The following is a 288358-nucleotide window of genomic DNA, read 5'->3' as shown; positions in this document are numbered from 1 at the left end:
AGAGATCTCCCAGAGCTCTTATTGCCCAACCTGTCTATATAGGTGGTGACTTTTCCTCAACCTATTCAGCATCAATTAATAGATCAATCAAGAAAAATAGAAAACACGATATGCAAAGACTCCATACTTTGAGATAAAAGGGAAATCAAGGAACATATGTTTAATTTTTCTAGACTAGGTCTGGGTAAACATCCACCCTCCAGATATCTTGGATTTCAACTCCCACAATTCTGATCAGGCTCAATAACAAATGAATCTGCTTGGTAATGATTCAGACCTTTCTTCCTTCCAGTCCAGATTTCCCTGCTGCCATCTGGACTGGGGCTATTTCTAAGGTGCATGTCTACTGTAGAATTAATGCAGTTTGAGAGCACTGCAATGTCTCAATGCTACAGGGTTATGGGAGTTTTAGTTTGGTGAGGCACCAGCAATCTTTGGCATTGAAGGCTAAAGACCTTATAAAATAAGAATTCCCATGATTCCATTACATTGATCAATGGTGGTTAAAGTGATGCCAAATTCCATGAATTTTATACTGTATAGATTCATCCTATTCTTACCATGCAAAGGTGGGAAGAGTATGATGATATTTTGTGATTCAGAGCAGTAACCAACTATTGTGCAGTTGTGGTCTTCACACACATCTTTAAAAATGCTTTCCAAATTCTGTTGCTTTCTTTTGTCTTTTTAAAGTGATAATCCAAGAACTTGAACCTAAGACATTTTACATACATAGGCATGCCCTTTTTCACTGAATCACGACAGGGAAACTGTAAAAATATGCATGTAAAACATAGATGGGGCTTGAACTGATCTGCATTTGATCCTTGAAGTTTAATCTCAAATCTGTGACTGCTCCCTTGTTGACCACAAACAACTAAACTGGGTGGTGAGGTGGCAGCTGACAGACCCAGTGCAGCACTGATTATGTCGAAGCCAACTTGTGATCTTCCCCTTTGTTCCTTCCATTTGTGCTTTTTAAAGACTTGGTTGAAGCCTATTATAGTTACAATTGGGAAAGGAAGGGTTAACAATTTATATTGTAGGGTGCTGAATACAGTTACTGCTAGAGTCATTTTGTTATTATCTAAACAGTTGGATGCCCAGGTTCCTGTGATAGCGAGATGTGCAGTTTGAACAGTTAAAACTGTGCCAAGTCCACTTTGTCAATTAAGTGTTATTTGACATGATATTTAATTGTTTTTAAAATATTATACTTAATTGGTTTTCAGCAATTACCTGTTACAAATTGTTTGTGTTATCTTCTGCCTTGTACCATGCACTTGTGTGACACCCTCTACCACAAAATAACTATTTCTGAACACAAAACAGATTTACCTTGTCATTCAGTCAAAAGGACTCATCCAATGAGCAAATATCAACCAAGTTCCCTTTCTGTTCCACAGGTCAGCTCAGGATCAGAGGAAAGGCTTCCCAGTTCCAGGATAAGGTTCTGAAGTTGCCTGTTTTGATCTGGATTGCATGGGTCTACACTGCTGAGATCAGATTCTGGGATATAGGGCAGTCAAGTTCCAGCCTCAGCATCTTCTCCTCAGATCGAATGTAAGACCACTACTAAGGTTTAAGAAAATCATAGTCCCTTCTACAATGCCATATAAAATCCAGATTAGGAGGAGGCTGTAGCATGATGGCAGAGGAAAGGGTGTAAGGGTCATAGCCATATTTTAAAGGGAGATGGCAACAAAAGTCAAGAAATCCAGCTACTCTGCTGGTCCCAAGCAGCTAAGACCTGTTCTACAGTGCCATATAAAATCAACATTATATGCTTTGAACTGGATTATATGGCAATGTAGCATCATTGTTTATTTATTTATTTATTTACAGTATTTCTAAAGCACTGGTTTTAACTCTTGTTCCTAATAGTGCTTCCTCCTGATACTAAAACCTGGCTTTCTTTTGAACATGACTCATAGGGTGCATCCTGACAGGGTAGTTATGCCAATGCTAATCTGGAGTAGGATACTTTAGTTTGGCACTGAGCGTAACTATCCTTCAAGCCCCTAAAATGGCTCTCTGGATTAAATGGTGTGTCAATACATGCCCATAGATTTGGAATTCCATTGCACCTGCAGTTAAAGGACAACTAGTGAAAAGACAGGAAGGATGGAAGTATAGATGATAGACAGAGAGATTGATGGATGGATAGATAGATGAATAGAAACATGAGCATGCACAAGCAGAGAAAGCTGATTTATGAAATTCCTGTATGCATTAGGATGGTAAAATGTATTGCCTAGGTCCATTGACTAACTTTTCAGCCAATTACTTTCTGAAGGTCAATTTCTGAATGGCAGTGACGCTCATTGAGGATGGTATTTGCTTCTGGCAAGATCCTATAATATAGGGCACCATCTCAGTTTAGACAATAAGTATTTTGCTTGTGGCAAATACTTCACAAGGTTAAAAAGTGGAACTCACATTTCTTTAGTTTGGTAAAGCATCTAAACTACTAAAAATTGTAAATATGAGTAGGTCACACTATACATCAATTTTGGATGCTTGGTGTAAAGAAAGATTTTTCTTCTTCTAACAGTCCCTAATGCTGTGCCACCAATATATGTGAAGGAACTATGTGTTTATTTGTTTAATTAATTAATTACTTATTTGGAGGAGATACTCTGCCACCAATATAGTAATATTCTGAGGAGTTTTTCCTATGGAATCAGGCTACCACCAAAGTCAAAAGGGGTTTTTCAGTTTTTGTTTAATCAATGCATTGAAAGTAAGCTGGATTGTGCTGAATTCGAACTCATGGCGCAGAACACTGAGGTGTATATTATTGAGATTCTTCTAAGTATTTGCTGCCACCAATCTGGAAACTTTGTTTCCCTAACTTGCTATGGAACTTCTTCACACAGAGGCACACTGAGACAGTTGTTTGTTAACAAAGAACAAAGATGTTTATTTGTGTGGTTTTCAAAAACACAGGCACTTAAACACAATGGTTGCAAGAATGAGATGAAGCTTATTTTGTTACTTTAAAGCAGTTCAGTATTTGGTTTCCAATAACAACTCTTAACTCCCTCAGGAAACTAGCAGACTTCTTCCTAACTAGAATCCTTTTACTCCAAACAGTCCTATTCCTGGGATCTGTTTATAATTTCTATACCAGCTATTCTTCCCTAATAGCTCTCTGAACTCTCTAACTTCTTTGGCTTCACTGACTTCCACTCTCCTTCTCCTAACTCTCTCCTATCTGTCAGATTTCAAAAAGCTCTCTTCAAAGCTCATTTTTTTCTGCACTTCAACCAAGCTCCACCCACCTTCTCCCAGCCAATCACAAGAGTTCTCCACATTTCCCCCCAGGCTGCTTCTAAGCCCCACCTCCACTAGTAAATGACTAACCTAAGATGGCTGCCTCCAGGCACCACTACACAAAATGGCTGCCAAAAGAAAACCTGGGCCCAATTTCTGAGCTTATTCTCATCTAAAGGTTGGCAATTTGTCACACATGATGAAGCCAAAAGTGCTTTTCTACACATTCAAACATCTGCTCATTGTCTAGTTATGGGACCACATACATGTAAGGAGGTTTCATGGGCATGCAGAACCGAGGCTCCTTGTACACTGCCGTATAAAATCCAGATTGTCTGCTTTGAACTGGATTATATAGCAGTGTAGAAAGGGCCTGGCTGAAGAAAGGGCCCATTATCAAATTAATGAAGCTAATTTACAAGTACTGAAATACTGAGTCATTCAAAAAGTGAGTCATCAAAAAGTGGGGGAAGCCTGCAAGTTTTTTTTTTTTAAAAATCACACAACAGGGAAAAAATTAGAATTACAATTGGACTTTCTGTAACATCTAGTGACAGAATTTGTTTATTTAATTGTGTGTTATCTTCAGTTACTTCAGTATCCTAAAAAGCCACCAATCCTGAACATTTATTAATGACCCAATTAAAACAAAACTAATTAATGACTTAAAATGCAGATGGACAATCAGCTAACAATTCTTTAATTGTTTGAGATCCCTACCATATCCCATTAGTGTTCGAGGGTGCCAAAAGCATTTTCTAATGCATAGTTTAACAGCTGCCAAATAACCTCACTGCAGTAATTCAGACATTGTTTAACTTGTTACTAAAAAGAGGAATTAGACTTCAACAGTTTAAAGCAAGTTATCTGTGTTTGTTGGATAATGGAAAAGTCATGCAGCATACAGGTGGTGGGAATGGTGGGATTGCTTTCATTTTAAAGTGATGTATTTTCCTGAGGCAGAATTTTTATCCTTATGAACATACCATTGTAGGTAGGTAAGACTTTGACAAGGAGATGCTCATGACAATGTTTTTATGGCTTTGTACAGTTTTTTATATATTTATATTTTATGCTAAATGTTTTTAACAGTATTTTATTATTGTTTTATTTCTTTATAATTGTTGAGGCATCAAATTGTTGCTAACTGTGAACCGCCCTGAGTCACATCTGGGCTGAGAAAGGCAGTATACAAATGCGGTAAATAAATAAATAAATCTCCTAGGGCCCTTCCACAAAGCCATAAAATCCAGAATATCAAGGCAGGAAAACCCACAATATCTGCTTTTTTTGTCATGTCAGGAGTGACTTGAGAAACTGCAAGTCGCTTCTGGTGTGAAAGAATTGGCTGTTTGCAAGGACGTTGCCCAGGGGACGCCTGGATGTTTTTGATGTTTTACCATCCTTGTGGGAAGCTCCTCTCATGTCCCTGCAATGGGGAGCTGGAGCTGATAGAGGGAGCTCATCCACGCTCTCCCTGGATTCAAACCTGCAACCTGTCGGTCTTCAGTCCTGCCAACATAGGGGTTTAACCCACTGCGCCACCAGGGGCTCCTACAATATCTGCTTTGAATTGGGTTATCTGAGTCCACACTACCATACATTCCAGTTCAAAGCAGATATTGTGGGGTTTCCTGCCTTGATATTCTGGGTTATATGGCTGTGTGGAAGGACTCCTACTTACATTGATGCCAAGCTGGTTTTAATTTGCAAGATTTGTTCAGATCAGATTTGCCATTGCCTTCATCTGAAGCCCCTTCCACACAGCTGAATAAAATACCACATTTTCTGCTTTGAACTGGGATATATAGCAGTGTGGACTCAGATAACCCAGTTCAAAGTAGATATTGTGGAATTTCCTGCCTTGATATTCTGGGTTATATGGCTGTGTGGAAGGGCCCTGAGGTTGAAAGAGTGTGGCTAGTCCAAGCCATCCAAAAGTTTTCCCTGGCTCCTCAGGTATATACTCCTAATACAAGACTTAAATAATCAAACCCGACAGCATGCTGACTCTCACCATTTTATTTACTTGTCTTAAAAATAATGCTAAAAGCTCTGCTTTGATGAGCACATACAGACTTTAAATCTTTCCTCAGCTTTTGATCTGTTGGATTTGATCTGACAGGATCATTGCTTCTTACATTGCTAACTTGTAATAACTGAAGGAGATGGGTCCTAATTGGGTTCTGTTGATATCTCAGGCATTTTTTTTCTGTGACTACTCCCAATATTGAAACTCTCCCCTTCCACCAGGAGATATGTATTGCACCCCACCTCCCCATAGTCTTTATCTCTCAACCAATGTTATTTAGTTTTCCCTTTGGAAAGTTGATTTATTTCTGTTTACCATTAATTGTCTATGGTGGATGCTTTACTGTTAATGTTTCTTTTTAATGAGCGTTTTGATGTCATCTGCTAGGTTTGTAATTCATGTTTGTTTTATTGCTTTTAAAGGATAATAGAAGTTCTCTTGATGCTATGGTAGCTGGGGAGGGTATAAATGCATCAAAATAAATAGATAAATAAATGTTTGTGTGCCTCTGTATTGAAGCAACGATTGATTCCCATTAAGAAGTGTGGAAGCCTCAGTTGTCCGTTAAGGTTGAAAATAAATTGATTTTCTACTTCGATGTGCTCTATTTTTTTTTACATGGATAGTGTAAATGGCACACACTAGACAAGTTCCCAGCATGCCTTATCATGGATAATTTAGTTAGCGCTTCAGGGATTGCCATTCCAGCAACATCTAGAGCAGTTGCCAGTTGACATTCTCCAAGGTGTAATGTATATTAGCACAAGTGGGACCTGCAAACATAATGCTGTTGTATGGAGTGTTCCATCTCCAACATTCCTGTCACTCTATCTATGTATTTATCCATCCATCTATCATTCCCGCTTTTTTTTCCTAAATAGGATTTAAAGTGACTTACAATATAAATTAAAACAGAACACTTAAAACAATACAGAGTACAAAAATTAAAAGCTTTAAACCAATTAACACATTAATTATGCAAAATTAAACATTAAAAGAATTTGTGTCACCCACCCTATGAAAAGAAAAGCAGGGCAGACGATGATTGGCTTTGTGGAAGGAATATGCAAAAAAGGTGGAGGAAAGGCCAATCAGCAAGATGGCTCACACCAGGAAAGATCGGAATCAGTACTGGTATTGCATAGGGTGCGGTGGGAATTGATCAAGTTTCTCCCAACCTTATGATATTTAAACTGCTCTAATTCCCTAATCGTTCACTGCCAACCTTCCAAATGTATTCCTTGGTGGCAGGTAGGTGATTACCCTCATTGGCAATGGCATAGACCTATATTGATAGTGTTGAGAAGAGTGGTTTAGAAGGAAAAGGTGTAGATTTTGGGGAATGAGACAGTGAGGGGAAAAGTCATTTTACACTTACCAATGCAGTTGTTGTCTGGAGAGGAGAAACAACATTTGGGAAACCAGCCTCTTCAGCCACTGCTGCTGTGATGCCCCACACCAGCAGATTGAGTAAGACCCCCTTTCCTCCCCATTCTTCTGTGCACCTTGTGGGATGGTATTTTCATATAATGTCACTGGTAAGCTCATACCACCACATGAAGGGTTAGTATCCAGTAAAGATACTGGCTTAGGGGGCATTTGATTGCAAAGCAGGCAGAGCTGCAATGCTGCCACTTGCCAGCAACTATTTTGAATCCTCTGGCAATTTCATCAGTGTGAGTGACTCTTGCCAGAGGCTACGTCTGGTCTCTTGGCAACTGACTGCCCATTGGCAGCAGCAGATTGAGGATAATTTGCATTACACCATTTCTGAATCTGAAGAAAGTGAGCCCAAGAGCAAAGCTAGCAGGGTTTTTGTCAAGCAGAAGTACAACAGCATTGACAGCACAAGACCTGTACACCACCCATGATCATCAAAGCATTCAATGGCATTCAATGAGTCTTTGTGCAAAATTTGAGATGAGAGTTACACTACATCTCCTTTTAGGTGACCAAAAATAGATAGGTGCACAGCAGTTGTTTCAATAAATGAGTTATATGCTCCCCTTGCCCTGTTATTGTTGTATTTTCCACCATTCAGTTAGCATTTCATCATAACTGAGACTGACCAATTTTCAATTTTGCTGGGTTGCTGTGAGTTTTCCGGGCTGTATGGCCATGTTCTAGAAGCATTCTCTCCTGACGTTTTACCCATATCTATGGCAGGCATCCTCAGAGGTTGTGAGGATGCCTGCCATACATGTGGGCAAAACGTCAGGAGAGAATACTTCTGGAACATGACCATACAGCCTGGAAAACTCACAGCAACCCAGTGATTCTGGCTATGAAAGCCTTCAGCAATACATTTTCATTGTGCTGCTTTAGTTTTCCTGACTCATTCTCCCTGCTTTCATAAAGCTTTCTGCACTTCTGCATATTGAGGGGTTGTCTCAAGCTTGCTAATGCCTCTTTTGTGTCAGTAGTAGAGTTTTGACTGCATAATGATCTACACTTACAGTCAAAATATCAGAAATAGAGGTAATTGTGTGCATAATTTACAACAGTTGTGAATCATGACTACATTAATGAAAATGCACATCTCCTGATACGGAAAGGCTTTTTATCCCATTTCTTTTATATTTGAAAGGGTTAATAAAAGCCATCTATTCCTCCTGAAAACTCTGAGATTTTTTGTGAGTCAGCTGCTTGGGCTTTGACAGATTACTTGGCATTACTTTAAATTTGTTTTCTACTGTGTATGTGTGTTAGTGGGAGAAGACAGGAGGGAGGGGAAAAAAATAAGGAAAACCAAATCGAGAAATATTCTATAATTATTTCAGGCTTTAAAGCAACACAATTATAATATTTGCAAAGAAGAAATTTACAGAATAAATATTTGGTTCTTATGCAAAGTGTCTTCAAAAGCTGTTTGATTGTGAGCTTGTCAACATTGATTTTAAAAAACCCAGCTCATATCAGCCTCGAGTCTGACAATTGAGATATGACCCCTTTATCAAAACAAAAAAGCACTTCTTTTAGGATCGAATGTAGTAAATAAATATTTAGAAAGCAATTTCTAGGAAAATCCAATTTGGCTAGATTGGGGTGGCACCAGAGGAGGCAGGTTGGACAACTTGTTGGGGTGTGAGTTTTGCAACATTACAGATCCCAGTAATATTTTGTAAATCCCCAAATCTTTGCTCAGATAATGTGGGTTATCTGCTTTGATAACCTGGATTATATGGCAATGTAAACCCAGACAACAAAACCCAAGTGGGGGATCAGTCTTCCTCTCCTCTATGTAGGCTAGGTCCTATCTCACCCCCTGCCATTACCCCTCCCCCACTTTTCCAGGTGAAGCCTCATGCCTATTTCTATTTTTACTCCTTGATCAGATCTGACAGCAGCACACTCTTTATTCTGACTTCCAAATGACAGGATGATCATGGCCCCAAGGATTGGTGACTGTGGTTGTGTCCCATAGCAGCAGTGGCAGCTCTATAGTAGCCCTACAGGCCATCCAGCAGTCCAAGAACTGAGGAGCGATGCATGCCAGTAAGTGAGACAGAAGCTAGTCTGAGTAAGGTGACCCTTCATTTTCTTACTTGCAAGGAAGCTGCTTGCCTGAGAAGAAAAGGGAAGTAATGGCTAATCACTTTGGAGGAAAAAAAGAAATAAAAATAGTGCCAATTCAAATTTGGCATGTGGGACAGCAATAGAATTTCAGTGCAATAGAATTACAGATAAGTATGCTATTAACAGGGTGAAACTCTAGGGCTGAATAATCTGAATTATAGCTGGATTAGTTTGGTTAGTGTAGAAGCACCTATTTCAGGAAGGAGAGACATTCCAGTTTAACATCCTCTTTAATTTGAGATGGAAAATGTGATTGTGGTGATAGTACTAGTTGAACTTAATACAGTAATAATATGGGAGTTCTCCCAGTTTGTATGACTACAGTCTGGAACAGGCTTATTATGTATAACAGCCTCCGTTTTTGGGGTCTATGCCTTTCTGTTTTCCTTTTTCTAAAGGAACTGTACATAGACCATGCACACCAGGAACATTAAGAACCTGAGAACTGAGAACCTAAACGTGACACTTATGGATGACTACCGCTAATGTCACAGTGATATATAAATTGGTATGCTATTATGCAGCGACCACAGGTACTATGAAATTACTGTTCAAGTAAAAGCATATGATCTATGAAAAGAGAAAACATTCCTACAGTTAGAAATACAATCCTATAAACTGTATATTGAATAGAAAATGAAACATTTCACAGTTCTGTTTTTACACTCTTCTAAGTACTGCTTTGAACAGCATGTGAGTTGCAACTGAACTAACAAACTCAGGTTGCATCTACACTGCTATAGAATCCAGATTATCAAAGCAGATTATGATCTTTGGACTCAGTTATATGAGTCTACACTTCCATATAATCCAGTTCAAAACAGATAATCTGGATTTTAAATGGCAGTATAGAGTCAACCTCATTGAAACAAAAAACATATTTCTGAATTTTGTTTTTAATTGAGTTCTCTTAGCAACTTACATTCCCCATTTTATTTCTTTATTTACTATGGTTAGATTGTGGAAAACTTTCTCACCATCAAGTAAGGGCCCTTCTAGACAGGTCCAAAATGTGGGACCTGTCTTGGTTTTACACAAGGTACCCACATGATGATTCAGGTAAAACTGAATTAGTCTGGAGAAAACTGGAATATCCGTTTTCTCCAGATTAATTAAACACCTGGAAAGATCTGGACTTTAGGATAAGATCCAGATTTTTGCAGGTGAGGGACTGCTTCCACAGTACTTGGGGTCAATCCCCCCAGTGATCTTGGTTTTGTGGGCTCAAAGAGCCCAAAGGAGCAGGATGGTATTATCTGCCCCAGTCCTCCATTTCCCCCCAAGAAAGCTAACCTGAGGGGGGGAGGGGGGTTGCCAGCAGCACATTTTCCCTCCTCCCCCACCTCTTTTTTTGACTAATTAAAATTCTTTATTGACAGACCTCTTGATGTGTCATTTTCACGCATCAGGACAGTTCTCTGGAGGGGCCCGCAGAGAAGGTTTATTTAAGGGGGAAAATTGGGGGTTGGGGATGGCTGCATGCCTTCCCGGGTCAACCAAGGGTTGACCCAGGAGGGCATCCAGCCATGCCCCGAGGGAAAGCCTGAGGTTTGGGTGGGATTTAATATCCCAGGTCAACCGAGAGAAGGGTCCTAAATAATCATAATTATTAACCAAAATGACACCATTAGCAAGCATCCTGGGGTGTGTGTGTGTGTGGGGAGGGGGGGGGTGATGGTAATAGTGAATATGTTAGATTAACAGAACAATCCTATCTATGTCTGTCTACTCCAAAGGAAGTTCTATTGGTCTGAAAGAAACATAACTTTAACATGCAATGAATATAACATGTCTCTGCCACAATTTCAACATTATTATTTTTTTTAGTAGGAGAAGTATAGGGAGAACTGAAAAAAATGAAAAATAGAGGAAAGAGAAAGAAGAATATATCTCTGAGAAGTGAAGAGGGCCACTTTCCATTCCTTCAGCAATAAGGACTGGGACCTATGCTTAATTCAAAGCACTCTAATTGTTGCAGTTCTCTTGGCTCAGCAAGTATAGCTGTCACATGTGATATGCTCTGAGTATATGAAATTCTTCTTTTTTTCAAACAGTTACTAGGTGGCATGATGGAAAAGTGCATCCTAAATCTTTTCTTACTTAGAAATGTAGAAATGGCTTGTCATGCCATACAATTATCCCCACAAGCTATGTATTTCTAGTTTCTACATGTCTCTAACAAAAAATGTGAGAGGAATGTCCTTCTACAGCAAAGCTAGCCTCCATGAAATAATCTTGCTTCCTTGAAAGATACAATAATGGACATAGCAGCATGTGGGTAAGTATTAATGCCATTCTAGAAAGTGCACAATCATGAAATGTCACTATTTGTCCTATTGCAGGCTTTGGAAATGAACTAAATTCATTTATTTCATATTATTTGTTTTGTTTTCTGATCTATCCTTAGCATGTCTGTCTGTTTGTAATATCAGTTTGGGTGAAATATGATACCACAGCTCTATGTCCCAATATCAAATAGCTGTATCTCAGGGCTATTCCACACAGGCCCACCCAAATTAACCCAGAGTAAGATCTGGATCTTTCTAGGTGTCAGCCTGTGGATACTCCCAGTGGCCCAGGGAGACAATCCCCATTGCCATACAGTTCTTTGAGCTCTCAGAGCCCAAAGGAGTGGAGTAGCACCCTCATCCTCCCTTCCCAGCCAAGTTTCCCCTTTTTACAAAAATGTACAGGAGGCACCTGGCTGCATGTGCAGGCCCTCAAAGATAGTGCCTGATGTGTTGAAATGACACGTCAGGGGGTTGGGGCAGGAAGGAGGGATTTCCCTTCCACAGCAAGCAGAGGTCATGTAGCCACCCCCCAGGGAAACACGGTGACCCAGATGTGGGGCCTCAATCCCAGGAGGAACTAGGATTAAATATCGCAGTTCCTCCCAGGATTTGGCTCTGTCTGGAAGGGCCTTCAGATCCCACTTACACTATAACGCAGCTCCAGACAACTCAAAACTGTGCTAGCAACAAAACACATGTGTGCTGCAGTGCACATTTAAGAGAATATTTTAAAAAGTAACAGGAAAGTTCACATTAAGCTAAATAATGCACTGCAGCAGATTCCAGTGTTTTCTAGATATAGGGTGAAATTGGCTCATCTACTCAGTCGGTTATTTGATGTGATCCAGCTACCATCTTATCAAATCTCTGAAGTAGGGACCAAACTATTCCGGCAATGTCACATTCTAATTATATATAAAACATCTAGAAAAAAAGTAGGTTATCTTGAAATCTGTGTGAAGCAATTGTATTTTCCTCTGGTCTCTCTCTGTACCTCAGAGAGGAAATGATTGAAAAGTTAATAGAGTTAATTTGAGGTTTATCAGACAAACTCTTACCATCAAGGACTTTTAAGGAAGTGTTATGTTTTGCTGAAGTCTTAATAATAGTAGTGATTTTCAGGTAAGATCTAATGCATGTTTTCAGTCTCACCACTCCTCCACATACACCCTCAGAGAGTGATAAAGAGATGGAAAACTTCATTAAAACTGGAGAAATGTTTTACATAGATTATTTTTATTGGTGCTGTATGGAAAATTGACTTCAAAATTATAACTTTGAGCTTGACCACAAATTACTTTTGAACACCAATCTAATCCTCAAATCATTACTTTTGTGTATTCTGCTATACTACTAATTGAGTTCAAAGTGCCATGTACTCTATTGAAGAACTTTGTGTTGGACACAATATAATCCAACATTACATGTACAATAGCATTCATTATTTATATCAAATATCAATAGGATAACCACTGGTATCATTCTTTAGCTATTTTGTGTATCATGGCTAAAAAGGAATCACTATTTCCTTGAAGACAAAGAAGGCTTTGAAATGAATCCCACAATCATATGTTTGTAGATGATAGAAGCATATATTTTAATTGCAAATAATTGATGCTTATGAACATTAGATCAAAAGATCTTACTGTGGAGAACTGCAGACTCATTGAATAGTGAGGGTGAAGTCATCTTGGCTTTAGAATATGAACTGTCATAGACATAATTAGACCATCAAACTGAAATAGATTCAAAGTGAATTGATTTTTTTTAAAAAGGTAAATATATTATTTTCACAATTATGACAAACAGCCCTGCATGTTCAAATAGTAAATATGTGTTAACTTTAAACAGTGCCTTTAAATTAGTAAAACCATTTTACAATGTAAATGTTATATATAGATATTGCAATATTTTAAAATAAATTATATTATAATGTATTCATATAAGTTTATTTTTTTAAAGGAAAGGAATACTTAGAGGTGGTTTGCCACTTCCTTCCTCTGAAACATAACCTACAATACTGGCATTTGTGGATAATCTTTTCTCCAAGTGCTAACCAAGATCAAAGATCAGACAAGACATAATGCATCTGATACTATGTCAACTGATACCAGAGATCAAACTAAAATGAAGATAATGTTTTTCTCCCTGCAATTAACACCTTGTGGCCTTTCACAACAGGATTTTCTCAGAGCTAGACAATGTAATTATATATTTAAATATTATAAATATAAGCTATAAATATGAGTTGCAGCTAACAGAACCAAATCCATTTCCCATGTTTATTAGAAAGTGGTTAATGGTTGTTTTTGTTCTATCATTTGCATAATATAGAACATGAATTGTTAGGTGCTATTCCCTATCAAACAGCACCATCATTTTAGATTCCAACTAAACACTCTAGCCTGATCTTGTTTCTGTAAGTTTCTGGTGATATTACCTCAGCCACATGGGCACTTATGCATTTTGTCATTTTCCATGGTATTTCAATATGACTAAATTGCCAAGAATTGAGATCTCCCTCTCATATTGTTGTTATGTGATTTCAGCTCCCTCAAATCATGGGGTTTGGAAGCCTGGTGTACCTCAGCTATTCCAGAAGTCCAGATCGGGATATGGACAGGTAGAAGGCAAAACAGGTGTTTACTCTCAATAGCCAGAGAAGATGCCAGAAGAGTAAGCACTCGAAGTACTGAAATACCCCAAATGTGAACACATGGGTTTATTTATAGTACATTTGGCAGAAAGAAGCAGCAGCACAGAACATTTGAAAAATGCTGCACTGGTTTCCCAATAGTCTTGGAGGGTGCTGGGTCATTGGAAGAAATACGAGTCAGCTTCTGCCTCTGAGTCAACCAAAGGCAAAGCAAAAATTTTTTGATAAATTTCAGTTTGAAGTTTTCTGGCTACTGCTGGTTCTGCCTCTCATGGGTGTGTAAATGAAGAATGTAGGTGAGTTTGAGGTAATGGATGATAATGATGGTAGTTTCCCCAACCTGAGGAAGGACAATTGTTTGTTCTGGTAAAACAATGGACGTTAGTCAGCCTGAATGATTTCTCAAGAGGAGGAGGAGGGATTGGGTGATTTCCTGACCTCCAGTTTGGCTCCATTGTTAGGTGTGTTGAGCCATTGTTAGGGGATTATGGTGATTTTCTCTGGGTGAGGTTTAGGTGAGGGCGAGGTGAGTACACATTCTGGGGAATTTCATAGAAAGGTTCTTTTTTAGGGCTATTAGAAATGACCATGTGACTGGCTATATTTTACAATCAAGTCACATCTTACAATTCATATATTTTATATAATTCATATTGTTCAGAGATCTGATTTCTTGATAGCATTTTTTTTGCAGGCTTTCCCTTCTACTTCCAGATGCAATTAAACTGGCAAGCCCCAAATACTGTCCTAATGATCATGGTCCAGGAAGAGTTTTATTTATGAGGAATAGTTTGTTTAGAACAGGGCTAGCACCAAGGTATTCATATGTACAGACAGTTTAAAGGAACACACACACACACAAAGCCAAGCAATCAGAATGATTTGCAGTGGTGTTCAATAAATGTGATCACTGGTTACCAAAAAAAAATCATGCTTTTTTGTAGATTTTCTGGCCCACAGGTCAACCACTACATTCAAGTATCAATGCAAGTCCAGTCCTTCATAGTTGCTTTTCAGGTAGTCTCACCAATAACTAAATAATCTCTCAAAAAGATAACATTTTGATGGCCCTTGTTCTACATAGTCAACACTGTATTTTAATATAGTGCCCCATATATAATTCTACAGGCACTTGAGGGAATTTGAAATGCCATCTGCCTAAATACCTGAGGCATGGCCAGGACAGATGTCAGCAATGTGAAGTGATGCTGGACCTACCATCGCAAATTGCTGGACCTACCATCGCAAATTGCTCCCTGAACTGAATATGTTATGAATTGGCTCAATATTTCAAAAGAGTGGCAACCAATCTTGCTTTCTGACCCCCAAGAACACTGACACTTCTTGTTGCAATTCATCCAGGCAAAGCACTCCTCCAGTGGGAAAGCTAAGCTGCTTATAACTACCTTTGGAAACAAATGCTTTATGTGAGGCGAGAGAATAAAGAGTTCAATTCAAAACCAGCTTTGCCATTTATGTTATACATCAAACACTCTGTGCACAAAACCTTGTTACAACATGGCTTTTATTTCAACTGAAAGTAAGATGACTTGCACTTAGCAGTCTTGTGGATCATTGGTGTTTACTGCCAAGTGCCATCGTTTGCTTGCAGAATTTATAAATATAAGCACATTCTCCATAGACATGAATATTCAAACAATAAATAGGTGAACTTTGCTTAGTGTATGCTTCCCAATAAATTAGGTAAACGATACCTCACTGTTGAAGATTATCACTGAGGAAAAATTGATTTTTCATGGGGAGCAATAGTGCAGAAGTAATTTACTCAAGGTTGAGCTCTTTGAGTTTGGGTTCATTGGGATGTGATTTCTACTTAATTGTTAATATTATAAGAAAACAGAGAAAATAACCATCTGCATATAGCTACTTTAAAAGATTTAATGATGTGTAACAAACAGTAGAGTAAATAAATCTGGTTGAAAAACAGAGTTAAGTAAAATATGTGTCTCTAAATGAGAAGCAAAGTCAAAGAGAAAAGTATGGGATTGCAATATTCCAAGAAGACATTTTGATCTAGTCAGTTTATAAGAATGATATTATTTGCAATAAAAGATTATAGAAATCAGGTGGGAGGCAGAAACGATGATAGTGTCTGAAGCCAAAAGTGGAATTAATGTGACTAATGCTCCAAGGAGGATAATATGAGTTATATGGGGTTGAAATGAGAATATTTCACACAAGTTCTTTAACATCTGGATGTCAGATAGGTAAGATCAAGTTATATGGCCAAATATAGATGCTGACTTCATGATCCCAATAGTTGGTCTACTGTATTACATAACCCTGTAAAAGAGAACCAGACAGATAGGTTCAACCACAGCATTTCTTTAAGCAAGATAAGAAGTTGCAGGAAAATTTCTGTTAGTGACTCTGCCCCCTTCTACACTGTCATATAATCCAGACTGCCATATAATCCACATTATCTGCTTTGAACTGGACTATTTGAGACTACACTGCCATATAATCAAATTCAAATATATGGCAGTATAGAAGGGGCCTTAGCTGTTTGGGAGCAGCAGGGCAGCTGGATTTCTTCACTTACTTTTGTTGCCATCTTCCTTTAAAATATGGCTATGACCCTTACCCCCTGGCCTCTGCCATCGTGCTATCTCCTCCTCCACTGTCTCTTCTTCTATCAGCTAGCAAATCCAAAGTTTAACAAACAATAGGGACAATCTAAGCCCGAGATCCTGGAGTCTTACTATCTACTACCAAGAATAAATAATGTAAAGTTGACACAGAAAATTGTATAATTTAATGTAAAAAACTGTTGGTCTACAGCAGTCTAAAGACCTATGTAGTCCAGCAATCTGGTCATACTGAATTGCTTATGGGAAATCCACAAATAGGACATGGGTTCTCAGGATTCCTTTCAACTGCCACTGAGGAATCTTCTTTCTGTTTCACTGGAGGGAAACTACTTTATTTTCTGGCGTATAAGATGACTGGACGTATAAGACAACCCCCAACTTTTCCAGTTAAAATATAGAATTTGGGATATACTCACCATATAAGACTACTCCTCTTCCAATGCACACCAAATAAAAATGTAAAAACATCAGATTTGATTTAAAATCCAAGACTATCAGAGTGGTAGCCGGCTCTTAGGCTTAGAATTGGAGATGAGCACCAACCTCAGAGTAGAACACGACTGGACTTAATGTCAGGGGAAAACCTTTACCTTTCCTATAGTGAGCCCAGGACTGGGTCAAACATCCGTTCCCCAACAACAACAACAACAGAACCCTAGAATTGGAAGGGACTCCAATTGCCCTCCAATCCAACTCCAATTCTGCCAGGGAGGAACACACATCCAAACCCTCCCAACAGGTGGCTATCCAGCTCTGCTTGATAATAATAATAATAATAATAATAATAATAATAATGGAACCCTTGAGTTGGACCCTTCCAACTCAAGAGTTCCATTATTATTATTATTATTATTATTATTATTATTATTATTATTATTGGTTCAGTCCAACCCCACTCATTCCTGCCAGGCAGAAAGACACCATCCAAACCACTCAACAGTGGCCATCCAGCTCTGCTTTATAATAATAGGATGTTATCAACATCTCCAAGATGTTGTAGCCCTCATTGTTTCCTCACCTTCCTCACCCTTGGCATCCTTGAGCAGCGTGGCCTTAGGAGGATGGAGGGAGGGAGTAGGAGGAGGGTGGAGGGAGGAAGGGGCAAGGAGGAAGAGCAGCAGGCCACGCTACCAGACCGGCCAGAGGTGGTGGCCCACTGGGCTGTCCTCGCTGCTGCCTGCCTGGTGCTGGTTCTACCTCTGCTGTCAAGCCCAGAGCAACAGCCACAGGAGCCGAAGCCGGAGCAGGGGGGCAGCGGGAGAAGTCGCCTCCAGCTGCTCCCTCCATGCCCCCCATGGAGGGCCCTCCCCCTCCCAGTGCCTCCTGCTTCACCTTCAACTCCTGCAGTGAGTGCTCCGGGCTTGAGGGTGGAGGCAAAGCCAGCACTAGGCTGGCGACAGTGAGGACAGCCCAGTGGGCCACCAACCTCGGCCAGTCTGGTAGTGTGGCCTGCCGCTCCTCCTTCCCTGGTGAGGGAACAATGAGAGCTACAACATTCTGGAGAACGGCGAGGTGGGACTGTCAGCAGATTCAGTTGATGGAGTGACAAATGGTGATCTCTACCAGGAAAGCAATGGTCTAACCCAGCATACAAGATGACTCCCCACTTTTGAGATGATTTTCCTGGTTTAGAAAGTTGTCTTATATGATATTACTAATCTCTACTGGTAGACTTATTTCCATAAATTTGTCCACTCACATTTAAAGCCTATACAAGATGAAGCTTTGCTCTCCATCTTGCAACATTTAGTTCCACAGTATAACAGCCTTTTCCCCTTACATTTTCTCAATTTGGAAAATTCATTTTGGAGCTGTACAAATCGGTTTTCATTCTTAGCATTCTTAATAGTTTGATGTCAACAAATTGAGCAAAGCACCCCATTTGTGCTATACTGATTGAAAGTTCTAGTCATATTGTTATCTGAAAGACCAGAAATTAGTGCAGAAATTATTTCAGAAGAGCACTACATATGTTGTTATGTGCCTTCAAGCAGCTTAAAGTTTCAGTGACTATATCATAGCATTTACTTGGCAAGGCATGTTCAAAGCTGATTTTCCACTGTTCAATGATTATTTTACAATTATTAACCAATCCACCAATAAAAATAATTCTGAAGTGGATTTTAAATTTGAATGTTATTATTTTATTTTACTTTAAAAGATTAATGTAATACTAAGTTTATCTTCTGACCCTGCTTTAAAAAATAGAGTTAAAACTAAATCTCATCCCCCAAAACACTGGCAAAACCTATACTTATAGTAGCATAAAAATGAAATAATGGTTCTGTTACACTACCATACATTGAATCACCTATAAAGCAGAGAAGCACATATTTCTTTTTAAGTCTGTAAATAAAATGATACTGGGAGTATGGAAGATGATAACTACTTGCAATTTTTTTGAAGAACAGTTTGCATGTATTTACTCTTTATATTAAAAATCAAAATTGAAAGGTATTTTTTTAAAAAAATGACAAAATTGAAAAAAGAAGCAAGCACAACAATGTCATGTCCAAGTGGTTTGAACTTTGACCTATGCATACCCAGCTAAAAACCAACCACTGCTTGTCTCCAGTATCCTTTCTGTCTCTAGTATCCTTTCTGCTTACCTGAGAGCTGCCCTAGTTACAATAAATATGTAAAGTATCTAAATGGTCGTGAATATGCAAGAGCACAACACCAAAGGATTATATATGGTCCAAGAACAGTCATCAGTGGAAATCCTACAAAAACATATATGAAACATTTAAAGTTCAATGAAATAAACTACAGTCAAAACATAATTATAAATCTCAATTAAAAGAGACCCATTGGATCATTGCATCAATAATTGTTTATTTTCTGATCAGGAAAACCAATTAAATTTAGGCCTAAGTAATACCATATTTTTGCAAGTAATGTTATCATTATCATCTATGTTGATACAACATCCAGTGTAACATAGATAATACATAGATCATGTACAACTGGACCTCTAGATTGAATTTTTATTGAGTTAATATTTTGAATCCACAAAAGCATAAAAATATGTATTGCATTTTTCTATGTGTTAAATATGGTCAACAGTATTGAGAGTTGGGATTTGTGGACCCTAGAGATATTTATCTTTTTTCTCACTTTCACAGAGTTCCTGAACCCCCAAACTCTGTGAAAGTGGAGAAAATCTATTTCATAAAATAATTAAAGACTTATCTTTTTTAAAAACCCAACTACAATGCATTCCTAGAAGTTACAACCTAATCTACAAAGCTGGGATGCAACATTAGGGATTATTTTGCTATGATGCCAAGACAGTATGATTTGTCCAAATCCACCCAGAAAATTTCCTTGACTGATTGGGTATTTGAACCCTTTACATTTAAAGTCCTAGTCCAGCATGCTAATAACTATGAAACTTAGGTTGCTTCAAAAATTCTGTACTGATTTTTCTTAAAATATAATCAGAACTTGTAGTGGACATGATACAAAGCCAAAACCTGGAAGATGATTCAGAAGTTGTTACAAGATTATTTTTTTTTAAAAAAAACAACATCTTTATTAATGACGTAAATGAAGGGTAAGAAGTCATGATCATCACATTTGCAGATGACACCAAATTGGGAGGGATAGCCAATTCTCCAGAAGACAGGAGCGGAATTCAAAACGATCTTAACAGATTAGAGAGATGGGCCAAAACTAACAAAATGAAGTTCAACAGTGTCAAATGCAAGATACTCCACTTAGGCAGGAAAAAAATGAAATGCAAAGATACAGAATGGGGGACGCATGGCTCGAGAGCAGTACGTGTGAAAAAGTTCTTTGGGTCCTTGTAGACAACAAGTTAACCATGAGCCAACAATGTCACGCAACGGCAAAAAAAGCCAATGGGATTTTGGCCTGCATCAATAGGAGCATAGTGTCTAGGACGCTGAACAATGGCTTCAAACTACAAGAAAGGAGATTCCATCTGAACATTAGGAAGAACATCCTGACTGTGAGAGCTGTTCAGCAGTGGAACTCTTTGCCCCGGACTGTGGTGGAGGCTCCTTCTTTGGAACCTTTTAAACAGAGGCTTGATGAGCATCTGTCGAGATTGCTTTGAATGCAATTTTCCTGCTTCTTGGCAGGGGATTGGACTGGATGGCCCATGAGGTCTCTTCCAACTCTATGATTCTATGAAAAAGAAAGAAAATGTGAAGAAACTTGTGCGATTTGAAGTTAGAGGATACAAATGGGGGTTCAATATAATACTATGAAAGTTAATTTTACATGTTTATGTCTTTGAGTTGGAAAAAGGGAGGTCATTTGTTTTGGGCAGGGTGGAGGAGATAATTAGGTGGTAATTAAATGTATAAGACCAGATATATACAATATATTATAGGTGACATATAGTACACTGTGTAATATTAAAGTTAAACTTGCAATAGCACTAACAATAACACAACCAGGGTTCTTTCCATAGTGATGAGCATTGATGTACTTATTCTGAAATAGAACATTAAAATTCAGTCCATGGAAAATGACAGCTTGCTCCCAGAAACCCACTTTGGACAGACTTTGATAAAAATCAACTGGTGCTACATGGAATCAAATAATTTTGGTATGGATACTTCAATAATGTAAAAAAATCAGTGGTAGCTAAAAAAATCTGAAGGATATTGTGCAAGCTGATTTATGCAGGTTTCCTCATGTGAAGTATGCTCTAAGGGACTAGATGTTTACATTTATTCATGAGTTTCCTATCTAACTGTTTACCCGTTTAGGATAACTCTAGCACTTTGAGATTCCAGCCCATTTCTAGGACATAACATTATTAGTAAAACAGGAAAACAAATTTCTCAGTGAGATTCAACATTTTAATGCAGATGCTTAGTGACAATTAGGCACTAAAAATTCCTATTCCATCTTCAGCTTGTATTATGACTTAGTGTCTGACATCCCAGATGGAGCAGGCAAGACTCAGTAGAGTATTCATAAGTAAAATTGTATGGCTCCATTTTTGTGATCACTATTTATATCTCAATATATATTTCCAAAGAATCTTTGCTGAATATCCTATCTGAGAGTTGGAAGCTGCATACATGCGACAATGGAAGACCACATGTCCTGCTCCCCATTTTCATATTTTTGAAGCACCTTCATCCGTTAGAGACCACAGAGGTCAGTTCAACAGAGATTTGTCCCTCAAGCCTGTTCAGTACGTCCAAAGCTAAACAATTCTGGGAGATAAACCTAATAAAAATTTCCCGAGTGATCTTTATTGTATGAAAGGTTTTAAAAATTAATTTAAAAATATTTAGAACTGTATAAGGGGACATGGGGTAGGCAATAGTTTACAGTTGCTTCTTTGAGAAACAAATGTAGTCCCCCCCCCCCCCTTGCTCTAGTAGACAACTAAGAATAAGTTGGCCAATGTGTGAGAACATGAAATCAGAAACTGTAATGTTAAACATCTATGTTACCAGGGAATAATTAAATTACCCTATTGGCTATGCTCTCTAGGATGGACAGAAGATACAGTCAAATAACATCCTCAGGGCCACATATTGTCCATCTTTAATCTGCATGCAGGACTCACTTGGAACATGTTGTGAGGCACCATAAAAAGCAAATGTTCTCCATATACATTTTTGGGTTATTTTTGCATTTACATTTCTGTTGTGAACACCAGAATTCTGAGGTTCAGAAAAAAATGATGCCCTCTCATCCCAACAGCCTTTTGAACGCCTGGAGCAGTAGAAGCAGAAGAGAAAATTCCCCTTTTTCTTTTCTCACACTCCATTGCTCTTGTATGTTATGTAACCTAATAGTTCTTTCTTACAGTGAGACAGTTGCAAATGGTCAAAACATTATTAAGCCCAGTTGTTATTTGTTAAGGCCTTTTGGATTTGTCGCTGTGTCCTGTCTGCATTGATTTGGAATTAGCTTGCAAAGGTCTATTGGATCATTCAGTGAAGACTGCTGAAGGATTTTCGCTGGTATTGAATTCTTCTTTGCTGTTGAAAAGATTGCTATTTAAACCACAGAAGAAGCATTGGAGTGCCAAACGTTGTGGCTCTGTAGGTAGCTGGTTTGTGTCTAATGTGATAATTTCTGGCTTTATTGTTGTATTTGGCAGGTTATTTCTGGCTTTATTGTTGTAATGTATGATGTAATTTTATTTTATAACCTAGTTTGAGTATTGGACTATGGACATGTCTACACTGATGACAAAAAAAATTGTTCCATACTGCATTTTACCAGTCCACAGTGAGCCTGTAGTGACTTCATACACATCACATACGCACATAACCAACCACGTATTTTACCTTGGTGTACTTACTTTGGCGTAAAGGAGATGGTCTACATCTCTAGTAATTTGTATTATTTTCAGCCACACAATTCTAACCACTCTGCTTCCCTCACCATGTATGCAGATAAACTATATGTATTCCAACTTTGTCAGGAGGCAATCATATTTCTTGTATCATGCATCTTTGCTTATACTGATATGCAAGAATCTGCAAACATGCACCTTAAAAATGTTGATCATGGTAGTAAACTTAAAATTTAAGTTTACCACTTCCTGTTGGAAATGATCAGGTAATGGCTTGGTTGAGACCAACTTGCATTATCCTATTTTGCCCACCACTAATTTCACACACAACCCCAACTCCACAGTGATGCCACCTCAAAGGGATGACTACATACCAAATATTCTGGATTTTTAGGAAAATGGTGGAGTCAAAGGAACATTGTTTTAAACTGGATTTAAAAAGACAAGGAACCTCATTCCAAGCAAATAGTCAAGAATATTGCATGACTGATGGCAGTGTTTCCAAAGTGAGTTTGATTTATTTTCATCAGTGTAGCCTTAGAAATCTGGGAGACCAGGATTCAAAATCCAGTATGAATTTACTGGATTATCTCAGACAGGTTCTCTTTCAAATAAGCCTTGCCACGAAAAGCCTATGATAGACTTTCCAAACACCAGAGTTAATTTGAAGGTGTGCACACACACACACACACACACACACACACACAATAAGATTTCATAAGTTTGATTCAGTGTTTCATTTTCAGTTAATATCAATTATCAGTGCATTTTGTTTTATAAGTATTTGACATGATGGAGAGACACTGATATTCTGACTATCGGAAACTCCAACCATACCTTTTTTCTATATAAAGAATAGCCGACACTGCAATATTGTTAGGATTTTCTTGATTAGGATTAGATTTCCAAGATTCAGTGTTTAGAATCATGGTGGGAAATTCTGCAAGCTTAGAAAGAACAATTCTGGAATATCTGAATAAGTCCTATTGTTTGGTGCCATTGGTTTTCTAAAGTATAATGTCCTCTTTCCCTGCAATCGATGTGATAGATTTATTTTGAGGAGACAAACCACATTTAATACAGGGCGGGTGACAGATTCAGTGACTTTTGAAATGGTTAAAATGCCTGTGTCTGTAATGGGTCAGTGAAATGAAACCTGCTGTGAATGCCTTTTAAAAAACATTTTTCTTCCTGGCGATGATCTTGCTGTACAAAAGTCAGCAGGAGCCATGCCGCTGATTCAGTAAGCATAAAATTAAATGCTATGTGTTCTGGAGTCAAAGTGCAGTGACCCATTCATTTTGCTTGCTTTCTGGTGGGATCATTACTGCGTCCAAATATTCTGTCATGTTAGAGATCTTGGGGTAGCTTTTCAATCAACTTTTTGTAACCAGGTACTGATAGCCAAAAACAACATTTGGGCATGACACATCGGTAGTGTAACATTAAGTGCATATTTCTGTTGATTGTACTATGTAAAAGGTGAAATAAGAAGAAATGAAGGTAACTATATACTCATGTAGTTACAACTGTCAAAATTAGACTCCAAAAATCTGGATTGGTTTACCCATGGGTCAAAATATATGTACTGTACCTTAACTCTTATATAAAAATGAACCATCCCCTGTTTTCTAAAAGGCAAGAAGTAGTACTCTGGCAGAGAGAAAATAAGGGGCTGATGCTTCTTTTAGGTTCTTCTACAGTGGTTCCCAAGCTTTGAGCATCCAGGTGTTTTGTACTTCAGCTCCCACAGTTCCTAACAGCTGGTAAACTGGCTGGGATTTCTGGGAGTTGAAGTCCAAAACACTTGGAGGACCAAAGGTTGGGAACCACTGTTCTTCTAGAATAGAGTAAGAACCTCATCAGATGGGTGTTGGGCTCCATTCCCATGAGCTGCAGAATGTCCCACTAAGCCAATGTTTCTCAACCTTCCTAATGCTGTGACCCTTTAATACAGTTCCTCATGTTGTGGTGACCCCAAACATAACATTATTTTTGTGGCTACTTCATAATTGTAATTTTGCTACTCTTATGAATCGTAATGTAAATATCTGATATGCAGGATGTATTTTCATTCACTGGACCAAATTACTCACAAATAGCTCATATGCTAAAATTTGAATACTGGTGGGTTGTTTTTTTTGCGGGGGGGGGGGGGTATTGATTTTGTCATTTGGGAGTTGTAGTTGCAGGTACTTTTAGTTAGCCTACCAGGCCCGTAAGCCAGGATTTCATTTTTTTTTTGGGGGGGGGGGAAACATTTTTCAGGGGGGGGGTTCGGGGGGGGGGCTGAGTCTGAGTGAAAGAGGGTCTAGCCTAGCAAACCTTTTGTATCATTACCCCAATACCCCCATGCATATGGGATATATTGAGTATGGTGATCAGATCATGATATGAATAAACATAACAGTTTAAATAATGCACCAGTAAGGGCCTTTTCGCGAACCACCATGAGAATTTGGGGGGGGGGGGGGCTGAAGCCCCTCAAGCCCCCCCCCCCCCCCCCCGGCTACATGCCTGTAGCCTACAATCACAGAGCATTATGAACACTACCAATGATGGAATTGAACCAAATTTGGCACACAGAACTCCCATGACCAACAAAAAATACTGAAAGGGTTTGGTGGCCATTGACCTTGAGTTTTGGAGTTGTAATTCACCTACATCCAGAGAGCATTGTGGATTCCAATAATGATGGATCTGGATCAAATATTCAATATGCCCAAATTTGAACACTGGTGGAGTTTGGGAAAAATAAACCTTGACATTTGAGAGTTGTAATTGCTGGGATTTATAGCTAACCTACAATCAAAGGGCACTCTGAACCCAGCACACAATGGATCTGCACCAAACTTAATACACTACTTATATGGCCAACATTTAATACTGCAGGGTTGGGGGGGGGGGGAGGTGGGGCTGAAGCATTGCATCCTGCAAGCAGTTCTTATTCTAAGCTCTGGAAAAACCCAGCATTGTCCTCAACTCCCAAGCCAAAATGCCATTCAAGGGCAGGAAACGAAACCAAGTTACCCAGCAATGTTACAGGGGTTCATAAATCCTCTCAAATGGTGAAACAAATAACTCCTACCTACCAGCCATGGGGTTGGGGGGGGGGCTGTTTTTGAGTTCTGGGAATTGTAGTTCATCAAAAAGAAGGAGAGCCAGAGAGATCTTCAGCTTTCTCTGCCAAAGAGGTCCCTAAGACCATCAGAATTTGTGTTATCTGATGGTCTTTGGCAACCCCTCCGGAACCCCCCTCATGAACCCCCAGATACCCTGACCCCCAGGTTGAGAAGCACTGCACAAAGGCCATCACATGACACAATGACACTTCTAGTGAGACTCTGTGATGTTACCTGACTCCAAACAGCCTTAAGATGGGAGAAAGCAGGAAAAATGATGGGTAAGGATGTGGGATGGCTGGCAATCCCTCAAGTCAGGGAAAGGTGGGAGGGAATGGGGTATGACGGTTCCCTCCCCTTTCCCCTGCTTCCTCTTGCTCCATCTGATGAAGTCCTAAGTTCTTGCCTTTTACCACTGCACTCAGATAAGGGGATGGTTTCTTTTTTAATAGATAAGAGTTAGTGCTGTGTTTTATCTTTTATCTAAAAAGAAGCCACCTCCTTCTCCAGGTATGGAAGAAAAAAGGCTTTTTTGAATGCCTGTATGGAAACATGGTGAAAGTGCTGACCAGGGACAACCGACCACTAGTAAAAATTAAGGATTCCCCTTGACATTAGTTCTAGTCAAGTCTGACTCTGAGGGGGTGGGTGGTGCTCATCTCCATTTCTAAGCTGAAGAGCTGGCATTGTTCAAAGACATCTCCTAAGTCATGTGGCTGGCATGACTGCACAGGGCGCTATTACCTTCCTGCCAGAGCGGTATCTATTGATCTGCTCACATTTGCATTGTTTTCAAACTGCTAGGTTGGCAGAAGATGGGGCTAATGATGTGAGCTTAGCCTGCTCTACAAATTTGAACCACTGACCTTTTGGTCAGAAAGTTCCACAGCTCAGCAGTTTAATCCGCTGCTCCACTTTGGCCTCTAACTGACCTCTAGAGGTGTGCAATTGGTTAAACCCCATTCTGTATTTGGTATCCAGATTTTGGTGGACCCACAGATCCATTTTTCGGAAGCCTCTTGAATTCAAACAGGAAAAAAAAAATCAAATTTTGACCCAGCAACCAAAAAATCCAGGATGATTTGACCCATTAGCCTCAATGGGAAAATGATGATGCTCCCCTTTCTCCCTGGGCCTCTTTACACGTGCCGCTGGTGGCACCGGCCCTGCACTCTGCACCATCCAAGCTTCCCCCTCATCCCACTCATCCCAAGGAGGGAAGTCTAAGGCTGGATTCAGGGTCTAAAAAGGGAGACCCGGCTATTTTTCCTTCTCTCACCCTTATTTCCTAAGCTGCTTCTTCAAGCTCAAGCTGGCTGGGTTCAGATTTTAAGGGAGACTTGACTATTTCCCCCTCCACTCAGATTTCTTTCCTCAGCCTGGGTTTCATGTTGCCAGAGGCAGCCCGCACCATCCCAACTTCCCCCTCATCACATGGTGGAAGCCTCTTTAAGCCTGTGTAATGAACCACAGATTTTGGCATTGTTTCCCCTCCATGCCTTTCAATGAAGTTGACTTAAGGGAGGCAGCCTATTTTAAACACTTATTTCAGAAGGAGCCACACCACCTGAAGATGTATTAGCCATTCCTTAAAAAAGATATAAATTACCTCTTCATTTTATGGTGACTTTAGAAATGGTAAGATATGTCCTCTACCCCACATTCGAACCTTGCCCCATGTGAAGGGCACCATATGTGGCAGTTTCTGAAATGTGTAGAATGTGTATTTATTATTTATTGTTGTTTATTTGTTCAGTAGCTTCCAACTCTTTGTGACCTCATGGACCAGCCCACGCCAGAGCTCCCTGTTGGCTGTCACCACCCCCAGCTCTTTCAAAGTCAAGCCAGTCACTTCAAGGATACCATCCATCCATCTTGCCCTTGGTTGGCCCCAATTCCTTTTTCCTTCCATTATCCCCAGCATCACTGTCCTCTAAGCTTTCCTGTCTTCTCATTATGTGGCCAAAGTACTTCGTTTTTGTCTCTAGTATCCTTCCCTCCAATGAGCAGCCGGGCTTTATTTCCTGGAGGATGGACTGGTTGGATCTTCTTGCAGTCCAAGGCACTCTCAGAATTTTCCTCCAACACCAAAGTTTAAAAGCATCTATCTTCCTTCACTCAGACTTCCTTATGGTCCAGCTCTCACATCCATAGGTGACTATGGGGAATACCATTGCTTTAACTATGCGGATCTTGGTTGCCAGTGTGATGTCTTTACTCTTTACTATTTTATCGAGATTGGTCATTGCTCTTCTCCCAAGAAGTAAGCGTCTCCTGAGTTCCTGGCCGCAGTCTGCATCTGCAGTAATCTTTGCACCTAGAAATACAAAGTCTGTTACTTCCCCCACATTTTCTCCCTCTATTTGCCACTTATCAATCAGTCCGGTTGCCATAATCTTGGTTTTTTTTTTAATGTTTAACTGCAACCCAGCTTTTGCACTTTCTTATTTCACCTTGGTTAGAAGACTCCTCAGCTTCTCCTTGCTTCCAGCCATTAAAGTGGTATCATCTGCATATCTAAGGTTGTTAATGTTTCTTCCAGAAATTTTAACCCCAGCCTTGGATTCGTCAAGCCCCGCACATTGAACAATGTGTTCTGTATATAAATTGAATGGGTTGGGTGAGAGTATACAACCCTGCTGTATGCCTTTCCAAATCTTGAACCAGTCTGTTGTTCCATGGTCAGTTCTTACTGTTGCTACTTAGTCATTATATAGATTCCTCAGGAGAGAGACAGGGCGATTTGGTATCCCCATACCACCAAGAACTTGGCACCATTTATTATGATCCACAGTCAAAGGCTTTATATTAGTCAATAGAACAGAAATATATGTGGGTTTTTTTTTTCTGAAACTCCCTGCCTTTTTCCATTATCCAGTGGACATTGGCAATTTGGTCTCTCGTTCATCTGCCTTTTCTTAACCTTGCTTGTACATCTGACAACTCTCACTCCATGTATTGCTGGAGTCTTCCTTGCAGGATCTTGAGTATTACCTCACTGGCATTCTTTAGCATTTCCCTTTTTTGGTATAGGGATATAAGTGGATTTTTCCCAATCTGATGGCCATTCTTGTGTTTTCCATATTTGCTGAAATATGGCATCCATCACCTTGACAGCATCCTCTTTCAAGACTTTAAACAGTTCAGATGGAATCCCGCCATGTCCTCTTGCTTTGTTATTAGCAATGCTTCTTAAGACCCATTCAAACTCACTTCTCAGGATGCCTGGTTCTAATTCACTCACCACACCATCAAAACTATCCTCAACGTTATTATCCTTCCGATACAGATCTTCTGCATAGTCTCGCCACCTTTTCTTGATCTCTTCAGCATCTGTTAGGTCCTTGCCATCTTTTTTTTTGCTGTTTAAGTCAAAAAGCAAGCCAAGCCATGCCTCTCTCAGAAGCCTGCTTACTTCATATGAACCTAATAAAATAGTGTGACATAATTCCATACAATATTGTAATATTTTTGTGCATGACGCAAAGTTGCTGTAAATTGAACTATCAGAAAACAAAACTGTCACTATCTGAGCCACTCCTGTGGGCAGTTTTCAATTTTAGATTTTAGATTTCAGATAGGGGATTCTTAATCTGTATATCAGTGTTAAATCCTGCTCTCTGGGGGCATGTGTGTTTGATTTTTCTTTCTATTCTGAGAAAGATTTTGCTTCTTTAAAGCAGAAAATGAGTGTGCATAAGTATGATCAGCTGATTCATTACAATTTCCTCCCAAACAAAACACTTCTCATTAAGAATTGGGCAGCTTTTTACATTTATAAAAACCTCTGAACAATATCAAAAAGGTAGTGCATGAATGGATCAGTGTTCACACCTTCATAAGAATTACTGGGAGAGCAGGGAGACTGGTAGTCACTGAGCCAGAGACTGATTCACTTTCATGTAAATGACCTATTTCCATTTTTGAAGGAGAACCAAGGTTCACCACTTGGCTGGGAAAGAGCAAGTGCAGTGAGATCTTTATATTTGTTTGTATGCTGTGGATCAGAATTAACTTCTTCCACTGAACACATATGGTCCTCTTTGGGATTTCTTTCACTGAGCACATATTGGTTGCTTTGGGCTTATACTTTGACTGAAGGTAAATGGTTCAAATAAAATATCTTTGGGGGTAGCCCATGGCAATAAGAAGAGATAAAATTCAGAGAAATGCACAGATACATTGTTAATGTCTTCATTTCTCCAAGCCTAGATAGGAGTAGTAGGTACTATCTATGGGGGTTGGGAGCTTGGAAATGTATTGCTTTTGGACAAGAATTGCTACCAATACTAGCTAGTATAACCACTGCTGAAGGACTATGGAGTTATAGTTCACTTAGATCAGGAGTGAAAGACTGATCTTTGCCTTTTCCAGCAGTAAAGTAAACAGTGTCCACTTTCTTAAGTGATCATATAGCATCCACCCCTTCCTTCCTTCCTTCCTTCCTTCCTTCCTTCCTTCCTTCCTTCCTTCCTTCCTTCCTTCCTTCCTTCCTTCCTTCCTTCCTTGTTTCTATTTTTTATTGAACAAGCCTAGTAAAAAATAATCCTGGAAAATTAGTTTGGAGAAAAATAATAATATGACACTAGGCTTATGATCTGCTATTACAAATTGAAATGTAGAATAATAGTCTGGACAATTGCATGGTGTGCCTTCTCAAAAACTTTAATCCTGTATTCTCTTATAGTGATGGATGTTATTTTGCTAAATGTGAAGAGCTGTGTTTAGCTGAACACAGGAACACAAAAAAATGGGAACACCAATCATTTCCATTCCATTCTCTAACTGAATGATGACCTGTGTTGTCTATTATTTAGGACTGGCCCTCCTATTAATCAGAATGGGGCATCTGGCTAAAGAGGCAGAAGTGAAGGAGTCATAGCAGCAGTTCCTCAGCTGTTTGTCTTGCATCTTCAGATCATACCTCTTCTGAAATTGCTTACTTTTTGAGTGAAATGTATAAGACTGTGAATCAAACAAAGAAATAACCCACCCAAAAGGTGGGCCTATGAAGTTTGATAATCATGTTTATTCGTTTAAATGTAGATTAGGAGAACAGAGGGAGAAAAGAAAGAAGAAAGGAAAGGAAGGAGGGAGGGAGGGAGGGAGGGAAGGAAAAGAAAGGATAGGGCAGAAGAAAGAAAAAGGAGAGAAGGAATGAAGGAAAGAAGAGAAGGAAAAGGGGAAAGGGTATAAGGGAAGGGATGGGAAGAAAAGGAAGGAAGAGAAAGGAAAGGGAAGGAAGGAAGGAAAGAATGAACAAACAAAAGGATGAAAGAAAGAGAAAGAAAGAAAGATGAGGGGGAAGGTGTATGAGGGAAAGAAATGGAAGAAGAAAAGAAAGGAAGAAAAGGGAGGAGGAGAAGATGGATGAAGGAAATAGAGAGGAAGAAAAGAAAGGGCCTCAGAGAGAACCTGCCCAAATAGAGTTGGCAGAGTGTTGCCAGGAAGACATTGTGAGGTAGGCCTTCTCAGAGCTGGAGAAGGGAGAAAGCGGGGGGTGGGGGAGGGTAGCCCCTCCAACACCTGGGCAGCATTGGGTATATATATGCTAGCTTTACTGTATATAAAAAGTAACTTTCCAGTTTTATAGTGGATAACTTCCAATTCTGTAATGATTTGGTGTTTACTAAGGTGAAAAAATCATTAAGTTTTGCATTTTTACTACTGAGGATAAAATTAGGGGGAGAAACAACAATTCTTCAGCACAACTTTGTACCAATAGGCCTTCCTCATTTTAACTTCTGTTGTCAGATATGCAAGTTAATGTGATATAATTGCTTTAAATAATAGGACTTCGTAAGATTCTTGAACAGTTGCAATGAGATTCATTCATATAAGCTACCTATGACAGAGTCTTTTGAAGCATTTCATTATTATCTAATATCTTCAGACTAGGATAGCGGGTGTACATTATGAAAGTCAGAAATCCTAAAGGAACACTGGAAATCTGTGGATTGCCAATTAGTCCTCTTTCCTTTGGATCCTACATTTATATTTTATTCAGAACAGCAAGTCTCTTTTGTCCCATGAGAAATCTGAAGAATTCAAAGTGTGTAGAAATTAAAAGAAAATACTATTCTAAATATGTAGCAGGTTAATATTTTTTGAAGACAGACTTGTATCATTGGTTTTGAGATTTATTTGTGAAACTCTCTTCACGGATAATTTCCAACAATGTATGAGGTATACATATCACTCAGAAATCTTGCAATGATTTTCTAAGTTCCAAAAATTACCAATCAAGTGTAAAATGGTTTTGCATTTTATCAAATGGCTAACTGCCAAAGGCATCATAAGTTTATCATGTTTCATAATTGAATCCAGGGATAGTATCTTGCCTGCCTTCATGTCCATGTCTGCGATTACCAGCATCCACAGCAATCTTCCCAATTGCACAACCACAACAATGCTTCCCACTTGGGAATCCCGCCATTGCATAACACCATTGTTCTAAATTGGAGAATTGCAAATTGGTTTATGAAGTCATAAATTCCCAAAATAATGCTAGCCACAGTTTCATTGTTTAAATGCTGTTGTGGGAACTGGGGAGCTGAGGTGTTATTTATCATGTCATACTTCTGTCTCCTCACAGCGGGAAACCCAGTTAATTCCTTTTGGAAAGGTTTTATAAATTAACTTACTTTTGAGGCAGAAGCTTCATTTCTTAATTGTGGGTTGGTTCTTAACATCCTCAGGTATAATGGAATAATAGGTTGATATGATGGACATTCAAAAGGGATAAGCACACAAACCATCTGTAAGTAAATTCTCATTCTTGTGAGTAATAATGTTGTTGAACATGGCACCCCCACCCCAAGGACACCTAACCCAAAAGAGATTAATATATTGCCTTTTCCCTTTCCATGAGGTCCCCGTGACCCCCTGTGATGAATAGCGTCAGCCGATCCCTCTCAAAAACTTTTAAATACTTTTTATAACACACACACACACATCTCCCTCTACATATATACTTCGCAGTTCGAAGGACCTAGCACCAACCCCAAAGGTAACCAATTATAAGGCCAATATGGAATCAGAAAGCTGTTCTCACTAACCTAGATTCCCTTGTTTCTTAAAACTTTCTCCCTCTTTCAGTGCTTCTCAATTTTGGATTTGAGGACTTAATCTATATTGGCTGCTTAATCTGGGCCTAGCCCAGAGCATTATGCTCCAAACTAGCCCCAGATCAACCATGATGGATTGAATCTCTGTGGCATCACACCTGGTGTCTAGATAGTCCAGGGAGGTAAGACCACATTCTCTTGTTATTCACATCACTGCTGCTGCTCATTGCTCACCACACAACTCTTTGCAGATGCCTGGTGTAAGCAGAGTACACACTCTCTGGCCAACTATTTGAGATATCCCACCAATCATGGATATCCCGCCAGATACCACAAAAATGTAGAGGATGCTGGCTCCTTTATATTGATTAAAAGTTCTACTCGCTGCTACCAATTATTTTACTTCCACAGGTCACTTCCTTTACTGAACTGTATGAAAGGCACATAAAGACATCAGTTGGTTCAAAACAGGAAAATGTTTGTTTTCTTAAACAGGCAAAATAAGTTTAATGGTTACAGTAACATGTTAGGCTCTACTTGGTTGCAGAGATGGTAATTCAAAGTTGAATTGCAGCGCCAACTTCCACTCTGGGCCAGAGTGAAGAGAGAGGGGGGCAGAAGACAGTTTTACCTTGTCTCCTATGCTATTTTAATATTACATAATGTAATGTAATATATTGTATATACATGTAGTATTTATAATATTATAATGTAATGCAATATAATACTACTAATAATATGATATTATAATTATATATTTATATTACATGTAATATTACTAATAATATTACAATATAATGGTATAGTACAATATAGTAATATTTAATACTGATATTGCACTATGCTAATAGTATAATATATTGCATGTATATATATCTTCTAAGCCGCTCTGAGTCCCCTTCGAGGTGAGAAGGGCGGCATATAAATGTCATAAATAAATAAATAAATAAATAATAGAACAGGTTCCACACATAAACTTTAAACAGGAATCTTTTAATATCCTTCTTAAATGTCCCCTTTTAACATAGCACTCCAAACTTAGAGTCTGATTAACTATAGAGGCAACTATTAAAACCACAAGCCATTCCCTTCACCACTACATGTCCTTCCTCTTTACTCTCCACAACCCTAACTAACTTAAAATGGCTTCTGTTTTCTTGCTTCAGCTCCGGCTCTGCCCATCTTCCTTCACTGAGCTTTTTCCCCTCCAATTTTTAACAGCCAATCAGGCCTTTGAGACTGCCTGATTGGCCAGAAGTGAGGCTACATCATATGATGGATGACATGCTCCACCCCCTAGCTATGCTTGGCTTCAGCAAGCTGGGGTCTTGCTTCAGCCTTTAAAACCAACCTTTTATACAGCAACCCTATCACACCAACCCTTCAGGGTAGGCCAGTCTATTACACCTGGCCACCATAATCACAATCTTTTGAGATCATAAGGAGACATCCACAAACTCAGTAAGGAATGGTAGAATGACTCCTCACTCTTGCAGGTGCCCCATTCCGACCTCAACAGATGTAATTCCAATGGTTAGGCACTTGCAAGCAAGGATCAAAGAGTGGTGGCAGCAACATGGGGACAGCACATCTTATTTCCTGTATTGATCAGTGCAGGTAAAGTTTGATGGTGGTGGCTGTGCATATCAAGCTGAAACAAACTTAATCCAGTTAATAAGTTGGCTGCAAAGCCCAAGAATACTCTGGAATTCATTGTAAAGACTGTCAGTGCTGGATTTGGGATGAGTATTTTTTTTTTTTGGGGGGGGGGGGGCATGTAGACACAGCCAAGAACTTAAAGAACTTAACAAGTGGTAAAAGCTCTTCCATGAGAAAACTAGGTTGTAATCTTATGTACACTTTCCTGCGAATAAGTCCCACTGAGCTCAGCATGCTTGGGATTGCTCTATAAGATCTGCTTCAGGGAGAGGTAGTTTGGTTTCTTTCGTCTCCCAATAAAATTGAACTTTCTCTCAGCAGGAAACACAAGTGAAACCCAGGCTGAATGGAAATGACATACAATATGTCCCTGCATGCAATTCTGTTGTAAATCATCAGAACCTAAATTAGCACATAAATTGATTCTGCTTGCCCTCTTTTCTGGCAACGTGTAACTGGCCATTCTACTTGGCATGCTGTCCAGAGAAGGCCACAAGAGCAGAAAGGAGATGAGATAGTGCTGTATGGTCCTATTTCATTATTTTACAGTGTTCATTTATTTATGTTTTGATCCTCTAGTTTGCTTATTTTTGTGGTTTGCAATCTGGCTTGTTTCTGAGGTTGTTTTTTTTTTAATGCAGCTTGGCAATATGCTTCACCAATCTGGCCTATTTTATGTGTGATGGGGCAACATATTAGGAAGTAAGCCTAAAATGAACCCTTTGTTTTTCAGTCTTCTGGTGCATAAATATCTAACATAATTTTTTTTCTGGGTAGAATTAGGTTTGGCATCTGGGAAAGAGTAAAAAAAAACCCACACACACAGAATTAAGCAGGCTTGCATTTCTTCTGTTATCATTAAATCCAGACACTTGTCATTGTGAGAAGTCTTTGAATTACATAAATGAAATGAAAACATTTCACTGTAATGTATTGCCATGCCATTTTGGTGCCTGCTTAAAGATTGCTATCTTTCCAGGGAAAGTCATAAAATTCCTAGGTTCCGTGTTTGAGAACCAAGGAGGAAGAATCCTGTCATAAGCAAGGCAAGGCTATTCTCAAGTTCAATTTGATGCATGTATTGTAGTGTCTAAGTAGTGTTGTTGTAATGGGGAGACAAAACTAGGATGACTTGGGTCCTACTCTGTCTACTAATGTCTGTGAATCAGTCTACTCAATTTCTGCCTATTATTGGCTCTGGCTCAAAGAGAAATTAGGACCTCTTCACATTGATGAGGTCTTCTGTGTTGATTTGCCAGTCTCCATGAGTTATAGGCAGGGTGACGGGGCAATCCTGGCAACCCATACCCCTTCCAGCCAGCAGTACTGCTTTCTCATCATACATGAGGTTGCATGGCTTTCCCCTGCAGTAGCCTTGTTGTTCCAAATGGAACATGGGGAAACTTCCATGTTGGCAGCACAGCATCCTACCATGCTGCCACCCCAGTTGAGCAGTGAAGCCCTGCCAGAAGTGAAGCTACATCATGTGATGGACAAGGGGCTCTGTTACTCAACTGGGGTGGCAGCATCATAGGACACAAATTCCTCATGTGATGAGATCCTGACACTAGTGGCAGCTGAGATGAAAATGCTGTGAAGGAATTAAGACACTGGGTTACTTAGAATTTGCAAATTTTGTCTATCATACCTTATTACCACTGCATGGGGAAAGATCATCTGCTGATGTTGTGCATCAGGAGATTCCAGCCAGAGCTTCTGCCTACCTTTTTTTTTATACACATGATCATTCTGCATCATATGTTAAAGTGGCAAGTGTCACTTTGCTTAAGCCTATCTCTGCTTTAAACCGCTCTTAATTTGGAAAGGTGGCTTCACTACTCAGAAATGGGGATGTGGACTCTTCATTATCAGCAGTAGTCATTAGAATGAATAGAATAAAAGGCATTTTTGAAGTTCATGTCTTCATCAAGATGGTCTCAGAAGTTGTTCACAGACCAGCCTGCATGCTAAACATTGTTAAGACATGCTTTATATTAGTGATTTGCTCTCCACTAACTGTGTGACATTAATTATCATATAGGAGAAGTGAGTATGCATGCAAGCATGGAGGTTACCCTTAAAGAGTAATCAGTCATCTGAAAGGAAGATGAAAGAAAGTTAGAATCAGACTTAATTCTTTCTGGTGTCCCTCAGGTATAGCACAGAGAGAATGAAGTCACATAACAGTAATAGTAACAAAAATGGTCAGTTTTCTTAGAATGCAATCCAATTCTTGTCTAAAAATGTTATCCCATAGGTGGGATATATATGCTGGCAATATGGATTGCCACGGGCAGCTACCAGAAGTGGATGTGCATCATAGGATGGTCTTTGTAAGGCTCTGTTTTGCCAATGTACAAAGATGCTAAAAATGGGGGGGGGGGGGGGATAAGGTGGAATAACTCCATAAATTAAGCCCTACAGAGTTAAATAAGGCTCACTTCCAGTAAATGTGAAGAGAAATCACAAAGGAAAAAATGCAAAGGGACTGAAGAGCAGTAAAATTGAAAAGTATTGACCAGAGACAAAGGACTACTGCAGATGTGGGGTGGAGGGTGGGGGATGACAAAAAGTCTTATAAACAGTCTTGTTCTTACTTTCTCCTTTATATTCACCTTCAAATTGAGCTTAGGCAAATTTTGTTAAAGAATTGAAAATATCTTACCTAGCAATCCAGATTGATGACAGGCATTTCATTAGGCTTCAGTTATTTTCAGTTCTCATAACATATTTCTCTTCCAAAGGACGATAGAGAGCTTTGCAATTATTAATGATAAAAGCATCAATAAAAATTCAATAAATCATGTAAAACAGTTAAAACATGACAAAAATAATGTTATCAGAGAAGTGCAGATACTTGTATAAATGAAAAGGTTCTCCATTTAGATTTTCTCTTTTAAAAATCGCATTTGTGAGTAATTGCCCCTCTCCTGGAAAGGTATGCCATAAATGTATGACAACCATTGAGACCACCACATCTAACATCTCTATTCAATAAGTATGGATGTGGATGTGGGGTGGGAGGTGGAAGGTGTGAGTACTGTGCAGAACATCTCTTGCACATGAAACATCTCTTGTTGGCTAATAACAGTGTGTGTGTGTGTGGGGGGGGGTGCTACCTAAGGTGCTTGAATCTCAAAACACTAAGGGCATTGCATGCTAATAGCAAGACCTTAAATTGCACTCAGCAGCTTGCTGGGATTCAGTGAGGTGCTTTCAGGACAGGTGTAATGTGATTCCTCCTAGCTGTTTGTTCCAGCAATTGGGCCATGGCATTCTGTACTATTTACAGCTTCTGGATTGCTTTAATGAAATGCCTTGCTTGTTTGAATTACTGTAAATGTGGGGTGGAGGGTGTGGGATGACAAAAAGTCTTAGGCAAATATATTAATATATTAAAATATTTAATATATTTAATACATTATTGCACTTTTTGGGATAATATATTCAATATGTTATCATAACATAAGCAGCTATGACAGGCAAATTGGCATGTGAACCTTGCTGCTGTCCTCTTTGTAGAAGTAGCAAAGGCTTGTAGAGTTGGGCTTTCCTAGAGTAAGGCTATCACACATGAGCCAGTCCAGGCCATAAACACCTAATCTTAAACCTTATCCAAAAAGGAGAGATGATCCGGTAATGAGGTATCAACAAGCCTGCAGTTATGCATGTGTAGCCAAAGGAAGAAGATGTCAAAATTTATAATTTAAATCCAGTCTAGGGGTCAGAGATAGCAGTATGCTAATAACACATGATAATGTATACCAAGTTCTGAGAAGGCATCATCCTCTGGCATCAGAGGCCCGTCCAGATCTGAATCCTCACTGTTCTATCCCTCAGGGTTGGTTATGACAGTCATGAAATCTCATAGCATGTGAATCCTGCTACTGTAGCCACCAACTTCACCCTTCAGCAGTCAAGTGGAATCCAGGAATATCGCTAAGCTGTATGTCTGTTGCTTTTTTGAAGTGCTATCTCAAATACAACAGGTCATCTGGTTAGTAGTCAGGCATGAGAACCTTGTTTTGAGAGTGCCTTTGTCATACTGGGATTCAGCTTCAACAATTTTCATCCACACATACCATTTCAGCCCCTGACACCTGCTTTAATTGGGTTAGAATTGAATGTCATCTGCATATTGATGAAACCTTGCACAAAATCTCTGGCTGATTGCTCTCAATGGTTTAATTTTGAATAACATGGAATATAGAACAAAATTTTTGTAGAAAATTCCCTGTGCTGATTTCAATATTTTTGTCTAAGGCAGTACATGATGGTAGCAACTCTACTGGAGAGACTGTAGCTCAAAGCAGTCTAAATGAAATTACTTTATCACTGCCTAGTTGCACAGAAATAGTAGTGAGAAAGAGTATTTATAAAGCTCTCTTTGGGACAGAGATGTGATCTCATTGTGGCAGAACTTAGGCACAGATCTCATTCTTTTACTAGGGACTTTTCAAAGGAAAGGGTGATCATCTCATTCTATTTTCTGTTTGAACTCCACACCAAAGTGCCCATCTGCTGAAAACAATTTTAACTCAGGCTATTTTTTTCTGCCTTTGCCCTTCCTGAAACTGAATACAACAGAGTTGAGGTAATTATTGGATTTTGATATCCAAGTGGTGACTGAACTAGGACCCTAGTGAATTACCTCAAATGTCATGAATACAGCTGTAGATATATTAATACAGCTGTAGATGTATTAATGGAGCTTGCTCAAAATAGCTTCACCAGTTTGTGCAGTGATCTCAGAGTCCCCGAGCCAGAATCTTGATGGCAGTTTCTTTACAGTGTTTTCACAGGCACAGCAAAGGATTTGGTGGGATATCTGAGGACATTCATAAACATGAACTCCTTTTCAAAGATGAAAATAACATGCTGTGAATTCAGCCAGAATCAACACATCTGCTCTAAAACACTATGATACTCAGGCAGAATACCATGAATGTGGCTTAGAGAAAGCAACTGACTCAGAGAAGACACATGTGCTTTTTGTTGTTGTTACATTTGCTATTAGCATTTTTTAAAAAACTTCACAAAGCTTGCCTTGTTGCAAAATTGTCCAATTCTTCTTTTAAGTTCATTTATGACCCTCAGCTGAACTGTCGTGTTTCTTTCCCTCTTCACCATTTCTGTGTATGCTTCTTTTTTTTGATCTTGAACTATTCTCGTACTAAAACATGAATTAGTATTCAGTTCTTGTGGGTTTTTTCGGGCTATATGGCCATGTTCTAGAGGCATTTCTCCTGACGTTTCGCCTGCATCTTGGCAAGCTTCCTCAGAGGGTGAGGTCCGAGGAAGCTTGCCATAGATGCAGGCGAAACGTCAGGAGAAATGCCTCTAGAACATGGCCATATAGCCCGAAAAAACCCACAAGAACTGAGTGATCCCGGCCATGAAAGCCTTCGACAATACATATGAATTAGTATTGTTTTTTCTGATTATATTTTCTGATTAATCACCCATGTTTGCATTGATGATAGGTCATTGGTGCGTGTTTGGTCTTCTTTTGGCTCTACTGGCTCAAACATCTTTTCATCCCTTTTAATGGCATGTCCTCATAACTTGGTATTTTGAATTAATATATAGTTTATTATATAAAATTTATTCTTAGATGACTTTTCATGTGGTTGTAATGTGTTTGTTTTTGATGATGTTAGTTTTGTTTTTGAAGGAAATAATAATAATAATAATAATAATAATAATAATAATAATAGTTAATTGAATTAAAAGCCCAATTTCAGTAGAAGATATCTAATCATGTTTTTAAATGCCTCATTGAAATAGCTTTTGAGTTTAACTTTGGCTACTATTCCAAAACATCCACCACAGAGTTGTTAGTGAATTGAATCTCAGTTCAGAAAATGAATCCATATTGTTGTGCTGAAACCAAAAACGCAGCTCAAACTCCCTCACAATAGTAAAAATTATACAAAATAGTCTGATTCCAAGTGAACCACATTGGAATTTTCAATTCACTGGGTTGAGTTCATGACTGCCCTTGAAGTTCATCAACCTACCATGTTTGATCTTGAAATTCAGGGGCAACTACAGATAATCTCCTTCCCTGCTGTGAGAAAGAATCAATGGGAAAAGAAGTGTGTGCAATGGCAACATTGAACTTTGGTAGTGTATTGATAGCATGGTGGACCACATATTTGAATGGTGATGTGAGGTTCATGTTGTTCATCTCTGTCTTGTATATATCCTTTAGAAACAGAATAAATGGTGGACTAATAACCATTAAACTATGTTCTATGAAATCCTTGGATTCATATCAGAAGATTCTCAGTAAATGTGATTAATGTCAGAAAAATGTTCTGGAAAGACCATATCTATGAATGCTCACTTTTCAATATAATACTAATTTTTCTCAGATAAAGTTGCTTTGATTCACTCTGACCTGGATACCACCGTTTATGCAGTCTATGAGGAGATATCAAGAGTATCTGCTTGTCTAGTTTTATTGTATACATTTCAATTTGTGCAACCTGAGGATGTTGACAAGATCCTTGGAAAGGTGAGAGCGACCACATGCATCCTAGACCCCTGGTTGATAAAGAAGGCCAGAGGTGGTTTGGCTGAGTGAGTTAATGCCTCTCTTCAGGAAGGCAAAATTCCAGCAAGCTTAAAACAAGCTGTGATCAAACTCCTGTTGAAAAAACTATCACTGTACCCCACTAATTCGAATAACTTTTAGCCAGTGTCCAATCTCCTCTACTTGGACAAAGTCATGGAACATGTGTTTGCATTGCAGCTCCAGGGGTCTTGGAAGACATTGATTATCTAAATTTGGCACAGTCAGGCTTCAGACTGGGTCAAGGAACTGAAATACCCTTGGTCTCCTTAGTGGATGATCTTTGCAGAGAGCTCAACAAGGGGAGTGTGTCCTTGTTGGCTCTCCTGGACCTTTCAGCATCCTTTGATACTGTAGACCATGGTATCATTCTGAAACGCTTCATGGGAATGGGCCTTGGGGGCACTGTGCTGCAGTGGTTCCAGTCCTTCCTTGAGGATTGTACTCAGAAGGTGGTGTTGGGGGATAGCTGCTCGGCTCTAAAGCCATTGTCCAGTGGAGTCCTGCAGGCTTCAGTACTGTCCCCCCATGCTGTTTAACATCTACATGAAGCCGTTGTGTGAGATCATCTGGAGCTTTGGAGTTTGGTGTCATCTGTATGCAAGGCCAGAAATGGTTTAAGTTTACAGCCTGTGCTGGATGGGGTTATACTCCCCCTGAAGGTGCAGGGTCACAGTTTGGGAGTCCTCCTGGACTCATTGCTGAGTCTGGAACCCCAGGTGTTGGCGGTGACCAGGGGGGCATTCCCACAACTAAGTCTTGTGCGCCAACTACATGCATAACATAGGAAATCTGACTTGGCTACGTAGTCCATGCTCTTGTTACATCCCATTTAGACTACTGCAATGTGCTCTACGTGGGGTTAGCTTCGAAGACTGTTCAGAAGCTGCAAATAGTCCAATGCATTGCAGCCATGTTGTTAACTGGGATATCTCACAGAGAACATACAACCCTGCTTTGCAGCAAATCTTCTGGCTGCCTATTAGCTACCGAGCACAATTCAAAGTGCTGGTTTTAGCCTATAAAGCCTTAAATGGCTCTGGTCCAACTTACCTAGAATCATAGAATCATAGAGTTGGAAGAGACCTCATGGGCCATCCAGTCCAACCCCCTGCCAAGAAGCAAGAAAATTGCATTCAAAGCACCCCTGAGAGACGGCCATCCAGCCTCTGTTTAAAAGCTTCCAAAGAAGGAGCTTCTACCACACTCTGGAACAGAGAGTTCCACTGCTGAACGGCTCTCATAGTCAGGAAGTTCTTCCTAATGTTCAGATGGAATCTCCTTTCTTGTAATTTGAAGTCATTGTTCTGCATCCTAGTCTCCAGGGTAGCAGAAAACAAGTTAGCTCCCTCTTCCCTATGACTTCCTCTCACATATTTATGGCTATCGTGTCTCCTCTCAGCCTTCTCTTCTTCAGGCTAAACATGCCCAGCTCTTTAAGCCGCTCCTCATAGGGCTTGTTCTCCAGACCCTTGATAATTTTAGTCGCCCTCCTCTAGACACCTTCCAGCTTGTCAATATCTCTCTTGAATTGTGGTGCCCAGAATTGGACACAATATTCCAGGTGTGGTCTAACCAAGGCAGAATAGAGGGGTAGCATGACTTCCCTGGATGTAGACATTATACTCCTATAGATGTAGGCCAAAATTCCATTGGCTTTTTTTGCCTCTACATCACATTGTTGGCTCATGTTTAACTTGTTGTCCATGAGAACTCCAAGATCTTTTTCACAAGCTACGTGTCCCCTATTCTGTAACTTTGCATTTCATTTTTTCTGCCTAAGCGCAGTATCTTGCATTTGTCACTGTTGAACTTCATTTTGTTAGTTTTGGCCCATCTCTCTAATCTGTTAAGATGGTTTTGAATTCTGCTCCTGTCTTCTGGAGTATTGGCTATCCCTCCCAATTTGGTGTAATCTGCAAACTTGATGATAATGCCTTCTAACCCTTCATCTAAGTCATTAATAAAGATGCTTAACAGGACTGGGCCTTTCTGAACATATCTCCCTCTATGAACCAGCTCATAGATTAAGATCTTCCGGGGAAGTCCTGCTGGTGGGGATGCGGGACAGGGCCTTCTCGGTGGTGACCCCACGGCTGTGGAACTCCCTCCTTAGTGAGATCAGCTCGGCCCCCTCCCTCCTGAACTTTAGGAGACAGCTAAAGACCTGGCTGTGGAACCAAGCATTCAGCCCATCTTAGGAATATTTAAAGTGAAAGTTGAAGTGCAGTGACCCAAGACTGTGTCTTTGTGTGATATGGGATTTTATGTGCTGTGTTTAATAATGCTTAATGTTTTATCAGGGAAGGTTCAATTTTGATGTTTTATACTGTTTTTTATTGATGGCATTGAATTGTTGCCAATACTGTGAATTGCCCAGAGTCTCCTTCGGGATTCATAAGGGCTGTATACAAATACCACAATAAATAAATAAATAAATAAATAAATAAATAAATAAATAAATAATGCATTATATTGAAGAGATATAATGCTAATGTGGTTTCTACATGAAAATTAAACACATGCCTGTGTGCCCTGTAATTAATGTTTGTGGTAAAAAAAACATAAATTGCATTTTCAGAGAGGCCTTTTCCTTTCTTTCAGAGAGTTTGTGTGCAAGAAAGCAACATTTGTGAAAGTTAAATTTTGGAACACAGCTCCCAGAATCCCTCCAGCCAGTTAGCATGAGCTTTGACTATGCTGTCTCTCAAATTGTAGTCTCCCCCCCCAACCCCCCCCCCCCCCACACACACACTTTCCAAAGGACTTGTACAAATATATGATATCTCTTTCAATGTACTATATGGGCATCTGAATCTTTAGCTTTAGAAGCAATTCATAGTCAGTCATCCCACTATGCAAATGACAATGCTCCTAAAGCTTATTTAAACTGTGTCAAGAGACAAGCATATTTTTTTTTTTAGATTTTGAGAAGTGAGCAGACCAGTAACAGATATTAACTGACAAAGGGTGGTGGGAAGCAGCACATCTATAAGCCGCCTACTAAGTGATAATTACTGTATTTTTCTATTGGCATGGGTTAACTGTTATGAAAACCAGTGGTGTCAAAGTTATTTTGATATATCTCAATTGTACTGGCTTTGCTAAGGCATGAATAGCTTTCTCTCCTTCATGACATTCATAAATCTCCAGGTTTCTCCATTCTAAACAATGGCACAGTATGCTAATTGTTTTTCTCTTCCAGCTAGTCTTGTTTTTATAGCTGAGTCTACTACCTACTGCTTTGCTGAATGAACATTTGTAAACTAACATAAAATGAGATATATTTTCCCCCAACTAGCTTTGGGGCAAAATACTTCAGAGGGTAGGCAGAGGTTCATTTCCCTTCCTTTCAAAAGCTTCTTTGAGGAATCAGTGATGGAGAAAGGTTTGTTTTCACTTTACTGTTTTTGTTGGGTTTTTCTTTTTGCTTGTATTCATGAAAATTTGGTGTGTTTTTGCACGTGCTTAAATTATTCAGACGTCAAAAATTATAAAAGGACTTCTAGTTCTCTGTCTGCAGTGTTTTGGCAACACAAAAAGTAATTTGGTGTGAAAGGGAACATACCTGCCATACAAAACACACATGGAAGGGGAACATGGAAATTCACAGCTTTTATTGGTTTATAGCTGTGCAGGTTGAAAAGATGTGAGTCATAGATACATTGAAACAATTGATTGAATTACCTGGCAGCCATTTGATAGAAAACTAATATCTTGTCCCAGTGCCAGGAGATAACAGGATGGCAGATGAGGCGCACTGCTATTGTGTTGTGCCCTGAAGCTAAGCCCTTGTGATGTCCTCTGCCACCAAAAGATGAGGCAAATCAATGCTTAAAGCCTGCATGCATGCATGTATGCATCCATCCATCCCCATGTCTCTTATAACCTCATCACATAATCCTAGGATGTTGCCACCACAGTTGAATTCTGAAGCTTCACACTACCTATCACATGATATAGCCTCACTTCTGGCAGGGATCTATTGCTCAACTGGGGTGCCATCATGGAAGGACACTGTGGTGCCAACATGAAATCCTTTCTGCGTTCCATTTGGAACTATGGAGCTACCACGAGGGCTTTCTCAGTGGTGGCCCCTCAACTCTGGAACTCACTCCACAAAGACATCAGGCATGCCCCAACTCTGGCAGTCTTTAGGAGGAGCCTGAAAACGTGGTTGTTCCAGTGTTCCTTCCCAGAATAAGGAAACTCCCAGCAAGATGTCCTTAAATGCACTTTATTAATGATCTAGGATTGTCTGCACACCCCATCCCTCTCCGAAAACTCTATCCTAATCATATTTCACCTGTTCATGCTCAGCATTATCTTTAAAATTTTAATTATTACATTTGGCCCAGCCATAGGTTTTTTAAACGTCGTTGTGTTACTGTTAATGTTTATTGCTTATTTTTTGTTATGAGTTTTAATTTATTGTTTGTATTACTGTTGTTATTGTTTTTATTACTGATGTATTGTGGGCTCAGCCTCATGTAAGCCGCACCAAGTCCCTTGGGAGATAGTAGTGGGATATAAATAAAGTTTTATTATTATTATTATTACCACGGGTACAAGCCATGCAGCAACACTTCCCCATGTATGATGGGGAAGTGTTGCTGCCAGCCCAGTGGTGTGTAGAGTACTGGGTTTGACCAGCTGCCCTGCTGATTTGTCATGGATGCTGGTGAGTCAGCATGGAGGAACCTCATCAATGTGATGTTCTTAATGGGCTCTTACTCCCTTGAGACTTTTTTCACCTAAAATGAGATCTTGTTCCATATCACAATGTCCTTAATTTGTGACAAACAAAGAATATTGTCTCTAATAACAAGGGGTTGGATGATGAATAGGGAGGCAGATCACACCTAAATTCCAGGAGGAGCCTGGCACAGGGGGCTCTATACTCTGTACCAAATTACAGGGAAAATATGTTGTTTCATGTCAGCCATTTGGAAAGGAAAAAAATTGGAAACAAAGGAGAAGAAACAGGAAGGGAGGGAAGAGAGAAAAGGAAGAATGGAAGGGAAAAAGTAAGACAAATAAAATAGGAAAAATGTATGAAGGGAAAAGAAGGAAGGAAGGAAAGAAAGAAAGAAAGAAAGAAAGAAAGAAAGAAAGGAGACAAAAGAAGGGAAGAAATGAACAAAAAGAGAAGGGAAAAGAAGTCAGAGAATGAAAAGAAAATAAGAGGGGCAATGTATATGAAACAAAACAAGCAGAGAAGGAAAGAAAGAAAAAGAGAGAGGGACAAAGTATATGATGTGAATGGAGGAAGGAAATAAATAGCTACAAAGAAAATGCAAACCTGGGCAGCATGAGGCATATACGCTAGTAGTGTTATATAGAAAATGTGAGAATGCCAGAATTGCTTACCCTATTTAAGTTCCACTGATTCAGTGGGCATACTCTAATTTAACCTAGAATTAACATTATTTCATGTATTGCTACTTAGTGATCATTTCTGAAAGCTGAAAAATCTCTACTGCTCTTGCAGTACTCACAAGGACATTTCTATTGTATTCAAACAACTTAATGTCAACCCTGTGGAATTCAGATTTAATTATAAACTACAGTGAATGCTATTGATCACACTTACTTGTTTCCTGCTATCCTTATATCTGTCCACTTATGCACTTCTAGTGGTGGAAAGAATATTTGGGAATTTTTTAGGTGTCAGGAAACCTTAATGTGGAAAATTCTGGACTGATGAGAATCTGTATGGTTTAGAAATTATTCTGCAAAACATTTGAAGTTTTTCTGTAGTAAAACAGCATTTTCTATACAAAGAATATACATTTTCTGAATAATAAGTGCCAAATTGAGTAATATTTGAAAATTGCAATATTTGAAGACTTTCTTACAATGGGAAAACAACGTTAATATTACATTGCTCCTTTGCAGAAGAAATGACAACACCCTGTCTTGTTTAACTTGTTTAAACTATCAGAACATAAGTAATGTTTCAGAAAAAAAAACCCAACACAGTTGGAATCTTCAGCAAATCAGAGTTTGAACCTTCTTGATCCAATTAGAATGCATTTCTTTCTGACCTGACCTGCAAATCTAGAAATACTAGAAACCTTAAAGCAATAATCTGTCTTTTTGTCTTTGAAAGATATAAGACTCAGGTGCTATCTGATTCTAGATGATTGCTTGTAAATTGGACATTGACTTTCTTCTATTAGTCTAGCTGAAGCACAGTTTGTTTCATGTAGCCTCATCATCCAACTTCAGCGGAAGCATTTTTAGACCACAATAAAGTTGGCAATGTTATGATGATGTTCATTAATTTGTTTCCTCTAGTTGCAAAATATTGTGGTCTGTCTGTGTGATGTTGCATTAGGTGACTAAGGACCTCATCACATGGGTGAGGTTTAGTGTAGTGATTTGCCAGCCACCATGAAAAATCTGGGCATCTTACGGACAATTCTGGCACATCGGCCAGAAGCTAAAACCTCCCTTATGGGACACAGGGAGGCTTCTGTGTTGGCAGCGTCCTTCCATGCTGCCTCCCCAGTTCACCCATGGAGTCACATCATAAGTCACCCTACATTGTCTAATGGGTGGTGTGTGGCTCCATGGGTAAACTGGGGTCAGAAGCCTTCTTGGATGCTTATTTTGTCCCATGTGATAAGGCTGTAGTAACTGTGTGTCCTCTCTTCAACTGGTTTTGTTTCTTCCTTTGAATATTATAAACTCCAGTAGCATAAAAGGGATTATCTATTCAGCTTTACTCTGGTAAGATGGTGATTCACAGTTCACTGCATCTTCAATGCATAGTATTGTATGCATAATACACTGAAAGCAGGGAATACAATGTAAAGCAAGAAGAAATCAGTTTCCTGAACCAATTCATTTTGTGACAGCTGTTCATCCAGAAAATCAAAGGTAGAAATGAAGGCATCATGATATGAGAAACACAGATAACTCCACTGCAACTGCCACAAATTATTAAAATTAAATGCAGTACCATATGGAAGCAATGGGAAAAGAATATGATGTAGTTTTTCTCCCCTTCAACCACCTCCCATTTCCAACACCTCCAACTTCTCTCTCAGAGGATATTGAATGTTCAAGTAACTTGTGGTCCCATGCCATTACTTCAGAATAAAGAATTGAGGAGATGACAATGATAGTATATTTCCTATCTCATAACTCTCTGTTTATTCTTTCCCCCCACTGCTTATACTTTCTCCCCAAACACCTTTATCTTTATCAATACATAAGCTGGAAAATGAACAGGATGAGGGTAGATGGAGGGCTTGAGTAAGAAGTTGAAGGGGAAGAAGGAGATGTTTGTTGGGAAAAGAGCACTGACATTGATCATTCCCCTGCCTGTTTGAATCATAGTTAAATAATCGAATGGAAAGAAGCCAAATTGTGTTGATAGTAAACTGTGGGAACATCAAAACATTACAACAAAAACTCTCATCAAATTCCTATTCTTTTCCCAAAAAGCCATGGTCACACACATTGCAAACATAATAACTACATCCAGGATGAAGGGACAAAGTATTTCTTGAAGAAAGTTTAAATAATTCCTTATTCAAACTCTCCCCATCCTCACCAAAAACTTAGAATAGACATGGTGTTGTTGTTGTTTATTCATTCAGTCTCTTTCGACTCTTTGTGACGTCATGGACCAGCCCACGCCAGAGCTCCCTATCAGTCGTCACCACCCCCAGCTCCTTCAGAGTCAAGTCAGTCACTTCAAGGATCTATCCATCCATCTTGCCCTTGATCTGCCCCTATTCCTTTTTCCCTCCATTTTCCCCAGCATCACTGTCTTCTCTAAGCTTTCCTGTCTTTTCATGATGTGTCCAAAGTACTTCATCTTTATCTCTAATATCCTTCCCTCCAGTGAGTGGTCGGGCTTTATTTTCTGAAGTATGGACTGACTGGATATTATCATGGTTCAAGGCACTCTCAGAATTTTCCTCCAGCACCACAGTTCAAAAGCTTCTATCTTCCTTCGCTCAGCATTCCTTATGGTCCAGCTCTCACATCCGTAGGCTACTACGGGAAATACCATTGCTTTAACTATGCGTTGCCAGTGTGATGTCTCTATTCTTGACTATTTTATCAAGATTAGAATAGACATAGATAGATGATAAATAGATAACTGGTGATATAATAGCAAGTCTGATAAATAGATAACTGGCGGTATGGTAGCAAGTCCGTGCCTTGCGGGACTTATCAGCTTTCCGCAGGGCATGTAAGACATACCTGTTTTGACAGGCCTTTGACTTTTGATATTGCTGTTTTTAAATTGTTTTAAATTGTTTTTAAATTGTGTTAGATTTTAGCCATTCTTGTAAGCCGCTCCGAGCCCCGGGGAGTGGCGGCATATAAGTTCGAATAATAAATAAATAAATAAATAAATAAAAGTCTGATAAATAGATAACTGGCGATATGATATAATCCTTTTGGCTTAGATCCTTGGGTTAATTGTCATGATGTCTGGCAATTATGCGGTTATTTTAAAGTTTTAAATTTCTCAACCCTTAGACCTAATGTGTTTGTGTAGGACTGTGTCCCTCTTCTCTTGAGCTGGTAATTGACAGTAATAAAGTGAACTTGAACTTGATAGCAAGCAGGGATATGCAATTTGGTTAAACCCCATTCTACTTTCGGTATCCAGATCTGTTTTTTGGAAACCTCCTGAATTCGAGAGGGAAAAATATTTTTTTTGATCTGGCAATCAAAACATCCAGGATGATCTGGCCCATTGGCGGCAGTGGGGACCTAACGAGACTCCCCTTTCTGTCATTTTTAGGGCATCAATTTTAAGAAACCACTCTTTCTGGAATTGTTCCCCCTCAATACGCTTTCAATGAAGCTGAGTTAAGGAACCCTTTTAAAACACTTACTTCAATGGGAGCCATACCACCTGAAGGAACATTAACTATTATTTTTAAAAGATATAAATTATCTCCTCATTTTATGGTGGCTTTAGAAATTGTAAGATATTTCTACTCCACATTTGAAGCTTGCCTTGTGTAAAGGGCCCCATCGGTGGCAGTTTTTTTTAATTGTGTAGAAAGTAAACTGCTTATTTATTGCTATTTGAATCAAAAAGCAAGCCAAGTCATGCAGAGCTGTGAACTGTAGTGAGAATTTAGGTTACTGATCTGTCTCTCTCAGAAGTCTGCTTGCAGCAGAAAAATGGAAGCCCAGCTTGGCTAAAAGATATGTCATGGTTTTCTTCTGTTCTGATTGGCTCAACAGGCAGGGCTCACAGGGAAACCCGTGTGCTTATGGCTGCTTCTCTATGCTCCACTTGTAGCTGAAAGAAACTGAAAGCAGTCATTTCCAGCAGCCATGTGGTCTGATGTGGTTGGACTGTTATGGCTGGCTGAAACCGCTGGAGACCATTTTGAAAAAGGGATCTGTACACAACCCTAATAGCAAGTCAGGCTAAGTTTTTGTTGTGCTCATGATAAAAGACACTTTCTGTTAAATGTTTTATTTCAGCATCCAGGTTTTCATTTTGAAAAACAAAATATGGACATAATGCTACTCTCTGCAAAGCCGCAGAAAATGTAATTTGGGAGAGAGGTTGGCTCTGCTTGTCTCTACCTTCTGCCTGGCAAAAAAATCTATTCAAATGAAGTGAATACAACCAACCTACATCTCCTATGGGTAGAATTTTTGTTAATAATGCTCAGAAACAGGCATTGTTTATTGAGCCAAAGGGAGAACAAAACCGTCTCTTGGCTTTCTGTGCTTTGGATGAGGCCATGTGCTTGTATTGTGTTTCAGGGTTTTTGTGGCATGATGCCTTTTCTGCTGAAGAGGCTGGCAAACTAAAGTGTCGGAATGTATAATCCTCCAGACAGTGTTGCAATTTTGTTTTTGAATTAAACGCTTAGACAATAGGTTCCTCATCAGGGACATCCAGAGGTTTCTGGGCTTTTAACATTTTTTGTCCTTGCCTAACACAGAAAGGTAACTAGCTACTGCAGATATTCCAGTAAAGAGGTTTGTACTTTGGCAAGACTGAGACTTGATTTTTGTGTTCCTGCTGATGACAAAATGTGTATGTTACTGTTGAAGGAACAATTTATTCCCCCTGCAGGGAAACTTGAGAGAGATTTGATCAGGCTATGGACTATTACACAAAACAGTCAAGCTGGTATTACAGCTGGCCTTTTTGCAGGAGGCAGGTAAGCCGGCATTGCAGTCATATTATTACTTTTGGTGACAGTCCCTGTTAAACGAAACTGTGTATACCTAATTGCTAATATCTTTTATGTAATTCTTCCATACTTAACTATTAATGGTTAAAATTTGTCAATAGCTCCAAATCCTGCAACATTCCCATTCTTTCCACTTCTGTGCCAGTATGCTGGCAGTAAAGTGACATCAGACTGAAGTGTTGTTCTCCCCGTGCCCCTTGCTATTCCCAAGCTGACTGTTTTCCTTTTAATTAATATTTGATAAATTTTATTTATATTTTCCTTTCATTGTTTTTCAATAAAAAACAATGCCAAAAAGCTGGAATTACACACTTATGCTAAACAGAAGAAGAAGAAAAAGGCAGAGGAGGATGGTGGGGTCATACAGGAAGGTGGGTTCTGAGGGAACACATAAGGCATATTAGCACCTGTGCCAGTGAAGAAAGATGTAACATCAAAGGGGTTCACACTGAAAAGTTTCTGCTATCAGTAATAATGTGACTATAATGGAATGGTGGTTTGTGCAATAAAATCCTAACTTCCACATTCAGAGGCAGAACAAGAACTGAGATCTTCTCTTTCTGCCAAACAGCTGAAAAGTACTGAGAACAAGGTACAGTCTATACAAGGAAAGGGCTGGATGTAGGTGTTGGACTGCAAAACTATTCTTTCCTTGCTCTTTTCTTTTGCTTATCCTACTGCAGCAGGTTTCACAGCCCCCTTGGTGGAAATAAGAATCTTTTTGTATCCATCATAACCATGCTAGGTGGAAGAGTTTTTCTCTGAGTCCACATGATGTATGTAATATTTTAATTGTGGTAGCAACTTTCTCTGTGTCTGCTTGTAGATATCTGCAGTTCTCTTATGTAACCAATGAGAGAAAGGTTGCTGTACTGCAGCATTTGCCTCTGATTGCTGGAGGGCTAAAGGGAAAGCTTCCCACATGCCTTCCATTGCTAAAAAATGACACCATGATGAATTTTTAAAACAGTAAACTGCCATCTGCACAAAGGCATTGCTGGAATATATGACAATTTCTGACCACATTAAAATAGACCATCAACTGACAACATTTAACTACTCAGATAAATGCCGAGCTTAGTCTCAGACCTTCTAAGCTGCCTTTATATTTATAGTGAGCCTTAATCCCGAAGTGGTTATGGTCGGTGGGTTGATTAATCTGACACTTCAAGCCAGGTTGATGTGATAGGTTGGTAATGCAATTTGATGCTATTCCTACAACCTTGAGTCGGATTTGGTAGGTAGCAAGGTTTGGGTATCACCATTTTGCTCTTTCTTTTGTTTTGCAGCCCTTTGGCCATCTCTCTCTGTGTGTATAGTTTTGAAATATAACTTAGATTTTACAGTCACTCCATATGTGATTGTAAGGGGAACATGGAAAACATCAAAAATCTTGTTTAGATGAGATGAGGAAAATAGAGGTCACTGATAAAGTTGTCTTCTACAGAACCTTGCCCTGGACTCCTCACTTTCTTAAGAAATAGATTATAACTTTCCAAAGAGACTAAGGTTCCTAGGAACATTTGTGTTTGTGAAATTGTGCAAGGCAACCTTTTCCCCACAAGACAGCCAGACAAATAGAAAACAAATCCAAAAATCTACTTCTAAAAGGAATGTGCCCTTGCCCACATGAATAATAATAACATCACAAGTACTGTAAAGATTTTTTTTCCTTAATGGATGAAAATAATTGCTCTTGGCATTTTTCATAGTTAATTCTCTCAAATGTTTACCCACTGAACATATGGAGTAGTCCCTTTCTAAAACAATCTGCTTGCCAAAAAGAATTGGATTAAAGCAAACCTAATCAGGGACCAGCACTTTTAATATTTATTTTTGCATTTCTGTTGCTTTTGGGCAGATGGGATGTGTTTATATTTTAACAATTCAAACCAGTTGCCACCTCTAGCCAATTAAGCCTTCCGGTGTGGGCAAGTTTTCTTGTTACAATCTTTCACTGTTGCTATAAATGATGACCAGAGCCATTTTCAACTTTTAAAGTATTTATTTTACAATTTGTCACATTAGATCGGACACATGCTGATAGATATATTTGCATATATTCTAAATATGTTTTGTTATTGATGTAGAGGATGCAAGTTCAGAGTATCTGGCTCAGTCTTTAGTCTCTTATCCTGTAGGGACTCCATATATCTTGGCAGGGGACTTGTATGCAAATGGGAAAATCCTATATCTGCTATAAACAGGTAGTTTTCTGTGAAATTATTCTGGTGGGAGTAGCTTAGCAGGAAAGGTGAAGCTTGTATTGAGAAGTTCACATACAAAATCTTACAGGATCTTGATGGATTGATATTGACTATATCTGATCATTTATATTGGCTATTTAGTTTCATATGCCTAATTTGATCTCTGACCATGACACATGACCTACCTATTTCCCATTGCTTGCACTGATTTCACTTAAAGCAAAGGCGTAGGGAAGGAGGGAGGGGAGGACATCATTGCCCTAGTTGATGTCAGAGCAAGCAATGAGGAACAGGTAGGTTTGATGTGATGGCTGGAGAACACCATGGCATGGGGGCTCTGAGAGGGGACTGCCATCCCATGTCCTCAGGCCACTTGAGGTCAAGGAACGTGGGATGGCAGTGGGGACAGTTGCAGCTGCCTCCATTTGGGACCTGATCCAACTGTTCCCACTGGGCTTAGTGAGGACAGTTAAGGTGGCCTTCCCCTGCATTTCACAGATAAACTCTGTGTGGTGTTTGGCTGTCCAGAGCTGATCCTAATCCACAATGACCTAAGCAATCAATGTAGATGTTACCTAAGTAGCACCTCCTGGCTCAAACTGAATCCCTGCCCAACTTAAGTGCCAGATTTGTTAAAGCAGGTAGGTCCAGCTTCTGATTGGGGTTCAAGAAAGTTGATGTTTTTAGTCTCCTTAATGAGTGAGTGAAGCTACATCAATGACTTGTGATAGAGGTCCTGATTCTGTTCAAAGACTTTCTTGGAGGAAGGATCGGAATAGAAACGTTATCCTCCTTGCATCTCAATCAAGAACTGAAAGACATCCTTCATTCAGTCTAGCTGCTAAAAGTGGGCTGGAATGGCATTTACATTTTGTTACAGATAGACTACATAGTGTTAGTAGTATAAAGCAGTTACAGATCAGTAACTCTAAGTAATGAATTTGTAATTGTAATATTGAATACAAGCCTATGTTTACAAGTAGGCTATTGTTGGAATACATTTAACCATTATTTTCTTCTATTTTATAGTAATTGACAATGGCAGAAAATCTATGCATAGTTAGATTGACCACATTCCATTGACTACACTGGGATTTCAAGCAACCAATCTGGCTTGACATACTCTTGATGTGTTTATTACAGCTTTAAAAAATAAAATCCAAAGTGAGTCTATTCAGTGGCCAGGCTTTGGGGCAGGTTCCTTGGCTACTGTTCAGTTCTAATTGGTACATTTAGAACATTTTAAAATAAAATCTATAAATACATCATTGTGAAACAGCCAATAGCATAGAACAAATGCCATATTTTTTCTGAGTCCAATTTTGTATTTTCAGTTTATGCTTCAGTCTTCAACCTTCAAAACATGCACACACACATATTGAGAATTATTTTTAAAAACATGCATACTGATTTTTTTAACCAGTCTGGCAGTTTTTCAGCTTCCTATATTAAAATGGCTTTAAAGGTAGCATGTCTCTCTAACTTATAATTAAAATCTTAGATACACATTTCTGGGGTCAGCCAAAGAGCTCTTTATGGGCTTGTTTATAATCCTGATACTGGTGGTGGTCCAGTTTTCCGATAAGGTTCTAGCAGACAAATATTCAATTTGTTAGTGTTAATATGGAGAGCAACAGGTTTGGAAAACCTGATTTATAATGTCAGTTTAAATGAATGTGCCTATTAGTCAAACTGAAATACAGATGCTTCATTTGGCATATAAGTTAACTTACAATTTTATGAACAACTATTTTACACATTTCTAAAAATGGCAGTGGACCAGTGGACCAACAGTGAGTCTCAAATGATCTGAGCACTACCTAAATTGCAATACAATAAGTGGTTATCTTCAGAACCATGAATAATAAAATATGAGCTCATAATGATATGGCACCCCATAGCATTAAGTACGTAAAAGCTGGGTGAGATCACTCCTCTTCCACAATTAGAATTACAAATGTACAGGGCAGAGAGAGTTTTACAAGTGACTCAGAGGATTGTTTTGAAACTTGGCAATTTTGAAACTATGCCAGTATTGAGAAAGGGTAGGAAATATAAAGGCTTTAGAAATCAAAATTTGGAAGTTATAATTAGTGTAATTATGTTTTATTTTTCTTTTAATTTTATGTTTTTCTTTAGTTATAAGTTTACTAATGTTATTAGTATTATTTTGATGTGTGTGAATTTGTCCATGGCATTGATGTTTGCCTTTTTGTGTGTAAACCACCCTGAGTCCCCTTGGGGAGAGAGGGCGGTCTATAAATAAAGAATTTATTTATTATTCGGTTGTTATTATCACCATTATTATAGTGTCAAGCATCATTTGCAGAAATATTGTTTCTCCTCCCTACTACTTCTGCTACAGACAACTGAATCAATTTACATAAATGTTGACTTAACAAATTCCCATTAATTCTAGCTTTGACTAACAATTTGCTCTAGGTCTAAATATTGGTATGCTGTGTGTCTTATACAACTAAATGTTCTGTGGAAGACACTTGGAAAGTGGCAGCTCCTCATCTCTCATTGCATCTGGCTTGAACCCCAATGAATTTCACCCGAGGATTTTACTGTTTGTCTTCAGTGTTTTGGTTGAAAAGAGACTAGCAAGCACTTAAGGATTATTTAAGGAAAGTTAGGCTGTCACATTTGTTCTTATGTAATTTGAGATGAAGGCACATCTATTTGTATGAATCATCCACTTCCTTCTAAATTACAGTGCAAGCTTTATTATTTCCTGACTCTGTTTTTACCTTGATTTGGAATACTAAAACCCACTGCGATGTTTGTCTGCTAACTATAAAAAAGAGGTAAAAGCTGCAGTAACCATGCTAGTGCACATACATTATTGCAATCCATTTTTTTTTAAAAAGTCTTTAACAAAGCCCTTAAACCAGTACTGGAAAAATACTTGTCTTTGATTTTATTTTGTTTCATTCCATGTTCCTTGACAGTTACAGACATGAGATGGAGAGAATGGAGATTTATCTGCTATGCTGACAGATGTAGCTCTAGAGACATAAAAAATAATCCCTGCCAAGTTGGAGACATGTTAAAGACAGTCAAAGCTCTTTTCTGAGTGAAATGTTTCTTTCCAACTACAGACAAGTAAACTGTTATGTAAAATGTGTTTAAAGGGGATAAATTAAAAGTAGCGTGATTATATTTCTGATTTCGTCACATGAGACCACACATCAAGATATAGTGTAGGGCTAAATGGTGGAAAAGGGAACCATTTGCCAAACTACAAGTGCCATTTTGATGTTTCTCTAACAAGTAAATGTATAGATACAGTAGTTAGAAGATATAACTGTTTGTGGGGAATTTCATTCCAATCTCCCTGGTGTGCTTGCCATGAGGCATGAAAAATATCTTACAAATCCCCCACAGCAGATTCCCCCCTTCTTTCCTCAGATTTATCCTTGAGTGTTTGAGTCATTTTGCTTTTCCAGGTATTGTGGGTTGAGACCAACAGGAGTTGGCTTACAAAGTGAAGATTGAATTTTTCTCCAAAATTGAAGACACATGCTTCTCTCTTTCACCACCTACCCCAAAATTGTTTTTCAAGGTCTCTCCATAGAAACAGGAAAGCCATTTCCTCCCTTTACCAGTAAACATCAGGTTTTATATCTCAAAGTATCCACTTGCTTCATAATGTGCACGGTTGTGGTCTGTGACTCCTGCATCAGAGTAGACATGATTGCATTGTCAATTTTGAGTTTTTTTCATGAGAGAGACATGAAAAAGTTTATCTTCAGAAAAGTTTGACTACACATCCAAACTTTTATTTCCTTTAAAAGAGAAATGTGGGGGCTGGGGTGGGTGTACCCTCCCTTTGAATGGTCAGACCCAGAGCTTGGAAATCTTACTTTGTACCACAGTTTCCAGAAACCAGTGGTTATGATGAAAGCAAGTTTCTGTGAGTTGAGGTAAACAACAACAACTTTTTCCAAGCTCTGATCACAGTGAATCAATTATATATATATTGGAGGCACAGTACCCAGATGAAATGATAGTTAAGTGGAACCTAAAACTAAGCATACTCTTTGAAGTTAAAGCTGCACAGTTTTGTAACCACACAATTTAAAGTAATATCTCCATGCAAGAATATCTAAGAGATATTCTTGTAACTATCCAACTGGAGCACCAGTGTGCCGTAGTGGTGCTCCAGTTGGACAGTTGGAAGGTATGCATTGTGGAGATCAAATTTCAAATCCCTGTTCATGGAAACCTATTGGATGACCTTGGGCAAGTCACATTCTCTCAGTCTTAGATAAAGAGAAAGCAAAACTTCCTCTGAACCTCCTCCTGAAGCGCTACCTATAGATCTACTCACATTTTTATCTCCCAAAAGAGATTACATTAGCCCCCATCCTTCAATCCTTCCGTTCCAACCTGTAAACATGGATGTTCAGACAGGCCTTTGATCTTGAGTAGACTGAATGGGCCCATATGAAGCACCTGTGAATTGACAGCAGTTAGTTTTATCTGTTGTTTTAAAATTGTATTGTTTTGATTTTATGCTAACATGTGTTGATGTGGGGGGGGGGGGTTGCTGTTATAATTTTATGTGACTTGCTTTATACTTTTGTACCATTTTTACTGGTTGTATGTTATATATGCACCCTGGTGTGCTTTGTAAGCCACTCCTAGTCCCTTTGGGGAGATGATGGTGGGATATAAATAAAGATTATTATTATTATTATTATTATTATTATTATTATTATTATTTTCAAACTGCTAGGTTGGCAGAAGCAGATGCTAACAGCAGGAGATCACTTTGCTCCAAAGATTCTAACTGCCAACCTTTCAGTCAGTAGGTTCAGCAGCTTAGCGATTCAACCTGCTGCACTACCGGGGGCTCTCATAGCAGAGCTGCAAAAATATTCTTTCTTGAGACCAAAGAGGGAAAGTATCTGAGTCAATGGTAATAATGTCAATAAATCTAAATTCTAATTCAGTGTAATATGGTTTCAGGTACTTATCAGATGAGTGGGCCCCAGTTAATGCGAAAGAAACTTGTATCTCATTCTCACTAGACATTTCTAGCACTTTGATTCTTGTGTACTTACTAAAACTGCACCCCATGTCATTGTGGGATTTATAGTTTGAGCAAGCACTCACAGTTCCATAAAAGAAATCCCAAGATTCTTTAAGATGAAAAAAAGACCAATTGATGTTGAATCAAACACTGCATAGTGATTCTGGATTCTATAGCCTAATGTAGTAAAGTAGGTGGAATGGCTCTCATTACAAAATCCAGACAGCATGTTTATTATATCAGGGATATGTTCTAAAAATGGAAATACCAATCATTTTATCTTAAGCCAGCCATTGTTTAATATTATGTCCATTTAATCTTTGAGCATGGACATTGCTTGATAACATTTTCTATTTGATCGTGATCTGAAGATGTAGTTATGCTTCAATGGTAATGAGAAAGCAATTAGTTTTGATGACAGAGATCATGGAAAAGCAGTAAAATCTTCCCTAATAACTTTATGTTGAAAAACTGGAAAAAATCAATTTTGATCCTTGAAATGAGTTCTCATATTCTGTGCTTTCACTTTTTCATTTTACCCCTTAACTCTCTCCGGTCTCACAGAGACAATTTTCTCCTACTCGTTTATCTGACTGAAAATTAGTAATATTCCAATCAAATTTAGGAATAGGGATGACAAGAATTATCTAACAAAGCCAGCTTGGCTTTCTGAGATTAAGGGATGTCAATTCTGCAGTGTTACTTGATGTGGGAGTTGTAATACATAGCATGATCTGTTGTTTCTCAAGCTTGGCCATTGCACACATGCTGATATATGCCCTGAGAAATGAAGTCATCCTATAGGTATCTCACAATGGGCATACCCCTATAACATTGAGTATCCTCTTTTTTCTGATACAGACAGCGACATAAGAGCTTCTTATGATCAGAGAGATCCACCATGAGGATGGCTTGAGCAACTGGACTACAACTCTGGAGGCAGATCATTAATGGAAACCCACTGAATAAACTCACTCAGCCTCAAAGAAAAGCACAGGTGCATCCTGTTTGAACAAATGATTATAAATCAGAAACAACTTGAAGGAATTTAACAACAAACATATAATTAGTATGAAAGCTGAACTAATCCAGCAGTCTGTTTTCATGGTGGTCAACCCGATGCATATGGAAAGTCCACAAGTAGAATATCTCTTTCAGAGCACTATTCAGCTGCTCTTTCCTAGCAGTCATGTATGATCCAAGTTGCCACTAAAAGCTATAAACTTGTCTGATTTGACAATATATTATTTAATTTGGTGATCACTGCAAGATTTTGTGGTAGAAAAAGTACTTCCTTTATTTTGTAAAATGTAGGAAGGGGGAGGAGAAGGCATGGACAAACATCCCATAGTTATATGGAGGATGATTTTACACTGTTCCAAAACCTATTGTGAATATATCTGAATTTGAAATGTCCCTCCAATTCTAACCCTCTCCCTGGCCAAAAGCAAACCAAAGAAACAAAACCAGAAAAAAACAACAGCTGCATCCAAGGTATCAGTAACATGGCAGACGCTGGTGAAATTTCTCCTCATTTAGATAAATTGAGTGATAAAGGATGAGGAAGAAATAGTAAAGTATTATTAAGATTTTATTTATTTACTATGTTTATACTCTGTCTTTCTCACCTTGAAGGGGACTCAAGGCAGCTTTCAAGTAGGCAAGAACTATTAAGATGTTCAATGTGTTGTTGAAGACTTACATGGTTGAAATCACTGGGTGGCTGTGAGTTTTTCTGGCTGTAGCATTCCCTCCTGATGTTTCACCCACATCTCTGGCTGACATCTTCAGAGGTTTATTAAGATGTTGTTTTGCAATGTCCTGATAAGGTAAGCCAACAGTTTATTATGCAGTTGGGGAGCTGAGGCTGAGAGGGGACCATTCTATAATTGAAATAATATATAATCTCATGGTTTGTGGCTCTTAACTCCTATTCCTAGCTGATACTCAGTTTTCAATTGGCTAATAGGAAAATACATGTAATTTAGACAATTAAAAATCATGGTTATCCCACATTTTTAGCTTGTGAACGATGGAATTGCCTTTGCACAAGGCAACTATTCTGATTCAAGTGCGTTTTTCATTTTCATCTGCCTTTTTATCCCACTGACACTTTTGAAATCTACTTGTTTTTTTTTAAAGGTAAATAAAAGTTATATGCATAGAAGAATTCACAGTCAGAGGTCTATTCTTGAGGGAGTGGATAGTTATGGATGCAAAATTTCCCAATGATTTCAGTTTTACACAGATGTCTGCAGTATAAAAGATCAATAGCTAACAAGATACTAATTCAACAAAGGACAAGGAAATCGTGATTAAGAATGTTTGATGTAGACTTCCAGCTGAACATTAAACAAGAGCATGTACCAATGACATATCAAGAAAGCTAGGAAAATTTAGAGCAATTGGAAGATCAAAAGCTTGTGTTTGGGTTGCTTTATCTTCAAGAATTCCATTTGTTAAGGATTATCTTGTGTAGTGTATAAATAGATAACATTCAGTAACCAAGAAGCTGAAGATAGTATCCAAGAGTCTGTCGTGAAATACAGACTCCAAATAATACTTCCATTGAAACCAAAGGCATTCCTGCTCCAGAGAAAAGGACACGGCAAGAATCACGTTGATCTTGTTCTTCCACATAGGACTTTATCACAAGATGCTGTTTTGTTGTAATCTTCATGTTTTTTAAAACAAACAGGGACATACTAGTACTGAAACATTCACTATCTCAATTCTTTTTCATTAGCACTTTGATGCTATTTTGTTTACTATTGGGTGAGGAGAATCACACCACATGGCTATTTAGGCCCCTTCCACACAGCTGTATAAAATACAGATTTAACTGGATTATATGGCAGTGTGGACTCAGATAACCCAATTCAAAGCAGATATTGTGGATTATCTGCCTTGATATTCTGGGTTATATGTCTGTTTGGAAGGGCCCTTAGAAGGTCATGACGGTAACAGAAAAAGCCATAATTCACAGGTTCGGAAGCTCAGCAGTCACATTATTTGGCCTATTGATGCTTCCCGAAACACACACACACAAGAATGTGGAAAAGCACTGTAATAATGATATAAACACAAATCCACTATGGGAGGGCACTGAAGTTGCATGGTAAGTTCCTCCGTCAATTGGGCAGCCTTGTGTAATAAAGTTCACAGTCATCTCTTCAGCAAACACATGAAAAGTTTATATATTTCATATTTGATGCCATATAAAGCCCCCCATCTACACTGTCATGTAATGCAGTTTGAAACTGCATTAAATGGTCAGTATAACACTGGAGCCCCATCTACAGTGCCATATAATGCAGTTTGAAACTCTATTATATTGTCAGTGTAGATGTCTTAACACAGTTCCATGCAGTTAAACTGCATCTACACTGACAATATATGGCACTGTAGATGGGGCTCCAGTGTTAAAAGAAATAGCACATGTTGGACAGAGGTGTGGAATATATGTAATTATTAATTTCTTATCAAATGTTCTTTTCAATATGAATATTTTACATGACATTAAGTCTAGCCACATGCAGAAACGTTATTTATGGGTGATCAATTGCTGGTGGAGATATGATTTTGAAATTGACATCCTTTATCCAGTATTTGTCCATGGCAATCTAGATTGTGGTAAAGGTACATGTTTACTAATCTTCTGTATGGGCTGGGACATTTATGTTTAGGGATTCAAAATATCCTGAAGGCACCCGATCCCATGTGGTTATAGAAGCTAAGAAAGACCAATCTAAGTTAGTTATTTGATGGCAGACTGCCAATGAATATAGCTAGTACTATAGGTGATATTTTAAAGGAAGGAACTGTCAAAACCATGCCAAGCATTCCTTTCCTAAGAAATCCCTATAAAATTCATGGTGTTGCTATAAGTCAAAAGGCAAATTGAAGACACAGGCACATTTATGTATAATTTAGCACATGAAACAAAACGTACCATTTTTGAAAAGTATAATATGAAAGTTTATGTTTCAAAAAATGCTGAATTACAAATATAACAAGATGTAATGATTGATCTGCTGGACCCAGTGAAAACTAAGCTGACAATGAATTTTGCTGGTCGGAAAAATAAGAAAAAAATAAAATATTGAGCAGTGAAGTAATCATATGGAAAAAGAAAGTGTATTTTTTTTTACCTGGAGTTAAAAACAGCATGCAGCCTTTTGCATTAGCATTGAAGAACAGATAGAACTCTATTTTAAAAGAGAAATGTTAAGGAAAGAAACATTTCTATAATGCAATTATAGTGGAGCAATAAATGTGGATATTCCGTTAAACTTCATAATAATATTGAACTCTTCGGCAGTATTTCATCCTCATCCAGAGTAAGTGTCACAGTAACAGTAGACAAAATTAGCTATCCTGAACATATAGCTATTTCTGTCCTGTTGCCATCCCAGAAAATAATATATCCTTGAATAAGTCAATTTTATTTCTTTAATCAAAACCAGTGTCAGAATACTCTCTAATTCTGAAATCCCGTTTTGTCTTGCACAGCCGTTAGAAAAATGGAAGGTTTTCAGACATTTTGTACGTTATTTCATCTGAAGCAGAAAATGGAACAATTTTGGGCCACATGAGAAACACAATGAATCTGGGATGGTTTTGTTCAAAAGTATTTCTGTGACTTTTTTTTTTTAAAAAAGAGAAAAAGTGAGAAAGAGACTGAAAATGTTTCAAAGGGACCTAGCTTTACTGTTTTTAGGCCTCTCCAAAGAGTATTGTTTCTCCAATACATCTTACAACATGTCTCCTTTCAGCTGCTTGTGTGGCTTCTAGCTCAGAGGGAACTGGGAAGCTTCAGCAAGGATGCAAGAGACATGATACTGACCTGGTGAACCCAAGTCTATTACATCACTGCAAGCCATATATTCTTTGTGATTTTTCCTAGAGGCTGACAGACGAAACTCATTGCGTTGATTCTAAATATGTGTAATATTCTAAAAGAAGCAGAAATCAGTGGGAAGCAACAGTACAGCCTAATGACAAATTATATGAAAGTCATGGTAGCCCTCTCTTTTATGGTAATGGAAAGTATTTCTGTTACTGTAGTCTTCTCTTTGATGGTAATGGAAAAACTTGTATTTCTGTCTGTATCCATAATATTTGAATAGAATGCATCTTTCTTTTGGAGGGAGATTGAAGATGGACAGAAAATGAAGGGAATCAGCAAGGAAAGTGGAGAGATGGTAAAGAATGGGCTCTGCTGCAGAACTACTCTCACCCATGTGTTCTGCTGGCATCAGATTGGTTCCCCTGAATAATTTCGTTTCTAGAGTTGAGAAGACTATGCTGTGTAGTATTCGTATCTCTGATCCCCCAGTCAAAACTTCTGAGTGTGCAATGAACCCATACCTCATACTCATGATCCCCAGGTCAAGCTGAATGGTGTCCTGCAAAATCAGTCAGAACAACAAGAAATGAATTATTTCCAGTGTCAATCAGCTCATAGGCTGCATTATCACTATCCATTTTGAAGAGGTTGATTTTCCCTTAGGCTGGATCTAATGCATTTTCAGAATGCATTGAATTTTTTTTTGTGTCAGGAGCAACTTGAGAAACTGCAAGTCACTTATGGTGTGAGAGAATTGGCTGCTTGCAAGGATGTTGCCTAGGGGACAGCTGACTGTTTGAGGTTTTGCCATCCTTGTAGGAGTCTTCTCTCATGTCCCCACATGGGGAGCTGGAGCTGACAGAGAGCTCAACCCACACGCTCAAGTTCAGTCCTGTCAGCACAAGGGTTTAATCCCATTGCACCACCGAGGGCTCCACTACATTTAACTGAATTATATGAGTCATATATGGCAGTGTAGACCCAGCTTTGTGTGTCTTCTCTTTAATCTCCAAAGATATCAGTAACACAACTGTCAATGTTTCTAACTCACATTTCTGCATAATTCTTACTAAACTTTCTTTACTTTCTCTTTCTAGTCAACTGCCATTTTATATTAGGCCTTGTAACAGCATTTACTGGTGTTGCTCTCTTACCCACTGTTTTTCATTACTTTCAAGAGGGAAGTATACTAACAGTATATTTTTTTGACATAGGAAAATGGTTGAAAATAAATGAAATCAAGATTTGAAAAGCTCCAGCAAGGAGTATTTTGGACAGGTGAGAACCTTCAAAGTCTGGGATTTGTTCAAAATAAAACATGCTCAATTTTTTTAGGATGTACTTTCTTTAGCCATTTTCTGAACAGATAATAGTTTCCTGCATAGAAAGCAGGGCTCCTGGGCACAAATATAGCATTTCTGAACAATTTGCTGACTGGTAAACAGCCATATCTATGCAGAAACCTCTTTTTCCTATGCAAAAATATAACATGATCCCCTATTTTCTTTTATTTATTTATATATTTAAGCAAAGAACAAGTCCTTGAGTGTTAACAGTCCTCAAACTTCGGTTTTCAATTACCGTTTTGCAGCAAGGAGAAAAATGGTAAAATTATTTGTTCTTGCCTGAGAGAATGGAATTTATGAAGATTTACCTAGTATTAACCTTGGCATGTTGTCTGAGGTGACCTACTATTTTATAAATATTATATTGGTTGCTTCTGGGGTGTGGAGGAAAATTAAACTGCAGTAAATTAGAAAAGCCAAGCTTTTGTTCTGCTTGTTTTGCAGATACTTCTTTCTAGAATATGGCTTGTATATGCTTGGCTTTGCCTAGTAACACCATAATCTTCACTTCATATGGTGTTTTCTGTATAGGTAGGCCCTAAAGCAAACAAACCATGAATCTGTATGATAAAGAAAAGGCCACAGTCAAATATTATAGCCTTTATTTCTCTCTGAAGTGACATTACATAATTTTGCATTTTCTAAATTCTTTGAAAATCTAGAAAATTTAGGCACTGGGTGTGCCTGTTGTTTCAATTGCTTTTTAATTTAGAGAAACTCCTCCAGAATATCATATTTGTGTCTTCATATTTCTAAATATTAAACATGCATTCTACAACAGCATCAATAATGTTCAAGACATCATATTTTAGGATTTTAGAGAGATACTGATATAGTAGCAAAACTACGGCATTGGGACATGGAAGAGCTATGACTATTTCTTTCTTTTGTTGTTGGTGATGAAGGAGCACATCATAACTTTCCATCACCATTATCCTTCTATGCAGTAAGAAAACTAGATTCTGGTTCTAAAGGATGTTCTTTCCTGCTTTGTAGCCATGCTATTTTCACCTCTCATTACTTTACAAGATTGGGTTAAGGATACTAAGTCTCTTTGGTTCTGGCTCTAGTATACTTTGCAGATACAAGACTTGTCTGATCTGAATCTCGGACTTCTGCACATGGGGCATTTTAGTCCTATTTTTCCACTTTTAATTGCAATTTAGACAGGGCCTGTTGTACACCATCATGACAGGCCCTGCCCACATCCCACCCAAAGTGAAGGGGAGATGCCAAAAGATGCCAATGCACCCTGTCTTGTCCCCACTGTATAATGAGGGAAGGGGGAGGGTACATGGGGTACCACAAGCCACCCCGTGTGCCTTCCCTTTTACTGGTTCCCAAAGTTCTGTGCTTTTCTCAGCAAACTCAGTGTGACCTTACTTCAGGCATAGATCCCCATTGAAAGTAGATCAACGTCGCATCATGGGATCCGGTGGTCTCAGTTCCTGAAGTGAGGTTGAGCTGTCCTAGGACAGGCAATTTTGTCCATGTGATAAAGTCATATGAGTCATTTGTAAATTGAATGTTTGTAACGTGGAGACTGATTTTAAATTCATTTGTCCCTAAAAAAAATGATTTGAAAAGTAATCATAGTTAATGTCATGAATGAGATGGAGGAGTGGGTTTTAGTCAGTTCCTGCAGCTTTCATGTGCTTTTGAATATATTTGGAGATCATTCTTGGATATAAACATTTTAGTCAGTTCCTGCAGCTTTCATGTGCTTTTGAATATATTTGGAGATCATTCTTGGAGATAAACATTAAAAAGGTCTTATTGTTAACCATGCTAGCTTAAAGGCAACAGTATGTTTTTTCAGTATGACTTGCTTATTCGTTCATCATCACAATCATCATCATTTTCATCATATTGTATTTTGGGAACTGTTAACAAATCAATGTTTGTTTTTTAAAAAAAATTAAGCTTTCTAAAATCAGCAAGGTTTTTTTCTTCTTCTCAGCTTGCAGCTCGCAATCTCTCTCTCTCTCTCTCTCTCTCTCTCTCTCTCTCTCTCTCTCTGTGTGTGTGTGTGTTAGCCAACCTTGTGCAATTCTCTCCTCACTCAATGCTTCTTTAGCCCTAGAGGGAGCTTTCTCCCATAAATTTACACTCAGACACACATATATAAATGCCACACTTTATTTACGGCATTTATAGCAAACAAAGTAGGCCAAAGTAGAAAATGAAAAATAATTGATGCTGAAATGCATAAAATAAAACATTTAATTTTCTAGCCTTCAGACAAGATGGAGAGAGAACCAAAAAGGAACCTTTCTCCCAGGGCCCTTCCAGACAGCCTCATAATACAGGACAAAAAAGTGGGTTTAAAAATCGTGGTACCTCAAGGAGAGTCCAAACACGGAGCTATCAGTTCTGGTAAACTCTCTCCCCTGGCTTCTTGACAGGTTGTAGTGGATTTTAAAAATCCACAAAATGGATGGGTTCATCCACCAGAAGTTTTATTTTAATTTTTATTAATGCTCTGGGATACACTGGACCTCATAAGAGCTGATGCAGATATATGAATGTGAACACAAGCAGATTTTTTTGTCATTATCTCTCTTCATCCTCCTACAGTCTTTACTTTTCTCCTCTTGAATCCTGTTTCCCTTTGGGGCACTTGCCTGTCATGCTGGTGCTCACTGTGTAAGTGCAAGCTCTGTATAATTTCATAAACACGAGAACAAAAAATGGGTGAAGAGAGTTCTCATGGGAATTGCTTTCTAATGGTGATTCCATTTAGCCACTTGTGTGCCCATGGATCTATTTATTTACAGCCCTCATCAGCTTTTCAAGCTTTTAAAATGTGCACATGTGCTGGAGCAGTTCACACCAGCATATAGGAATGAAGTCATGTGTTTTCCTTGACTGCAGGGTTATATAATGATGCAAATATGCACATTTTTCAACTGAATAAGGATTTTAAGCTTTTTAACACGTGTTTTCAAACCGTTAATGTGGTCCAGTGTGCATTTTGGGCAAATGTCATCTAGTAACATCCCTTTTATTCTGGTTTCTTTGGCATTTTAGGTCTTGTGTAGAAGGTCCACCAGTTCCATTACTTCCTTGTGTACATTTGGTGAGAGCTTTCTTGGTGGTTGCTCTCAGGTTTGGAACCCCCAATTAGGTTTGGATGACTCTATAGCAAGAGCCATTTTTATTTATCCTGTCAGGCTTTTAGGAACTGACTGCTCTGAGCTTTTAATATTATGCCATTTTGTCGACTTAATATTTTGACTTTTATGGGTTTTTTTTCATGATTTTCGCTATAAAGATTGTTTTGAAATATCTTTTATATGCATATTTTCCTGATTTTTGTATGTTCTTATATATATTAGGTTCAGTAGTTTATAAGTCATTCTGAGTCCCAATATTGTGAGAAAAGGGGGAAGGAAAAGGTGGTGGTAGAGAAGCAACAGTTGCTGGAACCACTGAGGTCTGTCTCTAATTGGGAGTGTGGAGGAAATATGTCCCAAATATCCACTGCTACCTCATAAAGTAAAAGCAGATGTTCTCTTTACTCAGCTCTGCTTATGTTAAGATTTGTTTTCCTGGCAGTATACCTATGGAGCATAGCTCTACCCTGGGATTTCAGGCAGTACCCTGAGACCTTCCAACCCTGATAGGTCATATTTTCACTTCTTACCCAGTTCTGTTTTCTTTCCTTATACACCTGTAAGTTCTAATTTGGAGATAAATGCTATTCTATTTCATAAGATATCTCATTAAAACACCATTTCAGACATTCTAGTGTATCAATAGTTATGTGCATGTTATGCAGTGCTTATTATGCTTCATAATTCTCTATAAAAATGCACTTTAAAACACACGGAACTTTTCAGCTTTCTCAAAGGAATCCAATTGTGATACAGTAGAATATATTTTCCTGTCCACGCTGCATTGACAATAAATTTCCTCTCCCCGTGAAATGGGGAGAGAGAAAATGGTTTGTCTGCCTCCCACGAGGCAGGGATGGGTTCAAATGGAACCTTCCAGAGGACTAGGGGGCATGGCCTGTTTGTACAAGCCAGCCCCCACCCAGGCTTATTCTGAGCCAGGAAGCTGCCCACCACTCCCGCCCATCAACAGTATAATTTAGGTTGCCTATGGAACCGGGTAGGAATTTTTTCCCTTCTTGTTTCAAGGGGAGGGTTTTTTGCCTACCCTATACTGTTTAGGGGCTAGATAGAATGGTGGACTATCGCTAAATAGGCTAGCATAAAATAGTTAGGGAAATCCTTTAGTCGGTGTGCACCTAAGCCACCCCCTTAAGGGGTGATAGGCCATTAAGTTAAACACTCACCTACTGTTTAGTTAAAAGGTGAAGTGAAGTCAAATGGCCGTGAAATGAGAGGAGTCAGGCTGCAAGATCTTTAGAAGAGACTCCTCACTCATTTCCCTTGCTTGGCGGTCCGGGGTTATTACCAGGAAACCCAGGTGCTTCGCCCGAAAATTGTTGTCTTAAGATTGGGTAGTGATTCTACCTGGGTTTGTTATACCAGTTCCCGACACCCCTTTGAGTTAGGTTAAGCACTTAAATAGGTAACGTTAAATAAAAGTTGCCCAATTTGAACCCATTGACTTGGTTGTTGTGTCTTTATTCGTGAGTCTTTACTTCGGGGGTTGGCAGACAAATAATTCCTCTCTTTCTCTCTTAGTCACTCTTCCTCTCTCACATGCATCACAAACAAGATTTCTGGTATGTCATAGCCTGAACACCATGAACCAGTTTGTTATAATAATTTTATTATACAGAAATAATGAATCTACATTGTAAAATTAATGCAAATTGACATCAGTGGTCTCCCCTGACTCAATAGGAGTTGTAATTTTACAAAATTTTTGGTCTTCTTTGCCAAAGACTGCAGGTGCCTCATCAACTTACAAATACCAGGATTCCATAGCATTGATCCATAGCACCTAATTCTTACTCAGCCATGGGATACCACTAGACCTTCGACAGGTTGCACTCTTCTATTGTAGAGGAAAGCAAAGGCAAACTTCCTCCGAATCAATATTGTCAAGAAAGCTCTGTGAAAAGGTCACTGTAGGGTTCCTGTAAGTCAGAAATGGCTTGGAGGCACAAAACAACCAACAACGGCAGCCTGAACATGATGATATTTGTATGCTCATAAAACAAGGCAAAGCTGGCATAGTAACAAAGGGCAAAGTATGCGGTTTTGAAGTAATATTGGCTGAGTTGCCTCATCTATATTGTAATTGTGACTTTGATTTTAAAGATTCATCCTGAAAAGTGCTCTATGGGAGATAGAAAATATAAATATTCCTGTTCCAGCCCTATATTATGTATCATTACTCAGAGGTAAATCCCTCTGTTGTCAATGGGATTTATTGCCAGTTGTATATACACAACATTTTAGTCCTACTTGCAGTGGAATAGTTATTTTAAGAATGTAATAAATTGCAGCCTTGCTTCCCCCCCTCACCAATATATGTCTACTTCTAACCAAAATATAAGATTGTTTAGGAAGAAAAATGCTTACTCTTAGCTTTGAAAATTGTGTCAGTTAATAATCAATGTTTTGTCAGTGGAATGACAGTGAAACAGAGAGGGAAATGCAAGAGGTAAGAATAACAAAGAAAGAATGTCTTCCCTCTTGCCCATCCATTTACACACCAAAAAACTAAGGGCATTTCTGCTGTTCTGGGGGCCCTAGCATTGGGGATAGGTAAAGTATGACATCAATCAACTGTTGATTTATGTGTCCCTTGGTACTTCTCAAGGCCATTTTAACCATTATTTGCCAAGTGAGAATAGTGTGCCCTACCCCCACAATGGAATCTAGTGAGTAAAAGGGATTAATAACCAACCATAGAATAATGAAGCTAGATACAGAAAGATGAATTAAATAAAGCCCACCTTTTTTGATCTGTAATCTATTGATTTGTGTTGTATCTGGGAAGGTGTTAAATGTGTGGGAGTAATCTGATGTGGGTTCATCTGGGGACAGGCCTCAATTCTTGACAACATTCTCAGCCTTTAGTAAAATATCTAAGCTCTAAGACAGTCCAACAATTGGCTTGCTCTTTGTCTGGCTATTTATTTAATCAAGTAAACCCAGGGAACCTGCAACCCAAGACCAGGGCATTATAAATGAGAGCTAACACTCACGTCAGCCTCCATGGTAGACTCTTTCTCCATTCCCAGGAACCAAAGAGTTCCAGATGCCTACCCTTCTACAAATGGGTCTCAAAGCATACATTGAAATAATATATTCTTCCCTTGCTACTTGTCATTGTCAACCAATTACAGGTACCAAGCCTAACAATAATCAAAATCCCCTAGATGCAGTATGGGGAAGTGAAAAAACAGATAAAGAGGACAAAATTCCTACATAACCTGAAAGCAAGCTGAGTTATGCAAAAATGCAGAGAAAGTAAGTTAAGATTTTTGTTGTTGTTGTTCATTCTTTCCTGGCTCTTCGTAACCTCATGGACCAGACCATGCTAGAGCTCCCTGTCAGCTGTCACCACCCCCAGTTCCTTCAAGGTCAATCCAGTCACTTCAAGGGTGCCATCCATCCATCTTGCTCTTGGTCTGTCCCTCTTCCTTTTTCCTTCCATTTTACCCAGCATCATTGCCCTCTCTAAGCTTTCCTGTCTTCTCATGATGTGGCCAAAGTACTTCATCTTTGCCTCTACTATCCTTCCCTCCAATGAGATGTTGGGCTTTATTTCCTCAAGTATGGACTGGTTGGATCTTCTTGCGGTCCAAGGCACTCTTATAAGTTTCCTCTAACACCACAGTTCAAAAGCATCTGTCTTCCTTTGCTCAGCCTTCCCTATGGTCCAGCTCTCACATCCATAGGTGACTATGGGGAATACCATTGCTTTAACTATGCAGATCTTGGTTGCCAGTGTGATGTCTCTACTCTTCACTATTTTATCGAGATTGGATATTACTCGCCTCCCAAGAAGTAAGCATCTCCTGATTTCCTGGCTGCAGTCTGCATCTGCAGTAATCTTTGCACCTAAAAATACAAAGTCTGTCACTGCCTCCATGTTTTCTCCCTCTATTTCCCAGTTATCAATCATTCTTGTTGCCATAATCTTGGTTTTTTATGTTTAGCTGCAACCCAGCTTTTGCGCTTTCTTCTTTCACCTTGATTAGAAGGCTCCTCAGCTCCTCCTCACTTTCGGCCATCAAAGTGGTGTCATCTGCATATCTACTGTTGTTAATGTTTCTTCCAGAAATTTTTACCCTAACCTTGGATTACCCTAACCTCGTCAAGCCCCTCACATTGCATAATGTGTTCTGTATACAAGTTGAATAGGTTGGATGAGAGTATACAACCCTGCTGTATGCCTTTCCCAATCTTGAACCAGTCTGTTGTTCCATGGTCAGTTTTTACTGTTGCTACTTGGTCCTTATACAGATTCCTCCAAAGACAGACAAGGTGATTTGGTACCCCCATACCACCAAGAACTTGCCACAATTTGTTATGATCTACACAGTCAAAGGCTTTAGAATCTATATATATAAATTTGTTAGGGGCATCCAACAAGGAAACAAAACTCAAAAACCTCCCAACGAAACTTAACCAAAATTCCCATGCCCATAACACAACCCACAAGGTACAAACATATCTACTCAAAATGAAAAACAACACAACAACACACTCACAAAACGGCAAAACAACAAAACTCAAAAATCCCCCAACGAAACTTAACCAAAATCCCCGTGCCCATAACACAACCCACAAGGTACAAACATACCTACTCAAAATGAAAAACAACACAACAACACACTCACAAAACGGCAAAACAACAAAACTCAAAAATCCCCCAATGAAACTTAACTAAAATCCCTGTGCCCATAACATAACCCACAAGGTACAAACATACCTACTCAAAATGAAAAACAACACAACAACACACTCACAAAACGGCAAAACAACAAAACTCAAAAATCCCCCAACGAAACTTAACCAAAATCCCCGTACCCATAACACAACCCACAAGGTATAAACATATCTACTCAAAATGAAAAACAACACAGCAACACACTCACAAAACGGCAAAAGAACAAAACTCAAAAAAACCCCAACAAAACTTAACCAAAATTCCCATGCCCATAACACAACCCACAAGGTACAAACATATCTACTCAAAATGAAAAACAACACAACACACTCACAAAACAGCAAAACAACTGAGCATGCGCATTGGCGCCCAGCCGCAAGTTCCATCGCGCGCGCACATGGCCTTCCGGCCAACGTTCCCTCTGCGGAAACCGTGCCCACTCCAAGCCCCGCCGCGCCGCTTCCCGCACACACACACACCCTGCCGCACACACACACGCAACCCCATGCTCCATCACTCCCCTGCCCCAATCTTACCTCCTTTTACTTCAGGCCACCTCCAAAGCCCACCCCGCCCCTTCCCGCCCTGTCAAAATCTAGGAAAGACAGGAAGGAAGGAAAGAAGGAAGAAAGAGAAAGGGAGGTAAAGAAAAAGGGGGAAGGAAGGAAAGTTAGAGGAAGAAGAAAAGGAAAGAAAAGGAAAGATGGAAGGAAAGAAAAGAGAGACAGCAGAAGAGAAAGAAAAAGGGGGAAGGAAGGAAAGAGATAGAGAAAGAAGAGGAGAAGGAAAGATGGGAAGGAAGGAAGGAAGGAAGGAAGGAAGGAAGGAAGGAAGGAAGGAGGGAGGGAGGGAGGGAGGGAGGGAAAGAAGGAGAGAAAGAGGGAAGATTGGCCACAGCAACACGTGGCGGGTAAAGGTTGTTATTTCTATTATTATTATTATGCTATTGTTCCTCTGAGACCCTTTTAGGAGGAATGGGAGAGGTGTCAGGTCCCAGAGGCAATGCATTGCATTATTGTTATTGTTATGATGGTGGTGAAATAAAAGGAAATAAAAAGTGAAAGAAGGAAGCAAACAGGGAGGGAAGAAAGGAAAATGAAGAAAGGGGGAGGGAATGAAGGAAAGAGAGAAGGATGAAACCAAGTAGTGAAAGAAGGAAAGAAAGAAAGAGGTAGAGAAGGAAGAAAGTAGAGAAAGGGGGAGGAAAATGGGGAAGGAATAGGTAGGGACCTCTCTTTCGTAATAGTCCAGATATCTACCTCAACTTTGATAAGTTTTACTATAGGCCACAGCAACGCGTGGCAGGGCACAGCTAGTAGTCAATAAAACAGAAATAGATGTTTTTCTGAAACTCCCTGCCTTTTTCCATTATCCAGCGGATATTGGCAATTTGGTCTCTCATTCCTCTGCCTTTTCTGAACCTAGCTTGTACATCTGGCAACTCTCTCTCCATGTATTGCTGTAATATTCCTTGCAGGATCTTGAGCATTACCTTATTGGCATGAGAAATAAGAGCCACTGTACAAAAGTTTGAGCAGTCTTTAGCATTCCCTTTTTTTGGTATGGGGATATAAGTTGATTTTTTCCAGCCTTATGGCCATTCTTGTGTTTTCCATATTTACTGGCATATGGCATGCATCATCTTGACAGCATCATCTTTCAAGATTTTAAACAGTTCAGCTGGGATCCCATCTTCTCCTGGTGCCTTGTTGTTAGTAATGCTTCTTAATGCCCATTCAACCTCACTCCTCAGGATGTCTGGTTCTAATTCACTCACCACAATGTCAAAACTATCCTCGATATTATTATCCTTCCTATACAGATCTTCTGTATAGTCTCATCAGACCTTAAATGGTCTCTGACTTTGCCCATATCACATTCTGTGTTTTGACATACAGTGCCACATGCAAAAATCTCAGACCTCTGCCCCTATAGGCCATCAGACATATTCCTTCCCCTCTAGTGCCATTCACTGTGTGTGTCCAGATATGCAGAAGCCAAGAAAACATCATCATGTAGCTACCAGGAGTGTGATTTGCTTTAGTAGCTTGAAAAACAATAGCATGGCTTTGGTGACAATATTCCCATAAATCCATCCTATCTGAGATTTTTTTAAAATCCCAAACCACTTGTATCTGCGCCAGTTATACATGTGTTGGGTAGGAACATGGGGTAGAGATGAAGCTCTAGATTGAAATATAGAAGAAGAAAAGTTACTCTTTGTTTTGCTGTTCACATATCTTCAGTAAGTAAAAGATTGTGGTGGCAACTGAAACTTACCTTGCCTGTGGAAAACAGACACGTGTCTATAACAGGATAAGGTAGAATAGAACCCTATTGTTTCTCAGTTCAGGTTTTGTGTGTGTGTTTGTTTTTTTGTAACTTGGAACCCAAGATTTGTGGGGTTTTTTATCCTCCTTTCACCATATTCCCAATGCTTATATTGCTAAAAAGCTTGCAGATAGATTGGGGACAAGAAATAAAGAGAAAGGAATAAAAAAGACTTTATTAAAATGAGCTTTTTAGGGCAAATTTATACTAATGAAGTTTGAAGGCAGCTTGAGAGTGTGGTGTTCACAAAATGCACAACCTGAATGTAAGTTTTATCACACTTTAAAGCCTTTAAACAAACATAAGCAAAATCAGGGGATACACTGACATAGACCCTGTTATGCATTTTGGTGCATTCTAATGTAAATCACATCATACAATGAAAGCTTCTCCATAGAATACGAATAGTTGTGTGGTCACGCAAAGCTCTCTTCTGATGTGAATATGTGCATTTCAGCAAGAGGAGTTTGTAAAAAAACCACATTTGCTGTGGTTTTCAAGCTATGGGCACTGCACTATGCAGCCAAAGAATTGATCCCAGCTTTTGCAATGTAATCATCCATATAGTGAAACCGCTTTATTCTATGCTGGTTTCACCTCAAATTAAATGGTAAGTGTAGATGTGGTCTGCATCAGAGTCATTGTTAACTGAACTATGAATAAGTACTTGCCTTGAGAGATAAATGTCTTAATACAAGGCATATCTGATCCCAGATTATCTGATTTTCACTGGAATATATGAGTCCCCACTGCCAGGTAACCTGGGGTAAACAGATAATCTGGGATCACATCCTGGGATAAAGAGGCAGTGTAGAAGGGCCCTTATAGCATCAGTTCCCATGGAAGAACATTGGCACTTGCATACGAGTTAGTAGAAACAAGACACAATTTTCATCAAATGCTACCTGTTTGTACACACAAACTCTTCGTTCTCCAGAGATCGTACCTAATCAGGTCACATTTTTCCAGTTAGCCTCAATTTTATTTTGCACTTTCATTTTTAGGCTTTTCTTCACGAGGGCAATGCAAAATAGTTTTCACAAAAGATTATTGCATGAACCTCTATTTAGCCTAAGATAGTTTGTCTCCTCTGCATTCCTTATCTTTACTAGTGGCAGCTAGGCCAGATTCCAGCTGTGTTCCTATTGGCTGTAGGCCAAGGCTCTTTCAATTAGCACTAGCATATCTGATGTTTTTGCATGTACTTTACAACGTCTGTGTATGAAATACTAAAATATAGATATTAAGTGTTTTTAGGATACCTTACACCTGTCTTCATACTTGCATATTCTTTGGTCCAGTGGATATTTTTTAAACAAAGCAAGATGGTTAGAATGGGAATGTATTTGCTGTATTTGAGGAAATGATAAAAGAATGTCCCTTTCTTTCCCACAGTTCTGTCTGTATTTATTTTCCTATTTAAATACTGATTGAAAAATGGGCTTAAGCATAACTGGATTGTAGAGACTTTCCTTACCTGTGCTTTTACATGGTAAGATCTTCTGAGGAGGCCCTGCTCTCTATCCCGCCTGCTTCACAGGTGCGGCTGGCGGGGACGAGAGACAGGGCCTTTTCTGTGGTGGCCCCCCGGCTGTGGAACGTCCTTCCTATGGAGGTAAGATCAGCCCCCTCGCTAATGATGTTCCGAAGAAGATTAAAAACTTGGATGTTTGAACGGGCATTCGGTTAAACAGTGCAATGAATGTGATGATTACAGGAATGGAAATTTGGACGACGGATTGGATCACGACTCTAGTTATGAGATGCATTGTGTTGTCTATTGTTGTGTCAGTATTGTATATTATGCTTTTATGGTTTTAAATTGTATATCGTTGATTGATTCTTATCCTTGTTGTAAACTGTGTTGAGTCGCCTGTTGGGCTGAGAAACTGCGGTATACAAGTAAAGTAAATAAATAAATAATTAAAAAAACACACATTATGTGAAAATGCAGGTTGATACCACCTTGAGTGGCATGATATTATCTTACAAGTAATTCTTTCTTACAGAGTTCTAGTGCTGAACTTCAAAGTAGTGCATGTGTTTTCTACAAGTTATTATTGAGCATACTTCACCCAAATACAAATGCCAAGCATCTATAAGATGAAATTGTTGGAGTTAAAGGAGTATTGATGTATTAATTTGTATAATGTGGATATACCTTACATCCATCAAGATATCGGTATCAGTTTGGAACTAGCTGTTCTGTCATCGTCATCCCCCCTGCCCCCGGTGACATGATGTGAAGAGGGGTAGGTTGAAAGGATGGATAGGAACACATTACAGATAAGGCCACCTGGTCTTATGAGAAAACAGAATTGTAGGATAGCAACTGTAGGGATGGAATGTAGCCAGGAGAGGGGGATGTGACTGAGGAATGATACGTATACATGGGGAGGGGTGGCGGGAAACCTTTAGAACTGTCTTTCTTATGTCTGTGGTAAGACGGAATAAAGCTGTACCCAAAGATTTCCTTTGTGAGCGTGCTTCCGTTCCAAGGGCTTCCAAGTTCTGACAACCTCACCCTCGCCAGTGCCATGGTATTTTGGATCACTTGCCTTGGTTATGACAGCCCTATATTATATTCCCCTTTCCATCCCTCATCATTATTCCCGATATCACAATACATGATATGCAGTCTTATTTATTTTAGAAAGTGAGAACTCGAGAACTTGACTTTTAGAAAGTGAGAACTTTCTGCAATACACACAGGCTTACAGGAGGAAACATTTCCCTTTGTCAAATGATCACTGTCAGCAATAATCATTTGTCTGCACTCACTGGAACACCTGCCGAGTACAAAGGTTTCAACAGCAGAAATAATTACTCAGTTATAGGCAACTTTACTTTCATGCTTTCATCAAAACTACTGTGCACATGGATCCAAAAGCATGCTTTCCTGCTGCTGAAACTTCTGTTTTGTCATGATAGCAGTATTGTACACTATTTTGTTCAAATATTTTCCTGAAACCATCTTTTTCTACACTTTACTTACAATGTTACAGTTTTTCTTTGATTCTGAAAGATTTATTTGTGTATCCATGCACAACTTTGATCTCTAAGCACTTTAAATGCTACAAATGCCATGTTTCAGTGTGAACTTGATCCAATAATCATCTTCAACCATTTCCAGAGCACAAATACATTCATGTTGTGCTATGGCTTCTGAATTTTATCATCATTAATTTATAGCTTTTACTGGATATTGGCATCAATCATTTTGGGAAATGCCAGTGACGGGTGGATATCTGAAGAGAGTTTACCATCTCTGCTAGTACATATAACAAAACCAGTGAAATCCACCTTTTGGAAAGCAACTTCTGATGGAGTTACTTAAAAGAAAAAAGCAAACATCGATATTTTGAATAACAGAATATCTTACATTTCAAAATAAGCTGATTCACAAACTTGCTTGCCAGAAGGAAATACACCAGCCCTCTGCTGAGCCATATAGCTTATGACTACATAATATCTGTATTATGTTTTTTTAAAGGAAGGTTATTATACTGAGCCAATGATGAAGCAAGTCAGTGGTAATACTGATCAATATCTAGGTTGGAAGATGTGAGGTGTAAGACAATCTTGTACATGTTAACATCACTGGGGTAAAGCCACAAGATCTGAAAATGTAATTGAATAGTTCATCAGAGTTTGTCCAAGGTCAAAAGCCGGAGATCATAGGCCAAATCCAATGTGATACACAAAAGGCACATAGTTGAAGAATGGGCAAAAGGTCAGGTCAAGACAGAGAATGTTGCTATTGCCCTGACAAAGTGCTTTGATATGTTTGTACCATTCTTCCCGAAAGCCAATGAACCAGGTTCTGTAGACAAATCTTGCTTAGAAAAAAGAAAACAAAACAGGCGTTAAGAATGATGTGATTCAGGCCTTGCAAAGGTGTTTCCAAAAACTGGTGTGCTAGTATGATCCAGGGAACAATGGTGCAAGACTACACAGCAACAGCTACCATAGACTGACATGTATACCATTAGTCTGAGATTCCTCTTCTCCCGCTGGAATCAGGTCTTCATGTTCTCAACCTTATAAGTCATTCATCCCAAATCCTCGTGATGGTGGATTTATGTCATTATAACTTATTAACAGGATATCAGTCAACATAGTTTGTGTACCTAGTTGGGTTGGCCTTGTGAGAGTAAAAAGATGAGGTAGAGCACAAAGACTAAACTTTTTCAATTTCTCCCAAATTATAAGTCATAATTCTTGTCTCTGAATTCTTCAGTCTCTAAATCATTTCACATAGTACAACACAAAGGCAGGGTAAAGTAATAATTTCTGCCAGTAGGTTTACCAGACAAAATTGGCTTATCAGTAGGGAGCCAATCAACTCTCTTTTTTGTTGCCTCATTTATTTAGTGGTATCCTTGATTAGTGCTTTGTGTAGAACTGTATGGATGCCTTTTGATTGATACAGTCACAGATTTAAATAGAAATACATGGCATTTCCTGTATAAAGGACTCTTGGAAATGTATTTTTTCAGTATTTTAATATTAACGCAAATGTTGTTAGACTTGAATGAAACATGATGCGGTTTTATAAGGGGTCATATAATGTGCTTTAGAGTGGGGAAGTATTTCTTCATCAGTTTCTTTAAAAGAAAAGGGGTGATATAAAGGGCTCCTTGCTTATTACGAATCCCCAAAGCTCAATTGGAATTCTTCTTTATTGCAAAAGAAGATCCAGACTCAAGGGCATAATAAAACCTGTTTGTTCAGCACACACACAGCCTACCAAAGTAAGTCGAGCAAGAGATAATCTAGTGGTTGGTTAAAGTATACATGTGCATGAACACAGTACATATAATTTCCTTGCAGACAAACAGTGGCACATTTGTTCTAGAGCACTCTGCAGTTCAGAATGGGGTTGGTGGAATATTCCATTATTAATAAGGATGGTGACAAAACCCTCTATAATGTGATTATATCTTATGTCTTAGCTGTTATATTTTGTGTACAAGGATGAGTGGATGGGCAAACATGATGTCCAAATGGACCCCAAAGTACTGACATAACACAATGTAAAAAAAAAAAAAAGCATTTTTATTCATTTTGACAGCTATTCAGAAAAATCCACACCACTCCCAATTAGCTGAGAAACTGCCCAGCTAATATCTGGATAACAACAGTTCAGTCATTTCCTATTCTCAATCTAAATTTATCTTGTTCATAGGCTACACCACAAGGTCCTTTTGCAGTAGAAATTCTTCATGGGAATTTTACAAGAATTTTGTTGCTGCTACTGTTCTGATTGTTGTTGTGTGCCTTTAAGTCATTTCTGACCTATTTATTTATTTATTTATTTACAGTTCTTATATTCCGCCCTTCTCACCCCGCAGGGGACTCAGGGCGGATTACAGTCAACACATATATGGCAAACATTCAATGCCAGTTTGACAAACGACGTTTAACACACAAATACACCGAGGCTATTTAACTTTTTTTTTTCTGGCCGCCAGGGGAGCTGCTGCTTTTCATCATCCATCAGTGACACCGATGAAGTTCTTCCGCATTCACATTCCCCGGAGTCTTTTTTCTTTATGGCCTCATAAATTAGTTAAATTTAGCCTCCCACACAAGGTGGTACCTTATTTTCCTACTTGACAGATGCAACTGTCTTTCGGGTTGCAAAGGTCGACAACGGGCTACACAATGGCTGGACACCCACTCCAGCCTGGGCTGGCTTCGAACTCATGACCTTTTGGTCAGAGTAATCTTAATGCAGCTGACACTCAGCCAGCTGCGCCACAATCCCTATGGGGACCCTAAGACAAAACGTTCAGTAATTATATTAGCAAAATTTGTCAATAGGGGTTTTTTTTGTCTCTTTCTGAGGCCAGGAGAGTGTGACTTGCCCAAGGTCACCAAATGGGTTTCCATGATTGAGAAGGGATTTGAACCCTGTAAATCCTGGATAGTTAGTCATCTTTCTTATGATGACACCCACAAAGACCTCCTCTGATGTAACCTAGATTTATGTCTATTTTAAATTCTCAATAAAGCATGCCTATTGCCTAACAAAACAATTAATATTTGCATCCACTTTAATGTTGTGGTACCATTAATATCCATGCCAACAAAGCCAATAGTTCAATACTCAAACCACTATACTTGCTCTCATTAAGCATACATTCCTGTTCTCTGTTTTCATGGTCCCATCATATGTGTTCCAAGGGGTAGACACATGACCTGTATAAATGTATATCACTTGGGTCAGACTGTTTAGAAATCAAAAGCTTTGAATGGTTGGAGGTGAGAAAAACAACTTTAATTCATGAATAAATAATCAGCCAAACATTTTTTTTATTTTAATTGAATCACTTATTTTGTGTCCTTTACTCCAACCCTACTGGGATACTGTTCTTCACCTTTGTAACTCTATGGTTCCTAGGCAATGATGTAGAAACATATTCACATCTATTCTTTGTCTCAATCCGTCTCCTTCTCTTTCTGACCCCCATACAAATTTAAATTTTTTGAAGAAAACATGTATATTTTGGTGCATGCAAATGGCACTTGCAATTAGTGACCCAATTACAATTTGAATGGGGATAAGATGTCGACTCTAATTAATGTGTGTTATTTTTTTCAGTCCTCCTGTCATTAGTGAGTTCCATGCTGATATGTTGGATGTAACTTTAGCACACATACCTTCCCTATTTCATGTTAATAGAAAATCTATGGATAAAATGTCATAATTATCCGGACTTTGTGGTTAACAAATAGGCTATTGAGCACATGTAAAAACAGAAAATGATAGCTATTTTTTTCTATTTTCGCCTACTGAATTGTCAAAGCACTTTTGATTGTTCATGCATATTTGCTATTTCCCAGAACGAAAGTACATAAAGGGAGAGACGGTAATCCATATACATTATTTATCTCATGGTGGTGGGCTAAAATGAAACCTTTATGGAAATATCACCTTCTCCCCCTCCCTAGTACTCCTAAGTCTTTTATTTCAGTACCTTTAAATAACATTTTATTGTCCTGGTTTCATGCAGCTCTGCAGGAATGGCTAACTAAAGTGACATTTTAAATCACAGCAATACTTTGGAGATCTAATATGCAAGGTCACAGACTGCTTCTTTTCCTTTAAGTTATCCTCTTCTCCTGTCTCTTTCACAGAAAGCTAATTCTGTGCTGATGTATGGACTTGAATTGGGATAGGACTTTAAGTCTTCCATTGGGAGCATAGTTGAATATAGAAGTGCAGTGGGAGGAAAAAGATTAAAAGAGAGGCAGCTTATTTGGGCAGAAGGCCTACATTGGTTTAGAATGAAACAGGAAGGATTTGCCATACAGAAATAAACAATGTATTTGAGTCAAAGGATTCACTGATTAAAACATCAAGAACAATAACAAAATAAGTTCGAGATCTTATGGACAATAATATTTACTTTTAAGGTATTATGTTTCAGATAAACTGGCCACATGCTTTACAGGAAAATCTCAATGCCTTGGCACTCATCCTATTGGTGATCTAGACACCTCAAACAACCTCAACACCTTGGTTTTTTTATGGCCTCCTTTTCCTCTTCTGGATGAACCTGTCAAGAGCCATCAAACTACGCTGGCTTGGCCCTGCCCCCATTCCTCCTCAAGTGGAGGGAAAGCGGTGCAAGATGCTTCCTTTGCCATGGCAGAGAGGAAATTGCATTTTAGGTAGCTCCAATGGAGCTACCTGAATGTTTTCCCCCATCTGCTGGGGGAAAGGGCAATGCAGCAATGTGCACCCCCACCATGTGATGGGGGAAGGAAGGAGGGCACATAGGGTGCAATGAGGCGCCCTACACACATGCTGTTTCAATGGCAACTGGTAACAAAACTACATGGCCCCAGGGGCCATGCAAAGAGTTCCAAAATCATGTTATAATTAGTTGTACACATCAGGTGAATTTCTTTATAATATAAACCTGTTATTCATTAAACATCTGTGCTACTAGTTTACCACTCTTCAAGGTAAGTGGAGATTGCTATGTGATTAGCTATGTCCTTTAGTATCTGTTGTCTCTGGCTTCAATATGACATTTCTAGATCTAACATCCCTCCCACCATGCTGTCTCTTTGAGATTATCATTAATCCTGGTCCGTCAGTGACTGGCGAACTCAAGGTCAGTTTTAATCAGGCTCTCTAGTTCAGCCCCTTTTTCCTCATGGGATAAGGACTGTTTTTATTCAACTTGGCTTCATGCCTCACCTGTCCAAGATGGAACCACCTTTTAGAGTACTATAACCGGATATTTCTTAGTGATTTTCTAAAGAAGGGATAAAGAATGTTTTAGTCAGCCTGGTGAGATATGGGAATGTGTCAGGCATTTGTCCCTTATCCATGGCAGGTAGTGGGGGAGAAAGGAAAACTTTGATGAACACCTATGGAACACGGAACACACATAGTGATGGATGGGAATCTGGAACAATCCTGAATTAGGCAAGCAAGAGATTGAGAAAGTTCCTATTCTTAGGGCTTGTCCCAGAGTTTTCACCTTTTCCATAGGCCATGCAGCTTGAAGTTGTGATATTCCACAGTCAGACTTCCATATTAGATAGTTGCTTGGGAGCAACTTGGATTCAAGTTGGATTTGTTTGGCTATGATGTCTTTGCCCAAGAGAAGGTGGGGAGCGGGCTACGTGAGACCTACTCCCTCAGCTGTTTCCATACCAGCTTTAGTTTTTGCAGACTACTAAAAACACTTAAATAAGTGAGAAATAATAAAGTCAATATCTCAACTCATAACTGTGTGATTGCATAATAATAATTGGTTGGTCAGCATGTCTCAATATTCATATTTACAGAATACACTAACTATGGCTGTACATTAATATGGTGCTAAAAGCTGAAACTCAAAGTTTCCAAACATTTTCTAAAAAAAACTACAAGAGGCATTTTCTTGAACTTTTGTATAATGATGCAACATAACCTGGGCATAATTGCTCCAAAGTTTCAGAAAGATTTGCACATCCACTTATTTATAGGGATTTTTTTTTAAAAAGCACCTTGGCTAGTCACTCTCTAAACTTTCAAACTGTGCTTTGTGGAGCATGGCCTTTCGAGCCTCTCTGCCACCAGTGTGGGCTGTGGAACTTTCCCACTGCTAGTGTGGCCTTTGGGATTTTCCTGCCACCTGGAAGGCCTTCCTGCCATTGGCACAGCCTGTGAAGCCTTCCCATTGGTGGTGTAGACTGCAGGGCTTGCCCACCACTACTTTGACTGTGCTTTTGCAGCATGACAGAATCAGGTTGGACTGGGTGGCCCCTGGAGTTGTTGTTGTTGTTATTATTATTATTATTAAAATGGTCTTCTGTTGGAGGTGCTTTGATTTGTGCTTTTACTGCATGGCAGAAACACGTTGGATTGGTTGGCCACTAAGGTTGCTTCTATTGTTGTTGTTGTTGTTGTTGTTGTTGTTGTTGTTGTTGTTGTTATTATTATTATTACACAACAAGATTGGTACACAGCAAACAAGATAACTATGTTGGCAATTGTATTTGATCACATGTCAGACACTTTTCAAGGGTCTAGGATTCTGTGATGTATCGGTGAATAGGTTCCACAAGAAACTTTTTCTTCAAAAAGGGCTCTGTGGCTTTAAAAGTTTGAAAACTTCTGCTGTAAATAAATCCTAGTAAATGGAAAACCCGCATACACACAAAGGAAATGTTCTTAAAGGGCTCCTAATCTGTAGGGTACATGGCTGTGGCTACTAAACTGGTGGTTGCATGCAAAAGCTTTGGAGAATGGACCAAAAATGAGCTCCTGAAACCACAATCAATCTCTATCTCAGAATGACAAAAGAGAAGGCAGCATGGTGGCTGGCTCGCTGGCTATGGCTTCAATGGAGAAACACCAGCAGCCAGGACTCTGTCTCCTCTCTTTCCCTCTCCCTCAGTCCTGATGGGCTGGGGAGAGGATGTGACAGAGCAAGTTCTCTTATACCGCAACTCTGGTATTTCCTATTCCAGTTGGATCTTTGGTATGAGCTTGTAAACTTGGTCTCTTACTTTCTTTCTTGTAAAGAACACAGCCTAATCTCTTGGAAGTTTATTCCATATTGCATATTATGATTGGACACTAATGGTCCTGTTGATTTGAGTCTCAATCACTTGCTCTGGCTTACCAAGAATTCCAGCCATAACTTGGGTTATTGTCATATCCTGTATACATTCCAGCGTTTCTCTCAGTCTCTTTGTGAATACTCCAACCTTTAGAGTTGAGCTGAGTCTTTAGATGATTTTTGGTTCCTCAAATATTACATTTCTCATTGCTTTGGTGAATTTATTGACTAGAATTCAATACTGAAGTAGTCATTATTTGCTTTTGGGTCAGCCTTTGCCATTTCAATTTCTGTTGACCTGGAAAGAATTGAAACTATAGTTATATTATCCTTGCACTCTAATGCGCTGAAAGGAAGAATCATCAATTGGTGCAACCTTTGCATATGTTTATGTATGAGACCTCATAGTTCAAATGTAATGTTGTCAGGTTGAGGTGATGTATACATTCATGAAATGTGGTTTAATTGCTAGTCTTTTTTATTTTAAAAATGTTAACCTCATATTTACTCTTTCTCTTCCCAACAAGTATCTACTCTATGAGAATATGTTTTCCATGAAGTATGAAGGAAGCCCTGCTTTTTTCATATTTTATGATGTCCCTCTACAAAGCTGTGACAGCTTGAGAGGTCTGAACAGCTGACCTTTTTCAACAGGGACAGAGGACAACTTTCAGCATGAAAATATTTACACTTGGGAATGAAATGCATATGAGATGTTTATGCTTTTAGTGCTTTAAAGATTTGTTCTAACTGCTTCCAGCCATTGATATTTGTTGATCCCTACAGGCAGAAATGCATAACCTCTATGTCTTTACAGATTTCATTTTGTGTTCTGAGTTCTAAGTGTCATGCCTAAAAAAATAACTGTGTGACTAAAAAATGAAAGCAAATGCCATCCTAGCTTACTTGCAGCCAAAACAGCATTAATCGGTGAATTTATCGGTACAATTGTTGTGACAATCTAGAGCAGTACTCTTGACTCTAGTATGATAAAAATGAAGATAGATGAAATGAAATTTTAAGAGATAATGAGGTATTGTAGCCTGCCAGTTTTGAATATAAGCAGTGAAGCCCCTGGTTTTAACACTACATTTACAAATTGACTACAGCTACAAACACTTACAAGAAACTTCTTCTAATGAATGCAGATGCATCTTTTTCTAAATAAACATGGTTCATATTGCTCTGCACCTCGCCTTGGGCAGGATACTGTTACCAGCCCTTGGACAATCTATAAAGTTATCATTTGTACTATGAAAATGCTAATGCTGTTCTGCCTTACAGAGCTGTTGTAAACTTTGCGGAATATGCATAAAATGCTAAGAACAGTTGAAATGTGTGACATGTGTGCTAATTCCCTTTGCTTGTAGGTCCAGTTAGAGGGTTAAATCAAGTTTCTAAAACCTTCCCAAAGAAAAGAGATTGGATAAATCAGTTACTGGGTCAACAAATCATCACTTGCTTAAATCCCATCATTTACATAAGTCAATTTTAGCTACAGAATCCAAACCTATTTCTTTTCTTAAAATAACCGAAATGCATAGTAAAATTAGGAATTAAAAACTGTTACAACAGGGAAGGAATAAGCGGCTAAGCTTTGACAAAGAAATTGATTCTTACAATTCAGCTGCAAATTCAAATAATTGGCCCAATAACTTTTTAAAAATATAGTAATTAATATACTGGAATACAAAATGTGATATTAAGAGGTTACTTGTTCATATTGCAATCACTGGTGGAGACGTTTCATTGGGGGAAAACCATCAATGACTCTCAGCATTACTATTTTTCCCTTTCTGCCTTTGGAGTAATAGCTCCTTCTCACTGAAGTTCCAATACTGGCAGTTATGCATCATGAGTGAACATGATCATTCTCCTCTCCTCTTTCTCCCTCTCCTATTCCCCAAAAAGCTTAGATTGCTTTTGGCATTTTCGCACCAGTCTTATTGCCTGCCAATTGTCCAAGTTGCTCCTGCAGAATTCTGGGAAACTGTGTTTATGGTGGAGTTTTTGGAATTATCAGCTAGCGGTTCTCTGTTTCCCTAGACTACATTTTCCAGAATTTTGCAGGAGCAGATTGGATGATTGGCCTTCATTCTATAATTCTGGTAGGAAAACATCCTTTGTTTTCCTTTCCTTTTGACTGGGCTGGATACTATTTTAAATATATCTAATTTCTTTGTCTGTAAGGGAGAATTTTGACTAAGCACTGATATGCGCTGGAACAGTTGAGGGAAATTGAGAGGGCATGCACATGTTTGATGTTACCATCTGGGCTTATTCTATACTTTCTGAGGAGGTGGTGGGAGTAATTTTGACTGACTTCATTCAGCACTTTCCACAGCACAACCATGACAGTTGTGTGAGTTCCTGCACCCATGCACATCTGTTTTCCAACATGCAGTGCGATTGGCAGTGAGGCACTTGATACTTCTCCCCTGCCATCCAGTTAGCTGAGGGTGCTCACCATCAGTCTGGGCATGCCTGTGAAGCCTGTATGTGTCCTCTCATTTCCTTTCATTTTGTTTTTCAATCCCTCTCATGGAAAGAAAGCAAATCTCTTCCCCATTCAATGATTCCTATAGCCCTAGAAGCCTCAATGTTCCTTTAGGGAAATGTAAAAGCCAGTTATTAATGCCTCCTCTATCCAGTCCATAATCACTGCAGCCAAATAAGCATTAATTTCCATCTTGAAAGTGAAAACCCATTCTTCCCAATATATTTGAATAATTTTATTTTTATTTTATTTTTATTTCTATAATTGCATCTTACCAGCTAAACTAAAAATATCAAAAATATCAAATTTTATTTTATTTAACTGTTTTGTTTTCTTTTACTTTATTGTTTTATTTTAAATGAACATTAAAGTAACTCCGAGTTGTATGTCTAAGCCCTGGGCTCTATGTATTTAACACTTAAAAAGCTGTGTTTGAATTCCTCTGTATGATGCATTGATTTTAGTGCAGAATTAGCGTTGCCCTCTGTTTCTCCCCACCCACTTGCCCCTTTTCTCCCTTGAGAGTCAGGGTATGTTGAGAGTATAGCTGTCCTGACTGAATCAGGTTAATGCAAATGGAGAATTATTTCATTTCAGCTCTCACATAAATGCTATACCAATAGCTACATATTTCTTAATATCTAAAACAGCAAAGATTTGTGAGTACTTTTTAGAAATTGAGGCCAGATGAGAAAGACACATTGATTTTTTAAATTTTAAATTTAAGCTTTGAGTGGTTTGATGTGATCCCATATTGCTGCTTGCTGTCTTTATTCCAAGATACACGGGTGAACATGTATATGCTTCTTCCCACACCATTAGTCTAGGTGGCATTGGGATGCAACTCAGTTTGGATGCAGATAAATCAGATTTCCAATGAAAGATTTATTCCATGCCTAGCTTTTTAGGAATGTAACACATTTACATACAACAAATCACTGTACAAATATTATCTTGTGATCTTCATTTCAAAAGCTGCAGGAGACATAGTGTATGACAAAGAGAATTAGAATTATTTTGTAAATTGTGGTTTGGTCTGATGTTGTTTGGCTATATTGTCAACAGCTTCTTACTCTTTTATGAGTTGCTGCCTAACTAAATGCCAATTAGCGTCTGGAAACAAATCAAAATGTTGCCACTTGCTTTTTAAAGCCCCAAACAATTCTCCTCTCACATGTCTCTCAACATTTTTTATTAAGTTATGTGCTTCTTGAATTATGTAAATATGAGCAAAAACCCTATCATTTCTCTCTCTGTATCTGTTTCTTTGCATGTTTTCTATGGGGAGGAATAGTATGTTACTATAATCATCTTCCACTAGAACTGATGGCAATTCATAGCATAAATGTCCAATATATGTGTGTGATTTGGAAATATATATTAGGGGGATAAAATAGGTCCAGATTAACCATTGAAAGAAGTTGCTGGATTTGCAGCCTCTCCATTAACTGAAACACAGACTAAGTCCCAGGGTCCTTCCACACACCCCTATATCCCAGAATATCAAGGCAGAGATTTCTACATTATCTGAGTGTGGACTCAGATAACCCAGTTCAAAGCAGATATTGTGGGATTTTCTGCTTTGATATTCTGGGATATAGGGCTGCGTGGAAGGGCCCCCAGAAACTCATTAGTCTGGAGCTGACAGACTTCTAGGTCCTGGATTTCATTGGTGGCTACATTCTGTCAGTTGTACAAAACTGGAATTCATTTTCTGATTACTTATGGTTTTGTATTTAGGATGCTTGGATAATTTTGCAATAATGAAAGCAAATAGGAAAACATCCCTCAGACATTCCAGGGCCCTGCAAGAAGCTCCTTTGGTCAGCATATGGCACAGAAATCCTAGTGTAGCCTCCTTTTGTGTCCACAGCTCCAAGCCTGACCCCCTTTCTCCCCTCTTTTGTTTGAGACGGGGATCTCATCATGACAGCACTGTTTAAAATGCTCACCCTCTCTATGTGTGTTCCTTATTTGTTATACTTATTTTTTTTATTTAAAGGGCATGCTCTCTGCAACTATGTTTGATGCTTACTGATATTGTCAGGGATTGTCCCTTGTGACATTGCCCTTGTAAAAGCATCTAGACCTAAACTGTTGTGATATAACAAAGGGTCAAAGTTAGGTCTCGGGTTTTGGACCTGAAATTTTAGTGCCTGGAAGAGACCTGACCTGGGAAGCCTAAAACATACACATACACTTCTGACTGATGGCCTTGAAATTTGGTACCTGTCTGCAAGTGATTCTCCTCTTGCAATGAAAAAAACAAACAGCAGACAAAACAAGTGGGTAGTTTCTCTTATTTGCAGCCAATGGATTAACTTTAAATAAGATAATCTCACATCCCTATACTATAACGTCTTTAGTGTTTACTCTCACCCCTCCCCAGCAAAAAAAAGAGTAATTAGAATTTGGAGAAGAGTAGGGCGGTGCTCTGTCTCATTGTACCTCACGTAAGGGAAGGCAACATTGTGCTTCATTACATTTCACATGAGAGGTGAGTAGATGGAAAAAGTAATGCCAGTTATTCTATCTTGTTTCTCTGAAGAATGATATGCTCCTTTCAGATGCTCCCTGAGACACTGGATGGTATTTATTTATTTATTGTGTCAGAAGTGAGTTGAGGGTACAGTTAACATGTATTTAAAAACATAAAGTTTTAAAACTTGGCATTATGCTAAATGTCCTTTGATGAGAAGCTGGCCACTTCAGATGCCTCTGGTGTCACTGTGAGAAGGTCCTCCATTGTGCATGTGGTAGGGCTCAGGTTGCATTGTAGTAGGTGGTCTGTGGTTTTGCTCTTCTCCACACTCGCATGTCATGGACTCCACCTTGTAGCCCCATATTGCCAGAGAGCAGTCTGTTCAGCACCTTCCAAGTTTCCCAGTCATCTATGTGCCCAGGAGGAAGTCTCGCATCCAGTCTCAGCCACTGATTAAGGTGCTGGGTTTTAACTTGTCACTTTTGGATTCTCACTTGCTGAGGTATTCCTACAAGTATCTCTCTTGGTCTTAGGAAACTGTTTTTTTTTTTTATTTAAGGCATTGGCATGCTGACTGATATCCAAACAAATGATGAACCGGAGATGTTACTGCCTTGGTCCTTTATGGCTTACAGGCCTCTCATTGTCAACAGACTTAAGGAGAAAGTGGGTCATTCTTAGTTTATAGTGATTGTCCACTTTTAAGAAAACCAGCTAAAACTCCCTGTGGATACTCAATTGGGGCTATTCCTCTCTATAGAGAGCATTCCCTGCACATTCCATGACACTGTTGTGTTGCAGATTCCATGTTGTGACCTTTTTTCCACTAACATTTTAGCTGGTATAATTTTTCAAGATGTAACAGACATATAACACCCCCCATCTTTAATCAGTAATGACTTTTGCCTTCCTGGCTAGAGATGGCCTTGGTGAGGCAGTGATGATGTTTTTTCCACCTTACCCTTATCTATGTAAGGATGGGTTTTTTCCATGCTGGCAATCATCACCTGTTAATATAACATGAGTTTACTAACTACTGTCACTTTTGCTCCTGTGTAGAGATTTTTGATAGTGCTTCAATTATGTGTCAAACATTTTTCTCCCATTCCATGCAATATGATGTTTCTTATTTTGTTTAATTATATTTCTTTACTTTTAATATATTATTGGCTTTTATTCTTGTTAAATTTGACAGGGTGCAGGAACTCATCTAGGGGAAGTCCTGTAATGAGAGAATAGCTCAAGATGAAAAATACGCTCATTCCTTGACCCTAGTGATATCTTCCTTTCAGAGTTCTGATTAGTACATTATAATATTATAATGTAATGCAATATAATACTAATAATAACATGATATTATAATTATATATTTATATAACATGTAATATTACTAATAATATTACAATATAATTGGTATAGTACAATATAGCAATATTTAAAACTTATATTGTACTATGCTAATAATATAATATATTGTATGTATATATACCTTGTAAGCCGCTCTGAGTCCCCTTCAGGGTGAGAAGGGCGGCATATAAATGTCGTAAATAAATAAATAAATAAATAATAGTACCACTTGAGGGAATCACGTTGCAACCTCTGTTCTCCTCAGAGAACAGGTGACTACATATTCCATGATGCTCTTATTGATATTGATAAATAATGAAGTTGTTTGAACCAATGCTTTGTAAAGTAGCATCTTTCCACAAACTTCAATGGGTCTTGCTAATATTACACCTTTGCTGACATCTCCCCCCGCCACTGAAAAAGAATAATGCAAATTCAACAGTTGAACTCAGATAGTTTCTTTAACACTGTCTTAGAAGATAAAATTCCTTCAGTTTTATTAATATCTTTCTCACAGGATACAATGTTGTGCTTGCATAGAAGCATTTGCCATTGAATGTAATGTGACTTCATTCTGTATAAATGTTAACAGGATCAAGGTTATTGGTACCTTTTGTTGGTGGAGAGTCCTTCACCATCTTACACATGCACCCATTGCAAGCCACTGCCAAACCCAGAGCCTCCAGCAATAGTGCTTCTGCTTTGGGCAGGAGCTATACGTGCCTGTTTGGCAATATTATCCCATTTAAATTCCTGATGGGCAATATTATCCCATTTATAATGTTGCAGTGATCGCAATACCAGGTTGATAGAGCGTGGGGAATGCTTTGCCATCTGCCAAGTACTCATTGTGAGTCTCCACCAACCCCAGAGAGAGAAGGTGGGGAGTGCTTCCACATTTGGCTGAAGTGCCTGGTTGGCAACATCCTATTTACACTGGTGCAGTGATGGCAATCCCAAGACAATAGAAGTATGGGGAATGCTTTGCCATCTGCAGTAAGCAATCATTGTAAACCTCCATCAACCCGAGACAACAGAAGGAGTCTTTTTAGAATTGGCTGGAGTTATAAGTGCCTGGTTGGCAATATACCACTTATGGTGATGCAGTGATGGCAATCGCAAGACGATAGAGCATGGGGAATGCTTTGCCATCTGCCATAAGCGATTGTTGTCAACCCCCATCAACACAAAAGGGAATATCATAATTGCCCGGTTGGCAATATTATCCCATTTATGGTGGTGATGACCAGCTTGTAATTGAATGATGGGGTAGAAGGGGCCCTGATTTTGGAAAGGGGGATGACTGTTACCAATATTATTTAAGGAGAGGTGGGACCTCCTCTAAATATGTTGATGGTTCATTTGGAGGCAATGAATTGGGCTTGCTACAGGTAAATGCACTGACTGTGAAAGCCCTAAGAGATATAGGTTATATTAGGTGATGTTGCCTGGAGTTCAAATTACCTGGTCAGCAATAATCCCAAAAAGCTTGATTTGGCCAGAAAGAAAGTCAATCGGGAAATGAGAACTGCCATGATGCAGAGTGGGGACTGGGTCCCACACAGAGAAATTGTGTTCAAACGGAAAGAAGTGTACAGGGCCAATGTTTGTGAAATATTTAAAAGAGGGGATAAAGAAAGTTTTAGCCAGCCTAGTGGGGAAAAGGGACTAGAAAGATGCCTGCCCCTTTTAGTGGCATGATCATGGTAAATTAGTCATGGTAAGCACCGTGGCACACTCTCCCACCCCAATTTTAGGGGGTAAAGGGTTGACTCTCACAACAGTTCCTATAAGTTTTCATAAAATGGGAGCTTCCCTTGGGGCTGGAATGAGATTTCTCACTCTTTAAAAACTCTGATGTTTGGGAGAGAGCAATCGCAGGATTGCCTTCCAACTATTATTGGCCAAGAGATGCAGCCAAATAATTTTGGTAGGCCTTTGGAATCCTTGGTGCATGCAGGCCCTTGGAGGTGGTCAGAGGGAGTAACTCCTGGCCCAGGGACAAGGCTTACTAGGTGGCTAATAACCCATAAGTTATGTTTAACAGATTGATTCCCCTACACACGTTTCTTTCCTTTTACAAGTTATTCCAAGTTCATTTGATAAATAGGTCAGGAAATGACCCTTTTGATCATTTTTTCCCTGTATCTTTCATAGTGGGAGTTCAGATAACTTTCTCACAGGATTCAGTGTTGTGCTTACATAGAAGCATCTACCATTGAATTAGTGTGACTTAATTCTGAATAAATGTTCACGGGATCAGGATAAGATCTGTTAAGCTGGTGTTCATGATTTTTGCAGAAAATTAAACATTAAAAATACATTTACTTGTTCCAATTAATGTGGGTATTTTAAAATCGATCATTTAAAAAACACAAGAACAGCTGTGATAGCAATAACAGAAATGTGTAGATGCAAACCCATTTTACTTACCCTTCATTGTGTTCTTGTTGCTCAATCCCAAGGCTCTGATTTCACTCAACCAGTTACTTTTGCTTTATTTTTTTTTTAAAAAAACAACAATTATATTATACCAATTCTTGATCAACTATCTACAGGTTTTGTGGGTCATCTGGATTTTAAAAAATGATTCAGGATGAGTCAAAGAAGACCTATAATGCTGATATAATGACGACCCCATTCATGACCTACATCTCATAAAATTTAAAGATAGCAATCAGCCCAGAAGAGATTAGAAGACCTGTTTTGACCCTCATCATGGACAATGAGAAAGATGTGACACAAGTGCAGCATGATACAGAAAATACAGGTTGCTGTATTGTACATGGGTGGAATGTTTATGTTGAAGCTACCAGAACTTTCAAATAGAGGTAGGTCTTGTATGTTGTAGCATAAATAATCTTTGTGTGTGTGTGTGCGTGTGCATGCCTCTTCTTTCCCTGGTTTTGCAAGGAAACAGAAAAATATTACCCCGGAGTTCAGTTCATTGCAATCAACATAGTATTCTGAAGAATGAGTTATTAAGCCTGTAGATTTCCAGGAAGATTTCACGGGTAGTATTTTAGAATATACATATGTGCAAAGAATATTTAATGAACACAAAATGGGCTGGCAAAGCTCTTTGACTGGAAACATTGAAATGCCCTGGTTTACTTTGGAATGATAATGTCAAAATCAGAAACAGGCAAGGGTACAAAGTTTGGACTTTAAAAAAATGCAATTTAAATTTCAGGCTTCTAACTTTATAAGCAAAATAGACCAATAGAAAATAAGGGAGCATCAGCAGAGCAGAGCTATCTGTATTGTACATCATAATGAAAGTATATTTTAAACCCTTTGCAATCTCTGTAAGATATCAGAAAGGTAGAAAGTTGAACACAACAGAAAGGTAGAAAGTTGAACAGAATTGAAAGCAGAGCTAGCTATTTCAAAGGATACAAACATATATATAAAATGTTAGCATGCAAAGCTGATTGACCTTTATCTTTCTCATTCTTTGAACAATGACATCACACCACTGACTCTCAAATCTTACAAAAAAAGTGTTACCAACTTGAGAATAAGCAATTTGATGGCCAAAGAGAATTGCTTTCATGAAAGGACCTTGTGCTACCGATTTTTTTTTAAATCAGGGTAAGTCCTCGGTTATTTTGTATGAGTTAAATACAAAATATTCACACTCCTCACTACCCAAATGAAACAAGTGGCTATTGCTGCACCAAAAGAGGTCAATGATTTTGTAAGTATCTGAAATTGGGCTTTTCTTGTGCCTTTCTTTTCTTGCCCCACCATACCACTAATAGATGTGGTGCATTCCTCCCAGTCCATGATTTCAGTACATTACTTACAAAGTCTTTTTTAACTGGTTAGTATTATAATCCCCTGGTGGCACAGTGGGTTAAACTGCTGAACTGCTGAACTGCTGAACATGCTGATCGAAAGTTTGGCAGTTTAAATCTGGGGAGCAGGGCAAGCTCCTACCATTAGCCCAGCTCCTGCCAATCTAGCAGTTCGAATACATGTAGATAAATAGGGAAGGTAATTGCAAGGTCATGGGAAAGTAATGCTCCATGCAGTCATGTCAGCCACATGACCTTGGAGCGGTCTATGAATGAGCACCACCCTCCAGAGTTGGAAATGACTAGAGTTAATGTCAGGGGAAACCTTTGCCTTTACTTATTGTAGTCCAAATTAGGGATGTAAAGCTTTAATCCCGTTGATTTCCTCAACTAGAGTGTAACACATTGTATATCAGGGAATACTATTAATTTAATATGTCAAGTCCAGTTGACCCTAGTTGTCAGGATTGAGGTAGCAGCGATTTTATTCCATGATGTAATGCTTAACATTTTGCATAGTCCTCTCCCTAGTATGGGAGAAAACAAATATTTATGAGTAGTTCCCATGCAGGAATCATGCATCTCAAGGAGTTTTCAAAATTACTCTGTGCAATAATATAGGGGTTTTCATTAATTGTGTGTGATTTTTGTGTGCAAAATAACAAAAAAGAGAGATTTTTTATAGAAACAAATATATTTGGTTCAAAATTAGTATTTTGTGCTCAAAACAGGCATTTTTGGCACAGAAATTTATATTTCCAGAAATCAATTTTTTTGCTAAAAATATTATTTTACATCATAAGCATGATTTGTGTGTGTGTGTATGTTTGTGATGTAAAATGTAATAAATTTCTGGAGACTCTTTTTGCATGTTTCTCCCCACAAAAATACCAATTTGGATAAAAACATATATATCCTGGAAACAGTGCTTTTCACAATTTATAAAACACACTTTTTCATGCAAACACTCTTTCCAGAAGCACCTGAAGATCTAATTGCCCCAAATTATGGACTTTGTATAAACAAAAAAAATCAATTTTTAAATAAAAAATTGTTTTTGGCACAGAAAAACAATTCAGTTTTAATCATTTAGTAAAGTTTTATTTTATTTCTTGTTAGACTGATGAAGTGAACAGATTTATGTTAGTCCTAATGAAGTCAACATTGTGAGAGCCAAAAAACTCATGATATTAATAACATGATTAGCAATCATGTCATGCGTTTCAAGCTATTTCATACTACAAATGTTTGTACGACTCTATGAATACATGTGTGTGAGAGAGACTGTTAGTACAACCACAGCCAGGAGTAAGGATAGGCTGCTCTCCCCAGACTGTCTTGTTTACTGAAAAAATTTCCCCTGATGCTATCTGACATATGGGAGTTTTTCCAAGATCACAGCTGAGACATGAAGGCTTTTGTTAGAACCTCCTTGAGTGCTGTTGTTTTTTCTGGCAAACCTCCTTACACCTGGTTTTAATTTTACACACCATTTTATCAGCTAGCCTAGGGCCATCAATTTGACAAAATAAAATTGCTTACAAAATAAAGTGGAATAGCTGATTTGCTGACACAGAATATCCAACACAGAAACAAATCCCAAAATTAAATTATTTAGATAAGCCCATTTACACATATATATGAACACAGACACTGACATCTTATTTGACCAACATGTGTGTTTGGTTTTTTTGTGCTTTTGAATTGTTTTTTATATTAATTTTCATTACAATCTAAATAAATATAAAAGTAACATGCAATCAAAAGTAAAAAAAGGAAAGATGAAAAAGAGAGAGAGAAAGGGCATATTATGATTATATTATGTTTATATTTATGTTTACTTTTTCCCTCTACAAATGAGACTGAAAGCAGTTTGTAGTGCAACCAATTCAATACAATTTAACACCCCAAAATATACAAACATTAAAATAGAATTAAATATTAATGTTATTAAGAATAGACAGTTGTCCTTAAAAATGATTCAGAGCTACTTGTTTGTTGCTGTAGATGTTACTATTATTCCACTTTTTTCCTCCAGATTGAGACCCAAAGCAACTCATACTTTCAAAAATGTAATTTAAAATCTGCAAAAGGTAAATAGTAAAATATAATTACACTTACACAATTATTAAAACCAATTAAACTAGAATTTAAATAAATAAATAAATACGCTTTCATAAACAATTCACTAACCCAAAGCAGGTCTCTCTGGCCCGTTATTTTTTAAAACCTTTCTGTTTTAAAAGCCTATCTGATTTAAAAGATTTTAGTCAACCATTGGAAGGACTATAGGGAAGCAAAAATTTTTGTGCCCTGGAAAAGGAGCTCCAGAATTCAAGGGAAGCTACTATGACTCTGAAATAATAATAACCATCTTTAGGTTTTAATTTGAAAAAGATAATGTTCTTAATGCCATGTGTAAATTGATTCAGAATTTAGATGGTCTAAGATACTGCTGCTGAAATTATATATAGTTTATAGTTGGGTTAGGATATAAATATGAGAGGATACACAACTGAGGTACTTAATTCCAAGTTCTGTTAAAAGTTGGGCCACACAAATAGGAACTGAACTGCTGAAAAGTGAAGGAACGATGTACAATTTTCCTCACAACCCAAGCTCCTACCTTATTTCATTCAGAGCCTTCCATATGAATCATGTTGATATGGAAATCTGAATTTACCAATGTGAGCAGACACAGAAATGCCAATTTCTTCCTCTTACTATTTTTGTGTTGTACTCACAGCTTTTGAAAATATGAAGGAATCTGTTGACTGGATGTGTGTCTGCATTGTAGAACTAATACAGATTGATACTATTTAAACTGCCATGGTTCAGGGCTACAATTCACAGGGCGCCAAAGTATTTGGATATGACAGTTAAAGTAGTGCCAAACTGCATTCATTTTATATTCTAAATGCACCACAGATTGTTCTAGTGTCTATTCCATCCTTGTGGAATGTAATTTTGGAGGATTACACTTAAAGTTTGTGATGTGAAATGCCATTATGCAGTTTTCCCAAATGGAAAATATCTTCAACCCTTGCTAGAAATGATTAATAGTTCTTTTCCTTAAGATCAAATATGCTTTGACGACAGTCAGGAAATTAATTATACCTACTTTAATTGGTTGAGGGAAATAGAAATTATCCCAATTATGTCGAAACGTCCAATGAGACAATGATGTAAAATCCTCTGTATAAATCTTTCCAGGGGCTAAGGTGGGGAATGAAATTCACAGCTAAAATAAAAGGAAAACATCAGTTGACATCCATCATGGTCAATTTTGTTGGCTGCAAATGCATCTCCCTTATTTTATCTTCTTCAATACTAATCCAAATATGCAGCAAATGGCTATTCAATACTGCATGAAGCCCCAGAAGGAAGAGACTGGCTTATGAATAACTTACTCTTAGTTTTTTTGTGGCTCTTATTAAATTAAATGATTGTATCTGTAATTGCAACTAAGTGAGTATAATGAAGAATGACTGGCTACAGTAAATACCAAGCCAATGGAGTCTTCTAAATAACTGGTGTATTTTCCTTGATAAAACACTTGAAAAACAACAAGATCGTCCCCATAATTCTTAGAATAAAAGGCTTATCATCCTTCCTGCCACAGCATACATTATCACATTCACCTAGAAGACCAAGGTTCAAACTAAAATTCATTCATTAAACCCACACTCTTACTTTTGGCCTCTATATTAGGCCAAAAGTCTGTTTGATTCTGTTGTAAGAATGGAATATATGTATTTCTGTCTTCCTAGTTGCTCCACCACCATGATGCATGGAGATTCTGGTGGCCTTTATTATCAAGTTGTAAGTGTGTTCACCCACTCAGAGGGAGTGTCAGTTTGCACATTCTGACTGTGAATGAAATGAGGGTAGGTAGTATATTTCATGAACTGGGACTGTTTACTAAAATTTTACACAATTTTCCCAAAGTCTGGTGTGGAGTAGAAGGCCAACCAATCAAATGTAGTCTCTTTGGCAAGCAGGTGGGAACAAGTGGAGATTTCACTGGTCGGCTCCTGGCTCATATAAGCAGCTTCCCTCACCACAACACCAGTCAATCAGCTTTGCCCATTGTCCTTAGTCACCCTTCCTCAGTTTTGGGGGATTTCACATTGATTGTTTGTTACCAATTAAAGTAGTGCATTTTGGCTAAACCTTGATCCATTACTGTTGGTCAGATACTAGTAAACCCCAGTATCTGTTTTTGCACACCTCCCGAAATAGGGCAGTTAGTGGTTGGTCTGTAGGCAAAAATATGGCTAGATCCAACCCATTGGTGGCAATCCACTCTTTCTGCAATCCTTTCCCTTCTCTCTGTAGAGGAAACTGGGATTAATGCTTCATTAAAGCTGTTTCTACTCTAGAGGAGAGATGTTTCAGGAACAGGCAGGAGCATGTGCCACACAGCTTTCCAAGATATTTTAAGGAGACTAAGGGAAGGAAGAACGATGGCCTGGAGCTATACCCCCGAAATGTGCATGCATACACCCCACCCACCCATCCAGCATGTTCCCAACTCCCAGTCAGTCCTACTAAATAAAAAGAATCAAGAAAATAAAGAAAAATCAAATAGATTCAACTGTGATGCCGAATAGGGGAGGAGGAGCCGTGATCGGCTACTACATGGTCCTGTTACAGATGGGAATCCCTGATGGCTGGGCCCTTGCTGTTATGGCCACCCGACTAAGCCAACCAAGCCAAACTGTCTGAAGGAAACGGCTAAAAAGGAATCCGGGCTCGTCTATTACCAATGTCACAAAGCTACTACTGATTGTCAATATTAGCAGTATATGTGTTTGTGTGTGTGTGTGGGGGGGGGAGGGGTCACCCTAAACAATTCATTATGGGGATCCCCTTAAGGTTTCTAGGAGTTTGGGCATCTAGGTGATGGAGAACTCAGGGGAAAATGGCTCTACCTGACTTCCAGGTGGCAGGGATTCTGCCCCAAGTTAATGTCCATGTGTAATTCCAGCATTACATAGCACGTAGATCACCTAATGAAAAGGTTGCAATGGCTGGCAAATTTCTGAATCCAGTTTTATTCTTTGAGCCAAGGTTTATCATCCCCACAAGTCGTGTTCATTGCGTATTCTTCTTTAATGGAAGCCCCACTCTGGGTCTACAAAAGACAAATTATTGTCACATGGTGTGTAAAGTACAGTTTAGTCTAGGGATTTGGGGGCACTGTAAGATATATCACTAACTTCCATTACGGTCATACTTAAAAAAAAACAGCAATGGCCTGGTAAAGATTGAAGGTCCAATTGAGCAGGAAGCATATTACATTTTGCCGCAAAATTAGTTTCTTAGTGGATTTTATCCTCGTCTGAGCTTTTCTTATTTTTCCATACAAATTTTATATGGTGTTCATTATCTTATGAAAATTTCCTAGTATACCAATTATGTTCAACAAAGCCCTGTTTGAAATGATATGCATTTTTAAAAATTGGGAATAAACTAAACTGGAGAGTCAGAGTACTTTGAATCAGCAATTGCTATTCCTTATGCACAGGCCAACCTGTGAATTTCTCTCATAAAGACTAAAAGATTCCCGCACTTCCATATAATTTGTATCTGGAGTTATCACATTTTATGTGTATTCCTTTTGTTTCTAATTCTAACTCCTGTGGTCATTAAAATTGTCTAGGCAGTTTCTCTTAGTAGAGGAAGCACTAAACTAAATAACATCTTTTTCACCCCCTCCACTTGTTTGCTTTTTGAATATCTTATTTTAATTGCACTTGTGGCCCATGTAATGACTTCAATCTATAATTTGCATGTAGGATTTATCCCTATCATATAAATATTATAATCTCAAGAGCATAGAATTTATTGAAATCAAGAGCTGATGTATTATTTTCTCTTTGGAGGGGAATGGCAATGAATGAGATATAGGACTCCTCCCATGAAAATTCCAGTATATTGAGGATTTCAATTTCCTGATGTCAATGATAATTAATACTCCTCTTCAATGGAGTCTACTTACTGCAAACCAAAACATGCCACTTCTATTTTGCCACTTCATGATTCACTGAAACAGAATGGTCATTCTTTTGTTTCAACACATTGCATTGGCAGGAATAACTGATGGTTTTTCTAGGGCATTTTATTTTTGTCCCAGTTTGTGTTTTGTTGTTAAAAATACTTGGCAAATATCTGAAATTTGGAATAATGGTTACAACTGTCCAAATGAAACTGCCACAGAATGTCAATCTTGCATAGTTCTATAAGGACACTTTTACAAAGTGTCTTCAAAACTAAAATGAAAATACTAAAATTAAAAGATTATCCTGGTACATAAGGTTGAATTGATACCAAAATAATCCAGAGTATTGTGTTCAGGAGCCACTCCACTGAAGCATGGGAGTGTCTCTGAATCTCTTTAATTTAGGAATACAACACCTTTCCCACACCCAGCATAGGGGCAGGGAAGCGCTTTGCTCCCTTCTGGTGAAGGGAAAGACAAAAGAATCCTGGCCAAGATTCATTTTGGGCACAGCCAAAGAGAGATGAGCCTAGCTCACCTCACTTGGCCCAAAGAAGTTGACCCACCCACCCACTCACCACCACTACAGTGTACTTTACAAGGGTCACCATTAGGGGCTGGGTAGGATTTTTCCCCCACCTATGTTCTTTGAGACTTTTTCACCTACCCTACACTGGGCAATTTAGGCAAATTGGGTTGAGGGGATCTTAAATAGGCATCAACATATGGCAGGCACATGTATATACTGGTGTGCACCACAGGAGGAGGGAGTGCTCTAAAGTCTCTACCCATTACCTGAAGAGTTCCCATGGGAGCAATATGTGGGTTGCACCCGGGAACCATGGTGGCTCGCCCTTGTTGGAGGATGACGTGGTCATGGGAGGCCACCACCTCATCTGATTAAATTTCTAATTCATGTTCAAGTTCATGTTGAATTGTAAACTGGATTGGTAAGTCACACACAGATTGATTGGTAACATATCATAAAAGTTAATCCAAAACATGGTGTTGTCTTTTGATTTAGCCGGTTGGAGAACAAATTGTGTTTTCATTGAGACAAGGTGTTCACTGTGTGTCCAACTTGATGGCAGAGTTATTGTGATCAAAGTCTTCAATGGATCAAATTGTGTGAAAATGCATATTTTCCATTCATAGATGGTGATTATGAGATGACAAGTTCTTGAAGGAAGAAGTAGAAAAAAATAATCATCTGTTTTAATTATGCGTTGGCTATACAGATTATTCTTACCAATCAGTGTGGATTAGTCTTATTCTCTGTTTCAGCTATTGATTGGTTAGATGCACACATGACAGTTTGTGTCTCCCAAATTCAATATCTCTATTGTTAAAATGTTTCACCTGCTTCTAAACCTTGCCTTGTCCTCTACTGGAAGCATGGTAAGAAGCAGTTTGGTGTTCCTCAATTACTAAAAGATTCGGGTGTAGAGAGCCAATTTTAGAGTTAACAATTCAAAGTAATGATATTAACTTTACAAGGGAAGGCCACACTTTGGCATAGAGGAAACAGTATATAGAAGTGGATATTGGGTTCTGGGAGCCTTATTGTTGCTTGGCCAGAAGTTTGAAAATCCAATAGTTGATTTTTTTGAACTACAAGCCCAGCATGGTTGCTGGTGTTTTCTGGGAATCTAAAACATAATTTTTTAAGCTCTGTCCTCAAGATACTTAAGTCAAACACTTTGGGATTTCTGTTAGCAGTAAGGACTGGGTATTCATTTTTACTGAAAGCAAGTTTCATTTACTAGTGCAAGAAAGAGGCGACCCATAAAATGCCGCTCACTTCATTAGCAGTGCATTTGGATGAAGCTTCATAATGTATGTATCTTTGCAAGAGAGAAGGAGAGGGACATGGAGACCAATATGGTTTACATATTCCAATCAAGTACTTTCTGCTCTGTTCTCTGAATCCCAGCAGCTAGATAGAAAAGCTTTGGGACAAAAATCAAACAAAAATGGACAAGAAAGCCCACTAATTCGTGTTTTTTTAGGTAATCATAGAATTGGTTGGGAAAAAAAATAACAGCATAGAAGAAAGGAGAAGATAATCGTCTCTGACTCAAGCACTGAGGCAATTAGAGAGGAGTATTATTATTACAATAACTGCCTCTAGATGTGAACAACATGTTATCCTTCTGTTAAATAATTTGGGTGATTATGTACACTCCCTTGTTACCTCCTTACAAGCTGAGAAGTGACTTTAAATGCAAATAAAGACTTGTACAGGCAGGAGATGCGACTTCATCAGACAGGAGAGATATATTTTATTTGTGCCTTCTTTGAACCCTCCCTTTTTATATGAATCATTCTGTTTTGCATGGCAGTTTCTACCCTTGGATGCAAGGAATAGGTTACCCAGGTGTTAAGATATTAAAAATATGCATACAAACTCTGGAATAGATTTGCTAAGTAGTAATTTAAAGTATTTTAATTGCACTGTTCCAAGTTCTCTAAATGTCTTACCAGAACACAATGTCTTTTTTAAAAGCTGGTGTTCACTTGGTCAATGTATCTCACTGATAGACTTCCGGAGATGTATTTAGGAATCATTAAGGTGGCCAATGATATCAATTATTTTAAAATCACATTAAAACAATAATACACAATTAATTTTTTTCATATAATTTTTATTGCAAACATATGAGGATTGGGGAGGGGTACAAGAGTGGATATAGAACAGGTGCATTTTTAACATCTTACATCTTCATCTTCTACCATTGTTATCTAATATAAAAAAAAGGTTTACATTATGTTAAAAAAGAAAAGAGGGGAAAAAGAAAATTTATTTGCTAATCTAAAATAGAAAAGCAGGTATACAGTGTTTTGAAACAAAGGAAATAGAAAAGTTGAGAAATGGAAAACATTAGCCCTAACTAATGCTTCCTACTTCATCTCTGCTTTCTTCTTCATAATCAAAAATCTATTATTTTTGTCATATAACTTCCTCTGGTAGATAAACTTTCCAGGATCACTTGGCTATCATTGGGGATCCTGTTATTCTTATCTTTAACTTCTCTATTTTTTTTCTTTTCTTGTTATTTCTAAATCCCTGTATTACAAATTTTCACTTGATGCTATAGAAAACACGATATTTTCACTTTCTTTTAAATGGTCAATAAAAGCCTGCTATTCTTCAAATTCAGAAGGATCTGGCAATTGTATATACCTAGTCAGTTTGTTCATTTTTAATTATTACAATACAAGATTTCATCTTCCAATTTTAAAGGTCTGATGATTGTATAACATTGATCAATTTGTCGGTTTCTGCCCTATCCATCATTTTTGTAATCCATAAATCTTGAGCTCTTCTCCTCTTGTTTAGCTAATTTAATCCATCATTTTTTTAAAAGAAAGTATCTTTAGGGTCCTTGTTCCTGAGATAGTAATATTATTCTTCATCAAATAGATAGCCTGCTGCTGCTGTAGGCAAGATCCAGGATCTTGAAGTTGCCATCTCTTCTTGTATTCTTGAATATTTCTTTCTCCTTGGTCTTTTGATCTTTCTTCTGAATCTAGGTCTTTTTAAAATTTCTCATAAAAATCCTGGGACTTCTTGACTGATGTTAGCCAATATCTTTGTTCTTTGTAAGTTACCATCATTCTTTCTAAGTTTTCTATAGCCTTTCTTCTTAAATTTATCAAGAAAAAGTAATCTCTTCTTTATTGTCTGGGGTGGATGTTCTCTTAATACTGCAATCTTGGTATTTCCTATTTTAATTGGATCTTTTGCATGAGTGTGCCTTCCCAGAATAAGGAAATCCAAGCAATGTGTCCTAAATGCACTTTACAAGAGATTTAGGATTGTCTGCTCGCCCACCTATCCCTAAAATATCTATCCTATTTCACTTGGACATGCCTAGAATTTTTAAAATTTTAACCATTACATTTGGCCCTGCCTCAGGTTTTTAATGCATCATGATATTATTGTTATTGTTTTTGCTTTGTTTATGAGTTTATTTATTGTTGTATTGTTGTTGTTGTTTTATTGATGTATTTGGGCTCGGCCTCTTGTAAGCAGTACCGAGTACTGCGGGAGATAGTAGTGGGGTATAAATAAAGGTTATTATTATTATTATTATTATTATTATTATTATTATTATTATTAGGCCTGTTTGATCAAGAAAAAATTTGTTTCTAAAATCAATTCGTAATTGGGGTGTTTTTTTGTTTCGATATTTAAAATATTTACAAAACTTTCCAAAAAAATGTTTTGTTATTTACGAAATTTCGTAAATATTTACAAAACATTTTAGAAACAATTTTTTTCTTGATCAAACAGGCCTAGATTTCTCTCTCTCTTTTCCACCTTTATTATTTATTATTATAATAAATAGCCTGAGTAACTATGAGGAGCCACCTACCTGCTTGGCCAAAAGATCCCCCTCCAGAACGCTATCACTTTGCTCTCCTGGGCGCCGCCATCTTTACTGCTCTACGGCGTGAGCAATCCCTTTCCCTGCTTCACCTACGGAAAGCCTGAAGGGACATACTTTCTTCCTCAAAAAAAAAATACGTATTTGAATACTTGCTTGGTCTGTGAAGCTTGGTTGGCAGGTTGAGGGCGGCGTGTGTGGGGAGGGAAACTGATGGTCAAGGCGAAGGCACGGGAGAAGGGCGCGCGCGAAAGGGAGGGAGATGTGATTGGCCGGCGGGGCAGATGATTGACAGAAACAGGAGAAGGTCGTTGCAGCCAAGCGAAGAGAGAGAGAGGAGGGCGCCCTCCTCCTCCTCCTCCTCCTCCAGCTGGGAAGAGAGCAAGCGAAGAGAGAGAGAGAGGAGGGCGCCCTCCTCCTCCTCCTCCTCCTCCAGCTGGGAAGAGAGCAAGCGAAGAGAGAGAGAGAGGAGGGCGCCCTCCTCCTCCTCCTCCTCCTCCAGCTGGGAAGAGAGCAAGCGAAGAGAGAGAGAGAGGAGGGCGCCCTCCTCCTCCTCCTCCTCCTCCAGCTGGGAAGAGAGCAAGCGAAGAGAGAGAGAGGGGAGGGCGCCCTCCTCCTCCTCCTCCTCCTCCAGCTGGGAAGAGAGCAAGCGAAGAGAGAGAGGAGGGCGCAGCAGCCCGAGCCGATCGGATGGCGCGCGCGCTCCTGCGCCCCCCTCCTCCTCCTCTCTCTCTCTCTCTTTTCGCTTGCTCTCTTCCCAGCTGGAGGGGGAGGAGGAGGAGGAGGGCGCAGGAGCGCGCGCGCCATCCGATCGGCTCGGGCTGCTGCGCCCTCCTCTCTCTCTCTCTTCGCTTGCTCTCTTCCCAGCTGGAGGAGGAGGAGGAGGAGGAGGGCGCCCTCCTCTCTCTCTCTCTTCGCTTGCTCTCTTCCCAGCTGGAGGAGGAGGAGGAGGAGGAGGAGGAGGGCGCCCTCCTCTCTCTCTCTTCGCTTGGCTGCAACGACCTTCTCCTGTTTCTGTCAATCATCTGCCCCGCCGGCCAATCACATCTCCCTCCCTTTCGCGCGCGCCCTTCTCCCGTGCCTTCGCCTTGACCATCAGTTTCCCTCCCCACACACGCCGCCCTCAACCTGCCAACCAAGCTTCACAGACCAAGCAAGTATTCAAATACGTATTTTTTTTTGAGGAAGAAAGTATGTCCCTTCAGGCTTTCCGTAGGTGAAGCAGGGAAAGGGAAAGGGCTCCCAGGCACCAGCAGCACTCAGCAGCCTCCATCCCATTAACGAGACGAGCTGAAGCTCGTAAAAAAAATGGGGCTGCTGTTTCGATATTTTTAAACCCTTTCGGGTTTGAAAAAATGTTTTGAAATCGCGTCGGATATGCTAAAAATAAAGAATAAATTCCGAAAAACGAATTAACGAACTAAAATCGACAGGCCTAATTATTATTATTATTATTATTATTATTATTATTATTATTATTATTATGAGTTTGCAAAACCTGGAAGCTTCTTTCTGGTCTTTCTGATCTTTGAATCTTGATCTTGTTGACATTGTAGTCATTTCTGTAGTCAAGCTATCATTTTAACAAATCAAAAAACAAAACCCTCCTTTGGCCACTTTCATTTTTAGTACACAGTTGCTTACAGCCCTTGTAGTTGTTTCCTTGCTTTCTGTATTTCAAGCTGTATTTCAAACTTTATGGTTTTTTCCTATAATTTCCTCTATAGTTTTATGTCTATGGTTCATCTCTATGGTTCCTCTCTGTGGTTACTTCCATGAGATTCCATGCAGTCCCAAAGTGTTATGGTGATTGTGTTCTTAAGAATGTTAAACAATTTTAATGCCCATGGGTCTTATAGCATAATCTTTAACAAATTAATTCATTTTCACTCTTTGTAGTTGGCCTCCCCAGATCGTTTCATTCAGCAGGGGGCTGAGTTTTGGGGGGGGGGGGGGGGCTGAGTCTGAGTGAAAGAGGGTCTAGCCTAGCAAACCTTTTGTATCATTACCCCAATACCCCCATGCATATGGGATATATTGAGTATGGTGATCAGATCATGATATGAATAAACATAACAGTTTAAATAATGCACCGATAAGGCCTTTTCGCGAACCACCATGAAAATTTCGGGGGGGGGGGGGGCTGAAGCCCCCCGAGCCCCCCCCCCCCCCCGGCTACATGCCTGAGGTCAGGTAAGCCTTGCAAAGAGTTAAGAAAAGCATTTTAAACATTCAAAACCCCACTTTAACTGCTTTTCGAAATGTATCCAGGGATGCGTTTTTTTAACCTTTTACCAGCCTCCACTTTGCTGATGTTTTCTACTGCCCATCCAGACAGATGGCCATCCAGCCTCTATTTAAAATCCTTCAAAGAAGGAGCCTCCACCACACTCTGGGGCAGAGACTTTCACTGTTGAACAGCTCTCACAGTCAGAAAGCTCTTTCTAATGTTCAGGTGGAATCTCCTTTCCTGTAGTTTGAAGCCATTGTTCTGCGTCCAACTTCTGCCACAAGTGCTATCACTCCTGTAAAGATCCAATCTCTGATGTCCACTGGTCTAATTCTTCTTAAAGAATCAGTTAATTTCATGTATATACGTCATTTGACTATGTTTTGATGGCTTGTAGCTGAATTCACAAACCTGTGTATTACCTACAGTGTCCCATTCATACATGGTCTTGAAATAATAGAGCTAAGATAGGTTTACACACAATTAGCTTTCTAAGCACTGATTCTTAGGCAAAACATAAGGGAGGGAGACTTAGAATGTTTCTTTTTATATATATATAAAAAACCAAACTTTAGAATCAGATGTGTCATTGAGGCGTATGTGCCTTAAGGCACTATCAGAAAATATGCTGGTTCCAGTAGTCTTTTCCCATTTCTACCTATCCTAGATTCTCCTTTCCACCCCACATGGCATATTGCTTATTAGTTGGAAGAGGAACATCTGCAACAACTACAAAACAGTCGCTTCTTTACATATGCTGTGCATCTAAAACATCTGCTCATTGCACAAGTTCCCTGAACATTACAGTCTTCATCAAGTTTGCAGATCCTTGACTGCCATTAATCAGGCCTTACAGTTCAATTCAAATCTGATGAGGATTCCAGAGGAATAAGAAACAGTAGCAGGGAATGTCTTCACAGGGAAGGACTTCAAAATATCAGAGGTTTTTCAGGCATTGCAGGTATTGTTTGAAATGTGCTCCAGGATAACTGATCTTAAATTGTAGGTAGAAGATGTGTGAATTGCTTACCTGCTGGTCTGTTGTTAACTTAAAGAGAGAGAAGTCCTCTTTCAAGGATATAACCATCCTAATTCTAAATTGCCCAAACAAACAAGCAACTTTTCCCAGTTTCCCAATCAGATATTCACATTCTCCACTTTGTAGCTGGTTCAGGACTAATTAGAACATGCCCCAATTCTGTAAACAATCCTATGCATTTTAAAAATACAGAAGTACTAAGTTAGCAAATTTGTTTCCTCATCCCCAGGCCATCTATACATATTTTACAGTGTACAAAACATATGCAACATAAATTTACATTCACTTTTATTTTATCACTTTAGACTTCTAAAAGGAACATGTTGTACACATTCTCCCCATGATTCCCATAAAATCCGATTATAAGCCACCACACTAGGTTGGCTATCAGCCAGTGCTATATTATCTCTGGCATGATCCTGTTGACTGTATTTATTAAAAAGGAAGATGACTAGGATATTTGGCTTCGATAAAGTGGGTTTATATCTGTCCTACCATTATTTCTTTACTTCCGTTTCCTTTCTCCATTTTGTGTCTTAATGGGGAGAAGAAAATATTGGGTTGGATGAGTACATGAGAAATTCTGTAAATCATTAATGACAACTGAACTGAAAGAACTCCAGCATTTCAGTTCTGCACAGGCTTTATGGCCTGAAGGGAAACATAAAAACATGTTATTCTTTCAAGTGTCTACTTGATCATATCTACTGATATTTTATAATACAGCAATTAAATAATATAGGTTTATGTATAGGCTATCACTGCAATAATGATGATTATGATAACAACAACAACAACAACAACAACAACAACAACTATTATTGGTGCTATAAGTGAACATAACCTGCGTTTCAATGATGCCCATCAATCATGAGACAAATCTAGGCAACTTTTATAAGGTTTCCCACCATGTTGTATCAATATTTGGAATGTTATAAATTACCAAGCTTCTTTTCTGTCTTTACTCAAAGGTACAGTTTTTGATATAATTGTTCTAGAACTTTTAACACCATCATACCACAATTATTTACATATTAATGCAGATTAATGCTTTTTATTATTTTATTTCATTGCATTTTTATGCATTTTTTGTAACAAAAGTTCCACCTATAAACTGCCAATGCTAACATAGTTCAGCGTACATTACGATACAATATAGTGTACTATAATGTTGTTGATTAATGCAACAGATGGTTTTCCAGCAACATTTTAAGATGGAATGAAGTGCACATTTAAAATCTGTGAGGATTGAGGCAATTTGCTACATTTAAGAGTGATATAGTAGTACATTATGTGTTATATCTACCATTAAGGTACCTTAATGTCCAGTGATAATGGATACAAATGACAGCTATTGAAAAGTAAATTTGCTATATGCATGCAATTATTTGCTCTGCTTTTGTCTCTTCCCATTCTAAAAACAGAGAGCAGTTTTAAATAAATTGTCATTAATTGGTCTAAGCTAGATGAATAGATTTCTTCCTACTGTGTTATTTGTTTAGTTTTTCAGCAGGGTTACCATGTCCCACAGTCTTTCCCCCTTCTATTTGTGGTTTATCTTGATGAATGTCTAACATGAGTACCAGAATGGATGTATATACATTTTGCAGCAGTTTTCAAGTTGTGCCTTTCCCTCTTTTTCCAGGTTATAGATGTACACACATTGATTAAATCACAGCATGATTGCAATTGTAATAAACCAAGCAGGCATGGGAACAGCATGGGATTTTTTAAATTAAAAAAAGACACAATGACAGATATTTGGTGGATTAAAAGCCACTTTAGAAATAAGATCAACTAATTTGTACTCCCAGTCTTGGAAGAAATATCATAAGAACTTTTATTCCAGATTTCTTGATATAAATAATATCTCCCAATCTATTAACTGTATCCCTGAAGCTAGATACATCCTGCCTGACATATTTTTCATTCCCCATTACCACTGGCTGCTATTTTTTTTCATTCAATCACTGCATTTTTAAGATTTTGTACTCTGTCATATCGACTAGGGACATATACATTTCAATCCAATGGGAATGCAAGGATTCTTAGAATGTAGACATAAGGCACAAGAACAGGAATATACTTTTCCTTATGTTCCACAACTGGACCAGAACAAAATGGACAGATCTTAGGCTGAAAACAAAATGCTGCCAATATAGGTTGAGTATCCCTTATCCAAAATGCCAGAAGTGGGACCAGAAGTGTGTTTTTGTTTTTGTTGTTGTTGTTGTTGTTGTTGTTGTTGTTGTTTTGAAATAGTTGTATTTACGCATAAGTACATAATGAGCTATCTTACAGATGAGTTCCAAGTCTTAACATGAAAATCATTTATGCTTTATATACATTTTATACACACATCCTGAAGATAATTTTATGTGCATGAAACAACCTACATAACTTGAACCACCAGAAACCAAAGGGATCCTTATACATATTAACCACCCATGTGGATGATTTTGGAGTACCGATATTTTAGATTTCAGAATTCCAGATAAATAATGTTCAACTTGTATTACTGACTTTTGCATGTAAAGTTTTATTTTTATATGCAATTACACTTCTGCATAAATTCATTATTATGTTATAATCCAGGGGAATAAATACACTATAAACAATATATTATTTTAAGAGTGCTATTTAATCAATAGAAGAAACCAGGATTTATTTATTTATTTTTATTAAGGGCATTGGCAATTCTCTTAGAGAAGTTTAGCCTTCCTTCTCAAGGAAGAATATTTTCCAGGGTTTCCTGTGAAGAAAACATGAATATTAGATCAGTTTAAATCTGCAGGTGAGATACAATCTAGGTAAACAGACATCCCAGCATAGCTTCACTGCATGAGCTGGCGTATCATATCTTTTGTGATAGTTTGTTATCATAAATGTGTTCAATTCACTGTGGCTTTTAGAAGTAGAGATGAATACAGTGTGTCTATGTGTGATCTCCTGCTGTATGATCCTGGGTGCTCAGTGTGGAAGATAAAATATAGTAAAATGCTTGGCAATTGAATTCATCTAGGTTAAATTAAGCAGAGTGGTATAGCCCCTGGGTTCAACTTCATGTTTAAGGAGCACATGGACCTCAGCTTGAAGTCCCAACATAAACAGTATGGCAGAGGCATGCTGAGTATACAAGAGGAAGAAGTATTGAAAAGAAGTGAAATAGGTCAGGGATACTGGATAATAGAATGACATAAGAACCCTGTATGATACTGAGGTGCATTCAGGTATGAGTATAAGGCCACAGCTTTCAAGAGTTTGGAATGGTATGCCACTAAGTAATGACCCATTGTTGGTAATGCAAATAATTTGCTGCTCTGCCCATCTATCTAGACTTGTTCATCATTTTTAATATTTATAAATATATTCTTAATTGTACACATCAGTGCATCAGCTTGTGACCTGTTAATTAAGATGATATTTCACTCAGGGGAGTGTATTAGTGCATTATTGGCTGTCCATAAATAAGCAGTTCCTAATGCATTGTATGGCATCTGTGAAAAAATTATTAAATACTAGGTGAGATAATTAGGATGTGAGATTGAGAAATGCCATGAACTTGCAGCAGCATCAATGTAGTGAAGACTAATGTAAACAGAATACTAAGGAGAAAAGATTGAAATTCCTCTGACAGACCAGCTTCTGTTGATCCATGTTCAAGGTTGCTTTTAATTAAACCTGAGAAACACAACTGACCTTATTCTAGCCATTCAAAAACTCAAAGGCAATTGTTCCAAACAAAGATTTATTTCATTGCACCTTTATCTTTGTAGAAATATGTACGTAATATATATCACACACGAAACATGTGATCTTTCCCATCAGTAGATTAAACTTTCCCCTTATTGTAGCAGCTTTTCTCATGTGGAAATGGGTGATACGTGAAATTTTGGTTTACAATCCTTGGAATTCCTCCTTATTTGTCATAGAGACTGAGGATTATAACAGGCAGTCAAAAACAATTCCCAGGAAGTTTGAGGTGAGCATTTTATTGCCATTGGAGGACTTCTTATCTGATCATTAAATTTCTTATTACTGTGTCTGCAGAGGTAAAGGTAAAGGTTATCCCCTGACATTAAGTCCAGTCGTGTCTGACTCTGGGGGTTGGTACTCATCTCCATTTCTAATTCCAAGAGTCGGCATTGTCCATAGACACCTCACAAGTTCATGTGGCCAGTATGACTACATGGAGCGCCATTACCTTCCCGCAGAAGTGGTACCTATTGATCTACTCACATTTGCATGTTTTCAAACTGCTAGTTTGGTAAAAGCTGGGGCTGACAGCGGGAGCTCACACCACTCCCCGGATTCAAACCTGCAACCTTTCAGTCAACAAGTTCAGCACCTCAGCACTTTAACCCACTGCATCTGCAGTGTACAAACAAATTTTATAAACAGGGATAAGCTAATGTTATTACTGGCCATTACTAACTGGGAGTCATAAAACCTGTGTGATCACTATTTATTTATTTATTTATTTATTTATTAGTTTCATGTTAAATTCACAGTGTGATCTTTACTTTGAAATCCCAGTTTAGTCTGGGCACAGGATAATTGTGTGAGAGCACATGCACTTGTAATATATTATTTGCCCATCAATGAGAATAATAACCTCACCGGCTATCAAACTGATTGTCTCTTATGGAACAACTTTCTCAGTCATGGAGCTATGTCCTGAAATACATGATCTCGTATCTGGGTGTGACAGAACTGTGAGAATGACCCTTTTCAATCAGACATCAAACCTCTTTTTTTCCTTCAAGGTGAGCCTTTATAATCATGACAATTGTCTATCTTTTTTTTCCTTTAAGAATGTTCTGTTGTTATTCATCTAGCTAATTGTAAATATTAGTAGAAAATTGGATTGTGACTTCATTAAACTTTATCACAAAAATATCTTCACCTTTTCCCAAGGGTAATGTTTGTAAATAGTATGCATCAAGTATGTCTCATTTCTTTTAATCTCCTATCTTGCTACAATTTTCTTCAATCACAAATAACAGTGTTATTCTTTGTAGAGCGATTTTCCCTTATTTCTGATTTAGACAAGATTATGCAGAAAGGGACTGAAATTTAGTGAAGCATTTTTCCAGCATGTATTTCAATAATTTCTGGGATGCATTGTGTGATAATACATGATGAATTTGTAACTCTAGACATTTACATGCTCTCCAGGGGCATCCAAGTGGGCAATTTATATAAAGTAGCATATATACAGTGTTAGCAATTGTTTGTATGAGCATAGAAATGCAGTATGAGTAAATGGGGTTTACTGATACTCTTTGAGTGTGGAGAACATCCTAGAAAGGATGTTCCTTTCTAGGAAAGGAAGTGCCCTGCTTGAACGTCTTTCATATCAATTTTGATATAGTATTTTGGGGGTGGACTGGAAACCCAAAACAAACACTCTGCAGTTACTTTAACATCTTTGCTTTAGCTAACTGAAACCACATGGAGGTGGTCATGGATATGACAGCTATTTTAAATAGAAATACTCCTTATGCAAAAGGAGAAGCCTGAGTCTCTAGTCTGCAGTGCATTGAGGATCTATTGTATCTGTATTCTAACAGTATACACAGCTCTGGGATGATTGGGATTTAGATTCTCTTTACAACGAATAACAATATTTGATTTCATAACAGGACAAGCACAATTGGCTTCATCTGGAACAGAACCTGTATGAATATTTAAGTCTACAGTGAATACCTAAATGGGGTAGACTGTGTACTGACTTATGAGCAATTCTCATTAGTAACAGTTTGATGAGTTTTCCTTGTGATTAGAACTACGTGAAAATCTCCGTTGTTGACCCATTCAGGAAATAAGACCAGACATCAGGCTTTTGGATTAAATATAACCACTTCTATTAATAATTTAATTTTGAACAATTAAACATGAGCTGCAATAGGAGAAGCTGTGTGAAATTTCTCGCTCCTTTTTTTGAGCTTTTCCTCAGCTGTCCTTGCATGAGACACCTAGCCTTCAAGCCTAATATCTTGCTGGTCCCACCCAAGGACATCCTTCCCTCAAAACCCATGACTCATAAATTTCTTCCTCCAATAGCTGGAATAAATAAGGGGCAAGCATTTCCTTAGTTTAATTTTCACCAAGTCAGTCAACATGTTTTAAATTACTTAAAAATGTTTATCTTGCTATGTGTGTCATGAGCTCTGTCGACCTCTGGTCTCTTGAAAACAATATCAAGAAGGGCTCAAAATTTCCCTAGGCCCTTTCACAAAATCATTTGTATTCCACTGTTCACCTTACTTTGGACTCTATACAAATAGTGGAGACGGCTTTCATCTGGCAGCTAACCATAGACATTTTACTTCAAGCTACTGGGCTTGTATGACTTGGAAGTCAGAGTCTACCCTTCAGTATGCCAATGTCATTTCTGCCCAAATGAATGACCAATATCTAGAGCTGGAGATCCACACATTGCTCAAAAAGCAGAAGGAATAACCCATGCCATTATAGGTCCATTCTGTCATTGTCTATTTGCTCAGGCCCAGCAGGAATCCAAAGTGTGACTTCTGTGCCTTTTGCAGAGTACATTAAATAGTCTGTGACCACAGATAAGCACCATACTGTAATCCAGATCCCTTCTCAAACTTGAAAAAACAAACAGATTGTTAACATGCAGAATCACTAATATAAAAATGGCCGCACAAAATGGCGAGAAATCTAGCAAAGGACTGCATGGCGAGAAATCTATGCAAAGCTTTGCTGCAGTAGGAGAATTGTCTCTTTTTTTCCTCTGATTAGTCTTAGATTTCTTAATTGTGATAGCTACTTGGTCCCTTAGCAGCTGAATGTTACTAAACTAAAATAAAATTTGGAATCATCTCTTTGCTTGGATGCCTCTAATTGGCAATGTGGCCTGATAAGGTGAGTGGAATAACCTTTGCCATAGTCCCTGAACTCTCAGGGGCTTGATTTTGCTAGGTGACATCCCCTACCCACAACATCTTTCAGGTTCTAAATCATAGGTGACATCTGGGAAAATTCTAGCTTTAGCCTCAAAAACAAAAACAAACAAACAAACAAAACAAAACAAAAAACCCTGGTGCTCTGTGTTGAATTCCCTACAAGCCTCCAGTGGAGATAAATCCCTGCAGCCTTGGGAACTGGTCACCTAGAAGTAAGTGAATTAATCATGTAAACTGTACTTTGATCGCCAACAGAGGAATTAAAAAAAATCTTCAGACCACATTCTTATTGTTATTACAGTGAGAAAGATAGGAAAATGAGATTGATGGTGATTTCATTTTGCTACCCAAAACTAAGCTGAATGTCTGTACACTACCAATCTCTGCAGTAAACTCCAGTGAACCAAACAACATCAAAGGTAACCTAAAAGGCATTAAAAACTTGAGGGAATTCCTTTAAAAGAATAATCCATTATGCTATTCGAGGAAATCAACCCAGACCTGTAGGTCATATCTAATCTCTCCCATTATGCACAGTTTATTAGGAGGAAGGACATAGCCTGCCGTCACATCTTACAATCCATGGAGGAATACTCTGCTTGGAGCAATCACCCAGCATGTGTAATTGAGATCTCCCACAAACTCTTGCAATCTTCTACTGAAAAACGCCCTAACTTTAGACTGAAGGTCACCCTTTCCCTGAGAAGTCTACATGATTTTTGCTGTATGTCAATTTTGATCTCAAAGGACAGCTGAGAGAGGGGGGTTTCAATCTTTTCATCAGCAAAAAGTACTTCCAGGTATTCAGAAATCTCAAAGAAAGCAGTCATAGATTGTTCACATTAGTCAAATCCATAATTTATCCTGATTAAAAAAAACAAAACAAGGAGAACTTGTTATTGATAATGGAATTGTTCTGATCCCAGAAAGCCATTTTAATGCCCATTCAATGCATGTAAAGCCCATTCAACACATGTAATACATTTCTTTAAATGTACCACATGACACAAAGGACCTCATTGGAAGGGCCTGGTCCATATAAAACATGATGCAGAGGAGAATCTCAGTGTAGATGAGCAGAAGACAAAAGGCAGATTTAATATTATTTTTCAAGACCTCCACACTGACACCAAGTAAGAGCTTCATATGTGTGGCAGTGTCAAATAATATATAATGTATTGTAAACAAATTCTCAGTGTTGGCATCATTCACAGGCTCCTTCTTAGAGTAGGACACACGATGAATAAAACAAAATTCACTAAGGACCTTTTTAGTGAAAACTCCAATTGTCCACAGAAAAAAGGATAACAACCCTACCCCGTAAACCTTTTTTTAAAACACCCATCACCCTATGATGCCTAGTCCATTGATAAATTATAATAGATTGCTAGACATAAATGTCCAGCTAATACTTGGAAGGTTATACTGAATCTCCTAGAATGTCTATCCCTGTGATTTTTTTTTGCAAAAAGGAAGTCCCCTTCTGGGCCATGTGCCCGTAATGGAACCTCTCACTTGGTGTGGTCTTAGCTGATGCCATTAATTGTCCACACAGTTGTGATTGCAAGTGGTACCATCTCAGGAAAGGATTGGTGGCCTATTGAATACAAAAGTGCTTGATATGAAGCCATGCTCTGTTATATCCCTGATGAATAATGGTAAAGTATAAAAGGAAGAAGTTGTCAGAGTTGCAGCCTCCCTTACTAAAATGTGGCATAGCTCACAAAGCCATTTAGCCATTGTAATTGGTACAACTGGCTAAAGGAATTTGTGATCCCCTCACTATCCCCTCACTTTCTCCTTCTCTAAAGCATTAATCTCTTCCTGCCATTTTCCCTCCTATTTCCTACAGAGAAATATGAGCAGTCTGACATATCATTTTATTCATCACTGGGAGGAAGTGGTCACCAAGGGGAAGAGTTTGCTTCCCCAATGTGAATGCTGAGTATGGTACAAAGAAATTTTCTAGAACTCCCACCACTGGAGAAGCCCCCCTCCCACACAATTGCATAGTACTCTCCATCAGCCTACCCTGCCAGAGTGATAAAGAAATGTGAGAGAATCTGAGGCCCTAAAGCAGTGGTTCTCAATATGTGGGTCCCCAGATGTTTCGACCTTCAACTCCCAGAAATCCTACTAACTGGCAAACTAGCTGGGATTTCTGGGAGTCAAATGCCAAAACACCTGGGGACCCACAGGTTGAGAACCACTTCCCTAAGGAGACCTGACATTAGCCATGCTGTGGTCACTGGGCTTGATTGGATTGCTTTCAAGACCAATCCTTATAAGATGTGGGGAAGCTCCTTCCCCTTCAGATATGCCTTCTTGCCCAGGCAATCACTGATTTATTTCCTTGACAAGCACTAGGTTCTCCTGGAACCTGGCTTCAAACTACTTTGCAGGTTTTATCCTCATTTCTGGGGACAGATTGCATCAGGGCACCAAAGATGTACACAGTGAGTCTATAATGTGATTTAGGAGGGGCATATGTTTACAATGCACTTCACATTTAGTAGAGCTAACTTTGTTTTGGATCTGGGCTACACTAGTATCTGCTATAGTACATTTTGTTAACAGAACTTGGACATTCTTGGGACTTTTTTAGTGTGTGATATATGTGTAGATGTATACTGAATGGCACATTGGCAGTGTGAGTTTTGGAGCCACCAAGGCCTTGAGTTGGCTTGAGCTTCATTATATCATTAATGTAGAAGCCCCATGCTACATGTATCTGCTTTCTTTCCTGGTGGGCCACATCATCATAGATAAAATGCCTTAGGTTCAATTCACATATTTGAAAGGTAACTCTTGCTTTAAAGATTATAACAGGACCCAACTGCTTTTTTTCTTGGAACTATGACAATACTTTATTGCTGTTCAAAGTATTTTTTTTTCAAACTCTGTTCCAAAAGGAAACCATTATACTTCACAGATGACAAAAATTATATTCTGCCCATCAGTGCTACAATAGAGAACTAATTCCTGAAAGGGAGTAAGACAGGTAGGGTTCAAAAAGTCTAGGAAAAAAACCCTTTCTGAACATAATTTAAGATACATAACATAAAAAGAGCTAAATCCTACTGCTACTTAGTTCATTGACAGGTTGAACAACCTCAGAAGTTTGGTTGGGATAGCAATTTGAGAAAAAAATTGCTTATAAATCTGGAATTGTCTGAGTCAGATCATTTTCTTATGCATTAACATTCAGGCAATACAGTCTTAGGCTGTATATTCACACTGGAGCAATTAGAGTTGATGCAGGTGTTATGTTATTGTCTTTGGAAGTATTTTCATTCTCACCATTTAACAGTAATTTCAGAAAACGCTAGGAACATGCATATTCTTTTAGTAGCTTGCTATATATAGCACCCACACCCCCAATCCACCCCCCTGGGCTATTATTGTGGGGAAAAAAACATCCTAGCATAAATTAACATAATTTTCATCCATGAAACCCTTGCATCATTATCAGATATTAGGTCAGATTCATCATGCTGTAGCCTTGATTTTTTAATTTTCTATAATCCTTTATCTCTGTCAGTTTATCTCAGTCAAATATGACTCCTCAGCAAATAACTCTGTTTCCCCCATTGTTTTAGCTGTTAATGTTTTGAGTTGAATGATTATTTTAATAAAAACAATTCATTTTATGGAACTTCCAGAAATGATATAAAATTAGAAATAGTGCATTAAAAATAACTGTGTATCCAATTAGTAATTATAGTAACAATTACGGTTTATTTTTCCTGTCAAATGAATTTGCCAAAAAATGCCAATATGGTTTGATGACATAAATGCAAATTATTATTTGTGCTTATATCAAGTATTACAATGACAGTTGTTGTAGAAAATTGGTATGTGTGTAAGAAAATAATCCAATGTCCAGTTCTAAGCAAATTAAACTAATATCTATCCTCCCCTTTACATTATAACCACAGTCATAGCTGAGTCTAAATCAAACTGTTTCAATGCCCTTTTATATCAAGAATTAGAAAAAGCACAGTTTCCAACTGAAATAAATGGGATGTAAAGTGTTTGATTCGGGACAGATTATACCTCAAATGGTTTCCACTGTACTCATATATCAGTGCAACAAGGAGAAAACTTCACTGTGCTTCATAAATCTGCATAAGATTGTACCATTAATTAATCATGTTTCTTTCTGGATTTATAGTGGATATTGTTCCTTGAATACTGAATATTTTCCTAGTCTTTAATTCATTTCATAGGGGTTGTTTACACCTGACCCCAAACCCGAAGGAGTCCAGAAGCTTCAGTCCTTAATGCGGGCTAAACTGTTTTAGCCCTGCATTAAGCAAAATCGGGGAATGCTCCAGAGTTTCACTAAAACTCCTGAATAGGGAGAAGGGGAACAGATTCCAGGTCATGGCAGAGTATCTCAGAAAAGGAGGGAGGATCACAAGTTGGGGGCATATTGTCTGAAAACTTCCACAGCCTCCAGGATTGGCTCTGGATTTGTGTTAGTTATAGATGAGCCTTTATTTTCTTTTAAATTAAATTCTAATAGATGGAGACATACAATTAATTCATATTAATGTTTATGGTGTGTAGTTAAAAATATTTAAAGCTCCAATGATATGTCATTGTACTTATTTTCAGTTCTGTGACTGTGGTCATATTTTTGGGGTCCAATTGTTGATAACATTAGTAACCTTGGCACAACCCAGCAGTTTAATAATGTAAATGAAAGGTATTCAACATTTTATAAAATTGAACACAGAGATTAAAAGTAAACTGGGTTGTTGTAGGTTTTTTCGGGCTATATGGCCATGTTCTAGAGGCATTTTCTCCTGACGTTTCCCCTGCATCTATGGCAAGCATCCTCAGAGGTAGTGAGGTCTGTTGGAACAAGGAAAAGGGGTTTCTATATCTGTGGAATGACCAGGGTGGTACAAAGAACTCCTGTCTGTTGGAGCTAGGTGTGAATGTTTCAACTGACCACCTTGATTAGCATTTGATTGCATGGCAGTGCCTGGAGCAATCTTTTGTTGAGAGGTGATTAGATATCCTTGTTTATTTCCTCTCTTTTGTGCTGTTTTAATTTTAGAGTTTTTTAAAAATATTGATAGCCAGATTTTGTTCATTTTCATGGTTTCTTCTTTTCTGTTGAAATTGTCCACATGCTTGTGGATTTCAATGGCTTCCTTGTGTAGTCTGACATGGTAGTTGTTAGAGTGGTCCAGCATTTCTGTGTTCTCAAATAAAATGCTGTGTCTAGGTTGGTTCATCAGGTGCTCTGCTATGGCTGACTTCTCTGGTTGAAGTAGTCTGCAGTGCCTTTCATGTTCCTTGATTCGTGTTTGGGGAATGCTGCGTTTGGTGGTCCCTATGTAGACTTGTCCACAGCTGCATGGTAAACGGTAGACTCCTGCAGAAGTGAGAGGATCCCTCTTGTCTTTTGCTGAATGTAGCATTTGTTGGATTTTCTTGGTGGGTCTGTAGATAGTTTGTATTTTGTGTTTCCTCATCAGCTTCCCTATGCGGTCAGTGGTTCCCTTGATGTATGGCAAGAATACTTTTCCTCTGGTGGATCTTTGTCTTTACTACAAACCTACAACAACCCAGTGATTCTGGCCATGAAAGCCTTCGACAATACATTAAAAGTAAACTCATTCTATAGTTGTGGAACCAGGTCTCAAAGAGTAGTAGCCTTGGCAGAGTTGTTTGTGTCAATGGAACAGACAATAGTCATTTGCCTGTGAATCTTAAATGCCAAGCTACCCAAGCTACCAGGTACTTTAAATACAGGAACTAAACAGGCCCTGGGCCAAATTGCCAATGAAGGAATATAGGAGAATGAGGGAGAAATATGAATATTTAGGGAGATTTAAAACAAATTGTATGGAACTGTTTTGAATTAAAGCCAGAGAAAGAGGAGAACAAGAAGACAAATATGCCAGTAGGCTATAACACTAATTCAGGCATGAAATAACCTGAACAAGCAGATGGGCAATCTCAGTGGTCAGGACTATACAGATCCCACAGATGTTCAAGAGATGCTTTTGTTGTATCCCTAATAAAAAAAGTTCAGGGATGCACTATCTTCCAGTAGGGGTCTGAAGTTCCTATAAATATAGTGTAAGGCATGAGAGGTGTTACTTGACAGTCAGGCTCAAACACCAAGATCTCAGTTTTGCTCAATTTTTCAGTTTATGACAGTAAATGGTCATCCACAAAGAAATACTTGACAGGTAATTTCTGTGTGGACTTCCACACAGAAGCATGAATTAATTTTAAAAGGTCTTCATCATCTGCATAAATCTGTATCATCTGCATAACTGTAAAGCCCAAAATGAAATTAAAAATCCAAGAATGTGTGTTGAAAAAAGAAGAGAACCCTAAATTGATCCTTGCAAGATTATATAATGCATCTATATTTTCATGTAATGAGGAGGATGATTTAAGGAGAAAGAGAACAAAAATATTTGGTGATGGATAATTGTTGTCATCTTAAAAGAAGAGATATTTCTGCAAAGTATGAGAGAGAGGAAAGTGCAACTACTAAAAAATGCCTTAATTGGAGCACAATTGATACGTTTTATCTATGAAGCACCTAAGAGTTTTTCCAGTTGTAACAATACAGAGACCTTAAGAAATTCAATGTTCTATGTCTAGGAAAGGAACAATTAGTCTCACACAGGATGGAGACCGCTGGTTCTTAAAGGAAGTTACTTTTCTTTTGCTAAAAGAGTAGAATTTTTAAATCTGTCTTTCATTGCCCTTTGCCTCTGGTCCTCAAGTGACCAAGAAGAATTGGGACTGCCTGCACTGAAATCCCTCCATATCATCTTAACTGAGGGAGCCCCTGGTGGCGCAGTGGGTTAAACCCCTGTGCCGGCAGGACTGAAGACCGACAGGTCGCAGGTTCGAATCCGGGGAGAGGCGGATGAGCTCCCTCTATCAGCTCCAGCTCCTCATGCGGGGACATGAGAGAAGCCTCCCAGAAGGATGATAAAACATCAAATCATCCGGGCGTCCCCTGGGCAACATCCTTGCAGACGGCCAATTCTCTCACACCAGAAGCAGTTTGCAGTTTCTCAGGTCGCTCCTGACACGACAAAAAAAAAATCTTAACCGAGATGTATGTATGCCTGTGACTCTGACATCTTCACTTCTTTTTCTCCTGTATGATTTTTTTACATTTCTGTCTTATGAAAAAGCTAATGAGTCTTTGCAAATTTGCAGAATGCATTTTGGTTGACCAATAGTGGTACACTTTTTGGGGATTTTATATTGCCTAAACAACTCTATCAAATATATTTTCTGTAATGTGCTCTGTGTCTTTGAGCTTTAATGTGTTAGTTAATATTTGAAACACAGTATACTATTCCAATGCTTTCATATCTTAAAAGAATCTACAATTAAACCAATGATTTCACATAAATACAAGAGATCCACTGGAATACATGCTTGTCATGGGGGACTATTGCTGACCCAATCTCTATTTTCAAGTGGTTTAGGCAGAAAGGTGTAGGTAAAAAGTAAAGGTTTCCCCTTGACATTAAGACTAGTTGTGTCTGACTGTCGGGGGTGCTGCTCATCTCCATTTCTAAGCCGAAGAGCTGGTGTTGTTCGCAGACACCTCCAAGGTCATGTGGCCAGCATGACTGCATGGAGTACTGTTGCCTTCCTACCAGAGTGGTACTTATTGATCTACTCACATTTGCATGTTTTTCAACTGAGAGGTTGGCAGAAACTGGGCTAACCATGGGAGCTCACCTCGCTCCCTGGATTTGAATCACCAAGCTTTCAGTCAGCAAGTTCAGCAGCACAGTGGTTTAAACTGCTTTGCCACCAGAGGCTCCACGGAAAGGTGTAGACAATAATTTAATCAATTCTTGTTTATTTATGTATACTCTTATTTAAATACTATCCTGTTATTCAGAATCAATTATGTTCCCAAGCAGGTGGAGTCTCCTAGAATAAAAAGGTAAGGATAAACAGGTACATATGTTTTAAGTGAGTGATTAATATGGAAGCCCTCCCTTAGGCATGCTACCCTGAAAAGCAGTAATCAAATGCCAGCCCTTCATTATCGTTATTGAATGAAACGTTAAACTCTGTGCACAAAAGAATCTACATAGTTCCAAAGTGTTCCTGAGCACCAGTTCTCATTTGTGAAAAATATAGGCAGCAAAAGAATGGAGAATATATAATCATCCCTGCTGCTCTGAGATCTTGATCTAAATTAATTTTGCTTATTACTTTTTAATCATTTTTTAACCACAGGCACCAGAATAGTTTGAGCAAAGTCATTTCTGTCGCTTGCTCAGTACCTTGTTCTGCAGCACACAACAAGAGTACATTTATTTTTATAGCTCTTGGCGCACTAGGTGTTTTATGACAACAATAGTCTAAGCCATCAAACATTTGAAAGTTGTTTTAGGATGCAATCCTATGCACACTGATCTGGGAATAAGTCTCATTGAACTCAGCGGCTCCAATAATCAAGTATGATAAGGATTGGATTAGCTTGTTGCTTTTCTTTAAAACATTTAACAAAAACATGGTATAAAATAACAAAATCTGTGTCATAGTTGCTGTTCCATTCTTTAGTAAATAAATGAAATTATTCACCCTGATACTATGAGGGCAATTTGAGTATGGAAAGCGAGGACCACACATGGATGATTCTTCCTCAAAGGCTGCACCTCAGCTTTAAAATTTGATTGCCCTGGAGGTTCTTCAAAGCCAGAGACTGTGCATCCTCTCAAAGATGAGTTAGACCTTTTTTTTATTATTCAAACCAGTTTGTGCCAGCCAGGGAGAGCAAGGAAAGGATATAATGAATATATTGTTACTTACACTGCAGATTTGTGGTTGAGTCCAAATGAACAAAATAAAGACAAACACACAGTAGACACTAAGAATCCACAAAATCCAGCAACTGCGTCAGGGACTAAAGCAGAGTCAAATGAGCTTAAGTCCCTTTATTTCAAGTGTGCTGGTTTGTAGCCCTGTGCATCATGAGCACAGAAGCATCATCTAAACAGATGGTTGGCATTGTCAGCTCTGACAGTGTTAGTCATCTGTTTGGAGGTTGAGCCGATTAAGTGACTTCAGGAGCTTGCTGAGTGTAGGGATAAAAATCCCATAAATAAAATGAATCTATGTATGTCTTTTTCATGTTAGTCTGTTATCTAAGGCAGAAAATGCTCAAGACTGGCTCCACATGCACCCTCCAAAACTTTCAATGGTAGCAGGTTGAAATCTGCATGGTATACCATATTGGTCACCATGAACAATGAGCTTAACCTTCTGTGCCACATCTCCCAGCTGGCCACAAAGCTTCATGTGAAAGAAAGAGAGATCCAATTTCACTACTTTCTTCCTGGTCATATGAGTGCCTCTGTTGATGTCAGGACAGGGTGTCCACAATGGCTAAGAGCTCTCATAGAGGATGACAGCTTGATAGGAGTAACATGCACATAATCCAACCTCTTTGCCCTGCTGAAAAGAGGGAAGAGGTTATTGTGGTGATGCCCCATGTGGATAGTGGACGCATCCAAATTGGACCCAATTCAATGGTTCACACTGTCCTGAAGCCGTAGGATACTCCAGAACATTACATGGCTTTTACTAAATTTAATAGTAGGTTCTTTTAGGAGGCTGTACTTGAAGCACCAATGAAGAACTACATGAGAAAGCTTCTGTAGACCTCTTGCTGAAATGACTTGCCAAGCTTTGCTTCTATTTTATTGAAATAACTGCCTATGCTAGCTTTTTAGTTGAATTCAATGTTTCAGACTGTCAAAATCCAGAACTGTGGCCAGACAATCTTCTGATTGGCTCTTTCTCTTTCTCATAGCCTTGGCTCTGGCAGAGGATATTGGTTAGCCTGTTATTTTTGTTTTTACGGGGTCACAGGTAGAAGTGATCCCAAGGTGTTCCTAGGAAAATCCCAACAGACCCAAAGGAAAGCTAAGTACGGTATTGTCATCTCTGAAATCTATCCTTCATGGGGCACATCTACACTGTCCACTTAGGTCAGTTTCAAGCAGGTGTAGGAGAAAGTGGTTTCACTGTGCTGATGATTACATGGGAAATCCTTGAGCCAGATTGAGACCCAGATGGTGATCACACAACCCAGGGAGCACGGATGCACATTAAAGACTTTCTTTTGCATGCTTTTGTGGGAACTTTTAGAGATTCCTATGTGAATGTGAGCTTTTGATTCCAATTTGCCTAAGATGTGCTAGTAACCAAGATCACAAAAGCTATTGCAGACAGAATATGTATGAGTTCATTCATGTGCTCTGAGGTCATCTATGGTAACAGCTCACTGAAATTAATGAAGAGCACTAAGATTTTAACGTAATTAGAACTAGACATATGTATCTCCCCCGACCCAAAATGGAAGATAGGACTGAACAAGCTCAATAAGGACCTGAAGTGTGAGGAAGTTTAAAAAGGAAAAGTGGGAAGTGGAGTATCACACTTAGAGACCCAAATAAATACATTCCTGTGAGGAAGCGTTAATGCCACCGCTTGTCAACAAAAATATGTGAAGAAGTCTTTATCCCACCAAATGGGATTACCAAAAATATAAGGAAGTCCCTAGCCTGCTATTAAATTAAACTGCCACCAATAAAATGTAAAGACGCTGGTCTTAAAGTCTCTATTTACTCCTATTTGCGTTGTGAGGTAACTTTGGTAGAGTGGAATACACCGAACATAAAATCAATGGAGGAGGCAGGTTTAAAATAACAAAGAGAACAAGTTTATTATTAACAAAGCGTAATTGTTGCAATATTGAGATGTTGAACTTGGCACATGCTTGTTGGTTACAATATGGCTTGGCTGTGATACATTCAGGCTTTGGATGTTACAATTCTTATAAACTCCTTCTACAGTGAAGTGCTTTATTATTTCAGTGTTCCTAATTGTGAACATTCACACTGTTTGTCCTATACCGGATCAAACCACTGAATCCCCAGTCTTCCACTACTGGCGATCCTAAAACCCCCTCTGTTAGATTCTTTTTACTCAAGCAATCTAACGAGGTTTTCCTTCAGCTACCTTGCTGAAGAAATATTCACAATCACTAAAACTAACTGAATCTATAAAGCTTCCCACCACAGAGCCCTAACTGACTCTGCCCTCTTCTCAGGGTCTCTTCCTCCTGACTAAACTACTTTTCCCCGAGTCCTCTCCTGACTCTGCTATTTCCCCAGAGCCCTTAACTGGCTCTGCTCTTCTTCTCAGGGTCTCTTCCTCCTGACTAAACAACTTTTCCCAGAGTCCTTTCCCGACTCTGCTATTTCCCCAGAGCCCTTAACTGGCTCTGCTCTTCTTCTCAGGGTCTCTTCCTCCTGACTGAAGCTTAACTGCCACTTTCAAACCTTTTTCTCCTTAAGCTCCGCCCACCTCCTCTTCGGCCTTGTCACCATGGCAACCTATCTCTCTCAGCTAGGCCCTGGCAACCAATGTAATACATAAATACAGATTAAACACAGTATAAATAACACTTTATAATAAACATTATAAATACAGTTTAAACACATTATAAATAACACTTTATAATAAATACATCTCTACATTCCATTTTGCAACATTCTTGTTACTGATCCTACCTGCAACTTCATAGTATGTAGGTTGACAGAAATATGAGATAAAAATAAAGGGCATACTGAATCTCATAAGATATGTATCACAATAAATTAATTCAGTCAAAATTCCTCTCTAAGCTTTATAGGGAATGAAACATTCTGAATGTATATATTCTTGCTTTATTATCGACACAGTATAACACCGTAAAGCAATTCACACCAGTAAACCTAATAGAGAGACAAAAGTTTCACTGCTTAATAACAAACTTGTCATTATTATTGCATTGTTCTTTGTTGATTAGATGAGAAAATACACCATCAGTGTTATGTTTTCAATTAAATTGTCAGTTCGCTTTCAAGTACATCTCTTGATGGTTGATATACCAAGAAAACAAGTCTGAAAAAAGCAGTGTTTTTCTTATTTCATCCTAAAAAAAAATCTTAGGTGAACTTTATGTAAGGAATTCATAATGTAGCACTCTGTGACTGAGATACGAGACCTGTCCTGTGCTTTCAAGCCTTGCACCATCTGACAACATATCCTGTCAAAAGCAAACTATTCCAGGGGAACAGATGGGCCATTGATTTTAACCATTCAAACTTTTCTGTTGGGTGAAGAAAAATATGTGGAGACAGATTTAAGTCTGAAAATAAATTGACAGCCTTCTAGTGACTAGTTCCAAAGATAAGGTTCAGCTAATTGGAAAACCTGTTTATTTACCAGCCTTCTTTGCTCTTTTAGATAGAACTGGAGGCTCTCTCAACAGTAAGATGGGTCATGTAAAAAAATCTGGAAAGTCTAAAGAGAAGAGGCAAAAGCTGAATGATAGAGAGAATTATGTGGGTTGTCTATAAAGAGTGGCCCCATTTTATTTATTTGATGGTTAAACTGCAAATCCTTTACTTTACTGAAGTTACAGGTATAGCTAATGGGAACCCTTCTATTTCCTGTTACTAAGAAATAAATGCACAAAACCCCAAAAATTTGTTAAAATGCTCACATTTTCTTTTGATTATAGGTAAGCTTGGGCGTTCTAGCTGTGAATTTTGTCCATGTATTGAAATCTCTTATCCCTTCTTGTCAGGGTTGTTGAAACTGAAACTGAATCTCTGGTAATATTCTATTTTATTTAAAACAAAAGATTAGTTCACAAAGAAAAAACCTACAGATGTTGAACCAGTTCCTCTTTTCTAATATAATGCCGGTTATTCTTCCCACTAGGTAGTCCAGCTATTCTGAAATTCTTCACTGGAAAGGATTTTTAAAAGTATGTATATACACTCATCTTCCTACTCTTTTGATTTATGTGCCACCTCACATCTAAGCAAACACTCTGCATTAGTCCTGTCACCAGAATGAGAGTCTTCTGAAGCTAAATAATATCATGTAGAAGCTTTTGAATATTGTTACTCTTAATCTCTGATAAGATGTGTATCTGAGCTCTCTGTTGCTATGGACCATTTACATTTTATTCTCATGTACTCTGGGGTACTTTGAAAATTGGGAGCTGATTTTTATGTTCTGGTTCCACAGACCTTTTGCCATGTAAAAGACAAGACATGTTCAGCTCTACTTGATTTGTCTTATTCCAATTTCACAGCCTTTCTGAAATAACCTATCAATTGTTGAAGTGTGTGAGGGGGGAGGTGGTGAGGGACAGTGCAATTTCCATTAATAGAAAGAGAACAATTCCTCTTGGAGACAGTTTGTTGTTTCCCCCCTCTGGGAGCATTTTCTCTCTTGATCTGTGGCTTTGAGAAAAGATAATTTCAAGGAAGCGCTCCCTGAGAAACTACAGCTATCTACAGCTCTCACTAAAGCAAGTGAGATAAAGTAACATTTTTAATTATTGCATTCCAAAAGGTCAGCTCAACCTGGATTTCACTAAAGAAAAAATCATGTAATAGTCTAGAGTGTTTCCCATTTGTAACTTGCACACATTTTTCAACCATTTGGCAGTCTGGGTTCCCTGACTACATCAGCCTCTGAGTATATACTTCCAGCTGAGTAAGAAAAATGCCAAAATGTTGTCAGTAGAAAAACCATGCAAAGCCATAAAGCTGCTAATTTAATCCTGCTCAGTGTTATTGTCTTAGTTTGGCAGTGTTTTCTAAGATCACCTTCATAATCTGGAAATCTAGACTATATTCAGTAAGTAAGTAAACTTTATTACGATTGATGACCAGATCATAACAGGGGGACTCAGTACCGCACATCCAAGTCAAACCCAAGAGATTATATGTTTCAGATTTCAACCAATTTTAAAATCTAGGCAAAAAACCACATTCAAGTAGTTAGTAAAACCCAACTCAACCCACGAGATCATCCGAAGGCAGTCTAAAGGGAGGTAGTGGGGATGGTACCGAGGGGGAGGGGGGGGGGAGGCGGTGATATCTAACACTATAAGTATCAGTCTATATCTGATTTCCCATCAATATTCCAGAGGTGAAGTTTAGATCTTTTGAATTGAGAGACTATATTCAAATTCTCCTGGCTAACAGGCTACCTGGGAAATTCTGGAAACACACTCCAAACCCGGGTCTTTTCTTTACCAAATCCTTCATTACACTAGAGAACTCATCCACTTTAAATCTGGTTTCTGCTGCCTGAAGAATTCTGGGGTTTATAGTTTAGTGAGGCTATAAAACGCTCCTCCCAAAACTACAAATCCCAGAATTCTGCAGGAGGCAGCAACAGGATTTAAAGTGGATGAGTTCTCTAGTGTGATGAAGTGGCAAGAGATACTGGATGCAGGGAGATCCCATGCAAAGATATAGGATCTGTCCCTCAAATACAACTTCCTCTGAAGAAAAACAGTAAATGGAGGAGAGGGATATCAGATGAATGAAGGTACAGCTCTTCAGTCTTTGGACTGAAGAAATAAAATGCTATTTCATGGATATAATAATATAAAACCATGACCTTTTGCTAAGGCCCATAGCATAGAAGACATGAATAGTAGGTGTTTTGAACAGGGAAAAGCTATTTCCGCATGATCAACATTCTGTGTAGGTACTGTTCCCAGTGCAGCACTTTCAGCTTTTTCTCACAGAACAATCCCTCTTTGGCCTGCAGCCCAGATCTCAGTCTTGCTTCAAGGATCACCACCATTTCTTAGCCATTTCAGCAGGATAACAGGAATGGCTTGGAGAAAGGGTTGGTGGCCATGTATTAATGCTGCTATTATACTGCAGGCAATTTAAACTGATTAATTATTAACTTTGTTCTCTTAATCTGTTTGAAAAGAAATCAAACATTGTCTCTAAAATTAGAACTGAATACATGCATATTTCTCATTATCTCAGCTCAGGACAAATTAGTTCAAATTTTCTTTTTTTGAATTTAGTTTTCCACAAACAATAGAGTCAAAGTGTTACCTGATACACACACACACACATATACACACACTGGATTATGTCACTGAACCAGTTTGTGTGACTTTCGATTGTTTTTTTTAATGCTTCTTTATGTCGCTGGTACATTTTTGAGGTTCAGTTTACATCAAGGCTGGGGATCCAACTTTTTGTTATGTGCCTTTTAGTAATTTCCAATTTATAGTGGTTGTGTTGAGAGAGTGTGAGTTTCCCAAGACTCAAACCATGGTCTCAAGTGTCATCCAATATTTAAACAGACTTCCTTATCACACCACGGCTGAAAGAATAGGCAAAAAATATGCATCCCATCTGAAATTTTGTGGCTGCCTCCTGCAGAGTTTTGGGGCTTGTAGTTTAGTGAGGCCCAGGACTTCTCTGGCTGAACATTTCAAAGACTCTTCCCTGAAACAACGATTGTGAGAAGACTGATAAATTTGAAGGTGGAAATGGGAGAATTGGGGGAGAGATAGTTTTGACTGGTGGCAGTTGTCACTGACTTCATTTAAAGAAGGGAGGAAAAGTACTAAGAGGTATTCACACAATTTTGCCTTCTGAAGCCATACTTTTCAAAGCTGCATCAGTGTTGCAATGACCCCCTCTTTCCTGAGCTTTGTGTGTACAGCAAGTACAGAAGAATTTAGCTTTATCATTTGTGCTCATGAGTGATTTATTGGATTTTTCTCTCCGGTCACAGGCTTCTTGGTGATTGATGCACTTTAAAAAAGAGCTACACTATATGGAACCATAGGTTTCTGCTTCAAAATGAAAGTATGTGGCTTCCGTGCTTGTTGTATTTTCAAATAAAAAGCCACAGTGCAATCATTTTTTCAAACCATTACATTGATCAAATATTGTTAACAGGTGAATTATCTGCATAACACTACCATGATGGTTTCTCTTAATCCTTTTCCTGCTTCCTCATTTCCCTCTTGCTAGTAAAAAGAGTAAACAAAAATTCCACATATTAGTATTTGGAAGTATATGTCATCACCCCCTCATAATGATGAAAATAATGGGAGTGCTGCAACAAACAGGGTTTCATGGAGTGTTGTCATGTGTGATAACAACAAAAAAGTGTGAAGGACCACAAACACCTTTGTAATGACACTATCTATCATTCAGAAGATCTACAAGCCACTCTTCACACATTTGCAGAAGCATATGAAAAGCTTGGCCTTTCACTGCACATTAGGAAAACCAAAGTTCTTTAAGCAGGCACCAGCCAATCCCTCTGTAATGCCAGAAATACAACTTAATTGTGAAACATTAGAAAATGTTGACTGTTTCTGGTACTTTGGCAGCCACTTCTCCACAAAAGTCAACATCAACATTGAAATAAAACACTGTCTGAGCTCTGAGAGTGCAGCATTTTTTCAAATGAAACAGAAAGTGTTTGAGGATCGGGACATTCGTAGGGATACCAAGATGCTTGTTTATAAAGCTATTGTCCTCCCAACCCTGTTATATGCCTGCAAAATGTGAACTATCTACAGATGTCAGTCTCAACTTCTGGAATGATTCCATCAGCATTGCCTCCAAAAAAACCCTTCAAATCTCTTGGGAAGACAGGTGTACAAATATCAGTATTCTAGAAGAAGCAAAGACCACCAGCATTGATCCCCCACCAGCAGCTTCACTGGACTGGCCATGTTGTCCCAATGACCAATCACCATCTCCCAAAGCAATTACTATACTCTCAGCTCAAGAACAGAAAACAGAATGTTGGTGGACAGGAAAAGAAATTTAAAGATGTGCTTAAAGCTAATCTTAAAAACTATGGCATAGACATTGAGAAATTGGAAGCCCTGGCCCTTGTGCGTTCTAACTGGTCAGCTCTCACCAACAGTGCTGTGGAATTCAAAGAGGCACACATGGAAGGTGAAAGGGAGAAATGTGTCAAGAAGAAGGCACATCAAGACAACTCTTGTTGGGACTGCATTCCAACTGGAAATCAATGTCCTCACTGTGAAAGGATATTCTGATTCAGAATAGGTCTCTAAAGTCACCGATGGACCCAACACTAAGTCAATACACTTGGAAGGAAACTATACTTGACCACAAGGAATAGAATAAGACAGGGGTCCTCAAACTTTTTAAACAGAGGGCTAGGTCTGGATTGTAATCTGGAAAAAAACCCATGAATGAATTCCTATGCACACTGCACATATTTTATTTTTAGTGGGAAAAACACTTAAAAACAATACAATAATTAAATTGAAGAACAATTTTAACAAATATAAACTTTCAATGAGCCTGCTTTTGGCTGATGAGATAAGATTGTTGTTGTTGTTGTTGTTGTTGTGTGCTTTCAAGTTGCTTCAGACTTAGGTTGACCCTGAGTGAGGACTGGGTATATGACCTTGGAGGGCCGTATCTGGCCTTAGTTTGAGGACCCCTGGTCTAAGCTGATGATCTATTTGCAAAATACATCCTCAAGTACACTAAACCCTGTGTTGGCTGCAAAAACAGAAAGGTATGTAGAAAAGCTGTATCCATCCTTCAGAGAATTAAGAAATGATGATACACAGATTTAGGGAAGAATGACCAGATGTGCACTTTGAAAAATGGATGTTATATTTACCCTACCTTAATCAAGACCATCAAATCTCCAAGCTGGATTGTCCTAATTAGAAAAACTTTCTAATTAAGATGATCCTCAGTACCATTTTTTTTACAGGATCCAGTGTATTTGGCACACTTTCTAAGCAGGAAAACAATGTGTCTTTGGACAAATGAATTTTCCCTTATACATTGACACTTCTGTGGTGTCATGCTAGTGATGTCAGATTGTCATTCTCTCACACTCCTCTCTTGTTGAAAAAGGATTTCTCTCTTTTTTTAAAAAAAAATCAAAACTTCTTGTAATTGCAATGTGTTTTAAAAAATAAAATAGAGGAACTGGCACAATTGGAGGGTAGAATTATGTTGGCAACCTACACATGTGGTGGAAGGACTTCATACTGGTAAGGCATCATAGTTGTGTGGCATCAACAGTGATGTGATGAAAAAGGTGACTATGCTGATAGTCCCACTATCCCTCATTATCGGAATGCTGTGGGATAGTAATAAAGTTCCATATTGTTATTGCACTACTAAACTATTAAGGCTTAAATTTATGGAAGGCATTTAGGATTCATAGCCAGAGAGTTCTTGGATCTCATTAAACTACAAACCCCAGAATTCTATGGAATGCAGCCAGGGCAGTTAAATACAACAAAAGTACCACAACAGTGCTGAGCCATAATGTTCATATCTTGAAGTTTAAACAGTTACGCACATGAACCAATTTTCCATGGCTAGGCTGGATAGAATATCCACCATTATTCTTTCCTTGATCAAAAATGTGTTTCCTGATCCCCAGGAAGTCCACTCTGGGAGAATAGCACAAAGTTGAGGATTGTGCACTTTTCTCCCACTATGCACCCTTAAGTGTTGTAGAAAATCATTCTGCACAAAAAAAAAAAAAAAAACGAAATGAGTTTCTGTGCAAAAATACTGAACATAATATTATTTCCAGAAATAATATTTTGGGGGTTTTATACAAAAAAGCAATATTTTCACAAAAAAGTATGCATCTAAAAGCTTCTTCTTTTGCAGGAGGGGGAGGGGGGGTACATACTATGTATTTCTGTCCAGAATAATTTCCCACATTAGAGTTTAGAGTGAAATGTACACAGAAATATTATTTTCTCTTAGACTTAGAAGAAAACAAAGAAAGAATAGGCATAGACATTTTTTCATCAAAGATGCAAATGTAAACAAATGCATGGTGAGTTAGATATATTTCACATCCCTAAGTGTGGGAATTGTGTGTAGTTTTTATCAATTCTGTGTTAACTGCCAGTTCAATTTAACTCCATAAAATAACACAACACAAGCTTCTAGGCTTCATTCTACACTGCCATATAATCCAGATTGTCAAATCAAATAATCCACATTATTTACTTTAAATTTGATTATATGAGTCTACACTGCCATATAATCCAGTTCAAAGCAGAAAATATGGCAGTGTAGAAGGGGCCTAATTTCCCAGCCTTCCTAGCTAATTTTCCTTTCCAAATTACATAGCAACAGCATAAAAATAGTCTCCAGAGGGATTTTTCAGCTAAATCATATTAAAAGCGTCAAAGGAAAAAGCACTGATATCTGGGGGGGGGGGGGGGGGGGAATCCAAACAAAATCTGGTGGCATAAATCCAAAATAAATCTGTTTGTAAAGAGTAATTGGGATAGACAATATAATTTTTTTTAAAAAAAATTAAATAAAATTCATGTAAAGAAAGCAGAAGTTGACTGACATATATAAGTAAACTTGCAGAGCAGAAAAAAACAAGATTCCCTAATGCATAATTTGGTAAGGTATTTTTTTGAGATAGGACCGCTACATCTTACTTTATTACAGATTATGTTTAATGAAGTTTCAAAATGGGATTTTTCATATATTTTGATAGAACAAAGAGGCAAAGGAAAGCAGAGGGGAAAGTCCATAGTGGAGGAACACGCATAAAGTAGGGCCTCTCTAGCAAAAGACTGTTGCTATAGATATCAGGGTGAGCCTTTTGCTCCTACTGTAGCATTCCCATTGGACTATATATCACTTTCTAGTTGCTTGATATAAAGCAAGACTGCAATGCAATACATATATCCCAGTGATACAATTATAAACACTATGACCAATGTCTAGAGAATGTGTAAGTGGTCTTGGTAAATCTTATGCTACTATAAAAAGGAAGTGACATCTACTGGCTAGGTAATTATAACCTGCATTTGCCTTCCTTTGTTAGACATTTGATAGCATACACATACAATCAACAAGACCAAATAAAAAAGGGAAATACTTTTTTTGACTTTTACGGAAAAGTTGGGGAACAGTATTATTAAATTACCAAAAGTAAAATCCACACCATTTCAGCAATAGAGGAGCAAGGTAGTCAGACTTTGAATCAATATCTTAGTCTGGATTGAGTTCTAAACTTGTGGTCTGTGAACAGTGGACTGGATTTATGTTGTACATCCCAATCTTTAACTAAAAGTTGACTCAATTGACAAGGGCAGCTGCATGCAGGTTTTTTTCCTTGTTAGCCAATCAGAAGAAGAAAGCCGTTCACATGGTTTTCTGCAAAGCTGGTCTATATATAGCCACGCACAACTCCTCCATTTTCTGTGGCGGAGTGGTGTTTGTAGGAGAGGGAACATGCCTTTTAGCTCTGTTTGGTTTCTGCCTGTTTCATTCTGTTTCTTAAACTTATAGGAGCACTAGCTAGCAACTATTTCATAACTTTCCTAAAATCAGTGGATGACTAAAACGTTCTGAAACTTGGCAGGCTTACAGTCATAAATGTGACCTACAGGTGTGGTGGGTTTCATCCTGATATCCAGAAAAAAAATTTCAAGCCTCTGAGGCTAAGAGAGTGTGACTCAACCAAAGTGTTTAAATTCGTAAAATTTCCTAAAAAGTAGTGGATGACCCTATATTTCTGAAACCTTGCAGCAACCCTATGCATGTTCTGCCAACCATGGAGAAAATCAAGGGAATACTTCTTTTGTTTTGTTTTGTTTTGTTTTGTTTTGTTTTGTTTTTTGTTTTGTCTTTCTAAAAACGTTAAAATTTTCCTTAAAAGCAGTGTGAGACTAAAACATTCTGAAACTTGGCAGTAATGATGCCCTATTCATGTTATGTCACTCTAGAGAAATTTAAGGGGATACCTCTTTTGCTTTTTTTCCAAATACTTTTATTTGTAGAAACTGTAAAAACCAGTCTTCAAAATCAGTGGATGACTGAAACCTTCTGAATTTTTTTCAGGCTTTTAGTCATAAATGTAGTTTACAAGTGTGGCAAGTTTCATCCTTATAGCCATAAAAATGACAGAAAAACAAGCATCGCACATTTCCCCAATGGCTGATACCAAATGAGAGACTCCCCCCTGGGCACACAGAGGACTGGGCAACTTGGAAGGCATTGAACAGACTGCGCTCTGGCACCACAAGATGCAGAGCCAACCTTCAGAAATGGGGCTACAAAGTGGAATCCTCGACATGCGAGTGTGGAGAAGAGCAAACCACTGACCACCTACTGCAATCCAACCTGAGCCCAGCCACATGCACAATGGGGGACCTTCTTGCAGCAACACTAGAAGCACTCCAAGTGGCCAGATACTGGTCAAAGGATATTTAATCAACTACCAAACTCACACATTTTGTATTTTCTCTGTTTGTTTGCTTTGTTCTGTTAGAAATGTAATATAATTGACTGGCTGCCCTGACACGAGAAATAAATAACTAATGAAAACAAATTTTACCAAAATAATAATGAAACTCCAGATTTCAAATTACAAATTGAACCCTCCCCGCCACCTGAAATGATCTACCTGAAATGGAAAAAAAAAAGGGGGGGGGGATCCAAAATTCAAAATGAAATTGAAATAGATTTTGTCATTTCACACACCTCTACAGTAAAGCTTGCATATTATTTAGATAATGTGTATATTCTATAGAATTTTATAATGCAGCTGATAACTGTTTTATCTCTGTTTTGACACTGAATGGATATCAATGAAAGTGTGGTAAACCAAAGAACTATATGTATCTACAATTCTGTGCAACAATTTGATTCCAATCTGTAAGCATCCCAGAATAAAGCAATAGCATAGTCTGTCAACATAAGTTACATATTACTGTTACTAATAGGTTATTGTTGATTCCTACCTCAACATGGTGTAACATGTAAATACTCATCATAATTGTGGACCAATGAACTAATACAGCATAGTTAATATACACTGTATACGCTGTATATGTTAGCATTCAAAAAAGTACATTGTAATACTTTGGTTACCCACCACTACCAAGTAATGCATTACAGAAAATGGTTCTCCTTGTACTATGTATCATGTAATGATAGTAGACAACATAGATTAGGAAGTACAGATTGTCAGGATCCACAAGTCTATAAATAAAAGAATCATATAATTTGTTGTTTTCACACTGAAACAAAAATGGAAGAACTACCTTGGATTGAAGAGAGAATGACAACCTCCTCAAATGGGGCAAAAATCAGTGGCATACACTGATTTCTCTTCAGTTTTGAGACAGAGTCCATCGGTTCCCACCCCATGAGGTACATCTACTTCTGATGAGGCTCCATAGCAAAATTGAAGAGGAATTGGCATCTGTTGCCCATGTTACATTGAGATCAATAGGAGGAAGCCCTGCAGTGGATGTTTCTCCTTGTTGGATGGGGTCTGGGGTAAGTTGAGCGATGTGGGGTGATGGGTTCTGCATGCCCCCCGTCAGACACTGCCAGATTCTCCACAATCCATGGTGATTCTGGAGGCACATATCATGAGGTCCTAAAGGTGCCTCTAAGGAGGAAATGATGGAGAGGAAGGGAGATAATCCGAGTACTCTTAAAAAGCAGATGAAAGACCCTCTCTCCATCCCAACTACCATGGTTCTGGCCTGGGAGGGAGAAATGAAGCAGCAACTTCCTTCCTTACTGCCATTCATTTTTCCTTCTCTATCACATCTTATTTAGATTGTAAGCCTGTGGGTAAAGTCATGATTTGTAAGCTGCACTGAGAGCCTTTGTGGCTGAAGAGTGGGGTATAAACACTCTAAATAAATAAATTACAAAAGGCTGCTGTAAACAATGAATACAATTGTTTCATGAAGGAAACTTCAATCAAATATCCCTTGAATTAATTGTTGGAGAATCCCTTAACCACTTAAAGACCTATATGGAATCCAAAAGAAAAGACACACGTTTCCATTGATTGCTTGAAATCACCCCTAGTCTGCTTTAATGAGCAGATTTGCAGCTGCTTTTGTAATTTTCATCATCTTTTCACAGCAAGATAACACAATACATTTTTCCTCATGCTAATAATGTTTATTCCCTCCCCTGAAAATATGAATGGGAAACTGGGTTTTCTTTAAAGCATTGGGCATTGCACTAATGATAGACAGAATGACAAAAATGATTGATATACCTGTTATTATTAGTTATTTCTTTCTTTACCTATAAAAATCATCTGGCTTGTTAAAAACTGTTCCTTTTGTCAGTATTGACAGGTTTGTTCCAATAAATCATGATGCTTGCACTTGCTAAACTCTAGTTTCTCTTCAGATTATATAAATATTTCACATTCATTGAAGCCAGTTCAAGCATATATTTATAATGCAAAGTAGCATCAGTATCAAGCAGCCAATGAAATAGCTAAAATGCTTTACTGCTTGTATGTGCACACACTTTTTATAACTTGGTTCTACCTTTTGATGTACCCGCTCTCTAATTTATCATTATCACCATCATTATTACTCTCAGTTAGTAATACTTTGCAACCACTGTATCCAGAGTTTTATCATTCACATAGTAAACAGCAACAACAAAATTGATGGCTCCTCACCCAGAAATGATTAAAACCTACATTTGACTGTGGGGATATAATAAGAAAGAAAAGAAGAGCAAAACAATATAACAATAGAGGGATGCATGCCACTATAGTTCCATATGATTAGTTTTTGTTTCAGTTGGCAAGGAAGACATAGCTGTGAATACAGGAAAGTTTAGGTTCAAAAGAGGGGATGGAGGAGGATTGGAAGTGCTATCTCATAAGGGTCATAAAAGTCTTTTTTTCCAGCTTGTACTGCCAATATTCATGTACCACTAACACAGGGGTGGGGATCATGAGGGGAGGGCTACAGATGTTGATGAGTTACAGATTCCAGAAGTTATGTTGGCTAGGGCTGCTGGAATTTGCAATTCAGTAATATCTAGGACACAGCACATTTCCTATTTCTGTTGTAGGACTCCCTCTTCACTGACCATTTATGTCCGTGTAAAGGTAGATTTGCTTGATGGTAGCCCAAAGTTAATGTGGCATGTTTGCCATGTTAGCCAAAACTGGGGGAAATTTCTGGGTCTGTTGTAACAGTTGGGCTGGTTCTGAAATGGAACTGTCCCCAATTGTCTTTACTACCATTACATGTTTCCCAGGCTTAGGAGACCTGGGAACATAGAGTGGCAGTCTCCTCCCCCCATATCATGGTGGTTAGTGGTTATGATATGGGTCCTAGCTGTCTGTAGTCTGCAGTAATGTCACCCAGGGCACTAAGAAGTGATAGAAAGAGAAGGAGGGGAGTTCTTCCTCCCCCTATCGTATCTCCCTTGAGGTGCCATCACACCTGCTGACATTGCTGAACATTATGGCGGGCAGGTAAGACCCACATGGTGGCCAAAGAGTGAGAGGTGTGTGTGAGTGTGTGTGTGAGGGGTAATTTGGTAGGTTGATCAGTAGCACCAAACTTTGATCAGCACCCTGGATTGTGGGGATTCACTGCTGTCTCCACAGTGGCTGTGGGAGTTCCTGTGTGGCTCATGTGCAGGACTGATCTAGTGTTGGACATGCTTGATTAGCTCCAAATTATAGGGCAATGTAGATCTGATTTAGGACAGGCAAGAACCAGCACACAAAGTCTTTCATAGCAGAGTGAATGCTGCTGATAAAAGAATCTGCTATTCCAGGGAACACTGAGCAAACAGAGTTAGATGAGCCTATGCATACGGATACAAACTACCCAGATTCAGCACTTTCCCTCATTTATGATTGCTAAACCACGGTGGAATGGAAATTAATTTTCCTCTCTGCCTATAGGAGTGGTTCTCAACCTGTAGGTCCCCAGTGTTTTGGCCTACAACTCACAGAAATCCCAGCCAGTTTTCCAGCTGTTAGGATTTCTGGGAGTTGAAGGCCAAAACATCTGGGGACCCACAGATTGAGAACCACTGGCCTATAGAAACCAACACTATTTGAATGCAGTGCTATATATTGGGTTCTATTTACTTGACCCACTAAAATGTAACGAAACAGCTATAGATGTCCAAATATCTTGTATTTTTATTTGTTTAATTTTGGGGTGTTTTTTGCAAAATGTTGTAAGGATTCTCAAATTGTAGTTGTTCACAGAGCAGCTAGGGAAAAACAAAAGGGTTGTCATATTAAGTCACCTGGAGTTTAATTCAGAATACTCTGTGTAGGTAGAGATGCCATTCTGTTTCAATCTGAGAGAAAATTCAATTTCAGTTCAATCATATTAGCCAGTGATTGGACAGCTCTGTGGTTGAACCTTCAGAGATCAATATTTCATTGCTTTAGGCTTGTCTAAGAGTCTCATATCTGGTTTTCTTCTTCCTTTTATAAGAGAAGGCAACATCTGTAGGGGGTAACTTCTTCAGATTAAATTTAATATTGACCCTCTCACCGAAGAAGAGGCAGGGGATTTGACTGACTTTTCTCATGTACACAGTGGCTATACCAACATCTCTGCTTTCTGTCATTTGGAATAAGTTCTATTCCAAAATTAGTTCTGCATTGTGCATGTCTTTGTGTGTGTGTGTATTTACATGTACACATCTTAATATTTTTTATGAGAATACCTCTATGAACTATTGATATTATCACATAAAGCTTGCAAACCAAATTTGCAGTAGGATAACCTCAACTGTGGCTTTTATCTATCACAAAACATTGTGCTACTCTGTTGTCAATTTACCCTTTCTCCTTGAATTGAGCTCCTTTTATTGCCAAGTAAAACCTGTCAATGCCTCCTTATAGCACTGACTTTCCATTACTTCCACTTCTGTCCAATATACTGGTAGTCACATGTCATCAGTAGGCACAATTCTTCTCTTCTTCCATTCCCCCCCCCCCATGTCAATATTTTTCCTTCCCCACCTGTTTCTTTTCAATTCTTTTACATTTTCCTATATTATTCTAATAGTGATACTGAAACAAAAATTAAAGAAAACACATTTATAAACTGCAATAAAAAGTATATAAACTGCAAAACACATTGTATAATGCTTATGGCAGAAAGACCACATTATGGAGGTAGCATAGAAAAAAAGAACATGAGACCATAGCTCACCAAGCCACCGCCATAGAACTATTGTGGAGATGTGATATAATGAATATAACTTTCCTGAGATGTTTCTGTTTTCTTAACCAGCATGATTGCAGCAATTCAATAGTCTTGGTGTGATAAAGTCCTATGTCAAGATAGTTTTGCTGAGTTTTCAAAGCAGCAACAAGGGACAGCCAAAATCATGATATAGAGACTTGACAATCAAGAAGTAGCTATTAACAGGTTTGTGTCCTCCTGAAATACCAAATGAAAGCATTGATCTCATTTACATGGATTTCCCTGTAAAATTACCATATAATCCACATTAATAACCTACACAATAGATATATTTATATTTTTATGAAGAGTTGACACCCATAACACATCATCTTGTTCAGTCTACATGAAAGGAAGAGTTTACCACTCTCAAATAAGAAACATCCTTTATAATAAAGGGACATCTGGCAACCTCATTTCAAGAAGAAAGCATCACCAGTGCAACAATCATGAAATAAGACACATTATAGCCAGATTTTTTTCTGCCTTCTCCAACTGCAGGATCCCAAAAAAAGTGCAGCTCCTAGTGTGATGTACCAACAAGATTATGTTATTTGTCATCCTTCCAAAGAAAATGTGTTGAAAGAAGTATTGAATTAGTGCTGAAATTATTTGCTTTTAACTTGCTTTTCATTTGTTTTACACTTTTTTTAAAAAAAGATAAATATCTAAAGATGGAAATACCAGACAGAAATGAAACGAAAAACAAATAACCCCTACCTTGACATATATCAACAAACACCTATTTTATAATAAACACATTAACTGTTTAAATGCCACAAAGTGCTTTATTCAGGTACAACAGGCCAGCACTTTGCAAGTAGGTTCATAATTAAATCATAATCAAAACTGTATGTTCTTGAGTATTGAGTAGTGAACTGGAAACCACTGGAAACAGCATTTTGCATACATCCTAAGTACTGTGAAAATGAGGCATTTGTTGTCTCTCTTGTAACAAGTTCAAGGGTGCTGCTTTAAAGGTGAAATGCAAAATGTGTGCATTGCTGCCTTGATAAAAATTCTGTTCTGTAATTAAATTTCCCTTCATTCCCCAAATGTTCTCATAATGGGCAGGGTGGGAAATGGTGTTTGCATTCCCTGGATAACTGTGTCTCCCTTTTCTTTAGGATGTCTGAACAGCATTACCAAATGCTTGAGTGAAGTTTGAAGTTACTGCAGTGCCTAAATTTTGGTGACTGAAGGAAATGTTGAGTTCAAGGGCAAAACTATTATTTGGGAGAGGAAATGCCCTCATTTACTTCTTCCTGTAGCTACTCTCTCAGAATGCTTGGAAGAATTCTGATTTTTCTTAAGAAAAGTGAGAAAATAAGAAAATGATCCTGAAATAACAATTGACGGAATGCTTATTCCATAGAACAGGTCTAAGAAATTTGCCTTATTCTTACAATAGTACCTGCCAGCCTCAAGATCAGGACATCTTCAAGGTGGAATCAATATTTCTCTCAACCACTCTTTTTAAAGGAACACAGAAAGAAATCAAAGACTCCTATCTCCCCTCTGAAATTTCTACTGTATCTAAGACAGGAGTTTCAAATGCTGGGGTTTACTTTGGGTTACTTTCAGTAGCTGTTAGTTTTTAGCAAAACATGTGGCTCTCCCTACACACTTTCAAAGTTCCCCAGTCTTGTTAAATCTTTTAGAAAAAGTTAAACCACATTATGTATCTAAGAACCATGCTAGCATATTTTGGATAATCAGTTTTTACCTGGATTTTTGTCATGCCACCTGGTGACTATTTGATCCAGACTCTATACTTTGTTTAAAAGTAAGTCTCTCACCTTTGTAAAAACCAAGATGTGGGCCAACATATAGAGACATTCCTGTGCAAGAAGGAAGTGTACTAAGGAGTTGCAAGAAATAAGGGGAAAAAACAGTGTGAGTGATGGGGCACAAGAAGCAATTGAGGTTGTGAGGTTGGAGCAGAAGAAATGACAGAACAAGTCTTTCATGTGAAAGAGTATATGAAGCGAATGAAGGATACACTGGAAGGAAACAAGGAGAAGCGGGGGGGGGGGGAGCAGTAGAGCACAAGAAGGAAGCAAGAAGTGCATTGGTACATCATGAAGTGAGGTAAGAACAAGAACAGGAGAAAAGGGAAAGTGTTGTGAGTGGTGGACTTTCCATAACAATCACAATGTGTAAGTAATGGAAAGGAGAACAGTGGAGGACAAGAAGTAAATGAAAGAGCACTGTGAGGGTTTGAGGTGGGGGGGGGGGATGAGAAACAAGAGAGCAAGTAATCTGCAAGAAGCAGGTGGGAAGGTGGGAGTGCCGGATGATAGCACAAGATGAGGAAAGGCAGGAGAGTATTAGAGGGTAAGAAATAATTGAAGGGTGCACTAGGGTAGTATAAGCTGGGTGAAGATAGGGAATAGGAAAGATGGGAGAGTGAGGAGTGTGAACAGAAGAAGAAGCAACAGAGGGTAGTCTGTGAAAGAGTTAGAATATGAATTTGGATTGTGTATGTATGTGCATATATAATAAATTACTATAATAATCAAATATTCAGATTAACTCTGCATAGTCAATGCTATAAATAATAATATGATAGAAAGCCCATAGTGCATCAATAATGTATTATTATGATTTTTTACCAACACTTCAGACTTTGGTCCAGAGGAACTAGTGGGCAATATAAGATTTACACTGGCTACTGATGAAGGTTGCTAATCAAATCACATATGTTTACTCTTTAAATAAAGAATCAAATGAGACATTGAGCCCCCCTTTTCCTTCAACAAATAATTTATGTCTTATGACTTTTCTCCCATACTTTCTCTATAATATTTGTTATATAACTTTGCACAGGCAGACTATTATATGGGCACTTGAACTGTTTATTCACAAATATATCCTATTTAGTCAATAGAGATAAGAGATTAACACTATTTACCTGTACAATGGTAAAAAGTCCTCACGGGAACAAGGGTTACAAAGTTTAAGGATGCAGAAAAGAGACATGTTGGGGATAAGCTCGTATAAACATGGCTTAATGGGTAGGAACACACTCACATCAGAGTGACTCTTAGTTTGAAACATTTCTTCTCTTATGCCAAAGGATATATTTTGAAGTTTTCAAATGAGTTAACTACATTGAGTCTTTTTCAGAAAAAGCTTTGGGACCTGGTATCCACTCATAACTAGTTTTATTTGGCATATTCTTTTTTGTACTACAGACTGCTTCACTGGCTGCAAAGATTGTTGCCTCAGTTGGCAAAAATTTATATGTGTGTTTGGTGTAGGAAGATGTAGTGAGATAAGAAGGAATGAAAATTTAAAAATTGCAAACATTCATTGTTATTGTAACTGGGATTAACAAAGAACAACTGAGCAGAAGAATAGACATCCTAGCATAGATCAGTTACTAGTTTTGCATATTTTAATGAGAAATCAAACGGGTGGAAGACAATACAAGGCTCTGACCTGTTTGAGTTCTCATCAAAACATACAAATGTTTTCTCATTATAAGAGGTGCATAATTCACCATATGGCTAAGGTTGCCTTTCTTGCATGGCAGATCAGTGGCTCCTCCATGGTCCAGGAGGAAATGGGAACCAGTGAAATTGCTTTAAATTGATATTTGAAGCCACAGTTGGCTTCAAATTAGATGTGTGTGTGTGTGTGTGGGGGGGGGGGGATATTCCCTGTTCTCACATACATACGTACATTTCATGGGAGCAGGAATAAAAGAAGCAGGCAGCGGTCAGTGGAGAACGACAAGTGAAGATTGTGTAGGAGATAGTGTGGAATGGGCAGCACTGACATGAAGAAGCAAAGAGAAAAGAAACGAGAGAAGGGAGACAGCATGGAAGAGGTGGCAGCACTACCAGCACCAAAACCAATACGCAAAATCTTCAAGTAAGAAGCAGCAGTGTAACTGGAGTGGAACTCTGAAAGAGCCTTTTGGCTTAGGAGGCAAATGGAGCCATAGCTCCCTTTGCTGAGCTTTGCTTTACAGCAAGTAGCCATGCTTAATATCTGGTTTTGTAATGGTTCTTCTACACTCCTCCCCTTGTTCCACTGCACATATACAGTCTTACATACATACAAGTACAGTTACTTGGACTGTAATGTGTGCCCCCCCCCCAATTGTCTTGCATTTCTGTCCCTCTGCTAATTAAAGAAATTATTAGGTGAAAACAACTGGGGTTTTTTTCTTTAAAACATAGTATATATCCCCTCTTTTTGTTGTTTTGCACCGTGCTTCAGGACAGTTGGTGCATGGCTCATAAATCGAGTCATGGGTCTAGCAGCAGCTGATACGTTTCCTCCCTGTGCATGCATAAACAGACTTTTCCTTCACCACTTGGATTCAAATTTTCACTTTGAAGTACTATTTTTGAAAACCCCAGCTGATCACTATGTGTGCACTTCTTGTCTGCAGGGTTAACTGTGCTGTGGTTGGTGTGTTTGTTTGTTTGTTTCCCATCCTTAGGCCAACAGCAAACATTCAATTCAAGAAAATAGTGATGGCATGGCAGGTACTTTATTCCAGGAGATTGGGGGTGGGGAAGGAACTTAAACATTTTCAGACCACAACTTACTTTTCTTCAAAAATAACTCTTATTCAGACTGAGGAGTCAAATCTACTACTAGGGCCTTAAATAAGGGTCATAGGATATATATTTCTCTCCATGACAAATTTGTTCCTCATTCTGATTGTATTGCACTTAGAGATGGAAATGAAATACATTTCAGCTGAAATTGTACAATCAGAATTTACAATAAAATAAAATACTGGCATGAATAAAGCAGATAGATCTGCCCACAGTAATTATACCATTTCTTTGTGTGTCTGTCAGACGATTTATATTGCACTCTACAGCCAAGTATTTTAAACAATAAAGTCAACTGTAACTGTTTAAAACAATTTCAAGCGGTCAGAGTCATTCAACTGGATTTAAAACATCTGACAAGTTAAAACAAACAGTTTAAATTAAATCAACTGGCCCCAAAGGCTCAAGCAAAAGGCCAGAATGACACCAGCACTACTGCCAATAGAACCTCTAAAATAAAATATTCTATAAACATTAGGAAGGTTCATTGCTGCTGAGTAAGAGTTCTAATTCAAAATGTTCCATCAACTTTTCCAGGTGAGGTTTTTGCTATGAAACTGCACAGCCTCATTTACGGAAGTTTATAGGCATTCCTCCAGACAACATTGCTCTGTACGTGTAACTTCTCATTTGTTTCTTCTGGATTCTTCTGTTTTCACATAGGTTGTATGGAAATACTGCACACCTCTTAAACAAAAACAGTAGAAATTATCTTTTCAGAGGCTAAAGTATTTCATTAGCATCTCTATGGGTGCATTTAAATGGACCATTTACCCCAGGGCTGATTCAGAGTGGAGTACTCTAGATCAGGAAGTGTGCACAGTCAGCATCCAAACTGGTGTGGCTGTGGGAGGATATCCACATGGTGAGGTTCCATGACACACTGATGGTGGGAGGGAGCCCAGACTGTCCAATGATGCTGAACCCATTTCAGCACTGCTGCTCAGTCACCCTTATCATCTTGTTCCCTTTGTAGTAAAGACCTCATAGTGCAAAATCACTCCTTGTTATTGCTTTTCACCATTGCTGGTGTTTGTCAAAGAGCATGAAGCAGAGAAGGGAGGTGAGAGAGGAGAGATACCCTCCTTTCCACCCTTCCCTCTTTGTGTTGTGATTTGGCAAGTGTCAGCAATGGTGACAAATGATGAGCAGGAGCAATTTTGTACTCTGGACAGTGACAGTGAGTACCACCATCTGTCTCCAGGCCACTCAAGCTTAGGGAAAGCAGGAAGGTGTTGTGAAGAATGTGTGCCTGGTTCCAGATTTGAGTTAGTCCAACTGTTTAAATGTGTCTAAAGAGCAGGAAATCTCTGGGGTATTCCCCAACATTTGTTAACATGGGGGAAGGCCACATTACGTCAGGCCAATGCATCATATGGAGACCACAGAGTCCATTCATTGCCTGCTCATTTCATTTAGTCTGTAGACAGATAGCAAGCTATTTAACTTCAGCAGACTGAAAGCCAAAACCAAGGTCACAACAACATATGTTATAGAACTCCAATATGCTGATGACAACACGGTATGTGTTGCTACCTTGGCAACCACTTCTCCACAAAAATCAACATTGACACTGAATGAAGCAGAATGTATTTGAGGATTGGGACATCCATAGGGATGCCAAGGTGCTTGTTTATAAAGCTATTGTCCTATCAACCCTGTTATACGCTTGCTAATTCCTAGAATGATTCCATCAGCATTGCCTCCAAAAATCTTGCAAACTTCTTGGGAAGACAGGCAGACATATGTCAGCATGGTGGAAGAAACAAAAACCATTAGCATTGAAGCAATACTCCTACACCATCAACTCTGCTGGACTGACCACGTCGTCCAAATTCCTGATCACCTTCTCCCAAATCAGTTACTGTACTCCCAACTCAAGAATGGAAAATGGAAAAGGGATTTAAATATGGGCTTAAAGCTAACCTTAAACCTTCTTGGTGCATAGGCACCAAGAACTGGGAAACCTTGGTCCTTGAGCGCTCTAACTAGAGGTCAGCTGTGACTAGCAGTGCTGCAGAATTTGAAGATGCACAAAGGGAAAGTGCATCAAGCCAATCCTGTTCGGGACTGCTTTCCACCTGGAAACCGATGCTTTCACTATGGAAGAACATGCAGATCAAGAATAGGGCTCCACAGTCATCCACATATCCACTGCCAAGACACTACACTTGGAAGGCCATCATACTTGGATAATGAGGGATCACCTAAGTAAAGTAAGTAGATAGAACTTGTGATCTGCAGTATAATATATTTTGCTTTCTACTCTTTCTGCACCCACAGAAACATACAGAATCAGGTATTCTACTTCTGGTCAGCTGAACCCATATTGGTAAAATGCAATGCCCTGTACAAATCATAGAAATTCTCATTTTTGATACCCTACCCTGTAGCTTTGGTAGTGTGGGATCCAAATCAGAAGCTATGTACTATGAATCCTTTGTTTCAATTGTATTATAGATCATCTGGAGAAAGCAGTACACAGTGATTTTCTGTAGTCCCATCTGCTTTCTGGATGGGGCAAGTGATCAACCTTAATTAGATTCTGAATGCATTTTGCTTGAAGCACTCATCTGAACATTTGATATGTGCCCATGTTGAAAAAAGGATGCATTAGAGATGTGAGTTATTTAAAAGCCAGTACTTCGCAAGGATAAGAATGCATGTGTGCCCACAGGCTAGTAACAGAGCTGTAGGGATGCCAGTTTAATTGGGTCTCTGTTCCACAGCACACACATTGTAATGCTTAATCTCACCCTGGTTTGCCCAAGGGTCTATAATTGTGAAATCTTTGTGGAAAAAAATGACTCACACAAATCAATATGTTGGTTCTGTATTTCTGGAAATGTGTTTAGGTAACAATGAAAACCACAACTCCCCTGTTAATGCACATCATAAATCATGAGCTGTTGAGGCAACTGATGCCTCCCCACACACATACTTCCTTTTAACCACTGTGCTGATGCAAAACTTACAAAAATGCTCATATATTCTTGCTTTCCTGATACACATAGAAAGTGGTCAATCTAAGCCCTTCCCAACTAGGTCCAGTAAAAAGATTTCATTATTTCAATTGTATAGCAATAGAATGGAATTGTACAGTAGCAGGATTTAGGTCAAGGTCAGTTTTGATCTACTAATGCCATACTTATAAAGAGCAGTGCCCTCTATGCATGACCAGAGTGAAATTTGTGAAGCAAGCATTTGCTTCTCTTACTTAAAAATTTAGATTAAGTTGACTTGTCAAACCATCCATGATGGACTTTCTAAATGTGGCACATCTTACATAGGTCAATCCCACCGACCCATGCTTAGCTGTGTCTACTATGATAATGTAAATTAAGGAAGGAATCATGGAGTCCTCCAAGTAGTTCCAGGTTGAACCTCCCAATATTGTTCCTCATTGGACATGCTATCTAGTGACGATGGAAATCCCAAACTAACAGCATGTGGAATGCCTCAGGATTGCAATCACTAATGTAAGATGTGTTGTATCCACATCCTTGTAGAAGTATGATTCAAGCAGAGAAGAAAGGCTGTGTAAAGGTTTGGCATTATATTTCTTTCCTAATGTACTTCTTGAAATAAGAAAGAAATAATCTAGGAAACTTCTTCTCATAGTGCAGTTTTTGGAGACAGTTTAAGAACTATTTTGAACAAAATGTGTACATGACACCATTCCTAGAGAAAACAGCATTTTTGAAACACAAATATTATTTTCTATCACATTGTGTGTGAATTTTATGCATAATACATACTGAGCTACAAATATATTCCTTAGTTCAAGATTTGTCCATTCAGAGTTCATCAACAGTGGAGAAACACACCTCTCCCTTTTTCAAAGATTTACAAATATACATTTCATTCCTAGTGTAAATTAAGCTAAAGTTCAACTAGATATCAACATGGGACATCCCTGTGATGCTGCTTTAGATAATATATAGATGTGCCTATTTCCCATAATTTGTATTGGATCACTACCTAATGTAAATGTGAATGAAAACATATATAACACAAAGGAGAGATCAGACAACTGAGCACATAGGTATTTAGGATAGTATGCATCCTATATTGGTTTTATAGGTGGAAATAAGTTACAGGATCTGGATTATTGATAAATGTGAACCAGACCTAATGTCATACTGAGACAGACACTTGCCACTCCTTGGCTAATAATCAAAACACATAGATTGGTTCTATTTCTAAAACAGCTTGGATTTATATACTTTGTAAAACAATTGCCAATTTATTGTTTCAGTTTTCATTAACTTACAAGAACATTACAGCATTGCTAGGTTGGTATCATGATGTCTTTTGCCTCAAGGAGTTTACAATAGATAGTCAGATGAGTGGAAAGATTAGATGAATGCATGAGCACAAATGAGATAAGGATGAGAAATGCACAGAGGTTCACCTGTGACAATTGGTTTTCATAAACTGGATGTGGGAAACTCACATAATGGATCAGATATAGCAGTACTTATATATCAATCTTAGCATTTCTAAAGTACACATAGCTTTTCCTAAAGTTTACATCAATGTTTCTGCATTATTGCTGTTATTTAATACTTGGGATGTTGAGCCATAAAAATTGATATGCAAATTTTGCAATGATACTCTGTTCAGATCTCTGAAATCCACTCTATGCAGGGCTGTCTATGAGAAATTCTTGAAAAATTGGTGTTGGTCCTGTGATATTGATAGCTGTCACTATTTTTATACTCAATAACACCACTGTAAGGTGGCAGACATTAGGATTGCATGTTTGGTTCATTGTCATAAGTGCAGGGGATTAACAGCTTGATGTAAAATAGATATTCAGTGAGGTCCATGTAGTCATGTAAGTGAAGAACCCAATCAGGCAAGAAAAAATTAAATTGCTAACTAACCCTTCAAATGTTTCTGGTTCTTTGTCTTTACCTAAAAAGGAAGTGTGAACTGAGAAATTGCCACATATGATGGTACTACATATGATGGTACTGGAGGGGGCTGAAGACATCACTATATGAGAGGACATGAAGAGTCAATTCTGGTTAGATGTGTTAGGGACTTCTCTTTGTTGCCTATATGTTGCTTGAGAAAATTGCTGAAATACTGTGACTGAATTTGTTAGCTTAAGGTTCGGCCTAGAGAAGTAGCTGTAAGAATATATGATTTTTGGTAAGGATGTAGTTTTTGCTATGCCAATCACATGTGCACGAAGAAATATTTCCACTCTCACCCTCCATTCACTTAGAGCAGTGGTTCCCAACCAATGGTCTGTAGACCACCAGTGGTCCGCAAGAACGAAAATATGGTCCGCAAAACATTTAAAATTTTAAACCTTTATTCATTTTAATGTATCAGTTGCTACGTGGGTTGTGCCAGTGAGTAGGATGTCAGGTGAGTGCAGGAGGCCAGGGAGAGGACAAGCGATCAATGTCACGTGTCACATACTCACGCCACCCAGCATCAGTTGGTCACACATGTTCTTTTATCTTACTTGGCTGTGTCAGTGATTCTATTTGGCTGTTTAGTGATTTAACTGCTCCGGTAGTTTTACTGACTGTGAGTCCTCAATATTCATATTAATTTTAGACTTATTTAATGATGATTGAAATTGGACAGGTTACAGAAGAAATCCAGGAAGAGCTCATTGAATTTCAAAATGACAGAAACTGCAAGGACACATTTGAATCTGATTCTCTTGAGGAGTTTTGGTGTAAAAAAGAGCAATTTTTATAATAAGTTAAAGGAATTCCCTTGCACTATTTTATGCTCTTCTCCACAAGGGGTTTTCTGCTTTGCTAGTAATTAAAAACAAGTCCAGGAATTGATTGAAAGGAAGTGATGATATGTGTGTACCTTTGAGCAATAATATTAGCCCCAGGATTGTGGTCCCTACTAACAACCTTGTGGTCCCTGCTAACTACAAAAAAAAAAAAAAAATCAGAGTGGTCCCTGGTCAAAAAAAGATTGGGAACCACTGACATAGATGAACAGCAAAGATTTTAATACAGTATTGTTTTGGAATGCATTCTTTGCTGATTGTTATGGGAGATCATTTTGCATATTATTGTTCTGCACAAAACCATCATCTCTTTTGAGCAGATAACACATTTTCTACACAAGAATAACTTACAAAACTTTACTGTTTCTTGTCCCGGCAAGAATTTTAAGCACTCTTAGGCCAGTTTCTTCAACATTCAATTTTTTCTGCAATCATTCAGTCCCATATATGTAGAAGTCTGATAATCTGGGCAGTTCTGATAAAAATGGACTGAAATAAAATGATATCCACATATGTGTTGCATCAGATGTAGTGTTATTATGGGGAATTATGGAAAACTAAAACAATGGCTAGATTAGATGAAGCCATCTTGCTTTGCTGGCAGCACAAATGTTGCTTGCTGCCACACCAGTAAAACAATTGGTAGAGAAGGAGTAGTATTACAAAAGAATATTTCATCCAGGTGCCCTCAGTCCTGGCACTGGCTGAAGCTGGTATTTCCTCTATAGTTATTGCATGCTATTTCCTTCATTGAGGAACAATAACAATAACAACAACAACAACAACAACAACAATAACAATAACAACTTTATTTGTATACCACCCTATCTCCCCAAAGGGACCAAGGGCAGTTTCTAACATGTAAGGCAAACATTCAATTGCCAGAAAGAAACCATACAGAGAAATAAATTAAGATAAGCACATTCGACAATATAGCACAGTCTAATTAAACTTAATAAAAAATGCATAACAACTTAAAACATCATCAAATACAAAAAAATCTATTAAAACTCAAAGATAAAAATATTAACAACCCATTTAATTTAGCTCCATCAGTAGAGGTTCAACAAAACCAATGGCCAGGGTTACAAATTGATGTGGTCAACTATAAGAGGGATGGGCATGGGATAAAGCAAACAGCAAATCATATTCCCAGGGAAATGGATGAAGTGCAGGACAGAGTGCTATCTGGCTATCTAGGAATTGGGCCTAGAGACAAATCATTCTTGAAAACTTACTGAAACATTCAGGTTTTCAAAACCCTGTGAAAGGAGGAGTGTGGGGACCTGCCTAATCTCCTTGTAGAGGGAGTACCAAAGTGGGGCGGCCACCACCAAGAAGGCCCTCTGGACTCCTTTGTTTAGGGCTTTGTAGGTCATAAACTGCAACTTGTATTTGAATCAGAAACCTATCGGCAGCCAGTGGAGCTGCTTTAATAAGGGTGTTGTACAGTCCCTATAATTAGCTCCAGTTAGAAGCCTGGCTGCAGACCTTTGTACCAATTGTGGGTTTTGGGCTGTCTTTAAAGGCAGCCCTATGTAGAGTGTATTGCAATAGTCCAGTCTGGATGTAACCAAGGCATGGACCATGATGGTAAAGTCTGGCTTCTTGAAGTACGGTCACAGATAGCAGAAAACTGCAGACCTCTGACCGCAGGGGAATGCAACCCCATGAAGCATTGGTTGCCACCCAATACCCCAATCAGCCTCATGACTGACCTGGAGGATCTCTTTCTTTTTTGGATTAAGCTTCAACTTGTTAGCCCTTATCCAGTCCATCATGGCAGCCAGGCACTAGTTCAGGATCTGGGAGGAATTTGGTGGAAAGGAGTAGTAGAGTTGTGTGTGTTTGCGTACAGATGGCATCAAACTCCAAAATTTCAGAAAATATCCATTGCTCTCCATTATAACATAGATCAACTTAGTACTGCATATGAAGCAAGATATTTTTTAATTTGTAAAGGCCTCATCGCCTTCGATCCAGGATGTGATCTTATGCTAAACCCGTGGCAATGGTGGGATGGGGTCCATATAGTTCAGCCAGACCAAGACTGCATCTATTCTACTGGACTGTCATTTTACCATCTGTGTCCCCATTGTCACTCCAAGATAGCCTGTGTGAGCTCTTGGCCATTGTGGGCACCCATTGCCAACCATCAGAGGTGTCTATGCAACCATGAGGGATTGTTCATATGGAGCTCTGCAGCTGTTTTATGACAGGAAAAAGGGGATGGTAGCAGTGACCTATATGGACTGAGAACCAATCTGAATTAGACCCGATTCTGCTGTGCACCCTATGCAAAAGCAAGGTGGTTGTTCCTGAATTTCAGGAAACTTAATGCAAAGCTAAACTGGGTTAAGCCTGTTTACCCCAGGTTATCCATCATAAGTGGCAGAACGTCATAGTGATAGCTAGGATACAATGCTCAGCAAATACAGATTATTAGGCCAATGTAGACAAGCCCCAAAGCTCCCTTTTTCTACACAATTTTCTCTTACTCAGGTAGACCTTGCCTTTTCCCCTTGCTAATCTACCATAAAATAGCTTTACTCTAATTATTACATTGAACCTAAGAAGATAATCTCTCTAAGTGTTTTAGGAACACTATGTCCCTAGTTTACTATTATTATCAGTGGTGTGATGAACAGGATGAGCTATGCAATTAATAAGAGATAAAATTTTAGATGTGACAAGAAGCCTTGCTGTATAATGAATGTAAAAGCAGAGTCATGTTTAAGTAAGTGGTTGATGGAACAAATAATTCTGAATTTTTGAAAAAGATGAATAAAGTTACTGGAAGAAAATCTTTTCTTAATCCTGTATTATATTAATATCTGTATGAGAGAGAAATTCTACTTCCATTTACATCATTCCTCTAAAGATGTTTGTTGTTGTTGTTGATTACAGAATGCCTTGTGAAATATGCATATTCTTCCAAATGGTTGCTTTTATAGATCACCTCAGTGGATGACATGGCTTTGAACCAAGAAGATGGAAATTTGAGTTCTGAATGTATGCATTCAAGCACACACTATACTGGTTTAATCTAATAAATCCAAATATGTGAAGGTGAAAAAATGAACTGCAATCCAGGAAAATATAATGAGGTTTATTTTTTTTTCTAAGCTACCTGCGAGTATTCTTTCATTAATGTTTCTGAGGTGGGGCGGGGGCGGGGGTGGCTTTCCTTTCATGACACAGCCACAGTGGATAGAATTATGTAATTCAAATTCCCTTCAAAATTCAAGATAGCAATATCCAATAACAAGTGAGACAAAGCTCATGGCAGTACATGAAAAATGAGGTTGAAGCAAGGGTTTGACTATGAATTTAACATTACTTTTTCCTGAATGTAAGAATAAGTCCTACAGGTGGGTCTATGGTATGTTTCTGCCATAAATTACCATGAAGTTGCCTTGAAGCAAATTCCAAGAGAGAACATTAGGAATTTTCTAGGTCCTCCAAGGCACAGTAAATTCAGCAGAAGTAGTTCACTTCAGTCGGATTATATAGGATTCAATAGGATATGTGGTTTCCTGTTTTAGTGGTAAGTTCAAAAACATATCCCCGTGTGTCACATAAATAAGAAGATATCTTGGATATTGACCCAAGTCTTAACATGAAATTCATTCATGTTTCATATAAACCTTATACACATAGCCTGGGGGTATTTTTATATATTATATATGTAGTATTTTTTGTGTGCATTGAATCAGTAGGAAATAAAGTTGTCACTATCTCAGCCTATTTCAGATTTTGGAGAAATGCACAGATACAGGATGGGTGACACCTGGCTCAACAATAGTACTTCTGAAAAAGATCTTGGAGTCTTAGTGGATAACAAGTTGTACATGAGCCAACAGTGTGATGCAGCAGCAGCAGCAGCAGCAAAAAAAAAAAAAAAGCCAATGGGATTTTGGGCTGCATCAAAAGGAGTATAGTGTCTAGATCAAGGGAAGTCATGGTACCTTTCTATTCTGATTTGGTCAGACCTCACCTGGATTTCTGTATATACTTCTGGGCACCACAGCTTAAAATAGACATTGACAAGCTGGAATGTCTGGAGACCATGCCCTTTGAGGAGCAGCTTAAAGAGCTGGGTAGGGTATGTTTAGCCTGCAAATAAGAAGGTTGACAGGAGACATTATAGCCATGTATAAATATGTGAATATGGGAAAAGGTGTTGTAAGGAAGAAGGAGCAGGCTTGTTTTTTGCTGCCCTGAAAACTAAGACTTAGGACAATGGATTCAAATTACAGGAAAGGAGATTCCATCTGAACATTAGAAAGGACTTCCTAACCATATGAACTATTCAAAGGTAGAAGTTTTGCCTCAGAGTGTGGTGGAAGCTCCTTTCTTGGAGTCTTTTAAACAGAGGCTGGATGGCCATCTGTCGGGGGTGCTTTGGTTGTGCTTTACCTGCATGGAAGAGGGTTGGACTAGATGACCCATGTGGTGTCTTCCAACTCTATGATTCGATGATAAGAATTTTAAAACATAGTCCCTTCTCAATCCATTAAATGCAGAGGCCCCATCAGAAACCTAATGTGTTTTTAACTTTTTTCTTTCACTCTTTTTATGAACTGAATTTATTTATTTACTTTTGTGCAGAGAGAGATTTTGTGCCCACATAACTGACTACATGCCCACAGGGAAATTTTTAAAGCTTCAATGGAATTGTGACCTTAGAGATTTAAAAAAAAAGCAACTGCAATAATAAAAGTAGAAAAATACTTAAAGTCTCTGCTTATTATATACATTACCGAAGCAGGACTTATTTGCAATTGGAATTCAAACCTAGTGCCCTATAAAAAGAAATAACAGTGCAGTACTTTGAATCCTTCTCCCATTAACATTTGAAAACAATATTATATAATAGCTTTCTTTGTTTTCATTTAAAAAGAAAATTTTCCCCTTTAGTGGTACAACCTATCAGTTACAGTATGTATGTACAATATTTATTACAACGTTACTTGGCTTTGATAACTATTGTCCTAATGATTTATTTCTCAACACACAGATACCACTGTGTACACATCTTGCAAGAATGGCAATTATGTGCACACAACTCAATGGAGGATTTCATTCCGACTCACAACCTTGTTAAACAGCAGTACTTGAATCTAAGTCAATTCATTACTATAACACATAACTGTATTAGTGCACTCTCATTTGGTATGAAAGACTTCTGTATTGATTTAATAGCACCTTTTCCAGATCAACCTGCTTTCAACTCAACATCAGATTCTGTAGGTTAGTGTTCTACTTCTTCAGATGTGAAAGTGAAATGTAAATGGCAGAAGCAGCTACAAGGTGGTTAATGAAATATTTACACTCAACAATCGTCGTTTTAAAGGCACACTAACTTATATTGCAAGCAAGATGGGGCACATAAAAATGAATTTTTCACTCAACCTCTATTGAAGGAAAAAGAAAAGTTGGGTTAACATAACCTTTTCCTTCCTACCGCTTCCTGCTTTTCACATGAATTCTGTCGCTGCATCTTTTCCCCTTTGAATGTTTATAGAATTGACACTTTCAGATGTTTTATAAAATTTCTTATTTCCATATCAGCTGGTTTCTATGGAGATATATATATATATATATATATATATATATATATTTGATGTACAATGCTAAATATTTTTATCAACTTGTATTTCTTGACCTGTTCTATTAATGAAATATATTTTGAGTAGCTTGGTAGTCAAGGCCTTGACTGCAAATGGTAACTATAGCTTCTGTAAAAAAAGTGGTCATTTAGTCACTGAACAGATGTCTGAATTATCCTGGGGGAAAAGAAGTAGCTCCCCAGGCAAGCAAAATATCTTATTTACCAGTAGTTAACATTTTGTTTTTATTGGTCTGTGGTAATTATGATGTACAATATCAGCTGTTGGTAATATTCTAGCAAGAATGAAAGACCAATCCAAATCAATGTTGCAGAAACTCTGAAAATAAGAAGCCAGACTTCAGAGCTTTGGAGGAATGTAATAGTTTTAGCCCTTTTCTCCAGTTCTCCAAAAAGAAGCGTAGCTCTTAGAATGCTGGGCCAAAAGCTATTTTCTTCTTTTCAGGGAAGCTTATTCCACCTTTCCTCACAAGAGTGACAGGCCAAAGTCTATTTTATTTTTCACAGGATAGATCATTTCACCTTTCCTCACAATATCTGGGAACTGTACAGTCAACTAGGAGCTACAGCATAAGATAGTTACTTTTTTATCCTAAAATCCTTCAGACGGGATTCTGGGAATAGCAGTCCAAAAGGATGTTTCTCTACTTTGGTTGGAACTGCCATCTATTACTTTCTTGATCCATTCTTTCAGTGCAATCCCTATAACTCGTCCTCTTGCTATGCCATGACTTGTCTTAGGGTTTGGCTATATTGATAACAATAATCTATCTGGCATTACATTTTTCTGACCCACATTTGCCCTGCAGTGACCCTGTTAACACCAACATATATCATAATAAAATAGCCATAACATGCCACACATTTTCTCTTACTGAAATCTCCTGGTACTGATATTAGAAAATGGGTCTACTTTTCTAATCCTTTCCATTATGTGCAATCACACAGCAATGGGGGGAGGGGGATTCAAAACTATCAGGTCCAGGAAAAAGGGTCCATGTATAGCTGCCCCAAGATGTGATAAGATAGACATTTTTTCATGTCAGGGACGACTTGAGAAACTGCAAGTCACTTCTGGTGTGAAAGAATTGGCCATCTGAAAGGATGTTGCCCAGGGGATGCCTGGATGTTTTTGATGTTTTACCATCCTTTTGGGAGGCTTCTCTCATGTCTCCGTAGGGGGAGCTGGAGCTGACAGAAGGAGCTCATCCACACTCCAGATGAGAATCTGCGACCTGTCGGTCTTCAGTCCTGCTGGCACAAGGGTCCCACTGCGCCACTGGGGTCTCCTTCAAGATAGTGTAAGATGACTAAGATAGTCATGAAAGGATATCATGTAAGATGTAGCAAGTGCTTTTTGTTGCTCTGTAGACTAAAACACATTTCACCCAAATGTTTTGAAGATGTTCACTGTGAAGATGTTTTTTTTAACAGTAGAGGACACTGTCTAAAGACAATAGTGAGCTTTTTTCTGGAAGTTTTTAAAAAGCAGTTGGATAACACCTGTGGGAAGTGCTTTAGATGTGGATGTTTCATTGTGCATTCAACTGACGACTCCTTTGACAGATGGTCTCTAACCATGACCTGATTCCAAATTCCTATATTTGATTACTACATTTTTAAGTTAAGGTGAAATGAGCCTGTTTAATTGCTCTATTCCCATGCTTCTATACATTCTATTCACCTTATTGACCAGCCTATCCTTTAACTAGTTTTGCATATTGGCCTCCTCCCCCTCAAAAAATGAGTCTGTTATTGCTTATGATGCTTGTTTATTATTTTTAATGCTGTTTTACGCTATTTTAACATGTTATTGTTCTGTTTTTAATTGTATGTTGCCTTGGGCCTGGCCCCATGTAAGCCGCCCCGAGATGGAGATGGGGTAGAAAAATAAGCTTCTTCTTCTTCTTCTTCTTCTTCTTCTTCTTCTTCTTCTTCTTCTTCTCCTTCTTCTTCTTCTTCTTCTTCTTCTTCTTCTTCAGTTGTTTATGCTTGCTTGACAAGGGGTTAAACTAGATGGTTTTTGTGATCCCTTCTACTCAATGATAGTATGATCAAACTATACATATTCTCTATTTATGTCTTTATTTATTTATTTATTTATTCTCCTTCAGAGTTCTAGTTGTGCAAATAAAACTTACTATAAGCATACTTATGTTCATGCATAAATCTTTTATTTGTTAAACTTGTGAAAAAAAGCTTTTATATTAAGGAAGGATTTACATTGTATGGTGGCAGAGGAAAGTTTGCTTTTCTTTGAGGGAGTTGTTTTCAAATTTTATCATCATATATTAAAGATGATGTTCTGTCACAAAGAGTAATGTATCAGTAGTAGGAGTAACCATTGTACGTTGGCCAAGACAATGGCCAAGTCTCTGTTCCAATCAGCCTTTTGTCTCAAAAACAGACATTCACTGTGCATTTTTGCAAACAACAGTTAGAATAAACTGACAGCCTTCACACTCTTACTTTCTAAGATCCCATGCTATCTGTTTAGAACTGGATTATATAAGTCTACACTGTCATATAATCAACTTCAAAGCATATACATACACACACACAGAGAGAGAGAGAGAGAGAGAGAGAAACTTCTTGCAATCAAGCAGCCGGACTGTAGATAACAAAAACTAAAATTATTTATTTCTTCTATGCATGGATGAGAATCTTCCAGTTGAGTTACCAGATGGTGCTGGATTGCAGCCCTGCAGATTCCTCACCATGTACTATACTGATTAGGACTGATGGGACTTGCAGTCCAGCAACATCTGAAAGGCTGCAAAATTTTCATCCACTTCCAAAATATTAATAACAAATATATTAAAAAATGTTGAATTGACCATAGCTATATCCATCTGCCTGAGGCAAATGTATCTCTTTGTAGAGCTAACAATCTCTCTGTGTGTGTGCATGTGCGTATGTGTATGCACACACTCGCACTCATACATACATTGGTGTGTGTGTTCTCAAATAAAAAATATATGAACTCACGATTAACATTGAAAAATAAGATGATGTCCCAAGGGGAATCACATGTCCCTCCAATACCGATGATCTGAGAAGGCCGGCTTAATAATTTTGACAGCAACCTCTTAGTTGTCCTTGTGTTAAGAAACTTGGATTTTGTGTTCCATGAAATGTCAGTGAGAGAGACAGCATCAGCTGAAAAAGGAAGGAACAACAGTTCTTGCTGTCCATCAAGAGAAGTATAAAACTCTTTATCGTTCTGAAAGCTGTAGAGCTTCATTTTTAATCTCTGTGTGGTGATTTTCAAAAAGTCAGAGACCACTTTGAAGGGGTACATTTTATTCTAGTGTGTGCCAAACTAATTCAGAAAGGCTTAGAAGACAAGTAAAAAAAACCAAACAGAACAAGGGTTGGATTTGCTTAGCAGCAGCAGCATTTCCATGGACTTGAAAATAAACAACAGACTATTGTATGCACTGTTGGTCCCTGTGTGATCTAAGGAGGGGGATAAGAGTGAAGCTGCATTTTACTTGCTAGTTTAAAACAAGCAGTGTAAAGAAATGGTCAGGTAAAAGTCTGCGGTGAGGTGACATTTTCATTTTCAGATTATTCCTTGATGAGAAATTAATTAATTTTGCACTTTTCATAGTAGTGGGAATGGGAACATTTTTATAGCAGGGAAGAAATTATATATAGGAAGCCAAAGATTTGTTTATCCAAATCCAAAGCTTTGCATGTTTAGCTCTTATATATTTTGACTTGAATCCCTTTGTGTTCAATAATGTTAGAGGGGAACTAGGGTTGTCACTGGTTTTCCCTGACAGGCTATTTCTCCCTGGTATTTCTGACAAGCAGGAATAACACAGAGTCAATCTACATGGGTCAAATGGGTTGGTGAAGAGTTGAATGACTTTTTGGGCAGTTCATTCGCCTTAGTGCAAGGGGAGACTACATACAGTCCCCAAGTTACAAACATCTGACTTACAAATGACTTGTAGTTAAGAATGCGGGTGAGACAACAGAAAGTGAGAGAAATCTACCCCTATAAAGGGAAATTCACTCCTGAAAGAGTCATGATGGGGGAAAAGGTGTCTCAATTGATGCTTTATCTCAAAAGCCACATTTTTCAGAATCCATCACAGGGACAGAAAATGATGTGAAATCTTCTGAACAGGGGCACAGACAGCAAAATAAACATCACAAACATTTTAACCCTATCCAAAGCTAATATATTTGGCTGTAGTTACGCTTTAAAATGTACCTGTTCTAATTTACATACAAATTCAGCTTAAGAACAAACCTACAGAACCTATCTTGTTCATAACTTGGGGACTGTCTCATTTTTTAATAAAGTCAAAGAATGCTGCCGAGCTTCCCTAAAACTCCAGAACACACTCATATTTTTTTTGCTAGTATGAACTGTAGGACCACTTTCTATTTAGTACTGACCACAGCTGTTCACAGTCATTTCCCCATGCTTGAGCAACCTGGGGACAGGCAATGGCTCTTATCGTTCCCCATTGATCTGGTCTTAACAGCAACCAAAAGGCATGAAGGCACCTGTGGTCATCACTCTGTGTCTGTAGTGACACTAGCTTGAGCAATCAAGTGTTCTGAGAAGGGATGCAGGAAAGGAAGGAGTGATTATTCCTATTCTTGCAGTAGCTGTAGCCCTATAACTGGGAAGGAAAATGCAGCTTCCTCAGAATGCCCAAATCTCCCAAAATACCTGTATATTTCACTTTATACCACTCAACATGTCAACAAGAAGTATTTTGTCACATCTGCTTGCAATTCCAATTGCTTTGTGGCCAAATATTGAGTTACCTTTGGAATGGGAGGGATAGATGTAGCCTGCTGGGTATGTGAGAAAATTCTACCACCCATTTGCCCATTCTTGCCATATACTTTGCATTGGAAGTGTCAAGTATTTGATTTGTTTTGTTGGTGTAGGTTTGAAAATGCATTTCCTACAAGTCACTTCAACAAACCAATTCTTTGGTATCCATTAAATCATTTATTTTTTGTTTATTTACTCCAAGTCCCATTCTGTTTTTTCCATCTTATTTGCATCCTCTTTGCCAGTCATTTACAAAGATGCCCCCAGCTCAACAGAAGACAAGTTAAGGCAGATAAGATTTGTGGAAGATTGAAAGTTTGACAGCTACCAGTGTAAAAGAACGAAATATCCCTGCCAAGTTTCCTTAGGGTTTCAGTTCTGAACTTCCAAATTGTAAATGTTACATTTACTATGTAAATGATTTCCCCTCTCTTGCTCTTAGGCATTGTCTTGTTATTTTACGAGTACCATCTTCTACCTTGATTTGTCCTTTGCACAATTTTTCCCTTGTGATAAAAGAAACCTGGAGAGAAAAAGAGAATGCCAAAATTCCAAAATGAAGAGCGTGCTCTCTCTCTCTTGCTCATTCATTTTTGTTTGAACTTAATAATTGCATCTTGGCAGGAGAGTTTATGATGAGTGATTAATAGGTGCATATTTTACCATTAGAGGAACACAAAGCACACAAACAGTGTTCTGCCAAAAATATGATTGTGTGGTCCTTTATGCTAATATTCGAAATGAAATTGAATTATATTACAAAGCTGATAAAGGTCAACTTGAGAAAATGTGGGATCCAGAAGTTATATTTGTATTTCGGTCATGTATCCCAATATCTTTCACTTCTGGTAACCTGCTTATTTCACAGTAACTACTGGATTGAAGAGACAACAGTCTTTCTTTAATGCAAATAAAAGCAATGTTAAGCTGATTTTTAACTTGATGTTGTTTTTTTACAGGGAGGACTACTTCTGACCAGAGCGAAGGTCCAGAGCTTCTACCCCTCTCCTAAAGAGCAAGAAGGAATAGTCTGGCCAGAAGTCAAGAATAATGTCACTTCTTTGTTGGTATTGACCTTGTACATTACCAGTTCTGAAAATAGTATAATGTTCAGGCAAAAGAGCCAAGTCAATTCAAAGTGCAAGTTATGGCCTATAAATCCCTATATGGCTCAGGTCCAGGCTATCTTCCTATATAAACCTGTTTGGACTCTAAAATCATCAGGAGAAGCCCTTCTCTCATTTTCACCATCATCACAAGTTGGTGAGGATTCAAGAGAAGCCTTTTCAATAGCTGCCCCTAGGTTTTATTTATTTATTTATTATATTTATATCCTGCCTTTTTCTACCCCAGTGGGAGCTCAAGGGGGCTTATAGGTTCTAGAACCCTTTATATGTTGTAGATTTTAAATTGTAATTTGCATTATTTTTACCTGCCTTGAGGAAAGTGGGAAATACTACTACTACTACTACTACTACTACTACTAATAGTCTCACAAGATAATCTAAATTTTCTGGTGATTTTTTCTGGAGAACCAAATTTGGGGGTCTAGTGTATGAACCTGCCAAGGATGACAGTCTCTCTGTGTCTTAAGCTTGCTGTGGCAGAACCAAAGTCAAAGAACAGCACTACTGTCCATCCTCCTTATCTCACTCAGTCCTTGTCCTCATCCTCTGACATACATAAACATGCTTTAGGGAAAGCTTTGTTGGATTAAAATATATTTTGTTTACCATTCCAAATATGTCTGTGGAACTTAGAGCACATGTGTACTAACCATATAATCCAATTTAAAGCTAACTAAATACAAACTTCAGTGGCTAGAAAATGCATGGCGGCAAAGAATACTATAGTGTGAATTAAGACCAATAAGGTACATAAAGGAAAGTTAAGCTTAATATGTTTCAGAGAGTCCCAAGTCTAAACCACATTGCATCATGAAGCTGGCTCTGCAGCATATGAAATGCATTGTAGATGCAGCCTGGAGCCCTCTGTAAAATTCAGAAGGGCATAGCTGGGTAATAGGGGGCTCACTGACCCTAACTTCTCCCCCCCCCCATTTTGCCTCTAGAGCGCTGATGCACATCTCTGATTCATGAAATGCTTGCAAATAGTGTCTTCTGGGGAAAAATTACCATGTTTTCATTCCCAAACATATCTTAATTTGTGAAAGTGGTGGTAAAGAAAGAAGGGACCCATAACTACCATGCCAAAATTATCCCTGAACTGCTAAAGGATGTAAGTATTTTCTTAGTTCTCTTAAATGGAAGTATTAGAGGAACAAAGGCTGTGAGGGCAGCTTGTTCATTCTGCCACCTTGAAAGAGTTGATTCTGGACTCTGCACATAGGTGGCTTTTGGATGCTCATCTCTAGCTAGCAGTGAGTAGACTTTTCTCAAATATTTCAGTCCAAAGAACCATTAGATTTTTCACATTTGGGATTTTTTGTCAATTGAATTTAGAACAAAATTGGTTTTTGTGCAACAAAAAACATTGTATGCAAAAAATAATCTCCTAACTTTTTCCACAAAAAGATGTTCTGGAAACAATTGAAAAATGCACAGAAATCTTTCAATGCTACAAAGTAGAGGGAGATAACTTTCTGCATTGAATGTAGTTGTATTTAAATGAAGATTTGCGCCCCTATATCCAGTCCCCCTCTTTTAGAAGACTGATTGGGGCAGGTCCAGATGAAAGCTTAAGGCTCAACCAAACATTCCACTATTCTTCTTGTAAAGCAGTAAGATGTACATCATGTACAGCATTATTATGTTATATTTCTCATTAAGTGACTACTACCTGCGGGAGCAAATAATCGGTGGTTACCAATAACTTTTTTTTTTTTTAAAAAAAGTACTTGCTTGTAGCCAGGAAAAGAATTTCCCTGTGTTTTAATGGGTCCCTGAACAAATCTACAACTTCAGAAAGAAATCCATTATGGCTTTAAGGTTTACAAAGTCTTCATGCTTCATTATATTTCAATTCATTTAACACCCACTGAATATTGTTTTTATTATGACTGTAGCGTCTGTTAAAATTAATGTTAATCCATTTGCTTATGCAGTCACGTTTGTAGAAATAAATGAATGTTATGTATTTAGTTGGAATATTACATTTATTTTTAACTCCAACAGCCTGGTGGTTAGCAGTTCATTTTGGCATATCCTGCTTTAATGTGGAAAAGTCTTCTAGATGACATGCATTTAGGTGTAATTGTCATGCCATGTTTATTTAATTTTTACAGAGGTTCCAGATGTCATTCATCTTTGGGTTTTTGTGTAATATGGGATTTCAATATTTATACAAGGATGATTTTAATGCTTTGTCTGAACATTTAAATGTTTAATATTTGTTCATGTCTTATGTTTAATGGTTTTAATGATTTTAAGTCATAGTTATATGTAGTAATTATTATGATTTCTTTATGTTACTGTATGTTGGCATTGAATTTTTGCCATTAATAGGTTGAGTCCCCCCATGGGTGAGAAAGGCAATATGGATTCAATGGCTTCAAACTACAAGAGAGGTGACTTCCTCACTTTGAAAGCTGTTCAGCAGTGGAACTCTCTGCCCCGGAGTGTGGTGGAGGCTTCTTCTTTGGAAGTTTTAAAACAGAGGCTGGATGGCCATCTGTCAGGGGTGATTTGAATGCAATATTCCTGCTTCTTGGCAGGGGGTTGGACTGGATGGTCCATGAGGTATCTTCCAACTCTTTGATTCTATGATTCTATATAAATACAGTAAATAAATAAATAAAAAGCAGTAATCCAGTTTTGTTTTCCATTTGGTATTTTTGTCTCCTTTTCCTAACGTAGAAAATCCTGTGAGAGAAGATCTGAGGCCTAGAGGAGAAGGGAAGAGAAGTGTCATCAAGAGTTCTCTTCCTTGGCTTCCTCTCTCTCTTCCTCAACTAATGCATAAGCAGTTGTCATATAATGAATTACACTCATCTAAATCGGCATCCTACGATGTTTCCATCCTGTCTTAGGGATGGAGTGCTACAGCAGCCACTACATGATGTCGTGCGACTTCTGGTAGAGGTCTCGCCTTCAACCAGGGTAGATATGTCATTGTATACTTACACAGGAGGTTTCCAGTGTTGTGCTGGCCCCTAGAGCCTCAATCCACAAAAGCCAAGTGTTGTCAAGTCTTACCAGGAATAGCTGTCTGAATGTTCAGGCAGTATTCTTCCCAACCCCTTATTTGAGATCCCTGGTATATTCTGGAGGGACAGCATCAAAATACTAAACATGCTTAACCATGCTTAATGTCTGAAATAAGATGAAATTGGATGTTTTCAAGTAGCTAGATGGATATTGCTGCTACCATGGCACAAGCAAGCTTTATAAACTAGCATAACTTTGTTGCACAATTATATCAATCACAATGCAGCAGAGCAGTGATGTGATACAGCTTGCCACATGCATTGATCCTGTGCATTACCTTTAAAGCCCTAAACAGTTTGGGCCCAAATTATCTAAGAAACCACCTTTCCTTGTACAAGCCTGCCTGGGCCCTTCGATCAGCAGTGGAAACTCTCCTCTCAGTCCCACTCCTGTTTCAAGCATGGCTGGTGGAATCGAGAGAGAGGGTCTTCTCTGTGGTTGACCCCTCCTTTGGAACTCCCTCCCCAAGGAGATCAAAATAGCCACCTCCTTACTCTCCTTTAAAAAAACAGCTTAAAACTTTTAAAGCTCATAAGCATACAATGAGGAGGAGGTATAAAACTCATAGTACAGACTAAGCAGAATGGAATTAGAACTGTTATGACACTCTGCCTAGGCTGGTTTTTAAATTGTTTTTATTGGACATAAATTGCATATTTTAATTTGTTGTATAATGTTTAGTGTTGTTTGATGTTTAAATTATCTCTAGGGTTTTTGTTTTATAGGCATTTAATGTTTGTCTGTTTTGTTGGAAACTGCCTTGAGTCCCCATGGGGAGATACGGTGGGATACAAATAAATCTTATTATTATTATTATTATTATTATTATTATTATTATTATTAAACTATCTCGTGTCCTCAAAAAGGACAGAAGAAATCCACAACAAATATCTTGGTACAATGGGCCCCTTCCACTTCTGTTCCAGCATGCTGCAGAAAAGTGTCATCAAGGGGTGAGATTTTCCTCCTGTGTTCCCTTCTCTTCCTCCTCATTATTCCAAAGCTGTTCATTTTATATATATATACACACATTCAAGACTGGAATTGTGAAATTACCCTAAAACAAAAAATAAAAAACCAAAAGAAAGCTAGTACCAAAGGCAAAGTTATGAGGTTGCATGGAAGTTCAATCATGAATTGCCAAATTAATGCATGAATAGAGGTACAATATCAAAGGTGCACAGCCAAGCATGTACCAATAGTCCATAGACATGATTATGGAACTATTACCACAATTATAACTCTCTCCTTCTCCTATCTATTTCACTAGGTATCAGCTGTATTGGGAGATGGATGTCCATTCTGCCATCAACTGGATGAACGACATGTTCTTCAGGTTTTCAGGAAAGTACTTATATACTTAACTAAGTAGTTGATGTAGAATGTTTCCTTTTTGTTCTTTAAAGATAAAGGTATGAAGAACTTTGATTACAGATAGAAAAAAACATAGCAGGGCTTTGCAAAATTGGTTTCTCTGGTCAAACTACCACCAGAATTGAAACTGTGTAAATCTCAGTCCAGCACATAAGCTTGGAGGCAGAACAGCTTGCATACCTTCTAACTACTCATGCTTTGTCAAAACAGGATGTCTGAAGGGAAGAAACAGTGTATGTTACATCTCACTTTATGGAACTGGGATGACAGCTTATGGAATAAAAATGTTTTTAAAAACTCCTTCTTTCAAAAGGCTACAACTGCTTAAGGAATATGAAGTTTCTTGGAGTAAGGCAAAAGTGTTATTTTAAAGACTGTAATTCAAGCAAGAAATCACCTAGCACTGGAGCTGTCTTGCTAGGGTGTTAGGCTATGGTTACCATCATTTTTGGTCATGATGTTTACTTGCCAACACTGTAACAGCCTCAATGAGTCAGAGGACTAGCTATGCAGGTATGTCTAGAAAAAGCAAATACATCATGGGGGGAATAGGCAGAACTGAAGAGAGAAAAATAGTTTATGTCAGTAAACCTCTGTACACATTCTTTAGGTAGAGTATGTGCCATCATGATATCTGCACTCCCTGGTCTATCTCTCTCCATTGATCTTGGTGTGGAAGATGACAACAAGGAACAGTTTTCCAAGAATGCAGAAGCTGGAAGCATAATCAAATAAAGAGGCAAAATTATTTGACCCAGAATTGGCAAGCACCATCTTCAGCATAGGATGGAACAAGCACTGTCCTTGATCAGTTTAAACAGAATGCAGAATGAAAATCTGGATTTTTGCTGTACTACTCTTGATATATTAAGAAATTAGAATAATCTTTTTACCAGTAGCACACTGCAAAATAAAGCCAATTTAAAATGTATTGAAATAATAAACAAGATTGTGAAAAGCAATATATAATTATAAAACAATAAACAACATAAAACAGGAAGCGATAACAGTGCCATATGGTGTGCCAAAAGTGCCAACAGTCAGGTGACCTGAAGGTACAAGCCCAAATGTTGCAGCAAAACAATGTAAGAAACTAAGAATATCAAACAATAACTAAGACACAACTTCCAAAAGGACTATAAAATAGCAACAAACGTTACAATTAAACTAGTTATGATATGACTAGTCTAAACCAGCTATGATGAAATAATGAATGAAATAGTAAACAAAGCAACAGAGATGATAATTAGCATGTAAGGAAATGAGAGGGCCACTAAATCTTAGTTTGAAAAAAAAGAAGCATATATTTTTAGCAAACTAAAGCATTTCAAATTTCCAGCTATAAAAAAGAGTCATATCTCTACCACTCTTGCAGACAGTTCAAAATTTTAGATGGTCATAGCAATCATTTTAAATCAGGGCAAATAAGGATAGCAGGTTAAGCATAGATTATCTGGCAAAAAATCCGTTTGTCCTTGGTTTTCCATTCTGTGTCCTATAAATGGACTTTTATATAGTGTTTGATCATCATACACATGTATGGATTCACAAACCTTATTTGCTGAATTTCAAAGCCCATTTTAAATAGCTAGTAAATCCAGGACCGAAGGCTGGAGACCTCAGTACACTCCTTCTATACCTGGGACGTCGTCTTCTTCCACCGAGCGCGCAGCTTCGGGATGGACGCACATGGAGTGGTGAGGGAGGAAGGGGACATCCGCCTAGCTAGCCAGATCAGCCGAATCAACCCTGGCGATCAATGGGATGACAGATGTCGCAGCCAGATCGCCATCACATCCTCACATCACAAATAGCTAGTAACAATATCAAGTTTGTGTTATCTAGTTTTTTTTTGCAAAACAGCAGCTTTTGTCTGAACTATATTTAGCACTTTCCCCTCTCTGTATGCACATCTCTAGAAAAAATTGCTTAGTTAGGATTTGTTAAACCAGATGTGGAATACCATCCACTTTCCCCTTCCTCATTACTTTTAATTAAAATGACCATATATCTTATTTGTTCTTTTCTTGGCAGCATACCCAGTTGAGCTTTGTTGAGCAAAGGAATTATACCAACTTCATCATTTTGTGTAGTCTTGCACCACTAGGATTTGCTCGAGAACTGTCCACCACAGACATTCCCAACTATTTAATCTCTCACAAGAAATTCTTGTATCCAAAGACTTTCCTGATTGTCCAGACATGATACCATATATTTATCATTCCATTTTTGATTAAAACAAAATCTTTGCAATAGGGTAAAACAAATTTTAATCAACTTATCAGAGACTGTAGAATCTGATTTATAAGAAAACATGATTTCAACTTAACATAAACCATATTCCTATTCTATGGCAAAATAATAGTATGAAACAATAAAATATAAACCTTGATGCCTTCTAGCACAAAACGTTTTAGAAATATTTTCTTGATTCCTATTTTCATTTATTTATAGCCAGAAAGATGTTAAGTGATGAAATATCATCTTATTTGGGGTAAATTTTCTACTGCCCTTTCTTCAGATACTCTTTATCCACCCATCTGCAATTGGCACCTGGTTTCCAGTGACTGTCTTCCATATTTTATCTTCACTATTGTGGCTTCACACAACTACAAAAATCCATTATGGAGTCTGTGAACATAAGTATTTCTGAACTAGTCTTTGTTTACTAGTAGATATGGCCAGTCTTTATGCCTCAGATGGCTTTCCCTTGCTTCTGGCACTTGAAAGCATGCAAGCAACTCAGACCAGGTCCATACTACAATATAATAGAATTTCAGAATGCAGATTAACTGCACTGAACTGGATTATATGAGACTACATTGCCATATAATCCAATTCAATGCAGTCAATCTGAATTCTAAAACTGCATTCTATGGCAGTGTAGATCCAGCCTCAGTAATATTTGTGATATCCTGATAGGCTTCCCATAGGCAACTACCCAACCATAATACAAGTATAAAATTAAAGTGCTCTTTATCATTAAAGTGTTCTGTATCATTTCTCTTTATATGTTGCTGTGATTGTCATTGTAGTAGTTGTTGCTCAAAAGTGCTTCATCATTGATGATGACATTATATTGATAGAAATTGATGAAAATATTGCATTTTGCTAAAGGAAGGAATAAGGAAAGAAACTAGCAGCCAAATTTTAGCCTGACAAACAACATAAAGAGATAATTAGGATTCCAAATTCTACAGAGGGGGCAGGAAATGAGATAAAGATTGAGTTTTGGAATTTGGAAGGGAATTAAATCTGGGAATTAGAAAGAACGTAAAAAGATACAAGAAAATTAAAACATATTATAGCAGCTCATAATGAACACCAGATGTTCTCCTAACCTCTTTTCTTCCCTCCCACCCATTGGGTGGGAGACCAAAAAAAAGGAGAAAATGTAACTTTAAAAAATCTGGATCACACACTTTCCCCCGTAGAGCTCATTGTAGATACCCTGATATAATATGTTCTTCGTTTAATATCTATCTTATCAATTCTGTTTTCACTCTTTGCTGTGGTTTTCTTTTTCTTTTTTTTGGGGGGGGGGATGTGGGATTTATTCAAATGAGAGCCATTGAACTATTAGGTAACCTTGAGTAAGTCACAGTCTGTCAGACTACCTCCCTCTGAACAAATCTTGCCAAGAAACATCTATGGTGGGTTCACCTTAAGGTTGCCATAAACTGGAAACAACTTGAAGGTGCACAATATCAACAATAAATTTAGCTGACTCCAGTACACACTCCCATATCCAATCCATTGCACATTGTGCAATATTGTACTTTATACTGAAATGAAAGGAGGTAATCAAGATACTTTTGAAGAATAGAATAGAATAGAATAGAATAGAATAGAATAGAATAGAATAGAATAGAATAGAATAGAAGTCTGGAGTGGGAAAAAGGTTGTTTTTGATTTGCTCCAGGGCATTGGGCCAAGGGTGGGGGGAATGATATTCTTGAGCATATACAGTGCCATTTTGTATATCTATTTTATTGAATTGGTATGGCTTCTTTTTCATAGTCATTGGAATGTCACATATGTTTATGCCGTTAACAGCAATCTTACAGTGAAGAATGAGGAACAGGTGAAAGGTGCTTATGATCATAGAGAATAATTTGATTGCTTTAAGTGACAGCCTTCACATAAGTGAGAAAAAGACATATTTTAAAATATAAGATTGTGATTTTTCTAGAAAACGGGAATATGGTAGGGAAAAGTGAAAAAGATATGGCTCATTTATTTACTCCTCAACTCATGTTCTTCTAAATGCCTGCGGCAGGAGGGAAGGAAGTGGTCTCTACCCTTGTAAAACTTCCAAATGAGCCCTTGTGATTTTACTGTATTTGGCAGCAGTCTGTACTGTCCTTTGGACTGGACTCATTCTAGCTTTATTATTTTCATTACTTATCTTGGTGTTGTGAAGAGCAGAAAAATGATTCTATCTTTCCTAGCACCATGATTTATTGACAGGCAATTTCTTCCCAGGCATCTTACCCATGATGAGATGCATTTTAGGTGTGAGCTTCCTGCTGTCTTGTCTGATTGCCTGTTACTTTGTTTTACTAATCCAACAGCCATGAAGAAAAGTGGATAAATAGGCATTCTCTCTCTGCATAGTTTTAGCAGGTTCTAAAAGGGAATTGCACTGCCTTCAGGGCCCAAAGAAACAAACTCTGTCATCGCAGAGTCTATTTACATAACATTTAGTGCTTTAAATTTTTCAATTTTACCTGATGATTTTTTTTACTGCCAACTAACATACAATAGAAATGCTTCTAGAAAAGCAAACCATTAAATTCCTTCCTGAGTGGGAGAAATAAGAAAAAACACAGAGGTGCATTTATTCATTTTGTTTTTGTGATTTAAAAATAAAAAAATAGAACTAATGGGAATCTCTTAACTTTACAGCAGTACCATTGTATCACTATCAAGGCAAATTCATACTCATGATTATATATAGCTTAAGGGATTTTTTTTATTTAAATGGAAATATAGAGAAATATTTAAACTTTGGAGCATGGTTTAAACTGATACATTAGGATGTTCCTTCCAAGTAATACAGTAACTCTTTACAATCTTCTCCGATTTCCATAAATGGGCAAATTAAAGGAAAAGCTTGAATTTAGTAACTAAATGTGATCTTGGTATTAGGAAAGCAACAAATTTCCTTTGTGTTACCCTAATCTTAGACATTCCTTTAGTTAAAGTGCAAAAATAAAATTGGACAATGTTTTATTAATATTTTGGTTTTCAAAAATTGTGCAATTTTTGGAGACTTTTTTTCAGCAATAAGTAAATTACTAATAATTACTCATTGCTTCTTTTGGGAAACAAAATATATCTTGCTCTCCTTTCCAATGCAGCTGTTATAATCTCAGTGAATAAGGCCAAAAACTTGTCCTGCTAAAGCTACTACTAAGCAAGTAATTTTGTTATTCAATGGGGTTAGAGGGATATGACCCCTGCAAAAGTGGGGGAAAATGCAAATGATAAAAATGTTTTCTTTCTTTTTTAACCTTAGAGATCACATCTCCAGGAATATCTAGTTTATGGAGGATAATGCTATGGTCAACTTCCATTTGATCATACCAGAGGATGTACAGATCCCAGAGATATGTTCTTTCTAGGAATCTCTAGTTCCTCCAGCACAACTACGACCACATTTCAATAGCAGTTAACCAATATTCCCAAAGTGAATATTTTAATCATTAATCAAACCCGTGAATAGACAAATCCTCAAAATATCGAGGACAGACTTTATTATTACTATTACTATTGACATTGACATTATTGACACATATCATTTTTAATATTTTAAAGCCCAAATATTTGCAAGCACACAGTGTTTAAAACATAGAGATAAATAAATAAAATGATCAAACAATGAAATAGTGATGAAACCAAACAGCAAAATCAGACAAGTCAATTTGGATCTCAATTTCAATTTTAAAAAAATTAAAAAAATCAAACGGACACCACATAATTATGACTATTAAGGATAACAGACAGGTTAGAATCAGAAAAAATCTGGGCAAATAAATAAGTCTTCAGCTGGCACCATCTGATGAGAACCACAAGAAAAGGTCCATTTCAGGCCCCAACTTTGATTTCCTTTGATTTGCTATGCTTTGATTTTCAGAATCTCCTGCCCTCACAATGTTATGATTTCAGCTAGGACTGTGGATGAAGAGGTTCATGCCTGGTGAGCTTTCACTAAGCCAGATCAGCCCAAATTGAGAACAAGCACTCAAACTGAAGGCCAAGCTACAGAAGTATATTACAATTTGGTCAAACAGAATGCAAGTACAAAGTACGCTTCAAAAGGTACAATCACAATTTCACAGAAAAATATGACAGTTTAAATAGATTTTAAACAGTTAAGGCAGCTATTCAACAACCTCTCATTTCCTTGATTGGCTGCAAAGAGTAAGAGGCTAGGATCTGTGCTGGGATTGGTCAGGGGTTTCCCTGACAGCACAGCCTGCAAAAGGAGATTCCTGTGGCGGGAATAAAGACAGTTAGTAGTTGGTTAGTTTGATGTATTTATCTGTTGCAGGGACACCGCCTGGGAAGGCATGGACTTAGGGCAAGTGGTGATGTGGATATGCAGATGAATCTTTGATTATCTCAAGTATCCAGTTTGATGTGAGACCAATGGCACAAGACCCAAAAAACAAAGCTGGTAGTTCCTGATAATTAGGGCTTGACTGCCTATTCAGTGAATGAATTCATGTTTGCTGAATTCCATGGGACCAGCATACTATCAGTCTCAAGTTGAATGAACAAACACCCTGAGCTCATCTTGATGACAAAGAGGATCATCTGTCTGCATATACACACAAAGGTTTTTCTCTGGCTTGGGAACTAGCGGGAGGGACTTGGGAACTCTGGCTTGGGAACTAGTGGGAGGGACCTTGGCCATGATCTCCTTTCCCCGGGGCCTATGCAAACTGAGATCACAGAGAGATAGCTGCCTTCTAGATATATTTTGATACATTCATTTGATACAGTTTATACATTTCATATTTTTAGGAATTGGAACAGTATATGAAAGATACAAGTTGGTTACACAAAAGTCATCAAGTTGATACAATTATAGAAGGGTTAGATTTGATAGAGTTTTGGGGTAAAGCTGCTGATAGATCCATCCTGGAACCTCTAGCAGCTTTGAGATTTTGCAAATTTGGAGCAGCAGAAAATGTTTAAATAAATAAAGAAAACATCATATATCTTGCTTGGAGAGTCTTCATGATCTTTAAATCATTGGGGAGGGGGTGCCATGACTCAAAAACAATAGAATGCAGAGACCTTGGGAGAGATAGAAGGTGATCAAATTTTATAATAGGATTTTCTTAAAAAATAACTACTTAGTGGGATAAAAGTGTCTCATGAAACCATGAAAATGAACAAAATCTGGCTACCAGTATTAAAAACTCAAAAATTACAACAACAAAACAACAGAGAGTAAACAATCAGGCACATCAAATCACCTCTCAAAAAAAGATTCCCCCAGGCACTTCCAAGCCATTAAATGCTAATCAAGGTGGTCAGTTGAAACATTCACACAGACAAGAGTCCTTTGTCTCACCCTGGTCATTCCACAGATATATAAACCCATTTTCCTACTTCCAACAGACTTCACTACCTCTGAGGATGCTTGCCATAGATGCAGGCGAAATGTCAGGAGAAAATGCCTCTAGAACTTGGCCATATAGCCCGGAAAACCTACAACAACCCAGTGTCCCATTTGCCAAGTGTAGAAGCCATTGTAGTTATGATAGTATAAATCAAACAGTGAACTACTGTTTACAAGTAGAGGTTGATGGGGAGAGAGACTAATGGAAAGAGACAGAGGAACAAAAATATTTTTTGTATCATTTCATGGTAATTAACATTTAAGTAAAAAACTCCGTCTGGACTAAAAGGGACAAGGCATTCTTATGTGAAAGATACTCAGTCTTTTGTTAAAGTTCAAACATGACATATTTTACTGCTTTATTTTGAATGTTGCATGGCATTATGGAAAACTCTTATCCTTTGTATTATGCATAACTTAGTTCCTAAGGCCCTGGATTGTGAAAATAAAATGGGGGTTGGGAGATATTCATATCATGTTATATCTATCATAATAACTTTCAATTGCCCACATAAAAATGCAAATTGCTATTGTCAAGAGAAACATCTTAAAGCTATTTAAGTAATGGGGCAACTTTATTGGTTGTTGTTACTTGTGACTTTATGCACACCACACACAAAAAACATGTTTACTAATTAAAATGAAAATTATCACTCATAAATACCCTATAAAACTTTCTGAAATGGTGTTATTATTAAAATGTGAAATGTTTCCGTAGCCTGTGTAGTCTAGAAAGCCAAGAATAGTCCATTATGTCGGTGAGGATAGCTGCGTTTTCTTTACCACTGGTAAGGAAGTTCTTGGAAATGCTTCATTATCTAGATCAGGTTAAAATTGTGCAGACCTTTTTAAGTCAAAGTCAGACTACCTCTCACCCAAAATGGTGTTCTGTATGCAAAACATATATATAATTCCCCAAAATATCTGCAAAAATAATGCTTCTTTTAGACAAACCAATCAAAGAAGAAGTCACTCCTTGCCTATTATCTCAGCTACCCACGACAAGGTGAAGGATATTCTCTCTCTCTCTCTGTGTGTGTGTCTGTGTGACTTTTAGTCATTTCTGATATATGATGACCCTAATTCAAACCCATCAGCTTTTTTAGCAAGATTTTTTTCAGGGAGGCTTATCCTCACCTTCCTTTACAACTGAAAGTTTGAGTTGACCAAGGACATCCAGTGGGTTTCCATGATGGAGCAGGCATTTGAACACTGGTCTCCAAAGCCAATAAAATTATGCAGCCATTCAACGTTGTTAAACTACAACTCCTAGCATTATTTGTCATTGGTAGCATGACTTCCGTCTTTCCCTAGTGAGGGAACAGTATTACCTTGACCCACTACCCCATCAGATTGGCCGATTTCCTCATCGTATGCTGCTTTCCCTCCATTTTTGGCATGGAGCCCTTCACATAATGTACATGTACTTCTGATCAGGCTCCATGCCAAAAAAAAAGGAGAGGAATCAGTGCACACCACCACCATGACAACACAGAGACCTCAGGTTTCCTTCCCAGCAATGGGGGGAAGCTGAATGATGACACTTCTTCCCATGGGATGAGGGGCAAGGTAAGGTGGGTGATTGAGGTGCTGTGTGGAATGGTGGCTTCTCCATGCTCTCCCCCCCCCCCCCCCAGCCAGGACTCCATGGATTCACCCTGCTGTGGGGTGAATCCATGGGCTTTTTTTGGTGAGGTCTTAAAGCAGGTCCACAATTGCCACCTGATTTAGGCATTAGAGCGTTTTCAAGAGCTTCATTACCCTTGAAAAACAGATGCAACTATCCCCACTCATATGATGGGGTCTTCTTCCCAATTATGTGCTACTCAAAAAATGATATAATTAAAAATGATGTTTATTGCATTTATTGCCCAGGAGGATACATGCAGAAGGAACTAGAGCTCTCCCAGTCATATGGGGAAAATCATAATGTGTGATGAGAAGAAATTAATTTGATATACAATTCACACTTCTGTTATACATGGATATGTAACTTGTTCAAATCTTATGATACCATTCATCAGTAAAAAAAAAAAAAGATCAAAGTTTATATATTAGGGGAAAGTGCCAATTAAGAAAAGCAAAATAAAAACATATTGCATCTGTTAGAAAAATCTAAAAACAAAAAATGTAGTTTTTATTCAAAAAGGGCAAGGAAATATGGTATGCTATTGCATAATAGTCAAGCTCCCCCCCCCCATTTTTTTTGGGGGGGGAAAGGGGGTAGCCTATTATACTGTGGTGACTATTTGGTGTTATAGTTCAGAAGGGAGGGACTGAGGGAGGTGAGTTTACCTGCAGGCTAGCCTCTCTCTTTTGAGCTACAGCATGATTCGAAAGGGAAATATTAGTGAGCTCTCCCAGTATTTCTCTTCCAAGCTACCAGCTGTAGCTTATAGAACCCCAAATAAATAAATAAATAAATAAATAAATAAATAAATAAATAAGAAACAGGCTGAGGAGCGGGCAAGTAGATACAGTGTGGCTCAGAAGGAAAAGGCTAGCAATGCTTTATAGCTCAGAGAGGAGAGGTGGGCAGGCAGGTGAACTCACTCCCCCACCTACCTGCCCTTTTTCCTTGGTGCTGCAGGGCTTGACTCAGCTCCCAACCTAATCAAATCCCATTTTACCAAGGGCAGTCAGACCCATAATTCATTTGCCCTGGTGAGTAAACTAAGGGTTTGATTATTAGATGGGGGGGAGGGGTACCAATTTTGCCTTCCCCAGAAGGGGATGTGACTACTATGTGATTAAATACAGTAGGTATGGGTTTTAATGCAGACTTTTACAACTAGCTTCATAAACGGATATGAAAATGGAATGAAACATATATAACTATGGGAAAATGAGAATTTTAAACAGAAACTTGTGCTCCTCCAGTGTTCAGTTTTTATGAACATAGTCCAGAGAGAAAGATGAGGTATGGTTTAAGCTATATATATATATATATATATATATATATAGACAGACATCTATTCAACATGTACTCTTTTCTCACATTCCATTATCTTAATTACTGGAGTGTAGGTATTACTAGGATTAATATCTGAATAATGCTGTTATACAAGAGAAATAATTTGGAATGATGCACTAACATAACTTAGCCTGATGTCAATCAAATTCAGGGCCACTTGACGTTCACTCTTACCCTCCTCTCCTATTCTTGTTATGGCACCAAATGAGCATAACATGGTAGTATTGGTCACTCATCACCAGGAGTGATGTCAACTGAGGCACCACAACAGCATGGAAGGGGGAAGAGACAGGGGGAGAGGAGGATCCTCTTCTTTTACCCTCTCTTCTTTAAACTGGATCAGTTCAGTGCATCCTATAGCTGCCACAGAGCTAATTTTCCAGCACTTTGTGTTAAGTGAGGATAAGGGAATTTTCTCAATATGTTCATGGAGCATTCCTGTGGTTTTAGAGTGCTGTTTGCGCTATTTAGAAGCAAAACTAATTTTGTAAAAAAGCAAAAAAATGTTTTGGCCCCTTGGGGTACAGGGGACTATCTATGCTCCTTTTAGGCCAATTTGAGGTATTTGGGCACAAAAAAATCTTTTTAAAAACAAATTTCCCCCTCAAAAGACCCCTGAGATGTCCTGGGGGTGCAAATATAGACCATAAATTCCCCTCCCCTCCCCTAGGATCTTAAGAAGTCCTTTATCCTGTCCCATTACCTTCACAGACATATACTTTGGGAACAAGAGAAAGAACCTTCTCAGTGGCTTCTCTCAGATTTTGGACTTTTTTTTCAGAATAGCTGCCACCTTGCTATTCCATCAACAAGTGAAACACTTTCCTGTTTTGTTAGATTTTGATTGCAAACAGCTTTGATGTTGTGCTATTTCATTGATTTTAATGAATTAATTTAATGGTAAATGGTTTTTAACTCTGCAGATCATTTATCTTTTAATAGAGAGAGAAGGATTAATTTACAGATATTAATATATATTTAGACTGTATGTTTTAATTATATTTAAGACATGTTGAATCCCAATATTTGGGAAAAGACAAAGGGCCCTTCCACACAGCCCTATATCCCAGAATATTAAGGCAGGAAATCCCACATTATCTGAGTGTGGACTCAGATAACCCAGTTCAAAGTAGATATAGTGGGATTTTCTATCTTGATATTCTGGGATATAGGGCTGTGTGGAAGAGCCCAAGATATTGAGTCGTCTTCTTCCTTTTCCTTCTCAAGTATAAATACAACTTATATTCAGTGGTCAAAACACATCCCAAAAAGCACTAGCTGTACAATCAGAGTTTAATCTCTTTCATGTGGGTGATAATCCACAAACCAGGAAATTGTTTCCCACACCGCCCTATATTTCAGAATATCAAGGCAGAAAATCCCACATTATCTGAGTGTGGACACAGATAATCCAGTTCAAAGCAGATATTGTGGGATTTTCTGCCTTGATATTCTGAAATATAAGGCTGCGTGGAAGGGCCCTAAGGCTTAACTGACATACTTCATGACTTGGTATGGTATGGTAACAATGACACAAAGTGTGCATCTTCACAATTTATCCTCCATGAATTCACAATTTGCCTTGATCTTTCAGGTACAAATTCAGATGGGGAGAGTGCAGCTCCATGAAACAGAAAAGCAGAAAGAATCAAAAATATATAATAGAACTAATATGAAAATGACATAAGTTTCAGAAAACAGGTAAAAATGCTTTGTTTCATAAAGTAACAATTACAGAATTGGTATTACTATTTCAATGGTCCTAGCTTACAATTTGACAAGTGCTGCTAACTAAAAATGTTATTCCAGTTCAAACCCTTTGTGAATGACTGGATCTTGCTAAAGAATTATAATTAAGTGGTCTCTATCTCTCTGGTCTCCCTTTGATGTTTATTTTGTCCACTATTTTAAAGTCAATGAAAAGTATCCACAGAGATTGAAGTGTTCTCCTACAGGCTTCTCAATAAAAATCAATAAACACTTTAAAGAGATGATCCCAGGAACAGCTGAATCAATAAGACTTACCCTGCCCTAACCCTAAACAAGATGCCAATTCTCATGCATTGGACAGAAAGTAAAATTCTGATGGTACTTACAAATCAGAGACAAAAATGGATCCCCTTGATTGATCTGAGTGAAATCTTATCACTTCCAGCTGAGACTTTGCCACCTATAAATAAATAAATAGCAACTACAGGGAAAATACTTTTATTGAAATTGTATGAATATGTGCCTCTAAGTTGTCTGTCGACTTATGGCAACCCCATGAATTTCATAGAGTTTGCTTAGGAAAAGAATACAGAAGTGGTTTTTCCAGTTCCTTCCTCTAAAATATTGCCAACTGTACCTGGTATTCATTAATGGTCTCCCATCCAAGTCCTAACAAGGGCTGACCTTGCTCAGCTTCCAAGATTAAATGTCTTATAAGTATTTATATATTACCTCCCAGACCACTAGAGCTCCCAAAATGATGCACAGAATGCATTATGTTTAATTTGTATAGTTAAATGTTCCTAGTCAGCAGTGAAATATGGAGTTTTGTTCTGAATTCAGGAGTATGTGGGACCTTTGTAAACCCAAGTAACACAGACTATACATATTCCCAAATCTACCTTTTGACTGCCCAGGAGAATTTCTATCTTCAATTTATTTGGCATCATCTGGGCTTTTACTAGAATCAGTTTAGTCTCAAAACAGCTTTCTTGAAACTAGGAACAAGTCTACACAGACACTATAATCCAGTTTGGAAGTGGAGTAAAACAAACTAGTTTTGCTGTGCAGTGCTACACAAAGATCCCAGGAACTGGTTTTAGGCTGGAACTGTGGCCACAGTATCCAGTGGTTGCAGATCGGAACCAGACCTAGGATCCACAGTATCCATGACTAGACACAGCCACCAGAAAATATTATTTGTTTTTCCTCAGCCAGTTTGCTGACATGCCCTGATGCATTGGAGGCAATCAGAGTATATTCTGGTTTTGAGCCCTTCAGGGGATGCACTTTGATTACACTGTCTAGAAAACATTATCTAGTTTGTTGTGGACTTTCTGGTGAGGTTTTGTAAATGTTCTATTTCTGGCTTGATGCATGCTGTAGTGTGCATTGGGGATGTATGTTTTGTGGACACCCCACTCTTAAACAAGCTTCAAACTACATTATAGTGTCTGTGTAGAAAAATTCTAAGTGGAAGGGAGTTACAGATCTGGTTATCATTAGCACAAAGACGACACCTGACACACCAAACTCTGGACAACTTCTCCCAACAGTTTCATGTAGATGAGGCATGGGCAAACTTTGGCTTTCCAGGTGTTTTGGACTTCAACTCCCACAATTCCTTACAGCTGGCAAGCTGACTGGATTTCTGGGAGTTGAAGTCAAAAACACCTGAAGGGCTGAAGTTTGCCCATGTCTGATGGAGATCCTAAATAGAACAGGAGACAAGACAGTAATTTGAGAAATTCTATAGTCTAATGGTATTCTCCCAGTATCACCTTCTGGAAATGTCCCACGATGGAGTAATAGAATCATTGTAAGCAATTCCTTCATATCTCATCCCAGTGAAGTGATCCAAAAGTGATCCAAGCAAGCAAATAGTAAATAAGATACCATGCTTGATTGCAATGAAAGCCATCAAGAGGGCCAACAGAACCAACCTCTTTACCCAGGTCCAATTCGGGTTTTTCCATCCCATAGCTAGGATTAAAACTTGACTGTAATTAACCTCTAAAATAGTACAGAGATAATCTTTTAAAATACTAAGAATTAAAAATAGAGTTTAAATAATTTAAAAACAAACAATTTATATATACAAAGCAGTTCTAAAAGCACAAAAATTCATGAGGAGCAGCATATTTTAACTCCCTGATGGTAGTTGAAGACAGACACAGCCAGCTTAACTTTCCTTGCAGGGATTTGCAGAAAGGCTTAGAAGGCGAAATGGGTAAGAGCTACAGTGATCAGAAGCCATTGGAGCTGGAAGAAGAGCCCTCAGGTGAGACACTGGTCTAGGAGGACAAATCCAGATATGTGCATGTGATAGGTCCTCTTGGGGATGAGTCTTCATTTTGAAGCACTTCGGAAGGGCCTGTCCTGCTCTTTTTGAGATAACTATCTTGGACAGTTCCTAGGAGAAAATACAATATTATTCATCTATTGCTGGGGCACATTATCCTGAGTTTTTCTTCTATTTGCACGCTTTTGAGATCCGGAAAGTATAGTTATAAGATGAATTGGAGTTGCTCGCTGCACTTTGGCAGAAGTGTTAAAGACAACTAAGGGCTATTTGTATTTGTGTGCTTGACCTGTATAGTTCTATTGAATTTAGTATCATGTGATAAATATGTTGGCTCTAGTCTTGTGAGAACATGCAAGAAGGCCTCCACTGACAATCTCAAATTTCAGTCAGTGTCACATGAGAGCAGGTGGTCTTTCATATAGTGATTTGTGGGTCAGAATTACACCTTGTTGCAAACCCAAGAAGAAGCCAGTGTGGTTCTTGCAGACTTGTGTTAGATAGTCTCAAAAATGCACACCTGACAGCAATCTGCGTTCCATTTTGAAGTAGCTGCAGCTTTTGAAAGTGTTGAAGGGCAGCTCTGGAAATTATTTTAATTGTTCAACTCTCCCTTCCCTCTCATACACTTTACATTAATAAAATTCCAAATTAGCAGATAGAGACAGTTGGGAATGTTATGATCATGACATAATAACTAATCCATGTAAACATCTTGATGAGATGCACCAAGCCTTCCTCTTTATATCAATTTAACTGCCATGGTGTTGACCAAAATTTCTAGATAGGACAATGTAGTGCTTCACTAAACATTCCTATAACATATTCCTAACCTTTCCTTTCACATAATTATTGTACACATAGTTACCAAAAAAGGGGGAAATAATTTTTCATGGCTTTTCTTTTCCTGATTTTCACTACCTGAATCTAGATGACTCTGCTTGTAGTTGACAATGTGAATAGACATAGGAGAATATTCATTAGACAACAAAAACAAATGACTCTGCAATGGCAGCAAGATGTTATAAGAATGGAAACAATTCTAATCTAGTTTGTTTTCCTCATAATTTAGTTCGTGCAGAAAGTGTATATAAGAATATTTACCATCTCATGCATCCATTCCCATGTGTCACAAAGAAGAGGTGAAGCTAGTGAAAAGAAGTTTTCTGCTACAAATGTTATAAATCTGAGTAATATGAACCTTCATTTAATTTATATTTCAAGATTATGTCACAACTCTAAATATGTTCCAGGTTTCATACTTGGGTAAGTGCTGGTTAGAAAAGCATAGACTCAGAGGAGGATGGAGCTTTACAGAGCTCATTCTTGTTTCTTCTGCTATAATTTTAACCCATCCAAGATGTAAAAATCGAATGGCTCGTGTAATTAACTTAGCCATTGGCCTTGAACTAAAAGGTGAACTAATTGCAGAGACTTTCCCCTTGGCATCATTTTGTTTTTGCCACTTTTAATCTTTCCTGCCCTCTCAGCAACAAATAACAAATGACTTGAAAATAGTTTGCAGATATGTCAGAATAATTTTTCTCTTGCAAATTTCAGAGTGACAAAAACAACCAGAGTTATTTGCAAGAAGTCCTATTTTAAGGTAACCAATTAATTGCAAACATGCAAGAAAAATACAAATAAAAACAATAATAGTTTTGTAGTATGTGGGATTTTCTAATTGAATGTATATGAATTAGGAAAGTAAATTAGACAACCATTAAGATCTGCTGCTTCTAAGAAAACAGCAATAAGCTATATTTTTCCTGTTTGCCTTTAAAAAGAGTGTGATTTAAGACTCTGATTAATTAATTTCTCTAATTAAATTAATTTTCTAATTAAAATAGATAATCATAAACCCATTTCTCTCTTCTATATCAAACCTCCGAGATTTGAGTCATGGATACCATTACAGGAAAATTTTGTTGATGGTCCCACATCTGTGGAATTTTATTCTTAGAGAGAAATAAATGGAATATTAGGCACTTTAAAAAAATAGTTGTATAGAATTTTTCATTTTGTTTTTGTTTATTCAGCTCATTTCTGAGCTATTTTTTGTTGCTCGTTTAATCAGAGAAATCAATTTATACATTGTTTATATAATTCTGTGACCTTATTAAAATTTAAAAACCACTTTGCAAGAGCTCTGCACTGTCAATTAGATTAGAAACTATTGAAATAATATAATAAAAAATAAGCCCTGTGTCGTCGCACTACAAGATTAACATAAAGGTATACTTTTTGTTATTCTTAAAATATGAATGCTTACCCACAGGCTGGGACATTGTCCACAAATTTGTTAAAGCTAGAACATGAAACAATAAAAACATGAATTTGTTTCGTAACAATGAAATATGTATTTGAAAAATTGTTTGTAGATCAGGCCCTCAACCATATCACCTGAAATGTATGTAAAGATTCTATAGAATGCTGATCATGTGAGAAAGGGTAGGCAAGGAACTGTTTCAACACTTTTTGTCTATTCTTTCCTATACCTGTTTTCGTGTTGTGGTTTGAAGGGAAAGGAAGAAAGCCAAATAAATAATTAACAAACTACATCTTGAGCTGACGATTTCATTAAGATGTCTGGCAAGCATTACTACAAACAGAATGAGCAATAAAATCTTTTAAATTATCACAGTAGCCCAAAAGGATAAAAACAGTCTAAAAAGCCAGACTGAAGAGATGTCTATTTGCATTTTAGAAGCAATTAGCAGTAGCAAGTGATGGTGGTTCTGGAGTGAGTGCATTGCACAACTTGGCAGCAACAGGAAGCCCTTATCAGTATGCCTGTTCCCTGATTCCACTACCACAAACCAACAAATATGATTATTTTTCCTGCTTCTTCTTTGCACCCACTATTTTCTTGTGTCATCCATATATTGTATGGCTTACAAATAAGTCCTGCTGGTGTAATATCTTCTCCCTCAACATCCTTCCCACTTTCCACAATAAAATCTAGTAAATAACATTGCAGACTCATACATCCACTGGCTATTAATATTTGGGAGTGCCCTATATTTTTTTCAGTTAATGTCCTTATGCATTTTTTTTAGAGCGAAGCCCTCTCTAACTTGGATACCTCCAATTGCACTTCTGCTAAGCTGCTTCAGAATGACACAGGGACATGGCACTCTAATTCTGATATTTGCTTCCATTTCAGTCACTCTAATCGTTCCCTTGGTGACAGTAAGTTTGAATTTCCAATCAGTTGTCTGGCATAGTGCTTCAAATTTTGTTTAGATGATTGTTTAGCACAGGCCTAATGAGTGCAGCCAGGCTTGTAATGGGGAAAAAAAGAGTTTATTGAGTAGGCAGATTTCACAAGTTGGAAGAAAATTCTGGACTTCAGTTAGGCTTCAGCATGTTGGGAATTGTTTACTCCAGCCTATGGGTTGTGTTTAGTTTCTCTGCAGTGGTGAATTTTTAAAGCTCAACATTCAATTCTTTTTGCATATAATTGAAATATACCCATATAATGTATTCTGCACTGGTTGTCATCATCCTCATCATCAGTATCCTTCTAATCCTCTTAATTGGAAGCAAAACAAACAAATTGTTAATGCGTTGTGCTTCTTGCCCATGTGGACTCCATACTATGGTTGGCTGGAGTGGAAATATGAAGCCAAGCCCTCACCTATATATTTTTGTGAAAAATGTGTGAGATTGTGAGGTCTGATGCAAAAGTGCCTCTGTGACTGTTTGAATCAGATCAGGCCAAATTAAGATCTGTGGACCAGATGCAGCCCTCCAAAGTCATTTACCCACCCCCTGCCTTAAACTTTAGACTTAGAGTCATCCTAAATCTGAAATGACTGGAAGGCACACGACAACAACAACTGTAATTAACTTGACTATCTCATCAGCCAAAAACAGGCCCACACTTTCTATTGAAACACTGGTAAATTTCTGTTGGTTAAAATTGTTCTTCATCATGTTTTTGGCATGACAAATAAGATACATGCAGTGTCCATAGGAATGCATTCATTTTTCCCCAACTATAGTCTGTCCCATCCCCCCAACAGTGTGAGGGACCATGAACCGGCACTCAGCTTAAAAGGTTTGAAGGCCCCTGAATTAAATGTTCTAGTTAGCAGACTTACAGCAATCTACATTTGCAAGCCTAGCTCCTTATCCTAACCCCAGAGATACATAGAATTAAAGGAGTTGAAATCTCTTTAGGAAGAATATCAACTACTGGTTCTGTTATATCATAGGCTGCTTTCTCATCCTCCACTGTGATAGCTGAAAAATCACCAAGGTAGACAGGAGGAGAATATGTTTAGTACCAGAGGCCAGCAACAATCCACACTCCTCCCCTCCAAATATCACTGGGTACATGATAACAGGGTAAATGATAACTTTGATGATGACTATTTTGTCAAGTAAAGTATTACTTTTTAAAACTTAACTTCTCAAGTTCTGGGGAAGACTTGAAACATCTCGCACACTCATCCTATCTAGGAACTAATTGCTTTCAGTTTTCATTAGGCAGATTCCACTGCACTTGGCATGTCTCCAAAAGACATTCCTATTTTATCAGATCCATACACACCCCTTTTTGGATTATAAAAAAAGCCATTGGCAGTAGAAAGCTACAGCCTCGTAAAGCCTAATGAATGCAGTGAGTTATGGTCTGACAGTGCTTGATTATGGTGAGTATGTGAAGAATAAAAGTTAACATACTGTGAGGGCTATTTATTGGCACAAATTTAAAGAAGGGCATACAAAAGAGAAAAGATTTTTTTAAGCGAAACATTCTGTGATAAAATTGGAGTGTCGTTAGCATCTGCAGATCACATTTCCTGGAAGCTAGAAAATTTAGGAAGTCAAAAGACTTTTTGATTAAGAGGTTTCTATATCCATACAATTTCATCTACTGGAAGACTAATGAAAACATTTGAGACAAATCAAGTTGAGTAAAATGAGCAGTCAAATAATTTTCATTGAATCCAATAGTGAAATTTATATTGATTGAATGTGCAGCACATTTTTGAAGTGTGCCTTAATATTACAGGAAATAAGGTAAAATTCCTGTGAGATCGGTTGCAACGTCATTTTTCCTAAAGACTGGCAACCATGGCTCCTCTTCCTCATTGTCAGCCTAGTTCTTTAAACTATTCATCTTCTCTCATGTGTTTTGGTGAATAGGTCTCCAGATGAGTTACCTAGTGGGTAAGGGAAAAATCAGACAATCTAACTTTGAACGCAGTGATATGGAGGAACTCTCTTCATGTTGCTCTTTCTAACATTACTTTGAGAAATGTAAATATTTTCACCTGACATACCAGAAATGGAAACTCTATGACTTTAGGAAAATCTTTAACCTCTGTGATGTAGTGCTTTATGTATAATAGTAAACTGTGGGAAAGTGTGCTTTAAATCCCTGTTCAGTCCTAGAAATCAACTAATGATCCTCATCAAGAGCCCTTCCAGACAAAAATGTGGGGCAAAAAAAACATGGTACCTTAAGAAAAGTCCAGACACAGAGCTCTCAGGTTTGGTAAATAGTCCGTTGGTGTCGTGAAAGATTTGGTTATAGCAGATTTTTCAAATGGATGCAGGACATCTGCCAGAAGTTTTCTTTTAATTTTTTATAGATTCTCTAAGATGAGCTGCACCTCATAAATGCTGAAATGAATATATGAATGTGCACACAAGCAGATTTCTTGTCTTTATCTCTTATCACCCTCTTGCTGCCTTTACATCTGCCCTCCTGAACCATGCTTCCCTTTGAGGTCAATTGCCTGCTATGCCCACTGTGTAAATTTGAGTTCTATTTAATTTTATAAACATGAGACTAAAGGAATGCTTGCATAGGGTTCTCATGGGAATTGCTTTCCATTTGTGCTTTCATTTAGCCACCTGTGTGTTCATGGTTCCATCATTTTATATCCCTCATCAGCTGTTTTGGAATTTTAGAATGTGCACATGGAGCAATTCACACCAGTGTACTGCGACAAAGTTCCATGTCTTTTGTGGGTGCAGGGATATACAGTGATGCAAATATGCACATTTTTCAGCCAATCTTGGATTTTAAGTGCATATTTTTAACCTGTGATCTTCAGTCAATGATGAGATTCAGTGTGCATTTTCGGTAAGCATCATCTAGCTACCACCCCTTTTATGCTTGTTCCTCTTGGATATTAGGGCAAGAGAAACAAACCAACGCTAAATAAATCTTACATTTAGAACCTTATTTTAGAGTTGACATATACCAGAAATGATTTGAAGGCACATAACAACAAAACTCTAGAACTGGAATCATGAACTTATCAAAAAGGAATACAGAAGCATTTTTCCTCAAATGGGAAAATCATAGAAGTTTAATGTGAACTTTAAATGATTGACTATTGGAGAAAGAATCAAACATGTTTCTAATAATCTACAATTGGCAAATAATCTTGTGAAATACTTATTTTTATGTGTGAGTTTGCTTCATTCAGTGCTTACCAAATCCCACCAAGAAAACATTTAACTAGTTCAGATCCAATAGGTAACAATTGTTGTTTTTGATACTGAGCACCTAGGAATCCAATAAAGAGGTGTTTTATATACCTGTTAACATATATGAGAAATTCAAGGATGGTAACTCTTTTTAAGAGCAGAACTATTATAAGGTCAATTTAAATGTCACAAAATACTGGGCAATACAGCTGTGCACAGATCCGTTTTTCAAAAGGGGCTCCAGCTGATTTAGCTCTTTTGGCCAGCTGTAACGGCATGAGAGCTACCAGTTAAGAAACTGCCAGCGATGGTGCCCTTCACATGACACAAGCTTCAAATGTGGGATAGAGGTATCTTGCCATTTTAAAAGCCAACACAAAGTGAAAGGGTAATGTATATCTTTTTTTAAGAATAGCTAATGCTCCTCCAGGAAGTGTGGCTCCCACTAAAATAAGTGTTTTAAAAGGTGCCTTAACTCAGCTTCATTGAAAGCATATTGAGGAGAAATGATACCAGAAAAGGTGGTTTCTTAAGTTTGATGCCTTAGTGTAAGCTTTAAGTAAGCTCGGGTGTTATTGAAGGATCTGTGGAGAAACTGTGCCATAAAAGATGGTTTCTTAACTCTGATGCCCTAAACCCAGGTCTTATTGAAGGATTTGAGGAGAAATGATGTAGGAAAAGTGGTTTCTTAAGTCTGATGCCTTAAGCCCAGGTATTATTGAAAGATCTGAGGAGAAACTGTGCCATAAAAGGTGGTTTCTTAACTCTGATGCCTTAAACCCAGGTCTTATTGAAGGATCTGAGGATAAATGATGCAAGAAAAGGTGGTGTCTTAAGTCTGATGCCTTAAACAAAGGTTATTGAAGGATCTGAGGAGAAACAACGCCAGAAAAGGTGGTTTCTTATGTGTGATGCTTTATATCCAGGTCTCATTAAACGATAAAAGGAGAATGGATTTGAGAAACAATGGTTTCTTACGTTTCGTGCCCTAAAAATCATCGGAAGGGGAGCCTGGGAAGTTTCCCTATTGCTGCCAATGAGTCAGATCTTCCCAGAGCAAAAACGGATCTTTCAGCTGCTGGATTGAAAAAATTGAATTTTGCCCACTTGAATTTGGGAGGCTCCTGAAAAATTGATCGGGGCCACTTTTTTTTTTGTCATGTCAGGAGCAACCGCTCCTGTTGTGAGAGAATTGGCCGTCTGCAAGGACGTTGCCCAGGGGACGCCTGGATGATTTTTGATGTTTTATCATCCTTGTGGGAGGCTTCTCTCATGTCCCCGCATGAGGAGCTGGAGCTAATAGAGGGAGCTCATCCACCTCTCCCTGGATTCGAACCTGCGACCTGTCGGTCTTCAGTCCTGCTGGCACAGTGCTTTAACCCACTGCGCCACCGGGGGCTCCATCGGGGCCACTGAAATCTGGACACTGAAAATGACAGGGGGTTTAGCCGAATTGCACATCCCTATTGGGCAATGCCTTAAACCCAGGTCTTATTGAAAGATCTGAGAAGAAACAATGCCAGAACAAGTGGTCTCTTCTGTCTGATGCCTAAACTCAGGTCTTATTGAAGGATATATGGAGAAAGGATCTCAGAAAGGGTGGTTTCTTAAGTCTCGTGCCCTGAAAATGATGGAAAGGGAAGCCTGGGAAGTTCCCCCACTGTCGGCAATTGGTCGAATCTTCCCAGAGCAGAAATTAATCTTTTGGCTTTCAGGTCAAAAACGGAATTTTGCCTGCCCAAATTCAGAAGAAAAATGGATCAGGGGACATCCAAATCTGGACACCAAAAACGGCACAGGGTTTAGTTGAATTGCACACCTACTGGTAAATGAGGATAAGAGTTTCATCTGCTTATGTGATGGGAAGTTTAAGTAACAACAGCATGTGTTATACTCAGGATGTTATAACAAATTGAATACATCATTCCAGTGTTTGTTGAACAAGGTCGTCCACTCTTCTGAAGCTAAAAAAAGAGTGCATTAGATCATGAAATGGATTACTATTGTTGCTTGGAATCTTCTCGAGGAAGAACACGTATGCTCAAAACAGATCAAGAAGTATTTCCAGTGCCCGTTAGCTTTATCTTTTTCATCCTTTTGCTGAACATCATGGTCTTGTTCTAAAGTGTCAAATATCAGAAACTAATATCCATTTGTGAGTATATGATAGTGGTGTCTAAATCAAAATCTTGTAATCATTGGCCCACAGAGAGATTTGTGTGTGTGTGTGTGTGGAGGAAATACTCTTACATTACAAATACCCTCACAAATCTATTATTTTTTTAAATGTGTTTTTGTCTTGCAGAATACCAGAAGGAAGTCTGAGCAAATGGGACACTGCCAATGGACTTTAGTTTGGCATCATATTCTAGTCCACCATTCTCAATGACTTGTGATGGTCTTTGCATGTTCACAGCATTGCGTATAATCTGTCTAATGGAAAATCTCAAAGAAATAATAAAACAGGGGTAGAAGAAATTTAAATTAACCTTGTGAGCTTTGTGCTTTCCTGTGGTTCATTAATTTAAAGGCAACTGTAGTCCTGTTTCTGAAAACAGAGCTGATAACTTTTAGCAGTAGCTATAAAATGACTATAAACCTGAAATAGTTGATTGTTGGAGATGCTATGGTAAAATGATGTGCGTATTTGTGGAGATTTGGTTTCAAAAGTTTTATTTTTAGTTCTTTCAAGTGTGAAAATGTAATACAGAGCAATTTTGTTCATCAGAGACCATGTGGGATACCTAGATAACTGGGTAGTCAGAAAAATGCCTCTTCTTCAACATTTTACAAATAAAACTGAATGTCTTTGTTATACCTAATCCTTGAAACAAAATACATTGCAGGTAAAAACCAATCTAAATCAAGCAATTATTTTATTATGACCAACCCTGTATGTGTGAAAGCATTAACGCTTTCTGAATCTCTTCACCAAGAAAGATATTAAGGAGAAGTGGAATACTAGCCTAAATGAAAGCTGCCTTTATGTTGAATTTATAAAGTTTAGAGGAGTAAAGTGGATGAAGATGAAGATCTAATTGGAGTAGTAAAGATGAAGACCTAATTGGAGGAGTAAAGTGGATGAAGATGAAGACCTAATTGTATTAGATATCTGCTAAGTTGCCATGGAGATTTGAGATTATATATTGTGCTTTGGTTAATTCAGAATAAACTTTCTGATACACCGTTTTGGAAAATGCAATATGCAGTAGTTATCTGAATTAGTTGCCCGGTTATACTTTATTTAAATTTTGGAAGAGATCACATTCAGGAGATACATAGTAGTTTTTCATATTAGCAAAACTAGACTGATTTGAAGCATTGCACTAGCTCAAGGAGAAATCATGAGCAAATTTGTGGTGCTCCAGTTCTCACACTGACAATCCTTCACCCTATATTAATAAATGTCTGTTCTTCTCTTCCGGGTTGATGCAATACCATATCTACTTTTCTGGGTGCCCATTTACATGAGCTACAAATCACAAATCAGGCCAGAGGTCACTCTTGGAAATTCACACAATGCTTGGGGACTTCTAGCTCCTAAGGAAGGTTAAACCTGGTTAACCAAATTTTACCACATGTTAGCGGAAGTTGGAAATGTTCTAATTCACATGGTGTACTGATGCCATCCTATTTTCTCTGCACTCTACAGTGCAGGGTAAAAAGAATGGCACATCTTTTTCCATAGCAGCCATAGAGGGCTCCTTCCAACTATATTGTGCACCTGCAAAACATGGACCATCTACAAATGTCACTCTAAACTTCTGAAATGATTCCATCAGCACAGCCTCCAAAAATCTTGCAAATCCCTTTGGAAGACAGGTGTACGAACATCAGCATTCTGGAAGAAGCAAAGACCACCAGCATTGAAATAATGATTCTCCTCCTTCAACTTCACTAGACTGACGACATTGTCCAAATGTCCAATCACTGTTTTTCAAAGCAGTTTCTTTACTCTCAGCTCAATATGAAAAATGGAATGTCAATGGACAACAAAAGAGATTTAAAGATGGGCTTAAAGCAAATATTTAAAACATGGCATAAACACCAAGAACTGGGAAGCTCTGGTCCTTGAGCTCTAACTGGAGGTCAGTTATTAACAATAGTGCTGTGAATTTTGAAGAGCCACAAATACAGGGTGAAAGGGAGAAATGTGCTAAGAAAAAGGCACATCAAGCAAACCCTTGTCAGGACCATCTTCCATCTGGAAATCGATGTAATCAGTGTGAAAGATCATGTGGATTCAAAATAGGTCTCTACAGTCACTTTTGGACCCACTGCCAAGACTTTACCCTTGGAAGATAGTCATACTCAGCCTTGAGTGATAGATTATAGTAGTTGCAGTGACATACAATGCAAAAGGTAAGGGTGACTATTCAGGACTCTGGTCAGGACTGTGTTCTCACCATGTAGATGGGTCTGAGTAGCCTAATGTTATCATTTTCCATAGAAGTTTCCTACTTAAAAGAAACACAAATTAAGGAGATTATATACATGGTTTCAGAATAATGTTGTTGCATTTTTACTGTGACATAATTTCCAATCAAGTAAATCTGGAAGCAAAATTTACTCGGCTTTTGACTTTGGTTTGGCCTGGTCATATTATTTAAAGAAGTGTTGACACAATATGGAAACAGCAATACTTGTAACTGCAAAGTAGTCTGTAACGTATTGCCAATATATGTAGTATTTCAAAGCAAACGAAATAAATGCAGTATGAAAAATGTCAAGTTGGATGCTAGACAAGTAGGATGCTAGTGGGATTGCACATGAATTTTGTATGCAGGCAAATTAACAGAATTACAGAATTGAAATGGACATCTAGCTCATTTCTTTACTCCATGCCAGAATATGAAACTACATGATTTTAACAGATGACCTTCCCGCATTTGGTTAAATGCATGCAAGACGGGAGAGTACAAATCTCTTGAAGTAATGTTGGGCTACCTGACACGTCCTTGGGCAAAATCATCTAATATTTTAACTAGATCTACTTCCTTGACATTTCCTCCAGGCTTTGCCCTCCTTAGAAAGGATGAGAAAATGAACTTCTTCCACAGTGTGGTTCATCTAGTATCTTATTGCTTATTTGGAAAAAGCTTTGGAAAAAAATTATTCTAGCAGACATCTTGAGTTGCTCTTGCATTTTAAAAAATATAGAAAAATCATGTCTCTTGGTTGTTGTAGGTTTTTGGGCTATATGACCATGTTCTAGAAGCATTCTCTCCTGACATTTCACCTGCATCTATGGCAAGCATTCTCACAAGTTGCGAGGTCCTACTTGCCATAGATGCAGTCAGGAGAGAATGCTTCTAGAACTGGCCATATAGCCCGAAAAACCTAAGACAACCTAGTGATTCCAGCCATGAAAGCCTTTGACAATACAAAATCATGTCTCTGTTCTATAAATTATTTGATTCATTATTGGGATATATTATAAGCTTGTTAAATAATAATTTTATATAAATTGTGTTAGGTGACTGTGAGGATGAGAAACTTATAATTCAGTGGGTTCTTGTGCAACATGCTCTTAATTGGATGCAGGCTGCCTTAAATTCTTTCCCAGTAGAAAAGCAGGATATAAAAGTAATTAATTAATTAATTGGATCAGCTAAATCAGTGCAGTAGATATGCTCACTCAAAACAAACCTCTTTCCAAAAGAATTAGACCAATACACTAAGTTTCTGTAGTAGAGTTATAATGCTGGTGTTGGCTTCTTATTGATTAGATGGTAATGTACAACAGTTAAGGGTGGAAAGAATATTTTTAAAAAATTCATAATACAATAAATAAAAATAGGTTTGCTGTCAAAGAGAACCCTGGACAGACAAGAACCAGAAGACTTATTCTGCACAAAGTTTATCTGTTGTTTCAATAAGCATATTGTGCAGTTTTCCATAGAAAGCCATGTTTGTGCAAAATCAAGTTTTCTTGCCAATAAAATGTTAGCTAGTATCCTGTTTTCAATATTGTAAGCTTGTTGCACCATTTCAAGGAACCAAAAATGTTTTCCAAACTCTATATTTTGACACAGTTCATATAGTGGCTAGCTGTTGATTCTGTTAATGCATTTTCACATGCTGTTTCACTTTCTATTCCATTAGAAATAATTTGGGGGGGGGGGGTTGTGCTACACAATCTGTGGGTTTGAGGAAGTGACATCAGGAGATATAGCAACATCCACAGAGGTCCATCACTGTTGATATGAATGCCAGTGCAGGGTCTCAAGTGCCATATCAAAATCAAAAACATGTGAGACTTTGCTGAATTAATCCTGAACTGTGAAAACTGCATGGCATTTGAGGACTGTTTATAGGTTGGGATTTCTTTTGAGCACTTTCTTGAAGTGGAGAAAATACTGTAAAATTGTTTGTTCTCATATCTCTAGTACTACTCCAATTGTTTCAGTTTGCAATAAGCTACTCTTTACTCATTTTGTCCCTGGAGTTTGCTCCCAAATCCTTCTCATGTGATGCCAATAAACAATATTAGGGACAGAGACATAGAGTTATTAGAAACAAGACAGTCCACCCCAAGTTGGCAATGTGTCTTCTAAATAAAAAAGTGAATTTAAGCAGTGGATCTACTTAGGTTTAAGGGATAATCTGGAACTGAAGGAGGAGAAAATCACAGATTGTCAGAAAGCAACATATTAATGCATGAGCTTCAGTATGGCTGTATTTTCTGATGAACATTATTTTATTTCCTTGGAGCTTGCCCTTGTCAAGTATTTCACTATGGCTTGACAACATGTGTTTATGGCCCATGTAAATTTCCTTTTACAATCTGAAAAAATTAAATGTGTAATTCTTAGTTGTTGAATCAGGAAACATTTTGAAGGCCAAAATTTGAAGACTCTAAAAGCACTTTTTTGCTAAAAGCCATTATTTTCCAAATAATCAACTATTTCAGGTTTATAGTCATTTTATAGCTACTGCTAAAAGTTATCAGCTCTGTTTTCAGAAACAGGACTACAGTTGCCTTTAAATTAATGAACCACAGGAAAGCACAAAGCTCACAAGGTTAATTTAAATTTCTTCTACCCTTTATGCTGGGAATTTGTGGCTCAGGGAGCCTGTTCACGAAAGGATTGTCGATACGCGCACTCGTGCTCTATTTGTTATGGGAGTCACCCATCCCAAAATTGCCCCAGGGGGAGGGCCGTGAGAAGTAATACTAAGGACACCCAATTCGTTAAGAAACCTTCAGGACAGGCCACAGTTTCACAGGGGCCCCAGCCCAATTAAGTTAAATCAGTTGAAGGTTTGGCTGGATCAGTACCCAGATAGTGGGGCAGTTAAGTACCTAATATTGGAATAATTCCAAAATGCAAATTATCAGTTTGGGCCATCACAGATAGGGCGCCGAAGATGCGGGGGTTAGAGTGCCCAAAAAATTGGCACTCATTCTTTTCGTATAGGGGCGGCATCTTTGGCAGCTCACTTGGGTTATGATGTGGCCATTAAATCAATGGGCAGGGGGGAAATAGGACGCTTACGGGAGATATGTTCGCTCGGCGTTTGTTTGTTTGTTGTTTATTTTGCAGAGACTGCCAGGCTGGTGCATAGATGGAGTATCCTTGTTTGCTGGCATAGTTATGTCCACTGGGCGGAAAGATACGCCAGGAACTCGTCCTTTGGCCAGCATCTGGGTTGCGCTTCCACTGCATTGGTCGAGTGAAAGGGTGTTCGGGGCCTTCGTTGGACCGGTGCTCCATATCGGAGGTAACGAGCTGGGCCTGCTTAACGGCAGGGCCCTGTATCTACAAGCCCGTGCTGTCATTCTTAAGATCTGGCAGGCATGGCCCTGGGTTCACATTGCTTGATCGACCGTCATTTCACGCCTTCGGTGGCCAGGAGTCGGGGACGTCAGGAAGCTCGAGAAGGCCAGACAGCGTGTGAACCGGGCCATGCGCACGGCTTTGGCACGGGGCAGGGGATCTTACATACACCATGGAGACATTATACATGACGAAACACAGTTTTACAGTTATGATGGTACACCTCTGAGATTTGGGTAACTCACAATTTTGGGCTGATTTGCAGTTAGGCATTCAGGAAGTTTGAGGGGCTTGGTGGGGGATGGGGGCGAAATAGACATTTGCCTCCAATCCGTGGCATAAATAGATCAGGAAAACACAGACATGGAGGTATACGCAAGGCACCCCTTAAGGGTGGGGGGCAGTGTACAACAATCACTCACCTAGAAGTCACCAAATGGGTGAGGGGACATCACTTGGCACAGAAATTGGAGAAGCCGATTACAATAATATGAGACAGGCTTCTCCAGACTTTTACCTTCAGGTTGCCTGGTTGGGGATCCAGGGCACACAGATATTACACACTAAATAGCCGAGGACGCTGCCTCGGCTAGCCACCAAGTTCCTAGACACATAGTTTAGTTCAGTTGAACTTAAATAGGTAACATTCAATAAAAGTTGCCCAATTTGAATCCATATCATTGTTGTCTGTCTCGTTATTTCTGGGGTCAAGGGGCAAAAGCTGTTACTTTGCAGCCATCAATATAAGTAGCATCTATGATTTCAAGTTCATCCCCATCCTACAAGAGCACACTTTCCACATTACACTTTTCAGGAAAACAAATATTTTATTCAGCACTAGTACAATAAAGAACAGTGGCTATCAATACACAAAATATTACCTTTTCACTACTATTATGTCATAGAGAAAGGACCCATTGTGATATGACAATTTCAGTTCCATAAACCATTAGTAATTTTTCTAGGTCATAATAATAGTGGAAAGGTAATGTTTTGGATAATTCCCGCTTTCCTGATTTGCTCCAGAATGCTCCCTAGTGTCCACCATGATGCCTGCATGAATGCACCTAAACCAGTTTACAGCATCTTCATGGGAGAAAAGCATTATGCACAATGAAACCTGTTCTTGACCCAACAGATGCAACACTGCAAAGAGAGCAAATTAAATAGAAGAAATAGTAACATCTTTCCTGTCACCAATTTTGAATTGAACTGAGCAACTTTTCTTTGCCACACTGAACAACTTGTCCTGTACAGAAAAATATATAGCATTTAAAGGAAAAGTCACCAGTTAGCAATGTCCAACTCTAAATGGTTGTGCTATCAAAGCCAATCATGCTTCTTTTCTTCTTTGAGAAAACATACTTCACAATGATTTGAAAAGGAAAGAATTGTTTTATCACATGTAATGACATATTTTATACTGTCACATTACATCTTTAAAAGCAGAGTAGAAACCATGCAGCCTAGAATCTGTATGCTCCTTCTAATGGCATGTGTCCCCTGGGAAGCCTGTCTTAGGACTTGGAGCAAGGGGTTCAAATTACAGGAAAGGAGATTCTACCTGAATATTAGGAAGAACTTACTGACTGTAAAAGCAGGTCAACAGTAGAATCCAGTGTTTTAAAGTGTGGCTGAGGCTCCTTCTTTGGAAGCTTTTAAACAAAGACTGAATGGCCTTCTGTCAGATGTGCTTTGATTGTGCTTTTTGTACGTGAGAAGGGGTTGGGCTGGATAGGTCATGTGGTCTCTTTGAACTGTATGATTCTATGATCATGAGTCCTTTGGCCATTTGTTTTCTTGCCATAAAAGAATACTGGTTTCTCATGCCTCTGAAAGTGACAATTTTCCTGTGAAAAGGGTACAGTCATCTGTTGCTTTTTTAATACATCAAAATGACTTTAAAATTCTTAGAAGTTAACTGCTGGCCACTTCCAACTGCTTTTCTTTTCTGTTCACTACATTTTTTAAAAGAATAAGTGATAAGAGATGAGATAGAATATGCTTGAACATTTATGGTATATAGATGACCTTGGATGAATTACAGGCATGAAAAATATGTTCATGGGTCCTGGTGCTTTTTGAATCCTATTCTTAAAGTGAAAAAAAATGTTCTCCTGACCTTTAGTTATACACATAAGTCATGTAGGAAATTATCACACAAGTCTGAAGGTTGCATTGGAAGCTCCCTAGACTCAAATAAAAATATCACTACACAACATCATCCTAAGTCCATCCCAATAAATCTTCAAAACATGTTGAAATTGTAGTTAATGAAAATGCTTCCCCCTGCACCACATCTTTACCCATCTACCAGCTTCTGAATGTGGGTTAAAGAGCCTTTGATATCTGGTTCTGCAGTGCAATAAGGTGAATTTGCTTCAGCCCTGAGCTTGTTGGTGTGTGGGGCACATTTTGAGGGAGTTGTGAGCTGTCCTTCGAGGCTACTAAGCAAAAATGTTTCTCTATCTCCCTGATTGTCCCTATATATAGGAGGGAGGGAGAGAGGGAGAAAGGGAGAGAGAAGGAAGAGAGAGAAAGAGGTGGGGAGAGCGGGGGGGGGGGGGGGGGGGAGAGAGAGAGAGAGAGAGACTGTGACATCCATGGCTGCCCCAAGACTCAAATATGAATTTATCCTGCTAATTGAATGTTTCCTTTTCTTTCAAGGCAATAAAAGTTTGCAGAACTTCCCACTCGTCCATATTTTTGCCTCATTATAAAAGCTGTCCAAGTTCAAACTACACCTCCCACTCACTGAATAAACACAATATGAAAAGTGTTTAATTTGCAAATTGCCCTGCACATATGGACAGTGCTTCCATAGTGTGTAAATCTGGGAAGTTCAGAGGTGCACAGTTTCTTGAAGCTTTGCAGCTCTGACATTTTTAAAAATGCATGTATTGCAGAGACTGGGTAAAGTTACATCACTGAAACTCTAGTAAGATCAATGCACTTTGAGTTTTCTCCAAGTGCATTCAAAAATGCTTTGCATGATAAGAAGAGGGGCTAGACAGGAATGCTCCCTTTTCAGGCAAGAAGAGTTTAGAAGACTTAGTGTGATAATGTCTTAAATATATTCAAATGGATTTAATATTTCCACCAGATTTTGAATTTGGCAAAATGACTATCACTCTATTATGTCACTTTTCACACTTTGCTCCATCCATTTTCTTGAAAGCCAATGTTCTGAACTCTTTTGAAAGAGACATCATGCCAAAGCCAGAGATGTGGAAGTAACTGTCAGAATGATGCCTGGAATGGATGTTGCCCAACTTTAAAGGCCACTGCAATGGATTATTGCAGCTGGAGTGAGGAATGAGAAAGGCTATTACCAGGCATGTATGTGTGCGTGTGCGTGTGTCTCTCCCCCTGTGTTTCTTCCATGAACTTTATTCTTTCTTCCATAAGCAAGGCTAGAAATCCAACATCTGGATTTTATCCACTGTTAGACAGTAGTTCCCATACTGCTAGCAAATGGCAAAGACAGATATTGTGTATTTCAGTTTTTCTAATATGTGCTCTATAGATGGACTGCCACTCTCCTGAAGCCCAACTTGACAAATTATCAAAAGAACAAAGCATTCATTAGTGGCTGGTGGTTCCCATGTCAGTGGGGAAATGAATCTGCCTCATGTTTTAGTCAAAATGTCAAATGAATGATCTATGATGCTAACTCAACCTTCATAATAAGTTTAGGTTAAAATTCACTATGCTGTCACTATGCCACTAACCTAGCAGCCACCACTGAAAGTACTTCGACAGCACATGACTGAGGGCAGGTGGTATATATAGTACCTATTTCCTTCTAGGATTGTAGCTTCCTGAGCAATGAAAATAAGCATGTTTGCATCCACAAATACCTCACTAGCCCCAGTCTTGTAAAAGTGTTAGGGGGCACTGTTTATAAAAGTCTCTTTGCACCTTAACATTTACAGCTAAGTTTTTATTTACATATCACAATTTCACTGAGTTTTAATTTTACAATATGGACACATAAATGGACATATCAGGTCAGTAGAGAAAGACTTGGCACATTGTTAGGCATTTATCCCTTCAGTTCTTTTGCAGTGATTTTTTTACAGCTTTGAAATCACTCTGCACTTTTGTTGTTTTGGATAAGATTTAAATATTATTGAAAACCCATTAGGAACCGAGACAACTTTCAATCGCTTTAAAAAGTTAATGGGATTTATGTGTAGCAGGCCCTCAGAATATGGCACAGGGACTTACATCTAAGCATTAGCAATACAATAAGTGCTGTTAAATTTAGAAATATATTTATAGTGTGCATAGGGCAAATGGTAGCTCACACAATGGAGGGCAAAAGCTCTTTAAGATATACTATATTATATAAAAAAAACATATAATGGCACACTTTGTGCCAGATCCTCTGTGAGACATAAGTTCAAAAATCGTCAAGGCTGTTTTGCTTTTCTGAGTGCGCTGTCATTAATAAAATGGACCTTGAATGGGTTTAATAGCCTATGGCTGTTGGTGAATGCATAAGCTTTGCATGGCCACTTGTATTAATGTAATTGTGGTCAGAGTTTCATTTTGGATTTCACTTAATTTTGTCGACATTTTATAGACAACTTAAAAAGGACCAGCCTTCCCATACGTTATCAGAATAACTATTAAGCAGAATTAGGAATGTGCCAACAGTAGACTTAAAGGGAAGCTACATTATGGAAAATCACTAAAAGCAGAGAGATAGTTTATAGTGTCTCATTATCTTTAACATCAGCAAGTCCCCATATGCAAATGTTAGAAGAGTAGTCAGCTGGGAATAGGGGGAGAAGAAGATTTCCCTCCTGCAAGTAGTGGAGCAATAGCTAATGTAATGCACTGATCTATTATAGCAGCTGGGCCATAAGTAAGAAAAGTAAATCAAGTAGCCACTGGTGTGAAGCACTAAACAGCTCTGAAAAGATGGAGCTTGGAGTATATAATACACTAAAATACTTTATCCTGTTTGCAGCATAGTATAAATACTTGGAATTATATTGAACACTTTTAATATTTATCAGTATTGCAGTAACATGTTATGAAAAGCCGACAAACGTAGTGTGGCTATTGCCCCATTGAGGGAAAAGCCTCAAAGTGTTGTTGGGATTATACCTAGAAGCAGAGATTAAGTATCCTTCTCTCACACTTCACAATGAGCATAGGTCTCTAACTGAAAATGTTAGCCCATAATGAATCTGCCTCTTCAGTAGAGTCTGTTTCAGCTCACTATGTGTTCTGATTTCACTGTGGTTTGTGTTTTTCTCCTCTATTCTTTTCAGTAGCAGCCATTAATATGCAGGAGCTTTGGCTGGTGATGCATTTTAGTGGAGAAAGCTTTCAACTGCCATGCCATGACAATAAAAGTTGGCGATGCACACTCATTTCTTCCTGCAAAATGGCAGTAGAAGAAGAGGAGGTCAACAGCCAGGACTGTTCAAGAAGATAGCTGTCGAGTGGACAGACATCTCTGAAAAACTCAGCATGCTTCTGCATATGTACAAGACTAGTTCCAGATAAATGGATGTTGCAAAACCCTTTTGACTTTGCTGTAGATTGCTGCATTTTCATCCCATGTAGCTTTTATCTGCATGTTTTAAAAATTATCTATTTTTCTACATGTTTTATTTTTCATAGATTACAGTGTATCTTTTTTATTGTATGCTTACCTTTTTGTTTGTACTTCTAAAATTCATCCACCTAGCTATCATTTTGTTTATATCACACTTTCCCCCCAATCTGGCTCTAAAGATGTCTTATAAAAGTGATAAATTTATAGTTTAATTACAGTAAAAACACATGAACAATGTAGAAATAATTAATTTTTTTAAAGTATAGAGCTTTTATTTAAAATTATTCAAAACATTACAACTGGCTCTCCGCATTTGCATGTTTAACTTCCATTACTTTAATTATTTGCAAGCTTGCCATAAATACCTGAATGGGACCTTTTCCCTGCTGTGGCAGACAAATATAGAATTGTTAAATGATTTCAGCTTTGGGTTTGTGGGGGCTGATGTTCCAAGAAGCAAAGACCAAATAAGAAATGGATGGCAATAGGAATAGAGGCATTTACATGGATGCCAACAGAGTCTGCACTCTAAAGACTGACATAATCAACTGCAGGCATAGACATTTATTTATAGCACTTTGACAGGAATTTGAAACAAAAGACTTTGTGGGTAAGGTCTGTGTTAATGGGGACTAATAGCTTCATTCCTGTCCATTTGGAGTACACTTTGGGCTTATGAAGGAATGAGCAGAAGCACCACAGTTGGGTGACTGATATGCTTAACAGAATTGAGGGTTTGGGCAACTGTTTTTGTTTTTTGTTTTTTCATTTTCAGTAGAATACTGAATATGGGGGGACAGCTGTACTTTAAAATAATTTTTAAATTCTGAACATTGTCATAAAAAGTCCTTCTCTTGTGAAATATAATCAATTTTTATAGCTGATCTTCAATAAAATATGTTGTCACCTGCTACCTAAAAGACAGCAATGACAGAGCCATATCAGCATGCCTAGAAGAGTCTCAGTGTTTGGAAGCAGCAATGTAAAAAGTCCTCTTCAGGATTCCCATCAAACTTGCCTCTGAAGATCATGAGGTTGAGCAAAGTACTTAGAATTCAAGCAGATTCACATGTCACTTCAGATAGCCTGGTTTTGAACTGTGAAACCTAATATTGAGCACATATTTTATTTCTCCATGCCCCCCACCCACCCACAAGTGTTCTAGACATGCATATTTGGAAGTAAAGCATACTTTCGTCTCAAACTGAATTTTGCAGAAGTGTGAAATGGTTGGTTTCAAGAATTTTAAACCTCATTAAATACTGTTCCAATTCTAACTGTGGTATCTTGTCACCATGTATTACATCTAAAAAATTACAGGTGTGATTTTCTTCTCTATGGTAACACCACACAATCTTTTACTTGGTAAATTGCTTTGCTGGCCTCAAGTTAAGTGGATATGACACCAGTAAATAGAAATCTCAATGGTGTCGCAACATGTTCTTTCTAATTTATAGATTCACCCTCATTGTTTTTTCATCTTAACTCACCAAATAAAATAACCATTTTAGACAATTTTTAAAATGTACTCTTCACTTTCAATCACAGCTCATGGTTTGTTCTGAGCTAGGAAAGAAATAACCCTTTTCTACTTACAAAATGTTGCTGTGTAGGAGCTGAAAAAAGATGAGATCTCTCAATTACAGTGGTAGATTAAAAGTGAATTCTTATTCTCTTTGGATATCATAGTGTTCCTCCATAGACAAAAAAAAACATATGGGGAATAATCCAGCCAGTTTTAAGCAATTAAAAGTCCCACGTATTATAACAGAAAAATTGGACATAACCATAAATGCTTAATACTTATGCCTTTTGGCTTTTAAATGTAATAATTTTCCTTTTTCTTCTTTCTATTAAACTCATACATCTGTCATGATATCTGATTTGCATGTAATTCAGTGCTACTGGACAAAAAGTAATATGATCTTCTGATCCTATACAAAAAAGGTAGATTCAATCTCAATTAAAGGGACTACCTTATCAATTAAGAAGTGGGTTTCATTGTCATGACAGATTACTATTGCAATAGATCTGTTTTAAAATGTTCAATAGTCTGATTGTACCATTGTGTAGAATGAGGTGGCCAATTTAGGCAACACTCATTGAAGGGCAAAAAGCAGAGGTATGTGTGCCACATAGTCTTTCCTTTGCCCATCTAAATGGCCTTAAGATGCAACTTCATCTTTGTGGAAGTAAAAATCAACTTCTGTTATGTTAAAAATATAATTTTATTGAATAGACCCTTAATCTTTTGTTTGGAAAAAATGGGGAAGCATTTTGTTCTATATGAGTTTCACATGGTCATCTATATGAGCTTCACATGATCATCTATGTTTTTTTTGTTCAGTCACTTCCAACTCTTCGTGATCTCAAGGAACACCATGCCAGAGCTCCCTGTTGGTTGTTGCCACCCCCAGCTCTTTCAAGATCATATATATATATATATATATATATATATATATATAGTCATCTATAATCACCCTAAAAAGTAACCTTTCTATGAAATTCCTCAGAAATTACCCAGAACATGAACTAACCTTTACTCAGAGAAAATCAGCACAATTCCCTAACAATGCCTCCATACACTTAACAATGGAGCCAAGCCAAATATCAGATATTTGTCCTTTTTTTGTCTTCCTCCTGGGAACTATTTCAGGCTGGCAACATCCATTGTTTCACCACCACAGATCATTGTCCTCCACAGGTGGAGAAAACTACCATCATTAGTGGCTATTTTTTGGGCTGTATGGCCATGTTCCTTTGATAACACATATTTATTTATTTATTTATTTATTTATTTATTTATTTATTTATTTACTATATTTATATACCGCTTTTCTCAGCCATTGGCAACTCAAAGCAGTTTACAGTAGCAAAATTCAATGCTCAAACATCATAAAACAGTTTTAAACAGTAAAAACAATAGTATAATAAACAATCGTTATAAAATCAATAAAACATCTCATTAGTATCTCTTAATTAAAATCAAGATCTAATCTCATCATCCAATTGTTCCATATTCCTATGTTCATTACACTGCCTTTTCAAACACCTACTCGAACAACCAGCTCTTCACTTTTCTCCGAAATACTAATAGGGGGTGCTCTAATGTCTGTAGGAAGGGTGTTCCATAACCGAGGGGCCACCACTGAGAAAGCCCTGTCTCTCATCCCCGACAAACGCATTTGTGACGCAGGCAGGATCGAGAGCAGGGCCTCCCCAGATGATCTTAACATCCTAGCTGGTTCATAGGAGGAGATGCGTTCGGACAGGTAAGTTGGGCCAGAACCGTTTAGGGCTTTATAGGCTAAAGCCAGCACTTTGAATTGTGCCCGGTAGCAAACTGGCCAGTGGAGCTGGTGCAAGAGAGGGATTGTAAGCTCCCTGAGCGCCACTCCTGTTAGTAACCTGGTTGCTGTCCGTTGGACCATTTGAAGCTTCCGGACAGTCTTCAAAGGCAACCCCATGTAGAGAGCATTGCAGTAATCTATACGGGATGTAACCAGAGCATGGACTACCATGGCCAAGTCAGACTTCCCAAGGTACGGGCGCAGCTGGTGCACAAGTTTTAACTGTGCGAATGCTCCCTTGGGTACCGCCGAAACCTGGGGTTCCAGGCTCAGCAATGAGTCTAGGATCACACCCAAGCTGCAAACCTGCATCTTCAGAGGGAGTGTAACTCTGTTCAACACAGGCTGTAACCCTATGCTCTGTTCGGCCTTATGACTGACCAGGAATACCTCTGTCTTGTCTGGATTCAATTTCAATTTGTTCGCCCTCATCCAGACCATCACAGTGGCCAAGCACCGGTTCAGGACTTGAACAGCCTCCTTAGTAGAAGGTGGGAAGGAGTGACAGAGTTGGATGTCATTTGCGTACAGGTGACACTGCACCCCAAAACTCCAGATGATCTCCCCCAGCAGCTTCATGTAGATGTTAAACAATATGGGAGACAGTATTGAACCCTGAGGAACCCCACAAGACAATGGTTGTGGGGTTGAACAGGTGTCCCCCAATAACACCTTCTGAGATCGGCCCTCTAGGAAGGACCGGAGCCACTGCAGAACAGTACCTTCAAGGCCCATTCCCACGAGGCGTCCCTGGTGGTCGACGGTATCGAAGGCCGCTGAGAGGTCCAGTACAACCAACAGGGACTCACTCCCCCTGTCTAGCTCCCGGCGTAGATCATCCACTAAGGCGACCAAGACTGTCTCGGTTCCATGTCCTAGTCTAAAACCAGACTGTGCCGGATCCAGATAATCTGTGTCTTCCAAGAATACCTGGAGTCGTGAAGCCACCACATGTTCCAAGATTTTGCCCAAAAAGGGGAGATTGGAAACAGGCCGATAGTTGTCGAATCGATGGTTTTTTCAGCAGCGGTTTTATTATAGCTTGTTTTAAGCTTGCTGGAATATTGCCTTCCCAAAGGGAGACATTAACCACAACCTTTACCCACTCGGCCAATGCTCCTCTGGCTTCCTTTAAAAGCCAGGATGGGCAGGGGTCTAGGATGCATGTGGTTGGCCTCATTCCTCCAAGTATCTTGTTCACATCCTCAGGTTTCACCAATCGAAATTGGATAAGCAGATGCTCATGTTACATCCTTAGAGACTGCAATTAACATGGTGTCCAGACCAGAATGGATCAAAGCGACTTTGCGAAGAATCGAGCAAAAGCTTCACAGCGGGCTGCCGAGTTGTCAGGGCTCCCATCCTGAATGGTGGGATTTAAAGGGCCTCTGACAACTTGAACATGCATCATTTGCATCATTACTTCAAACCCACCCACATTCTTCCTTCACACACCTCATGAAAGGCAGAACCAACAACAGCCAGAAAACATCAAATTGAGCATTGACAATTTATTAAATTTCTCGCATTGCCTTTGGTTGGCTGAGAGGCAGATGCAGACTCGTGGCTCCTTCAATGAGGTTGCGAATCCTAGCCAGCACTCTCCAGGACCAATTGGAAACAAATGCAGTAATTTTTTTTATTGTTCTGTACTGTACATTTTTGCCAAATGTACCATAAATAAACACATGTGTTCACAGTTGGGGTGTGCCAGTACTTTGAGTGCTTACTCTGCTGGCCTTCTCTTTGGTCATTGATACTAAAGACCTCTGTTCTGCCTTCTAACTCATCTGTGTCCTGATTTGATATTCTGGGTTAGCTAGACACGCTGGACTTCCAGACCTTTGATTCTTGTGGTTACTGAAATCACATAACAATATTGTGCCTTTCTGATGAGGGAGGGTTTTTTGCCTTGGTGTCAGAATTGGGTGGCAGAATTAGCGCAGTGGAAGACAGAGTGATGCATCCAGGTTTTGATATTCTTAAGCATTGTGATTGAGACCATGGCACCACTTAGTAGGCTCTTTGAGAAGAAGCTTCTGGATTTGAGGGAGAAAGTGACTAAATTTATGGGAAGGCTACATTTAAGAAATGCCAGGGCTCATTGGATCAGAAAGGAGTAGAGGTAAAGGTAAAGCCTTGTTACACCCAGCACTTAAGTCTAGTTCTTTACAAATCACCAGTTTTTGAATGTTTCTTCCAAGACATTTGGGTCTGCAGAACATTAAATTTGGGACCCATTTGTTTCAGATCAGTGTGTCTTTAATGGATTTTGTTATAGACCCAAAAAGATCTATTCAGCATTGGGCGTTGGAGATCCATAGCATTTAAGAAATATGTTTGACCTCTTCAGTGTTGAATTATATATATATTTCTGTTTATTAACATTGTTATCTTCTCCAGTTTCTAGATTTTACCTATTCAGATGGTGAGTCCTGATTTGTGGCCATAGTGTAGTTTACAGAGCAACACACCAGACACAGAACAGCCATTTTGGGGCTCAGCTGATACTGAGTGATCAGGCTATTGTGGCGTAGCTCAAGAAAATAGGCATTCATTGCCATGGATTGTTGCCTTTTTTGGTTAGGGAGTGCCCAACACACACATACCCCTCTATTTTCTGGCCATTCACTTGGGTGGCATTGATCTGGATTTATTCTACAAGATCATTCAGACCAAATGGTTGAGTGTAACTTTAGTGAGGCCTGCTATTTTGCAAGATTTTTATGCTCCCTATGTCATTTAACATTCTCCCTGCACTATTGTTTATGTCGGAATCATGAATACAAATTAGTTGTGAACATGTAACTCTGGGTTACACATCTAAAACCCCGATTGAGAGTTCCAGCCAATGTTCAGGCATCTAACAGAATGGGACAGACAAAGTTACCAGGGGAATATGTATACAGCAGATTCAAAAGTTCTAGATGTATATTATTTTCCATGCTGTATTCTCAGCAATGCTAAGAATTGTGAAATATTTCATATAAGGGAAGAATTCTTATGAAGGAACACATTCCCCTTAATTACACATCTGTTCCCCACCCAAAGTGCCCATGTAAAGTTGGCTGAGTGCAGGTGAACAGCATGGTACACCTAGCATGAACTGACATTTAGCATGCTGTTAAGTTATTTGCACGCAACCTATCTTTTCTTAGCTTCCTCCTTATGGGAATCTGCCAGGTAATTACAAGTGGTGACTGCTATGCCGGAGGCATTTCTTATTGCTGTTGATGAGCCATGCAATCATGCGCATTTCTCTGTGTATGGCTGAGGTGGAAATTATCTTCATAGGAAAAGCAAATAGGCTGCTTGCTGGAAGGTTAACTGCACAGCTGTGGAAACCTTCAGAACTGTTACAGAATGGACACCTCAATGTTTAACTAACTGGTTTGGCATTTATCTTATTGTGACTGCTAAAACTGTTCCATAAGGTGGAAAAGTAGCAAATTTCAAAGAAAATATAGCAACAATTATTTGCACCTTAGTTATGTGGCAATGGGCACTATAGTACAGTGCAAGTGAAGAGAAGCTAGTTTATAATGAGGGTTGAGGTGTTGTTCAAAGAGGTGAGATACTGAAACTGCTATTAATAACAATAGAAGGTTTGAGAATGGCAAAATAAGACATGCCAAAGCTGTGTCTATTCATGCCAAAGCTGTGTCTTTTCTTTTCTTTTAAATGTATCTGTGCATGGTTGCTTGGAATATGGAATGTGTGGTTGACTGAAGACTAAAAATTAAAATGGAAAGTCTGCTACAACAGTATCCTTAGCTCATCTCTTTGTTGCCATAAAGACTTTACAAGTCTTTTATTCCATGGTCTTATCTTTATTATATACTCATCATTTTAAAAAGCAATGCATTTTCCTCCTCCTTCCAATTGCTAATTCTTCTGATATGGACTGAATTCAGATCTGCCTGACACTCACCCACCACGTGCAATCTATTGGCCAAAGGCTGCTGGTAAGTTTCCTGCTTGGATGTTTTTTGAAAACAAGGGTGTTGTCAGGGGGTTGGCAGGCTGCAAGGTATGGCTGGTTGAATTAATTGGTTTGGCGGCTGACACAGTTTGCAAGTCTGGCTCAGGCATCCAGACCCAAGGGAAAATAAGAAAGCAAGGGCACACATGCTTTCAATGTCTTTCTAAAAACCCTCAGAGAAAACTCCACACCCTAAAGAAATGAACTGATAAATCATAAATAAATAAATAAACTTCCATTAGCTCCTGGAATTTGTAATCAATAATACAAAAAGGTGGCTTGGTTGCGGGGGGGGGGGGGGAATAGCACCGGGATTGTGGCGCAGCTGGCTAAGTGTCAGCTGCATTAAGATCACTCTGACCAATAGGTCATGAGTTGGAGTGGGCTTCCAACCAATTGTGTAGCCTGTTGACGACCTTTGCAACCCGAAAGACAGTTGCATCTGTCAAGTAGGAAAATTAGGTACCACCTTGTGTGGGGATGCAAAATTAACTAATTTATGAGGCCATAAAAAAGACTCCAGCAAAGCACTCCAGCAAAAGCATATGGGGAATGCGGAAGTACTTCATCAGTGTCGCAGATGGACGATGAAAGCAACAGCTCCCCTGGCAGCCAGAAAAAGTTAAATAGCCTCTGTGTATGCCTGTATACATTATATGTCAAAACGGCATTGAATGTTTGCCATATATGTGTACATTGTAATCCGCCCTGAGTCCAATGCGGGGTGAGAAGGGCGGAATATAAATACTATAAATAAAGAAATAAACCAAAATCTGATTGATATTTTGTTTCAAGGCATTTTTCGCATCCATCAGATAGTTAAGAGTCCTGAAAACTGAGTGGATGTTCTTTTGCAACCTATAGAGATTGTTGGTCGCTCTGTCTTTAAGAGGTATGGTACAGAAAATTATGACAATTATGAGCATTATAAAATTATTATTATTATTATTATTATTATTATTATTATTATTACATCTAGTCCATTCTTGGGTGGTGAGGAAGCACATCTGAATTTTGTCATCAATCAAAACCATATATCAAACATGAACAGAGATGATTCTTGTGAAACACCCTGAATTCCTTTATACTTTATTGTGCTCACAACCATTCCCCATTTTGAGTTCGGTTTGTACAGTGGAAAAATCCCTGAGAGGTGAAATACAAATGTACTGCCATGGGCTATCTTTTACTGTGGGTCAGATTTGGGCATTTTGGGGAGTTTACTATTTTAGATTACAATTCCTAGAATCTCCCACTTAGAAGAGGTCTTGAAGACCATGCATAGCATTATTGTTATATCTCCAAAATAATCATATTATCTGGTGCACTTTACTTTTAACCTCCAAAGGAATATTCAGCTGGATGTGTATGTGTAGTGAAAGGAAATTTTGTTTTATTTCTTGTCTGCTTTTTTCCAGGTCAGCTTTTTGTCATGAATATGACCTAAGCTTTCCATATGTATTGACTTTGCATCAAGACCACCTTAAACACCACATTAAGCAATGATATCAAGTAAGATGCAAAATTGTGATGCTAATATTGTTACTTTTCTTCCCCAATATAATTTTTTAAAAAGCAATCTTTGCCTGATGAAGAAGGCTGTGAGCTCTGAAAACTACTGGAATATATTTTCCACCCTGATCAAGATTCTACTTCCCACTCATGCACAGGAACCCACTGAGTGTTGCTGCATAAGCCGCACTTTCTTAATCTAAGAGGAAGGCAATAGTAAACACACTCTAAAGCAGTGGTTCTCAACTTGTGGGTGCCCAGGTGTTTTGGTCTACAATTCCCAGAAATCCCAGCCAGTTTACCAGCTGTTAGGATTTCTTGGAGTTGGAAGTCAAAACATCTGGGGACCCACAGGTTGAAAACCACTGCTCTAAAGGAATGTTGCTGAGAAACCCCATGAGTGGGTCATCATAAGTCAGGATTTATAGACACATAAAAGGATATATGTTTTCACTAATTTTATTGAATGATGCAAAAAGTAATTTTAACAATTTTCTTCCCATTGTGAAAATGTCTTCAAATACCACTTAGGGTTTTTGTTTAAGCCATTTCACAATTTGTAACTTATTCTGCAAAAAAATTCATATGCGGATGTAATTCTTGACTGAGTTCCTTTATGAGGGAATCAGTGAATATGTTTAACATTTTTGTTCTGCTATGAGAAAGACTTGGAAAAGTACACAACCTAATCACAATTTGAAACTTATTCTGCACAAAATGTGTAAGTGGTTCTTTTGCTTGGAATATTTTTTTCTGTTCAGGAAGCTGAGTTTTCTGCCACTAAAGATAATATTATTTCCTGTACAAAAAAGGTAGTTTCCTGCATAAAATGTTATTTATGTAAATTAATCATATGCAATTTTCTCAGAATAAATTCTCAGCAGATTTTCTGCCAAAACAATCATGAGAAAATGTCGTGCAAAATAAGTAACACACTGCAAATACTTCTGAATCTTCTTGTCAGGTTTCTCAACTCCTGGAAAACATCATCATCATCATCATCATTACCCTGCTTTATCTCTCCTGAAGGAGACACATTTTTAATCATTTTCCAAATGTTTTGACTGTTCTTTCCATCCCATATAATAAAAAGTATTTAACATTAGTTTATCTAGGCCTCACTATAGCCTATTCCAAATGTGGATAACATTTCTATCAAAGATTGATTTCCCTTAGAGGTCATCTGTCAGGATCTGTGTGTTGTCAGTAGATGCTACTAAAGGCAGTAGTAGTTATGACTAGGGATCAAAGCTGTCAAGTTCTCATAATCTCTGTACTTCCACCACCATTTTTTCTTTCTGACATTATATTCTCTCTCTCTTTACTGGTTTATGTCCAGAGACTTGTTTGCTCACAAAATAGATTTGAACTCTTTATCTTGCCTATTCTAGAACTGAATGGACAGGCAACAACTGTCTAAGGGTCCAGAGAAGATTTTCCTACACCTTTCCTAAAAATAGTAGATTCAAACTGGGATGTTTGAATTCCAACTCGGTCTCCTAAGGTAAATTGGTGTAACCAGGTGAGCGGACCCTCTGGACTGAAGGTGGTGCTGTTGAACGCCAGATCTGTCAACGGAAAAACGGCCTGGATCCAGGACCTAATCTTGGACGAGCGGGCAGATCTGGCGTGCATCACGGAGACCTGGTTGGATGAAGCTGGAGGATTAAATCTGACCCAGCTTTGTCCCCCGGGCTTCTCCGTGCAGCACCAACCGAGATCCGGAGGGCGGGGAGGCGGGGTCGCAGTGGTCTATAGGGATTCCATCCATCTGACCAGGTGCCCCATCCCGCAGACCGCAAACTTTGAAAGCGTCTACCTGAGGGTGGGTGACCGGGACAGTATAGGGATTCTGGTAGTGTACCGTCCACCTCGCTGCACTACAGTCTCCCTACCTGAGCTAGCGGGGGTGGTCTCGAGCCTGGCGTTGAAGTCTCAACAGCTCCTTGTGCTGGGAGACTTCAACGTCCATGCCGAGACGACCCTCACAGGCGCGGCTCAGGACTTCATGTCTGCCATGGCAACCATGGGGCTGTCCCAACAAATATCTGGCCCCACCCACTGTGCTGGACACACATTGGATTTGGTTTTCTGCCAGGGATGGGAACAGGGTGGCGGTGTAGAGGAGTTGTCCATCTCTCCGTTGCCATGGACCGACCACTTCCTGATCAGATTTAGGCTCACTGCGCCCCCTAACCTCTGCAAAGGTGGAGGACCCATTAAGATGGTCCGCCCCAGGAGACTGATGGATCCGAATGGTTTCCTGACGGCTCTTGGGGATTTTCCCACCACCTCGGTAGGTGACCATGTCAAAGCCTTCGTGGCTCTCTGGAATGGGGAGATGACCAGGGCTATTGACATGATTGCTCCGGAACGTCCCCTCTCAAGTAGCCGAGCTAAACCAGCCCCTTGGTTTACTGAGGAGCTGGCAGCTATGAAGCGAAGGAAGAGGGAACTAGAGAGCGTGTGGCGTTCGGAACCGAGCGAGTCAAACCGAGCACGGTTTGTGTCCTTTCTTAGGGCATATGCCGCGGCAATAAAGACCGCAAAGAAAACTTTCTTTGCGGCCACTATTGCGTCTGCAAAGAACCGTCCGGCGGAGTTGTTTCGGATTGTCAGAGGTCTTTTAACTCCCACCACTGCAGGTGGGAGCCCTGACAATTCGGTCGCACGCTGTGAAGCATTTGCTCGGTTCTTCGCAGACAAAGTCGCCTTGATCCGTTCTGGGCTGGACGCCGCGTTAGATGCAGACTCCGAGAATGTAACGAGAGCACCTGCTTGTCCTATTTTGTTGGATTCTTTTCAGTTTGTGAAACCCGAGGATGTGGACAAGATACTTGGAGGAATGAGGCCCACCACGTCCATCCTAGACCCCTGCCCATCCTGGCTTCTGAGAGAGGCCAGAGGGGGATTGGCTGAGTGGGTAACAGTGGTGGTGAATGCCTCCCTTCGGGAAGGCAAGATTCCAGCGAGCCTAAAACAGGCTATTATAAAGCCGCTGTTGAAGAAGCCATCACTGGACCCCACTAAATTGGACAACTTTCGGCCTGTTTCCAATCTCCCCTTCTTGGGCAAAGTCATGGAAAGCGTGGTGGCCTCACAACTCCAGGTATTCTTGAGAGACACGGATTATCTGGATCCGGCACAGTCTGGTTTCAGACCGGGGCATGGTACCGAGACGGTCTTGGTCGCCTTAGTGGATGATCTGCGCCGGGAGCTAGACAGGGGGAGTGTGTCCCTGTTGGTGCTCCTGGACCTCTCAGCGGCCTTCGATACCGTCGACCACGGTATCCTTCTGGGGCGCCTTGCGGAAATGGGTCTTGGGGGCATTGCTCTGCAGTGGCTCCGGTCATTTCTGGAGGGTCGCACCCAGAAGGTGTTATTGGGGGACTCCTGTTCCGCACCACAACCTTTGACTTGTGGGGTGCCACAGGGTTCCATGCTGTCCCCCATGCTGTTTAATATCTACATGAAGCCGCTGGGTGAGATCATCCGGAGTTTCGGGGTGCGGTGTCATCTGTACGCAGATGATGTCCAACTCTGTCACTCCTTCCCACCTGCTACTAAGGAGGCTGTCGAGGTCCTGAACCGGTGCCTGGCCGCTGTAACGGTCTGGATGAGGGCGAACAAACTGAAACTAAATCCAGACAAGACAGAGGTACTCCTGGTCAGTCGCAAGGCCGAACGGGATATAGGGTTACAGCCTGTGCTGGACGGGGTCGCACTCCCCTTGAAGGCGCAGGTTCGCAGCTTGGGTGTGACCCTGGACTCATCGTTGAGCCTGGACCCCCAGGTTTCAGCGGTGACCAGGGGAGCATTTGCACAGCTTAGGCTCGTGCGCCAGCTGCGCCCGTATCTCGGGAAGTCTGACTTGGCCACGGTGGTACACGCTCTTGTCACATCCCGCCTGGATTACTGCAACGCTCTCTACGTGGGGCTGCCCTTGAAGACGGCCCGGAAGCTTCAGCTGGTTTAGCGCGCGGCAGCCATGTTACTAACTGGAGTGGGTGGCAGGGAGCACACAACGCCCTTGTTGTCCCAGCTCCACTGGCTGCCGATTTGCTACCGGACCCAATTCAAGGTGCTGGTTTTGGCCTACAAAGCCCTAAACGGTTCCGGCCCAAAATACCTTTCTGACCGCATCTTGGCCTACGAGCCCACGAGGACCTTGAGATCGTCTGGGGAGGCCCTTCTCTCGATCCCGCCTGCATCACAGGCACGGCTGGCGGGGACAAGGGAGAGGGCCTTCTCGGTGGTGGCCCCCCGGCTGTGGAACACTCTCCCGGCACACATTAGACAGGCGCCCTCCCTCATGTCCTTTCGAAAAAGCCTTAAGACCTGGCTGTTCGAGAGGGCATTTAATTAAGTGCTAAGCAACAAACAATACGGTAATGAGAACTGGAATGGTACAAGGAAGATGAGACTGGCTATGATTCCACTAAGAGACGAAGCGGATTTTTGTGTAGTCTGTAATTGTTGTATAGTTATATGTTGTTGATACTGGCCTTTTGTAATTGTCTTTTATGTGTACTGTACACCGCCATGAGTCGCCCGTATGGGCTGAGAATGGCGGTTAATAAGTGCATCAAATAAATAAATAAATAAATAAATAAATGTTTTTCATGCAAAGGATTTGCTCTACAGCTGGGTTTACAGCCCTTTTCTACCTTTATCTGTACTGTTCCCATGTACATTCTATTTCTTACTCACAACAGAGTATAGTTGGATATTGTATACTGCAGGTTAGATCAGTAGACAGATCCCTCTCCAAGTTTGCTATAGCCTTGTTTAAAATCTGTATTCCTCATTTTTGCAGTTTACTCTTCATGTCGCTAACATGCACTTGGTAATTTTCCTATGTTGTTTTTGCACTTGAAAGAAAGTCATTTTGTCCTTATATTCACTCAAAACCTCTCTTGCTAAAATATTGTCACCCCAAGGGCTTACCATTCACAAGACAGTAATTTTACTCTGTCTCTCCAGGCCCCTTGTGAACTGAATAGATATTATTGCTTCAGATACTCTTGCACCTAGATGCAAGATATTGTCCTTGAAATTATGAATGGCTTTTGCTTGGGGACCATCATTTTAAGAAATATTGCCTTCCATAGCTGGTATTTTCTGAAATTATATTAAATTCCCTGCAGCAAAAAACGTGTACGTTAATTTAAGAAGTACCTGAAAGTACTGAATATATTAATTTTATCTTATCACTATAATACCATGAGCTCCGCAGAAAAGTTAATGCATATATAATTACAAAACACAGGTAAGATAGTGTAGTATTTTTAGATAGTATGGATACTTGAGATTATGAGAAAATGTTCTTTTAAAAAACCTTAAACTTTGAACATTTCCCTTAGCATTACATTTTATCTCTAAACATGTTTACTAGGTTGCAGGCAAATTTGTATCAAGCTACCCATATTAATCATTTGCTGACCACAAAGCAAGAGATGTTTGCCCTCTTCAAATATAGAAGAGAAGTTTAAGCTAAGTTGTGTATGAGTATTGCATATGGGTAATTCTTATCACTGAAAGAAAGTAGCAGGAATGGGTGACATTATTATTCAGGTTTTATATAAAAACTGTATTCAAATTCACACATGCCTTCATATGTGGATGTAAAGAGCATGATGTTACACAAATCTGAATGTGGGAGAGTGAGAAAATGAGGCATCTATCCACTCATGCAAAGACCTTTGATACTTAGTTCTTAGAATTCTGGATTTAAATCAACAACATTTTCTTATGCTGAATTGGGTTTGCCACCTCTTCTGTTATGACAGGCTCCCCAATCCTTGTCTTTAAGAGCTACTTGGCAAGCTAGTGCACAAAGTCCTTTCCAAGCTGAACTTAATGTATTAGGTTTGTACAGATAAATGAGAAAGTAATGCAGTCAATCTTTAGCAAAGCCATTACTGTTTTTTCCATTAATTGGCAATAAATAACTTGTATTTGGGACAAAGCAGGGCTACCAGATTTCTACACCTTTAATAAGAACACAACATATGTCTAGATTATCATATTTCAGTGAAGTCTGAGGTGATCCCACTTCTGGGTAAGTGGGAACTTTGGGAACTTACAATGCAAACAAAACAATTACAAATGCAAATGCCTTCTCACACTTTTCTCAGGGTGCTGATGCCACAGCTGTACTATTTTCATTCTTGCTTATGCATAAAAACTGTTCTACACTTTTAGGCTCCACTTCAATATACTGTAGTAATTGTGAACAAATATAAAGTGTAGATATAGTTAATAATAATCATACAGTGATTGGAAAAAATAGGAATATACAATGTATATAACTTCATGTCACCTTTCAGCCCATTAACATTTATAGTTGCAGCTTTCCTTGGTCTTTAATACTTTACAATCCTAACAAAGTATAAACAACCTTCCCACAAACAATCTCTCCCATTTCCCTCGACCCTCTGCTGAACTCAGTCTCTGTCTCTTTATTCTCAGTCTGCCTCCTTCAAACTCTAGTTTCTATCTTATCATGCCATTGACATTCTCAACACATCACCCCAACACGACCAACCTTATCACATAGAGGTCAAGAAGGGTCTTCTCCTCACTTCTTGACACTGCTGGCACATTGCTAGCACAGGGTCTGCCAGAGCCCATCTGATTATGCAGGGCTACTTCTGGGCTCTGTGCCAGCAGTGTGATGGAGGGCTACTTCCAGTGAGGCTCCACTGGGCTCTGTGCCAGCAGTGTGGTGGCAGCACTGAGAGACAGAGCCCTGAGGAGTTGGGTGTACACCTGATTCCTCATAGAAAAAGCCGATGAAGGGCCTGTCACCTCCTCCTCCTGCTCCTCGTCCACATTAACAGGCGATGCAGGCCTGAACTGGAAGAGGCCCTCGTTAGGCTGAAGCTCAGCAGCGGGAGATAAGCAAAGCAACTCCGGAGGGGATTCAGCCTGACTGAGGGGTTCTTCCACTCCAGGCCTGCCTCACCTGTTAATGCGGAGGAGGAGCAGGAGGAGAAGGTGACAGGCCCTCCAGCAAGTGTATCGACTTCTCTGCATTTTTCCTACTGTGCATGCGTGTCTGCCATTAATGAAGTATTCCGAAGTTTCAGAAATTTTGGAAAGTTCAGATTTTTTCCAAAAATTTTCAGAATTCAATTCCAAATTGAATCACCAGCACCCCCTACATCTGAAGCGAGTTCTGAACCATTTTTTTTTATTAAACAAGCCTGCTGACTAACCCAAGTTCTCAAGCACATCAAACAAATTGAATATCACAAAATCCAATATAGTTCCTGAGAAAAATCCCATGATGTTACCAATTATATTGTAGTTTGCATATTCATACTGTGTTACAATATAAATAAATGTTTCACTACTGAGCTACAATAATGTATTCTAAATTAGCTTTGATTATTCAGGAAAGAGTTCTTGGTGGAAATTCAGCTCAGTATGTTGAGGCAGTGAAAAGGACATTAGAAATTAATATGAAAGAGATGGAAATAAAATGACAGATATCAGAAAATGCGTCATGTAACTCCAGAGTGGCTCAGTTAGAGAATGTAGTATGTCAGTTTTGATTTGTAGTCCAAGTAGAGACCAAGATAGCAAGCCTATGAAAAAATGAAAATGATCAGTATGGTCAGATAGTAATCTCACTGAAAGAAAGTGGTCTTATGTGTCCACATATTTCTAAACAGATAGATTCGTCTATGATTACTGTGGAAGGTTGTGAGCAGCTTTAAGGGCAGAGTGGTCACAACATAGGGATATGAATGTCTGTACCACCATTCTCCCCCACCATCAATCCCTGAAAACACATATACATACAATTTATCCAAAACCTTTTGTGCTTGAGAATATCATCCAGTCCCAAGTATGTCTTTTCTTCACTTGATGATCATTACCTGTTCATGTATAAAACAGTTAAAGTTCAAACGGCCCTCATAATGCATGAAAATAGTCAGTTGTGCTCCAAATAGGAGGGGGAAGATGTTGTCAGCCACCTTTCGATAAAAATATTAATTCCAGATGTTCTAGAAACACATAAAATATCTTGCAGGAGTACCTGTAACCTTAGTACTCCTGCACCTCCACATCTTCCACATCCAGGATAAGGATAGACATCCCTTAAATAAATGTATAAGAATGATTAGTAGTACATGCCCGCCCTATAAACTTAGAACCTGAGATCATTCTGGAAATTTTGCAGAATATTCAGGATTCACAAACATCATAAAAAGTTGCTTTATCTAACTTATATTATGGAATTCATTATCATAGAGTTGTGTTTTTCTTTCAGTTGACTGAACCTATGAAGAAATACACATATTTGTAGCTATTTGGGAAGTGATTTGGACAATTTCTTTCAGTTTAGCTAAAGAAGAAAATAGCATCTGTTTCCATGGCAGAGAGATGTGTTGATTCTATAGCTTCCCACATATGCTTACAAAACTTGAAATGTAAAATGGAAGATGTAGAGTCCATAATGTTAACATTGTTTTCATGCTCATCTCTTTCTCACATGAGATCACCCTGGACACTATCCAGATTTTTGACCCACTGTTCATAACCACTCTTGCACTGAGGAACACGCTTCTTTCTTTCTGGAAGATTTAATTTAATACTTTTATGGCTATTGTGTAGCAGAACACTTGAAAAGTCTAGAGATTGACGGCTGCATATTAAATTAGTCAAAATGATGCAGTAAAGTTTTCTGCACATATCTGGTGGTGTTACTTTTTGAAAAAAAAGTATTTTGTTTGTTTTGTAAATATTATTATCTATTTGAAAAAGTAATTCCATCTTGAAGACATTTTACATAACTTTATGTTTACTTTAATTTTTTTGTGTTCTTTTTATAACTTCCTAGTGAATACCTGAAAGTAAATCATGGGAAACAACTTAGTCTCTTCCCGCTAGAAGAAAAACACTTAATGCTGTGAAATTTCTTGACCCACTAATGACATCCAATCTATTGAGCTGCTTATATTTGCAGAACTGAGTGCAGAAACATCCGGAGCCTGAAAAATACAATGTAAAATTAAATAGGATGACATGAAATAAAATAAAATGTGCTCTTTTGCATTGGTGACTATTTTCTAACTCTAAATGAATTTAAATTTCTCCTTAATGCAGCCAAACGACTGGTAACAAGAATATGTCACTTCTGTTTCATTGCATCATTGCTCACTAGTAAAGAAAGAAAGAAAAAATAAATGGGGCCGTTTTACATTACATAGTTGTGGTGCTCTAATTCCACTTTCACTGTTTGCTAACCACTTTTGAAATGCTGGGATTTGCCATTTACCAAGGGATGTATAGGATTCTAAGGCAGAGAAGTCTTCTAATGCCCTGGGATTCCATAGGATGAATCCAGAATGGAACCAGGACTATCATAACTAGTAAAAGGATGCCAGGATAGGGCATTCATTATGGAAATATATCCCATTGTTTATGGCAAATACAATGGCAGCAATAAATTGGCATGTTGCGTATTTTTACATGTTTTTTTATTAATTATTTTACACAATCTCATATATAATCATAAAATATACATTCAGTAATAGTGAAACATGTCTAGATCTGTATGCAGATGGCAACTTGTACAAGTAAGTACAACATAATTTACCATTCACTCGAGTTTAAGACACTTTCAAAGGAAAATCCATGCAAACTTTTCCTAACTAGAACTGTTTCCATAAGGTCAATACCAACAGCAACTAGACCAACTAATACCAACTAGATAACAGCAATAGTATCATCAGCTACCCCCCCCCCCCATATCATATGCAAAAAATAAAAAATCCCAATGTATCTTTTTTTTGGAAAATCCTTACAAGGCAAGAAATATATCTTCATGATCAAGAGAGTTTCAGAGTATGTCCAAATACATCTTGATATCACATCAATGAAAAAAAAACATAAGAATGGGAGCAGGGAACAAAGTACTCTCTTATGACTACAGCTTTCTGACTATTTTACATACACAGGCATGGACAACTGCAAAAACCCAATTTGTGCAAATTGAAAGATGTCCAGAATCATAATCAAATGTTTCATTCACATTATGCCAACAAATTTAGCTTTTCCAGGAATCACTTTTTTCTATTTTATAGCATTCCAGCTTGTCCACATAGTATTACATATTTCTTTTTTTTTTAAAAAATCCTTTCCCTCTTCTTTTTTTCCTTTTTCTCCCTTCCCTTTCTTCTCCTGACAACCATATGTAATCCCTTTTCTAAACATCAACATAGTGTTCACATCTCAAGAGTTCCACCATAACACATATACCATGGAAAAGAAAGTCACGCCAAAAGAGCAACAAAGGTTTCTTCATCATTTCTTTCTTCAGAAGGAAGTCAAACTATTTGATGAAAATTAGGATTTTGTATTAGTCAGACTTGGAATCCCCATATTGAAATAGCATTTCCTTCTAAAAAACCTTTTGAAGGGTTCCCAGTCTTTCCTAAATTCTGAAGGGTCTTTTGACTGGAGATATAGAAGGTATAGAAGGTATAGAAGGTATAGAAGGAGTGTACCGAGGTCTCCAGTCTTCGGTCCCGGATATACGATAGCTGCGCTCCCCTGCTAGAACCTCCAAACAAGCTCAAGGGACATGTTGAGTATTTTTGTTCTTACTTGGTGCTTGGTTGTTGGTTTGAACATCCCCGTCCCGCCCGCCCCGCCCCGCAGTTTATCATGGATACTGTACAAGGAAAATTCTTGTAATTTGGTGGCATTATTTGTTGCTGTGAGGGTCTCAGAGTCGTAGCTGCTGACACTGTGAAATTCCGCAAGAAAATTGATTCTGGGGAACGAAGACATCTGTCAGGGGTGATTTGAATGCAATATTCCTGCTTCTTGGCAGGGGGTTGGACTGGATGGCCCATGAGGTCTCTTCCAACTCTTTGATTCTATGATTCTATGATTCTATGACATCCCTTCGTAAAGCAAGAAATCAATGAAACATTGAGTTAAGCTATATTGTTCATGGCATACAAGTGATATAATATGTAAAGGTTTCTAAACTACATAGCAGGGTACATATTTTATACATATTAAGGAAGATTAAAATGTTCATGCATAGCTGGTTAAGTAGTATTGGTATTGACCTTATTTACTAGTTGAGCAGTTTTCAAGTACATATATTGGGCAGAAAAAGGCGACAATAATGATACACCAGTTAGTAGATTGAAAATGCATCTAAAGAGTTTTCCAACATTCTGTGCTATTTAAAGTGGATGTTAAAATGCCTTGTGTGTCACCCACCTTCTTGGATTCATTGTTTAAATCCTCTCATCTAGCTATGAATCTATGTAAAGATGAGGCAGCACTCCTATTGGTTTTATCAGTGTTGTCAGAGAAGTGGGAGGGATGTCTCCTGGGAGAGCTGAAAGCTGATTTCTAAGATTAAGCACAGCTGCTCAATGACTGGAAATGATATGTCACAACAATATTTATAAGACTCTTTCAGAGGGTCCACAAACTTTCTATGCACTCTCTAATTGTAAGCCTTACAACAACTTGAAAGGAAAGTTGTTGTTGTAATCCCTGCATTGCAGATTGGTAGGTAAAATTTTGCAAGTGCGGTTCATCTAACTCTACCTACTGAGTTAATAGCAGCAATGGGATTTGGACTGGAGAGTTCCCAATTCATAGCTCAGTCTCTTAATCACTGTGCTTATGCCACCTCTTATCTGCCTGTGGATCAGTCACCAGCTCACAATTTAAACACACTTGTTTGCTTTTCTGAGTATCAGTAGGTTGTAGTTCTATTTTCTCTTGGGAGGAAGGGAATGGAATGAAATGAGCCTACAACTTAATCTCCAGCAAGTCAACTTCTATTGTGCTTATCCAGCCATTCACTCATGATTTCTCTGGAGGGACAGCACAGAATTCATAAGCACTCTAAACCATTCTGCCTTTAAAGCTTATTTAAGCTACCTTTTTCAACTAATTTGCCACATGTTTTCCTATTTATACAGAGATGATATATTTAGGCTTCTTAAGAAGGACCTTTGATAATTTTAGTCTATAAGGGGCTGCAATGTGTTTCTGAAAGATATTTGGTGCCCCCAGGGCAGCTTTGCTTATGTTCACAAATGGTGATTCTCTGTTAAGCTTGCTGGGTTAGAGAAAACCACAAGGTCTTAATTATGTCCCAAAGCTCCAGTTTCAATATGGACATTAGCATGATGAGACATCGGCTAGGATGCTTCAGTATTTCATGCAGTCCATATTTCTAAATGAATCAACCCACCATCCATTTTTTAAAGTATTTCATATTTCCAATAGATTGATATCCTTTTATTTGTGCACTTTTCTGATTTTTTCAATCAGCTTTTTGCTCAGGAAAAAATACCCAAATGCATTGTCATTTACAATTTTTGTTTACTATGCCATTGATGTCATTCAATCATAATTGTCAATAAGATTAAACAACAGAATGAATTATGTCAGGACATGAGGCCCATTTCTATGAAATTCCAAAGTGGATAATCATCATCATCATCATCATCATCATCATCATCATCAGATCCCAAATGTAGATTCTGCAAGGAAGCAGATGAAATGATAGATCACATCCTCAGCTGCTGCATGAAGATCACACAGACTACAAGTAGAGGCACAACACCGTTGCTCAGATGATTCATTGGAACTTGTGCCACTAATACCATCTGCCTGCAACAAAGAACTGGTGAGATCACAAGCTGGAAAGAGTTACAGAGAATGAACAGGCCAAACTCCTCTGGAACTTCCAGATTCAGTCAGACAGAGTTTTGGAGCACAATACTTCTGACTTCACAATCGTGTTAAAAAAAACAAAGTATGGATCATCGATATCGCAATCCCAGGTGACAGCAGGATTGCAGAGAAACAACTAGAAAAGCTGACACGATATGATGATTTAAAGATCGAACTGTAAAAACTCTGGCACAAGCCAGTAAAGGTGGCCCCAGGGGTGATTGGCACACTGGGTGCAGTGCCTAAAGACCTTGGCCTGCACTTAAACACAATCGGCGCTGAAAAAATTACCATCTACCAGCTGCAGAAGGCCACCTTACTGGGATCTGCATGCATCATTTGCTGATACATCACACAATCCTAGACACTCGGGAAATGTCCGACATGTGATCAAATTCAACAGCCAGCAGACTGTCTGCTGTGGACTCATCTTGTTGTGTTTCAAATAACAACAACAACAACAACTTGAAAAGGATTGAAGAGAAACAACTGGAAAAGCTGACATGATATGAGGATTTAAAGATTGAACTGCAAAGACTCTGGCACTAGCCAGTAAAGGTGGTCCCAGTGGTGATTGGCACACTAGGTGCAGTGCCTAAAAACTTGGCCTGCACTTAAACACAATTGGCGCTGCCAAATTACCAGCTGCCAGCTGCAGAAGGCCACCTTACTGGGATCTGCACGTATTATTCGCCGATGCATCACACAGTCCTAGACACTTGGGAAGTGTGATCCAATTCAACAGCCAGCAGAGTGGTCTTGTCTGCTGTGGATTCATCTTGTTGTGTTTCAAATAATAATAATAATAATAATAATAATAATAATAATAATACTTATATTCTGCCCTTCTCACCACGAAGGGGACTCAGGGCAGATCACAAGTACACATACATGAAAAACATTCAATGCCATTTGTATTGACAGTACACAGACAGCACAGAAGGAGCTGTTGTTTCGATGCCATGGACGGTTGGGCTCGAGTCCACAGGGGGTGCTGTCGCTCCATCCTCTATGATGAAGAACCATTGGGACTTCCTCATTCCAGCATTTTCTGATCTTTTTCTTTATGGTGTTGTAAAACACCTCCCCTGCTTTTAGTGGTACCCAATTTCTCTAATTACAGCTAAAGCTGTTTTCGAACTGCTTAGGTAAACAGTGGTTGGCTGCTCATGCCAACCCAGGGCTTTGAACTTGCAACCTTTTGATTGATAGATCTTATAGTTGCTGATGATTTACCAGCTGTGCTAAACCTCCAGCCACAAATTTGTGGGATGTGGAGATTGGACAGGAGAATCAAACTCTCTCAAGCAGGGGCAGCTGAGAAAAATATTTGCTGAAAACATAAGCCTGAATCCTACTGATATGTTATGGATGTGTAGCTATGTTGCTATGCAGTTACTTCCATCCTCATCCCAATCCCCATTTATGGGGTAGCAGTTGCTAAGATTGGCAAGAACTGTTTCTCTGTTGATCAGAACAGATCAGTCAGACCCCCATCACTCACAGCAATTGCTTCACAATCATTCTCTGTCCCTATGTATCCTCTAAACTAGGGACTATGTAATAATCGTGGATATAAAACAATCACAAGCATGTAACACTTTTTTGTAATTCCGCCCAAAAGATCATGGTCATATTTCAGGATCTCTTATAAATATATAGAAAAACCTATGAAATGAGTGGTTTGCTCTGTACCTATGTACAGAGATTCCATGGACAAGAATGGAAAATAATTTTGTTGGCATTGAGATGCTTGACAAAATTCCATTTTGCATCTTCAAAGAACTGTTAAATATAAGACACCTTGATTTAGACATTTGCATATATACAAGGCAAATGACATATGGTTTAGTTCAGGAGTGTCAAACTTATTTTCATTGAGGGTACCACAGTCATATGGTTGCCTTCAAAGTGCTGTTTGTAATTGTAAGACTGTATAAATGTAACATCTTCACACATTGTTAAGTATCCTAAGTATCACACAGCCATTCAACAATATAAATCAGGGGTTCTCATTTGTGCTCTGTGGAGCTCTTGGGGTTCCACGAGTGATAGCCAGGGGCTCCGCAGTGCCATGCTGCTTCCTGCCTTGTCCTCTTTCCTCCCCCTCCTGAGAAATGCAGTGAAATTAAAGTTTGGAGCTGCTACACCAACACCCTCCCGGGGAACTGACCCTTTCTCCCCCACCTCCCATGTTGCCACACTTTTTCTTGCCACTCAGATCCTCTCCCCCCTCACCTTTGTTTGAAAACTCTGATTTCTCTCCCACTGCTCTGGGAGTGCTTTATTTGTGTTTTTCCTGCATGGCACAAGGGAGTTGAACTAGCTCTCTGTGACTTACTACCATATTTATTCAAGTTTAACCTCACCTTTTTTGGTTAAATATCATAGCTAAAATTGAGGTGTGTATTAGATTCAACACTGCATTAGAATTGTGTATCTAAACTCATCTAAACTGTTGAGCAAGAGATATCAGTTAAGGACAGAAGAGGGAGAGGCAGTGGTGGTCATGAGAAGACTGATGGGAAGCTGATTGTGGTCATGGGAAGGCCAGATGGAGGGGCCCAGCTTCAAACCAGCCTTTTCGCGGTCACTACTGCCTCACATTACATTTGACAACAAATCCCTTTTTTGTTTTGAAATGCGCACCTTCAAATTTGATATGTTCCTTACATTCATTGGAACATTATATTCAAGTAAATATTTACTCAATGATTTGCTGGCTCTCAGTTTGTCCAACCTTACCACAATTCCCATTTATGGTAATTTCGCTGGATATAAAATTCCTTTAACCTCACAGTGTCTAAACTTTTCCCCCAATCCTATCTCTCAAGTAGTTCACCTCCATCCAAATATGGCTATTTCTGATTTGCTAAAGAGAGAGGGAGCTGCAGATTCCCGTCGAAACACATAGAGCTATAAGAAAGGAGGAGGACATATCCTTTGTTCATCTTTCATGGTCATGTGAAAATGTGAAAATGCATGGTCTAAAAGGTAAATTATGAAAGATGTCACTACAGTCAATGTGTACAATTGGAAATATGTAAAAAGAAGCCATTAAAAAGAAGAGTCCCTTGTACAAATATATGAATAAAGGAATATTGAAAAATGCATAGAAGTGTTCATGCTGGAAGAAAGAAGCAAGACCTTGCAACACATTATATTCCAGAATAGTCAAGACAAGGAGAATAACAATGCTATACAGTCCCCCTCCATTTATTTGACAAGTTAGAGACCTACTGAAATCTACAATGATACAAACAAAGGGTGGAAGTGTGTTTGGGACTCAAAGAAACACAACAGAGTCAATGAAGATTTTTTTTTTCAAATCTCTATCAGAGATTGGATAAGCCATAAACATAAACAGGAAATTGCCAAACTGCCAAATGACTATAGCATATGACTACTGAGATTCATACATTCAGCCAGGTGAATTACAAATAATTCATTACTAATCCCTATTTATATCTGCTTTCAATATCAAAATGTTTCCAACAACCAGAACTGTGGGTGACTGATGTGCCTATACAATATGCCCTATTGCTTCAGTTTAGAAATTATAGCCTTCAGATACTAGAAGACATTGTAGAAGTAAATGGAGATTCCAAGAACATTTGGAAGCATGCATTCCTCACTCATTTTCTCAAATTGCTTACATCGCTGTGATGAGAAAATTACCACCTAGTGCTACATAGTTCTGCTCACTTGGCATAACTCAAGCAGAGTATGTGAGCGACAGGAAGCAAAGCATTTGATTTTAGCCTTTAGTGTTTTATGAGACATCAGACACAAAATAAGAGGGTTATTGATTGTTATAGAGCATTTGTGGGAAATATCCATAGTTGATAAAAACCATATATGCCAAAGAGAGGATGTAAAAACATAACTTCAGCAGGTATGATATTGACAAAATAAGTTATGAATTATTTTGGGTTAAAAGAGGCTTCTTGCAAGTTGGTTTTAAAAAACAAAGAAGTATGGCAGACCTTGTAGAGTATTCCAGATATGTTAGACAATCCTAAAACCAAGGGAAATTCACTGCTCCACTGACATTAAAGCTACCAACCTTATACTACCCTCCTGTGTGCACCTGCAGTATCAACTGACAGTAGGTAGAAGTTAGGAGAACTGTACTGTAAATAGGTTTTCCTTACACAACCTGAAGACAATTATAATTTGTTTCAAAATTCCACTCATGCATTCTTGATGTTTTTGGGAAACAAGTTAAAGCACAAGACTGGAGTGGCTATGGATATTTTCTTCTAAAGCTATTCTTTTGAAAAGAATGTTGCGTTCTCTCCTTAACTGGTGTGTATATATTAAAGAATCTATTATGCTCTGAGAGTTTCCATCCTTAATTGTTACCAGTAAGTTTTTTTTTTCCACAGGGAAATTTGAAACCGATTTGAGAGTTTGGTAAGTGAAATATGAAGGATGTTAATGTAGGACAAGTTCATTTTGACAAGAGTAACTAAGAGGGGATATACACTGCCATATAATCCAGTTTCTTAATCCAGATTATCTGCTTTGAACTGGATTATATCAGTCTACACTCTTAGATAAACAATGGGTTTGACTCAAATAATATCAGAACACATTTTGAAATTCCACCAATATGTCAGAAATTTTATAGGGATTTTAAAAAACAAACACCAAGACTGGATTGTTGTGAATTTTTCTGCCTGTATGGCCATGTTCCAGTAACATTCTTTCCTGACACTCCATCTGCATCTATGAGGTTTGTTCAGAGGTCTAATCATGAAGACTGGAAAGAAGGAATTTGTTGTAACTGCAAAAATGGTCCCAACTCTCTGAAAGTGAGAGTCTTCATGAGATGATTTGCTTACCTCTAAACATTGGAGGTAAATTTCAGGAAAAAATTGGAATGATAAGAAACAAAGATGGCAGGGACCTAACAGAAGCTGAAGAGATCAAGAGAAGGTGGCGAGACTATACAGAAGATCTGTATAGGAAGGATAATAATATTGAGGATAGTTTTGACGGTGTGGTGAATGAATTAGAACCAGACATCCTGAGGAGTGAGGTTGAATGGGCCTTAAGAAGCATTGCTAACAACAAGGCAGCAGGAGACGACAGGATCCCAGCTGAACTGTTTAAAATCTTAAAAGATGATGCTGTCAAGGTGATGCATGCCATTTGCCAGCAAATATGGAAAACACAAGAATGGCCATCAGACTGGAAAAAATCAACTTATATCCCCATACCAAAAAAAGGGAAATGCGAAAGACTGCTCAAACTTCCGTACAGTGGCCCTTATTTCTCATGCCAGTAAGGTAATGCTCAAGATCCTGCAAGGAAGACTCCAGCAATACATGGAGCGAGAGTTGCCAGATGTTCAGGCTGGGTTTAGAAAAGGTAGAGGAACGAGAGACCAAATTGCCAATATCCGCTGGATAATGGAGAAAGGCAGGGAGTTTCGGAAAAACATCTACTTCTGCTTCATTGACTATTCTAAAGCCTTTGACTGTGTGGATTATAATAAATTGTGGCAAGTTCTTGGTGGGATGGGCATCCCAAGCCACCTTGTCTCTCTCCTGAGGAATCTGTACAAGGACCAAGTAGCAACAGTCAGAACTGACCACGGAACAACAGACTGGTTCAAGATTGGGAAAGGCGTACGGCAAGGCTGCATCCTCTCACCCAACCTTTTTAACTTGTATGCAGAACACATCATGCGATGTGCGGGGCTGGATGAATGCAAAGCTGGGGTGAAAATTGCTGGAAGAAACATTAACAACCTCAGATATGCAGATGACACCACTCTGATGGCCGAAAGCGAGGAGGAGCTGAGGAGCCTTCTAATCAAGGTGAAAGAAGAAAGCGCAAAAGCTGGGTTGCAGCTAAACATCAAAAAAACCAAGATTATGGCAACAAGAATGATTGACAACTGGAAAATAGAGGGAGAAACCGTGGAGGCCGTGACAGACTTTGTATTTCTAGGTGCAAAGATTACTGCAGATGCAGACTGTGGCCAGAAATCAGAAGACGCTTACTTCTTGGGAGGAGAGCAATGTCCAATCTCGATAAAATAGTAAAGAGTAGAGACATCAGACTGGCAACAAAGATCCGCCTAGTCAAAGCCTTGGTATTCCCTGTAGTAACCTACGGATGTGAGAGCTGGACCTTAGGGAAGGCTGAGCGAAGGAAGATTGATGCTTTTGAGCTGTGGTGCTGGAGGAAAGTTCTGGGAGTGCCTTGGACTGCGAGAAGATCCAACCAGTCCATCCTCCAGGAAATAAAGCCCGACTGCTCACTGGAGGGAAGGATACTAGAGACAAAGTTGAAGTACTTTGGCCACATCATGAGGAGACAGGAAAGCCTGGAGAAGACAATTATGCTGGGGAAAGTGGAAGGCAAAAGGAAGAGGGGCCGACCAAGGGCAAGATGGATGGATAGCATCCTTGAAGTGACTGGACTGACCTTGAGGGAGCTGGGGGTGGTAACGGCCAACAGGGAGCTGTGGCGTGGGCTGGTCCATGAGGTCACGAAGAGTCGCAGACGACTGAACGAATGAACAACAACAACATCTAACCCCCCCCCCCCCTCGTGCATGGTACAATACTGTCCACCAGTTAGGTCTTTCTTTGGATGAAATTATGAACTTTAGGGTGAAACTATACCTTAGTTGGACTAGTATGTTGGAAAAACCGACATTGCAGTGAATGTTGTATTGTCATACTGTGGTGTTGTGACAGACTGGTTTCTCTTCTGACAGACTGTGTTTGCTTTGGAGTTGTCTAGTTATTAAATTTATAGATTAACGTCTTTTACTCATTAACAAGCCAGAGGATTTTGTTTTACTTATACAGGCATTTTATATTACTTTTTAAATAAAGAATCTACATTCAGAATGAATCTGACAGATAAAACCATCTTTCTCTGATCCTTTATGGATGTTGGGTCTCAGTAAAGAAAGACAACTAAGGCAGTTCAGGAATCAGTCTTCAAATTATGTGCTTTTCCCCCTACCCCCCTTCCTTCAATGTATGTAATGCTGTATTTATCTCTGCTTGGGATCTAGGAGGACGATAGGAAATTATGCTTCTATATCCTCTGAAATGTGAATGAGAAAGAAACTGAGTATGAGATCTGGGGAACCAAATAAAGGTATAATGCACATTGTACTTGCTACAGGGAAATAATTACACTGATTTAGTCTTGTTTTGACCACAGAATACATAAAAATGGAGTAGGAATTGAACATGGTACTAGTGTGACAAGATTACAAGAATACACAAATGCATATACTGTGTTAGAATTTTTGTCCAAAAATCCACAGGAATTCTTTTGTTCAGACTTTTTAAAAAAATGTAGATTATTCAGGACATGGTATAGAAAACACTTCTGGTTCAGACAAAATTTAGTCCTCTAATATCACCCCCCCCCCCTTTGAGAATGAAACAATGTTTTAGAATGTACAATTGTGGGTGTGCGAAAAATCCATTAGCAAGAGATTATACTTCCTTTTTCTTCAATCTTCTCTGCAAATCCCATTGTTCGAAATGTTAATGCACTATACCAATTGTAATAATATTGTATGGTATCAATAAAATAGCAATTTTAGTGGATGTGAATAAAATTAAGAGTGCATTACTGAAGATTTGAAGAATTACATTTTTGTATTATCTAAAAGCAACATATGTAAAACTGTGTAAAAATAAAGCAACATTCAATCATAATGCAAGATTTTCATCAAATACTTTTTTGTCTATGGTGACTCCTTCAAAGTCTAGAATAAAGAAACCTAGACACTGCAGTATTAGGCTGATCTTAACTTAAATATGGAAATCCTGGTTCTCAAACAAATTGGAGGCACATTTTAGTGTTTCACTGTCTACGCAGAGTAGCCTCACATAACTGATCATAGAATTACAGAACCATAGAATAATAAAGTTAGACGAGATAACATGAGCCATCTAGTCCAACCCTCTGCCATACAGGAAAAGCATAATCAAAGCACCCCCAAAATATGGCCATCCAAAGAAGGCACTGTCACTACACTCTGAAGCATTATGTTCCACTGTTGAACAAGTCTTAGAGTTGGAAAGTTCTTTGTAATGTTCAGGTATTTCCTTTTCCTGTAATTTGAACCCATTGCTCTATCCTAATTTCAAGCACAGCAAAAAAACCAAAAAAACAAGCCTGCTCCCTCTTTCTTATGACAGCCTTTCAGATATTTAAACATGTTTCCTCTCAGCCTTCTCTTGTTCAGGCTAAACATACCCAGCTCTTTAAGCTGCTCCTCATAGGGAATGGTATGTTACAAATGTGCCAAATTTCATCCTGATAGCCATAAAATTTCAGAGAAAGGAGCCTCAACATTTTCCTCATTGCTGCTAAAGAAATAATTATTTTTTTAAAAATGATGGTAATGGTGATGGTGATGGTGATTATTTCCAAAGTGTGCACATTATAACACAACTATTGATATACAAAGCCATCAATCAACAGCAGCAATGTGTTGCAATCCAGAGCAGGGAACGAGGCCTTAAGATAACTATCCACCACACTTGACCGTGAAAAACAATCCTTTTTTATTGAAGAAAAATGATTACAAAATAAAGGAAAAATGCAAGTCAAAAGCCACAGCAAAATCAGCAAACATGAATTTAAATGGACAAAGCAAAACCCAAAGCCACACTGTAAAATACTGGAATCTGTTAGCAATCCACTAACCGTACTTGATATCCTAGAAATCTTTCAAAACCATGGCCAGGGGAAACCGGGAGAACTGCCAAGGTCTTCATTAATCTGAAACAATGCCTGAACTGAGAAAGTCAGCCCGGCGGAAGGCAATTAAAGCCAAAGAATTGGTTCCGTGAAACGCCCCTCTGCTTTGAAGCCAATGTTTGTAATTCTTTAATTCGGGAAGACCTTCGCAAGCTGAGTGATTTACTTCTGTCTTGCCAAATCTGGTCCCTTCTGTTGTCATTAAAGTTACCAGGTGCAGAAGGGAGGGAAAGGTCAAGGCTTCCCTCTGAAACATTCTCATGAACACTGGTACTTTCATTTTCCAAATCTACAGAAGTTCCTTCCTCACTAATTTCAGGAACTTTGGCATTTTCCAAACCTACAGCAGTTTCTTCCTCACTAATTTCAGGAGCATTGGCATCAAGAGGTACATTTTCATTAGCATCAGTAAATATATATTCATTAGCACCAGGAGGAACAGAGAATCAGGTTCAAGTTCAAACCCAGGCTGAACCCCAACACAATGTTACCCTTTCTAAAAATAGTAAAACATATATGTCTTATTTGAAAGAAAACTTTCTGACCCTAAACGGAGATAGTGTCTTACAATAATTTGTCCTATCAAGCAGTGTGTGTGTATAAATTCTACATTAAGTATAAAAAAGTAACCTAACTGTACAATATTTATTATAATCTTGATCTTTCTGATTATGTATTTTTAATCACTCAACACTATTATAGACCAGTCTTTAAATGTTTCTGGTGAAAACGGTATATTCTGTTGTAAAATTATTTGGATTGCTTCTTTAACAGCTATCTAATATGCATGGACTTTATGACAGGTCCACCACATGTGGAAAAAGTCCCTTCTTTTTTCTTACATTTCCAACATTTATCCATTCTTTTGTTTTTATTCACATTGATAAGTTTTACATTTTGTAACTTTTTTCTTTCAATTTGTTTGCCTTTGTAAAGTTGTTCTGCATTCCTTCCCATACGTTCAAGTCTTTTGCCCAAATTACCATACAGACTTTTGTTTTTCATTTGTCTCATATTTCAATAAAAATTGATAAATTCTTCCAATATGTTTCTTTCTAGCCATAATATTTTTTTCCAGTTTGGTCATTTCTTTTTCAAAGCCATATTGAAGATCTTGTTTACAATTCTGTTTAATTTGCTCTTCTTCAAATCAATATTTAAAGAACTAGATGTAGGCTTCAAATTCCAGAATGCTCTAGAAGCCATATATGCGGATCAAAGAGCTATGATTAGAGTGAATGGGCAAGACTCAGAACGATTGGATATAGAGAAGGGCACGAGACAGGGCTGCCCCCTGTCCCCCTTAATCTTTATTTTGTCTCTTGAAATTTTATTAAATGAGATCAGAGAAGACAGTAGATTGAAAGGGGTATCTATCCAGAAAGAATCTTATAAACTTAGAGCATTTGCCGACGATCTAATTTGCACTATACAAGAGCCACTAAAAAACATCAAGTTGTGGATAGAAAAGATCGAGGAATTCGGCAAAGTCTCAGGCTTTAAAATTAATAAATCAAAATCCAACATACTTACTAAAAACATCTCAAAAGAAAGGAAGGAGAAACTGACAGAGATTTCGGGACTACAAACAGTGTCAAAGATCAAATATCTTGGTATCTTCATAACAGCAAAAAACTCTCAACTCCTAAAAAATAATTATGAAGTAAAATGGAGAGAGATAAAGAAGGACCTGAAAGACTGGCAATTCATAAAACTCTCCCTATTGGGTAGAATATCAGTAATTAAATCAAATGTCCTCCCCAAGATGTTATATTTATTTCAAAACCTCCCTATAATTAGAAAGAAACAACTATTTATAGATTGGCAAAGGGACATCTCGAAATTTGTCTGGAATAATAGAAAACCTAGGATTAACTTTACAAACATGACAGACGAAAGAAAAAGAGGAGGTTTGGGCTTGCCGAACTTAAAACTATACTTCGAAGCAAGTTGTATGGAATGGATCAGAGAATGGATATTACTAAAAAATAAAAAACTACTAATATTAGAAGGCCACGATCTAAGAACAGGGTGGCATGCCTACTTATGGCACAATAAGGCTAAGGTAGAAAGTAATTTTCGAAACCATTTCATTAGGGCTGCCCTCTTAAAAGTATGGGATTTGTATAAGGAAAGGATGTACCCCAAAACACCACTCTGGGTCTCCCCCCTTGAAGCCCACCAAAGGAAAGAACTGGGCTGGAATTCATGGCCAACGTATAAAGACCTATTGCTCAGGGAAAGAAAGGAATTTAGAATAAAAACACAGGAAGTATTAAAAGAACAATATGACAATATTACCTGGCTCCAGCATTGGCAGATAAACGAATATTTCAAGGAAGACAATAAAAAGGGCTTTATGGACTCTCCAACAGCATGGGATAGGCTTCTGGATAGCACAAGAAAATATATTACAAAAGCATATAAGCTCCTACTCGAATGGGCCACCGAGGAAGAACGGATCAAAGAATATATGATCAAATGGGCTAGGCTAATAGGGAGATCTATATCTTTAGAGGAGTGGAGCAGGATATGGAACATAAAAACAAATTACTCGTACTCCTATTATATTAAAGAACATTGGGTGAAAATGACCCATCAATGGTACTTAACACCGACCATGATAGCTAAATTTTCTAAACATGTGTGCAATAAGTGCTGGAAGTGCGGGGAAGAGGAGGGGACATATAAGCATATGTGGTGGTCCTGCAAGAAGATAAGACCATTCTGGAAATTAATCCAAGAGAAGTGCCAAAAAATTCTTTAAAAAAGCATTCCCTTAAAGCCAGAATGCTTTCTCTTAGGCTTAACGGAAGGGTTATGGGACAAAGAGGCCGACAAACTTTTTATATACCTGATTACGGCAGCACGCCTATTAGTGGCTAAGGTTTGGAAACAAAAAATCTTACCAATGGCGGAGGAGTGGATCAAGAAAATAATAGAGATGATGAATGTGGACCATCTAACGTACATCCTGTCAGCCTCAAAAAATATGCCTGTACTCCCAACAAATTGGACACCGGTCAAAGAATGGCTCAAGGAAAATAAAATAAAATGGATGTTAGCTTAATTCTTTAGTAGTAGAAATGAGAGAATAGCACCCAAGGATAAGGTCAAGTAATACACCAGTTTACTCGGATAGAGAAGATTAAAGTCATTGTAAAACTAGTAATACAGAATAGCTTAAGGTCTTCGGCAGGAGCGATATAAGTAATCAGAAGAATGGGTACAAATAAAAGAAGAAGATAGGCCAAAAGAGCCAAAGAATAAGAACAGAAGATGTATAGATAAATATGAATACGCATATAAATATAAGGACTACTCTTGGTAGACAAACAATGATGTATATGTTGTCAAAAATGAAACAGTAGAGTTAAAAGATAGGGCACTAGAGGAAAAAGAAAGAGATTTAAAGGTATATAAAAATATAGAGGTATGACAACACATAAGGAAATACTGTAGAAGAGAGAGATGGAGGTCTACTGCCCTAGTGGGCACTCGTTTTTAAATGTATTTGTAGTTAGTGTACTATGTTAGTTATATAATGGTTAGGATGTGTTGTGTTCTACTACTGTGTATGTTCATGTATGGCGTGGTCTTGTTATTGTTATAATCCTTATGTCTGTCTGTCTTCTTTTTATCATTGTAATATTAAAACTCAATAAAAAAAAAGATAAGTTTTACATTTTGTAACTTTTTTCTTTCAATTCGTTTGCCTTTGTAAAGTTGTTCTGCATTCCTTCCCATACGTTCAAGTCTTTTGCCCAAATTACCATACAGACTTTTGTTTTTCATTTGTCTCATATTTCAATAAAAATTGATAAATTCTTCCAATATGTTTCTTTCTAGCCATAATATTTTTTTCCAGTTTGGTCATTTCTTTTTCAAAGCCATATTGAAGATCTTGTTTACAATTCTGTTTAATTTGCTCATAAGTGAACCATCCTATATTTAACCCTTCTTGCCTCAATTCTTCTCATCTTTACAAAATGAAGCAAGAGACATGTGAATCTCCAAAAAAAATTACTAATAAGATTTCAGCTTCTTCACACACTTCTAATGTGGACTTTACAATTAAACATTTAATGTATGTTAAAGCCATTTGTTCATGGTCTATATTCCCACTGATCAATTAATCAAAACATTATCACAACTTCCCATATACCTTGTTCATATAAGAATGGGTGTTAATACATTCCCAATACAAAGGATAGCTTATCTCTGGCTTTATCATCAGTGCAATAAACTGTACCTGTCTCTGGTTAGGTAATATGTTGAAGCTGGCAAGACTTAAAACTACACCAACACATATTAGCAACTATATTCCAGCCACTTAACTATATGAAGAGTTATACAATAAAGCACAATAGCATGAATACATCTTACTCTTACACATGGCTGGTCCTAAACATGTTCCCGGCTAGGACATTCTTATATCCTTCAACACACTGGAATTTAGCGTAAGAATTATTCAGCAATTCAGCAATATAAACCGTATAAGATGCGTGGGAGGTTTTTTATGTTCAACTGCTGTAAGCTAACCTGAGCACAAGGAGATATGAGACATAAATGTTTTAAATTTACCAGTGTTTTTAATAAGCTATAAAGACATCATGTTCCTACTCACTGTCCAGAGGACTGACTGCTACTGGAAATGTGCACTCTTTCCATTCCAGCAGAAACGCAATCAGAACTGAGAACTATCTCTTGGGTTACTGTGCAAGGCTCTGGCTCCTATTAAGGTGCTTCATGAAATTACCAAAAATAAAATAATATTTTATTTTATTTTTTTCAAAATTGTGCTTTTCACAATGTGAAATGGCAAACTAGAAACTTTTTTTTGAGCCCCAGGGACAGGATGAAATATAAAAAAGCAAAAATCATCACACATACACATATTAGTATTTTTAAAAATATAAATGTACAGCTTATTATTATCTTTATGACCTTGAATCTTGAAACAGAACAAAGTAGGTATTTTAGACAGGAAAATGGCGTGTGCATTTCATGAAATTTACCAGATATCTATAATGAGGGATGCCAGTGGCTGAACTAAAAGAATATTCTGAACCATAAGAACCACAGTCCCTGGAGGCAAATCATTAAAGTAATCCTTTCAAGTACATTCCTGGAAGAGAAAACTTCAGTGTTGTAAAAGAAGACCACTTAGAGGCTGGTCTCATGAGCAAGAAAAAAAAAACAAGAAAACAATGTTTGAGACAAACATATACACCAGTGTAATATCCTTCTATCTATTTGTTTTACCCATGTAGACAAAATAGTTCACATTTGTTTCACATTTTGTACACATAATTTTTCAAAGATAGGATATAAATAAAAAGTAAGAAAAACAATAGGGATAGTACAACTGAAGGACATAGGCATGTTGGTCTGAATCAGCATGTATAGGCATATGGTAGCGCCTGTGAGACTGAGGGAAAAAGTTTGTAGTTTAAGCATTTGTAAAGTGCGTCTGCTTTAGCATATACATGAAATGCTTATACGTGGACAGACGTATATGCCCATGGATGAACAGGTGTCATGTGTGAATCATAATAAAACTTGTTGATCTGGTGGTGTCAATTTTCTGAATATATGTATGGTCAGAATGGGCACCTGGTTTTTTTTCACAATGACCAATATTACATTACCAACAACATTACAGGTACTTTGACTTGCTTATCCTCTAATCCGCAACATGTCATCTTCTATTAACAATACATTTTAGCACTTCATATTGGGCAAAATGGTCCAGTCTCTGCACCAAATAAGGAAAGAGCACAAATCAGATATTAGAAACAGGAATACACAAAATCCTCAGAACAGCAGTCCTTGGCCAAAAACCTTCAAGGAGAGATTAGAAAGAGAAAAAGCAAAATTAGAATATATTCATAAATTGATAGAAGTTGAACAGACATAATCGTTTACTTGTACACTACACATATTACAATGCATTTTCAACCTCATGATGACTATTTTGTAGGGCTGTGCAAAATTAGTTTGTCATATCTATTTTGTATATGAAGTGATAGTTAGAAAGGTGGGCAGTGCCCACACAAAAATCTCAGAGGAGTGAAGAAAATTATGAGACTTCGTTGGATTTTGCTCCCAAAGTGCAGTAAAGAAAGAGTGCACCCAAAAGAGTGCACACAAAAACGTAAGATTCAGAACACTGACCTATGACTTTCAGATGAATTATGTAAGTCTCGTAGGTGACTCCGGGTCTCTGTTATGGGTGCCACTTCTCCTCCAAAAAGGGCTGGGGCTGGTTACCCCAAAGGGCCCTGAGGACGATAGTGAGGCCAGAGTGGAGGGGAAGGCCTGTTCTTTCCTCAAAGGGGGTGGCGAGGGGGGGCTGAGGCAAGTTTATGCCTGATTGGATGCCCAATGATATTTTAGAAACACTTTAGAAATGATTAGCTCCCCTTCTCCTTATTCCACATGTCTACTATCTTGGCTTTTATGGTCTTTTTGGTTCCCAGCAATTATCCCACCACAATATATATGGTTATCTGCTCACCTTGTGGGTTGTTGTAGGTTTTTCCGGGCTATATGGCCATGTTCTGGAGGCAATTTTTTTTTCTCCTGACGTTTCGCCTGCATCTATGGCAAGCATCCTCAGAGGTATGCTTGCCATAGATGCAGGCGAAACGTCAGGAGAGAAAAAAAATTGCCTCTAGAACATGGCCATATAGCCCGGAAAAACCTACAACAACCCAGTGATCCCAGCCATGAAAGCCTTCGACAATGCTCACCTTGTGTTTATTTATTTATTATTTATTTATTTGCTTCACTTTTATACCGCATATTTCAGCCCTTGACAGGCGACTCAATGCGGTTTACAGTGTAATTAAAACACAGCAATACAACAACCGGGACGACAACGTCGCTCCACAACAATTAACATCAGACAGACAAATCAACAAACAACATATATAACGCCTCCGTTAAAGTCAGATCCATTCTCATAGCCATTGTGCCGTTCCTATGTTTAGGTGTCTTTTTTTGTCTTTAACCCCTAATGGCCATAGCTAAAACTAAACCTGTTGCCCTATAACCATACTCATGTGTTTGCATTTCTAAGGCTATTCACATACACACCTACACGTTCATCAACATGAAAAAAAATTGTTACAAACTTCTTTGTAGAGTCTCTTTTCTTGTAACTTGAATCCATTCGTTTATGTTCTAGTCTCTAGAGCATCAGAAGATACTACTTCTCTTGATCGAGAAACTATACTCCTGTTGGTACATGTTTAGCTTTTGGTCTGCTAGGACCTCTAGAAATTTTTCATATGTATTGCTTTTAACACAGTTGTCACCCATACTATATTGGCATGTTCCATTTGTTTCTGTTTAGATGTGGTATTTCAAATTTATTTCTGCTGAAACATTATTAAATATTTCGGTCCAGCGGGCCAATCTTAGAGATGAGGAAAATATTTGAAGATTTTTTTTTACATAAAAACATCATTTTTAAGTATTGAGAAACTTTGATGGGAAGAATTCTAGACAGACTAGAAAGTTCAAGTCTATTTCTGCACAAGAACAACAATTTTTTGTATGTAAAACAACATTTTAACAGAGGAATATCAATTTCTGCAAAGAAAATGTTTTCTGCATAAAAAATGCTCTTAAAAAGATTTATTCTGAGTATAATTGACCATAGAAAAAAAAAATTATGTTCAAGACGTAGTACTTCTGCAATTAAATATTTTCAATGAAGAAATGCTGTTTCCTATGCAGAGAAGACTGTTTTACATGCAAAAGATCCTCATGAAAATTTTGCTAATGTGATTTTTGAATGCTTCTGTGAAAAAAAAGCTGTAATTACTTGGCACTATATTTGGAAATAAACTTAGTGAATAATTGCTATCAAGGTCATTTTGAGTTCTGATCCTGTCTTCTTGTATTTTACACTTTCCTTCTCTCTACAATTTGGTGTCATCTGAAAATTTGATGATCTTGACTTTTATTCCACCATCCATGTCATTTATAAAGATGATGGGATGGGGAAAAACAGCTTCAGTGGTGTTAAAGGAATGCAATGCCTGGTGCATGTAGATGCACACACAACTTGTTTGCAAATAAGGCCTCAAACCTGCAGAATGCTGCTGAAAGTCAAACATTGTAAAACGCAAATGAATGCAATCTTTTAACAATATTCTTTAAGTCAAAATTCTGCTGTCACAGAATGTCCTGAAGATCAGAATAAGAGCAACAGCATCAGAAGTCTATTTCCCCCGATGGAAACATCTGCTACTTTACTTACATAATTAGCTGCAAGAGAATTTTTGAACCTGAATGTGTGGTTGTATGCAGCCATTCATGTATGAATTTATGATGGGATGCTGGGGGCAGAACCATGGTTCTGTGGTGTATATGGCTACATATGTTTTGCCTTTCAGAAGCCTGAAATTCTCAAGGAATTTTTATTCTATACAGCCCAGATTTTTACCAGCTGAATGATTTTTATTTGATGTTTTCTCTCCATATTTTTAAAATACTAAAGAAGTTTTAAAAACATTTTTAGTTGGGTTTGAGTTTCAAATAGGCTCATTGTTCCAGAGGAGAGAAGAACTCACAACATTTTGGCAGAACACTTACCTATTTTTTTTCAAATGTTGGCACATTCATCAGTGCTGGCCTGGCACAAGGTTTTTCTTATCTTGATACTTCAGTGGTTTGCCACAGACATTTTATTTTGATTAGTCCCTGCCTTGCTGTTCCTCATATACAATCTTCCATCACCTTCCATCATGTTGCCTTGTGAGAGTTGGGACTGTGATATGTCTGTCACTATCTTCATTAATTAAACATGTCTAGGTGCACTGGGTCAGCCTATTATACCATGTCTTATACAGTGAGATGGTTTCATAACTCCATGAGGAAAGCTGTTGTGTTATCATACCATAGTGAAGTCGCATATTTGAAAATAATCATTTGCATTTTATTGATTTGAATGATAGAGACAGGGACCAAATCAAGAAGGTATAAATAAACAGATCCAGAAAAAGCAGCTTTAGCACAGCATTATTTTTAAATGTCTCAAATGCTGCATTTGAATGAGGGATGCTAACTTAAATAGTATGCATGGCAGAGCTTTTTGACTGGAATCTCTCTGAGTTTGTCTTTCAATAAACATAAAGCTAGGACAAATATCTAAATGGAAGACAAAATGCTAGGTCAGCTGCAATCATGAATTTGATTAAGTTTTGTTGGAAATCGCAGCAAAAAAAAGAATAAACAAATCAGCAAATCTCTGCAGCTGCTATTTGCCTTGGAAGAATCCAATGTTGGTTGGCTTGGAGGATGATCAGTTATGACAGGCCTGTAAAATATAAGACTTAGCAAGCTAATTTGTCTGCATTCAGGCCAATAAGTTTTCTAATTTTCCTTAGAGGTAGGAGAAATATTTCAAAATATTTTAAAATGGATTTAAACATGTTTCTCAAGAGTTAGGAAATCTAGCTGAGAAGAATTCTGGACTAAGAAGACTGCAATTTGGGATTTATGCTAAGCAAAACTAGCATGTGATTGATTTGTGTGGAAAACAACAAGAAACATTTTGTATACAAAAATGTACATTTTTGCACATAAAAAGTCTGAAGCTAAAGATATTTCAAACATTGTCTAATGTTTGGAGACAATGACAAAAAAAAATAGCCCAGATTACTAATTGATTAAATGAAGAGGAAATTGTGAAATACTACATTGTTATGTACATTGGGGGTAAAAGCCAGGGGCATGTAACAAATGACATTGACAAAGGAGTAGAACTCACTCAATAATCCCCTTCAGGACTTCAGTACAGTACAGTGATAAACAGCCTAGCACCCAGGACATTGCACATTTTGCCAAGATCTTCAAAGTTGAGCTGACACTATAACACTTGAAGCAGTCACATAAGGTCATCCTTGCAAACTACATGAGTTGCATTTGAGACAAATAGCCTCCACCACTTCCAGTTTTTGATGAAGCTCAGGTCTATCAAAGCAGGCAATGAAATGATTTTCAAGAACGTTGTTAATTGCCTGAGTGTGCCTGAACTGCAGGGTGTATATAGGGCAAGAGGAATTAGTTTGTTAGGCCTTACAGAGGAAGAGCAACTCAATCACTGGCTAGATCTCTGAGTTAAGAGAGAAGGATCATCTGTTGGTCCTTCCCCATGGTTTGTATTTGACAGAGGTGAAGTCTAAACAAATTCCAGAGACTTTAGGAGCTGAATCTCAGAGGAGTGAAGAAAATTATGAGACTTCGTTGGATTTTGCTCCCAAAGTGCAGTAAAGAAAGAGTGCACCCAAAAGAGAAATTGCCAGTCCCTGACATATTAGTCAATCACACTGGAGACAAAATTAGAAGCCCCTCAGAGCAGCAAAGCCAGTGCTAACGGAGTCTTGATATTTTCCCTGCAGGGATTTATGCATTGAAAAGAACAATTTCCTTTCTCAACCTGATATAGCCTTGCAGAGTCTGGGCATTTCTTGGAGACAATATTATTTCCATGCAGTTTTCCTGCCCCTATGAACTCCTTTGAGGTAATCTGGATGGTTTTGTATGTGTCTAAAGCAGATGAAAAGCAACTTACACATAATGTTAGCTTCTCAATTTATTTGTAGACTATGTACATTATCTATTGCCAAGAAATACTTTAATGTATGTATACTATCAGGTGCTAGGATTTGTATTTCTTAAAATTTTAATAGAACAGAGATTTAGAGGCTGTATTGGATGGTTTAAGCAGAGAGATTCCGAGATATTCCTAACAGTATTTGACAGTTTTGTGTATGGAGACGAACTATGTAGGACTGAATATGATTGTGACAGCTATGGAGTTTCCATACCTCTTCTACAGAGTTATGAAGAGTTGGCTCTTTGCCTAAGTGAAGGATTGATTCTGCAGACTGACCTTCACAATGAAGCATTCTAACTTGGAATTAGCAATGAAGTGTTCATAGCTCTTCTACACACTGCAAAGTGTTATGAAAGAGGTTAGCTTCTGCACCTTGATTTTCCATCCCTGGATTGGCAGCTGCTGATTGGGATCTGCTTTCTTGAAGAAGGATGCTCTCATGTTTTGAATTGCATTTGGGTCATTACCATTTTGCTTGGTATTTCCCATGTTGTGTGGCTTATGCATGTACATTTTTGTACTGAATATGATTTCCTAATACATGAGACCAGACATGGGAAAACTTCAGCCCTCCAGGTTCTTTGGACTCCAACTCCCACAATTCCTAACAGCCTGTAGGCTTGCTGGGATTTCTGGGAGTTGAAGTCCAAAACACCTGGAGGGCTGAAGTGTGCATTTGCCTGCATTAAACCATTTCTGCCTTTCATTAGCTGTGTTCCAGGTCTGTTCACTAATGTCTTGCTTTATTTTTTCCATCCTTTCTTTAATTAAATGGAGTGTGAAGAGATGGATATCAATTTACACTGTTCTACTTTGCTACTTAATGGAATATCAGTGTCTTAGTGTCTTGTCAGGTCACTTAAAAATATAAAAGAACAATGGGATTTAGCGGACCTAATAATATCCACTCACTCTTTTTGCAAACATCAACCCAGCTGAGCTTTCTCACTGTTGGGAAGAGGGTAAGCAAAATACTGCCTTGGCAGCTCACTTTCTTGCAGATCTGTCTGAGGTTCTGTTCACTGGCAAATTGCTAAGAAAACTGTGATGTGTTAAGCCTGTCTGGATGTCACACTGACTGGCAACCCATTCCCCTTCTCCAGAACTAGAAAATGATCTTTTTAATCCCAGACATATGGAAACTGGTTATGATTGCTCAGTAGTGAGAAGTACTCTTAGCAACCAGATTTCTTGGACTGTGCTGATACAGCATTACAAATACACTTCAGTGCTAAGAACTGGCAGGCCCTGACTCAAAAGCAGGTTTTGTTGCTGAAGTACTATAATTTGTTCTATTTTAGGGCAATAATGGGGGTGGGAGGAGTTGACAGAGAGCTCTGAATGACATCTTGATACCCAGGTATTCTATTGTTTCCTTTTAATCCCAGAACTAACGTATTTATAAATAGTTTCTAATCCACAGGTTTACTGGCATGCCATTTATACACATTTTAACATCTCTTTTCCCCAAGCTCTTTCCCTCACTCTGTGTCCACTTTCTCCTCTCTGTTTATTGTCAGGGATTTATCTCAGGTTTCCATTTGAAAAAGAGTAACTTCCCCCTCCACACTTGTTTTGATCCCATCAATTATTGCCATACTGTCATGTAGTTTTGAATGGGGCAAAAAAGCTGGTAGAATTCTGAGTAACACCACAGAACTAAAAATAACAGACTTTCATCTCTCTAATGCAGTGGTTCTCAACATGTGGGTCCCCAGATGTTTTGACCTTCAACTCCCAGAAATCCTAACAGCTGGTAAACTGGCTGGGATTTCAGGGAGTTGTAAGCCAAAACACCTGGGGACCCACTGGTTGAGAACTACCGGTCTAATGGTTTTTGTTTAGAAATCACTGTAGTTCCACTTTCTAATTATATTTCTATAGTTCTATAGTTAGATTGCATGCTATTCTGAGTACTATTAGTAAACTAACATGATATAAATATATTATAATCTAAATCCTGTATTTCAGTGCACTTATGCTTGAGGACCTATACCAAATGGAGCTATATATCACCCTCTGTACTCAACCATGAAGCTTCTGAAGCTCCCAATTCACATAACTGTTCCATGCGTCAAATAAGTGTCTAGCTATCAGTCTGGGTGGGTCTTTGGGCAATGCCAAAGGAAGAAGAGTATACCAGCCTTTATAGTGCCCAAGTAAGGACCTATTTAGGTGTAATGGAAACAATTGTATGTCACTAACAAGATGCCAGCCTGTATATGAAAAATGCAGAGGCAATGTGACATAATGTTAGTACATTCACAAAAGTGTGGCTGCTATGTCTACATATCTCTTTGTGAATTAAGAACAGGAGCTTTTTAAGAATTATCCAAAGACCTAATAACATGGGGCTTTTGCCCCATTGTAGTATGTTTTCAACATGGACCTGGTAAGGAACCTGCCAGAGTCCACATGATATAGGGTTACTTCTGGTGGTGCTCTGTGCTGGCTCCATGTTGAAATTGAGCTGGAAGAAAAATTCAAAACACAGGTGATTGTCCATGTTCTGTTTGAGTAAGCTGGAGACAACGTGGGGGGAAGCTGGGCAGTGTTTGCTTCCCTGGTGTGAAGGGAAATGGGATCATGCAGGCAATTCAGGCTGCTGCCCCACAGATTCACCACCACTGTCCCATGGATTCACCTACTGTCACCTGGCTTCAGGACCTCAATGTCATGTGGTCCCAAGATCCCCCCCTCCCCACTAGCAGCCATCAATCCTAAAAAATAGTCATAGCTAATGCTGTCTGGGTAACTGTGGTAGCTGTGGTAGCTGGGGTGAAAATTGCTGGAAGAAACATTAACAACCTCAGATATGCAGATGACACCACTCTGATGGCCAAAAGCGAGGAGGAGCTGAGGAGCCTTCTAATCAAGGTGAAAGAAGAAAGCGCAAAAGCTGGGTTGCAGCTAAACATCAAAAAAACCTAGATTATGGCAACAAGAATGATTGACAACTGGAAAATAGAGGGAGAAAACGTGGAGGCCGTGACAGACTTTGTATTTCTAGGTGCAAAGATTACTGCAGATGCAGACTGTGGCCAGGAAATCAGAAGATGCTTACTTCTTGGGAGGAGACCAATGTCCAATCTCGATAAAATAGTAAAGAATAGAGACATCACACTGGTAACAAAGATCCGCCTAGTCAAAGCCATGGTATTCCCTGTAGTAACCTACGGATGTGAGAGCTGGACCTTAGGGAAGGCTGAGCGAAGGAAGATCGATGCTTTTGAGCTGTGGTGTTGGAGGAAAGTTCTGAGAGTGCCTTGGACTGCGAGAAGATCCAACCAGTCCATCCTCCAGGAAACAAAGCCCGACTGCTCATTGGAGGGAAGGATACTAGAGACAAAGTTGAAGTATTGTCGAAGGCTTTCATGGCTGGAATCACTTGTGGTTTTTTTTGGGCTATATGGCCATGTTCTAGAGGCATTTCTCCTGACCTTTCGCCTGCATCTATGGCAAGCATCCTCAGAGGTGAGGTCTGCTGGAATTGGGAAAAAAAGGGGTTTATATGTCTGAAAGTTGAAGTACTTTGGCCATATCATGAGGAGACAGCAAAACCTAGAGAAGACAATTATGCTGGGGAAAGTGGAAGGTAAAGGAAGAGGGCAAGATGGATGGATGGCATCCTTGAAGTGACTGAACTGACCTTGAAGGAGCTGGGGGTGGTGATGGCCGACAGGGAGCTCTGGTGTGGGCTGGACCATGAGGTCACGAAGAGTCGGCGACGACTGAACGAATGAACAACAACAACTGTGGAAAATTTGAATTGTGATGAATATGCAGTTGTTTTGGGCTCTCCAGGAAAAGGAGAGGAAGGTATCCTCCCACCATGAGCAAACACTTGTTTCTAGATCCAAAATGTTATCAGCAATGGTCTCTTCTAGGAACTGGGAACTACTGGAGTGGGGGAGGACACAGGACTACAGGAAACAGTGTTCCATACTATTGTCTCAGTGCATTATCTTGGCCTCAGTCTTTATTTCATTGATTTTCTGTAAATCCCACCTGCATTTTTGTCTCATTCTTCAATGATGTTAGGTTGAAACACTTTGCTTTTTTCCTTCGCACATGAAAATTCTTAGACATTTTTCAAGTGCATTTGCTCTAATCTTAAGGTAGATATTATTCCTACTATTCCTACTGAATAGGAATTATAGGAATAGAGTAGTGGGAATAGTATTCATTGGGTTCAGTATTAATTAGCTCCTCACAGCCATGATTACCTTAGAAAAATTGCAAGACTAGAAAACAATGCAGTTTGCTAAAGTTGCCATAGAAAAAGGGCACACACTTGTCCCCCGGGTATTGTAACAGAATTCATACAAAATGGAATAAAATAGATTTTCACTTTGTTGTAAGTGCAAGATACCGTGGGTCTTGTGCTGTGGGGAAAGAGGGATATTCATTAATTTCTTAACTAATTAAATATTCCCTTAAAACTAGAGATACTTAGCTCCATTGGCAATCATGTTTCAAAATTCAGCCACATTGTATAGAACAGTTGTTTGTTCAGATCTGTACCTGTGATATCATAAGAGGTCTTCAACATTTGCAAATTTACTTAGAAAGATGTGTAGTTTTAATCTCTTTCCAAAACAGTAAACCTAGTGACTTATTATTTTAAAGTATGTGCTTGTTTTTCTTCCCTCTTGGGCAACCATCTGCAAAGAAAGAGGGTGGCGACTTTGTCAAGCAAAGGGAATACGTGACCTCAGATGACATATTCTGTGGCTAGCAGCCCCTAGCTTCCTGCTCTGCCCCCAAGTGACCTTGTTCCCAGAGGAAGGAAACTGTTTGGGGATAAACTTCAAGTGCGTTACAGAATGACAGTATGTACTATCACTGTAAGGAAAAGGCAAGGAAAAGCAGCAGAAAACAATTTCTTTGCTAGCAAGATTTACACACATCACACCTTAGTAAGCAACATTTTGTCAGCTCCCTCCCCACTAGTGCAACTATTGTGTCAGGCATTTGGGCAGTATACTTTTCCAATTATTTAAAATTAACTTTTTCAACAGGATTGTTCATCCCTACTTTGCTTCATTGCTTTCATCCTTCTCATCTCGGTGCTTGTTTTCCCCCTCCTTTCCTATTTGAATTTGTTCATTGTACACCAAGTCTTAAGGATTCCACACTTAAAACTATATAGTTATGGACACACACAGTAGAAGGAATGCCGTTTGACATCACTTTAAGTGTCATTGCTCAGTGCCAAGAAATTAGGCACCTTTACAAGGTCTTTAGCCTTCTCTGCAAAATAGTGCTTGTACCACAACAAACTGCAACTCCCATGATTCCCTAGCATTGATCTCATGGAAGTTAAAATAGTGTCAAATTGCATTTATTCTTCAATGTTGATGGCATCCTATGTCAGTCAGAGTGACGGTACATGCGTGTGTGTATGCACATTCATGGATGATATTTGCTCAAGTTCTACATAGGTCTATTCAGAACTGCATCCCATTGAGTTCAGAGGGAAATGTTTCTCCAGAAGCATTCAACAAGAGTTACAGTCATGAAGATAATTGGCAGGAAGAGGTTGATTTAATTTGACTATGCTTTTTCCTAACTGGATCTTATTATCTGTTTTTCTAACATTTTAAAAATAGAACATTAATTATGCCTTTGGACTGAATTTCTATATATTGATTAGCCAAGAGATTGATATGACATATTTAGAATGAAATCTTTTCAGTTCCATTGACTAACAAGCAGTCTTTCTCACTTGCTTTGGAAGTGAGCTACTAATCAAAGTTTTTCTCAGCTTAGTAACTTGGATCAATTCTCTCCTTTCCTCCTAGCACCTGAAATGATTTTTTTGATTGATCTTTTCAGAGTTTTATCTCCCTGAATGTTGATTAGGGCAGAAGCAACAGGCAGCTATGGGAAATTTGGATTAGTTAAGTAAATTAAGTTGCTTTCAGGTGGTTTGAGACTGTGATGTTTGCTATCTGAGATTTCACTTTGGAAATTCATTTGTCTGTCTAGAAACTTCTAATCAAATTGATTGATGTCTCAATTATATATTTGTGTGTAAGGGATTTCTCTTTCACTCTAACATGGGTTGAAAAGTAGAGTCCATCAGCCGTTGCTATCAGCTTTCTTCACTATTTGCTGGACATTGAAACCCAACCTCAGTGGGAAGCTGCACTTTGCCTAGTCCTATGATCTCTGTGTGCAGTTTTAAAAGGTGTGCAGGCTGGTTCACCTTTCAATTTTTTCCAAAGGAAAATATTGGTAATGCAATTGATGCAAAAAATTGCAGCTCACGGTGGTGCCCATCTACATTTTCATCCTAAATCATCTGAGGTTCTCCCCCCCCCCAAAATAATAATAATAATAATAATAATAATAATAATAATAATAATAATAATAATAAAAAGACCAGTATTTCTGCAGTGATTTAGCTAGGACTGCAGTTGAGAGGTCCATGTCTGGTGAAAATCCACTAAACCAGATCAGCCAGGACAAAGAAACAAGCTCCCCAGGTTGAAGATCAAACCACAGAGATTTATTCTGATTTGGCCAAAAAGGATGTGGGTACAAGCAATTTGCTTCAAAAGGTACAAGCATAAACTCATAGGGAACTTCATGATATTTTATACAGTTCTGTCAGCTATTTAGATTCCCCACCCCCACCCCTCCCCCCTCAATTGGTTGAAAAAGAAGCAGACTACAAACTGCGCTCGGATTGGCTGGGGGTTCCCTTGATGTCACAGCCTGCAGGAGGAGATTTTCATGGCAGAAAAAATGATAGCTGGTGATTGGTCAGTTCAAAGAGCCAATCCATTGCAGGGCACACTCCATGATGAAGTGGTGGTGTAGATTTACTGATAAACGCAAGTGTCTAGTTCTGTGTGAGACAAAGGAGCAAGATCCAAAAGACAAAGGTGGTGATTTCAGACAAGGACTTGGCTGCTAGCATAGAGAGTTAATGAATTCATATTACTAAGCCCTCTTTTCTACAGGAATGGCAGATTCTCAGCCTCAAGTTAAATGGGCAAACACCCTGAGTATATTTCGTTGGCCAAGTGGATTATCTATCTGCATACAAATACAAGATCTCTGATAGCTATCTGGCTTGAGAAATAGCTGGAGGGATCATGGCCATTATCTCCTTTCTCAAGTGATTATGTAAATTAGGGACACAGAGAGAGTTGACTGTTTTCAAAAGGTACATGCATTTGATATGGTTTATACAATTTATATTTTTAGGGATTGACGCAGTACATAAAAGATATCAGTTACACAGAAATCATTAAAGTGCTACATTGTACTAAAGGATTAGGTATGACAGAGTTTGTAGAGTAAAGTTGTTGCTAAGTTCATTCCGGAACCTCTAGTGCTTCAACATGTCACAACTCTAGGTCCACAGGAAATGTTTTAATATATAAAAAAGAAAAAAAATCATTTTTGCTTGAAGTCTCTTGATGAACTATAAATCTTGGGAGTGGGGGGGGGGGGTGCTCCTGATGCATTAGATGAAGTGACCTCTTCATGTTGACACACACACACATTCACTCACACCATTATCCTAAACCAATATGTAAGGAGAATTCCAAAACATTACAGATAGTTCATTTCTGTATCATGCATCCAGGCAGATTCTATTTTATGACAATTTGTGTATTTAAGGCACTCTAAGACAGAGATGTATAATTAGTCAGAAAATCCACTTCTGGATTAAGAGGGGATTTTATTTAGTTAATTGTAATGAGAGGGATGGCTACTGAACCATCCAAATAAGCTAAAAGACTAAACAACAAATGTTTCATATATACAGCATGAGCATCCTCAAGAATAACTTCTGTTTAAAATGGAAATTGTCTTTCTTGGAGAATTTCAAGAAAGTCTTCCCCCCAATTTCTTTCTGCCAGAAAAAAGGGGGTCCAGAGAGCCTGGAAGGGTTGCAGTTCACAAAAATCATACAGGCTTCACACATCTGCAGAGGCATAGTTTTCACACCCCTGTTCATAGATTTAAGTTGCTTGCCCTTAACGTCATAACAAATTCCTATTGATATACTATTTCCCCCTGGTTTTTTATTCTAGCTAAGTCAGTTCTGCATTCTTTATATACTATGAAAATATGCATAATATTAACCTTCACTAGGTTGGATATTAATGCATGATTTGTTGTAGAAGTCATATGAAAAGCCTGCATTAGGCTTATAGAATAGACATTTCACAACATTGGCAAAGTTGTAAACTGGAGTCTTCAAGTTGCGGTTACATACTACATACAGCATTCTGTCCTGTCCCTCTGTGTCTCCCCCACCCCCAGTTTTTTAACAGACAAAAAAAAAAAAAGACCTGGAGAAAAAAACAGCCCTTGCAAATATGCTGCACTTCGTCATTGTGTTATCTCCCATGTAATATGTTGAGATAAAAAGAAATAAAAATGAAAAAAAAAGTCCCATATGGGTTTGCAATCAAAGCATGATGCAAAGAGCTAATGTGAGTTGGATGAGAAATATTCCCTGACTCTGCCCAAACAGAGAAAGTTCAATATATCTGTAAGCTGAAACCTTGCCACCTGCAGTAATAACTTATTGTTCACCAGGGATGTACTTGTTATTTGTTTCCCTGTGGGGAGAATGGATAATTTATTCCATTTTTCCCTACTGAAGAAGTTTTCAAGATGTTTTCACAGGAGGAGAAAGTCTCCCTTAGACTCACCTTTTTCTTTCACTTCTACTCCCCTCCTGCCAACATTGTAATGTAGGTGTGAATAAAATAAAGTTAGCCAAGAAATCTTGTCCTGAGGTTGCTTACTTTCTTCTGTTTTAGCCCCTAGCTAAAAATGTCTGCTTGGCTTACCCCTCTCCTAACATAGTGATATAGTGGCAGGCAAAGGGGGGCACAGGGAAGCTAAGAAAAGAGGACCAATACTACCAGCTATGTTTTTGTGGCATAGGCAATGAAGGATGATCCTTGCTTGGCTACCCTATCTTCCACTCCCTCTGGCACTGGTCAGAAGGAGGAGGATGGTGGCTAGTCAAGCAAGGATGATCCTCACAGTCTACAGCTATGTATTGTCTTTTAAACAAATAGTCAACAGCTCAACTGTTGTCAAGACCAGAAGCCTCAAGAATGCCAAACACAGTGTAAAAGGTCCAAACACAAAAAAGGCTTGGAGACACTTACTTCAGTGTCTCAAGCATGAACTAAGAGTTTGTAGCAAACGCAGAGCGAAAAAAGCAACTCAAATATAATCCGGATTATCCTGGCATATAATCTGGTATAACAGAAACATGTAGCAATCTGCTTGAAATTCACAGTGTCCAAAGAACGTACAAAAACAAGTTGGGTTTGAGCAAAAACAGTGTCCAAAGGCAGTCCGTAGTCCAAGCACACTCCAAACAAGATTAAATAGTCCAAAAAGCATCGTCATTGTCAAACACGGTCTGGAGTCAAAACGGGAGAGTAGAAGTCATCACTTATGGAGTTTCAAGATGGAATCATGGAAACACAGAAATCTGTAGTCCAAGGACCCAAGCTCGAGAGTAATGGCAGGAACAAAGATTCACACCCGACAAGACACTTTGCCTTCTGCAAAGACCCATTTAAACCAAACCAACTTATATCCTAAAGTTCCTCAACAGAAGATGAGCTGCTCCCCACCCTTTCATCATCACTCTCAGCCTCCCCATTCCCTGCAGCTGAACCCAGACCCCCATCTCTCTACCTTTGCCAGCGTCTGTCAAGACTTAGATTTTGCCAAGTGTTCCCAGAATGCCACTCTTCTGTAAACCCCTCAAAGTTATCACTGGAGGTGGGCTGAGTACTGATATCCCTAATCTCCTGTACACGGGTCCAGTCAAGATCATCCTCCTCCCCCATGTCACTCTCAGTCCCATCCCATCACTCCTTTCAAAATCCATAAAGTCTTCATCCTCTGTTGGGGCGCTAAGTATATCACGGATACGCTTCCTTTGAATCTCCTCATCAGATTCTTGTTCACGAGTAGCCCGCTTGACTCCCCTGATTTCCTCTCCTTCCCCCATTTCGCAGTCTGAGAAACCCTCGAAGGACTCGGAATCAGTCGGGGCAATGAATATATCTCTAATCTGCTTTCGCTGCTGCTGCTCCTCCAACACCTGTGCAGCCCTCTTACCCCTTCTACCAGTAGTAGTAACATTACTACAACAACTGTTCCCTACATTGCTATGTCAAGGAGTCAGGAAAAAGTGAATATGGGTTAGAGGAAGGAGTAACTCTCAAATATATTGGAAAGCTTTGGCAGGGATCTGCTAAGGAATACCCATTCTACCATTGAATGCCATTGCCAAATAAGGCTGAAAAATAGCAGAAAAGTATGGTGATACAGCAATACTCTCAACTGAAGAACCGAAATGGAATGTTGATGGGCAATAGGAGTGTGCAAAGCTTTAGAGCTCCTCTTTGTAATTTGGAGAGTTGGATTATTTGGATTAATTTATAAATATGAATCTCTGAATTACTAATCGGAAAGAATACTCTGTAGCATTTACAAATCAAAACACAAGCTTCCAAAACTTTCTGAGAGATTCATAAAAGATTTGTTGTTTTGGAGCTTTTTGCCCCAATGTAACATACTCTTGTCTCCTGGTCACCCATAATTGTATGTGGTTGGATAGGATGGGGGTTGGGGGTGATGTGCTTGACAAGGACAGCAGCATGCTTTTTTAAAACTTGTCAACCAATCAGGAAAAAAAAAGCCAAATCATATGGCTTTCTGCAAAGCTGGTCTTATATATAATCCCCTCAGTTTTTCCTCTGTGTGGCATGGTATTTTCAGGAAAGAGATAAAGATATGTTATTTGGAAGACCAATCTTTTCCTTTGTGTTTCTGAAACCTTAAACTTATAGTAGTTTTTGTTAGAATTCTGTTTGTTTCTATCTCTTCATTCAATTTATAACATTCCTCTGTTGAAATTATATCCAGACTGAAATTACAGCCCTGTTCCTCTAGCATGAGGAAAATTCTGGAAAATGTAGTTTTGGAAGGTGAAGACCTCTGTAGCAGTGTTCAAAAGGCCACATCCTAGATTATATTTCCCAGAATTCTGCTTACATACACACACACACACACACACAAACCCGCTATTGTCTGCATTAAAGCCCCAATGTAGGTTATTCACATATTCTTAAATTGGAGAATTTCTTAAAATGATTGGATAGACTGACTGTTCTTAAAATTAGCAGGCTTGCTACCCTACTCATGTTGTTGCACTGTGCCACAATTTGAGTAGTTATCTTAGTAGATTTTTAAAGTATTTTTTAAAATTGAAACAACTTTTAAAAGTTCCTAAAAATCAGTAGATGAAAAAATCTTTCTGAACATTTCCAGGATTAATTTCACGCTTATGTTGTCTCACTCTACAGAAATGTAAGGGGATACCACTCATAGTTTTTTAAAAGAAATTTGTAAAGATTTTTGTAACATTCCTAAAAATCAGTGGATATTTGAAATCAGTTGATGGTGCAGCATATGGGAATATTGCTTCAAAGATTTCCCGAACCTTCCAGACTGCAACTCTTAAATGTTGACTACAAGTGTGCCAAGTTTTGTCCTGATAGCCATAAAAATGACAGAGAAATAACCCTAACAATTTTCCACATTACTGCTGAAGGAACAAAAGAATTACACAGCTTCAGAAATTTGAAACGGGATCACTCTGAATTTTTACAAATCAAATTGGGGTTGTCATCTGAATCTCCAAATTTCAGTTGTTTTGCACATCTTTAGTGGACAGCAAAAGTGAAAGAGATTTAAAGATGGTCTTAAAGCTAACCTTAAAAATTGTGGGATTGACTTTGAGAACTGGGAAGCCCTAACCTTAGAGCATTTTAACTAGTGGTCAGCTGTTACCAACAGTCCTGTGGATTTGAGAAGTCACGAATGGAGGATGAAAGAGAGAACTATGTCAAGAGGAAGTCACATCAAAACAAACCTTGATGGGACTGCCTTCCACCTGGAAATTGATGTCCTCATCATAAAAGAACACATGGATCCAGAATAGGTCTGTACACTTATACACCCACCACCAAGACTACATTTGGATGGCAATCATACTCAGACACAAGTGACATTCTATGAGGATGATTAGGATATTAGAATTGTCTCATGAATTACAATTAAGATTGGGTAAATTTTGTGTGAGAACATATATTGGTTCTTTTTGAGGAAGGGGTCCAAACAAAGTTTTGATAATTTAAATTGTGAAAAAATACACAATTTTAAGACATAGAAAAGGTGTTGGTTGCATTAAAAAAAGCAGGGGTGACATTTACACAAGAAATAAATTCTGCCTCACATGAAGGTACAACTTTTGTTCTGGCTATTTGGATATCATGAGATGTTCTTGATTCTGTACCTATAAATACCCATGAGCATGAGATCGTTCATTTCCCTCCAACAAACTGGAATTTCTGTCAGGTCCAAAGTACCACCTCTATGAGGGTTATGCATAATTACATTCAGTTAGAGAGGGTTTGACATATTTAAATATGTGAAAATAACACTTGGCTCAATGGTGACATTATTTCTGCTTTAAAACAAAGGACTGCTCTGTAGGGTAAGTTATATTTGCCTATATTTCATTGATAGTTATTGAATCCCCAGTTCAGATTGATCAGGACCATCATTTGTGCCCATACAAATTGGAGTAGAATGAGGAATGAGGAGCCCTCAGTATACTTTGCTGCAGTCAAAAACACACAGAATATCAGTTGTATGGAACTAGGGACTATTTTACCTCTTAGTTTTTATTCAGCAGACTGAACCAGTACTTTGTACATACCCTTAGTGGCTCATATCAATTCTGGCTTGTTGGATCTCTGTCTCTTTTTCTTTTTTATCCCATTTCCTTTTGTGTGTGCGCGCGTGCACGCTCATGCACTTTGAGGGGTTTTACAGTGTTGGTTGGGGAAGCATTGTACTGTTCAGACCGTTTGGGACTATTTGGGAAAAAACATTGCCTAAATATTTTTAAATGTTAGATCTGGGGCTGGAGAAGTCTTCTGGGTGGCTCTCAAGTGGCCCATGGGCCCATGCACAGTGCCCATGCTCAAAGAAGAATCTTCATGTGATTTTATCCACTTTTTCTTACCGATATGTCTTTTTCTGAATCATATTCTAAACCACTGTGAAGATCTAGGATATTTATGATGAAGGCGATGATGATGATTTTTAAAATTAAAATTATAAAAACCAATATCTTCACTGTTCATCACATTGTCCAAAAAAAAATCGTCTGAGCCATTCCATAATTCAGTTCCACATGAATCCATATTTAACTATTGCACTGTATTCCCAAAGGCTTGTTCAAGAAGCCAGGTTTTTACTTTTCTCCGGAAGGTCAGGAGGGAGGGGGCTGATCTAATTTCCCTAGGGAGAGAGTTCCACAGCTGAGGGGCCACCACTGAGAAGAATTATTAGTAAAATGTGGAAGATTTAAATAATAAAAATAGAAAAAATTGGTTGTGTTTTACCTAAACACATTCCTGGACACCATTGGCCCGTTCAGAGAGAATTATCCATATCAAATGTTGGACAAACGTGTTTATTTTGAGACCATGTAACATTTACCTTTTTTTTTATTACTCATGTTATGTTTGTTTCATTTCCAAATAAAGCAGTGAACTAAAAGAGAACAAAAATGTTTTTTTCAAACAATAAAAATATTTTAAAATATTATTTTCTTCTCTATCTGACACCCTCTCCTCCTTCTCCTCCTCTTCCTTCTCCTCTTCTCTTTCTCTCCATTTGTTCTTCAAAGGCATGGGAATATAGAGACTCTAACATGCCTTGTATTCTCCAAAGGGATCCTACGAGGAAATCACTAAGTACTGAAGCAAACACCTTCTACTTTGCACATGAACTAGAGGTTGGATGTATAGGTTTTCCCCTCGATCCTTGTGTTCAAACAAATTCACAAAAGGGGAGGCATATTTTTTGATTTCATTGTAAACAATGTGTGTTCAAAAAGGCATGTCATTCTTACTTATGTGCATATGTCTTCACTCTTCAAATGTTACCATAATCTTCATTGTTCATGATCTGACTAAGGAAATTACATGTTTAAATCACAATTTAGTATGGTTCCACTCAGTGGTGACTGGTGGCTGTTTTTTATGTAGTGTGGTGAACCTTCACTCAACTTTAAAGGAACCATCTAAGGTTCAGGTTTTCACCTTTGAAGTTCAGACTAAACCCAAGGGTGGATTCTCTCTTCTCCTGAAAAAAGACCCACTAGCTGCCATTGCCTTTATGTAGGCTTTATAGTCTTAAAAGCCTTTATTTGCAAGGTTATGTTGGTGTTCAAAATGAATTATTTCATGTTACAACTTTTTGGTTATGATAACATGCATCTGGGCTAAATATTTCCTAATGTACACTTTTACCATATACTGTGTCCCAACATTACTAAAAAAACATCCTCATTACAAGTAATCTTATATTTTGCAGAATTAATAACATCGTAGCATATTTATATTCACTGAAGTTGAAAGCTTCTTATAAATATATGCACTAAATCCTTTTTCTTTAGCAGAGATTAATTGAACTCTTAATAGGAATCATATTTAAAATACTTTCTTATTTACTCAATTAATGAGAAGAAAAAACAGCTGTATCATTTTTTTTTAGCCAAAGACTTCAAAGAGATTATTTAAAAGGTATTTGTCATCTTGAATTCATTCCTTGCTTGTCTCAAATTACCTTTTGTAATCACATTATCTATTCATTTGGACCAGCAATCCCCGATTTTAAAAGAACAATAAAATAAAACACAAACGACTTAAATAACACCAGGAGTCATCAGGAGTGTGATTATACACTGTTATGAAATGCTCTAAATGTATGCCTTCATCTCTGGGTTTCATGATTGCATTCTGAAGAAAATATAACGGTGGTGGTATGTAAGAGAAACAGAAGTGACTTAATGTTGCACTTTCTTAAGGCATTAAATCTAACGTTACACACAGCATTAGCAAGTTGGCAAATGCTTGCCTATGCAATCTTTTTCCAAAGCTTTAAGCAGAATCTGAAGATTGCATCATTGCTCTAAAAACAAAACAAAATATAAACATCCCTTCCAATGCAATAGTGATGTTACAGCTATTACATAATGATATTCCCTTTTCTCTAGACATGCCTTTAAATCATTTGCTGTGTGTACTGATGGATAATTTGCAATTATAAAGTATTATAATAAATTGTTGTTGCTATATAGCACAAACAAAAGACAACCGATAGACATGTCAACTAATGAACTGGATACCAAAAGACCACCAACAGCACTTGGGCAGACCTCATATTCAATGGGATGAACCAATGGTTAAGCTATTTGGCCAGAAAAGAAAAGCACAGGATCATATATTTTGGCAAATGGTAGGCTATTTTGAAGCCCAAAAAAGTGGATTGACGACAAATAGGATAGGAGAGGATAATACATTGACTATACGGTAAGTGATTACAATCTTACTCTCATCTCCAAAGAAAGAAAGAAAGAAAGAAAGAAAGAAAGAAAGAAGGAAGGAAGGAGAGAGAGAGAGAGAGAGGAAAAAAACTAATTTTGAGAGCTTTGGTTGTTTTAACTGTTGGAGAGATAGCTAATGCCTGCAAGGATGAAATCAGAATTCATAATATCTTTAACAGGTTACACAGCTGGGAAAAAACTAACAGAATGAATTTCAACAGTGAGAAATGAAAGGTACTACACACAGAAATAGGATAGATGATGCCTGGCTTGAACACAGTAAAATGGATTCCAGAGTCTTAGGCCCCATCTACACTATCATATAAAATCCAGATTATCTGATTTGATCATATGGCAGTGTGAACTCATATAATACAGTTCAAAGAAGATAATATAGGTTGTTTGCTCAGTAGAATTTAATGCATGCGATGAAGTGGTAGGACACAAATCAACAGATTCAAATTTCAGGAAAAGATATTTCACCTAAACCTAATCAATGCTATACTGGTAATGACATAGGAACGGAACAATAGATGACGAATCTGGATCATGTTTTTAATGACGTAGTGCTAGTGAATGGTTTATCTTAGTAATTGTGTATTAATCGTGTATTAGACTGTTTTGTATTGGTGTTTGAATTTTGCTATGTTCTGTGCCTTGTGAACCGCTGTGAGTCGCCTTCGGGCTGAGAACAGTGGTATAGAAGCAAAGTAAATAAATAAATAAATAAAATATAAACATTAGAAAGAATATCCTGGTGGTAAGAGCTGTTCAACAGGATATGCCCATTCAGAGTGTGGTAGAGTCTCCTCTAGAGGTTTTTAAACAGTGGCTTGATCAGAGTGATTTGATGATAGATTCTTAGATGCCAAGGGGTTGCACTGAATGCCCTTGTGATTTTATGGGCAGTTCTACACAGACACTAAAATTGCTGTAGGAAGTGGATTGAACAGAATCAGTTTCACTTCGGAGCACCTAAAGGATTGCCCCAAGAACTAGTTGAAGGCTGGGACAGTGGCTACAATACATTCATTGCAGACTGATCCAAATCCAGGAATGTTTTTTTTAAAAATCTTTACCTAATCTGAGATGCATTCATGCACATCACCATGCCCACTGAGAATCAGCGCTAGACTGTGACAGGGCACAGAAAATGAGCACAAAGGAGTGGAAAGCAAATGATGTGGTTTCCTCTCCTGGAAGAGTAATAGTTTAACTTCTGTCAGCTGTGTTTTACAATTTTAAAAAAAGTTCTTAGTGCTAGCTGTGTCAGGACAAGCACTTTGCACTTTTTGGTCTTGAATTTGATCCCTGTGTTGGATGTCTTTCTGTTCGCTGCAGTCAATGTTCTGCATGCTTCTCAAAAGTGAATTCCAGTATACTCACTTGGTTTTACTTTCAAGTAAATGAATTTAGAATCACAGTGGAAAGGTTTGATGAGGACAAATTTTAGTCCTCATCTACACTGCCATATAAAATACAAATTATCTGCTTCGAACTTGATTATGCTGCAATGTAGACTCATATAACACAATTCAAAATAGTTAATCTGGATGATCACTTTTGACAATTTGGATTATATGGTAGTGTATGTCCTCCATTATTTGGCAGGGCTGCAGATTATAGGTATGTATTTATTTTGGAATGAGATCAATTACTTATTTTTTCATATATCAATTGCTCTAAATTAGAAGAAAGGTAGGATTTAAAATGAATGAATGAATGAAGGACAAATGTGTACACATTAGAACTAATTAATATAGTAAAACAAAGAAAATGACACTATTGTTGTTGAGGACTATTGTTAGGCCAGACAGGATGTTATGGATATCTTAAGACATAAACTGCTAATGGTTCCGGCCCAAGATACCTATCTGACCGCATCTCGGCCTACGAGCCCACAAGAACTTTGAGATCGTCCGGGGAGGCCCTGCTCTCGATCCCACCTGCCTCACAGGCGCGCCTGGCGGGGACGAGAGACAGGGCCTTCTCGGTGGTGGCTCCTTGGCTGTGGAACACCCTTCCCGTGGACATCAGACTGGCTCCCTCCCTGATGGTATTCCGCAGGAAATTAAAGACCTGGCTGTTCGAGAAGGCGTTTGAACAAGAAGTGCAATAATTGGTAATGACGACAGGAATGGAACAACGGAAAATGATCCTGGATTGTGGTTTGGACGATGAGACAACGAGGAATGTTTTTTTGTAGAAATGGTGTTACTGTTTGTTGTATAATGTTGTGAATTGTTTTTATTGTGCTTTGAATACTGTTGCTTTCATGTTGTACACTGCTGTGAGTCGCCCTCAGGCTGAGAACAGCGGTCTATAAATAAAGTAAATAAATAAATAAATAAATAATGGTGTCAGTTTCTCTATCATTGTAATTTCAGTTAAAATATAAAACAAAATGGAAGGATACCATTAATGACTATGACAAATGCCACCAGAGTCCAAATTACCTTTCTGTTTTTGCAGTTTTGTGACATGCCATCCATATCACTCTTATATCCATTAGCATAGCTTTTACAGCCAAACTGTTATTACTTTTCTCCATCTCCCTGTCTCTTTATTATTAGATTTTCAGCTATGATAAATAAGTAGAAAGTACTTGAAAATGTACCTCATATCACTAGGTAACTCAAAATGGTCATTTTACATGTGAGATACTTAAAATGTATTTTTTAGACAAATGCATGTGCATTTATTCTTGTCATAATGGTAAGGAAGCATAAATGTATGCATTTGTTAAGTGCAAATCTCTTCCTGATTAGGTTTCAAAAAAACAAAAACAAAAAAAAAACACCACAGCGGTATTCGATATTTTAAAATGATATATGTTTGTGTCTGCCACTGCAGCCATGAAGTTACAACTCTCTGACATTTCCTGTGTCATTTTACTCCTCAGTTAGTCCTCATAATATCAATTATACATGTTAAGCACCTTATGTTATAAATCAAGAGACAGACCTGCACATGCTGATAGATTGACACTTATTTTATTTGTTCTAAAATTCTAACACATTCAGTGTTAGGGGACAAATTGGAAAATACAGCTGTAATTCAATATAAGATGTTATCATGGATGATACAAAATTAGTTATATTCTCCAAAAACACACAGATTGTGTTATTCTATGTAAAACAGTTCATACATATACCAATACAGAAATTTATGGAGTTGTTTAATGCACTCCTTTTTAAAAAAGTACCATTAAGCAATAAAAAAAACTAAAAGCAATAATCCCTGCATATTTATTAGGGGTGTGCACAATTCCATTTTGCTATACGGGGAAATCTGGCAATCTGGCAGCCAGACTGCGGGAAACAGACCGAATGGGGATGGGGGCAGCTGAAGGCTCAGCTGGTATGGATTATGTGGTGGCCAATTCTTCAGCTGCATCCGGCTGCATTTCACAGAATCATAGACTCATAGAGTTGGAAGAGACCTCATGGACCATCCAGTCCAACCCCCTGCCAAGAAGCAGGAAAATTGCGTTCAAAGCACCCTGACAGATGGCTATCCAGCCTCTGTTTAAAAGCTTCCAAAGGAGGAGCCTCTACCACACTCTGGGGCAAAGAGTTCCACTGCTGAACAGCTCTCAGAGTCAGGAAGTCCTTCCTAATGTTCAGATGGAATCTCCTTTCTTGTAGTTTGAAGCCATTGTTCCATTCCGCCCTAGTCTCCTGGGCAACAGAAAACAAGTTCGCTTCCTCCTCCCTAGGACTTCCTCTATACATGGCTATCATGTCTCCTCTCAGCCTTCTCTTCTTCAGGCTAAACATGCCCAGCTCTTTAAGCCACTCCTCATAGGGCTTGTTCTCCAGACCCTTGATCATTTTAGTCGCCCTCCTCTGGACACATTCCAGCTTGTCAATATCTCTCTTCAATTGTGGTGCCCAGAATTGGACACAATATTCCAGGTGTTGTCTAACCAATGCAGAATAGAGGAATAGCATGACTTCCCTGGACCTAGACACTATACTCCTATTGATGCAGGCCAAAATCTCATGGCTTTTTTTTGCCACCACATCACATTGTTGACTCATGTTTAACTTGTCCATGAGGACTCCAAGATCTTTTTCACACGTACTGCTCTCTAGCCATGTGCCCCGCATTCTGTATCTTTGCATTTCATTTTTTTCTGCCTGTGGAGTATGTTGCATTTGTCACTGTTGAACTTCATTTTGTTAATTTTAGCTAATCATCTCTCTAATATGTTAAGATAATTTTGAATTCTGCTCCTGTCTTCTGGAGTATTGGCTATCCTTCCCAATTTGGTGTTGTCTGCAAACTTTGGCTGTTCCGTGATTGAAAAGAGCAGCTGTGTGGGGTTTTTCTTCTGTTAGCCTTGACAAAGACAATCAGAAGAAAGCGGATCATATGTCTTTTTGCAAAGTTGGTCAATTTGTTTCAAAAGCATATATATGTGTGTGTGTGTGTGTGTTTGTGTACACACATATAAATACTTAATACACATGCCCTTTCGAATTCACCCCCCCCCACACACACACACACACACACATGCCCACACACACCTCCCTAGCAGAATTTGGAAAATTAAAAGCTGCAATACCATACAAAATAAGGTTATATCTGAAGATTCATTATGGGTTTCATCATAAGGATCATTTTATAGGAAATAAACAATAGCAAAAGACAAATGACTAACTTTCCAAAATCTTTTGGGATTCGACCAGGTTTAATATCAAAGTAAATAATTTAAAAACTATGTTATGGTCATTTCCAATGGTACTTTTATAGAAAATATTTGAAAGATTTATACTTCTTCCTCAGGATGGGGATTCAATCTCTGACTGGAAGAAAACTTTCAGATCACTTGACTGGGACATAGAGGAATGCAAGAAGGACCCAGACTTGTATTGGCTGTCTTGCTGAGCATACTGGGCTTCCAGATTACACAATGAAGGCATATGACTTTCTTCATGTGAAGGAGTGGACCAGAAAAAAAAAAACAGTTAAGGCAGATTGTGGGACATTCCAGTAGCACTTTCAACAGAAAGTACTGTTTTGGTCAGGCATATTAAGGCTCTGGAACTAGGGGAGAACTGCAAACCCAGAGAGGACTGGTGTTGCCAATTAGTGGTCACCAAGACTTAGTGGGTTTGAGGGATATGCTAGTACTTCTTATAGTATGGAGGTCTGGTGACCATTAGATGGTGTGCAACTGGGCACCTACTTATACTTCATTAGAGAGGACTTAGATGTGAGTGAAGCTGTATTGGGTTTAGTAAGAAGAGGACAGGGTCCTAGTTCCTGATGTGATAGCACAAGACTGGAACCAAATTATATAACACACAAATTATGATTTGTGTGTTTGTAACCACTTTTAATTCTAGGGTTAATTTTTAAGGACTTGCAGGGAGTAGATGAACAGATCAGGACCGAGTCCAGACCTGTTGTCTCATCTTACTTTGAAGAAGCCAGTAAACCACTTAGTGGCCTGTTTCCACATGTTCTCAAAGTGTTCACTCCACAGTAATCTTTCAGGAAGCAGATTGTCCATGAAAGAACAGGCAGTCTTTTGATGTAAATAATGAAGGCATGACTTTATTTTCTCTAATCATTTTGTGTTATTTGTATTTGTTTATTTATTTGAAACATTTATATTCCGCCCTTCTCACCCTGCAGGGAACTCAGGGCGGAGCACAACATATATACAGCAAACATTCAATGCCAGGACATAAAACCATAAATATATACAAACATTAAAATCACTTATATCCACATTAAAATTAGTTGCTTAAAAACCATCTCAGGACACCATTCTATTGCATTGCCCTAAAGGCAGTGCAATGTAACCCCCCTTAAATATGGTGAGTTATAGTGAAGAAAATGTTTTTAAAAGTATTTTTGTCTATTTATTAACAATCATTCACTTACTCCGAATAATTTTAACTAATTCACATAACATATATTGCAAAACATCAAGCACACTGTTCTAAAAACACATTTTATCTTGAAATAGGATAATAATTGAAACATGGGTTGTGAACAATAACATTTTCCTACATTGTGATCTTAACAATATATACCTATCCTTTAGTTTATGCTTTATTAGACATGTTTCATTAATTCTGGCCTTACCAAAACTAGTTTCATCAGCATTAAGGCATATTATATGCCAGCAGAGCCTGTAAAAAAACAGATTAAGTATGTATAATAAAGTCTGTGTAGAGAACAAAAGACTCTAATAAAGAGAAGGAAACACAAAAGTTGTTCCAAAGAGAGAAAATGACTAATAACACTTTAAAATAGAGGGAGAGAAGGAAGTGCCCTTCATTACCAAACAAGCCAAGTGTGTGGCAAGAATGAGAACATACATCTTATTGTATGTAAAAGTAAGGGTTTCTGTACACAAACACAGGGATATCATAATAGACCAAGTGACTAATTCAAAACTGATGTTTTCTCTTTTGCTACAATCATAATTGCAACATATCCTGGCAAAATGAAACAAAAGTCTGCTTATTGTGGCAAAAGATATACTATTTTAATAATAATATTTGGGTCCTTTTCAGTTGAAGGAGAGATAATAGGTTCACAAAAAGAATTCTTCCATTTTGGTTCAGTACTAGTTCTTTGACATGTTATCTAACATTATTAGATTTTATAAATAAGAATAATTCCAGTCATTTATGTACCATCCTAAAAACATAAATTCTTAAATTTATGATATTTTCAGTATTGTAAATATATTGACTGTGACACTTCCAATCTAAGCTAAGGGAATGCATTTCAGTACAGAAGCAGAAATCTTTGGATTGATTTCTTGCCTACTGAAGACCTGTATATTCATATGGGTGTTGAGAACTATGACATTAATTCAAAAATCCAGTGCCGCAAGTTGATCAGGGAGCAGCTATTTTGCCAGAATCAGTGATAATATCACAAGTCTCATATCTTCAGAAAAAGGTAACCAATTATCTTTTTTTTTTCATAATGCATTCCAACAGAATGTTTTTAAGATGTGGGTAGTTTTGCTTGAGTGAGACTGAAATTTCATAGTAAGGCAAGAATTACTTTGATGGATGATGTCAAGCTCCATATAATATGATATTTTGCATTCAAGAAAGGACAGTCACAAGCGAAGCTAGAAAATGCTGACATTTCACCTTGCTTTTTCCAGATCTTTAACTGGAGATGCTTGGGTATGTTTGTAAACTAGGGATTAACCAATATCTCACACTATTTCCCTGCCAAAAAGCAAAATGAACCTTCATGAAAGTTGTACTGCTCAGTTTTAAATCAAAATGTTAAAATTCAAAAAGAGTAACTTCGTAAGGGAAGAAAAAAAGATCTGTCAGAATGTATTGTGGAACACACACACATACACATATCCTGAAATAACATTTATTTATGCTGGCCTCAAGTATGTGTGGATGCTTTCTGAGGCACCAGTGTTATGATTCCTGAGCCAGAAAGTCAAAAGTCAGGGAAACAGAATACTGGTATTACACATGAAGGTGAAAAATTGGGAAAGAGTTCTCTGGGGTAGTGCTAATAAGATTTCTAAGATTAAAAACTGCATTATAATTGCAAACTATATAGTGCCTTTTCTGAAATAAGTAATCCCTTTTTATGTGTGCCTCTGATCAGTAGCACAGGATATATGCAAAAGTATATATAGTTTCCTATCCTTTTCATTAGCTAGCTACAAAGATTTCAATTTGGCCATAGTCCAAAATTAGTACATTGCATACACATGAAATCCTGTACTGTGTACACATTTATCAGCATTATTTTTAACATGGTATATTATTCTAATCACAGTAAACCTGAGTTAGCAATCAGCAAATTGTTACAAAAAGAATTATCTCTAATTATGTACACTGCTGAATTTGGGAAAGAGGAGTACACACCAGATGACTTTATTCTTAGATGCGATGTATTAAGCCTATTGAAGCAGAATCACAAACTGACTTTTAGAAGGATCATAAACATGTAACCAGTTTGGGAAATTTGTAGGGCATTGGCCCCCAAAATAATAATTTGACCCCCCCCCCAATATTTTTTCTCCCCAAATCTGCTGCATTGAATCAGCTTAAAACATCAGTTATTCATATAGAGTTTAGGCATCCAAAAAATACAAAGGAAATGTAAACCCAGCAAAATACAACAGTTCTAAGTGTGGATGATTTTTAAACTCTTATTTTCTGCAATGCTAGAAATTTAAAGACAAATGGAAAATTTCATTGAGGGCAGAATTAACATTTCACCCCATGTGCTTGACTGAACTATTCTATGCTGTTTATTTGGACAATCATTTAAGACTAGATGTTTTTCAGTAGTAGATATGAGACCACTTTGGGTCTTACAGTATTCTTCCCAAAGTGAAAACCCTTTCTCTTTATCCTATGGAGTCTCTAACACTGAGGTCTTCAGAACATGCCTCTTTAACAGGGAGAACCCAATATGAAATGAAGATAGACACATTCCCAACATAAGTATTATGATGGAGCATATATACACGTCATGACATTATTCCTCAGGACTTTTACATCTTCCTGATAACAGCCAATATCTAAAATAACTGAATGTGGGACTTTTGTTCCAAGAATTTCTTGCCCATTTGCTGTTGTTCTGCATTGGCTTGAGACAAGACTAATGAATGCTGGACTAGTAATGTCTATTAGACAAGATGCCCAGGGCATGCATCCTAATAATTCTAAAGTGCTTGATGAAGCTTTGGACTGGATTGAAGAAACAAACCTGTCTATATTGTAATGTAGATACTGTGAGGTCACCAGCTGCCCATCAGCAAAATATGAATACATATTTTGCACTGCCAAATGCTGCAAAACCATGAAATCGATGAAGGGTAATATTATGCCTCAATTTCTAATGAACAATTCAGTATTGCAAAACAGATGAGCTGCCAAGGAGGAATAAAACCTCAAATCTGCCTTTCTGCCTGAGATAGCCAAAGACAAAGCAATAGTATTATGTATTGTGGACATTTATGTCTAAAGCTTGATTGACACCGACCATTTAATGTAGTTTCAAATCGGTATGGAAGCAAATGGTTTTGCTGTGAAGATGATTACACCAGCTGCCGATGGCTGCATTATAATGCCAATAACATTAAATGTTGAAAGTAGAATGGATCTCTGACTTATGAAATTCTCACACTAGTGATGGTGGTACGTGTTAGCTATTTGCAAATTAATTTCACATGGGAGCCAGATCATCCAGTGAGGACAGGATTTGTTTAGGAAGACTGCACACATTGCCAAATCCTTCCACATAGTTATGAATTTTTCACAGTAGGTGAACTGAGCTATGCACATAAGATGCTGGAGGCCATTTCTATGGCAGTAGTGTTTTGTGACATAAATGCTAAACTCAGCATTGGAATACCATATAGAAAAGGTAAAGGTTTCTGCTGACATGTCCGACACTGGGGGGTGGTGCTCATCTCCATTTCTAAGCCTAAGAGCTGGCGTTGTACGTAGGCACCTCCAAGGTCATGTGGCCAGCATGACTGCATGCAGTGCTGCTACCTTCCGGCTAAGGTGGTGCCTATTGACCTACTAATATTTGCATCTTTTCAAACTGCTAGGTTGGCAGAAGCTTGGCCTAATATATTTTAGTTTAAAAAATCAACCCCCTCCCCCCAAAATCCCAATTTGACTTATTCTTGTATCCATGTAAGTATCCAATTCTCTGTATACTAATACACAGGCTATGTTTAATTCCAAGAACTCTCAACTAAAGAATATGGCTGAATATGGCTTCTGAGTTCTCTTAGGGCCACCAACATTTTTTTTTGGCACAGTCCTGTTCACAATAAACATTTTCTTTACAACTAATAATTATGTAGATAAATTTAACAGTGTATGCCGATCACACTGCTCTCATAACAGTATTTTGTCTTCATTGAGTGCCTTGACTGCTATTTGAAAATATTCTGTAACTACCTAATAAGTTTCTTTCTAGCAAATTTCCTTCTTTCCTTACTTTAGCAGATTAACACTTTGAATATAGAGTTGTTGCTCACAGCATCTGGTGTGAGAAGGCTAATTCCCCAAAACGTAAATTGTTATTTTCACATTGTGAGAGCAGTGATTTTAATAAAGTGGATAACTCAAAGAGGTTTTCCAAGAAACCTCATCAGATAAGGAAACTCAGTTCATAGGCAGGTCAAAAGAAAGTAACACCTTTTTCCACATTCTCATAGCCAGCTGGTGGTTATTGCCCTGTACTTTCACTAAAATTAAGGCATGTTTACACCAACTATTATGGTTTATCTTTATATTACCTTATCCTTTAAGTTTCAAAGGTGTATAAGCTTATAAGTTGTTATTAGTCTATTGATCAGCAAATGCTTGTCTAAGACTCTGAGGGAAAATAAAAAACATTTTAATCATATAGTATATCACAAGATCTCATATCATGAAATGCATGTCTTCGTGTGCAGGAGAAAACAGAAATGGATTTTGAGGGGTGGAAGCAAAAACGCTTGAATGAAATACCAGGCATCATACTGTTTTTCAAAGAAATTATTGAAAAATGTGAGAAGGGTGAAATATAGCACAAAATAGATCCTGTTTTCTCTCTTTCTATAGCTTTATCCAAATTGCAAGGCCTGATATGGATTTTTTTTAAAAAAATATTTTTATTAAGTTTTTCAATACAAACAGTATAAAAATCGGGGAGTGCATAAGAGGAATGGGAAAAGTGTGAGGGTAGAAAAAAAGGGGTGGGGCGGGATTTCATCCACACTTAAGGGAGGGGGGAATTGGTGTACATTCATTCACTACTACATCCTCTGTCTTTTCATCCTTTCCTTTCTGCTAGGAGGGGGGTTAGGGTAAGGGGAAGTACAACGTAGGGCTGGGGGGTGAAAAAACTTCCATGTGGGTCTGTGTATGCGAACTAAGTCTGTCATATTCTGTATCCTTCTGGTATCTCCTCAATTTTCCTTGTTTTATACATATCTTCCTTTCTTTCAGTTCTTTATGTTCTCGAGGTAGTTCAGAACTCTATCCCATTCTGTATTTTTAGTTTTGTCTAAGTTGCTTGAGAGTTTGTTCGTTAGTAAATCCATATTCATTATATCATATATTTTCAGGATCCAATCTTCCTTAGTCGGTATCTCCTTGGATTTCCAATACTGTGCTAATTTTATCCGGGCAGCTGTGGAAAGATAAAAGAAAATCTTGTTTTCATTTTTTTCCATCTTAAAGTCTATAATTCCTAACAAGAAATATTCTGGTTTTAGTTTTATTTTCATTTGGAGAATTTTTCCTGTCTCTATACAAATCTGGCGCCAGTAGGTTTTAATTCTCTTGCAGCTCCACCACATATGTATATAGCTTCCATTCGCTCTTTGGCACTTCCAACATTTCCCCTCTATTTTTCCTTTGCTAAATTTGGCTATCTGTACCGGTGTTAGGTACCACCTGTAGAAAAGCCTGTACCAATTTTCTTTGATTTCATTGGCGTAGGTGAGTTTTAGTTTTCTTGTCCATACTTCCTCCCATTCCTCTAACTTAATGGGGCGGCCTATATCCTTGGCCCATCTGACCATGTTATCTTTTATTTGTTCTCTTTCTGTTTCCCATGTCAACAATTGTTGGTATGCTCTTTTAATATGCTTGTTGTCCATCTTTAAAATTTTCTCGCATATCGTATCTTCTTTTTCAAAGCCTATCAGTTTGTCCCTATTGAAGCTTTCTTTTATTTGGTGGTATTGGAACCAGGAAAGAGTGGGGTCATACAATCTAAGTTCTTCTTGGGTTTTGATTGTGTATCCTTGAGGTGAGCTTTTTAATATTTCTTTATATGTTAACCATAGTTCTCTGGATGTTCCTTTGATTTGGCTGGCTTCGTTGGGAGAGAACCAGAGTGGTGTTTTTTGATAGAGTTTTGTTTTGTATCTTTCCCAGATTCTAATGAGGGGATCTCGAACAAAATGATTTCTGAAACTACTTTCTCCCTTTGTTTTCCCTCTCCACAAGTAGTTGTGCCATCCCTGCATTAGATCAAAACTTTCCAGAGTTAATAATTTTCTTTCCTTAAGTCCTATCCATTCTTTTATCCAGCAGATGGCCGCTGAGTCGTGGTACAACTGCAGGTTTGGTAGTGCCATGCCTCCTCTCTTCTTGTTGTCACACAGGTTGATGAAGCTGATTCTATGTCTGCCTCTTTTCCATATAAAATTTGTGATATCTTTGTGCCAAATTTGGAATATCCGCTTGGTCTTTATTATTGGTATTGCCTGAAACAGGTGGAGTATGTCTGGCAAGATGTTCATTTGAATCGCCGCGATTCTTCCCATTAGGGAGAGTTGTAGTGTTTCCCATCTCTTCAGTTTTTCTCTGATTTTGGACCATCTCTGTTCATAATTATTTTTGTATAGTTGTATATTTTTTGTTGTTATTATAATCCCTAGGTACTTCACCTTCTTCATAATCTTGATCGATGTTCTTTTCTGTAATTCTTCTTCCTTCTTCTTTGTCATATTTTTGATAAGCATTTGGGTTTTGTCTCTATTTATTTTAAAGCCTGCTACCTCACTATATCGATTTATTTCTTGCCACCATTTGTCTATAGTGTTTATTGGGTCTTCTACAATGCAGACGAGGTCGTCCGCATATGCCCGGATCTTAAATGAGTATTTCCCAATTCGCAGCCCTTGCAGTTCTTCATTTCTTCTGATATTACATAAAAGTAGTTCAAGGGTGAGGATAAATATCAGGGGGGATAGAGGGCAACCCTGCCTTGTTCCTTTTTCAATTCTAATTGTTTCTGATTTTTGACCATTTATTAGTATATTTGCAAATTGTTTGTCATATAATGATTCTATTGCATTTAAAAAATTATATCCTGTATCCATTTCTTTTAGTGTCTCTTTGAGTAGGAACCAGTTGACGTTATCAAACGCCTTTTCTGCGTCGAGAAATAAAAATGCTACTTCTTTTTGTATTTTCTTCTCGTAATATTCTATTGCGTCTATTATTACGCGTATGTTGTCTCTTAATTGGCGCTTTGGTAGGAAACCTTTCTGTTCTTCTTCTATTCGCTCACTTAGGATCTCTTTTAGTCTGTTTCCTAGTATGTTGGTAAATATTTTGTAGTCCTGGTTCAAGAGGGATATCGGTCTATAATTTTTTATTTTGGTCTTATCCGTATTATCTTTCGGTATCAGGGTCACGTTCGCATACCTCCATGTATCTGGGATTCTCCCTTCCTCCATTACTTTGTTCATTGTTTTTAAAAGTGGCGTTGTTAACTGATCTAAAAAGGTTTTGTAGTAAATACCGGTGAATCCATCCGGTCCGGGCGCTTTATTGTGTGGTAGGTTTTTGATAACTTTTTCCATCTCTTCTTTTGATATCTTTTTATTTAACACCTCTCTTTGGGCTTCTGTTATTTTTGTTATTTTTTGTTTACCTAGGAACTGCATAACTTTTTCTTTAGGGATGTTATCATCAGCATATAGGTTTCTATAATATTTGGTAAATTGTTCCATTATGTCTGGTGTTTGGTAATAAGATTTATCTTTTTCTTCGATTTGTGTAATAATTCTGGAATGCCTTCTCATCGCCAATTTCCTCGCCAGCCATTTACTTACTCTGTTCGCGTTCTCAAAGTAATCTTGTCTGACATATCTTAGTTTTCTTTCCATTTCTTCTAGGTGTAAAGTTGTTGTTTTTTTCCTTAGTATTGAGATTTGGTATTGTAGTTTTTTATTGAGTGGGTTTAATTTCGCTATTTTTTCCTTCCCTTCTAATTCTCTCCTAAGTTTTTCCTGTTCTTCTTTTCTCTTTTTGTTCAGTCTGGCATTGTGTTCTATGAGAAATCCTCTAACGTATGCTTTTGAGGCGTCCCAGATTAATTCTATAGGAGTCTCACTTTCTGTGTTAAGTGTAAAGAATTCTTCTATTAATTCTCTATATCTTTTTATGTTTTTTTTCCCCTTTAATTAAGAAGTCCTTTAATCTCCACATATATGTTGTTCCTGGGGTTATGGTTTCTTGTATTATCGTGAGTATTGGGGCATGGTCCGAGGTCAGGATGGGCAATATTTTTATCTTTCTCACCTTCTTTGATAATGGTGCAGAGCACCATACCATATCTATCCGCGACCATGTTTGGTGGCGGCTTGAAAAGTATGTATAATCAGTGTCATTCCTATGTTGGTCCCTCCATGTATCTACTGTTCCCAACTCTTCTAACATTTGAAGGCAGGCTTTCGGGAGTGTTGAAGAATGCTGTGGTTTTTTCCCCCCTTTTTTTGATTTATCTTTGTTAATATCTACAACTCCGTTGAAATCTCCAATTATCATTAATTCATCATATTCTGTTCCCAATATAAAATTACGGAGTTTCTCACAGAATTTAGATTTCCCTCCGTTGGGGGCGTATATGTTACAGATTAAGACGTTTCGTCCCTGTATGTCCACCAATACTCCTAAAATTCTCCCTTCCCCATCTTTAAACGCTAGTTTGGAGGTTAGGTTGTCTTTAACATATGTGGCTAGGCCTCTTTTCTTTTCTGTGCTAACTGCTTGGAATAATTTTCCCAGACTGCTTTGTTCTAGGTAATGTGCATGGTTTTTAATAATGTGTGTCTCCTGGAGACATATTATTTCACATCGTTCTTTCCTCAGGCAATGCCAAACTCTTTTTCTTTTCCCCGGAGAGTTCATTCCATTCACATTCTGGGATATTATCTTAATCTTAGTATTTGAGTCCATTAAAAAAGTTTTTTATTACCTTATTTGTGGTCTTGTGGTTGGTCCTCTCTGGGTCCGTCTCTTGGTTAAGCTGTTTTGGTGACTTTTTTCTTGCTCTTTTCCTTTTCTTTTTGTTCTGTCCGGCCCCTGATGGGGAGCTTTCGTCATTGCTCTCGTTCTCACTGATTTCTTCTGTCATGGGTGTTGTTGGGGCCTCTCCTTCCTCTTCTCCTTTTCCTGAGTCTTTTTGAGGTTCTTTCTGTAGTATTTTCTCCCAGAAGATTTTGGCTTTTTCCTCCGTTGTTATCCAGTGTTTTGTATTATGCCATGTGACCATCAATCCCTCTGTTTTTTCCCACCTAAATCGGACGTTTCTTCTTTTCAGTTCATCTGTTAAAAAGTGATATTTTCTTCGTCTCTCTAGTATTGCTATGGGTATTTCTTTAAGAATCACAATTCTGTTGTCTTTATACACTGTGGGGGATTTGGCATTTTCTCTGAGAATCTCGTCTCTTGCGGCTTTTTTCGTGAAGAAAACTAGCACATCCCGAGGGACTTTGTTCTTTTTTGCGTAGTTGGAATTGATTCTCATAACTCTATCCAAGTTTTTTTCCGCTGTTTCGATGGAGGTCTTACAAATATTGGCTATTATGTCCGTTACAATTTCCCTAATATTTTCCTGGTCGCTTTCTTGTATGTTGCGAAATCTAAGTTGACATTCTTTTTCCCTGCCTTCCTGTATCTCCCGATACTGTGTTAGTGATGCAATTGTTTCTTCCATTGTCTTCATCTTCTTTCTTAGGTCTAATTGTTTATCCTTTATATTCTCATTCTCCTTTCGGAGATCGTTGTTCTCTTGTGTCAGTCTTGTAATGCCATCTTTCGTTTCCCTCAATTCGTTCTTTAGGGCTACATGCAGTTCTTCTTTAATGTCTTTTTTCATTTCTTTTAGTTCTTCTTTTAGTTCTTTTTTCAGCGCTGCATTTTGTGTATCCTGGTTGGTTTGCATCGCTTGCACCACGAGATGTAGTTTTGTTATTTCTGCTAGGACATCTTTGATGTTGGGTTCTTCTGTTGGTGTGTCTTTTTTATTGCCCGCTTTTTTTTCTTTTTCTTTATCTCTTTCTGGTTTCTTTTGTGCTGACATTTTTAGGTGGTAGAGTTCTCTTTTGATCTTCTTCCAGTTATTGTATTATTGTTAGTCCTTTCAGGGTGTGTTTTGTTACTGTTGTAGTTATGTTGTTGGCTTCTCTTTCCTAGTTAGTTGTTGCTCAATGTTCATCTCTCCGTCTCTATTCTATTAGGGATCTTCTCTTTCCTCAGCTTTCTTTCTTCACTCTCCCTCTGCTTCTCTCCGCGCCCCTCCTCCTCCTTTCCTTAGGGTCTTTCTTTTCTTCTATCTTCTGCCTTTATTTAGTAATTATATTCCTTGTTTTATTTTGTTCTTAAGGTTCCTTCTTTACCCTTGGATCTTTCTCTGGTTAGTCCACTTCCTTGTTATTATTTAGTTTCTCACGAGATTACTGAGATCTCGCCTTCCCTCGCGTCTTCTCGCCTCTCTCGGCTCCTCTCGCGAGACTTCCCGGTTCGACTCTTCCCTCTCTCTGCCTTTCTCAGTGTCCGCTTGGTCTCCCAAGCGGCCGGGCGCCTCTGGCGCTCGGCCCGTCGGGGGGCGACTCCCGCCTTCCACTCGGGGAGGCGGACAGGCGGTGGGCACAGAGGACCCCCCGAGGTCTGCAGGGGTCCGTGGACGGCAGAAGGTGTGCAGGTATGAGGGAGGTTTGGGTTGCTCTGCGTAGCTATGCGGAGGCTGGGGGAGTAGCGGCGAGGTAGCGGCGAGGTTCAGTTGTTGCTGAGTGCTTTTCGGCTGGGGAGGGGGGTCGGGCTGGGGATTGGGTTACTTTGCGTAGCTATGCGGTGGCTGGGGGAGTAGCGGCGAGGTTCAGTTGTCACCGGATGCTTTCGGCTGAGGAGGGGGACGGGCCGGGGGGGGGTGGGTGGGTGGCGGAGGGGGGGACAGGGGGGATTGCTCTCCGCCCCGTCTTTCTCCGACTCTCTTCAGTCTTCTTTCCCTTCTTCCCCTCTGCACTTCTTTAAACCCCTTCTTTAAACCCCTCGCACCTCTGCACCTCTGCCTCTTGTTCTTCTCCTTGTTCTTCCTCTCCTTCCTCTCCTTCTTCGTCCTTCTCCTCTCTCTACTTGCTATGTTACTTTCTTTCTTTCTTTTTTTACTTTCTTACTTCAATTATGTCTGTACTTTCCTCTTTCTTTCCCCCTGTTTTCTTCTCTTCTTGTTCCCTACACAGACCTCCTTGTAATTTATCTTCTTAAGTGCTGTGAATTAAAATAGTGGCCGGCGTCTTGGCCTGGCCTCGGCCGGTCCTCCCACTCTTGGCCTCAACCTCCTAGACTTCTTCGGGGGGGGCACCCCCAGGGGTGCAAGTCAGGTGGTTTCAGCAGCCCCGTTTATTCCACGGGGCAGGGGGGAGTACAACTCACCCTGAGGCCTTTCGAGGGGGCAAGCTCGCGACGAGCTTCACAAGCTTGCAGCAGCCGCCATCTTGCCACTACCGGAAGTCCCCCAGGCCTGATATGGATTCACTAGATATGTTCTGAAATATTCTGGGCAATGACGAAGAACTTTTAGAAGAATTCAGAGAAGATATTTTACTTTTTTTCAATAGATGTCTTACAATGCCTTGCTATAAAGAGACAATTATTCACTCTAATTAACCACCCAGTCTCTCCCTGGCCGATATACATATGTGGGCATCTTTCCAAGGATAATGTCCTCAGGCTACCCAAACTAAAAAGTATTTATTAATACCGGACTAGTAGAAACTATAGTTTTATCCACCAAACCTGTACCAACTCTAATATCCCACACCTTAACAAGCCAGAGCAATTTTATCTGCAAAAAGCTTTAAAACCCTTTCAAACCCAATTTTCTCTCCTTTCAACTTTAAAATTGCATATTACTAATGTAATGTTAAGAACAGTCGAACACAAGGTATTTCATATATAATCTCTGAAATAGATAGATAATGGTATTCACCTATGTCTATTAATCTTATACCTGTATATGCCTAACAGCAGTCACTGCAGAACTTGGTATTCCCTTTCTTCCTCTGTAGCAACCAAACTCCCTGAACATCTAACCTACTATAGATCTGTCCAAACTCCTGTATGGTCATGCCATACAGGGCAGAGTCATCACAAAATTATCTGACTATATCCTCGTAGCCAGAACAAAATGATTGGATCAACCAAGAAGTCCTCCAGAGGATACCAGGAGACACCAGCAGAGAATGTATCCACTTTTTGTCTGCCTTTTTGAGTTGAAGGCAAATGTTTTTGTAATTATCCCACTCGCCAATAGACATGGAATTGTCATGAGTACTTTAGCAGGTCTGGTAAGTATAGGCATAGTAAGTGATTTAACGTAGCACCTCAACATGCAAGACTGTAGCCATAAGGAGATAGCTGAAATTAATTATCTCATAAAAGCAGGTCTTTTTTTAAAATATGATCTCCTGTACTTACTAGTCTTCAGTCATAGTTCTCCTGTGTTGAGCTCTCGGAATGAATTCAGTCTGTTAAAATATGTCATTACATGTAAGATTTTCTTCAAAATTCTAGATTTAACAGTATTGTTGTCCCATCGCAAGAACAATAAGACCAGACACAAGATATGAGATGAAATAGGGGCAACTTTGTAAATTAATTTAATTGAGTTCTTTTGGTGATAAGCAAAATGAAGGGGGGGGGGTTACTTGGTGTGGGAGTAACAGTAGTAGTAGGTCTCACTGAGACTTTCCCTCCCCACCCTCACTAAGAGGAATTTATGAAACTCAGGCTTGCTCCCAGGTGACCTGCAAACTGGAAGACTGATTAGAGGATGCAAACCCCTAAGTCATGTAGTTCCTGGTAAAGGCAAAGAACTTGATAAAAATGTCCAAACCCCAAAATCACATGGTACACAGAATTAGTTCCAAATTCCCATCCTTCACCATAGTGTGCCAGAAGGTACTCTCCGGCTCATATCCTCATCTAACACCTCTTAGGAAAACATATTCACAACATCACTCTTTGCCAATTACAAGGTCCTCTGTGACAGTGTAGAGTGGGGGGGGGGGGTCTTAATGAAAGGGGGAAAATCTGACTCAGAAGACTTGCATTGTAAAATGAAGTGGGAAGGTGGGTCAATGATCTGCAAAGAAGGGGAGAAAAGGGGTAGAACTGCCACCCAAGACCCACCCCTACTTTTTACTGATGCCAGGACAAATTAATGCTGGTGTCTTCCCTATGAATTTACCATTGCATTAAGGTGAGGGAAATTGCATTATGTGAAATGTATTTGCAATGAAATATTTCTCATGGGCCCAGAATCAACAATTGTCTTTTCTTTTTATAGTTTCTAAGAATTTGTTTCAGGGCTGGGAAATTCTCTGTTGTCTGTTTTTGGGACATAGAGAAAGCTTCAGGGAAAAGTCTAATTTCCAATGATATTGCATATAGAAAGGCACCACTGAATCTTGACTTCTGTTCTTTATTTTCTTTTATTCTTTTTTATGGCAAAATTGCAGCAAAGAAAAATCTCCAAAGTGGGCCAGGTCCACTATCATCTTCATGTTTTGTCTATGCCATATCTATGTCTGATATTCTAGTAATGGATTGGAGTGAAATAATGCATGCATGTGCACAGACAAATATGTAATGCATATATATTTTTCTTTTGCCAAATGTCTTAACAGCTGTTTACCCAAAACATAAATCCAGCAAATGTGATTAGTACCGATTAGCTCTGATTAATTTCATCAAGCAGAGAGCAGTAATCAACAAGAAAAGAATTGTTTGAACAGAGATTAGAAAGTAAACGTATTTACTTAAAGATATTTGCTTCCCGGGGGCTCTCCCCAACCTCAGTTAAAACAGGAAGCAGGTAGAAATAAATATAGACAATAAAGTGTAAAAATGAGAGATGGAAAGATTATTCACTATTAATTTTCAAGTCACAATATTGTGGAAAAGAAGCAAGAATGTGCATATCATGAAATCTTTGACACATTATTCTGGATGTAGATTTGTATATATATGTGTGTGCTTGTGTTTGAATGTATGTCATTACAAAGAGCAACAAAGAGCAAACAAAAATTTCCAGGAGCAAACATTAATGGATTTCTGCAGTCTTCCTGTACAATTTTGCAGAAAAAGCGAGCAGTTTCACATAAAAACTCACATTCAGGAAATCATTCTGTGAAGAATGGTTTCCTGAAACATTTGAGGATGTATGAACATCAGGTTAAAAATTGTGTGTGTGTATTCTTTTGTAGCATGAAGAAAACTTTGGAAGTAATCATTTCACATGTGATGACAAAATAGACATATATTTTCATAATAACTAGGAACGCTAGAGGAGGCTAAATGCACCAGATCCTATCTGATACTGGGCGGTAAGCATGCAACATCAGTTCTGTTTGATACTTAGATCAAGCCATTTTGAATCTCCTTGTGGAGAGAAAATGTGGGGTATAGAAACATGATGATGATGGTGATGATGATGATGATGATGATGATGATGACTATAAATGGGAGACTCCTAATGTACAAAAGTTGTTTGTAGGTTATATTTCAGAGGAAGCAAATGGCAAAAAACCCTATGAAATTCATGGATCACTGTAAGTCAACATACGACTTGAAGGCACATACACACACTGGCAGAATTGACTAGAATAAACACATTTTGAAAAAAAACTATGCAGTGGCATATATTTTTGGAGATAGATTGGATTAAAAGTTGAAATCCTGTCAGCAACACTTGGAAAGCCATCTGCACCATTCATTCAAAGACAGCAGCGTGATGCCTGTTTGAAAATGATGACTATTATGAACAAAATTTGGATTTTTTGTCACCCATACAAAAATAAAGTTGATAGCATATAAAAATAAAAATGAATGGCTCACAAGCCATGAGAACATTGATGGATACAAATTTTGTTCCACCAAATGCTTTATAAGTTCTTTGTCTATTTTGAAACAGTGCCGAGTAAATATGATTGATTCTGTTACTTATGGCATTGTAGTAGATGTAGCGTGGATTAAAAAAATAATGTTTTCAAATTAAAAAAACAAACAAATGACTTAAAAATATTATTTTATTTATTTTCAGTATATTGTTTTATTTACAAAAAAATAGGAAAGGAAAAAAAAATAGGTAACTTGTTATTCATGGATAAAGGCAACTCCACATTGTGTTCTTAATAATGTTGAAAGATTCTTTTTATCAACTGTTCAACTTGAATCCTTTGTCAATTCAATGTACAGTGATATCATGATATGAGTTTACTTTGCTCTGTGACCAAGCTCATAACTCAATTTGCTCATATGTCAAATCAAATTTCACCATTGAAATGAATTGAAATTCAATTAATCCGTTCTACACTGCCAATAATGCAGTTTTATTTTATTTATTTATTATTCAAACTTATATGCCGCCACTCCTCTAGGGCTCGGAGCGGCTTACAAAACAAACTGGAATCTAACACAAATTAAAACAACAGATCAAAGGTCAAAAGCCTGTTGAAACAAATATGTCTTACAAGCCCTGCGGAAGGCTGATAAGTCCCGCAAGGCATGGACTTCTGGTGGCAGAGTGTTCCAGAGCAATGGTGCAACTACTGTAATACAGTTTAACCGCATTCTGAAACTGCATTATAAAGCAGTGTAGATGGTGCCTATGTTTAAATGGTAATTTGAATTAGTCCAACATTGAAATCACCATATCAAACTGGCTCTAATGATATCTGGAAGTAGAGAGAAAGCTTTATTCCCATGAAGTGTCCATTGAGGCCCAGTTTCAATATTTTGAATAAACACATTTTTGTTTTGTTTGGTGGAAGAGATAGTCAAGGATGAGTAAAACATTCAGTCTAGTGAAATGGCTACCAAGGATCTCAGATTGAGCGTAATTTCATTTTTAATACTTTTAATACTTGTAGTCTCTAAAATCTTATTATTGTATTAAGCTTCCCCTTGTTGCATGCATCTCTAATTGCCTGTTCACCCATTTCCATAGCACCATTTTCATTTTTCATGTAGCAAATGTTATTTCCTTCTCCTCCATCTTTGTCAAATCTGTCCACTAATTAGCTCAACTCGTCCAAAGGAATAGCAAACCCTTTATCTTCTGTAGTTTGTGTGCAAGCACAAAATCCAGTCAAAATAAAATATATGTTTTTGCAACTTTTCAAGTGACTATGCATGTAGTTCCATGTGTATGTTTGAGAAAGAATGCATAATGATGTAGAATTAGGACTTCATCAGACAGAACTGGGGAAAATGGGGGAAAGCAGGGGAAATAATCTTCTTTGTGTGCGATTCCATCTTCTAAAAAGATGTAGAATTTACTGATCCCCATCACATGGGATCACCTTCTTCCACCTCTAGCGTAACCTTAATAGAGGAGACAGAAGGCATTGTTCTTAAGGCAAACACCACTTCTCTGGTCTTCTCTCCTTTCCATCCCAAACCTCTTACTCGCAAGGGGAGTAAGATTGCCTTAAGCATCGTTCTTAAGGCAAATATCACTTATCTGGACTCCTCTTATTTCCCACCCAATCTCCATACTCTTTATTGCAGAAATTTGAAACCTATTAAACATTAAAACATACTGTAGTTGGTAAAAAAGGAAAACAAAGTTAAAAAGCTAGCAGTAGCACAATTTCAAAAGCTAAGATTACTAAGAATGAGAAATGACAAGTAAAACAAAGTGGTGATATTTTGAAATTGCAGTATTCCTAATTAATTAATTAATTAATTAAAAATAACCATGTCAGGCTCATTAAGCAGGATTGTGGGAGAGAAATGTCCATGCTCAGTAGGAGACCGCCCATAGGAGCATCCATTTCTCCATGTCACTGAAGTGATTCAACACCGGCAAATTTGACAGATTGCATCCCATGTGTTTTCCCTTGCTTTCTCCCATTTTCACCTGAAGCAGTAGCTCAGAAGATGCTTTCTACTCAGCTCCACTCCCCCGCAACTGATTTTCTTAGAATGAATGCATACCTTCCAACTCTTCTGGTTTTTCAATGACTTTCAAAATATTATGTTCTTTTCCCCTCCTTCTCCCACCTTCCTCAACTTTCTCTTTATCTTACATCAATTGCTGAACATTTTGCTTCTCAGTAGAAGCAAACTACTGAGGACTCTCATAGAATGAGCATTCTTCATGAGAAGAAAACCTTCGGGAAGATTAGCAGGCAGGTTTTAGATTGGGACGCTCTACCAGAGACCATGGCATAGTTTTGTACCATCTTATGGATAAATATTCATCTAGGACCAAGGGAGCCCTTTATACAGCCTTCATCCACTTTAAGTCTGTATTTTATATGCTTTCCTGAGACAATTTGTGGCAGAAATTGGAGATAACTAATAATGACAGGCAAAACATGTTTGAAAGTAAGATTTAACAGGGTAGTCCACTTGAACAAGGCCATCCCAACGCATGCAGGTGTAAGACATGGATGAAAGGCAGAAGTGTCCATGCATTTTATGATGGGATCTGTTTTGCTTCATCTATGAATTGTTTTAGAAGTGTGTGAAAGGGGGGGGGGAGGACTTGCATGTAATGAGATTCTTAGTCACATGCAGATGACTGATGAGCACTGTCAATGCTGTAGCAATGTCAATGTTGTAGCAAATCATGTGTTGATTGGTCAGCCAAAGGATAAAAGTTTGATTTTATTTCTTTTGGCTCAACAACACTCATATACTGTGTGGCTTTGCTGGAGAGAGGCATGTTTGCTGGCTTCCAATGGACAGATGTCATGTCTCACAATGCTGGACGTATGTGTGTGTGTGTGTGGTCTAGCCTGAAGGAGGATCAACATGGAAATTCAGAATGATCTGTCAAGGGGGTTGGGCATCTTTTTTGCCACATTTCCAAATAATAATTAAAAGACTTCAGCTCTGTAGGAAATCAGTTATTCTTGGGAAGACTGTAACAGGGAATGAGTATCCTTTTGGCCAGCCTGATGTATAATATGTATGGCAGATAGAGGAAAGAAATGAGGAGTTTGGCAAACACTTGTGCATTCATTTTGTGAATGAGAAATCTCTGGAACTGCCTCCTTAGGTCATAAGAGCTAGAGGGTTAGGAAGAAGAGTGTCCTTGCAGTTTAGCTTTTACTTTAAGTCATATAAATTGGGGATTGGTCAATATAATAATAATAATAATAATAATAATAATAATAATGATCATCATCATCATCATCACCATCATCATTTGAAACCTTAAAAGAAATTTCACTGGTTCCACCAGAACTATAAATATCCTCTCCTTTCTTGAGGCCCATTCCAGTGTCTGTAATGATGGCTACAATGGGAATTTGAGAGAAAAAAAGTTCCCACTGATGCTATTAGATTCTAAAATATATTGCTGGATTTTAATATTTCACTATTTATTAATTGCTTTAACTTTTTTTCATTTCTTATATTTCTGGTCTTTGGTTTGTCTCAATTTTATGGTCCTTACCCCACATACACCATTTTATGCATGGATTCTCTTCCTGGTATACATGTTTTTTGCAAATAATGTTCCCAATATATTGTACTTTTAATATAATTTTCAGTAATGTACACAAAGTCTGTTCTTTTCACCCATATAAATACTGCTCTTGATTATTCAGATTATGGTATGCATTTTTGCTAGGCAAATGCCATGGAAACCTTTGAAGAATGACAAGTTGCATAGGATAATTAACTTCTGGTTCAGGTAGTAGTCTGAACATGTGGAATCAAAATGTGAATCAAATAAATTTCTTTTCCATCCTTAGCAAGAGATGAACTAAATGTCAGTAAAGATATATCTTCCAATATTTCACAGATAAAATCAGGAACACTCATGCATTTGTAACATATTTCATAGAATAGTCATTACACATTGTTGAAGATTCATCTAAGTGTGCAGTACATTATATCTGTTACGTCCAATAGGCTGTTCTGGCTTCTGAAACCAAGTATATTAGTAAACTGTAAAGTTTTTGCAATCTCTTAATTAATCTGGTCGTACTTATGGGATACCTGCAACTCAAAACCATTAAACATTGTTAATTACTGTCTGCAATTAAAGCATCTGTGGGAGGGATGAAATAGCAAGGGCTTACATTTTAGCTGCATTGACATAAAGGGTGGCTAGAACTATAGTTCTGACACCTGTTCCCACTGAGATTACAGGAGAGCTCCTGAGGGATCAGCTCTTAAATGTGATCCGAGAAGTAGATAAACATGCCTGGACTTTGTGTATGAACATACATTGTGCATGGACAGAACAACACTGTCAGTTTAAGCCACCTTTCATTTGGCATGATTGATATTTTGTTGGCATACAACTCTCCCAGCCTGGTAGGTATAGTACATAATGATCCTAGTTGTGGGTGGCCTGACTACAGACTTTCATTATTACTATGGGTATTTTCCCCATGACCCTTGGGTGTTTTTCTTTCTTTCTTCAGCTACTCTACTGAATCATCAGTGGAAATTGGCTTATACTACTGGGAGTGGTACTATTAAATCTACACAAAGCTTTTCTTGATTAATTGCCCACTATCATTTTAATATTAAAACTTAAAAAAACAGGGAGAAAGAGGGAATGGTCCCTCTCCAATGGATTACTTCTCCCTGTTGACTTGAGGTATAGTCAAAAAGAAAACTCAATGTAATATATATTTTGGTTACTGCAGTCCTCTTTGAGCATTCTTCATATTGGGAAAAGGGTAGTGTGCTTGTGAACTCTGTCCTCAAAGTCACCACATCCAGTAGGTCCTGCTTTCTCTTACGATCTAAGAATGTGTACCTGGTCAAATGTTTGGCTCCATACATAGGAGAGATTAAAATAAAGTAATTAAATAATATAAATAAATATAATGTTAATACATGGAGCTGAGTCAGAAAGAAGGGAATGTCCGTGAGAGAACCAGGAAATATAATCTGACTTCCGTACTTGATGTTCTGTATATTCATGAACACGTAGAGAAGGAATGTGTGTGCCTCATGGTATTTCTGATTTGTACTCAGAAATCTTGAGGATACACTCAATTGTTATGCATATTTTACCAAATGGATGAAAATATCTTCTATATTGAGTATTTTAATGCTATATTTTATAAATCACCTGCCAAGAAAACTAATAGCCAGTGATTGGTGGATGTAGCATTATTATTATTATTATTATTATTATTATATTTATTTATTTTGAACATTTTTACCTCACCCTTCTCAACCTCTGGGGGGACTCAGGGTGGCTTACAATTGGCAATAATTCAATGCCGCATCATAAAATACAGAATAACAAATATAACAATTAAACATGAACATTAATAAATAAAGATTAAAACAGTATACTTACACTCTGATTAGCTAATGCCCGTCTGGTGGCTGTTTAACTAGCCATCTACTAATGATTACTCCGCTTAACTACAATTAACCATATCCTCAAGTAGACTTTGAAAAATAGTACACATTATCCATCTGGCTGAGGAGTACTTCATAAAATATATGGCTGACTGACCTCTTACATTCCCACCCTTTCCCTGAAGCAATTGTAGAAAGGGTTATTCAAAATTTTGAGGCTATTTTCTTTGAGGCTATTTTTCGAAAGAATTAGAGAAGAAACCTTGTGCTGGACCATAATGTAAATCCTGTTCTCATGCTGCTAATTATCCACATGAGAATTAAAAAGTTGTAGAGAGGGAGACTCCTCACTTTAAGTGTTCATAATTATATTTTTAAAATACTGTATGTGGACCTTGAGGGAAGAAAAAGAGCACTTTCATTTTTGAAGTAGTATTTGGGAAGACTGCTTCACTATTCTATAAATCAGGATTTCTTTTAAAATAAATTAACTTAATTGAGGAGATGTATTTTGTTGAGATCAGATGGGACAGATGGGTTAGATGTAGAACCGATCAGCAGATGTAAACTTCCCTGTTTGTTTCTCAAAGGTAGTATATGGTGAACATTCTCAGAGAATTCACAAGAAGCTCTATCTAAGGCCCAGAAAAGGATGTAAACTGTTGTAGTTCACACCACTGAGAGTTAGATAAATCCCAAGTTCAGAATCCAAATTGCCATTGTCATGCTGAAAGTGTTCCAAAGTCTATGCAGCAACAAACAGCCAGAAATCCAGTACACAGTCAACAAAGCCTGCAGTCTGAAGATAGCAAGGTCTGAGGTTGAAGGCAAAACATAGAAGCCAAGATACAGTCCACAGTCAATAAGACTAATAATCCACATAGTCTATAGTTACACCACAAAGCAAAGATGTTGGCACCTGCAACAATATTGAAACCTTGAGATTTTTTTTCCTGTGTTGCTCGCAAAGAGTCCAATTCTTCACTAATGGAGCAGACCTAAAGGTTGCAGCACACTCTCATATGTATTCTAAAAGGGATGGACCACTTAACCCTTCAACGGCCTGCCCTGATGTACTAACTTCTGCTTTCTTCTCCTGCTGGAAAGTGGTAGCTTCTACTGAAAAATCATCTTCTGCAATAACTAAAGTAAGCTGGGAGGGCTTCTGGAAGCTGCTGGTCTCCAATTCTAACACTGGCTCTTCTAAGAAGCCCTCATTTTTACTGTCAGAGCTGGCCAAGACATTACCCTTTGATTAGAATTCTATAGGAAATTTGTTACTCTCTCTTAACATATATATTGAACCTCTACACTGGATATTAGATTAGATTAGATCAGATTAGGCATTAAATAAATAGCTTCATCAAGGAAAGACTATTATACCATGCATAGGGACTTGAATTATCAGCAATTGCCTAATAGCAGCAGAGAGCAAAATCTGGTGCCTTGCTACTTAGAAGGCTTCTATTGTACAGGGTTAGTCAATTGAATGGCTTATTGGCCTATGCATTTTGACTAACCCTGTATATCACTTCTAGCCTTTGTTTAGCTAATCAGCTAAAGGATTTCAGCCCTTGCTATTATCATACCTGATCAAAATTTGGATTTGCAGTAAGATAGTTGTTGTTACTATCCAGTCTGTCCCATTTATTTGCTATATCAAGGTTTGTCATCTCTCACAAATCTACTGATGTTTTTCCTTTTTGAGTACTAGGAGGCAGGTATTATGCTACCAGACTTATTATTACTGTAAGTTGGATATTTATCTTCATCTTATCTTTAATCTGGCTTCTTGCCCAGGGCTAACATGCTTATTTTCATAATATGCTATTATACAACCCACCTCTATAACAGTTCCAAGAGCTTAAATGAGGCAAACAGACATCTGGAAACATCTCAGCCAGCATGCCTACCAAATGCAGGAGTAGTACAAGACTGAAAGGGGATGATACTAAATTACACAAAAAATCTAGAAGAATTGCTTTCTCCTACCCAGTACAGCAAAATGTGTGTTCTGGAAAATGGTTCAGAGTACCAACTTTCTATATATAGCCTTATTTACTAGATTTGCAGAAGACTGGGGGTGCACCCAGACTGTTGATATAAAGTTTAATGCTACTTTAACTGTTGTGGCTCAATAATGTGAAATCATCAGAGTTATAGTGTGGTGAAGCACCAGCACTATTTGGCAGAGAAGGCTAAAGACCTTGTAAAACTACAACTCCTATGATTCCATGACAGTTAAAGTAGAACCAAACTGCATTATATCGACAGTGTAGATTCCCCCATAGGGGATGTGAAAGAACAAACCAGAAATATCCCACAAAAAGATATTGGCAAATATCTATATTACAGAAAATAGTTATGGGCAACAATTTTCCAGCAAACTATCTTTGCAATATTGTTGCCATCCCACCACCTCAATAAGAGAACAGACAACAACGTGGAATAAAATATGGGCAACTTTTATTTGAAATGTTACCTGAATTAATTTTTCTGAATTTAGAAATATAACTAAAGGGGCATGAACCTGGTGTGTGTTTTTAGCCAAGGTAGTGGCCCTTGTTGACCTACCCTTGACTAAGCTGGGTAGAACACCTGGTTCCCCCAGATATGGTCATCTTTAATGTCTCCAGGGCAACTGTTCAGGAAAATGTATGAAGAATTCTGCCCCAAGTTGAAAAGATTTTACAGAGCCAGAACTCTTCCCATTACAAGGCCATTTCTGTTCACCCTCACCCAGTTACGTAAATACTGGTGAGGGTTTCTGTTCCTGATCCACACCACAAAGGGTGCCTTAGGCGTACACCAAATGTAACCTATGGCCACTTTCCATGGGATGGCCTATTTAAAGACCCTCACTCCCATTTATTTATTTATTTATTTGCTTTATTTCTATACCGCATTTTTCAGCCCTTTAAAACATTATAGGCAACCTCCCCCAGGACATGGGGGGAGGGAATCCCTACCTGGCCCCTATAAGTAACCAACATGTTATATTGTTAGTGGTAGGAAGGCAGTTCAATCAAAAAAACTCAAAGTGAGGTCAAAGGGGGCAGGCTGCTCTCTAAGGCAGCATCGCCCCCCTCTCCCTCCACTATAAGGTATTCTTACAGTGTAAGTGGCAAATTGATTCCCTGCGCTGGCTTGGAAATCACCTTTTCTTTGGAATTTTAGTAGTATCTGGTATCATTCTCTACCAGTTGTATGCGATTGATAAATTGGATGAACTATTTTCCAGAATAAAAATGTATGACCAAGAAGGAGCCAAGAATATGGTTTCTGCATAATTTTTGTGGCTTCTTTCATCGCTCCCATCTGATCTTACAAAGCTAAAGAATTCTATGATGACTGCTGCCTGAATGGTATTCTTGGCTGTTTTATGCAATACAGCTGAGTTGTTGTTTTGCCCCTGGTATGGATA

Source organism: Anolis sagrei, chromosome 3 (assembly GCF_037176765.1).
Source record: "Anolis sagrei isolate rAnoSag1 chromosome 3, rAnoSag1.mat, whole genome shotgun sequence".
NCBI lineage: Eukaryota > Metazoa > Chordata > Lepidosauria > Squamata > Dactyloidae > Anolis > Anolis sagrei.
This window is presented reverse-complemented; position numbering follows the sequence as displayed.